General features: G+C 33.2%; 23 protein-coding genes across 31 annotated transcripts; 5 read left to right on the top strand and 18 right to left on the bottom strand.

The window, feature by feature from the left end:
• Positions 1–10,951: 10,951 nt before the first annotated feature.
• Positions 10,952–13,882, bottom strand: LOC130636748 (adhesion G protein-coupled receptor E5-like). Its single transcript, XM_057446584.1, has 4 exons — positions 13,151–13,882; positions 12,688–12,935; positions 12,376–12,442; positions 10,952–12,077 (listed from the first exon to the last, which is right to left on the bottom strand). The coding sequence occupies exons 1-4, from the start codon at positions 13,261–13,263 to the stop codon at positions 11,618–11,620; spliced, it is 888 nt and encodes a 295-aa protein (XP_057302567.1). The 5' UTR covers positions 13,264–13,882; the 3' UTR covers positions 10,952–11,617.
• A 1-nt stretch (position 13,883) lies between these two features.
• On the bottom strand, positions 13,884–18,402 carry LOC130636755 (uncharacterized). The gene is made up of 4 exons (XM_057446596.1): positions 18,086–18,402; positions 17,814–17,845; positions 16,973–17,149; positions 13,884–14,468 (listed from the first exon to the last, which is right to left on the bottom strand). The coding sequence occupies exons 3-4, from the start codon at positions 17,108–17,110 to the stop codon at positions 13,884–13,886; spliced, it is 723 nt and encodes a 240-aa protein (XP_057302579.1). The 5' UTR covers positions 17,111–17,149; positions 17,814–17,845; positions 18,086–18,402.
• A 1,589-nt stretch (positions 18,403–19,991) lies between these two features.
• On the bottom strand, positions 19,992–24,785 carry LOC130648380 (von Willebrand factor D and EGF domain-containing protein-like). Its single transcript, XM_057454459.1, has 8 exons — positions 24,777–24,785; positions 24,622–24,711; positions 24,217–24,534; positions 23,224–23,361; positions 22,328–22,513; positions 21,588–21,820; positions 21,079–21,275; positions 19,992–20,616 (listed from the first exon to the last, which is right to left on the bottom strand). The coding sequence occupies exons 1-8, from the start codon at positions 24,783–24,785 to the stop codon at positions 20,294–20,296; spliced, it is 1,494 nt and encodes a 497-aa protein (XP_057310442.1). The 3' UTR covers positions 19,992–20,293.
• Positions 22,181–29,512, bottom strand: LOC130648290 (uncharacterized). The gene is made up of 5 exons (XM_057454359.1): positions 29,342–29,512; positions 26,410–26,709; positions 25,960–26,058; positions 25,697–25,841; positions 22,181–25,421 (listed from the first exon to the last, which is right to left on the bottom strand). Exons 1-5 carry the CDS (start codon positions 29,510–29,512, stop codon positions 25,183–25,185), a joined length of 954 nt encoding a protein of 317 aa, XP_057310342.1. The 3' UTR covers positions 22,181–25,182.
• A 3,772-nt stretch (positions 29,513–33,284) lies between these two features.
• Positions 33,285–38,001, bottom strand: LOC130636740 (zinc metalloproteinase nas-6-like). The gene is made up of 8 exons (XM_057446574.1): positions 37,897–38,001; positions 37,093–37,236; positions 36,875–36,998; positions 35,882–35,985; positions 35,221–35,292; positions 34,379–34,600; positions 34,237–34,275; positions 33,285–33,442 (listed from the first exon to the last, which is right to left on the bottom strand). The coding sequence occupies exons 1-8, from the start codon at positions 37,958–37,960 to the stop codon at positions 33,318–33,320; spliced, it is 894 nt and encodes a 297-aa protein (XP_057302557.1). The 5' UTR covers positions 37,961–38,001; the 3' UTR covers positions 33,285–33,317.
• Positions 38,002–42,042: 4,041 nt separating this feature from the next.
• LOC130636697 (uncharacterized) lies at positions 42,043–45,308 on the bottom strand. The gene is made up of 3 exons (XM_057446516.1): positions 44,544–45,308; positions 44,209–44,352; positions 42,043–42,720 (listed from the first exon to the last, which is right to left on the bottom strand). Exons 1-3 carry the CDS (start codon positions 45,235–45,237, stop codon positions 42,467–42,469), a joined length of 1,092 nt encoding a protein of 363 aa, XP_057302499.1. The 5' UTR covers positions 45,238–45,308; the 3' UTR covers positions 42,043–42,466.
• A 13,541-nt stretch (positions 45,309–58,849) lies between these two features.
• LOC130636730 (5-hydroxytryptamine receptor 1B-like) lies at positions 58,850–65,255 on the top strand. Its single transcript, XM_057446563.1, has 3 exons — positions 58,850–59,012; positions 60,107–63,234; positions 63,909–65,255. The coding sequence occupies exons 1-2, from the start codon at positions 59,004–59,006 to the stop codon at positions 61,100–61,102; spliced, it is 1,005 nt and encodes a 334-aa protein (XP_057302546.1). The 5' UTR covers positions 58,850–59,003; the 3' UTR covers positions 61,103–63,234; positions 63,909–65,255.
• LOC130636705 (trace amine-associated receptor 8a-like) lies at positions 63,908–75,401 on the bottom strand. 4 transcript variants are annotated; one of them, XM_057446550.1, is made up of 2 exons: positions 75,326–75,401; positions 63,908–69,079 (listed from the first exon to the last, which is right to left on the bottom strand). In XM_057446550.1, exon 2 carries the CDS (start codon positions 69,052–69,054, stop codon positions 68,005–68,007), a length of 1,050 nt encoding a protein of 349 aa, XP_057302533.1. In that variant the 5' UTR covers positions 69,055–69,079; positions 75,326–75,401; the 3' UTR covers positions 63,908–68,004. The 4 variants fall into 4 exon arrangements, with proteins under 4 accessions (XP_057302533.1, XP_057302509.1, XP_057302525.1 ...); XM_057446526.1 differs by lacking the exon at positions 75,326–75,401 and adding an exon at positions 73,608–73,745; XM_057446542.1 differs by lacking the exon at positions 75,326–75,401 and adding an exon at positions 73,287–73,584.
• LOC130648201 (5-hydroxytryptamine receptor 1B-like) lies at positions 63,928–65,106 on the top strand. The gene has a single exon (XM_057454272.1). It carries the CDS (start codon positions 63,928–63,930, stop codon positions 65,104–65,106), a length of 1,179 nt encoding a protein of 392 aa, XP_057310255.1.
• A 1,182-nt stretch (positions 75,402–76,583) lies between the features above and the next one.
• LOC130636686 (uncharacterized) lies at positions 76,584–78,187 on the bottom strand. 2 transcript variants are annotated; one of them, XM_057446494.1, is made up of 3 exons: positions 77,999–78,187; positions 77,570–77,635; positions 76,584–77,386 (listed from the first exon to the last, which is right to left on the bottom strand). In XM_057446494.1, exons 1-3 carry the CDS (start codon positions 78,000–78,002, stop codon positions 76,836–76,838), a joined length of 621 nt encoding a protein of 206 aa, XP_057302477.1. In that variant the 5' UTR covers positions 78,003–78,187; the 3' UTR covers positions 76,584–76,835. The 2 variants fall into 2 exon arrangements, with proteins under 2 accessions (XP_057302477.1, XP_057302485.1); XM_057446502.1 differs by lacking the exon at positions 77,570–77,635.
• A 1,807-nt stretch (positions 78,188–79,994) lies between these two features.
• LOC130625597 (potassium channel subfamily K member 2-like) lies at positions 79,995–81,317 on the top strand. The gene is made up of 2 exons (XM_057441040.1): positions 79,995–80,450; positions 80,529–81,317. Exons 1-2 carry the CDS (start codon positions 80,087–80,089, stop codon positions 81,053–81,055), a joined length of 891 nt encoding a protein of 296 aa, XP_057297023.1. The 5' UTR covers positions 79,995–80,086; the 3' UTR covers positions 81,056–81,317.
• Positions 81,318–87,327: 6,010 nt separating this feature from the next.
• Positions 87,328–92,185, top strand: LOC130648117 (E3 ubiquitin-protein ligase TRIM56-like). Its single transcript, XM_057454174.1, has 5 exons — positions 87,328–87,593; positions 87,889–88,796; positions 88,873–88,927; positions 89,894–89,946; positions 92,019–92,185. Exons 1-5 carry the CDS (start codon positions 87,328–87,330, stop codon positions 92,183–92,185), a joined length of 1,449 nt encoding a protein of 482 aa, XP_057310157.1.
• Positions 92,186–99,422: 7,237 nt separating this feature from the next.
• On the top strand, positions 99,423–102,310 carry LOC130624139 (E3 ubiquitin-protein ligase RNF186-like). Of its 2 annotated transcripts, XR_008981697.1 has the most exons (3): positions 99,423–99,959; positions 101,385–101,788; positions 101,996–102,310. XR_008981697.1 is itself a non-coding variant. In XM_057439971.1 (2 exons), the coding sequence occupies exons 1-2, from the start codon at positions 99,712–99,714 to the stop codon at positions 101,467–101,469; spliced, it is 333 nt and encodes a 110-aa protein (XP_057295954.1). In that variant the 5' UTR covers positions 99,423–99,711; the 3' UTR covers positions 101,470–102,310. The 2 variants fall into 2 exon arrangements, 1 of the variants encoding a protein (XP_057295954.1); XM_057439971.1 differs by having other exon boundaries at positions 101,385–102,310.
• Positions 102,311–107,357: 5,047 nt separating this feature from the next.
• Positions 107,358–128,909, bottom strand: LOC130636678 (DENN domain-containing protein 4C-like). The gene is made up of 36 exons (XM_057446481.1): positions 128,767–128,909; positions 125,875–126,202; positions 125,495–125,684; positions 125,289–125,415; positions 124,789–124,958; positions 124,035–124,124; positions 123,777–123,925; positions 123,472–123,538; positions 123,195–123,250; positions 122,760–122,904; positions 122,474–122,567; positions 121,744–121,825; positions 121,471–121,522; positions 121,339–121,396; positions 120,706–120,776; positions 120,566–120,633; positions 119,720–119,793; positions 119,364–119,509; positions 118,736–118,782; positions 118,496–118,558; positions 117,893–118,037; positions 117,450–117,490; positions 116,769–116,868; positions 116,490–116,534; positions 115,908–116,036; positions 114,964–115,264; positions 114,360–114,831; positions 114,000–114,051; positions 113,078–113,477; positions 112,310–112,461; positions 111,908–111,985; positions 110,426–110,522; positions 109,971–110,016; positions 109,178–109,288; positions 108,708–108,772; positions 107,358–108,554 (listed from the first exon to the last, which is right to left on the bottom strand). Exons 2-36 carry the CDS (start codon positions 126,150–126,152, stop codon positions 108,394–108,396), a joined length of 4,422 nt encoding a protein of 1,473 aa, XP_057302464.1. The 5' UTR covers positions 126,153–126,202; positions 128,767–128,909; the 3' UTR covers positions 107,358–108,393.
• A 5,902-nt stretch (positions 128,910–134,811) lies between these two features.
• On the bottom strand, positions 134,812–160,418 carry LOC130636669 (N6-adenosine-methyltransferase catalytic subunit-like). The gene is made up of 22 exons (XM_057446469.1): positions 159,968–160,418; positions 159,619–159,776; positions 159,053–159,126; positions 158,796–158,847; positions 157,977–158,001; positions 157,870–157,906; positions 157,209–157,281; positions 157,037–157,072; positions 156,111–156,164; positions 155,578–155,697; positions 140,306–140,342; positions 139,840–139,895; positions 139,638–139,715; positions 138,855–138,902; positions 138,400–138,492; positions 138,176–138,270; positions 137,843–137,881; positions 137,055–137,163; positions 136,731–136,802; positions 136,332–136,407; positions 135,857–135,893; positions 134,812–135,651 (listed from the first exon to the last, which is right to left on the bottom strand). The coding sequence occupies exons 1-22, from the start codon at positions 160,110–160,112 to the stop codon at positions 135,483–135,485; spliced, it is 1,683 nt and encodes a 560-aa protein (XP_057302452.1). The 5' UTR covers positions 160,113–160,418; the 3' UTR covers positions 134,812–135,482.
• A 200-nt stretch (positions 160,419–160,618) lies between these two features.
• Positions 160,619–177,771, bottom strand: LOC130636652 (serine protease inhibitor dipetalogastin-like). 2 transcript variants are annotated; one of them, XM_057446449.1, is made up of 15 exons: positions 177,692–177,771; positions 173,782–173,931; positions 169,942–170,097; positions 169,420–169,566; positions 168,674–168,811; positions 168,204–168,350; positions 167,270–167,416; positions 166,786–166,932; positions 166,496–166,642; positions 166,225–166,410; positions 164,866–165,012; positions 164,312–164,455; positions 163,882–164,043; positions 163,050–163,193; positions 160,619–161,463 (listed from the first exon to the last, which is right to left on the bottom strand). In XM_057446449.1, exons 1-15 carry the CDS (start codon positions 177,750–177,752, stop codon positions 161,447–161,449), a joined length of 2,040 nt encoding a protein of 679 aa, XP_057302432.1. In that variant the 5' UTR covers positions 177,753–177,771; the 3' UTR covers positions 160,619–161,446. The 2 variants fall into 2 exon arrangements, with proteins under 2 accessions (XP_057302432.1, XP_057302440.1); XM_057446457.1 differs by lacking the exon at positions 177,692–177,771 and adding an exon at positions 177,327–177,395 and having other exon boundaries at positions 160,621–161,463.
• A 1,075-nt stretch (positions 177,772–178,846) lies between these two features.
• On the bottom strand, positions 178,847–212,816 carry LOC130636645 (coiled-coil domain-containing protein 124-like). Its single transcript, XM_057446439.1, has 6 exons — positions 212,807–212,816; positions 182,247–182,277; positions 180,812–180,978; positions 179,873–179,981; positions 179,420–179,593; positions 178,847–179,169 (listed from the first exon to the last, which is right to left on the bottom strand). The coding sequence occupies exons 3-6, from the start codon at positions 180,974–180,976 to the stop codon at positions 178,928–178,930; spliced, it is 690 nt and encodes a 229-aa protein (XP_057302422.1). The 5' UTR covers positions 180,977–180,978; positions 182,247–182,277; positions 212,807–212,816; the 3' UTR covers positions 178,847–178,927.
• Positions 183,475–190,338, bottom strand: LOC130636637 (endophilin-A3-like). Its single transcript, XM_057446427.1, has 11 exons — positions 189,959–190,338; positions 188,689–188,757; positions 188,311–188,383; positions 187,927–188,070; positions 187,275–187,336; positions 186,957–187,028; positions 186,755–186,821; positions 186,504–186,595; positions 185,998–186,101; positions 184,947–185,176; positions 183,475–184,335 (listed from the first exon to the last, which is right to left on the bottom strand). The coding sequence occupies exons 1-11, from the start codon at positions 190,001–190,003 to the stop codon at positions 184,193–184,195; spliced, it is 1,101 nt and encodes a 366-aa protein (XP_057302410.1). The 5' UTR covers positions 190,004–190,338; the 3' UTR covers positions 183,475–184,192.
• LOC130636629 (casein kinase I-like) lies at positions 196,753–212,340 on the bottom strand. Its single transcript, XM_057446416.1, has 10 exons — positions 211,751–212,340; positions 208,615–208,655; positions 207,919–207,988; positions 207,236–207,384; positions 206,263–206,497; positions 203,289–203,459; positions 202,982–203,130; positions 202,319–202,366; positions 199,315–199,430; positions 196,753–198,335 (listed from the first exon to the last, which is right to left on the bottom strand). The coding sequence occupies exons 1-10, from the start codon at positions 211,950–211,952 to the stop codon at positions 198,284–198,286; spliced, it is 1,233 nt and encodes a 410-aa protein (XP_057302399.1). The 5' UTR covers positions 211,953–212,340; the 3' UTR covers positions 196,753–198,283.
• A 5,179-nt stretch (positions 212,817–217,995) lies between the features above and the next one.
• Positions 217,996–247,301, bottom strand: LOC130636619 (putative insulin-like peptide receptor). Its single transcript, XM_057446405.1, has 19 exons — positions 247,135–247,301; positions 238,349–238,776; positions 236,920–237,088; positions 235,933–236,114; positions 234,830–234,971; positions 234,295–234,438; positions 232,869–233,019; positions 231,809–232,020; positions 228,873–229,056; positions 228,429–228,661; positions 227,182–227,403; positions 226,722–227,053; positions 225,994–226,217; positions 225,166–225,435; positions 224,151–224,221; positions 222,370–222,701; positions 221,547–221,703; positions 220,242–220,374; positions 217,996–219,755 (listed from the first exon to the last, which is right to left on the bottom strand). The coding sequence occupies exons 1-19, from the start codon at positions 247,208–247,210 to the stop codon at positions 219,068–219,070; spliced, it is 4,350 nt and encodes a 1,449-aa protein (XP_057302388.1). The 5' UTR covers positions 247,211–247,301; the 3' UTR covers positions 217,996–219,067.
• Positions 247,302–253,767: 6,466 nt separating this feature from the next.
• On the bottom strand, positions 253,768–262,420 carry LOC130636581 (transmembrane prolyl 4-hydroxylase-like). Its single transcript, XM_057446346.1, has 11 exons — positions 261,839–262,420; positions 260,669–260,959; positions 260,281–260,342; positions 259,876–259,910; positions 259,482–259,647; positions 259,317–259,374; positions 258,817–258,953; positions 256,541–256,649; positions 255,921–256,131; positions 254,999–255,073; positions 253,768–254,613 (listed from the first exon to the last, which is right to left on the bottom strand). Exons 1-11 carry the CDS (start codon positions 262,061–262,063, stop codon positions 254,576–254,578), a joined length of 1,407 nt encoding a protein of 468 aa, XP_057302329.1. The 5' UTR covers positions 262,064–262,420; the 3' UTR covers positions 253,768–254,575.
• Positions 262,421–262,838: 418 nt separating this feature from the next.
• On the bottom strand, positions 262,839–265,212 carry LOC130636589 (kelch domain-containing protein 10-like). 2 transcript variants are annotated; one of them, XM_057446359.1, is made up of 2 exons: positions 263,841–265,206; positions 262,839–263,284 (listed from the first exon to the last, which is right to left on the bottom strand). In XM_057446359.1, exons 1-2 carry the CDS (start codon positions 264,816–264,818, stop codon positions 263,015–263,017), a joined length of 1,248 nt encoding a protein of 415 aa, XP_057302342.1. In that variant the 5' UTR covers positions 264,819–265,206; the 3' UTR covers positions 262,839–263,014. The 2 variants fall into 2 exon arrangements, with proteins under 2 accessions (XP_057302342.1, XP_057302350.1); XM_057446367.1 differs by having other exon boundaries at positions 263,098–263,284; positions 263,806–265,212.
• A 5,034-nt stretch (positions 265,213–270,246) lies between these two features.
• LOC130636551 (uncharacterized) lies at positions 270,247–276,627 on the bottom strand. 2 transcript variants are annotated; one of them, XM_057446315.1, is made up of 3 exons: positions 275,798–276,627; positions 272,815–273,259; positions 270,247–272,577 (listed from the first exon to the last, which is right to left on the bottom strand). In XM_057446315.1, exons 2-3 carry the CDS (start codon positions 273,172–273,174, stop codon positions 270,781–270,783), a joined length of 2,157 nt encoding a protein of 718 aa, XP_057302298.1. In that variant the 5' UTR covers positions 273,175–273,259; positions 275,798–276,627; the 3' UTR covers positions 270,247–270,780. The 2 variants fall into 2 exon arrangements, with proteins under 2 accessions (XP_057302298.1, XP_057302289.1); XM_057446306.1 differs by lacking the exon at positions 275,798–276,627 and having other exon boundaries at positions 272,815–274,553.
• Positions 276,628–288,358: the final 11,731 nt, after the last annotated feature.

Below are 288,358 nucleotides of genomic sequence, written 5' to 3'. Positions count from 1 at the left end.
GAAGCTTTTTAACAGAAAAGTAACAAATAACACACTCCATTTCTAACTTTTCTTAAATTTTTAGTTGTTGTAATAATACCTGTAAAAGCAGCAAGTTTAACTCTGTCTTCAATCTTTAATTCTCGAATCTCGAATTCGATTAATTGGATAGTGTATCACCGCCTTTATACCAGCCACACTATAAATTCTTTGAGTTAGTAAAAATTATCAGGATTATTTACATGCTAATTGTTAGATTTAGGAAGGCATATTTTCACATTCAATAGTTTAATATAAATAGGGCTAAACCTACGCCATTTTTGCTGACCAATCTGGTCGGCAAATTAAAAGAATGTAGATTGCCTTTACTGAAAAAAATAACAACAATGTCATGGCGTAGTAAAAAGAGTTGCTCCTATGCTTGTGTACTTTACCGCTGACAGATTAAAAACTTTTCTAATACTCGACAAAGTACTGCCGTTTGAAAGATTCAGATTAATAAAGAGAACTACAAAGAAGGTATTTTAAATTCACTTAGAAATTATACTAGAGCAATTCTTTCGCACGATTTAAAGAAAGAAAAAAACAGTACTGGAACATTTACTAACTGAAAAAACCAACAAAAGTTTTTGATGTTGTGTGAAGAGTCTCCTTAAGACACAAGAGAGGAGTTGAACGTCCTCCACCATACCTTAGTTTAAAGGGGCGATTGTGGAAGTCCCATGAAATGCCACATAGTGATGGTGTCACTTTAAAAAACACCCAGTCTGGTCTGTGAACGGTTGGCGCTAGGAAGGGCATCCAGCTGTAAAACAATGCCAAAACTTTTTATTAATGGCCGTAAGAATAGTTGATCAGACCAACTGCGTAAACGGAGCTGGAACTCTAAGGGTGAAGGTGTCGCGCACGGTAGGACAGATGTCAGGTGTGAGCATCGTCAGACGTTACCCAGCTATCACATCACAAGGTAGATAACACTAGGTTGAGGATGGCTAGTGTAAATGTTGGTACTCTGAGAGGTAGAGCAGGTGAAGTAGTTGAAATGTTAAAACGTAGATCTGTTGATATGTGTTGTGTTCAGGAAGTCAGGTGGAGAGGAGCTTCAGTGAGATTTGTGGAAGGTAGGAGGACAAGGTATAAGCTTTTTTGGATTGGTAATAGTGATGGATATGGAGGAGTTGGCATATTCGTTGCAGAGAAGTGGGTAGAAAAAGTAATAGATGTTATGCGTGTTAATAGTCGTATTATAGTGATAAAGTTTTTGATAGGTAATAAGATTGTCACTTTTCTGTCAGTTTATGCTCCACAGTGTGGACTCAGTGAGAAAGAAAAAGATAAGTTTTATGATGAGTTAATAGCAGTCACATCAAAGTTTGGAGACACTGAACTTGTCATGGTGGGCGGCGACTTTAATGGTCATGTTGGGAAGTCATCTGAAGGTTATAGAGGTGTGCATGGAGGCTATGGATTTGGGAGCAGAAATAAGGAAGTGGAGAGATTGCTTGAGTTTGGAATGGCAACGGACATAGTGGTTTGCAACACATCATTCAGTAAGAGTAGGCTGATAACATATGAGTCAGGTGGTTGTAAGACACAGATAGATTACTTCCTGGTTAGAAAGTCAGACAAGAAAGTGGTGAAGGACGTGAAAGTTATATCGGGGGAAGAATGTGTTTCCCAGTATAGGTTGCTGATTTGTGATATTATCTTGAAGAGTGTTAAAGAAGCCAAGGGAAAGTACAGGCCCCGTCGAAAAGTCTGGAAGCTGAAGGAAGGGATTGTAGCAGTTAGCCTACAATAGTCAATGTGATGGTGACAATGTTGAAAGTACTTGGACTACTTTGAAGAATTGTCTTCTAGAAGCTTCTGATGATACCTTTGGGTGGACGAAAGGACCAGTTAGACATAGACAGACCTGGTGGTGGAATAATGAGGTTGACCAGTGTATAAAGGAAAAGAGGAAACCTTGGAAAGAGTGGAAGTCAGGCGGTAGTAAAAATATTTACTTAGAAGCTAAGCGTCGCGCTCGTACAGCAGTATATAAGGCAAAATCAGAAGCAGGGAGAAACAAATTCGCAGATGTGTTAAGAAGGGAAGACCAGCGCAATGAGGTATTCAAGATAGCAAAGCAAATGAAGAAGACTAATCAAGATATTGTAGGTGAGAAGTGTATACGTAATGATGAAGGTGTTTTGGCTACCAAAGAGGAGGAGAAAAGGGTAGCTTGGAAGAATCATTATCAGAGGTTGCTTAACACTGAGTTTGATTGGGACGAGGATAATTTGTCTGATGATGATGTTGTAAAAGGGCCAGCTATGCAGATCAAGACAGAATGGGTAGTGGAGGCTATTAGGAAATTGAAGATTGGCAAGGCTGCAGGAGTATCAGGTATTGTTGCAGAGATGGTAAAAGCATCTGGATATATTGTAGTTGAGCTTATTACAAGTCATGCTAATCAGATTATAAAGGATGGAGCTATTCCGAATGAGTGGCAGTCAAGTGTAATAGTGAATTGTTTCAAGGGCAAGGGTGATGCATTAAAAAGAGGTAACTATAGAGGTTTGAAGTAAGTTGATCAAGTAATGAAAGATATTGAAAGAGTGATTGATAAGTTACTTAGAGAAAGAATTGATATAGGTAAGATGCAATTTGATTTTGTTCCAGGGTGTGGCACTACAGATGCAATATTTTTACTCAAACAGCTTCAAGAAAAGTATTTAGGAAAGAGAAAGAATCTCTATTTTGCCTTTGTAGATTTAGAGAAAGCTTTTGATAGAGTGCCACGTAAAGTTATTTGGTGGGCTATGAGAAAATTAGGTGTGGATGAGTGGCTAGTTACAATGGTACAGTCTATGTACAGCAATGCTAGAAGTCGTGTCACGATTAACGATCCACTTAGTGATGAATTTAGTGTAAATGTTGGTGTACATCAGGGTTCTGCACTTAGTCCTTTGTTGTTTGTTCTAGTCTTAGAAGCGCTGTCAATGAAGTTCAGAACAGGTTGTCCTTGTGTGCAGATGATTTGGTTCTCACAGCAGAGTCAATGGAAGAATTAGTTGAAAAGTTTGAGAAGTGGAAGAAAGGACTAGAAGAGAAAGGGCTAAGGGTGAACACATCAAAGTCTAAAGTCATGATTAGTAGCATTGCAGCCAAGTGTGACCTTGTAGTTGGAAAGTAGCCTGGTGGAGTTTGCAGGAAAGGGGTTGGTAGTAACTTAATTTTTTGTCAGACTTGCAAGCATTGGGTACATAAGAAGTGTAGTAGTATTAGTGGAAGGTTAAGAGCTGGCATACAGTTTGTATGCAAGCGTTGCAAAGGTGAGATTATAGAGAATGAAGTATTTCCAGCTTTAATGATGTACAACAGTGGCTCGTTAGAGATAGTTGAGAACTTCTGTTACTTAGGTGATATGTTGGGCAGTGAAGGGGGTGTTGGAAGAAGTGTTACTTGCAGGATAGGTCCTGCTTGGAAGAAGTTCAGAGAGTTACTTCCTTTGTTGACTAGCAGAGTCCTGTCAATTGAGGTAAAAGGTAGGTTGTATGAGGCCTGTGTAAGAAGTGTTATGTTGTACGGTAGTGAGACATGGGCAGTGAAGCAGGAAGATCTTGACCGCTTAGAAAGGAATAATATGAGAATGGTTAGGTGGATGTGTAACGCCAGTCTGAGAGACAGAAATAGTTCAGATGAGCTAAGAAGCAGGCTAAGTCTCCGTAGAATTAAAGATGTTATCCAGATAAGAAGATTGAACTGGCTGGGGCACTTAGAAAGAATGGAGGAGGATAATTGGGTAAGAAAGTGTAGAGACTTGATAGTTCCTAGGGCAAAGCCCGGAGGAAGACCGAGAAAGACTTGGCAGGAGGTTATAAGGACAGACTTGATACAGAGGAAGTTGAGTTTAGATATAACACAGTCTAGATCAGATTGGAAGAGGGTCATTAATATACCCCGTCCAACCCATCCTAGCATGGAAAACGGACGTTAAGCCGAGAATGATGATGATGATGATGTTTCAATTTTCCCAACTCACTCAAGTTATGCAAATTGACTGATTGGTAATTATTAGGATAGTTATTTTGTACACAGGGGTTTTAAATATAACAAGCATTGAATTGACCTTTGTTAAAGGGCTATTTAAATAAGATTGGTTCGTGAGTATAGGATGCGAAAGGGTATATGTACGTAGCCCTCTAAATGCATTCAGATTAATTCCGTTATTTGATTTTTTAGCTAAGAGTAAAAAACATTTACATACCTTATTGAGAAAAAGGATTCTTTAGAAAAGGTTTCAATGTAATTTTTAGATTCCGCTATTATTCTCCTTATGCTAAAATTCCCGCAAACCTTGGTTACGTAAAATTGAATCCGTCGAATTTTAGAGTTAAATAAAAGGCAAAATATAATGGACAAGTCATTTATTATCTTAGAAATATAGGCCGTGTTGGTTAAATTAAAATAAGTTAAAATAAATTGAAATATTCATCTTTCAATTTTCAATATTTTTTAAGCGTTATTAGGAACGTAGCTACGATGTGATGAAATTGGTTTACAAAGTTAGTTTAATTCCTAAATATTGAAGTTGGAAATAGTCATATTTATTAGGAGAAAATTAATTCTTAAGAACGCAACAAATTGGTGATTTTTTGTAGCAATGATGCTCTTGGTAATACATGTATTTACAAAATATGTCACACAGAAACATTTCTCTATAAATTTCTCCTATAAATCTCTGTAAGAAAAGGGATGCAATAATTTGTTTAGATCGTGAAGTGGTTAGATTAAGATGTATTAATTTCTTATTCACTCTGTTCAAACGAGAATAAGAGCCTTATTGTCTGCGTAATCTCTTCAAGACTTAGGACACTATTCGAGAAATAAAATTTAGTGGGTGGAGTCATCTTGGTATTCTGTGTTATCAGGTGCATGCGTATCCTACCCGATTGCTACGAAAATAAGTTACAATATATGATATTTATTTTATAATTACTTTTGTGTTTTGGTGCTAGTGAAAAGATAAAATTGGAAATTGTGACATCCAAAAAAATGTTCCCGTTTGAACAAAAATGTTATGTACAGACAAGTATGAACAAACTAATTACTTCTATCGTGTTAGTTTCTGTTATTGGGTGTAGCGAATGGTAATGTAATGGTAATGATTGCTGCAGCAACTCACCACAAATCAATTAATCAGAATTACGATAATTGGACACATTATAACTGTTTTTGAGCGCGATTGCTGAAATCTTTTCTTTTTTGTATTTTGCCTTTTAATTTTATTCCATATGGTACGATGACGAATAGCTGAAATTCCAAAAACCTGTAAGAGTGCAAGGTCTTTATATTTTATTTAATCGTTGCTGTGCTGCTTGTTGAAAAGACGATAAATCCAATTAAAAACTGTTTCATTTAAAAAATTGTTCCGTTTTGAATTAAAAGGGCTATATATAGATAATATGAACAAATTAAATTTTACTATTTTAAATTCTGCTATTGGCCGTAGCTTAAGAACGATGTGATTGGACGTTGCCTAATAATGATGTGATTGGACATGATTAGTATGATTGCCACAGAGGTTCACCACAAATCAATTAATAAGAATTACCGCAACTACTTTTCCTTCTCTGAAAAGCAGTTCCTAAAATGAATCTTTATGGTTGGTTTCTGTTTAACGTAAGTAAATCAAGAAGCTTAAACGTTAGGAACATAATGGTCTTAATTTGGATTGGTTAAAATTTCAAATTTAAATTTTTGTGATAATCTATACTTATACAAAGAACGCTGCTACTACTTCTAGTTCAGATTTTTTTTTTTTTTTTTGAAAAATTACCAACTCAGAGTTCAAATGGCATGAAAAGTTTCGTATACGTCGTTTACCATTAGTGAAGTAGTCTATGGCAGTATCAATGATAAAGAAGCAAAAGGTGTTTTATAAAAATACAGATAAAAAAATAATTTGTTGCAAAAAAGTTATTTGTATGAGGTAGGCATAGGAAGGCAAAGCTACATGAAAATCCAGCACGACGAATAAAAACATAAATTCGCTTTCAATCGCGCTTTTTTACAGAATTCTAACATCCCGGTGTCCCATAAATTGTCAATACAATAAGGGAATTTGACCTGTTACCAGCTTCATTGCGAAGTTAAATATACCTGGAACTAAATACGTTTAACCCTTTGAGATTTACTAAAGTTATAGAATATCTTAATCCAAAAACATTACAGGTGACAATTAACTAGACGACGTTATTGTAATCGGGTACAATGGTGCATAAATTGAAGGTGATCATTTTTGGTCATGTTTAGTAATATATTATAATTTTCTTATTTCTACTTATGTCAGAGCCCTTTTTCTCAAACATATTTGTGATATTAGTAAAAGTTTTTTTATGCTATATAAGTAGACTAAACAAACTTTTTAAAATTTTAAATCGGACTTGTATTGTTTTTGTATTGTATTCACTTATTAATAATAGTGTGAACACACTCAACGCGGTGCGAAGCCACAAATAACTGTGTGACCTGCCGTTAAACGTCCTGTAGAGCGCCTAATAAGAGCTGCAAACTGTGTCACACATTTAGGTGAGTGCTTTAGTACAGGTATCAAATATGTTGTATATCGAGTAAAGCGCACACAACATTATGGTGTTTCAGGTGTGTATATTATTTAGAAGATAACTTTACTTCAACTTTAGCGAAAATAAAAGCAAAGTTTACAAAACCTTGTTACCTCGTCATAATAAAAACATTCAGGCAATTTTAATTTATTTTGCGGAATAAGATTCCGTTAAAGCTTAAAAATTTAGGCTCAGCCCTTAGTGCAGGCAAACAATACTGCATATTCGTATAAGATTTAGGATGCTCCCTCAAAATCTACGTTCGTAGCCAAAATCTGAAAAGTGTCGATTTAATAATATATATATACTAGTCGTTAGCCCGTGGAAAAACCACGGGTTCGCCCGCCCTTTTTATACTGCATTGCGTGCGTCTCGCTACCTGCACAGCTAAGCTACCATTTTGCGTGACAGACGGACGGACGGACGGACAGGAGGATTATAATATAGATATGTAAAAATATACAGAAAACAAGTATTAAAAAACAAAAAGTCAAACAGCGACCTACAAATCTAGCACTGAACACACCACTATTTGCAACATCAAAATGGCCTTTGTGACTCTACTTTACACGTTCTTTCCTCATCATGTCATGGCCGCAAAAATCTGGAATTGTCTGTTTGTCGGGCGTTGTGATTGCTACACACGGGCAAGCAGAACAAAGTTGGCAAAAATATATTGCATTGGGTATTTTATGCATATATAAAATTGTGGATAGACCATAGAGATATAATCAAAGAGAAAGAAACGCAACGGCTCTTTATGCTAGACGCACCTCTAGAACAGGTGGTACAATCATGAAAATTCAAAGTTCCGAAAGCTTGATTGTTTCCTCTGAACCAATAGTGTCAAAGAAATTGTTTCGATTGTTATTTCGCCCAATCAAGGTTAAAATCTTACTAATTAACTACACGTGTTAGCATAATTTTGACTCGTTAAAACAACTTATGCAGTTGCTCGGAAAGTTATACAAAAGAAAATTCAACATGCCTAGTGTATATCGATAAGTAACTTAACAGTTAATCAACATTTTCATCTGTTGTGACCTGTGGATTTTTTTAAAAATCAGTAGCTTGAATTGCATACACATACATGCTTGTGTTAAAAACATGGTCATTCGACATTTCCATACAACGTTGCTGGTAATGCTGATCTGGTTTACTAACGCTGTATTGCTTATCAAGGATTTCTACCTCTATACGGAGTTCGTAAAACGTGTGTTTGAAATGAAAAGTGTGTGAAAATTTTGGTCATTATTTCTCAGTGCATATTTCCATTTTCTGATATGAAAGCAATTGAGTTCCGAGCTTACATTACTTGAATGTGGTTTAAACACGGGCAAGTCAGAACTGACAGTTCCAAAGAAATCCTTCATTGGCAAGCAATTGTGATATAAATTCTATATGCCTAGCCTCGTGGAGCTATAGTGAGCTATAGCTATACCCTCTATGACATGTTTAGAGCAGCTCCTGAAACTGAATAGAAATAACATAGTAGATTGCTAAAACTGTTGTGTTACATTTTTAAGTAAGATAACAAGTCACAACTTGCTTTTTTACAAAAGCTTTTAAGTTTTTAAAGTCATGAGTTTTCCAAGACCGCCATTTTTATTTACAAACGTGGAAAAATACTCCGAGTATATTTAAAAGGACACTATATGAACACCGAAAATTCACAGTTTTGGCCTTAAACTTTGCCTAGCCATCGTCCTTAACTAAAAGATTATTACTAAAGTGAAAAATAAAGCCTTACCTTCGTCCATCTATGACGGATTTATATTCTGTTCTGTACTTCTTGAAAAAAACTATACATGCGACAACAACAAATATGGCTGCTTGACCTTCCAGCTTCTTCTCCAACTGATTCTCCCGAAAAAACAAACGCGAGGGCAAATCCCTGAGAGCTTTTTAACAAGTTAACATTGGAGGAATTCAGTGGAAAACCTGATTATTTTCTTAATCTTTTACGATTCTATACTGAAAGAATCGGTAATTAGTCGTCTTGCGAGAAACGCACAAAAAGAGCTGGAGCCTAGTGGCGCACCTTTATCGCATTTTTTGTCTTAACAATAGGAATTTGAATAGAGAGTCATAATTTCTTTACAAGACACTAACATTCATCGAAAGTTTTCTTCTTTTATATCTAGTCTTTTATGGCTTATAAGTTAAATGAATTTATTAAAAATAACTCTGTAAACCTTTTTTTCAAATAACCTAGCGGATACATCATGATCAAACTTTAACTCTGAAGGTAATAAATTGGGATAGTGGGCGGATTATTAAGGATCGTAAACACAAGAAATTAAGAAAAATATTTTCTATTTAAGTTACACGACTTCTGAACTTCTTAATGTTCACAGCGGAGGACTTATTATTATTATAATGGTTTGGGTGTTTGGCTTTATCCAAAATCTTAAAGGTTGGTAATTTTTGCCATTTCTATAGTATTCCAGAACTTTTCTGGTTGTGAAGAGAACTTTTCCGTAGTACGGAAATTGCGGAAAGCTATTTTTGACGTTGGCTAATGGGCCTACCTCCTCTTTACCGGAAGAGCCCTGTCCAAGTGAAGTTGTTTCCCCATTTCGCGAAAAAGCTATAAACAGAAAAATCCCAAATATTATGCCCAGGATTGGTCATTGCTTGGAGGTTGTATTACCGTCCTGTCGTTATGCTTGGACCATTGTATATTCAATACAACTCACAATGGACTGCTATTTTCAGTTAAAGGTTTGATACCACAAGAGAATCAATTTTCGTTGACTTTTTTTTCTTTTAATTTAGAAAAAATTGCTTTCTCCGAAACTAAATGAGAAAATTGATATTTCCGGAATTCAGGTTTTAAAAAAAAGATTTACACTAATCTTTTTTTTTCTAATATGTATTACTATTCAATAAGGCCCGTGGAAAAATCCACTGAGGCAGGATAAAATTATTGATAAGGTCAGCAACCCATCCACTAAAAAAATTTTAGAATCTTGTTTTTACGTTGCCTCTATTGTGTGGAGTTTAAAGCGCTTATAAAGAAAATGTATATGATCATGTGCTTTTGATAAGCGGTTAATGAGATAAGGGTTTAAAATTTTTGCTGAAGTCAGCAATGGCCCCGTCAAAACAGAAATTTTTTTTTTAGAAATTTGTATACCTGTTCCCTTTATCGTATAGATCTTGGAACGGTGATCAGGAAAATGTATAGGTAATGTACTTTTAACAAACGGTTGAATAAATATTAGTATTTAAAGGTTTTTTGGTGACGTCATCAACCCGTCCATTCCTAAACGGATTTGGGGACCCAGCTTTGTGAAACTTACCCAAATTTGTCCTAGGTGGTCCCTAATTATCCACGTGGTGAAAAGCCATTGACGTCACCACCTCGTTTCCAAGTTATTTGGCCTCAAAGTTTTAGATGCACGGTAATGGCTTCATTAATTTAATATAGGATACTAGTCGATAAAGCCCGTGGAAAAATCCACTGAGGCAGGATAAAATTGAAAAATAAGCATCATATGAATTTTGATGACGTCAGTAACTCATTTGCAAAAAAAATTAGAACCTTGTTTTTACGTTGCCTTTATTGTGTAGACCTTAAAACGCTGATCAAGAAAATGTATGTAATCACGTGCTTTTGATGAATGGTTAATGAGATTTACGGGTTTAAAAATTTTGCTGACATCAGCAAAGTCCCTAATAAAAGTACAGAAAATTATTTTTTCGAAATTTGTGTACCCGTTGCCTTCATGTTATAGCTCTTGAAACGCTGATCAAGAAAATGTATAGGATCATGTACTTTTGACCAACGAATACGGAAATATTGTGGTTTAAAGGCTTTTTGATGACATCATAAACCCGTTCATTCCGAAACGGATTTGGGGAACCAGGTTTGAAAAATTACCCAAATTGGTCCCATGTGGTCCCTAGTTACCCAATCGGTGAAATAACATTGACGTCACCAACTCGTTTCCAAGTTATTTGGCCTCAAAATTTTAGGTGCACTGTAATGGCTGCATTAATTTAATATAGGATATTGACGTTAAAGTAGTGTTATTTTCGTCGCACCCTAACGTCAAAAAGTTTAACATATTAGACATATTAGACACAGTCTCTGCATTATTATAAGAGATTGACGTTAAAGTATTGTTATTGACAAAATTTAACATTTAAGACATAACTTTTTCGGCTTAATCAAAGGAAAATGAACACATCTACTTCGCCTGTTACAGACACACAGACACACACAATCTCTGTATTATTATAGAGAGGAAAGTTTCAAATTCAGCAGCTTTTTCTTTTGTGTTTTTCAGAGAATTAAAAGTTTTAGAAGGTGGGTTTACAAAGTGCGACGGAGTTACAAAGTCATAACTACAGCATTCAGGATTTTTTAACTATGTTTTACTGCATCATAACGGTCTTACTGTGTTAAGTAATATCGTAGGGCGTTAATTCTTTAACTTTACTAGTTAAACTAAAATACTTATATCAGAAACTGTGCAACAGGAGCGTTCACTGGAACAGTTTCATATTGGAATAAATTCTTTACAAAATCGTCTAAAACTTAAAATTGTTCATATTTGACGAAACAGGATTATTCACGAGTAGCTTTTCTTTGACATCATAAGGAATATGTTCGTCGAATGATGTATTAGCATTTAAAATACGACTTTGTGGCATATAAACTTTTGTTGCTATAAAAATGTGTAAATTCGTCAATGATGATTATTATTTATGGTATCACTGTCCAGATTTTTCATAAGATACTCTCTGATAAAGCAAAATGTTGTAACCTGTATATGTTATTGCTGAAAGCTTATTTCTCCTACATTGTGTGCGTTATGCATAATATTGGATGAAAGATATATCAGATACTAATCAAATCCTCCACGTTTATTGGACAAATATAAAGATCTATTATTTCTATAACAACAAAAGTTTATATGGAACAAAATCGTGTTTTTAAACACTGCATAAGGAAACACTTTACAACAGCCCAACAGACTTTTTATCATTCGTTTGCTTTCTCAAGACCAAAATAAAATTTAGTTTGTATCAACGTTTTCGTTCCGTGATAACAAGCGAATGCCTACACGTTGTTCTTTTTCGTCTTTTGACACGTTTCGAACTGTCTTCCTAATCTCTAAGTTGTTCTTGTAACGTCCACAAATCTTGTTAGCTATAAAACACACAGCCATGAAAACAAACGAAATCATGCAGATTGCCAAAAAAATCACTTCCATCACTGTAGAAACGTATTCAATTAAACATATTGCTGTTACAAAGACCACACTGATAACCATCAACAGTAGCAACGCCTTTATTAAATCACTTGAATTGCCTTGAAATTTCTTTTGCTGCCCTTGTTGGTCTTCGTGATTTGCGTTAGAAACACCATTTGGCATGTGATAATAATCCAAAATCAACATGTACAAATTTACAATGAATAAAATTACAACAGGGACCAAAACACCAACATAGAATGCCGTTTCATAGGGTACGCAACTGTGAAAAAATATAACATAAATGTATTTAACGTTAATTATAAATATCTCACTTTTTATTATATAAAGCGAACTGATTGCGCATATATTTTAGCATAGAAAGGCCTAGATTAGACGCATCATTTTCGAATAGCATTTAGTTCAACCTGGCCGCGTCTGAATAACAACGCCGATATTTTGCTAATCTTAATTTAATTGAGTTTCGCGCGGCCAAAGGTAGCTGAAGGAGGAACCAGGATGCATTAAATTTTGAAACGAAGGAACTTCTACATATGAAATAACAAAACAAATGTGCTTACAACTGGTTCCCTCCGTACGAATTTGTGATTGTTGTTGCAGTAACCAAAACTACAAAGATTGGAACTCCTGAAAAAAATCAGATCATATTATTTATAAAAAATAATATAAAATTTGTAAATGCAGAATGATTGTTACAAAAAAATAATAATAAAGCTTTTGGAGAAAACTTTCCATTCTGTTTATGAAATAGAAATTGTGAAATTAATAGAATATTAGAGGTGTTCATTCTTTTAAAGGTCTTTGACAGAAAAAACTTTTTGTTTCTTCATTGGGAAGAATATTCGACTTTCTTAAAATGTAACACAACTGACCTAAAGCAAATGTGACTGCCTTTGCCAATACTTTTATATCGTTTTCATTTTCTGGAGATTTGTGCATTAAATAAGTAAACACCAAATTCCAACAATATGTCGAAATCAAGAAGAACTGCAGAATTGCTGCAACGATTCGACACTCCTTTTCTGAATCAGTTTTTGCCACACCAAAGGCAAAGGTTATAACCAAGCAAAGCCACGAAGATAAAACGCACAGAAACGGCAAAAACAACTTTGTGGATTTTCTGAAACGCAATAAACAAATTATTTGATTATTGAAAGAATTTCACGACAGAAATGATAAGCAATTCTAAAAGATTCATATCTTCTTAACAAGATGAAATTGTTTTATATAAGTTGCCTTCTAATCCCATTTGTTTAACAGAAAATAAAAGATAAATCGTCAATCGAAAAAAAAAACACCATCTACTTAATATATTGTAACGCAAAATAAGCTTACCGAAATATAGAAGAAACTACAATTGTCACAACTAAAGCCAGAATTAGTATACCAGTTCCAAACCATGTTATTGCACTGAGTTTTGTAATGTTTTTGTCCGTTGGATTTACCATGCGTTGGCTAATTAATGTAACTGCGGAATATTCTTTGCACGTGCAATGTGCAAAATCAGAACTCGTTTTTCCTGAAATTGTTTGACATCCTTCCGATGACCAGAAGTTTTGTTTACTCCTTTTAGCGTGTGAACTGTCTTTTCCTGAGTATTAAAAGGTGTCTTGTTATGTAATTGTTACACAAAATGCATCTATAATGTAGCTATTGATTCTATCTCTAACTTGCCTGTCTGTGAGCCACAATGGGTATTTAATCACTTACCATCGAAGAAATTATTAAGCCAAACTATTTCCTTCAACATTAGGGAGGTGTGTTTTATTTCATTCAGAAAAGTGTTTTTTTTTATGTCTGCTAAACAATTAATTTAGTTAAATCAACAAAAATATTCCAATGAACAGGCACACGCCGCTTAATAAAGAAATAAAAATCATTTAAACTTTAACTTACATTTTTTTTCACAAAAATTCGGAGTGGGTAGTTGTTCCTGTTAGGCCAAGAATTTAACTTCATTTTTAATGGCTTTGCTATTTATAATCTGGGGTTATACACTTTGAAATAGAGATTCACATCATTAAATGTTGACTTAGATATCGCGACGTACTCTGTAAAAAAACACTCATTAAACACCAAAATTAACCAAATTACCTGTTTTTCTGATTAAACCCTGTTTCCAGTTTGCACATTTCACTTCGTCATTACTTCCAAAGCCGCCTTTGGGTCTTAACTGTACCGTAATGACTTGATTCTTAGCTTTTTTCTCATATGGGAAATTTACCGATAAGACCACGCTTTCAACAGCCACAGTTTCCAGTGACGGTGTAACAAAAAGTGAAGGTTCTGAGAAAGCAGTAACGTAAAACCATTGCTCTGACGAGAAAGACGACAATGAAACAACAGCTGCTACACGAGAGCTGTTCAAGATCTCCTGATGAGAGTTTAATACAATAATTTCCATTTGTTTCAACTCATTATCTGTACATGTAATTGTAACATTTTCATGTGTAGCTTTAGATAGAACGAATGCAAAGTGCTTTTTACTCACGAACAACTCTGTCTTATTTGCTTTTTGAGAAAGGAGTAATGCTATGCGATTAAAGCCTTTCCATATAATAGTGGCAGATCTTTTACTCCGCTCTGCTTCTTTAAATAACAACTTGTTTATATTTAATAGTTTTTCCAGTATGTCAACAATTTCAAGAAATATCTAAACAGGAAATGAAACTCTAATAGACCTATTTCAATATCCATTTTCGTTCCGCAGAATATACATACCAAAATACTGATTAACTTAAAAACAAGATTAGTTATGAGCAAATTTTTAGTTTGCTGCAAAGTTAGTGCAGATATGGTTTGTTTACCTGCAATATTTGCCAAATTAATTTGTTATACAGATTGTTATTAACATTTGGTGATTATATGAAAGAATAGCATGTATCAATGGGCCGTTCTAATGATCTTCTTTATTATTCTTGGTGTTATATGAGCTAGGTATTAACTAGCTTTGAATATGATATGGTACAGATAGTTTGCTGGCTGCTGACTTGCTCCAAACAAACGTGAAATTTCAAGCTGTTCACCAAAATTTTTGATGTTGCTGGTATATATCCTGTGTCCCCGGTTACTGAGTGTACCTCATTTTTTAAACAACATCTGTGAAAATAACATTAGCCAGGCTTTCTGACTGTGGTTTTATTATAGTAGTTGAGTTGACTTTGTTGGTGCCTTACCTCGTTTATTTTTTTCCAAGTTTTAATTTTGGATGTTTTTATAATTCACATTTTACACACTTTTATTTCAGAATTAGGATTCTTATTTAACTTGGTGGGAAAAGTTAGACTTTAAACTTTGTTTGGAATGTTCTTGCTTATTTGTGTCACACCTTAAGCCTCTATTGTAAATTATATTTGATAAAAAAAAGATTCAAAAATTCAAAAGTAAGGTTGACAAAAAGGATGAGATCCTAATTCTTAAATTTTGTATTCAAAGTTACTATCTTGGTATTTTGTTCAGGCAAATAAAGTTGTCCAGTGATTTTGCTCGGTAAAAAGAAATTTTTCCTTGAGAAGATCACTTCACAAAACAATTTAAAAGGTACTGTCTAGAAAGAAAGATTTCTGTAAAATTTACTCCACAAAATATTTGTCATGTTGAACTATGACTTTAATAAGTGAAAGCAATGCGACTTTTTTTGTGAAGTCAAAAACAAAATTTTTGGTTTTATTTTTTCACAAATCGACATTTTAGGAAAATTTCATTGAGATTATTTCCTGTAAATGAACACTTTATACAATTCTACAAGATTAATTTTTAAGATTTTATGAAATCTTAAAAATTAATCTTGTAGCAAGAAAAAACAATATATACATAAGGACCTGATTTTTAAGAACATTGAGACCGAGATTTTGACAAAAATTAAGCAAGTTTGCAGCTGAAATCCAGACATTCCTATAAGAAAAAGTAACTTATTTTACTTCCCTTTCTTTTTTGGATAAAAACCAAAAAAAACTAGGTGCCATTTAAAAAAAGACTTTACTTTCTCTATATGTAAACATTTATGGTAAGCTCTGAGCTCTATCAATTCGCATTACTTACAAACTGTAAGTATTAAAGTTAACCATCACAATGCCTAATACAAATGTGAGATTATTGACAGTCAATAAGAGAGAGAGAGAGAGTAGTGACAGAGGAAGTGTGACAGTTATATATATAATCACAACAGCCAATAGTTTCAAAATAAGAATTTTAAATGCCATTTTACACAACAAATGTTGAAAAATGATTTGTTGATTACTCATGCAACTAAGTTATAGCAGCAATCCTGTAAAAATACTTGTGAAAATGCTATAAGAAAATCTAGCTTTTTCTTGATCTCTTTACTGCGCCATCCCCTTTCCCCCAAGTTCAATGTCACTTTTCTTTAGTACTCTAAAGTTTTTGGAGTACTTATGTTAGCATCAGTCAACATGTTCAATATTGATTTTGGGGGATGGAGAGCTCAAAATTAAATTCACAATATGTTTTTCCAGAGTTGTAGCTTAGCTGCTGGCTACTTTAGCTACAAGCAAGCTAATTTTAATTTTTTAAAATGATCAGAGTAATATGAAGTACATTTTGAGCGTTAGTAAATTGTATATTGAGTTTTCAATTCACTTTGAAACAGTAAATTCAAAATGTATTTATATCTAATTCGAGAAACGTGGCTAGGTTTTAGAGGTTTAGCGAGTTAGCTAACATATACCGAAAGATACGCCCTTAAAATCTGCAATATTTTAACTTATCTGTCACACTACTACTACCAAAACCCTCTTTATAACTGTGTTAACTACGATTATTTGAAACTGCCAGAAAAAAGGTATAAAAGTCAACATTTTGTTGATACATTCTTTAAACTTGCATGTAAACACCCAGCATCCCGAAATTTGCTCATAACTAATCTCGTCTTCATGTTATTCTGCATTTTCACATACATATTTCGCGGATATGGAAATAGGTCTATTGAATTGTAATACTACGCTGGTCTATTATCATCAAATGACGTTTTTAATCATGGATGGAGAAACTTCTACATGGCTTAGAGAAAGCACCACAATTCTGACTTAAAAAAGTAGACAAGCTAAGCATTTCTGCCAAAGATATAATTGGTAAACATAGATCGCTTAACAATGTGAAAAGGCTGATTTAGATAGCGGATAAATAAGAATAAGTTACCTCTTTAAGGTTGGACCAACCAGCATAGTTTGTAATTTTTGAAATAATATCGGCAATCAAAACGATCTGTATATGACTGGTTACAAGAGTCTCGTTAAGAAATGTGTTTAATTTTTTAGTGGCCTTGATAGCTGTCATGCAATTTGGATGTGCATTACTGTCTGTGCAAAGAAGTGACTAAACAAATAAGATACAATATGAGTAAATTTTACTATATTGTCAAACACGAATTGTTACAAAATTGGATAGGTTTTTTTTATTTTGCGAAGGTTTTTATTTTTCATAAGATCACCAAAGTCTTAACAGCAATTTAAATCTTGGACTCCGAAGTACGTCAATTGGCTTTATAGTAAGGTCGATATATCACATATTGCCTGTTAAACATAACTGATGACCACTTAACTGGATATATTAGGATGGAAACGCATACGAAACAAAAATTAAATTTTCAATGTAAAGAAAGTGACAGGTTCGCAAACCTTAAGGTAGGTTGAAAAATTGTTGGCCAAAATTAAAAATTTCAGGTTCTCCAAAAAGACTTTGCCAACAAGTTGAGGTAGTTTATGCATAATTACGCAGATTTATTACTAACAGGTCAATATTGTTTTCTACTTTGAAGATTGTTGTCTTTAATGAAAATGAGTATAGCGCATTGACACTATTTCTCTGATTAAACTCGCCACAGATTAATAAAATAATAGAATGTCGCATTCTGAATGAAAAAATGTCTCACCTCGACTAGGGAGAAATGTCTTGGAATTTTAATACAGTAGCATTTTACTTAAGCCTTAACATGTTAGTTATTTCATATGTGTAAATAACAAAGTATTGCATTACGTACTTGATTAAGCAGTAGCAATGACTCTTCAAATTCTAAAAGGATGAAATCCATTTGATGTTACAGGAACAAAAATAATACTGCCTATGATATGCATAGGGAGAATTGGTGTGTACAAATATAGGATCCACTATGCAATAAGATAGGCATTATTTTAGCTTGCCATCATGATCTCAAAAGCCTGTTCATAAGCATTCACTGGTTCAGATAAAGTCAGCATCGCTTACATAATAGTGCACGAATTTGAGGATTAAAGCCAATATAAATTACCCTACCTTGCAACTTTGAAGTAAATGTGGAGTTGCTTTTTTGAGGGTCACAATATTCTGTTTCATTCAAAGGATTTTTTTCACCAGCTTGGTAACAACGAGTGTTTATCAGACAAGTGTTGTTCTAAACGAGTAGTGGTACATTAATCACAAATTATATTATAGACTTCAAGACAAACGAGGATGTAAGGTTAGTATAATAAAGTAGTAAACTTTAATAAAATGCAGATTGCACAACATTAGTTGCTGCTATGTTTGGTACAGTGCCTTTCCCATCAAGCTTTGTTCTTAAAGTAATAATCGAATCCATTATTTTCTGAATATGAATTTTTGTGGACCAATTTTATTGTTGTGTTTGGAAAAATCTATCTATATGCTCCTATTACATTATGACTTAACATTTTTCTAGTGTAAACATTCATAAAATTTTATGTTCAATTCGTACCTTTATTGCACATGTGTGTTGACGACATGTCATACACTTCGAATGATAAATAAAAATACGACTAGCATTTGCACTAAATTTCTTTCCATCATTTGAAACTTTGATGTGATATGTCACTGCTGGAACTGGTGACGGAAGTTCACACGAGACCTCAGCGTAACTCACAAACACTGCTTTTAAAATAGAAACCATTGGAAATTCTTCATTTTCTGCATAATTTGAAATCTAAATATATTACAAAGACCAAATCTGAAAAGTAATTTTAACACATACACACAATCAAGGATCGATAAACATAAATACAATTAGTCTATTTGTTTAAATAGTTGGTAAAACAACATTACCTTTAAAACAAAGTCATAACATATGGCGGTTTTTACCTACGTAATTAGGTGTAAAGATTCCTTAAAGGCTCTTTTGTAAACTTTGATAAAAACTTGGGAAAACATCATTATGTCCAATACAAAAATGAAAAAACTATTTCATTATGAAAGATCATAGAAGTGTTAATAATTTTTGAAATTACCTTGCAAGTCAAATTTTCTGAATTAACAAAATCCTCTCCATTAACTAACAAGGATGTGCATCCATGTGAAATGTCACAATATTGCTGTTTTGAAGAAAGTATTGGAATTGAGCCTGCAAAAATTACAAAATTTTTACGTTATTAAATCGTACCCATGAAAGCGTGAAAGATGAAGACTCCATGTATATTTTGTCCCTGATTAAAAAATGCCACAGAACACTTTCGCATGTATTATCTTGGAATTAGATATGTTGGATGTCCTGTTTATTGCACATTACCTTCATAATTCGCGAGGGTTAAAAGTAGTATCGTTGCCGGGGATAACTGTTTTGCAGCCCTTTCAAAATAAGATAACAATTCTTTTAGTTGCTGAGAAAATGTTTAGAGAACAATTGTAAACTCAGTTAACCTGCAATTAGCAAAACATAGGCAATATGTTCAGGAAAAAATCCATTAGACTTAAGAACGAAAGTAAAGATATTAAAAAAACCTAATCTGATCTGACCTACCTGATCTGATGGAACAATCGGTGGAAATAAAACCATCAAAACAGATGCAAGTTCCATTTTTACAAACGCCATTATCATTGCAATCGTTCACGCAAATTATATTCCGAATTTCCATTGGTGGTACCAGTGTTCCATTGTCATTTTTATTCCAATATTTCGAGCTGTCTTTTAAAATTTGCTCTTCACAAGAGCTTTTCATGACATTTATAACTGAACGAATATAATCGTAGGAATCAGAAATCTAGGAAATAGATATTTGAAAATAACCATAATTCTTGCATATATATTAATTTTAATTCCGTTTTATCTTAATAAATCATTCATGTAAACTGAAGACCTTATGATACAGAATCTTAGTTTAATGATTGCGTTGTCAACTATAACATTGCTTTTCGTGTAATTACAACTACGCTGCACTGTACCATATCAGTGATTACAGTAGAACCGCCTTCTCTCAACAGTTGCTGTACGAGACCAAATAGTCCTTAATGCTTCTGAGGAAAACAAACAATGGGTTTAACCCATCTACAGTGAGCCATGGGGAAACACGTTGTTTGCCAAAAACAGTAAATCTTATTTGTTTAAATTCTCTATATGCGCTTTTGAATTCTATATTATGTATCTCTGAGCTGCATTTTTTATGCGTAGATGGAATGGCTAAGTTTTTGTACCTGCCTGTTTTTTTAGCATTTTATAATTTCCCATGTGATGCTTTACAAATGGCAAATATTAGGCTATATAGAAATGACAAATAAGTAGTTTAAATGTCTTCTAACCTGCACGTCTGATATACATTCGTTTTTAAAAGCATTTAAATCAAAATCTTTCTTCAATAATTTTGAACACGTGCTGCCAGTCGTTGAATTTAGAATACCACTCATACATTTCTGCTCAACATCCTTTTCTATTTTTCCAGTCGGTGTAGGCCATTTTGGAGCAATAAAAACAGAATCCGGAGGATCGTAATCATATAATGATTCATCATCTTCGTCAGGTACAATGATTACGTTATTATTTGGTGTAGTTCGACGCTTTCTTGTTTGACATTTTAAAAAAGCTAGAAATGTAAAAAGAAAAATAGAATTAATACTAATTATCACTCAGTTTTCTACGGTAATCAACCCAATTTATTTATATATTTCTAGATCCAATTTAAATTACCGGTAATCAGCATTCAGTGTACTCGCATGGCTACACGCATTTATTTGAACCGAAAATCATTACATCGATAAATGCTACCTTTTTATAAATGATCAGCGAAGCATTTTTTGAGTGAGATGTTAATTTATGTGTGCCAATATAACTATGCGTGAAAAAATTCATTCATTTCAATACACACATGCCAACGCCTACTTTCTAAGAAAATGGAATTGCTGATAACCTGTTAAAGCAAGTAATTTTCAAACGCGTTCTACAACCTGTTCTCGTACCTGTATAACTCTTTATATTTATGTAAATGTAAGTTACACATACATAAAGATAAAGAGTTGTGACAGGAAATCAGGGTAATTATTCTTACCGGCGGAAATAAACGTTTGATAGTCGTCTTGTGTAAATGATGGCGGAACTACGACATTTTCATAGGTGCAACTTTCGGATATGTCGCTTCCTCTTTTTTCACAATTACATAATGTATCTTCACTTGTCCTTGGAGGTGCCCTACGGCATCTTCTGTTGGCAGGTCTCAAGAAGAATAAACTTGTTTTGTTTCGTAATCTAAAATGAAATAGATTTAATAAAATAAAACTTTATTCATCTTTAACAATATTATCTTCAGCATTTACTATCCCTATTCATACGGGAAAATTTAGATGCCTTATGTTATAGCCTTTTGAAATTTTTTGGCTACTGTTATGAGCTACAGCTCTGGACGTGATATATGTAAAAATGGCTGTGTTTAATTTTTTTTCGAAATGACAAAACAACATTACTTTTTTAGTACTCCCCCCCCCCCCCCCTTTCGCTGGGGTTCACTAATTTATATTCGGGTTTGTAGTTCTAAGCAGGAAGCTTTCTTCAGTTACTTACTTCCAGCTATTCACAAACTTAGATTCAGCAGGCCAAGTTTTTTCATTTGAAATTTTGGTGCCATCCCTTGAAATCATGTCATTGTTACTATCTCCATCGTAGGTACCACACAAACCGACGGTTGTTCGATAATATTGCGGTGGAAGATGAACAGCTATATTAGCAAATGGATACTTTCTTCCAGGTCTTTTTTCAACGTCAAAATTAATCCGTACCCCAGATGCAAATTTAAGCTACAAAATAACATATTCCAAACGCGTTAAGAACTGATGTCCCCTTTTTCCTTTTTGTTGATACCAAGTTATAGAACTTTTATTGACGACTAGTTTTATTACCAAACTGAAAACATTGTATTATAAAAAGTTACGAAGTTGTAATGAAATAACATTGCGACGCAAAAGCAACATTTTTAAGTTTGAATATCAGGCTTCGCACTTTCTTAGCAAGTTCGACGCTAACATCAAAACTTTGACTTTAGCAGGGCTTAAAAAATATGACAGTTGCTAATAAGAACGCGTAAAGCTCCAAATATCAGATATGTTGAATTTTGTATTTCTTATGTATCAGTCTTCTTCTTCTTTTTTATTTATTTATTTTATTTTAAATATTGATATTCTTAACTTTGATTGATCTTTTCTGTCGAATAAAATACTTGCATATGTTAAAAAATATCATTGTGAACTATAATCTTGAAAATTCCATAGCAAACAAAAATGTGAAAATAATATTTCTGAACTTACAAAATATCTATTAGTTCCTCTCACTATATTTGGTCTCGTGCCTGGACTTAAATGTCCACTTTTAAAGATGGTTCTTGGTGACGTTCTATTACACATGTTGAATCCTAAGATGTCATCATTTTCTTGCGCTATTACAGCGCATGCGCAAGTTACTTCGTTGACACATTTAAACAAGCGTATTTGAACCTGCAAGAAATAAAATCCAATAAATCTACTACAGATACAGAGTAATGGTTGATAACGGGTCTGCAAACAAAAACCTGACCAAATGTAGAAAAGTTAGCCATTATGATATAGTGCGAATTTGTGTGTCGTAGTTTATATAAATGTGAAATAACTCAGAGCATTAATTTAACAAATATAATTTTGTGATGCTAAGTTACTTCAAAAAAATATACCACTAATACTTTTTTGCAAATTTGAGATCCACACTAAAACCAAGTGTTAGATTTTCGTGCAAGTCTCAGACATCGCGTTACCCAGATTTTTGATTATGTGTCTCCATATCGTGTCGAAAAGAGGGCATGTATCGTCAAGCGTGAATCAAGATAAAAAGAATGTTTTATCTGTATACGGAAGTATACCGATAAAGCACGTACATATGGTATTTTTATAAGTTATAAAATAGCTCTCCAAATAAATTATAAGTTTAGCAAAATTCATATCAGAAATAACAGCTTTAAGTTTTTTGAAATAAACACACATTTTGGTGTCTCCAAGCTTGACAGTGTAATTCCTCTGTTTTTTTTCCGAAATCTAATTACGTTATAATATCATTGTCATCTCTTCTTAAAATTGAAATGATAAAGCTAAATTTGATCTTCTTAACTGCTGTACCACAAAAGCATATTTTGATAGGATCTGTAGCTACCTTATATCACAGCAAACTAACTTACCTTAAAGTTGTTCTTCGTACTTTGGACAAGAACAAAGTCTCCATCATTGAAGAAGGCATACCATATACGATCAAATGTTGTAACATAAGGATCACCAGTTACAGTGCAGTAACCAGGAGAAACGTTCTTAGTTTCAACCTAAATGAAGTATTTTCTTTTAATATTACTTCAAATTTCATGCTGAGAGTGTGATCATTAAAACATTAAAAGTAAGATTGACTTCTTTTGTCTGAAATCAGTAACCCCCAACTGTTGTGGTTGTCATAAAAACATTTTCATTCCACAACAATTTCCCCTCTAAATCACATTATAATGTAAGTATGGCAAAAAAGAAGTTAAATAAAGCTGTTCTCCTTCAAAATATGCACTGGAATATACCCGCTGCCATTTGCAGCTACCATCCTTGGCTAATGGAGGGAAAGTTAGAGCCAGTTGTAAAATCCACGGGTTCGTTCGTTAGTATAATGTACTTAGTATTTATTATTTATTAATTAAAAATATTTACTTATCATGTTGTTTTGGAACTTTTTAAAAACCTTTTTGATTCTTCAGATATTTGGTTTTAAAGATTCCCATCTGACCTAATAACACTATTATTGATTGTGTAAAAAGTTAGTCCGCATAAAGTTATTTTTTAGGTATCCTGAAAACTTACACAAATTTAAGCTTTTTGAGACCAGCAAATTTTGGAAGGTAAATAATGATCTGATCTTCACTTACAGGTAGAGTTGTAATGTTACCATTTTTTCACAACCATAACATAACATCACAGGTTCCCGTACTTCAAATATTTATATCTTAAGTATCTTAAGGAGTTAAAAATATATTGAAAAAAGATTCCGAAAGACTAATTAAACTACCTTTCTCTGTAACATCAAAAAATTAATTTAAGGTCCCTCAAATGTTTGGCAATTTGTAACCACGTATTTTAAGTGCCATCTTAACACAATAAAATTAAAACAAATGCAAAATACAGCAAGTAAAACAAATTACTTGAATAGGTTTACTTTGATAGCAATTCCAATCATAGGTATTCATCACTTTCTGTAATACTGGCGAAACTATAACACTTTTATTTATACCGTTTACAAAATCATCCTTAGTTCTCAGTGTCAAATATTGCGTATTAGTCTGATTTGATCTAAACTTTAACACACATCGGCTTAAAAATATATCACGGTGCGATTGACTAAATCCTATTTCAACATAACAAGCACGAGTCCGATCTGCACAAATGATTGGTGCTGTGACTTGAACTGTAACGTTGACTGGTCTGCCACCTTCCGTAATTGATAGTTTATTGGGGGTAATCTACGAACGAAATGGTGAAAGTAAAGGTATATTTGGATAATATGAAGTGCAAGACATTGTCCCCTACCTTTTTTCTGATTTTCTTACCTTTATACCAGCTATATACGCATCACTTTCGATAAAACGACTTCTAATGGATGAAGTGTTTTTAAACCATGTTTGAACTTTACAGTTAATCTAAAATAACCAAAATAAATACAAAACAAAATGTCAAAATTGCGACTATTATTGTTTGTCCCAACAGTTAACATTTTTCTTGTACATATTTTAATTTTTACTTATTCTGTACATCTCATTAATTCGAACAATTTGACTATTCCTATCGAAACTCTAGCCTTGTGGTGAAGGTTTTGTTTGCAAAGCAGCAGTTGCGGGTCAAACCCCGGCCGTGTCATGCCAGAGACTATAAAAATTGGGAATCAATCCTTCTGCATAGCGTTTAGCGTGGGTATAGGGTTGACATCACAGATGGTTCTCTGGTTTAGCGATTTCTGTGCTTGCAATGGGACATAGTGAGGCTGTCCTGAATAATCGCTATATATAACAAATAAAAAAATAAATAAATAAAATGTATAAATATCAAATTCAAACCTCAAAGGACTATAACTTACACAAATCAAACGTTTCTCTTAAAAGAAAATGTTTTACTTAAGAAAGAGAATCCTTATCATTTACCTGACTCCCTAAACAAATTTCTGTTAAGTTTGAAATCTTTTCAGAATCTTTCAGTGTTTCATTTTTTAGCACATGTGATGTTGAATTATACCAAACAACGTGCACAACGCTATTGTTGCCACGGGTAACGTGTGTTAAACATTGAAGACGCAATCTATAAGCCACAGCAGTGGCGTAAATAACAGGTGCCTTTGTAACGGTAGGATATAATCCTAAAATAGTAACAGCATTTCATTTAGTTCATGGAGATCAGGAAAAATTAATAATTTGACATAGTTAGAAAAGAGAGACGTGAAAAAACTCTGGGCACGAGTGTGAATGGAAATTGCTTTTATGTCAGATTAGGTTGTTTCTATTCCCAGGGTGCCACAGCTAGAATCCATTTTGAAACGCCGCATTCAGTAAATGGTGGTATAAGGTCTTTACTGGTATTGTATAGATTTTAGCATAAGTTTGAATTTCTATTTAAATCTAATATAAACTTAACCTGTTTTTTCTCCAACGTAATAGATCCATCTCCCTGGTTTTCTTGCATTTGTGTTGGTCAACATTTGAATATAGTTGGAATAACCACCACGGAATTTATGATTATATATATTAAATTTGTTTGTTGGACCTTCCTGCCAACCAATCTAATACAGATAGTACAAACATAGATTGCAGATAGATTGCAGACTATTTCAGCTTATGCTTTACACTAAGTTTCACAACATGAAATTAATATCAAACATGCAAATAAATCATTCATACCGATGCGTCTGAATCGATTTTGTCGAGTTGGTTATAATGAAAGAAAACATACGTTGATGTATAATCACAAGCGAGAGCCATTTGAAATGTAAATCGTTTCTAAATATACAAAACGAAACTTAAATTTGAATAAAAGTTGTTGTATCTTATAGTTTTTTAGGTGCCTCTTTCGTTTTATCTAATTAGAAATTTACAATATCTGTTAAAAGTTCTTATTACGTCACAAAGTAACTTGTTTGTGCAGCTTAGATGGGTTACTTTTTATCCTAAATCCTAGAGTAAAAAGTTTTTCTGCTAATTTTACGCTTTTATTCAGTGAGCAAAAAATGATTTACTAGGACCTCGGAACTGATTACAAAGTTTCATCGTTCCTGACTTTCTCTTGTTGTTTGAACCTAAAAAAAAATCTCAATGATGCAGGAGAAAGTAAAGAAACTAGTCTAGAAATACCTGCGGCTCATTATATTTAGATGCCTTAAACCACGTGACAACCAACACAAAATTGGGAACGAAAGTTACATCAAGACCGTTTTTTAAATCTTCAGTGGCTTTTTCGATTACCCTCCCAGCTGTATGAATTTGATAGCTAAATCTTGAACCATTGTATTGAAATGAAAGATCATTCCACAATGCTGCTATGATTGGTGGTTGGTACGGCTGACCGTTAGATCGAATCCTTACTGGAAACTGACGTGAAAGGAAACTAACGTATCTCACATTTCCAAAAACGATGTAGCCTTTGATTGATAACTAAAATGGAATTGAATTAAATAGGTAATGCAATTTTTTTTCGCTTGAACCAGCACTATTGTTTTGTATTTTAAGGTTTAGAACATAAATTCAGGCCTTTGCATAAGCTCAGATGGAAAAAGAGTTATTAAATTCACTTTTTAGAACTAAAAACGTCTTAGGTACTTAGCTACATAACTGCATCTTTTCATTAAGATTAGGTTGTCTCCACTTAACATTTTATACGTGAAATGATAAGGTACCGAAGGAGGAATAATGAAATTTAACCAAGGTTTACTCTATTCTAAAACTTCATGTGAATCATGACTTAAAGACTTGCTGTGACAAAGTAAGTTCCAAATATTTTTTTACTATGGCTTATAGCTTTTATTCCATATTTAAACTGCTGCCATGAAGCACAAATAAAGAACAAATTGTGGAACCAGTAAAGAAACATGTACATTTCCTTTGCATTTTTCCAAAGTGAGAACGTAGCAGTTACTCCATACCTTCCCCTCTAAAGTTTTCAAATATGGTTGATATTATAACACAACACATGATCATTGACTTGTAATAAATCAACTTTAACGCGTTATTCTTACATGAATATACCAGCAACCTGTATGGAAATTAGCTGGCTGGTATGGTTTTGTCAGACAAATCTTTGACCTCTCTTGTCAATTCTGACAGAAATTTTACGTCTTTGGCAGTCCACGTATCGTATTTTACCGAAGACCACTTTACCCGTAATGGATAACTAAAGGTAAGAGATAAAAGAAAAATTTTTAGAATTGGTGTTTTAACCTCATTCAGTCCGGGGTTTTTTAAACATATATTGACCGGGGGGAGAGGAGGGCTGATTCCGTTTCGTCCTCATTGTTCTATGGCTGTTAGTGTAGGTGACAAATATTTATTTTATGCATACAAAAATTTCCATGCCACATCATCTTTTGATTTTACGTTAATGACAGTGGACACACCACCTGGTAATAATAGAAAATATAACTTAATATGTAAACAAACATGAATCTCATGTTTTACTGTTGAAGTACCCAGAATTAGTGTCAATAAATTTGTTTGAACGCTTATTAACATGGCTAGTGACCTAACTACATTGTCCAAAAAAACGATAGAGAGAGCGCCAGAAATACCCTATCTGGCATACTTTCGTTAATAACTCTGGAACTATAAATTTTCCTGTATTACCCTAGTAGCTGACTTTTCATCAAAAATTTACAGCAGGTGGTCTGCCACACCTATTTTGAAAGGCACTGCTCCAATTATTTGTAGCTTTTTGGTATATGGATATTATAATTGTTAACATTTAGGTTTATATGTCTGAAGTTGTTCCAAAAACATGCGCCCTTCGATTTTACCGCCCTTTTAGAAAACGCCTACTTACGCCCTTTATTTTAAACTTTGATACCTGCATTGCTTGTCAAAAAATTTTATATGCTTTTTTCATTTGATTGTAAGCATTTCTCAATAAAAAATGTATATATGTCAAATGACAATAATATTTGTTACGTTGGAGCCGCAAAGAGTCTTAAACTAAGCCAAAAAATATTGGATTATAAATAAAGTATTGATTTATAAAGTATGGAATTATATTATTATAAGAACACTAAACCGAACATTTTATTTTCTATTTTTATCTAATTTAATACAATAATAACCAATTAACCCGGACGGTGCCCCACAATATCGTCCAAGGTCTAACTGCCGACCCAGCTTGCGAAGTCAGTGCAATGACTGATTATTATATTAATGTTGGCTAAATAACGCTCAATGATACCAGCGTATTTTTCAGGGCAGTATTTTGTCACATCAAAAAGGCAAAAATTGCAAAAGTACTTAGGTTAACATTATCTACAGTTTATAGCTAGTTATGCTAGTTATGTCCACCAAAATTTAATCTTATTTAGCATAACATAATTGTATCTATTAACAACACAAGCAACAAGTACGGGATTTTCTTTTTGTTTGTTTTTACGGCAGCTGCGACACACTTAACTTGGATCAAAATCTGTAACTGAAGTGAGGATTGCTTATTTGCATATCCAATCCTCATTTGTGAATGTAGATCGTTAGGAATTAGTTTATTCATGTCCCTTCCCCTGCTCATTTTTTTTCTTTTAATTGCTGACTCTCCAGCTTATTGAAATCTATGCTTACTCTTTACCTAGGGGTACAATAAAATCTCAATTTAATGCCAGTTATTTAAGAAGTATAAACCTTTGACCGTACGTTAAAGACAGCATAATAAGTCAGGCGTTAAAAAGATATGGTTAACTCTGGGTGAATAACTTCCAAATATGCTTTGTAATAAACGACTTATTTTGTAATTACATTTTGTAATAAAAACTGCTTGTTTTAAATAAAATTCGTTGTTACTGATTGTCCTGAGGAGAATAAATGTTCTAGTGATTCTTGTGTTGGAAACAATGGTCTGGCTCAATGTCCTGGTAAGATTAATAGTTCTGGTGATTCTAAATGGTAAATTTGTTCGTTCTGATAAATGTCCATCTAAAATAATATAACATGCCGCTTTTAATAAAAAAACGCGTCAGGTATGTTAGCTGTTTTTATCACAAAACGAGGCAGATATTACAAAATGAGCCGCTTTTACTTCAAAAGGCAGGACAACACAAACCTGTACAGCTTTGTTGTTTCTCCGGTTAAAAAAGGGGATATGATCGACTTTGATGTTATCATAATTGTCATCATATAAATTCTTTGTCAACTGTATTCCATTCTGGGCATCAATAACTGTCGTATCATTTGCACCACTACCAAACGGAAAAAAATCATTTAACTCCAACATATTTGTTGTATGGAAAATGCTAAAAATGATTAATAATGCTTTACACATATTGAATTAAAGCTTAGAGCAGTCTATGCCTTTTAGTTAGTTTCACTCTTTTCACTACATATTTTGCAGCTCTTTCTCAATTCCTGCACGCACTGTTTTGAAAGCGTGGTAAAGCTTTTATTCAAATTATAGTTTCTGTTCAAATGTTTTAAAGCTATAAAAAAGCAATTAAATGGTCATTTGCAGCAGTAATTGGAGATATGTTAAATTTAATTAGAATTATGTTTCATAAGATCGGACACAATATTTTTTGTTTGTAACTATTTAACCTATTTTCAGTAGGGGAAGCAGTTTTTTGGCTGTGACGTTTTATTTGACTTTACTTAAAATTCAATTTGAAAAGTTATGTAAGTAAATATTTTTTATAATGGTTCATTTATGGTATTTTTATTTAAATATATGGCAAGTGGTAATTTTTATCAATTTTGAAGTTCTACTAAGTGTATACGTGTAATTTATGGTTGGATAGCAAATCATTTATGATATCAAATTAAACATGGCGTTTACTTTACTTAAGAATTGATTCCATGAACAAAATATCAAGATCTAATTGATCACATAAAAAGTAAGTTCAATTTTTCTTCCTCAGTGTTCATGATGTCAGCAAAGAAATAATCACGTCATAATGTTTACTTGCGGTCGAATTATGCACAATTAAAATAACTGCGGATATTTCATTGTCAAAGCAATTCTAGATCATATGTTTGATGGAGCACAATCTACTGGCTGCAGTTTTAAATTTCTATAATACGTACCAGGAATGAATAAATTTTATCAATATATTTAGTATTTGAACTGACGAACGAAACCTAAAAAAGCCAAATTAAACCAAAACGAAACCAAAAAATTGATGGAGATCTATTTAAAGACTGTAACGGTTTTATAATTACGAAGAATTGATTAATAGTGTAATTAAAGTCCTAAATTTAACTTTTTTTAATTGACACTAAGTTCCAAATTATATGAGGCGAGTTGGTGATGGCCCGGTTGGTAGCTCAAACCGTTTGAAATAAATGCATATTGGATGGGAAAAACCAACCAGGGACAAGACCTAAACTGATGTGGGGTTGAAAAAAATGCGCGTAAGTCTTTAAAAATGGCGGATGCAAGATGTAACAAACAAGCAAAATTAAATTAAAATTATTATTTAGGAATTTAAAAGCTGCTTCACAGGTTCTAAAGTCTAATCAAACTTCTTGTCTGCTGCTTCTCTGTCCATCACTGTTTTTGTTTTGCTTTGGATAGCAATGCGCATGATCTTCTTTATCAACGTGGTGCCTGGGTCAACAAAGTCATTATATGAACCAATTCGAACCCACCTAACCAACCTGTCTGGAGTTAAAAAACGAACCAGCCCGTTAGGTTGCAATGGCCGAGTACAGAATGAAACTTTCAGGGCACAGACTGGTAAAACAGCCATGTTGTTGTATTACTATCACAAAATACGCACTTGAGCTATCAATTTAAACGCCAGAAGTATCACACCATTTTATAAACCGACACACCAACTTCATTGTCACAATCACCTGAAAACTAGAATTCATTGGTACATTCACTAGGGGCATTGCTTCTAATAAAAGAATTAACGAAACAGCTGATTTAATGGCGGTTTTACTTTTTTCTCTCTCTTAAAACTCTTTAGCTGTATTAAAGGAGGTAAAATTGTATAATAACGGAACTATCATTTTTAAACGTTTTGACGCATGCAAATATGTAAATATACCATACTTTTTTGTACACAATTGTAACCGTTCTCCTTAGCTCTATGTCAAATTTAAATAATTCTAAAACAATATTATTATTATTATTACTAGTTAAATTTATGAAATGTTTCTTATCACAAAATAATCTGTTGTCAATTTCATTTAAAGACACAAACAATCAATTTTTAAACAAAATGGACAACAACAATAACAACGTTGATGGCCTGTGTTTTTACCCGCGCAATAATTTATAACAAAGCACCCTTCACGGTAAATTTAATTTAGCATGCATTAAATTCTCAACTAATGAAATCACTTTATTTTATCACATTCTAGCGAATTAAAATCGTAAACAAAACGTTTATAAAATACAGAACATAATTATAACGGATGTATTATAGACGCTTTTAAAAAACATTGTAAAAAATAAAATCCAATTTACCTGTTACAGACAGACATACACACTGTTCAAATTATTATATAAGATTTTTACAGTTTTTCTACAATGCTAGGTATGAGTCAGCCCTTTTAGAGCGCGTCTGTTTAATTTTGACATGCTTTTATACGACATAAAATATTAAACTTTATGAAAGGAAATTCGTATTTTACTATGTTTTGGTCAATTTTTCCTCTATTTCATGTGTATTATTTTTATTATTCAGAATGTTTATACAAGATAGCCACTTCAGTTTGGGAAACACTTTTATCAATGTGCGTCCTGTGTTCGGAATGTATGTAAGCATACACCGACAATACTTACCCAATTTCCCTCACATGGCATGGATTGACCCGTAGCTGCGGTAAAGGTACTTGCTAAACATGCCCGCGCTGCTGACCGAACCACAGCCCTTGTGATTACGAAGCGAGCTCCATAACCACAAGGCCACGCACCACAAAGTAAAGTATTAAAAATGTGTAAAGTAATAAAAACAAAACAGTTTCTAGTGATTAGTATTGCAACTCCAACATGCTTCTATCAGGTAAACGATACTTCAGTTTCTTAAAGGTTTATGAGTTTTGATAATTAAAAATTGTCTTTCTATGCAGATAAGAACACTAGTCTAGGAGAAATTAGTTTTTAGGACTTGACCTCTCATTATGTGACAAACAGCAGAACAGTTAGCTAAGCAAAAAAAATCCAGCTCTCTTATAACATCGATTCCAAACTATTTTGTTAATAACTGCTTGTATATACAGTAAAGCCTCTTTACAACAGTCACTCCTCTAAAGCAGAAACTTTTCTTGGGAAAGGATAAAATGATAATTAAAGCCTCTGGTGTAGCAGACAATTTATGGTGTACATTTTTTTAAGGTCCCGATGGTTTTCCAAATAGACGCTTATTAGTACCGCGCCACATTTACTATTGTTGTCATACCTAATGTTGGTATCACAGGAATGGTCATTGGTTTCTCATCTAAAAGCAAATTATGTAAAGTTCTATATTTACACCTTTATAGTCGGACACGAATAAATGAAAAAAGTGAAGTTAAAAAAAATCAGCAAGAAAAGCAACATACCAGCGCATTTGTAGAGTTTGTTTATTTGATAAATATCTTGTTTACTTAAACCATTCTTTTTTCCCAACAATTTTTGGTTTTTCGGATCAACCGTCAAGATAATTAAAGCCTCTGGTGTAGCAGACAATTTATGGTGTACATTTTTTAAGGTCCCGATGGTTTTCCAAATAGACACTTATTAGTACCGCGCCACATTTACTATTTTTGACAATTATAGGGGAAAGAAGATAGACGCAATAATTCCAACATGACAGTTGCAAATCCTGGATGGATTTGCAACTGTCAGTATTTTTTAGAGAATTTTGATGACCATTAATATCAAGTTTTGATATATCCTTCTGTTTTTTCTTTTTTTAAGTTGCAAAATAACATTTATTTATATGCTACAGACAAGTATTTATTTGTCCATGCAAGAAAGATGCTTTTGTTAGGATGTTCAAATATAGCCACATTTAATGTAAGAACAGATATACAGTCACCTAGAAAGAACTTTGAGACGGATAACAATAAAATATAATTGATGTCTTTCAAGAAATTCAACAAAAATTACATTGTTTACGACACGATTTTTTAACCCATCTTGTTAAAGAATCACTTTTTGTTGACTTGCAATAGGAGTCGTATCTATCGCAGTGTGCGTAGGTGTCACTGCATGAAGGATCTAAAAATAAATTTTATGATGTATACAGCTTGCATTAATTTTCGGCGTAAAATGTTTCGGCGGAAAAACTTTCGGACACATTCTTTATTTCAGCAGAAAAATGTTTGGGAAAGATTTATAAAGTGTGAAAATGTATGGGTAGTCTTTTGAACAAATTTTAACCAAATTTCAAAAGTAATAATTACGGAAATTGACGCGAAAAGAAGGCTAGAAGCATTTATAGTAGACATATATTCAATGAAGATCAAAGAAAGGGTCATCAGGATCAGGATCAAATGTGAAAATAACAAAAATAATAAGCAATAAACTGCAGTTTTTATTGATTTTCTGATTATCCTTTATATAATTTCTATGCACTGGTCCTGTTTTAAAAAAATAGGAAAACTAAAATTTTCATACAAAAAAACTTTCGGCAGACACAAATTTCGAACAGACAAAATTTTCGAACAAGAAAAAATCCGAAAGTTTTTCAGTTATATTGTTATAACAAGAATAACAACAATAACAACAAAAACAACAATAACAACAATAACAACAATAACAATAACAAAAATAACAACAATAACAACAATAACAACAATAACAACAACAACAACAACAACAACAACAATAACAACAATAACAACAATAACAACAATAAAAACAATAACAACAATAACAACAATAACAACAATAACAACAATAACAACAATAACAACAATAACAACAACAACAACAATAACAACAATAACAGCAATAACAACAATAACAACAATAACAACAATAACAACAATAACAAATCAAACAAGTCATACCTAATGTTGGTATCACAGGAATGGTCATTGGTTTCTCATCTAAAAGCAAATTATGTAAAGTTCTATATTTACACTTTTAAAGTCGGACACGAATAAATGAAAAATATGAAGTTAAAAAAAATCAGCAAAAAAAGCAATATACCAGCGCATTTGTAGAGTTTGTTGATTTGATAAATATCTTGTTTACTTAAACCATTCTTTTTTCCCAACAATTTTTGGTTTTTCGGATCAACCGTCAAGATTGTCTTAGTGCCATGTTTTGCAAAAGTTGTATCGTTGTAATGCATCACGGATGAAAAGTCATATGGACTGCCTAGGCTGTCTATTCTATCATTTCCATATTTATTAAAGTTATCTTTCGCATCTAAATATTAAATTATTTAATGTATCTTGTTCAATTCATGGCAAATAGAACTAACAATGTACTTATACATAAATGATACGTCTAACGATGCCTCTCATAAGTAAACCCTTTCCATGTAGATAAGTTTTTCTAAATGCTTCCCCTTTATTTTTGAATTTGCGTGAATGCAGACACTGGACAATTGGGAAACCACGTCATAAATAAGGACATTTGACAATTCTTGAGAAAATGCAGAGAAGTAAACATTTGATTTTTTGAATATGTTCTGTCTACAGATAACTAATCCAACAAGTTTATATTGCAATCAATATGGAAAAATTCAAAATTATGTTTTGTAATTATTTGGTAGGTACTTATCTCATAGGGAAAGGCAAATCTTTACACTTTGATCGAATTATTTTTTTTAACATAAACGTGGCAAATAAATTTTAACAAAGTGAACAGGCGTTTATTCAGAAAAATATAAATACCTGTAGGCATGGACGTTAACTATTTTAAAAGTGAAAGCCTACCATTATATAATGAAAGTACTAATGCTAACATTTTTGGAATTACAACATTTACTTTATTAAAAAGACATGCGAATATTAGTATGCTATGGTCAAGCCAGTATTACTTACAATCCAACACGTTTTCCATTAATATTTTCACGTATTTATCTCTGTCGGGTCGACTTTGTTCGTGGTGGAAACCTATCAATAGTTATCAATAAATCACAGTATAAAAATTTCCTTACATGCAACCAGTCATTTTCCTGCTTTATCATGAAGTCAATTCCTAAAAATTTTTGACATATTCCGTTCCTCAATTTATGTTAAAAATCAGCAAAGGCGTTTTATAATGTAACTAACATTTTGTAATAACGGGAAAAATTAATATAAAGTTTTTACTGTTGTAAAGAAGTTGAATATTCTACCAAGAAATTCAAACAATATTTCCTTAATGAGATAGACCATTAAAATAAAATCGAAAATTAACAGTTGATTGACGAGAAAAGATTTTCGATATTTTATTTTTGATAAACAGTCTTCACAGAGCCAAGACGAATTTGAAATTGCTGCTGGTGCAGTTGTTATTTCAGCAACTACAAATTCAAGAAAACGTCGGAAACTTCGTGTGTGCACGAAAAAATGACTGCATGATACATAATACACGATCCAATCAATGCAAATTCGATAAATAGAGTCGTATGTATCCCGCTTTAAGTAGGTAGCTACTGCTAGAAAATGAATCTCACTTTCCATGTAGTATACGACGTGCTGTAATATGTTAGCGACCTACCAAGCGAATGCATTATTTCATGTATTGCAATGTTTTTGGTCCAACATGCCTTTCCTAAAGAAATTGTGTTTTTGCCTCCCCAGTAGCCAACTCTTGAAGAACATCTAAATGATGCAATAAATAAATAACAAATCGAACTCTAAGTAAAAAAATTTAGCTAAACAGATATCTAGAAAGCCGTTCGCACGATAAGAACATTGCTAATGATAGAGTAGGCCATATTTGAGGAACTCGTAAGAGCACAAAATACTATTGGAGATACTGCAGCGGTAAGAAAGGGAACTTTAAAAGCGATTTTTTGTCAAGTTTGTGTTACCATATTAATATCCCATTTATAAATAATTTACAATGCGTGCTTGCAAACTAAGAAAATTCGATACAGCTTTTTCAGATGAGATGAAAATTAGTGTATAAAATAGTAGCTAATGCGCTATAGTCACACAATAAAAACCAGGATTGTACTGCTCAATATCGCCCGAGGTTTAAGTGCCAGCCAAGCTTGTGGAAATAAAAATACTTTTTTAGATAAAAAAAGTGAACAAAAAGTTAGTTTAGTTAACACTCAAGGTGAGAATTCGAAACGGTCGGTTTAACAACAGAAGCATTCTAATAGATTTGGAGTTTCATGCCCATGGAATTTCGAATTATGCATAGTATTTCTCTGCTTAATTTGAGCGTCCATGTAGACAAACATTTTCATGATCAGAAGTTAGCTATTCTAAAACAGGAAAATGTTTGAAGTTGCATGTGCATCTTAAAGTGTAATTACAGCAAATATTGAGGTTTTGTTTTTGTCTAGCTAGCCAAGAATGACATAGGCTTTGATAATTTATAGGTAGACAAAACAGTTTATGTTGTGCAATATCGACTCGTCGTCAGGAGGGCTAAACCAATCAGAATACATAAAAAATCGTATAGTCCCCTTGTATAATAGAGAAAGTTACAACAAATTCCTATAAAATGCTTTTCTGGAAGAATTAAAAATTTACTCACCCTCCACCTTCGTAAAATTGGAGGTAAGCACGCTCGTTAGTTCTTGGAATAAATCGCAAACATGTGTGTTTATGATAGTCTCTAAAAGCATCTTCGATTACTTTTCTTGCTTTAGGAATGGTTTCTGCAAATTAGTGTAAATCATAATATTCATATACTGCAATAAGTTGACTTCAAATTAACTTTAAAGAACGTCACAATGCAAATATGAGACTTACTCAATCCAAACAAATCGTAAGCAATCAGTTTCGGCCATGGACGTCGAGTTGCAGCTAATGGCAAATCTCTATTAAATTCACCATTTTTTATGGCTGTCAATTGATCAGGAGTTAGGATCATATCGCCTTCAAATAGATTCGGATCTAAAATATCCAATTAATTTTGTATATAATAAAACGGTTTTAGACTAATCAAAAATGCTTCTTGAGTAGAAGAGTGGAGCTAAAAACGTTCTAAAAATTTCATTTACTAACTGTACTTACTACTCTGTCTATTAACTCTATTTAGGCCAGGCTTTTTGAGTATAGAATATTTTGGATTGTGGAATTCCCCACAATTTCAAGGTTTACTGTCTTTAACGAATTTGCTTTAACTTTTTATGATTTTTCTGAGAAAACGTGTTTTTATTGCTGACCTTAAAGAGCTCATGAAATTAGTTTATGTACAACTTAGTTTTCTAAATTGTTCTCTCGTAACTACGACATTTTTGGATGAGGCAATGCAGACAGTAATAATTGCAATGAGTTTCAAAACTTTGCAATGAAAAGTTGCAAAATAAACTCAATAATAAATGTCGCTAAATTTATTTTTATTGGGAGCATAATTACAAAGGTAAGATAATGGTGGAATCTACTTTCCGGTGGATGAACATGACTTGTTTTTCTTAAACTTCAGTATTTATGACATTACTACCAAGATACTTCAATAATCAACATTATCATAACAATTCAAATGTCACGTTTCGGCTTTGCTTGGCTATAAATAACCTTAGCTTTATAGTTAGATTTATTACAGCTACTTACCTTCCATTGGAGGAAAACTGGTCACTGTAGCAAACGACATGATAAAAAGAAACAAGAACCACATCTTTGCAGATATTCGCTCGAATAATAAATACTGAACGTTACTTTCTCGAAGAGTTGAAATTTATATGTCAGCTTTGTTCAGCTGAGAATGCATTAAATTAATTAAATAAAAATTAATGTCATTTTTTTAAGTATATTCTGAATTTTTTGAAATTTCAAGTAATGTTTGTTTCACCTGTACGATTAAAGCCTTTTTCTTAAACGACATTAAAATTAGCATTGAATTTTTTTTAATCTCTTTTCTTTCACTGCTTCATATTTACTTTTCGTCGTTGTCTGCATGTCTCTTTAACATTTAGCATAAGACAAAGGGAAATATACCATGGAGTTAAATAATATGCGTGCAAATTGTCAATTTTACTTTTACGATCAATACCATTATATTATCCAACTTATCGATACTAAATATAACAAGTCTAATGAGCATAAAAAAGAAATATAGACACGATAACGATTTTTAGATTTAAAAATAAATAAACGAGAAATAAAGGTCAAAAATGAATACACGGGAGAATAGTAACAATGACAATGTCTAACTGCCCGCTAAGCGGGCTATTGAATGTTGATGCTACGATAGCAGCAATGTTCACTTGACAGCCCTTTGAAATTGTATTAAGTTGTATTGGACTTTAAAATTCCGTTTTTCTCAATGCAAAATATATTCTCACTAACACAGTTGACTGTGGATACATTTATGGAACATCCACTTTTATTCAAAAGTAATACGCAAAATGACGCGTGGAATGTGTATACAAAAAAATTAAAAATGAGAAATAATGCTAGCTTTGTTCTTCTCCATACCAATTTATCAACTTGGGCAGAAGAAAAATAGAAAAGACCTGTTTTATGACAACATAATTCACCCGTCGATGGGCACACAATTTTTTAGAATTTTTTACCGCGTTGACTACAGTGTAGTGCTTAAATGTTGGGTTTTAATTTTGTTATTTACGTAATCAACCCTTTATTTCCGAAATGGATAGAATCACTCAGCTTTGCAAAATTGGCCCAAAATCGTTCTCAGGTGGTCTCATATTTCAATAATCATATATAATAACTACAATAATTTTAGTTAGATCAAAGACGCTGCAATTTTGTTACGCAATAAATTCGAAGAGCTACATTTAGTATACGCAAAAGACCCTCCGTATGGATCAGTTGGGACAAAGAGATCAGAAGCAGAACGTTGTCGCTACAATTTACTCGATTGTTTCTTGTATTAGTTCATTTGTGTTAAAGCCTAGCTAAGTAGGGAGACATCATAGTAAGTCATTTTCTCATTATGTGTTGCAGAGTCTGTCAGGTTGATGTATTTTTTGTATATTCTTTAGATTATCGTATGAACGTATGATACTTTAAAGTTGTTGTTAACATTATCCTCGGCTTAAAACACAGAACAGATTTACATAAAGTAGTCAAAGTATTGTAAACTAACTTGGGCTAATGTGCCTGAAGGACAACAACATAAAGGACCGTGAAAAGAAATACAGGTACAACAGGGAGAAGGTATATTAAGAAAACATTTTTCTATTCTGTGAAAAATCGAGGTTTTACGGCATAAAACACTTGACCGTAAAGGAACTTAAGCAGCGTCTTTTCTAACGTCAGATGGACGTTTCGCATACACTTGTCGATATGTGGCTCATCTCGAACAGAAATATCAATTTATTGTTTTGGTTAAGCCGAATGGTTACCTAAACGTGAATCGTTTTAGAGTGAATTAATCTACAAATTTATCTGCAAATGTTTGACGGTGCTTTATACAGTCAAAAATTTAATTCATACTACGAAAGATATCGGTGCATTTTTTTGCTGTAGCACTGGGGTCTAAGGATATGTTTCCGCATAGAAGGGAGTTTTTCGCATCCGGCTTAGCCATGATTTCGTTCGTTGGTTCGTTCGTTCGTACGTTCCTAATTAAAAAGACACAAGGTAGTAATCAGAATTTGTTGTTGTTTTGCATACGAAAAAATTACTTGGCACAAAATGAAAAACACGAGTTTGCGTGTCAACTGTGCTGCTACACTGCATCAATTTTTTTTCCACAAGTAAGTTCATTTTGAACACTTCTATTGACAAGAACAAGAGCAACTTATTGTATCGATTCACATAAATTTAAAAATTACAATAATTAGCACCATTTTTCTAAGCATTTTCGCTGTACATTGTTAGATACTGTATCAAGTCGACTACAAATTTTAATGTATACACCAAAGATTAAGAATAGAGTAAAGCTTACTCGAAAATTAAAACTTATTACAGAATTCAAGTACGTAAAGTATAATTCTCTTTAATAATGACTGTCGTCTGTCTGTTTGTAACCGTGTTGACCGCACACGAAATACCAGCCCCCTATCGCAGGGACGAACAACCCGTCGAAGCCCCGCTAGTGCAGGGACGAGTTCTCGCTAAATATAAGGAGAAATCAGCAGCGGATTATTAACAATCCAGCAGCTTTATAAAAAGTTATTGTTCATCAACTTTCCTTGAGGGACCACAAACTTATTGTGTGTGTGAGAAAAATTAATAACTTCAAATACGAATCAAAGACATTACTACGCAGAGATTACAAAGATTATGAGCCTGAGAAATTTAAGGAATGTGTTAGAAACATAATTGGGATAGATTATATGAATTTAATGCCGTTACACAATCGCTCATACACACTTGTGATGTAAGCGCACCTTTCAAAATAAAAACAGTGAGAGGAAACCCCGTTGCAGTAAAACTAAAAGTGAAGAAGACTGGGAGGAATATCGACATGCACGCGATAAATGTAATGGGAAAGTGAGGGAATAAAAACAGAAGTATAATCTAAACCTTATTCACGAAAACAAGTCTAACCCAAGAACATTTTCGGATGCTGCTAAAGCGGTATTTCCTTCTAAGTCAAAACTGTCTATGGGATCTTCGACTAAATCTAATAATAAAACTCTAGCAAACCAATTTTCGAAATACTTCAGTAACGTTGTTAGCGAGCTAAATTCTAAAGTTATTTCGTTCTCGAATTACGTATGGAGATATTACAAAAGAAAAGCTATACAAACGACTCAAATTTTCTCTTTCACAAATGTGTCTAAGACCTTTGTTGAAAAACAGTTAAAATCGTTCAAAAAGGAAAAAAGGTACTGGATCAGATAAGTTACCATCCGGAATGATAAAAAGACTGTAGCAAGGAGATATTAAATCCGTTCACGTATATAATACACTTATCTTTAAGAAGTGGTACAGTACCATCTGAATGGAAAGAGTGCAAGGATTATTTCGATTTTTAAATCTGGAGATGTCAAGAAACCTGAAAATTATAGGCCTATCTCGATCCTACCAAAATTTTCAAAGATCTTAGAAAGTGCTATACATACACAGCGATCGTCTTATCTTGAAGGTAACAATGTATTAAACAGTTGGCAGTTCAAATATAGGAACAATAGATCAACAGAATTAGCGTTAAACTTACTTCGTGATAACATCAGAACAAATATAGACAAAGGAGAAATGGTGGCTGCCGTGTTTATATATCTTACTAAAGCTTTTGACACGGTTGGGCATGGGTTTCTGCTCAACAAATTACATGAATATTGTATCGGTTGCGTGGAGCACGAATGGATTAAGAGCTATCTATTTTCTCGTCAACAATTGGTACTCCTGGAAAGACATTCCTCAATAATTCAACCACTATCGTCAGGTATATCACAGGGTTCCATTCTGGGACCACTATTATTTGTTCTGTTTTTTATTGACTTTCCTGAGTGTCTCTAATACTGCAGAACAGTTGTGTATGCCGATGATACTGTAATATATGTTGCTAACAAAGTGAAGGAACAACTTGAGCAATTTCTGGGTGAAGATCTAGTGAGGATTGCACGTTATTTTAATTGTAAAAAGCTTATCGTTAACGTTAAGAAAGGAAAAACAGAGGCGATAATGTTTAGTTTTGGAAAGCGTTTAGCAGATACTGCGGAACAACTAGATGTCTTTTATCGTGGACAATTAATTAACAACGTTGCAGAGTATAAGTATCTTCGCAGTATCGTTGACTAGCTGCTCAATTGTAACAGTAATTTCGATCAAACAAACAAGAAAGCAACGATTATGAGTATATTTAACTACAGGTGCTGCATACAGCATAATCACAATAATCTAACCAATTTTATCGTAGCATTTTTAAACTTCATTACACAGTTACACGGTATGTTTATATTTCTATGGAATGACAACGTAATAAAACGGCAGTTGTGAAATAGTAACCTTGTTAGAAACTATATTTTGTTGCACGTTTTTGTTCAATTAATAGTTGAATTTAAACAGCGTTGATGAAGCTTTTGTGAGACCTTTTAATATATTTTTTTTTTAATAAAAATTGCGATTCGTTAAAGATGTATTTAACGTAAAATCATCATAAACATTTGTGCTTTATATTTTACAATTACAACAAAACATTTTATATAGCCTAAATGTCTTGCATTAAGAACTTGAATTTAAAAAAATTATTATGAATGAAACCGTTTCATTGTTTTTTATGTTCTGGCACGTATAAGAGCAAATCGACAACGCTCACAATTGCACCAATAGCCAGCAGAACAACTCCAACAATCCCGAGGTAGAAAGAATAATCTATCGAATAAGAGAATTTTGCATCCTCGAATGGATTACCATGGAATACGGATTTTTTCATTGCATCTTCATACATTGTACCGCTCAATGTTTTAACTGTTGAGAGAGTTCGAGGTAATAAAGACAATCCAATAACAGCAAAAATAACTAAAAGAAAAAATGTATTTTCTTTAACATATAAACTTTTTAATATATCATTTATTAAAGGTAACATAAGATTATATAAAGGACTAAGCAAAAAAAAATAAAAAATGATTTAGCCGCTTTTTCCAGGGAATGTTCACAAAATTCGTATGCTATAATATTCGTGCACTATACGTGTTACCACAACAACAACGACTTCAAATTTTCTAGGAATTCCCCCTGGTTAAAAAGTCCGTTAATGCTAGTTGTATTTACGAGAAAAATAATAGTTAATTGCCTATAAAACCTGTTATTTACTTGTAAGTGAATTATATTTATATGCTGCATGATTTTGGTGTAAAAAGGTAACATCCTAAAGTAATATAAACACATATACCCATGTGAGTATATCTGGCTACCTAACTAACAAGATAATTCAGGTATTAATTTAATTCTTACTGTTCATTTATCGCAGGTATACCCCATGTTATGCTACATCATAATGAGTACATTAATACATCGAGGTAGAAATAAAGAAGGAGAATGAACTATTTTGTTTTTATTCAAATCATCCGTAATGCGATTAGTTGCAAACCTTCATTCATGTTGTCTTTTTAAATTCTAACCCGTGTCAGTTACAGCAAATTTCATTGTTCGAGAAATAATTGATATGCTTATAAGCATTGGACAATATTTTATTTTAAAATGGCTGATTTGCCTATTATGTTTTTTAGTATGTTTTCCTGCTGTCACACACAGCAGGAAAACATACTAGAAATAGGTCTCAGAAATTTTTAATAACTTTTGGTTCTATTTAGGAACTTTAAACATTAAATAGTTAGCTCTTTTTTTGCATTTTTTACTCAATCATACTCACAGTTTCATCATGCTACATTTTGTAAATCTTTGAGCATATTTTGCTTTATATAGAAGGTTAAAAAACTGGTTAAAAAATCTGATTTTATAAATTACGCAGATAATTAAAAATTGTTATGACAAATCACTCTCCCCCTGAGAGGGAAAACAATGCGACAGTTCTAGAATAGTCGTGCTTTGGTTAGATTTTTTTTTACATATAAACAAGAAATACGGAATTTTTTTTGTACAAAAGCCGTGAAATGACATCGAGCATGGAAATCCAAGGTCGAACCAATAGCAATTTGATCAGAGTTCTGATCCAGATTTAGAAGGGGTCAATTTCCTTCTTTAATTCTACCTTCATGATTATTCATACGCTTAATCTCTTTTTTTGTGTGTAGCTAATTGCCAATGTATTGATTTATCTCCTTCGTTGTTGTTGTTTTTTACATTAGGTACCACTTTTAAATTTTAAAATCTAATCTTTAAATCTAATCTTCCCTGCTTCTGACATAAGAACGCTGCGACCCTTATCTTTATATATAATCCCATATTAGTTTTACTTATAGATTTTTGGGCATTCTAAAACAAAAAAGCATGCATCGCATTTTAATGTAGTATAGATCCTAGATTGTGCTATGCATGAAACCATACCTGCCAATAAACAGACGATGACGATGTTGAAAAGCAGTATCTTCGTCCATTTTGTTTCAATGCATACTTTGAAGAACCACAGAAATGCTGCAAAAGCAGTAAAGACGGCAGCTGAAGTCAAACAGCCATACATTCCTCCAAGATCTAAAAGAAATAACGTATATTTGTAGCAATTTTGTTAAAGGAGTAACATTTCTTTTTTATTATTTTACATTCATTTTACATGGCTTGATCAGGTCTCTAACTGCCGTTACGGTATTATAGCGTGTTAAAATTAAATAAAAGAAAGAACTTTAGTTTTTCCAAATCATGTATAAAGAAATACATAAGCTTACCTTTCTTTAGATCCTTGAAATCTGAATATTGCGACATTGTCGTGGTCATATCATCATAATCATCGTAAGAAAAATCAAATGCATATTCCGGTTGCACATTTAATTCAAACTCCAATAGAAGAGATTTTAAACCAAAGTATGAATTTGTTTTCATGGTAATACCAGAATAATTAAATACGCTGTAGTTACCCATGAAGGATTGATTGGTAACTTTCTCAAGAATGGCTGTTGTGTACGTTGTAGTTGGAGCTTCAGTGCTTGTGCTTGAGCTAGTCATGGATTCAGAGGTTGTAGTTTCAGCATTGGCAGCTTCGGTGGTGGTAGCTTCAGTGCTTGTAATCTCGGTGGTGGTAGCTTCGATTGTTGTAGTTTCAGTAGTGGCAGCTTCAGTGGTGGTAGCTTCAGTGCTTGTAGCCTTGGTAGTGGTAGCTTCAGTGGCTGTAGCCTCGGCGGTGGTAGCGTCTACCGTTTTTATTTCGGGCGTTATAGTTCCGGGCGTTGTAATTGTCATAGTTGTAGTTAGATTTGCTTCCATCAAAATTCTCTTTTCTATATATGCATCAACAAATTTCTCCATGTCTATTTGAGTATCGCCTATTATCCAATATCTTGTAGAAACAGCAACAATAAAAAAAACTGCAGATATACCCAATACAGTTGCCCCAAGGAAAGAAATCAAGTTGAATTTAGCCATTTTGTTTTTTAACAAATTAATGTTGTATTATTCACCTTCATGCACTTATGTAAATTTTTTTGTGATCACTGTAAATGTGCTTCATTTATAATTAATTTCTTAATGAAGCAGAAAACATAGAATCAGGGGGTTGTCAGCATCATTTAAATTTTATATCGTCTGTGTTAGGGAGTTAAAAAAAATACATAGTTATTTTAAAGATATATTTTTTAAATTGTTGGTTAGCCAAACAACGAAACAAATTCGTACTTTAACTAATATGAAAGTATACAAATAAATTAAAATACAGTTCCGGTAAAAAGCTTTACCCCCGTCAATCTGAAAGCCAAAAGTTTCCCCAGCATTTGTTATTATGGGCTTACACTTCCTATTCTTTCGTTTACGCATTCGAGATCACGTTATAATAGATCACGTTATAGTAATTTGGAGGGATTTTACAAACAATGCAATAAAAATACTTCGTGCTGTTTGCTTAAAACTGCTTTGTCTTGTTGTTTCTCGTGCGATGCCTGTAATAGTTATAAAGATTCATTTTAAAAAGTTTTAATTTTTGTATATCTCTAATCTAGACATTTTTTTGACAATTGAGAAGTAGATTTTTAAGTTTCATCACAATCAAAAAGGCTTATAACCTTTATTATGGAACCTTTATTATGGATCATTACAGCAATGCACGGATGCAGAGAATCATGTTCCCAAAAGGTGAACGTGGGAAGCATTTGCAATACCTGGATTCCTATTATTTCATGATATAGTTTTTAATTGATTTTCTAAGCAATGTTGCACGTTTTTACAAGCAAACTTCCTGAATATAATGTCGCATATAAACATGAAGTCAATTTTGCTTTAGTAGTAGGTTTTTAGGGAGGATTTAGGTCAATTAAAGAAACGACATATTCACAGTCGGATATTCCCCTCTAAGCTGAACAATATACTTGTATTGTATGAGTAAGGGATCAACAATTTATTTAAATTAACCAATTAATAAGGGAATGTTTAAAAATAATTACAAAAAGATAGTCGAATTATAATTGTAATTACATGCAATTTCATCCTTGTCAACATTAATGCATAACAAATTACGTTACTAAAACTACTTCTATTAAATGTCAACTGTATCTATCGATAAAAAGTAAATTAAGATCAACTAGGACTTGATTTTTGTGCTAAAAAAAACAACAACACAACAGAAGATTAGTTTATTCACCCAAAATCTTAAAAGTCAAAACGTTTTCTTGTAAAAAGGGGCTTTATTAAAGAAATGATTGCGCTTGATAAAAAAGATTAAAGTTTTATTTGCCGTAACGTAGTGACCTTCATAATACAAAAAATTAAAATTCCTACTAAGTAGCCAAGGATGGCAAAAAAAAAAATTAACTAATTAACTAAATTGGAATGAACCATGGAGGTATAAAAGAACAGGAGATGATGCAACTCACGAATAGTTTTTTTTAAAGTCCGTTCAAATTTCCATCGAAAGCAGTGTCCTTTGAAACTATGCGAGATTGAAAGTTGCTTGGACATGCACAGATTTGGGGCATACTTGCGTTTGTTTACGTTTTTTAAAAGCTATTCAAATACTATTCCCTGAGGGCTGGGGTCTAACTGGCTTCTGAATTTTATTAGCCAATCATCTTTAGAGGATATATGTGAACATTAAAAGCACGAAAAAACTTCTGTATTCTTTAGAGAAAGGGGACTACATCAAAAATATTTGTTGCAAAAAAATGCTTAAAACATAAGAAATACGTGCGTCGTTGTAACTCCGTTATAACCATGGCACAGTTAATGTTCAAGAAAACGTCTCTGATAATTTCAAGTCAACCCATTGATGTTTGCACAAGTTATAGGCTTTTTATTTCTGACATAATTTTAAGCAAGATTTTTGTAAAAAACGCGGAATGTTTTAATTTCCACAATTATTCTTTTGTTTCATTTCTATGCTAAAGTTTTGTTTATTTGAGATCTCTTATCTTAAGAAAAAAGCATGTTTTTTAGAAAGTATCTAAAATTAACGTGTATTAGTTAGCCTAGAATAATTAGATTATAAGTGTAAAGAAGTGAAGGCAGAAATGTTTTTATAGAACGATGTACTTAAGATCCTGTAGAAGATGTCTCGAAACAAGCACCTCAGCTTGCAATGAATATTCAAAATATGTATCTTTGTTATCATTTTGAGATCGTGTAATTAAATATCTAAAAGTCAAACTTAATTTTTTTTTGTTTGGTTAACTCTTTTGTAAATATCGTGGTTTTGGATCGAAGTTTTTAGGATCAATGTCTTTATTATATCTACATTTAACACGAAAATCTAGAATAACAAAACAAGAATATAACTTAAGGTAAGAAATGAATGAAAAAGAAACGATTTTGGAATTAATGTTTGCGAAATGTTGCGAAAAACTTAAAGTTCGCATTCACATTTTTTTATTTCGAATTATACCTTTCTCTTTTTTTAATCATTTGAATTGAATAAAATTTACGCAAAACAATTCCTATTTGAGCTTACTAAATGAAAATTTTGTTTTCTTAATTTTGCACAATTTTCAAGGTCTTATTCACAAAGTTTAATTGCACATGCCTCTCTCCAACAAATGATTTATTACTTAACGTACTACAAACCAAGAATGCTTTTGTTTTATATCTGTCTTTGATATTTGGCGATCATTTTTTCAATACATGCACTACACAATTTACTACCTAAAGTTTCTGTAGGATATTGATTGTTGTCTTTATCAGTTTGTAGCACGTGCTCTCTGACGTTCCAACAGGATGTTAAGATAATAGTAATAATCAAAAAGCAATGCATGTTTCCGATTGTTTTGTCTGCAACTAAATGTAAAAAGACTTCAAATATATTTATTTTGTAGGTAGAAGCAAAAAGTAGTATGTTCCATAGTGTAAAAGTACTTTATCTAACAAGTACTAATTGACATTACCAGCAACAAAAGCACCTTGTGCAGACAAATTATGGTATAGAGAATTTTTTCCTTAAAGGTTTGCTGAAATTGCCAATTATGTCTCAAGGGGCTATCACATAAAAGAATAAGCCCGGCAAAAGCTGGCTCGGGCTGTCGAGACCTCACTTTAATTAACCAACTTGCACAAAACACAACTTGGTATCACATAAGAAAGGCAGATAAGAGCATGATTTTTAGATCTCTAATTGGTAAATAATATAAACAGTTGATGAATGTGTGTCCCCTTCTTTCCGCTGAAATGATTACAAATGAAAAAAAGGAACATGTTACATTGCCAACTGAGATGTCGAATCTCACAGAAAAAATTCCTTTAAAAGTGAGTATATTTCATTCATTCAATTCTACAAATATGTATTTTCAATTTAACAATGGTTAGTCAAAAGTGTTAACATTACACGTTATGGCATATAAAAATTCGATTCATTTTAGTCTGTAAACGTTTTCAGTTATGTCATAAGGATTAGACAGTGAGTTTGCTAAACAGGTTTTAAAAAGGAGATGAACATGAATCATGACAAACACGAAACAAAGCTGCAGGACGTTTTAAGGTATTTTATTTTAACTTTATATTGATAAGACTTAAGGAGGGTATGAAAAAAAATATATTGCAATTTCCCTGACGTTCAACTGTCTGTTAATCAGCTGCATAAGGAGTTATTAAAATGCTAATTAAAATGCTAATAATCGCAACAACATTCCGTAAGATAAAAAAGGAAAGTGCCTTAATAATATAATTAAGAAAAATTGAGATTCATTATTGATTCTTAAAAATTCTACATATTGAATTAAACACTTCTAATATATATATGTTACGAGGATGACAGAAAAAAACGAAAAACCAAAAGCAGTCGTAAAGTGCCCTTTAAACGCTTTCAATGTGTTAAAACTCAACTGCAAGCAACAAATGCTGTAGAAATTATAAAATCAAATTTATTTAGACATACCAAGAAAATGGAGAAAATTGTCACAGTGGAACAGTGAGAAAATGAAACCGGCCTTTTTTCTCTATAATATTAACGTACATTTTTCACATATTTTAAAACTGTTCGCTAAAGAAAGTTGCATCAATAAGCAACTTTATAAACATTTGGTCATTCGATGAGTGACAGTTGTTTAAAACTATGTACTTCATATCGACTATTCCAAGACAGACAAGTTATTGGGACGAGGACTTTAAAAGGAGAAAGTTAGTTATATACAGAAGATGTGTTACTCCCTTCTTCATCGCCTGATATTTTCTTTTATTTAAAAACAAAAGGATCGGTAATTAGTTGATTGTTATTGTTTGTTAAACAGTAATCACGGAATTACTAACGCCTATTTTAAGTTTTTTACCTATTATATTGGAAATTTGAAATTAATAGTGAAACACAGGTAACTAAAGTCAAGGAAGATATCTAAGACTATCTAACCCTAACATTCTTCATTTTCTCCTCTCTATCTATAGTATACACCGTTTACATTATGGATAGAAGTTTCCACGCTGCAATACTAAACTCTTCATATGATTGCACTGCAGTAACGTCCAATTTTTCTAAGTATAATGCCGCATCATTTGGAAGCTGCCACGTTTGATAACATCATAGGTTGGAATTCCTGATTGCGAGATAATTTGATTCTGTTCTATTTCAACAGGCTATAGAACCATCATTGCAAGACTCTTTCTAGAGCAAAGCAGACAGAACATTTCATTATAAAGTAACATTTTGAGGCCAATAGGGATAATTGCAGTATGTCTTTTAGTAATGTTGTCTTTAGGCTGTTGGCGCTTAGCTGTAAAAGGAAGATTTAAATTTGGTATCTTTATGCGATAGTATTTTTGTCTATATATACCGCGAATTTACTTCTCTACCTAGATGAACCATTTCTATCAGAAATCGCTCTGTTATTTTCTGCTACAAGTAGTTATGTTAGACATACGCAGGTAATTTTTAAAGTCAGTTTTTTTGGCACTCAGTGTCGAACGCAAATTTAAGAGCGTTCTTGTAAAATTTTTTGAATTGTCAAGTTTTTGTCCTGGAACTTAAGACTATTCGTCTGAAATGAAACTATATATACTCTGATGAGTAGGATATGAGAAAACCAGTATAAGAATATACTTACCTTTTGCATTTTTTACCTTTGCAGTTAAGTCTATTTTTAAACCATATGAGAGATACTGATTTAATTTTCTTTACATTATTTTATCGTATATCCTTCTTTCACGTTTATCTTGCAGATGAAACTTTTTCAAACGTTTAATGTCTGTTTCTATTTCATGCGCTTCGTCCTCACTATTTTGTCATCGAAAGAGAACGGGTCTAGGACTTCGATAGACGCATCTGGTAAAAGCTATATAACTGAGCGTATTAATGCGATGCGCTATAAACTATCGTTCTCCTAAACAGGACAAAGTTTCATTGGGTTCTATTGAGACCAAAATCATAGGAATTATCCAATGATTTTTGTCTCAATAACATTCTTGGACAGGGACATACTGGTAAAGACTTTTACATACACATGCACGAATACCTAAAAGACAGATTTTTTAAATTGCTCAAAGTGAAAGCTTGGTGTAATGCTTCGTATAGATTTCATTACAGGCGTGTTTTGGAAGGTTCCGCTTATGCCGACCGAGTTAAAATCGTAAAATATATAAAGTTGTATCGGACACTTCCTCTCTGGTTTCAGCGTGCTGGACGCCTGAAACAGAAGGTCGTTTCCGAGATACCTGTTAAATGTCAGCTCCATGTTTTGCGGACAGTTGAACGCAATCACTTCACAAAATACCTCGAAAGCTTCAGCCAATTTGACTTTTTTGAGCATCTTTTTGATGAATCTCTCAAAAGCTTGTAAGCTCATTAGCTTAACAAGCAGCAGAAGATTATTAAAAATTGGGAAAGATTTTTTGAATTAAATACCTAGAATTTTTTCCAGAACTGTTGGCCTCTCGAAAAGGTTCCTAGGAGGTACAGGATTACGCAATGGAGGTAGTGATTCATCTTCCCCTCAAACCGTATTCTGAAAGACCTCACCTTGTCTTTAAAACTAGGTAATCTGTGCTTGTATTGATTCAGATTTCTTATGGTACGTGTTTTTTGCTTCCATCATCTCCGCTGAAGTGTGCCTTTTGCCGCGGATAGTGCTTTTACGCCGCTAAGGAATGGTCTTCTTCTTCTATGAAAAGTATATTTTGATGTTTAAATCCAGAGGCCACCTTCTCCAATTCTGTGACAGATCGAAAGAACGAATCATGGCTATGTACCGCGGGCGATTTAATTGAATAATGACAGTGGGCTCTAACCACCGTTTGCTTCTTTAAAAAAATATTGCTTTCACCGCTGAACTTCTCTGATAATAAACCATGATAAAGGTAAAAGCCCACTTCACAATGCTTAAATTGGTTTTGTCCTGAAATCCATATAAAGATTGTGATGGCGTCTCATAAACTGTCTGCCACCCACAAGATAATCTATCATTACTGGTTATTTTTATCTTTTAAACGTATTATATTTTTAAGATACACAGATTCTATTTGGATTGCTAGGCAAGGTATCATGAAATAAAGACAAACTGATTTTAAAAAGCACTTAATAGCGTCCGTCCGTCCGTCCGTCCGTCTGTCACGCAAAATGGTAGCTTAGCTGTGACGGGCGAACACGTGGATTTTTCCACGCGCTAACGACTAGTAGATGAAAACTAGCAGTGTAATATCAGCGTAGAATAAATAAAAAGCTATAAGATTAATTAAATATAGCAATTTTGTTGAAAATAATTTCGTATAAGTATATACGATTATGTATTTATTACATTATTTTCAACGATTTTTATTTCCTTCAAAGCAGCCACAAAGAAGATAGCTACTGCTTCAATATAAGAAGTACTAGTCGATAAAGCCCGTGGAAAAATCCACTTAGGCAAAAGGCCATTAAAAAATAAGTTTCTTTAGATGTTTTGCTGACGTAAGCAATGCATATACAAAAAGATGTTCTTAAAATCTTACACAAAATGTCAAATGTCAAATCTTACACAAAATAAAAAAAGAACAGCGTGCAAGGTGCAAAATCTAGTTGATAAAAAGTTACAACATCGACATTCACAACATCGACACTCACGACACCAATACTCACAAAACCGACAGTAAGAACACCAACAGTCACAACATGGATAATAACAATGTCAGAAATAATGCATCTCAAACATGTACATCTTATAAGTGATTATGTTGAAAACCCTCGGTATTTTATTCTGAAATGTCAAAAAGTTGGCCTGCAAGAGTTAGCACAAATCAACAAAAATAAGTTCTTTACACATTTTAAATATTGTCTTTCCCTTAAAAGCTTATACAAAAATATGAAAAAGCCATAGCTTAGAAAACAATAAATGTAAATATACAAAAATCAGTCATTTCAGTTGCATACCATTCTCTCCCACAAAAATTTACACAAAAATGTAAAAATCAACCAGTTAAGAACACAAAAAATTTTCGTTTTTAGTATGATGATCCGTACTGCCCTTTACCAACAATTCTGAACTTAAATGTCAAAAAATCAATAAGCAAAGAATAAACTTGAATTGAAAAAGATCATTATCTTGAAAACATTGTATACGGCTCGTAAACAAAAGTTCACACAAAATCTAAAACAGATTGATTTTTGAGAAACACATCTAAATCAACAAAAATAATTTCATTCAGCATGTCGTATATTGCCATTACCCATCAATCTTCCACAAAGAGATTATGAAACACATCAAAATGAAAAATCAGTCATTTCAGTGCATACAGTCATCGCCCATTAGATTACAAAATCGGAAACAAAACAATAGTAAATAACTTAACACACACACTTTAAATTCTATAAAATTCGTTCCACTTGTCATATTGCATGTGGTCCCCCTTGTAAAGTGCACAGGTAATGTGAAAAAAATTATAGATGAATTCCAGCCTGACATCATTTGTTTACTTTTTAGCGGTAATCTCCTTGGCTCTGGCTTTTGCGTGGCAGGAAAAAAGATGCTAGGATTTGGTGAAGAAAGGTCTTTTACTGTGAATTTCTTCTAACGGGGACATTAACTATTATCAAGTGTAGGTTGATGCCTTCTGATTTATTTTAATTCATTAAATGTCATAAGAATGCCTTCGTTTGAAGAAATGAACTGATAATTACTTTGCTTCACCTAACACCCCAATCTTTTTTCCTGTCATACAAATGCCAAAGCCGAAAGAGCTTATCACTGAAAATGTAAACAACAGAATTGATCTATACTCTATGGGCATAAAAATACATCCTACTATTCTGCAAAAGTTCAAGTCTTTGAAAGATTTTGTAGGTAGCTAGCTAGCTTGTTACATCATAATTCGTGCTCATAAAAGAAGAGAAATTTGGAAACTATAGTAGTTAGCTATAGATAATTAAAAAAGAGGAATAACAACAGAAGTCATGGCTTAGAGCTAGCCATGAGATGGGGAGCTGGACTTGAATGCTAACATTAACTAGCTAACAGTAGCTAAGACACCCAGTTCAATATGCTTAAACTGGGAACACTTAGCTAAAACTAAAGCTAGCTATTGATGCTTAGTAAAACACATATAAAGAGAAGCAATAGTAATGTAAAATTAATAACAATACAGTTCAACAAACCAAAGATTTCCATACTGAAAGAGAACTACTTTGTTCATCACTAACATACTGCCTGGCAGTGAGCGGGATTCGATCCGCGGTCCCCATAACAGGGAGCCGCAGACGAACCCACTACACTACTTGCGGCAATATGTTAGTAAGGAATTTTATTAGTTTATCTGGATGGTGTGTATACATGGGTGAATATTTATCATAGCACATCCGTATTTCATTCTCAACAGAGAATGCTTCACCCCGATCAGACGTCTGATCTTGACGGGCGAGTATAATGCGTGTAAGTCATACTGAAAGAAAACTACTTTGTTCATCACTAACATACTGCCTGGCAGTGAGCGGGATTCGATCCGCGGTCCCCATAACTGGGAGCCGCAGACGAACCCACTACACTACGTGCGGCAATATGTTAGTGATAAACTCAGATAGTTTATCCGGATGGTGTGTATACATAGGTGAATATTTATCATAGCACATCCGTATTTCATTCTCAACAGAGAATTTTCCGTTTTTTAGTCAACCAACAGCTTTATGTAGCATTTTAAATTTTAGGACAATACATTAGTTACGCGCCAGGGCACAAGAATTAATACAAAAAAACGTAAACAAATATAGCTACATACGCGGTAAAACATAAAAATGTGGCTTTTCCTGGAAAATGCGACTCCAGAGACATAAAAACCAAACTTCTAAAAATATCCAAGTTCTTACTATTTGTGATTTCAAATCCACTTCAAACTCTAGCTTTTGTTTTCTACTTCTCACTTCACTTTTTACCTTCTTCACTGGGACTTTTTTCTTTTTTAATATGTTTTTTGAACCACTTATTATACTTTTTTCGAGATCGTTCTTTTGTGGGTTTATTTGGTAGCGAGAGGACACCATTTTTCGAAAGTTAGCCGTTAAATTTATTTCAGCAAATCAAATTAAGTCGTTTTCATCATGTGATGTAACCAAAGTAAACCCGACTTCAAAGAGAATTACGGCAACATCAAAGGAAAATGACGGTATCAGCTTTGCCTGTCACAGAGACACGGAACTGGCGTATTATTATATAGATGGACATTGCCATAAACTCGGCGCCTGCTACTACAACTCTTATGTAACAAATTCAAAAAGCAATTCAATAGGAAATGTAGAATATAATCTCTATTTATTTATAATTAGAACTGTCTACGAAATTACTGCACTGTTCATCATTATACAATGTTGTATTGTTGAAGCTTTTTTGAAAGCTGGAATGAAATAGAAAAAATATGTTGTTTATTGTTCTGAGTGTTTCTGATTTTTTTTGGGCTGCTATCTGTACCAATTTACGGTTTTCTAAAGATGACAGATGTTAAAAAAAATCATTTTCAAGCCATTACTATGTTTTTTGGTTCTTTTCCATATATTTTTTCATGGTTAATGACGATTTTATTATCAATGGAACGATGTATTGTTGTGACAAATCCTGATAAACATTTGATACGGGGACGGTATGTGTTCAATCATTTAATCGCCTTTGCATGTGCTGGTGATATTACTTTCGCATTGCATAATGCTATGACTGTATACAACAGCCCAACATGAGATTTTACTTACCTTATAAAAAATAAAATAATTCGAAAAGATATTAAGGTGTTAGACAAGTCCAGTTTTATTGCAGCTTTTATGCAAATTCACAACAGGTGCAATTTCGCAACTATACTTAATGCAGTATGTCCGGAAAAGGTACAACTCAATGAGAGAGAATCGGCAATCCAGAAATAATTACATCAGTGATCGTGTATCGAGAACAATAGCGATTATGTTTCTTTGTTTAATCGTTTATTATCTTTCACATGTTATTTACTCTATCTTGCATAGTTCAACACAAATTTTAACAGCAGGACTATTTATGTTACATCAGACCAAAATTTCCACTCTTCTTGCTTATTCAAACAGTATCTTCAATGCTATTATCTTTGTACTTCGAAGAAGTACAAAGATAACATAAACTGGCGCAATGAAGACAAATAAACCGCCATAATTTATGAAGTTACATGTAAAAAAAATCTGCTATTTAAAAATAAGCTTGTAATAATGTTTGTACGTGTTTTTTTATAATAGATTAATTAACCTACCTTAAAGAAATGAATTAGGCTTTTCTCAATGTGCCTAATTTCAACTGTCAACATTCGTGAAAGTATGTTTTTACAATATTTTTTGAATTTCGTCATTTGCGAAATTTCATATAAATTATTAACAGAAATAATTTTTTTGTTGACATTGTGCTAGCTGCAGCAATTAGTCGGTAACTACACATCAGGTCGAGAAATAGACCTTAATATATATGCCTTCAAACTTTTGTCGTAAATGTCGTAGAAATTTGCCAGAATATAACATAAAACATTCGTAAAATTAAATTATCGCGAAAATTGTTTCCATCAAGTTAGCATCTATAAACTGTATGAATATGAGTGCAGTATAACGTAAAACAAAATAGTGAGCAGCAAATATATTTATGGCTATTGATAAAGTTGCTATTCAAGATCATCAGTGATGACAATGTTAAAAAAATCAGGCCACACTTAGCAACTCCGTCACTATGAGAACTCCGTAAAAAGGGATTAAAAAAATTTATGAAACAAAAAATTTCCTAAAAAAATTGAGTTTTCGGTGAAAACATAAATGGACCTAAAAATATGAAAATCAAGCGTTCAGCAGCGCATTAAAAACACATGTTTATAACTATATATCATGTAAATATGACACCTGCTCTTTACCCTGATAAAAACATACTTTCTTAGCGACGCAGTGATGCTTGCATATTATAAAAGTTAGTGTAGAATATTTCAGTATCTACAATCAGTAATAAAATATAATGGCAGACAAATAAATAGCACCAATTTCTCCAACTCCCCCCCCCCCCCAAAAAAAATCGATGTGTGATCACACGGCGAAAAGACGCAGCGACCTGCGCGGTAACACTGATGGTGGGGGAGGAGTGGGAGCAATTTCACATTGCAAGAACAGTGCACTGCCGTAGTTAATGGTGCTGATTGTTGTTTTATTTGATTACATCCTTGGGAAAGTAACTTTTAAACTTATAGGGGCCAAATGCATAAAAAAGACTGCAAAGAGGATTAAAAATATAAACAAAAGCGTTTGCATTATTTTGGAGAAATCTGTTTCACTTTTGAGATTAAATTCACGCCAAGGGCAGTCACATCTTGAAAAATATATTTCGTTTTTTTTTTAGATATTTTTGCATCCTTTTTGTCGGACATTTTTGCAACAACTGAAACTAGAAACAAAATAAATTGTAATCAAACTCTCAAAAAAAATGTTCCATTCAGCGAACAGCGCACGATATTATGATCCCAATTTAAATCAGAGTGCTATTGCATGTGTAATCTCAATCTTAATCCGGCAAAACGGGCCGCCTCAGTTTGCAGAGATATGACCTTAATTAAAAAACTCTTACAGAACACAACTTCCTATCACATGAGGAACGGGATACCTGATTAACGAGGACGGCAAAGCAAGCTAACAAAATTCCATGTAAAAGCTTTAGCCCGGCAAACAAGCTAACTTTTTTACTATTGTGCATGATAACGGTAAATTGGAGAAATCACATGTTTTCTGTACATTATAACCAAAGTAACATAAGAAACTCTCATAACTGACCTTCTATTTACTTTCTACTATCCGAATCTCTGTAATCCGAAAAACTTTATAATCCGAACTAATTTTCTGGTCCCTTCGGCTAAACTCTCTCTATAAGCCGAATTAAGTGTAAATACACCATTAACACTTTCGAATGTTTTTGTTTTTCGTAATTTGAATCTCTGTCGAATTCGAATGTTTTCGTTTCTTAAGACAAGAGAGAAATCAAATTCTGATTTCTATCTCTTATTAGAATTTTCACCCTTAAAACCTGGAAATTCGAATCAGAAAGACTTTCTGCTACTCGAATCTCTGTGTAATTCAAATAAAAAGTTATCCCCCTTGGGATTCGAATAAGAGAGAAGGCAACTGTACATCAATTTTATGATGAAAATAATAATTTTATACATTAAGAAGAAGAATTATTGTACAAAACTCATCACACACTTTTCATGTACCTTTTATTCCGTCCGGGCTGACAAAACTTCATGTGATAGTGAGCTCATCCTAGCACGGCTGATGTGAGAATCCTTTAAAAATTTATGACAGAGCTGTTAAATCGTATAAGCAGTTCTAGTGAGAAGTCTGTCTATATTTTATTGGAAGAAATCCCCATGTAGCAACACTCGAAGGTGTCCGCTCCAAAAAAATTTCACTGTACACGTTATACAAATGCATATTATCCGTGGAGTTTTGCGTTTGTATATTACTGAATGATCATAAATATAATAAATCATGGATGAATAAATTACGCAGAGATAAAAATGTCGAAATAATGTTAATTATGACGAATGCAAATATTAAGAATTACAGGGATGAAAAAGACAATCCAAATGAGAGATAAATGTGAAGTGAAAATAACCCAAAATTCATAGAAAGAGTATAAACCATGCAGACAAAAAATACTTCTTTGCGCTTTTATAATTTTTACGTATAGTTAACAAGGAGTTAGGTTTGCCGGTTTAGCAATAATAAAATACACTTTAAAAATCCAGAGATTGTAAAACTTTTAACAAATTTTACTGTCGGGATTTTCAATCCAGCAACTAAAATAAGAGTAAAAATTATAAGCAACTGTGAATTACTGGGCTAAATCTTAGTTGTTTTTCTCCCTCTGAACTTCATTTCTTTCGACGTATTGTTTCTGCTTTTTTTAATAAAAAAACTGTGCTCTTAATATCCTTTTGAATTTACATCTGTAATAGTCCAAAAATTTTGTTCTCATTTCAACCACCTATTTTAACCAATCAATATTAAACTATTTTAACTCCCAACTTTGTGTTGCCCCGTAACTTTATAAATTGAAATGTAATGTATGAGATGTAAACGTGCTTATTTCAGCCTAGTGTAATTCAGCTCTCATTTCCTAATTAGTGTTCTTAACAAAGCAATTCTGAACAAAACTCTTGGGAAAAATGGATAAAGAATCTAATTTAAACCTAATTTAAGCATTATCATAAAGAACTTTCAGCTATATCTTTCTGTAACATATCGCTTAATTTCACCGATTTTCACGCAAAAGTCTGAAGTAGTTCAGTTCATGCGAAAGGTAGGTCATTAAACACACACTATTTTATCATAAGAAGTCGTAATTTGTGACAAAAAAAAGAAAAATATATATTTGTAGTTGCGAATAAATTTAGTTTACTTAAATATTTTTCTGCTTTTGAACTTTTGTGTGAATTTTTTGTTTTAATCTTGTTTACATTTCGTCACACTATTTATTTCTCACATAGATGAAATAGTGGTAACGTTGTGTTGAGATGTAAGAGAATATTAAAAAGAATTTAATCAGAAAAAAGATATATACTAACAGAGATTGTCATGATTTTGAATGACTTATAAAAATAAATAAATTTTTAAAGTAATAAATGTTTAAAGACGGCTTTTAAAACAACTGTACTAAAACTTCATTTATTTAAGGAGTTTTCCATGCCTTTTAAAAATTTTGTTAAAAAATGGATATATTGCCAAAATCAAACTCTTCTACTTGTAATCCTGTGCATTATCTTTTGAAGTATTGCAATGATGATGGATAGAGTGGGACTTGAACCCACGAACTCTTTTTTGCCGGGCGATTGCTCTACCGACTGTGCTATCGATCCGATGCTATCTCTCTAGCACATGTAGTAGACGAGGCGAGGATACTACCTCCTTAAGACATACCACGACGGCGAGGCGTATGTCCTCCTTGCGACCTTTCTACTAACAAATGCCAACGAGATATCCCCGAATGATGCACAATCGGAGCACCCAACCAATCAAATTTGCCGCACTTGTTAAGCTCTTCAGCACCCAGGAGCAATCACCCGGCAAGCGAGAGGTCGGGGGTTTAAGTCCTACACGATCCATCATCATGTAGCACTTTTGAAGATAATGTGCAGGATTACATATACAAATATACCTCACATATGCACCGTTGTTCCTATAAAACTGTATTATGTTTACAGTAGAAAAGCAGTTTTATAGAACTCGCATGATATAATTCTAATTTTATTTGGCTGATTAATTTTAATTGCGCTTTAAATACTTCGTAATGTTTGTTATAGTGAAATGAATCAATTAGGACCATTTCTTTTACTAAAACACATTCAATATTTCTTTACATTCTAATATTTTTTTCATTCTCCTAACTTAATTTAGACATTAGCCAAACTACATGGTGTTTCGCTCCAGTCGGTTTCCTCTGGTAGTAGAATGTCACCAAGAACCGGACTTCCTGAATTTAGTCAATTGGCTCCTACTACTGGTCATTTAATGCATCCACCTCCTAATGATAAAGAAGTAATGAATAGATCGATTGATTTAACGTTTGGTTTAATCGTTGTGATACTAAATATCGCTGAAATTATTCTAATCAGCAGAATTAAACGAAAAAAGAAAATATACGAAATATGTATTCTGAGTCTCTCCGTTACAGATTTGCTTTTCGGAATTTCAAACAGCGTTGTCAGTGCAATATATCTTTCAAAAAATGCTCAAAATGAAAGCATATTAGAGATAACATACACAACATATTTTTATTTCGTCTTAAACTCAATACTCCACTTGATTTGGATAACTTTTGATCGCTTGTGGTTGGTTCTAAAACCCTTGCAGCATAGAGCCTACGTTTCAAGAAAAAGAATTTGTATCGTGTTAGCTGCTACATGGATCACTTCAACTGTTATAGCTGCTTCTCTTTATGCATCAGATAAGGTATCAGACGCGTTCATCAAGTCCTATGTCACAACATCTTATGTTAACACAGCAGTTACCAACATAACAAATGATTTCAAAACATCTTCAACAGTAGCCCCAACAATGTTCACCTTACCGGAAATGAGTACAAAACTTTGGCGCACAAAACCTAAGTTAGAAGCAATCAGGAATGTTCGTAGAGAAAAGACATATCAGGATACAATGCAGCTTGTGTTGTCTGTATTTATTATTATAGCCGATGTAGTATTAATTTCCACTTATGGGATGATCATATATCTACTTAACAACTCACTACGAACAGAGAGTATCAATCATATGTGTATCCATTGTAGCTATATTCGTCATCTTCACTTTACCATACGCGCTAGTCCGGCTTATTACAAAACACGTACCATTATGGGGAAATTTAATGTTGATTTCAAACAGTGGTTTAAATAGTATTATATACTTCTTTCGTGGAAAATGTGAGAAATATCAAGAAAAACGAGCCCTAAAAAACGCACAGATAATTTTTACAGTGTCAACTACAACTTTTTCAACTCATTGTTGATAAAAATTACAAACTGGAAAGAACCAAAAAAAGCATTCTTCGTCCTTTTAATATAGTATTTTTAGAAACTAGACTGTTTATTAACTCAAAAAATTTATAATGTATTAAAAAAAATATACGTCTGATCTATTACAATAAATAATTGCATGTAATATAGGCTTTAGAATAACACACTTTAGAATAAAACGATATATTTCTGGTCAAGTAATATGAATATAAATGTGTGTAAATTTTTTAACTCGTTTGGATTATTTTATAGAGTGCAAATTTTTCCTTAACATGCGCTTACAAGGATTGTATTTTCAAATTATATAGCGTTAGAGGAGATCTTTTTTCATAACAAGAAACTTTTTTGCATCTATGTACATTTATAGTTGTTTTATTTTACTTAAAGGATGCACGTAATGACTGCTAGTCTTCGCTTTAATGGATTGGTTAGAAATCAGGCCTGTGGAGTGAAAAGTTTATCAGTACTGAGGGAAAAAACAATTTCACATTTAAACATCATACTTAACATTTAAAGTGAATAAAAATATCAAAATAGTCTTTGGTATCCATAATTTAATCTATGTAGGCTAATCTATGCTTTCAAACCAATGCAATGAATTTTCTTTCCTTTTTAACAGAACTTAAAATAGAGAAGATAAAAAGCTTTTTTATTAAGAAGTAATTTGTTTGGTATTTGTTTTATAGCTTTGTTATCGTATTGAAAATAGCTTGAAATTCTCAATATTAATACATATTTTTCTTTTAACTCATATTTACATGACTTAGAGAATAATTTTTATCTCCTAATTTTCCATCCGTAGTTTATAGAAGCCACGATTTTTGCTTAGACAAACTACAGGTGCCGCTGGATAAGTGAAACTTTCCTTGGACCGAAGAAAATGGTTTCACTAGCTTCGAAGTTTCCTTTAAACAAACATTAATTTTGTCAAAAACGTCGTTCTGTGAAAAAAATATAGAATTCATAAAAATACGGTTGTCTAAGCTTCGAGAAAGGGTAATTTAAGACATAAGTTCAATTTACGAGAATTACTTTTATGTAGCCACTGAGTTGTAATGTATCACCACGCTCATGATTCGAATGTAAAAAAGCACAATCAAGCGCTGGAAGTCCGGAATTTGTTTTGAGAATGGAGGAAAATTTCCTGTTATTTTTAATTTAAATTTATTCTACTGTTGTTTATCTAAAAACAATAATAACATAAACAACTCAGGAGCATTTGAATTCAAAAAAAATGAGCAACGTCGTGTACTGGGTTAAATCGACCTAATGTTCTTTTTCATTTCAAACGAAAATTATTTTGTTTATTTAATCTCTTCGCCATTTAGTATTTAAAATTTAATTATAGACAGAAAAAAAACCTTGAAGATTCCTATATTACATCACGGAGCCGACTTTAAACAATTAAAAAAGAAACTAAAAAAAACTTCTATTTCACAAGGGCATCACGTAAATTATCCTTTAATAATTATTACACTTGTTACTTTTATTTCATGTATTATGCGGTTTCTAATGCATCAACTTTGTATATAAAATAGAGTAAACTTTTAATTTTTAACTTTGTATAGTACTGATGATGACGTAAGCCGAAAAACATTTACTTTTGAAAATACATATTGATTTTTTTGTTTTGTTTTTATCTTTTAGGATTTATATCTGCAATAATCTAACATTTTTATCCTTTTTCTCAGGTAGCCATTTTAACCAACCAAAGTTAAAATATTTTACTCCCAACTTTGCGTTTCCCCCTTAACTGTATAAATTCATGCAAACGTGCCCTTTTATTACTTTTTTCAGGCTAGTGTGATCCAGCTTTAATTTCCTAATTAGTGTTTTTAACAAAACAATGTTAAAAATACCTATTGTGAAAAATGGATAAGGAGTTTAATTAAAACTTAATTACAACATTATAGGAAAGAACTTTGAGCTTGATCTTCCTTTAACACACCGTTTTATTTCTTGCAACATTTCTCACAAAAGTCTGAACAAGTTCAGTTTTAGTTTATGCAAACGGTAGGTAATTTAGCGCAAATTATATTGTCATAAAAAGTCATAATTTGAAGACAGATATAGATTTTGTAGTTGCAAATAAAGTTTGTTTACTTAAATATTCTTCCGCTTTTAAACTTGTGTTGTAATTTTTGTTTTAATATTGTTTACATTTCGTCACACTATTTATTTCTCACATAGATAAAATAGTGGTAACGTTGTGTTGAGATGTAAGAGAATATTAAAAGATGACATAAGAATATTAAAAAGAGTTTAGAAAGAAAATATATATACAAAGGAAAATGAATGAATACCATGATCTACTTTGAATAACGTTTGCAGACGACGTTGAGGACGACTGTACTAAAAAAAATTTTTTATTCATACATTTTTTTACAGCTAAAAGCAGTTGAATTTTAAAAAACAAAAATTTTGTTAAAAAACAGATAAAACGTCGAAATCAAACTTTATTATGTTTTTAGTAGAAAAGCAGTTTTATAGAATTTGCATGATATAGTTAGTGTGTTTTTAGTTCATTAAGTTTAAATGGGCGATGAAGACTTTGTAATGTATGCTACGCGAATCGCTAAATGTTCGTTGTGGTGAGATAAATACGAACCATAATTATTTTTTAGTAAAACAGATTAAATGTTTTTTTAAGCTTTTTTATTTTTCTTGACTCGCCTATTTTAATTTAGACATTAAACAAAGTACATAATGTTTCGTCCTAGTCTCTTTCCACCTGGTAGCATGCAACCAAGAACTGGACTTCCTGGATTTAGTCGATTGCCTCCTACTGGTCATATAAGGCCTCCACCTCCATCCCAGGGCCCTAACGATGAACAAATGATGAAAAGATCGATTGATCTAACGTTTGGTTTAATCGTTGTGATACTAAACATCGCTGAAATTATTCTAATCAGCAGAATTAAACGAAAAAAGAAAATATACGAAATATGTATTCTGAGTCTCTCCGTTACAGATTTGCTTTTCGGAATTTCAAACAGCGTTGTCAGTGCGATATATCTTTCGAAAAATGGTCAAAATGAAAGCATATTAGAAATAACATACACAACATATTTTTATTTCGTTTTAAACTCAATACTACATTTGATTTGGATAACTTTTGATCGCTTGTGGTTGGTTCTAAAACCCCTGCAGCATAGAGCCTACGTTTCAAGAAAAAGAATTTGTATCGTGTTAGCTGCTACATGGATCACTTCAACTGTTATAGCTGCTTCTCTTTATGCATCGGATAAAGTATCAGACGCGTTCATCAAGTCCCATGTCACAACATCTTATGTTAACGCAACAGTTACTAACATAACAAATGATTTCAAAGTATCTTCAACAGTAACCCCAACAATGTTCACCTTACCGGAAATGAGTACAAAACCTTGGCGCACAAAACCTAAGTTAAAAGCAATCAGGAAGATTCGTAGAGAAGAGACATATCAGGATACAATGCAGCTTGTGTTGTCTGTATTTATTATTATAGCCGATGTAGTATTAATTTCTGCTTATGGGATGATTATATATCTACTTAACAGAGAAAAGAAAGTCACAACAGCATCACCAACTCACTACGAAAACAGAGTATCAATCATATGTGTATTCATTGTGGCTACGTTCGTTATCTTCACTTTACCATACGCACTGGTCCGACTTATTACAGGAAACGTTCCATTATGGGGGAATTTAATATTGGTTTCAAACAGTGGTTTAAATAGTATTATATACTTCTTTCGTGGAAAATGTGAGAGATATCAAGAAAAACAAGCCCTAAAAAACGCACAGGTAAATTCTACAGCTTCAACAACACCCCTTTCAACGCCAGGGCTGTTGATAAAAAATACAGACGGGAAAGAAACAAGAAAACTTTCTTCCTCCTTTTAATAGATTATTTTTAGGAACTGGACTACGAACTCTGACTACGAAAAATAGGAAATGTATTTTTATATATATATATAAGTTATATACCTGTGAACCATGGCAAATGTGTGCATGTAATATAGCTTTTAAAGATAACACACTTTCCAATAAAACGATATACTTTGACTCCAGCCATAAAAATATATATGTGTGTAAATGTTTTAACTTTTTGGGCAACTTGTTTTTAAACCAATAGTACAGTTACAAGTATTATTTTAGAGAGTGCAAATTATTCCTTATTCCGCATTTCCAAGGAGTGTATTTTCACATTATATGGCGCTAAAACAGATCTTTTTGGTAACAAAGAAAAACAATTTGCACGTGTTTACATGCAAATTCTGAACTTAAAAGGGGTCACATAATGACGACTAGTTTTTCCATTTAACGGCTCGCATAAAAGTCAGTGGTTTCACTAGTTACGAAGTTTCTTTCAAACAAACATCAAATTCGTCAAAAACGCCGTTCTGTGAAAAAAATATAGAAGTCAGGAAAATACAAGTGCCTAAGCTTACAGAAAGGTAATTTAAGACATCGCAAGTCCAATTTTATGAGTTACTTTAACTTCAAGGGGTCCCCACTTAGCTGTAATGTGTCCTCGCCCACGTGATTCGAATGTAAAAAATAACACATTCGAGCATTGGAATTCCGAAATTTGTTTCGAAAATTGAACAAAAGTTCCAGTTACAAGTGTGTAATTTGGCTCATCAGAAAATTGGTTCCAATTATCAAATGTTCCACTTATCCGATGAAATTGAGAGAGTTTTCTAAGGCTAATCTAAGGGACCTGGGAAAGATCCACTTATCCGAGGTTCCGCTCGATATGCGGAACCCCGGGATGTGCATATCGATCGGCAACTGTACTTATAAAAAACTTTCGCAATAATTGTTAAATTGTTACTACTATTATTTTTCATTTATACAAAGTTAACATATTAAAATGTGTTGGTTATTATTATAATATAGTTATTTTTTATTTTTTATTTTTTTATTTTATTTTATGGTAATTGAGGAAAGCATAATAAACATCAGCAAGATATATTGACAATAAATATTGTTACGTGCTTTCTCAATATTGACACATATCTTTTCGGGATCTTGTTTTACTAATGGTTAGTAACCTTAAAGCAACAACGCAAAAATGCTTTGTATGTTTTTATAACATAAAAATAGTAAATTATTTTAAACAAAACAAAAGAAGATATGTTGGCAAATAACATCATAAAAACACGTGTTATGTCAACGTCATAAAACAAAACATGTCAGCATGACATGTAAACAAATTCTATCAAAAAAGACGTCAACAAATTTGTCTATAATCCGTCAATAAAAAACTTCAATATAGTATGTCGAGGAGATCTAATTTGTCAACTGCGCATTTCATTTCGTCAGAGTTTTCCCATGGAAATGAGGGTTATTAAGATACTAGTCGGTGGCCCGTCAAAAAATACACAGGTTCGCCCGTCCTTTTTATACCGCATTGCGTGCGTCTCGCTACTTGAGATACCATTTTGCATGACAGACAGAGAACACGGCTATTTGCATGACAGACAGAGACAATTATTATTTTTATGTTTGTATGTTTCATAAAAAACGAGGAAAGAGTGCATATTGCAAATCCCAATAAACGTCTATGATAGTGCGAACACATAGACAAAAACTTAAGAAATTTAATGAGAAGCTTTCACTTGATTCTTGTATAGGCGTAAAATCCTTTAAAAAAAAGCTTTCTCGCAACTTCGGTTTAAGTAAAAACATAGAAAACAGCCCATTTTTACCAAGTCCAGCTAAAATAATTACTCAGTCTTTTATATTGTGGAATAAGTTTTCCAAAAATTTCTCAAAATGTCAGCGTAAATAAAAAAACCTCCTGCAGGCTGTGGTTTTAAAATTAACTGCAGTTACAAAATAAACACAAGTATCACCAGGTTAATGGAGACTGTTCTCTTACTGAATTAATAAATTTTAGACTTTCTAAAGCTTATATAACAGTAAAAGGTGCAGCTACCAACCTACATTTAGCATAAGGTGGATTTGAAAATTTTGATTCAGCATTTGTGTAAATACTTTGTTAGAATTCTAAAATAATTGTGCTGTGTTCAATCCTTCGTGAAAACATGACTTTCTTGCTTGTTTACATTATAAGCTGCCATTTTCCTTAACGACGGGCTATACAGGCACATATCGGCCCATAATCGAGAACGCTGAGCCAATTAAAATGCCCGAAAATTGTATTTCCCGCTTGCGGTGAATGATGTCTGCAGGATTCACATTTCTCTATTTAATTATGATGGGGAGTAGATATACATCGCGCTATAGACGTCTATGAATATAGTTATTTGGTTTGAAAACAGACCTGTGTTAAGAATAAAACCAACGATATGTTCTTTACAACAAAGTACATATTGGAGCTAAGAACCATGAGATAAATATAATACACTTTAATGGGATACAATTTAAAGGGATAATTATCTTAAAATATTAGAAAAAAGAATGAGGGTTAAAAAGAAAAAAGTTGTGTTATCTTAGGTGGATGGCCTTAATACGTACACGCAAATTTCTTCCACATTAAATTGATAACAAAATAAGGCATATGATGCGATTTAGTGGTTTATTGAATTAGCGAGACGAAATATTATTTGAGAAATCGGTAAAGAAATTTTAGTAAGCGTTTTTTAAGGACATACGATACAATGTTTGTTATATTGTAAACATAAACTTGCTGTACTTGTAATACTCTGATCTAATCACATCAACATTGTCTCAACAAACTTTGCGTAAGAAAGTATCTAAGCTGTTGCAAAATACGTGAACTTCTCGTGAAGTATAGTCCTAAGCAATTTTATGTTCCACTTCTACCTGATGCTAATTACCTTTCGGATTTTTCGCGTGTGTCATAGGTGTTCCTAAGGGTGTTGTCGATCCGGTGCCGTTCATTTGTACTTGCGTTCTGTCTCGCTTTTCCAAATAGTTTTCGCATTTTCCACGAAAAAAATATATGATACTGTTCAATCCACTATTTGAAACCAAGATTAGATTTGCCCATAATGGAGTGTGACCTACTGTGAGTCTTGCCACTGCGTATGGCAAGGTAAAGATCACAAATGTTGCTGCAATTAACGCACAGATTAAAGAAACTTTGTTTTCTATATTCCCTTCTTGATTTGTAGCAATTTTCTTCTTTCGTTTAAGTACAAATATAATGAAAGAATACGCTGAAATTAAGAATACATCAGCGATAATTATAAAAACTGACAATACCAATTGCATTATTGAAGAATATTGTTGTTCAATCTGTATTCTTTTGATTGCTTGAACTGAGTAAGATGATTTGGTTCCTGCTACACCAGAAACAGTCGTATTTACATACGATGTCATCTCAACTGACTTCGTGAATGTTTCGGTGAGTTCGTCTGACACAAACAAGGCAATAGCGATTACTGTTGAAGTTATCCACGTGATAGCGAGCAGTTTACACATCCTTCTTCTGGTCACGTGAATGCGATGTTTTAATGGTTTATAAACTAACCAAACTCGATCTAATGTAATCAAGGATAGGTGTAAGATTGAATTTAAAACGAAATAAAAATATGTTGTGTAGGTAATCTCCAGTACTTCATCATTTTGAGCATTTTGTGACAAGTAAACAGCACTAACCACACTGTTTGAAAGTCCAAATAAAAAATCAGTGATGGATAAACTTAAAATGCATATCTCGTAAATTTTCTTTTGCCGCTTGAGTTTACTAATTAGAATGATTTCAATCAGGTTTAGTATAACAACAATTAATCCAAAACTCAAATCAATTGACTTCTTCAGTATTTGCTCATCTGTTTGACCAGTTGGTAAGGTGTTCTGACGTGCAGTTGGTGACGGCGAACTTGGGGATATGGGCAGTCTTGTAAATGTTAACATGGCGACCTAACGTTTTCTGTTCAACCTAAAGATATACATGGAAAAGGACTTTTTTGTGTTGGATTTTTTATGTGCGGCATTGATTCACGTTAATAAGGTAGCTAGAAAAAATCTCCCTTAGAAGTCAATTTTCTAAGCAATTTAATATGACACGTCCAATTTTAACAGCTATTTGCGCAAACCATTTCAACACTTATTAAAAAACCAGAAAAGAAGGCTTTGACTATTATTCTCCTGTTCTCTGCCTTCCTGTCGTCGTATGAAGTTAAAAATTCGTGAACGTAGCATATAAATACGACTACGACAATACTTTTATGTACCTCTAAATTTTCAACTAAATTTAAAAACATGAATTTTTAATGCAAGGTAATAAAAGATTGACTTTTATACACACGCGATGGAAATTGCAAAAAGAAAGGCTTTTTGAAGTATAGCTAGTAATTAAATTAGACAATACATAAACCCACGCGCAATATGACTCATACACTTTCATATTCTTCCGCTTTTCTAACAATATGCGATTAGTCATAACCTAACATTCTTATCCTTTCCACTAGCTTGCAAAACAAGACACATTAGCACTGTTCCTTTCTATCTTTTCTTTGCATCTTAGATAATAATGCTGCAAATTCATTAGAAATATTTCACAGCTTTTAATACTGGTTATTAGCTAATATTATGTTTCCAAATATAATGTATGTATAGACAGTTAAAAGTGGATAAATACAACAACCCTTTTTGTTGTTTATTAAACTAAATAACGTGTCTTATATGCACGATATCAGACGCCATAATTTGTGTGTTGTTTTAAGTAATATAGCAATGCCAATATAACATTCTTTAAAAATAGAGCAAAATTGAATGTGGGTGTAAACTTTAGAGAAAACTTCTTATGCTATTCTGACCACAGTTTCTTATAAGCACGTAAAGATATACTTACTGTATCCTTATTTTGAAAACTTGTTTTTGAATTTCCGCGCCTGAAAAGGCGTAGGAAATTCTTTAAAACCGTCGTTTTTTTCTTTCGGAGCATTTTTGAGAAAAAATCGACCCTGGGATTTCACGTTCTTCTGAGAGGAGGATAGTATTGGTACCGACTAACTAACTAACCCTGTCCTAAATGGTCAAATGCAACGTCACAGATTTAAACTTCGTACCCAAGCTCCCAAGTACTGGGAAGTCATCCAAATGACGTTTCAGGCCGAAATTGGTATTTGTTTTCGACAAAATTTGGCACAGTTAACAAAAAAAGTATGCTGAACATAATGGTGACATTATAATTTTGATTTTTGTCACCTAAATGTCATTTTAGGCCAAAATTGGTCCAAAAATTAAAACTACTTTATTTTCAACAAAATTTGGCACAGTTAACAAATGAAGTATGCTGAACATAATGGTGACATCAAAATTTTGATTTTTGTCACCTAAATGCCATGTTAGGTCAAAATTGGTCCAAAAATTAAAACCACTTCAATTTCGGCCAAATTTGGCACAGTTAACAAATAAAGTATGCTGAAAATGATGATGATACAAAAATTTGATTTTTTTGTCAACTAAATGCCGTTTATGACCATAAACGTTTCAATCACAAGACTTTCAACCATTAGGCTGTATTTTTTGTTAGCAATTTCTTAGCAATTTCTTTTAAAATGTGAGTTTATTATGACACGTTTCGTTTTGTTTGCGTTTGTTGTATGATATGTCCCTTGTGTGTTTTATCTTCAGAGCTTCATGCACCAAACCTCTCCGAATGTTTGGCACGTAGCAGGTTGTCATTAAATATTTTGGTAGCGAGCGGAAATTCTTAGAGCCCCCAGGGCTTCTTGTTTAATTCTCAAAGAGAACTATTTTAAAAATGTTAATAAATTCACTCATGTCTTTTATTTTAAGAATACCCTTCTATGAACTGAAAAAAATGTTTCCTGTTTTTGTAAAACAAAGTTTCTCGCGTATGACCTTCAAATATTGCAGAACTTGAACCTCACCATTATGCTTAGAACTTTTTTAGTAAATCTAAGCCTGAATATGCTTATAAATTTTATGTTTACAAAGAAAACCTGTAGATAGTCTCTATAATAATATCCGTATTTTGTCTGTTCAAAAGGGTTACCGATATTCCTTTGATTTTTTGTAATTCAAGGGGTTGTTTAATTGTAAATTTTATTAATTAATTTATTTCCTTACATAATTTAATTAATTTAATTGATAACCTCTAATTCAAATAATAAATTAAGTGATTAAAATGAATTTATTTTTTTAATGCGCCATTTTTAATAATAATTTACCCCCGTGACCTTAATCGCCATTCCGCTCGGAAGCCACAGAAAACAAACAGGATGGTTTTACTGACAGTTTAACTGACTTTGTCTTAACCGCTCGCACGTTCATACCAATCAAAACGCTTGATTCTTTGAAAAACCAATCCAAGACTTTCGAGGCCTAGACATGCCAACAAAGAAACATGATCGCCATTTTAGTATTTAAAAAGTAATGGTGGCCAGTGTTGTTTCTAAGTCTGTTTCACCTTTTTGTCTTCTATAAGCTTTTTATATTTGTAATATTTGTTCTTTTTATGTTCTAAAATGTGAAGATAAATATATTGTCACGTTTTTAGCTACGCACCAGTTTTAGGATTTTTGGCTAGGAACGAATATTTTGAAGGCTAGCTAGCTAATATCCTTACTTTTTACTAATTTTGTTGGGTATAAGAGGTTTTTCTCCTACCCAACATTTATTTTTATGTCAAGGATGTAGCCATTTAGCTAGCTCATTTATTTACATCAAAAGTGAGAGTATAAAAATTCAGTTTGGCTATCAATATGGCAATATTCTCAGCAATAAATCTTATGCTAAATGCATTTTTGCCAGGTAGCTACATCTTCAATTAATTTCCTTAAAACTTTTTTTGCAAAAAAATGGCTGAGAAATTGGACAGGCTGTTTACGTTGTTGTCATTTAAAATAATAAATAAAGTTTTTTTGGAGAAGGGTACTGTTTAAATCTGTTTAACTGTACTAAGCGGTTAGCTCAGTGTTAACAATAGACTGTTTTTTGGAAAAGGCTGTTACGCCTATGCGGGTCAGTCCACTGTAACAATTAATTTTTTAACTTTTTTCAGGAATCACGCCTGTATGAATTTTCAACAATGTTTACCTGGGCTAACGCTTAGCCCTGTGCTAGGGTGGAATGGATGGGTTGATGACGTCTTTGAAATCCTTTTAACCTCAATATCTCTTTATCCATTCTTCAACAACATATGGTGTTTGTTTCTGTTTGAGAGACAACAAGTATACAAATTTCTAAAATCACATTTTTGTACTTAGCTCTGCGGGGGATATAAAAATTTGTCCCTCCAAAGCGCTTCGCTAGCGCCCAGTCCCGCGCGGTATGAAACTCCTTAATTAAAATTCATATAACGGACCTCTTCCATTTTTTTTCTGTATAAGAGGATTTTTCCACGGGATTATCGACTAGTTCTTATTATTACAACTATGTTCTAGCAAAAAAATTTTGAGTTCAAGTTCTGCTTATATTATTCGGTATTATACTCTCCATTTATTTTCATTTAGACATCAGAACTGAAGCACTCCAAACAAGATAAAATGCAAAGTGTTCTATAATATTCACCATTTCTTTAAATGATAATAATTTATGTTAAGTGTTATATAATATCCATTTTAAATAGATGTTTTAATGAGAACAATTTTTTACCTTGAAAGATAAAAATACAGATAATAACTAAAAATATTTAATGGACGCTAAACTTAAAGTGACGCTTAGATTTTTACTCATTGCTTCCCTCACCCCTCCCAACATTTCAAAATCTTGATCGTGGAATTTAACTTGTCGTGCAATAAGATGTGTGAATATGAACGTCGTTTAACGACAGTATAAACAACAATAAACTGTCACAAGGCATTGTTTACACTCCTCAAAATATTGTTCAACCTCATGAAACATTAACACAAGTTTTTACTAATGTTACAGCTAAAAACAAAATGGTAGATATAAAAGATAAGTGAACAGTTAAAAACTGAAAAAGAAGTACATGTTCTTACAGATATTAGAATTTCGTCACCATCCATAAGTTTTCAATCTGAAATGTTTTTATTTCTTCTTAAAATAGAAAATACATCGTCTGATTTACAAATTTAGATATAAAGTTTAGGAGTGAGCGACATTAAAGTAATTTTTTACAGCATATAAGTTCTTCATAGAAAATTGAGACTCACATTATTTTGTTTTTGTATTCTCTATGAAGGAATTTATCAACAAATACGTCTCTTTAATGATAGTCGTATTCCGTCTGTGTTTTTGTGCGCGGGAAAAAGTCATGTCATAGAAAGAAGAAATGAGATATATAAAGGACAGGCGAAGCTTTAGAGATATCTAGTCCTTAACATGTTCATAGTCTTAATAAAAATTCCAACCTGAACATTGATGTAAAGAAAACCTTACAACGATGTATTACTTTCCTTGCTAGTTAAGATTTTGATTTTAAATTAACTTTTAATTTATTTTTGTACATTGTTGCTTTTAGTAACAATTCTTACCTTAAATCTTTTACGCGTTGAATCCATTTTTTAAAGAATGTTAATGATGTTTTAAACAGATCAAAACAATTATAGAAAACAACACCACTTCACGCAGAGGTTTAGAAGATTGCCTAACGGATATTTTATAAAAACGTAATTAGCATCGACCATGGAGAGCACTTTAACAAATTTAATCAAGTCACTAACATGCAAGAACATACAAGTTTTAACGCTTGCTTATTGTAAAACTGAGCATCAATAGTTAAATACAAACCAAATGTTTGCTTTCCAAGTATTCTATTCCAAACATCTGCAGAAATGCATCACGGTAGTCCGGATCTACCAATTTTAAACTATTTCTGATGAACGAGATAATCGTATAAGGCATGATGTACGTTGTTTCTAGGGATTTGGAAATAATAAAAATCAAACGAACCATTTAGTATGGAGGCGGGTTCTGGTTTAATTTTTTCCTGGTTATGCTGTATAAACAAATTGGGTTATTTAAAATGTTAATAGTTGATTTCAAACCAGTAATACATGTTTCAAAGTATTTCTTTCTGGCAATCGATACTTCATAATCAGCCTGCGTGATTAAAGCACGCCGCCGTGTCACAGATGTTGTAAATTGTTTTCCTATAATACAATATTAACCGATTACCCCGGCTGTGCCGCAAAATATCGCCCGGGTCTAATTGCCGACCGAGCTTGCAAGGTCGGTGCAATGACTGAGGCCAATATTTTCGGTATAACCCGGCGGGTAATCTGTTATTATTGTACCATTGCAAAAAATTACAATATCAAGAGGGTTGTCAATTAATCCATTCTCAAAACAAACATAATTCCTCATTTGCATTATTTGGATGCTTTTTTTAAGCCAGTTAATCTAAATAAGATTGTTCATAGGTTTTTACAAGCTTTGCGTTAGTTTCCTTCGTGTTAATTTAGTGATCTTTGTTTTTTGTTTCTGGTTGGGTTTTTTTTAGAATAAGGCTTTATTTAAGCAAAAGTCATTTTTTGTCGGTACTTGTCAGTTCTATGTTTAAGTTTTCGCTAAGGTCGCTAAGTTCGCCAAAAACGAAAAATGACTTTTCTTAGAATAAAGATTAATTTTGTGTTTTCGAATTAAAAATTTAAAAGAATCTATTTTTTATGTCTCTGAAAAACCTGAAATAAAAAAATGCTAGGAACCTGAATAAAAGACTTAACATTGCACTGCTTACTGTGCTTCTTTGTCCAACCTTTACTATAACTAATTGTTCGCCCGTGGAAAATCCACGGGTTCGCCCGTCCTTTTTATACCGCATTGCGTGCGTCTCGCTACCTGCGAAGCTAAGCTACCATTTTGCGTGACAGACAGACATTTATTATACAGACAACTTTATTATATAGTTTGTTTTTTGGTGCTTTTTTTGTTTCGTTTTTAATTTTGTTATAAGTTTTTTCGTTCCTGGCATGTAACATGTATGGAGATTTGAACAGAAGTAGTTCTAGGAAGCTTGTGTTTTTGAGACAGGTAGAAAACTAAAAATAATCAAAAACTTCACGTCTTGCCCTGAAGTTCAAAGTAGAAAAAGAAAAAAGAAAATTTCAATTATGAGGCATACGAGTCGAGGCAAGAATCCACATAGTTTTCTTTTCATAGCTTTTAAAGGCTAACTATAAAGTAACTGAGCGTTTATTTATATGGTGTTGGTTAATTAAGAGAATGTAAAAAAATATAATTGCCACCGTACCTTTTCTAACGCAAACGCAACCAACGTAAATTTGTCATTTGCTTGACAATAACATTTTGCTGTTTTTACTTAAGTTATCTTTCTATGTCTGTCTCTTTGATTCGCGACTTTCTGTAAAATTTTACTCAATATTTTTCTGTCAGTAATATTTATATAATAAGTATGTGCATGTTTGTCCAATCGCCTAATTTCATTTTTAATTCTTTTTAATGTAAATTACAAGCCACATCTACAACATAGTAATCCGCTAATGTCTATTTTGTTGATGTCAATTTTTAGCTAGAATGTTGACGCAAGAGAAAATAAAGCATCTATTTTATAGAGTGTGTGTTTGTTTGAGATTTCTGCTTTAAACAGGCTACACTGTCAGAATTTTTTTTGAAAAAATTTGTCTGGAAAAAATCAAATTCTCCGTCTTTTAAGATTTTCTATTGCAGGGGATACTTGCTTGCCAAAAAAACCTTTTTCCTGCTAGCGTTTGCTATAAAGTGGTTACAATTCATTGCGTTTTTAACTTTCAATTATTTATACCCTTAACATTTTTTTTCCTTTTTTCAAATTAATATCTAAAATGGACCATATTAGTTACAAAAAATTATCTGCAAAAAAATATGTGGAATGTTCCTTACAAGGAACGCGCATTTAAACTGGTGACTGTTTTCATTGTTTGCAACGTAGGAACTTAGATTATTTAGTTAGACCATAGAAAATACCAGCATGTCCTTGTTTTTTTGCTTTTTGGACTTTCGAAACCAAGGGTATCGATTGTTACATAACATAAATTTTGCAGATTCTGCGGGAAATAACACAGTTTGTGTAGCAACACTTGACACGCTTGTTGGTGTCTTAAATCAATTGAAAATTACTAAATCTAGTCCTAGAATAGAAATATATAATATAAATATATGACTTGAGACCTAATAAAAAAAACGCTTCTTGGAATTTATAACCCTTAACTGTAGTCAAAAGTGAATATAGTTAGGAAGAAAATACAACTTATAGATTAAATTTGCAAACCATGAGCAATAAACACACTTTCTTTCTTTCAATAATTGCAAAACGTACCTACTTCCCCACCTTCCTCTACAATTGAAAACAAAATTAATGGAACACCTTCCAAAATTCTCTTTTCTCCAGCGTAAGTTTAAGTCACGATATAGGGATATTGGCGTGTTTCAAGTAATTTGCTATACATGAAACCGACATTGGCAAGAGAAAATGGGGGTAAACGGTCAAGTATCAGCAATTTTGACATATATCAATAGTTTTCTGGGCGTTTCATTTTAGCTGTAACAGAGATGCTACCATATATACAATTACGGATACACAAATTAGTGAAGTAAAACTTAAGTTTAAGAGGACGGACTTATGCGAAAATGTAAAGTACTATTTTATAGCAAGTTACCAATACATTTAAATTTTCTTCGCTTTGACTGCATGGACTCGAGGTGTTCGAAGTAAGTGTCTTTAAAAGGAGTGAATAAGTAATGTGCAAGACCAATTTCTTAATTTAGTCATCATCACCACCACCTATATCGAATGAACCAACACTAAAATCACAAGAGCCTGTCTCACAATCACCGCACGAACCGGTGTCACAATTAGCATTGCCACATTCACAACCCGGATTCCATGTACAAAGGTCGCACTCCAGATCTTCACAGTCTGCTGAAAAACATGCCTTCTTTCTTGATTTCTTCGAAAATACTAATGCACAACTTACGATACCGACAAATACCCAAAAAAGGATCATTATAAAATAAACAAATTGAAAAAATCCGTTATTACATCTGCTGATTGGTTCATTTTTTGTTTCCTTCCAATCGTTATAGTTGCTAAATATCCAATGAGATGCAATGCAATGCCATACGAATGTAGTTAGAAGCAATAAGAACAAAAAGCCGATCAACAGGAAACGTATGATTTTGTTCTTTATTTTTAATTTCTTCAGGACTGATAGAATTATAGCCACTGTGTATACACCTAACGTTAATGCTCCACTAATGATTACACATTTTGGCACCCATGGTTCCAATGCGCATTGGTTGTAATACTTGTGGCCTGTAAAAAATTATGGTTATAGTTACAACACACGATGTCAGATTTAAAGTTGTTTTATTGGCACACAAAAATTTAAAATTTATGGTCTAGGAATATGTAGCTAGAGTGTTTACTAGCTAGAGTCTCTAGCTAGTAAGTACTCTAGCCACATTCAGTAGAGTAGTGTAGCTAGAGTATACTTACCTAATATTATTAATGCAATTGGGATTGCAGGGGTCAGTACGATACCAGCCCATAACGTCAATTTCCCTATGAACCACAATAGTAGAAAGTAACTTTTTTTATCTTAATATTGTGGTCATTCATCAAAATTTTGGAAATCAGCGTAGAAACATTCTTTTTAGAAAGACACTTTATAGAGTAAAAGTTTTGCACTTTTTGAACCCACCTGTTTATGAAGGCAGATAATATTGAATCGCAGAAAATATTGACTAAGATATAATCGGAAATTACTGGCGAATATTAACCGGGCTAATATATAAGCTTTAAGTAAAATATTTAGACTGAAGCTAACATTAAACCATTTCAAACATGTATCAATTAAAAAATATATATATTTATATATTTTTTTATTAAAATTAGTGCTTATTTAAAAAAATAAAAAATACACACCCATTTTGTTACTTAAACGATTTAATTTTTATCAAGTCTTGTTAATATTTATTACTACTACACGTTTGAACTTTGACATTTTCTTGTAAGTTGTTATGTATTGATGTTCTCTTGCGATTTTTGATGTATTGACGTTTTTTTGTAACTTGTTATGTATTCTTAATGTGGAGTTGTTTTTTTATAACACGTTAAGTATTACTTTGGAAATAAAAAAACTGTTTTGTATAAACACTACACAAAACGTGAATGATTTACAAAGAGAATACATTAACTGAGATTTGTGGTTTCTAAAGGACAATTAAACGATTAAATAATAAACTACTCCATGACAAAGACATACAAGACATGGTTTCCATCAGATTGAGATTTTAGAGTTTCTTAGCAGAATTAGGAACCATCTTTACTATATTATCACGATGGGAAAAATTATATAAAGTTCTAAAACATGCCAAACACGAAGCGACTTTAAATTTCGCGAGTCGTAACGTAATGCGGGGTCCAGGGGGTCTAGGATTTAATATTGATACCTAAATGTAATCAAAAAGGTGCCAAGATAAGCGATGAATCTATCAAAGTAGCCTTCTCTTTTAAGCAATTTTTGTATGTTTGCAACTAAGAACAGAGGGTCCAAAGTCCAACTTGCCCCGCTGCAATAGAAAATAAAGATAGTATCTGGTATCGTGTGTTCTTGCTTGTTACAATTGGGCAGCCCATTATCAACGTTCCTCGATAAGTTTTGGATGGATATGTTGCCTAACACAACACTGTTTTTCAATAAAACTTCAAATTGTAAATAAGAGTCCCACCCACAAGTCTGTCTCCTCAAGAAAAAAATAAAACCCTAAACTTTTCCCGTTTAACGAATTCATAGTTCACGTAGTGGCATTCGACTTGTAATCATAAGGTTTCAGGTTCGTTTCCCCACACAAGCACACTTTAATTGCAGTGTTGTCAGCCCATATGGTGCCATCTATTAGGTGCTAACCGGCTTGTGTAGCAAGCAAGCAAGTCAGAGCAATTCTATACATTTCTCTTGCGGTAATGTAACATAGTTACAGTCGGAGGGGAGGAAGAGCCAACAGTTAGGATGGAACCCCCAAGGATGTTAAAACTTACCGTTACTTAATTACTTCCTTTCTAGTTTGTGCAGCTTTTTTTTGGAGAAACAAATTAAAACAACTACAGTGTTACAGTCCGTTGTAAGAAAAAATACGACACTATCTTCAAATGTTCAATCTTTTTGTTCATGGTGGTAAAACTAGGATTTATTTCCACCTCTATGGTTTGCCAGTTTTATGTTGAATAGTACACACAGTATTTAAACCTGTGTTTCGTTAGTTTATACATTCTTTCCATGTGCATCTATTTTATACTTTATCTATACCATATATATCCATACTATATTGTCTCTAGATTCAGGAATATAGTAACTATAATGGGGGAAAGTGAAAAGAAAACACTAATCAGTTTTTTTAAATAGCAGTAACGACAGTAAGACTTTAGGGTCCATTGTGATAACTAAATTATTCTCAGAAAGTTTATCTGCTCGTTGAGAAGACCCCTGAAGAATATTGGTCACAATTTGTCACCTAAGTTTTAAAGACTGTTTCCTAAAGTAAAATTACCAGGTAACTTTGAAGGGTAGCAAACATTTGATTTTAAGTTCTACATAAAAGTTTAATATATAAAGTAGATGAATCTAAACTGTCAATTTAAAGTCAGTGATGGCATCTTCCCATTCGATTTTCAATGTAAGTCCTATTTTTTATGTAAATATGCCAGAAAAAATAGTCCATCGTTGGCTAGTTAAAAATCAGAACTCTTTAGGCTTTCAAGATCTGTTTATTTCAAAAGAAATGTTAATTTAATTTATCTTGAATAATAGTATCATAAATATATTATTTGTTTCAATAGAGTTATTGTTATTATCAATTATTATTTTAATTAAAAATTGAAATTAATTGTTCTTCTTATGAGAGAATGTGTATTTCGACTTTCTCATTTCTCTTCTTCTTTTAAATTTAACATTGAGAAATTTCTTCAAAGTTACACAAAAAATAACGAACGAATCGTCGCAAAGGAAAAGATATGTCTCTCTCCAGTTGCAAGCAAGAATTAAATGAGCTATCCAAAGTAGCACGAAGAAATCTACTTCGCTTTCTTTTATTCCTTGTTTTTGTAAATACCTACGTTACGCTTGGTGCATTTTTATTTTTTTATATCGAAGAGTGTTACGATGTGATTCCGGTTTCTTTAACTGAAGCTGAAATTAATCTGAAAGCAATTTGTTTTAACATCACCAACAAACATGCAAATTTAAACAGCTCATTACTGTCTTATGAAAGTGAATTTTGCCAGAGTATATATCACCTGGAAAATCCTACTTGTAAGATGGACCTTTTTGCATTTAGCAGGTGGGCAATGTATACTTCCTCCGTTGCTAGCACCATAGGTAAGTAGTTGTTTTGTTGTTGTTGAAGATGGTGGTTGTTTTTGTATTCTTTTGTGACTTTTTTTCTTCTTATTGTAGGTTATGGAAATGTTGTCACCAGGTCGGATACCGGCAAAATAGTTACTATGATTTACGCCATACCTGGGATTGCATTAACTGCTGGGACATATCTCCCAGCAGCCCGTGGATTGATTGCTATGACAAAATACTTTTTAATTGTATTTGAAATCAGCTTTCTAAAAAGAAAAAATATCAAGCTGTTTCCCATAAAAGTCTTTGTTATCCAAACATGTCTTGCCATCTTACTAATGTTGTGGTGTAGTTTACTAAGCACTTTAAAACAATTAGAGGGATTCTCGTTACTAAACTCGATCTATTTTTCATTTATATCTCTTACAACCATTGGTTTTGGCGACTATTATTATAAGTATGAAAGGTATATTAAACAGCCGTGGTTGTTTTTCCCTGCAATGCTTTCATTCTTCTCCGGCATGGGTATGTTTGCTTCAGTAGTCTCAAGTCTTGGTGATGTGTTGTCAAGTTATTCCACTAATGAAAAGAAGAAAAGAAAGTACACTGTCACTAATGAACATGCAACGAATTAGATGAAGATGAATCAGTTTTATTTTTATGTGATCCTTAAGTGCAAACTTGTATTATGGTAAAATATTATAATTCGGATCGATTTATGTATATATTCACAACAGTGTCTGGCGTAGAGTGTGTCTAGATATAACATTGACTCCAAAGAGTAACACAATTTTTATTTAGTCAAAACAATCATATATTTTTTCTGTATAACTGCAGGTGTTAAGCATGTTTACAAACATCACTATTTAAACCAGGCGTAGAACAATAATATCTCGTGCCCATAGTACTTTTCTTAACGGTTTAAAAGCCGAGAAAGGACGTGTTAATTTTTATTAAGTTACGAGGCAGGATGTCGATGCTTTTTTGACGTCAGTGCATTTAATAAGAATAATAAATCTATTGCATTGAAGTTATAACGTTAAGGCTAAAACATTTTATTTTTCAACGCGCAGGCACCTAGGGAGCACCTGTGACCAAATTAGGTAAGTTTCCAAAACCTGAGTTACCCAATCTGTTTCGGAATGAGCGGGTTGCTTAGATCATCAAAAACCATTTAAATAGCAATATCTCTTCAATCGTTCAGCAAAAGTATATATGATTCTATGTATTTCCTTGATTGATATTCAAGTTCTATGCAATAACCGTAACTGTGAAACATTTTTTTACAAAAAAAACCTTTGGTAGTTCGACCTTAAATCTCCATGGCTCCTTAACCGTTTGTCAAGAGCACTCAATCCTATTTATTATTTCATTAATAATTTAAAGCTCTACAGAATAAAGTCAATGAGTGAATGGATTTCTAAAAAAAAAATACTTTTCGGTAACAACGGGTCATTGCTGACTTCAGCGAAATTCAAACAACGGATATTTTCTATCTTTCTTCTGCCTAGGTGGATTTTTTAACAGGTCTTATTGACTAGTCCTTTATGTTAATAGGAAATATCTTTATTTTCCCCCTGATTTACCCGAAAAAGTTATATCTTATTCATTAATTTTCCTGACGTGACGGCACGGCATCGATACACTAACTGAACGTCGATATATTTACTAACTGAGTCAAGTCATTACATTTTAATTATAACTATGAGGTCAAATAACTTGGAAAAGATGTGATGACGTGAGTTATTCTCATCGTGCAGGTAACCAGAGACTACCTGAGATAAAATGGGCCAATTTCCCAAAAGCCATCTGTTTCTTCACAAACAGAATGATGTCATCGAAAATTCCTCTAAAACCGGTCATCGAAAGAACATGGTCTTATATATTTTCTTAAATAGCGTTTTAAGCTCTTTGCAACGAAAGTAACTGTAAAAAAAATCTAAGGAGAATTCAGTACATTTGAGGGTCTTTGCTGACATCATCCAAACTTATTGAAATCATCAAAATTTAAACAGCGTTCATTCTCGTTTTTTCATTTGCCTAAGTGGATTTTCCAACGGGCTTATTGACTATTCTTGTATAACAATACGATGCGTCTGTGTCACTTATGGTAGATGTGTTCATTGTTCTTTGAAGTCGCTAGAAATGCATGTCTTATATGCTAATCGGCAAATAACATTAATTTAACGTCAACTTTTAAGACAAATTACTTGGAAACGGTTGAAAATAGTTTTAACTCCCGCGTGAGTAAATAGAGACCATCTAGGATCAATCTAGGACCGTTTCAGAAAAGAGGATTGATAATGTCTTTACAAGATCTTTAAAACCCAATATCTCTGAAACCGTTGGTCAAAAAGGTATTATGTTATACATTTTCATGACTAATATTTTAAGCTCTACACAATAAGGGCAACGAGTAAGTAAATTTTCAAACAATTATTTTTGCACATCAGTGAGTTTTTGCTGACCTCAGCAAAAACCTTAAACCTTAATATTTCCTTAACCGTTCATAGAAAGCACATAATTCCAAACATTATTTTATCATAAGTTTAAGTGTTATCCAATGAAAGTAATTGCTAATTAAACCCTAAAAACATTTTTATAACCAATTTTTTGTTGTTGTCTAAGCTCTACACTAAGACGGAACATATTTGTGCACTGACAGGCTATTGTTGACGTCATGAAAATTCAAATGACGGATTTTTTCCCATTGTTTCTCTGCTTAAGTGGATTTTTCGAAAACTTATATACTGGTCTATACAATGATACGAAAACTTGTTTCTGTCTGTAACTTTTGCAAAGTGGATTTTATTGTCCACAATTTTTCGTAATTCCCCCTTATTATTGATAACACGAGAGTATTCGTTAGCTCGAGGCATAATCCACGCGTTCGTCTATCGTGCATATTCCGTCGGATATTTGCTGATTCGTGTATCTTTAGCAAAAAGTATTATTATAGATAATATTATCGGCACTGTTCAATGTACTCTTGGTTTGTTTCAAAATTAAAGTTATTGAAACTTGCAGCTCAAAGTGGCCACTCATTTTAAGAAAGTAATTCCGAACAGTTCCGGAAGTTTATAGACTACTAGCCTTGTGGCAGAATATTAGCTTTCAACGCGGAAAATAACGTGTAGGCTATCCAGGATAAATAATTTTAAATAAATCTATTAATGTATTTGCCAAAAAGAAACTTTACTGAGAATAACGAATATAAATAGTTTCTATAACCTGAAAACCCTGGACAGAAGAGATTGGGGAAAGGACCGGGAATTTCCAAGGACAAACAAATAAGAACTCCGTTTCCATCTTAGTAACAGGCACTCCGAACTTTTCAGTCATCTTAGTTTCTTTAGTTAAATCAAAAATCATAAAAAGGTATCAATTTTTGCTGACGTTACCATTTCCAATTCCATCATATTTTCGTGTGTTAAGGTGGATTGTTCTACGATACGGAAATTGTGGAAAGTACAGCTATCGCATTTTCGAAGTAGGCTACTCGGTCTCACCCCTGTCAAAGTAGAAATTGCGAAACACTAGCCAAGTGATGCTGTTTAGCTATTTCGAGAAATAGGTAAAAATCCGAAAATTTCTCTTATGTTAATTCTGGGGCTGTAGAACTAAAAGTACTGAGCTAAACAAAAACCATATTTCGAATAATTATCCTTCATTTTCTTTGCAACTAGAATTTTCAAAATTTTCAGTAGCATATTCCATTTCAAGGAGTTTACAGTCGAGTAGTGGCCACCTGTAATTACAATATAACAATACGTTGTCCTTCCAGATAATCTAAATCTCAAGGTTAAAGAAACGGGTGTTTCCTGCAATTCTCGTCTTTAGGACTCGAATTTTCCCCATTTTTTTTTTTTTTTTAATCTCAAGAACGGCGAAAAAAACGACTAAAAAGAACATTTCAGTCAAACGAATACGAATTATATTTCACAGAGGTAGCAGCAGTAATGCAGCAAAGAATAAACACCTGTAGTATTGTGGTCAACTAAACCATCCACATAAATTATATAAAGTAGGGTTGAAATTACTATCTTTTATCTATGAGCCTTCGTAATGCTGAAGTAAAGCCTAAGCTGGTCTATCCATAACATCAGAAATCGATTGTCATGCTCCTCTTCTTTGTGTATACAAAACTTCCGGCGCCTGACAAATATGAGTTTTTACTCGGAAAACAGTGTGCATATATTATTTCTCAGTCATAATTATCATAAATTACAAGCGTCAATGTGATTAGCGTGTGCCAGATCTTTATTTTAATAACAAGGATTGCTTTGATGAGATACGATGTGTGTGTTGTGTCAGCGTCGTAAATAAAAGCGGATGAAAAGATATGTTAAAGAAAGCTTAAGTATATAGAAACACCTTCGGCGAAATAAAGTTTTAGTAAGTTCTTGTTTTTATAACTATGTTTTTGTCGACTTTATTTTATGTGATTTTATGCTTTAGCAGGGAACTTTTGATAAAAGATTATTGTCCTGTTTTAGATAGGTTTTAGGTTTTGTAACTTGACTTTTTTGCAGTCTGGTTGTATTCAAATTGAAACGACTTCTTTCGGATGTGAGTACATTTAAAAAAAAAAAAAAAAAAAAAACATTTGCAAAATTCAAAATCTCTTTAATAATAGCCGTATTTTGTCTGTCTCTGCGCGGACCCCCCGCTGAGTTAGAAAATGATGTTACGGAAACACGAATATCAAATGCGATATATTTTTATCCGCTTTGTTGCGACGGGTAAATTTAAAGGACGGGCGAACCCGTGGATTTTTCCACGGGCAACGACTAGTCTATATTATAATCCCCGTATACGTCTGACCGTCCGTCTGTCTGTCACGCAAAATGGTAACTTAACTGCGCAGGTAGCGAGACGCACGCAATGCGGTATAAAAAAGACGGGCGAACCCGTGGATTTTTCCACGGGCTAACGACTAGTAAGTTAAAATTTTATACGCCTAAATTTTCCATAGTGAATATTGTGTGTATAATCACAGCTTTTAGCACAAATTTCTTTCAAAATAATTACAGCACTCTTGACATTTTGTCAAAACATCTTGAGGCATAATTACTTGCTGAAAAATACTTTTATGTCTTTTATGTGATTATCATTAGCACAAAATCTCTCAAGGATAGCCTAAGAAGAGATATGTCATGAAAATATGTCATATTTCACTAGTGAAATATGACCGCATAAACTTTTTAGCTGTCTCAAGCAAAAAACCGTTTAAAATGCTACACCATGTTTACATAAGAAAACTATATTTCGAAGAAATTTTAGAATTGTTTAATTCTTTTTTATTTAAAATATGATAAAAAATGTTCTGGTCTTCTGAAAAGAAACAAAACAAGTAATTATGTATTTCATGGGCACAAGGTTATGATGTAATGTTCTTAATTTGCACTTATATTTTGGAATGTGAAAAACCTTAAATATAGTTTGTTTTTCCATATGTTTATGTTTGTTGACTTGATGTAATATAGCTAGTAGGAATGAACACACAGCCAGGAAAACACAAGTATATAGTTGCGAAATAAAGCATCTCAAAAACATTTTACAATAATGTGAAACAATATCACATCGAAAAATTACACAAAGAAACGAAAAGTGGATTCAAATAGTTCGTTTAATTATTAGTATAATTATTCTCGTTGTCTCGTTGTTAAAAGAAGATATATTTATACAGAAAAATAATTAAGAATGTAATAGCCTTAAACTGATGCCTAAATACTAATTTGCACTTGGTTCTTTCTAACTGTAGAGAAATCTAAGACTTAACCCTAGTAGAAGTTGCCCACCTTACAGTTAATAAATATGCTGACCTTAAAGTAAACCTCAATTTCAATTGGGATGTACACATTTACGTCAGCTCATTACCTCAACACAAAGTTTTCCAGCTTAACAACTAACTCAAATAGTTTTTGGATAATCAAACATGAAATGAAAATGAAAGTTGCATTTTTGTAAAACTGTTTTTCTTATATTACCAGAGGGTTTAACCTAATACCTAAGCCACATGCAGCTGTAAAAACTTAATTTATTGCATAAAAATGACAAAACTAATGATTTTAGAATCAAGTTGTCGATATCAAGCTGCAAACTGGTACCAACAACGTGTTAAATGGCGCGAAACTATACGTAATACTCGCTATGACAACGCTAAGCTGTACTGAAGCAGCAATGGAGTGTGGTACAAGCTAAAGGCACACCATGACAACAAAAAATTCTATTGATTGGGAAGATCTTATTCAAAATCTAAAATTTTTGAATAAGATCTGTTGGTTTCAAATAAATGTCAGAATGCCCATATACATTTCTAAAAATTAACAACAATGATTTAAGGTTACTTTTAATTACATCGATTATGAAATACTTTTTAAGAGAATTTTATACTAAAGAAGATATGGTTGACTATGTGTTGACTAACGTTTCATTAAATTCCATTGATTATGACATAATCATAAGAAGAATTTTTAAATATTTCAAATAAGATTTTAATGACTGCGTTGGAAATTTAGATCTTATGTAAATGATAAAAGTTATAACGCTGGGATGATATTTAAGGTAAAAATCGATTTATAGAACAAGCTTCAAACTATATTTTGTAATTCGATTAATCCAGTCAGTATAGTCTTTACAGGCGTAAGCGGGGGATAAATAACTTCTAGCATCTACTGCAATCCTATTTGGGAGTTATTGTTTTAAAAAGTAGTAGCGATGGTGGGTGTAGAATAGAAACATCACATTTGCCGTAACATTGTGGTATTATATTAAAAATAGCATTTTATGACCTGCATACTACAAATCTAATTTGAGTGTCATTTAAACTCACGTTTTTACTATTTTTAACTACACCAATGTATCCTATATCTCTTTAGGCATATTGAAAAACACATCAATCACAATGGCTTTGTCTGGAGCAACTGCGGCCCAACTTTCTTCGTTATTGGAATGTAAGATCTGCTTAGAAACGTATCATAATCCAAAGCAGCTATACTGTGGGCATACGTATTGTCAAAATTGTTTAGATGACCTAGCCATATTTAACGAAGACGGAAGTGCTGAAATACACTGTCCATTAAGATGTCCCATGAAAACTAAACTAGATCCACACGAAACAACATCATCGCTAATGACAAGATATGTATTGAATGACATTCTGAATGAACTGTAAGTACGTTTTTCTACATTCTAATAAACAAAATTAAGTTTAAAACATAAGAAGACAACACTCATATGTATGTCTTCTAACAGTGTATACAACACTTAAACTGGCTATCATATTTTTTATTTCATTTATGTGAGCTCTCAAAGAGATTATTTAGCTCTTTGAAGATAGGAGAATGATAAATACTGAAAATTAATAGTTTTACTTACCATACATTTCCGAAAAGAAGAGTAACTTTAGAAAAGACTTCAAATATAACAAATTGTAGAATTAAAACGGATAGTTTTGATTTTGCAGGTCAAATGTTGAAAAAGTTAATTCGCAATGTCAGCAAAGCAAAGAATGCAAGCGAATTGTCGGCCACTCTTGTACAACGTGCGGTGCAAAGATTTGTAACAAATGTCAAATAATTCATTCTTGCACCAACAAATCGTTTACCAATGTTACTTTTAATGAAAAATTGAAAGAAATGCAACCATTGTGTGAGGAACATAACTTCCTTGGAAGATTTGTTTGTATTGACTGTGACAATAAGTTTACATGCGTATACTGTATACACAGAAGCCATAAGAATCACGAAAGAAAATCAGTTGCTGAATTTGGCGAAGAAGCAAGGAATTTAATTCAGTCCTTCCTAGCATCGTTTGATGAAACAAAAGTGGTAATGGAGAACTTGACAAAACAATATTATGGATCTTTAAATAATCTCAATAGTAGCAGAGAAGCATTTGTTCGTGAATTGAAAGTCAGAAAGTTGAAAAGAATAGAAGATTATCTGAAAATACTAAACACGGAAGAGGAAAATCTGCTGCTAAGATTTGATCAAAAGATGGAAGAATTTAAATATGAAATAATTTTAAGTGGACACTGCACTAGAATACCGGAATTTTTAAAAGACATAAAAGAACTTAACTTAAAATATCACTTTGAATTAGTTGCCAAGAAGTTGGAAATTGAAAGAAAACTTCGCAGTCTATCTTCTTTACCAAGAGTTATCCCAAGTTATAATATGCATTTTGCATCCTTAAATGAACAAGATTGTTTGAAAAACCCATTGGGTGAACTAAAAATCTCTGTCAGTGATGTAAACTTTGTAAATCCTTACAAATGTTCTGTTTACAAAAGTACAATGGATAAAATTGAAAAACTACCTAACCATGCACAATTAGAAAGTAATTTGAAAAATTTACTTGGGGAAATGAAAGGTATTTTTATGTTGATTTATTTTATTTCCTTAAAATTCTACTTAAGCCACGTAAACATCTTAAATGTGTTTTATAGGTTACAAAGAATCAATTGGAAAAGTAAATTTTGGTTGTTTGAAAAAGCCAACAAGGTTAGCTCATCTAATGTAAATTCTTGCTAAAACGTATTTTTCTCTTCTTTATATTTGCAAATTATGAAAAGTCCAATTTCAGAATGTGAAAATTTTTTTCCTCTGAAGAAATCGCTTGAAAGTACAGAGGAAAGCTATCACAACTGATTTGAAGTGTTTACAAAAGTAAAAAAATGTTTAATGTATTTATCCCTTCATGCAGCATGGCTTAATATAACTTACATTCGTAGATCTATTTTGGATTCTTATTGTATTGACTTCAACTTATTATAAAAGATGTTTGTTTGTTTCATTACTTTTGAAAATTCATTGAATAAATTTTTTTGCATGTCAAAATATATTTTCCGCCAAATCAAGTAATTTACTAAACGTGCGCAGCACGGTTTAGCTGTAGCGCTATGCCTGTCGGGTTGATTGCAATTCAATTTCACAAAGCTGATTAGAAAGAATAGTAAGCATCTACACATCATTTTACCTTAAAACGCTAGTAATAGAATTTGGACTAAAATACAAGAAAGGAGACAGTAAAAGCAAGTCCAAATTAAAGCGGGTGAAAATGTTTATCTCGCTATTTATGTGGAAGGCTGTAGTGGAAATATGTAAGGGGTGAAAATGTTTATCTCGCTATTTATGTGGAAGGCTGTAGTGGAAATATGTAAGGGACGGGATGGAAAAAAGCTCTTCGCTAACAATCAAACAAGGCAGTGAATTTCTCAAGAACTAAACAAACAAAGTAGCATTAGTCTCACGCCTGTAGGCACAACATTTATGAAAATGTTTTTTCACTACTAATTCTCCTACTATCTACAATCGTTACCCTTCCTTTTCTGTCACAAATTCTAGTAATGAAATGTGTTTTAAAACATACTGCGCTAAAACAAGGTGGCTTAAACTCAATTTGCAAAGCTCAATTTGCATGATTATTAAAGTCGTAAAAGAAGTTATCTGTATGGATTTTTGTTTTAGAGATGTAAAGTCGAAAAGAGAATCGCTGAATACAAAGTCTTACACATTTGAGGGTAAGCTTTTTGATTTGTTTAACCTTTCGAGCTGGTTTCAATATGTGCCACCTACGAAACGGCCAATTTCTTATGAGAGTTGAGTAGCTCAGAGTTCTTCTACTGCTAGAAGAACTCTTAAGAAGCCAGAATGCAAGGTTGTCGGCACATAATTTAATTTTTCAGCCAACCCAAAAAAATAGGTTAAAGCACTGGACACACTTAAACCTCTTAACTGTTTGCCTCAAATTAAAGCGTTATTTGGGGACAGTATTCATTTCTGCTCTTCGCCACGTAGTTATGCTTTGTGTCGCTTCATAATAGTCTTTGTAGCTTGGTTTTCATTGTCGTGGTATAATACACTAAAGATAGCACACCACAACGAAAACTACGACACATGGTTTTCGTTGTGGTTTTGTATTATTCTTTACGGCGTAGCTTTTGTTGCATCGTAGGATTCGTGGCGTTATTCTTTATTATGTAATTTCACGTTTCGTCGAGTCGTATAACTCTTTGTATTATGTTCGTTGCATTGTACTTCCCTTCATGTTCTTTTGCATGGAATAACTTACTTTGTGAGCTAATTTCAAGAAATCGCCACAAGAGCCCTACAAGTGTGAGTTGGAGCCAAAAGTTTTGTCCAGTCTAGCGAAATTGGGTGGGATTAAAGCACAAGGTCTAAGTGAGATATTGAACCTAAATTAATGATAAATATATAGCTGGACTTGCGTGTCCAACATATGCATTATAAGTTATTACAATATCCCTGAGATAGTTAGCTACACGGTCTTTTATAAAAGAAACATAAATATTGCGTTCAGGCTCAGTGTGTCTTAATTTCTCTTAATTTGAGCCTGAAGTGTTTCTTAAATGTTTCTAAAAATATTGTTTAGATTAACCCTATTCACCCCATGTTGAGCAAATGTGCACAACATTTTTTTGGAAAGGCAATATATCTTAAATACTTGTCGGATTGTTCCTTGATTGATGATTGAAATAACAGTACATAAAAGTACAAAACAAAAATGTATTGGTTTCTGGGCGGTTCCAATAAGGGTGTTGTCGTTGTTGGGCAGGAAAAATCTAGTGCACCTTCAGGGGTTGTGACTATTTTGCGAAACACTTGACCATTCGCTTATTCCTCCATTTTAAGGACTTGGAAAAGAGAAAAATGTTATTTTCTCCAAATTATGGATATTTTTTGAAAAAATGATGTGGTTAGCCAAAATACGTACATTCACCTTCAGAAGAATTTTTTGTCTGAATAGGAGAAGATAATCAGATTGCAAAGCCGTTGTACCTAACTGTAAACTGTATTTAGAAGAAATTTTTAGCATGGGTAAATAGGATCAACTCATCTTGGAAGCTTAACTCATTTCTCGTGCAACTTTTCGACTTGAGAAAGCATTATTATGGCAGCATCTTTTATTTGTTTGCAGATGTTTAGATTGCTTTTAAGCTATTATTTTGACAAAAATGTTCCTTGTGTGTTTGATGTTTTTTAAACTATGTTTCTTAACAATTCAGCCTGACAATATTTCTTAAATATTTCCTTAACTTTGCAAAATTTTAGCCTGACCTTCTTATATAAAAAAATACCACAAACAATATATAATCAAAATGCCCGCTTCTACTTCCCTCTGGTGTCTTGTTATGCTCTGCTCAATACAATGAACAGAAACCAGAAAGCTAGCTAGTCAGTTAATATTTAACTCACACAAATGTCTGTAGAACGTATAACATTAAAAGTGAAATCACACGACAACAATAATACGTTACGATGAAAACTGTGCGTACGACAAAGAGCATCACGACGATTAGAATCACGACACGTCGAGCACCAAGCATGAATTTTGTCCCTCAAATAACTCCATACTAAATTACAAAAGCCGATAGTTTGTGTGATTTTTGTGATTAAATTTAATAGTTTATCTTTTATTATTTATTTTGCCACTACTTAAATTACCTTAAACAATACAATAAACTTATGGGTGCTACTTATGACGTTTTAAGAATAAAAAGAAGTGTCACTAACTTTGTAGTTTTTGTTTTTAATACATTGATCTTGATGGATTAATTATTACTTAATCTAGAACTTGAAAAAATGATAAAAGATGAAGATATTGGAACATTAAGTTCAATTCTTATCAACAATCCAAATATCGTTACAATAAGAAATCGTTATAAAAGTACACTGTTGATAGGAGCAGCATACCACAACACAACCATCAATAGTGAAAGTTTTGATAGATGCTGGTAGTGATGTGTATGCTACGGAAAGCAATACATGGAATGCATATCACATCAGTGCTAGTTGTGGTCATCATAATGTTTTAAAAGTTCTAATTAATCATGACGTCACAAATATTAACTACAGCGACTTTGACGAAAACACGCCATTATATGAAGCAATCTAGTAATGGTCATATGGAATGTGTTAAGTTGCTGTTATCGATACCAGGTATTAATGTAAACATACGAAACGATTGCGGTTGCACGCCATTACATGAGGCATCTAGTAACAGTCACATTGAATGTGTTAAATTGCTGTTATCGATACCAGGTATTGATATTAACATGCGAAACTTTGACGGTTACACTCCATTACATTATGCATCTAAAAATGGTCATGTTGAATGTGTTAAATTTCTGTTATCGACACCAGGCATTGATGTGAACATACGAAACAGACGTAATGAAACAGCTTATGATCTTGCTAAAAACCTACCTGAACCTACTAAACGTTTATTTAAGTAACATAAAAAATTGAAAGTTTGGTCAATTATTCCAAAGAACTGTTTCTACCGTGCAATAAAAAACTGCTTCGGAATCACCTAAATTTTTATCATTTTGGTTACTTTTAACGCTAAATTATATTTTCATAACGTTTTGTCGAATTTTCACATAAATTCTACATATCGCGAGGTTAGAACTTTTATTTTTCTTATTTTTATCACAAGTTTAAACATGTTAATGATCAAGTTTAATTTTATTGAGACATAATGGGTAATAGTCCAACCTCGCCCGCAGTTCCATATGCTTCTAAACAGTGCTGCGCTTTTTGATAATTCCTTTCGAAATTATCATCCGTTTTATAGCTGTAATGACGTAATTATATTAATATCCTGTTTAAAAATAATACAAAATAAGAGCCATATCCAATTCAGATGGGAAGTTGAGCATCAAATTTGTAGGACGTTGTTGTTTATGCGATGTCTTTTATCAATGCGTGCATTTTGCATTATCCTTCGCATTTACGTTACTACTTAATAATATACATAATACGATTGTAATTGCGTATTTCTTTGAACCAATATACAACCGAATTTTTCCATTGGCCGACTTTAGTGGATTCCAAACTTTTCATGTTGCTTTTATCTAAAACATATTTGCTAATTTTTCCAAGGTCAGTTTTTGATGAGTTGATTAGACGGCATGAATTTTTGTTTGGAAAATTTTCTTTGTGGTCCTTTATTGCTATATGTATGCTTCAGATTCTTGTATGGTTTCGATTCTGTCATGGATTGACAATCTTTTTTTAATAACTTTACTTTCGTTATTGATACGGTTGGCCTTCTTATTATCAGCTTTTTGTACTCCTTTGTGAAGTTTTCAACAAGCAATCTTTTGTAGTTGTTGCTGTCCATTATGTAGATGTTGCAAGATTTATCTGCAGGGCATATATCTTGTCGCTTGTCCTTATGTTTTTCACGTCGTCAGAGAGTTTTTTAAAGAACTCATTGCGGGCATTTCTAAATTGGATGTTTTTGACCATTTTCATCATGTGGTTTTCAAACTCAGCTAATTGTTCCAAAGCGGGTGGACATTTTCTCGTTGGGAGACCATAGTTGTTGACAGGGTTTCCATTAAGTTTTCCCAGGTATGCAAGCGTTTTCTATCGCATAAGTTTAATAAAGATTTCGACCTTTGATGTTAATTGTATCTTGTATTCATTCTTGGTTGGTAACGGGATGTTTTTTTTGAGTATTCTAGTGTAAGTTTTTTAATTTGAGTTGCGGTTCTAAACAGTGCTCGACAGCAATTGGAGCAATATATGTCTAGTATGTGAAAGTGAATCGCGCATCTAGAGTGCTCGACAGGGAGAGCTATATATTATGTGTGTTGGATTCAATAAAATACACTCAAAAAACATTATTTACGAAGCCAATTTACGGACAATAACGAGGCAACAAAATATATAGGACTTTGTGATACAACGTTTAAAAAGAAATACGCCAGCCATAAGCAATCGTTTAACACTAAAAATACCAAAATAGTACATCTCTTTCTACAGAGTTTTGGAACAAGAAAAAAGAAGGAAAGAATCCCCGTGTAATTGGCGAATCATTAAGAAAGTACAGGAGTATAAACCGGAAAGAAAAACATGTCCGTTGTGATTAGACGAAAAGTTTGAAATTGCAACATACACAGGGCCGAACTTATTGACTAAACGGGGCGAAATCGTGGCCCATTGCCGTCACAAGATAAAGTTTTTGGTTTCGTCTTTTGACAGTAAAGATTGACGTGATAAGAAGACATGACAATTAACAATGCACTCTGAGGATTGTTGCCCTTGCAGCAGCATGAAACTTTAAGTACAAACAAATATTCTGTTAGGGATAACGGTGAAACAGCGTTGCATATGACATCTACTGGTGGTCATGTCAAATGTGTTAAGTCACTGTAATCAGCATCATATAACACGGCATATGATATCACTCGGAATGGAATTATCAACAATTTACTTGAAGAACATCAACGAAAATAAAATATTTGTAAACTTTTGTCTGAGTTAATTAATAACTCAGGCATACAAAAAAACTCTTTTTACTCTTTTTTGAGGATTCATTAAAGTGAATCCTACTAATTAAGTAATATTTCAGAAATAAACACTTTCATATTGATTTTTCAGGCTTAGGTGATGCATAAGATTTCAAAAAGCTGTAGAAAAAAAAACTTTGAAAAATCAATAATGGCGGTCTCGCAGTGGCGTCAAAATAGTCTGAAAATCGGTAGGAACTTCAATCATATCCTAATCTGTGATCTTATACTATTTTTACTGTCTATGTATAACAGTATCCTATGTTTTTCAAAATCGCAAAGCGGCAAAATAACTTTCTTATAATTTCTTTCTGAATTTCCTCAAAAAAATAATACTGTAGCTGAAATGACTTACAAAATAGTATTAGATAAGGATAAGCCGAAACCGTTAAAAAAAACAATAAATTTTATACTAAACAAAATGAAAATAGCAAGAGCTGTCTTAACATGTTCAAAAACCACCAGCTTCATATAAAGTTCCTTCCGTTTCAATAATTTTGTCGTTTCCTCCCAACATTGATGTTGAGCAATTTCATGGTGTCTAAAGCCGCTTTTTGTCCATAATTGAAATGGCTGATGGCATCACACACCCCAAAACATAGTGTGCTTAGGTCTGTGCTGTTCCAAATTGTGCTCTTAAACGACTGATTGAAGTACTGCTTTTTTCCATGCAGGCACTTCTTCAACATCTCTTCTTTACAGAAGTCCATGTAAATTGGGAGAACTGCTTTTCGAACTTCAATTAATAATTCACTCTTTGACTTATAGATATTAGCATTGTTGATCTTGTCCCGTTGATACTGACACCAAGAGTCGTAGGAATTTGGACACAAATCATGGTAATTAGAAACGTGAAACATGGACGCCAAGCACGATTTTCTCATTTCAACAAGTTCACCAACATTTTGACGCAAAATAATTCTGCAATGCATCAATCTTGGCATCTGTTAATCTACCCCTACCTCCAAGACCTTTGGCATTATGTTTGAGTTTCTTTATTGGTTTTTTATCACCATAGATATGTTGAACAGCTGGGAAGGCTTTACTATCCCCATCTCCATATAATTTTGTGTAGTACAAGCCATGGTTTTCATCAGATCTTCCAAAGATTTTCAACGCTCCGGCAGTTTCCATTGCGGGTGACGATTCTGTGTAGTTTAAATCACAGTTGTGTGTTAACTTCAACAACTCATGGCTCTTCGGGTCTGTTTTGGCAATGTTTGCCATTCTGGTACAGCCCTTACAGATTTTTGAGAGAATGGCTGTATCAAACACCTTTCCTGAATCAATTGAGATTGCAGTGATGACACCAAGTGTCGAAGAAAATACTTTGCGCTGCCATGTGCCGTCCATTGATACACTGACGTCAGCTGATTTTTTACCCTTGCGCAAAGATGTTGCTGCATCAGACATGCATTTTTCAGCAATGCTTTTTGAAATACTTTTGATTCTGTTGCCCATTTTGTCATAGTCTGCCTTTGTCATTGGTGGGGGCATGTTCAAAAAACCACACAATTTTGTCAACAATGAAAATCCAATACCGATGTTACGGAAACCATACACAACTCTAGCACTCACTTCCATAGTAAGCATGCCTCTACGTTTACTATCCTTGTTGATAGTTAAAGCAGGAGAGGTGTTAAATTCATGGTCAAATGTGCATCTATCACAATGAATTTTCAGACAAGACGAGAGTCCCTTCTTTTTCTCAGCAACCTCAGTCAACTGCATCGAACCGACATTAAAAAAGCTTGGACAAGCAAGTAGCGACACTATGGTCATTTCCAGCATTCTGAATCCTGTGATTGATTGGTGTTCTTTCTGATCTATATCAATATCTACCACTTTATCAGATGAAGCAGATTTTGGAGCTGAGACAGTCCCCAATTCAATGTCAACAACTGGTTCAATATTCGACTCCGAAAAATTTCTACAACCTCGACAACAGTATCTTATGCAGCTTTTTTCACTTTATTTGTATTTCTCTTCTTTCTACCATACACTTTCTTACTCCTCTGCTTTATACAACGTCCTGCATCACCCTGTCTTCTTCTTCTTTATCTTTCTTCTCCATTGCAATACAGCTAAACTTTCACCTTCCATCAGACACTAAACTAACCAAACTACTGATGTGAGGCTCTTACTTACAAATTATGACAAAAAAAATAAGTTTACAAGCCGTGTAGAAAGTACGGACCAACAATATTGGGGCTATGGAATAGCCGAAAGACCTTACGGCGAAAGATGATTCGCAGGTGTGGACGAACTTTTCGATTTTTTTGCTTAAAATTTATGATTTTTATCCATACAGGGTGTCACATAAAGAAGAATATATGACAACAGATGTGTTTAAGAAAAACAAATTTTAGATTTGCATACTACGATGAATTTTGAGTCCGATAAAGTTATCATTTTCTATATCTGAGAAATTTCATCTCTTTTGATTTTTTTTCAAAAAACAGCAATTTGATTTGTAGGATTCCAGCTTAAACAGAAAGATCTTTACTTTCTGTTAATTTCTTGATTTTTTTCACCTGAAAAAGGTGCAATCTTGGCTATAAAAAAGACAACCAAGTCTTGTAAATTGAATATTTTCCTTGATAGGAAACATTATTTATCTATGTTACATCAGGAGTTAAACTAAAACTGAAGTAAAATCTGACATTTATCTAGTCTTCGATTTCCTGTTCTCGAAAAAGAAGTTCAAGTAAACCGAAGAAATTACCTTCAACAGGGATAAAAATGGATCGAGTTAACGAATGTTCGAGTTATCCGAGGTTAACCGGAGTTTTTAAGTTAGTTTGCGAGAAAGTACAAACAAAAGTTTAAGGGACCCAACAAAATGATTCCAGGTAATGAAAATTCGGGTTATCTAGTGTTCAAATTACCGGAAGAAAACTGTATTCTCACTATAGCTAGTTTTACTATGCGCAGACGGAGTATATTCAAAGACTGGACTTTTGTTGGAATTCATTCTAGTTCACAAATTGTTGAAATATTATGCAGTAATAGGTTAAAAAATGTCAGAATGCAAGAAAATGCACTGTTTGAACACAAGTATACTTAACGTATTGTAAAAAACTACGTCAATTGATTGACAAAAAGAACTGCAATTATTTCACTTTTGTTTTGTATGTTACAATTCATCTTTATTAACTTCTGTCATACTTATCAGTTGTGCTTTATTGCTTTATTACTTTATTATTATTTCACCACAATGGGAGCAAGGAAACATATTAGAAATTAAAAATGATCTTCTCCTAACTATTACTAAATTCTCAATTTACCATACTTCAAATACCAAACCGTTTTTTAACTGAGTGAGTTTGTGGTCAAAACCTTATTTTCTTATCCTCATAGTTGTCATAGGAAAATTGTTGTGCATGCATTTCTTTTTGAAAACAATAGTAAAGAACACAAGAAGTCGTTAAAAAGTAAAAAATCTTGGCAACGTCTCGAGAGGCCTGAATCGAGAGTTTTGATATAGCATATAACTCTTTATCATTGCTAAAACTTTTCACCTGTACTTTTAGACTGTCACGTATAACAGTTTCGCCATTGAACTACAGGCAGAATATAGAAAAGACAGAATGCGTTGGACTAGGGTATAAATATGGTGCAATTAATTAATTAATAATATTAATAATAATACCAATAGTAACAAAACAACAAAGATCACAAGAAACCTCCTACGATGGAGAACCTGAGGCAATTAAGCACTTTACCAACAAACAATTTTCATTTCACAAATTGCATTGACGTTAGTGTTGTGTTTATGGTAATGCTAGCAAACAGATAAATAAATGGCATTTCGTTCATTGCAACATATCTGTATATACAAAAGTAAAATATGAAAGGAAAAAGCAACTAATGACTGTTATAAAAATATATGCCTTCGCTTTTCTCTTTCTAGCAAAAAGTAAGTAAAAAAGTAGAAGAGTAAGTAGAAATCTTGTTCATTTTCTTTAATTCCAGACTTTTAGGGCAAGTTTGAACCGCAATTTGTTTACTATATATTTGACTAGATTATCCTTCCTTCTAATACCACTGATGTTCAAGTATCCAGTTGTGATAAAATGAATTAAAAATATATTAATTTTGTGTTTCGACATAACTCAGAGATGAATAATGACTCAAATATGTACAAACTAGTCTGTCTATCTGTTTTCGCGCAAAAAGGTAGCAGAGTAATAAAACGTATTTAAACTTGCGAGTTGGTTAATAAAAAACAAAATTTTGTTTTAATCAAGAAACACAGCATTTCAAGATATTTAAAATACGCTTTAAGTTCTATTCGATTGATAACATGTTTCCGGAAAATGAAATGTAGTTATCTTGACTTAATATTTAGCTAGGTATATATTCGTAAATATAGATAGAAGGCTATAGCTTTTAGTGTCCTCGTTTTCTTTTCTCCCCGTAATATTTTAACTAACATCGCACACGACTTATTCTGATAATACATAGATTATACAGATTCTGAGTGCGCAGTAAATATAATGGAAGGCCTAAAAGATTCGAATTGGAATTTGTATCGACATTTTCCAAAGTGAAAAAAAATTCAACCGAAGTGAAATCTTTTGGACCACTTAAATCAACATCGAAATTTAGGATATGAAATTTTAGGTAGCTAGTTTATTAATTTTACTTGCTGTTGTAATTACAACCTGAAACAGCCTCTATGTTAAGTTCTGAAATATCAATAAAGTGACTTGGGATTTTAGGAAAGCATACGCATCAGTGTCATGAAGATTGTGAAATTAACTGCTTTTTATCATTGAGATTGTTGAACGTAGAGAAAATTGGTTATAAAAATTAGTATTGTCTTCATTCTCATTTCTTGTATTTCAAATATTGAAGATGTACGTGTATTTTATTGAGGTGAACAATACCAATACTGCTGGCGGACATAGATTTATATTTATAAGGACAAACTTGATTTTTTAGAAAAATTAGCAATATTCAATGTCTTTATCAACAGTTGACCTTGCTGCAATATTGGAATGCAAGATATGCTTAGAAACATATAACAATCCAAAACACTTACATTGTGGACATACGTATTGCCAAGATTGTTTAGATAGCATTTTGGTGTTCAAAGAAGACGGAAGTGCTGAGCTGCCCTGTCCATTAAGATGTCCTAAAATGACAAAATTGAGTAAAGACGAGACGTTAATGACTGTATACTCATTTGTTGATATTTTGAATAAGCTGTAAGTTAAGTTCTTCTCCACGTCATTATTCAAACACCCCTTTGCTGTTTATTTAACATTTTGTTCGCGCATTTTAGAATTCTTTAAAAAAATATTATGCTGTTTAATATTTAATGGACCGTACAATTCCGGCTGCTGTTGCATTCTTTGTATCACATAAAGTTAAAACGAATCTTATTATTGTGTTGAAGCTGGCGATATTCTAACACAAAGCGTAGATAGTTCCTCTTTCTTTCCTATTTTTGTTCCGTAAATTGTTCCTCAAAACTTTGCAAGGTAATTTAACCTCCGAAAAATCTGTTTCGCTAAATTGTAAGCTGCAGTTTTGCGAGAAAAAAGCGACATATAGTGGGTTGGCAGGTAGGCGTTATTTAGCTACATTTCTTTATTTTTAAATGACTTTTTATTCTAACTAATTTAAATCTTGTGGAGACTGTGAAAAGTATCTCTATATATTGCGCATCATAGGAAAGATATTTTTCTTGTTTCCAAAAATATATTAAGATTTAATCTAATACTAGATCTAAGACTACCAACCCTTTAGATAGTTATTTCTACAAAATGCTCCGTAAAAATCTAGCCAATCAAGACAACTATATTTCTGCAGTTTTCAGTTGAGCTAAGTCGCATACAGTTTTAGTCACGTCATATATAAATGAGTTTTGCTACAACCTTCCACACAACTACGTGAGACAAGTAGGTTTTCAGCGCAAAAATTTCCCTTACTACCGAAATCCCCCTTTTCTCCCCTTCTTTCCCCTTCTTTCAATGTTGCATACACAGGAGGAGTTGAGCAGAGACTGACCCAGATCCCCTTTCTCCAAAAACGGGGTCCCAACCCTCAAATAGGGGAAAGTGGCTGTTTGTCTAAAATTTTGAACAGAGGTCTCCTAAAGCACACACTAAAGACAAAAATAGTCCAGAAGCACTCAGAAATCGTCCAAACAGACAACATTCTCTGTGTCTGAATTGAAAATTTTGTGATATGATAACATGGCACCAAAACAAACATTTTGGTTGGAAATTCAAAATACAGGAATACTAGCCATGGAGGCATGTAAACAAGGTAGATTAGGTTTCAACGGTAAGATTTTGCGTCAAATAAAGTCGCAGTTGGGTTTTTCTTGTCAAACAAGGACAGTCAGGCTACTCAACCTGCTGGTCGTGTTGCTACGTAGCAAAGTAGCTACGTAAATAACTATATCAAGGTAGCCAGCAAAATACACTGAGTTGAAAAGATACTATATACTATATCTTTCAAATTAAATAAAAGGCACAGGTGGAGGTGCATTATATATGCAACATATATATTACGTTGCATATATAATACACCTTGCAACACACATTCAAAAAATTTCTGCGGCTATTAATACAGATATACATATAATACATACGATAATATACATACGCGTTATCTCATTTTAGTTTCAGAAAAGTAAAGACAACAACAACAAACATGAGTGCTGACAAAACAAGTGGTTTTCAATTACAACAAAAATGTAATCGTTGAACCGACGACGTCGAAAACGAGATGAAGGCTGCGCTGGAACGTCTTTCCAAGCTTGTATTTATGGAGCAGTTTTAAAGTGACATGCTTATACTATGTTGTGTTTCCAAAACACTCAATACGACACGTAACGACACGTAACATCGCACGTATCATGACATTTACTGTAAAAATCAAGTGATTCAGTACACGTTACACACGTAACATCAAGTATTTTAAGAAAATATAAGAATATACTTTTTCTTAAAATATGTGATGTTACGTGTGTTATGTGTACCGAAATCCTTTGAATTTCACTGTAAATGTCATATTATACTTCCTAGTAAGTGAGATAATACTATTCTGTACGAATATCCCATAAAGAAGCTTGTTCTTGCTAGCTACAATTGTCCATAAAATATGTTAACTCTGAAGATTTTAGTCCAAACACAAGGACCAAAAAGTTTAAATCAGAAAAATCAAAATAGCTGGCTACATATTCTACAGATAGTATTTCCAGTCCCCACTTATGACAAATGTTTATATGCAGGTTGATGTTATCATGTGTAATCAGTTACGCTGCTCAGCGACAAAGGCCACTTGTCAACATTGAATGATACCGAAATGGAGTGAAAAGGCATGCGCTTCCGGCCGATTGTAGTTATATCGTATGCACGTCTGAAAGGACCTACAGTAGTACATATTGCCATGTTTTGAACATTCGTTTTGTGTGTCCAATCAGGACAACTTTCAGAAAAACGAAAAAATTTTGAGCAAAATGGCATTTTTACTATACCAGGAAATAATACACCGATGTATTAAAAATTACCCCGATAATAAAAAAACTTTGGTTTTTTGAACTTGACTTGATATGTTGTTTTGTTGAAAATTGTTAGCTTTTATTCATACATCAGTTCTTAAAGCAAAATGTATCACTGTCCCGTGATATATTGCTCCGGAACAGACTGCAGTACTGCTACAACAGAATCCCCGTCGCATATTTCGACAGATTAAACCTTTGTTGCATATTTCAGTACTATCATTCGAATGAATATCAATTTTAACAAAGAAAACAATAAAACCAATTCGCACGATTAAAATGATCGGGTGAGATGGAGACAAACATTTTAGGAAAATCTTTTACACATTCTAAATATTAACAAATGGGAAAGTGTATTACGCAACCATGACACATTATCTGACTTACTTGAAATTTTACTAGGCTGTATGATAACTCATACAAAACGTACCGTTATAAACAAAAATTACTTCTCTTAAACTGCTGATCAGTTGTACCTTATATCAATTTCTCTTCTCTGTGTCAACATTGCACAATTTTTTAATTTGCTTAGGTCAAGTGGTTACCTAGATATTGAAAGCGGTTTGATTTATGCACTGAATATAAGACCCTTAATTGTCCAGACATAAATAGGATAAACAAGCATCATTTCACAGAATAAGCTTGCGCATTATTTAAAAGTAAAAAGTAAAAACTGGTTGTGAATATCACTTCACAGTCAAACAATTTTGTGGCTGAAAAGCCTTTAGAATTACTTTACAAACTATATGCCTTTGACACTTAGTCTATCAATACCTAGTCATAGCTGACTGGTAGGCAATAACACAGCATTATAATATGCCATACCTGAATAGAACATAAAACTGCCTCTAGTAGGTTAGATTCTTGTGTAAATATGGGCTAGGATAAATAGGTAGCAAGGCGGTGCAATACTTTAATAAACTTTATATGTAGCTCAAAAGCATTAAAAACTGCTTAAAAATTAATGATTCTTATAGGAATTACAAAAAAAGAGAAAACTGAAATAGCTGATGCTAAACGGCTATGCTATACACCGTTAGGTCGAAATCTAAAGGATATTTGTATCGATTATTGAAATATGTTGTGAAACTCTTACTAATTTACGTTTTAAATGTAAATCACACCGCAATATCTGTTCTGCTATACCATTGTTTAAACATCTCAAGCTTCAACTATGTCTGCGTAAAATTAACTTTTTTCGATATTCATAAAAAAGGCGTCCACCTAACTTTTTTCTTTGTTTAGTTTTCTATCCCACTAGAGACATTGCAAGGATTCGCAACTCATTTATTTACTGCACGCGTTTTTTTTTGTTTTTTTTTTGATAAAAATATGCTTTAAAGTTATTTTAGGATTTGACTGAACTGGAAATATCTTGGAATAATACCTACAGCGGTTAAATTGGAATTTTTGTTCCAAAAGTTTGTTTTTAAACACATTTACTTGGAGTATTTTTTAATAACATCACAAGCGCTGTGGTTATCTCCAGGGTATACGGTTGTTCCTCTCTCCTCAAAATATTGCCAAATTATTTCTCTGAAATAATCATTAAAGAAGGACCATTATTGTCGACAAATTCTCCGTTGCCTAACGCTACTAAGTTTTTATTGGACTCTTATAATTTGCAACAAAATATTCCAAAATATTCCAACTGGTAGTCTTCTGGTAGAGTGTTCGCTTCCAATGCGGGAGGTCTTGGGTTGAAAACCCGACCCAGTCATGCCAGAGACTATAAAAGCATGAATCTGTCCTTTCTGCTTCGCACTGAGCATGAGATATAATAATAATAATAATAATAATAATAATAATAATAATAATAATAATAATAATAATAATAATAATAATAATAATAATAACAATAACAATAATAATAACAATAACAATAACAATAATAATAATAATAATAATAATAATATTAATAATAATAATAATAATAATAATAATAATAATAATAATAATAATAATAATAATAATAATAATAACAATAATAATAACAATAATAATAATAATAATAATAATAATAATAATAATAATAATAATAATAATAATAATAATAATAATAATAATAATAATAATAATAATAATAATAATAATAATAATAATAATAATAATAATAATAATAATAATAATAATAATAATAATAATAATAATAATAATAATAATAATAACAATAACAATAACAATAACAATAATAATAATAATAATAATAATAATAATAATAATAATAATAATAATAATTTCCTTATTATTAAACCTAAATAATAATAACCTATTACAACAAGGTAAACGTTCTTTTTTTCCTTTTCCCAGAATTTATTTTAACAATTACCTAGAATTAACATTTATAAATCTCAATTTATTCCTCAGATATGGATATGAAAATTCTCCTGACTAGTTTATATTCATTTATATTCTTAAGTTTATTGCTTTTAACTAGATCCAGTTAATTAACCTATAGCTACTTAACGAGCTAGTGTGTATTTTATGCAGGCATGGTCAGGTATCAGCAAGCCCAGCATCTTTTGTCCTGTCATGCAGATATGTTTAACTTTTCAACCTGGAACCCTGCGATCTAGGTATTTTTTCTTTCGCCATGATTGGCTACTGCGCCTAATGTATCCCGTGTTTTGGAAACTGGTGTAAACCAATCTCCGCTGTCATAAACGTGTTCTTATTTTTGCATTCGAAATATACGGCCCGCATTGGTTATGAATGAATGAATCCACCGTATAACTCACAAATCGACATATTTTAAGTGATTAATATTTTGATTGTTAATGACTTGTCAACCAAAATGGATACAACTTCCAGACAATCTAATTGTAGAAAAAACACTTGATTTGGTACGTTTACATCTACTTAGATAATTTTAGGTTATTCAAACCAAGTAAAAAACTATCTGCGTTTAGAAAATACATAAGCCAACAGGAATTTTTCTGGGGATTTGACTTCAGGTGACTAGGAATTTGATGCCTGGAACATTCCTGGTCTGTAGATTGAGCCTAACAGGTCATGCAGAGAGCCATTGACTCATCTCTGAACGAAGATGTCACTGCATTTTGAAAGACGTTTTTAAGACATCTGTTTACAGATAAACTAGACCGCATTCAAAAATGCATCATTTTAACATATAACTCAAGTTCTAACTTTTTAAGAATGCTAGTCGTTGGTCCGTGCAAAAATCCACGGGTTCGTCCGTTCTTATATACCGCTTTGCGTGTGACAGACGCATTTGGATACTACAATATAGATGTTAAATGTATAATTTTTTCTTATTCAAAACTAGCGTTTTCAAATGGATATATTTCCTGCCTTTAGCGTTGTTAACTTCTGGGTTTTTTAATAGCACAACTTAGAGGCCAGAGCAATCATTTTGTAAAATGAGCATTCTGATTTATTTTTTATTTGTAGACCTTAGTTTTGTGTCTATAGAATACACAAAGGAGAACTGCTATGTCATTTTGTATTGAAAAAAGATTCTCTTCACTTTTGGAAAACCGCATCTTCTTTCTTTTCTTCATTTTTCCTAAATGCAGCATTGCGTGAATGACGTGGGAGACTGGTGCCAACAACGTGTTAACTGGCGCAGAACTGTCCCTAATATTCGTTATGAAAACAATCAACAACATGAGCTGCAATGGAGAGCACTTCAAAACCTCAGCGATAAAGAGCTACTTTCATGGTACCTGAAATAAACGCACACTTACACATTTGCTAAAAGTAAATTAACTTTAGAATTGTCTTGAAGTAAAACAAATTGTATAATTAAATTTGGTTGTTTTGTTCTCCTAGCGAAAATGTTGAAAAGGGTAGGAAGGCATGCCACTTTGAATTAGTTATTAGAAATTGGAAAAGAAAAGAAAACTTCGCACTCTATTTTCATTTCCAAGAGTTATTTTAAGCTATAATAATATTACAGAGCTAAAAAATAAAATTTCAAATAGTTATTCTTACTTTCATTTGCAACGATCCAGCTTTTTTAGTAGCACATTTTATTTCAAGGCATTCACAGGTGTAGCTGTAAAGTATTGTTTATTGCAACGCGTTGTTGTGGTGTACTGCAAAAATTTATGAAAGCAACGGAGAGAAACATCGCTAATAAGTTACAACCCTACTTCACATCTGCTGCAGTATAAATAATTTCATTTTATTTGTTGTACGAAAAAAAAATGTGCTATTGAGTTACAAACTTACTTTTGCCGCTGTACGAATGAAAAATATTGCCACCGATTTACAAACTTACATTCCCTGCTGTATGAATAATGAGTTACAAACTACTTTTCCTGCAGGACGAATAAAAAATATCGCTATCAAATTACAAATTTACTTTTTCTGCTGCATGCATAAAAAACATTGCTACCGAGAAACGAACTTACTTTCGCTGCCGTACGAAGGTAAAATATCGGTACCGAGTTAACTTACTTTAAGCGCTGTACGAAAGACAAATATCGCTATCAAGAAGTTAACAGGAGTAGTCGTCATCCTGTAATTACAATACGATACGTATTGTAATTACAGGGTGACGACTACTCCTATCAAGATAATCTAAATGCCAAGGTTACCTAAATGGGCGTGTCATGCAATTCTCGACTTTTTCCAAAATTTGTAAGCGCACCAAAAATGTTATACTGCTCCTATATGCTAAAAGGTGAAGAAACTTTAGAATTGACTTAAAGAAAAACAAATTAAACTGGCAGTTTTGTTTTCGTATGTCAAATGTTGAGAGAGGTAAGGTAAGACATTCCACTTTGAATTAGTCAATGAGATGTTAGAAATTGAAAGAAAACGTCGCAGTCCATTTTTTTCTTACGAGCTATCCAAGTAATATCATGGACCTAAACAAAGCTAGATTTGGAATAGTTATTTTCTTCTTCTTTTTGCAACTATCCAGCTAGTTCAGTAGCATTTCCATTTCAAGGAGTTTACAAGAGTAGTGATCACCCTAAAATTACAATATGTATTGTTCAAGATAATCGGAATGTCAAGGTTAACCTATTTAGGCGTTCTGTGCAATAATCTCGCTGCAGGACTCTTTGTCCCCCATTTTTGTTAATCTCAAGCACGACGAGAAAGAAAGAATAACAAAAGAACATTTTAGTCAAAAGAATACTACATATATTCCATAGAGTGACGTTTGATAATATTGCAAAATATTTTTTCACGGCGCAGTTATATTTCCGTGCACAAACGGAATGATAAATATTCTTAAAGAGTACCATACATAAGATGAAAGAAATGAAATCTAACATATCGCCTTTTTCTTGCGTCGAAATTGCAATGACGATAATGTCGCAGTTGCATTGACGACAATGTCGGCGAATACAATAGAACTTAAAAAATAGAAATCTATTCGTCAAAGATTGATCGTAAACAAATAGCAAGTGTTTTATGTCAGAAATGGCGTCGAATTTTAGTTGATGTCAAAACGTAGATAGGCGTTAATGAATTCTTTTTTTGCATCTGTTGTGATAGAGAAAAATATTTTGACAAATTACAATACACATTTTTATAAGAGAATTAAGCATGTGATTGAGCATAGAGTTTCTTAAAATTTCAGCCTTAAATTTTTCTTAACTTTCTTTTTTGGCCTTAAAAAACCCTTTCTTTACATTATCGTAAAATAAGTCACTTGCTATGCTTGCAACAATATATATTTAAATATCCATGTCAATAAACACCTTTTTTATTCCGTCTCACCTCTGTTGTATCAGTTTCTTATAACTTAGCCTTTCTGAGCCTAAGGTTTCTTATAATACAACGTGCATACGATAAAAAAAACAGTATGAGAATAGAAAGAGAGGTGTATGGAGAGCATCATAGACACTCAGTTCAAATTCCTATAAACTTTTAAAAAATGGTCCTAGGATCTTTTTATTGCGTGACCCTGGATAACTAATACTTTTGATTTAAACGAGAAATCTACAGCTTTTTGTAATCATAATCCAAATTAAAATTTAAACTTTCTGAATAGTTAAAAAAAGTATAAAAATAATCCGTAACTTTATTTAAATAAAAAAGAAATATGATATAACACTCCAAATGTACAGCTTACGAATAGACATTGTTTTTCCATAAGGTCAGACAACTTCGACTTTTGTACACACGGGGCTTGCCATAACTGCTAATATTTAATATAGTTGTGCCTTTCTCGGTTGCAACGTCGGTGCTGCGAACGCTTGGCGACAAAATACTGCTTTTATTGTCGGTGATTTGTCGTCGGGATACAAACGCTCGGAATACTCACGCGCAACTTCCTTGTAAGCTTTTTTATATTCACGATCAAAAGCATCTAACAAAAAACGGGGAAAATTAACAGACTTACTTTGACTTTTTCGAAGGAAATATAATTCTGTCTGGCACAAAAACTGACGGGTTCGTCTACATGTCTTCTATGTCTGCTATCTATTTCAAAAAGTTTGATCAAAAGTAAAGGACGACTTACCAACATCGATATTTTCGGCACCACAAGACAAAAGTGATAAAAATAACAGTTCTCTGTATAAACTCCTAAAACGACAAAATAAATCCGATTGCTGAAAAGGAAAGAAACTTCACAAAAACACCACTCCTTCATGTCTGGAACAAACAGGGATTGTGTAGGGTAAAAAAGCCCCTGTTGTGTTGGTTTTATCAAACTTGGTTTGCATTCTCCTTTGCAACATTTGGTAAAAAACGCCTTTCAGCGCCCTTTAGCATTTTTAACACCCTATTCTTATGATATTACAGACAATTTGGACTGACTTATGTCCTCAAGCGTTTAAAATAAAAGGGCTAAGGAATGGCTTTTTAACAGTAGTTAGCCTTAAGTGGCCGTATAAAGGAGGCAATAACAAGAAACACAAAAACATAGTTTTAGATTCTTCTGAAGGATATTTGAGAAAACCATTTGAAAGGATTATAAACTTATCGTACCAATGAACTTCAGTGTTTTGATTCTGTTGTCGAGACCTTTCATCCAATAACATCTTCATCGGGTTTACTACGTCATTTTTTTGCACATGCGCAGAAATTGCAGTTAGCAAGCTACAAGGAAAGAAACAAATTAAACCTATAAAATACAAAGTTAAGATAAAAGTATGAAAGATTATAAATGCCTAATTAAATTCTAACGATCTTGACCTTTAAAAAAAATTCATTTTAAAGAACTAAAATTTATCTTTTTACCAAACCTTATTTCAACCAAGCCTATCGGTTATTGCCGACCCAAAATTAGTGTAAACCAATATAATACCAGTTCGAAATGACTTTACAGTCCATCCTGTCTATAAAGGACAGCAACCATACAAAAAAGGTGTGCTATAGACGCTTGCCACAGTACGTTCAAAAAAGGTTGTGAAGTACATAAAAAAATTCTATTAATTATCAAAAGTCTGATACAAACAAATGGTGTCTTAGTTTTCATAACTTTGGCACTGTGTTCTATCGACTTTTAAACCGGCGTCCAATATATGTCGAATTCTATAGAGAGTTTGACCGTAATTTGAAAGGGAATTAAAAACATTACCTGTTATAGTCATACGTTTATTGCATAGCATGCTCTCTATAGTCGTGTGTTAGCTATATACCTTGTACACTATAGACAGGCTATAGTGTACAAGCACTATCTTAGAAGTAACAATATCCCTTAGAAAGTAAAAGTTAATCCAACAAAAAAAAGAAACTGATAAGCTCAGTGCAAATACCACACGCTGTATCAAAACATTACCTTCTGGATGTCCAGCCTCTCTCTGCAACCAAATATTGTTTTTCATCTAAAATTATAAAAAAAGATTAAAAACTAGTGCCCTTACTTAATTTTAATGGCTTAGATAAATTTCAAAGTTGATGATGAGAAAGAATATAATAAAAAAAGGTCAGAGAGCTTTTCCGCATCTCTATTAAGGTATCAGGTAATCAAGAAAAAAATAATATTTTTTTGCAATTTATCCATAAATTGAAATAGTGCAAATTTGATGGTTGTAGGATATTGCCTAGTAGTTACCAGGGTGCGATCCCATGTTCCAATACCGCCGAAACTGCCAACCGCAAAAGACCACCCTTCACGTGCTGCAATCACGGCACACTTCTAGTTTGCTTTAAATCGAATACAATAATACATTTCTAGTTCTTCATAACTGCAAACACACTACTTCACAACTAACCTGATACATTTTGACTAACCTGGTACATTCCATAACATATACAATGGAACAAAATGCTCCGTTTGACGATTCACATCCCAAGATGTAGATACAACGACTTCTCTATTATTGCCATCCTGAATATAAAACAAAATATTTACTATTGCTGTGTTCTATGTATTTAAAATGTACAAGTAACAATTCTCCATCTCTTTTTGAAAATGTATTAACGATTAAACAAGACTCTCTTCTTCAATACTTCACGTGCTTCTTACCACAAACATCTCAAAAACAAATGGGCAGGAGTGCAAACAAAACACTGTGCACATTTCATAAAAAACTTTCAAAAATCAACCATCAGAAGTTGGTACCCCTGACTAATTCAAGAAAAGTAATGTGTTGTAATGTATTGCAAAAAGTTATAAAATATCGCTACCGAGTTACAAAATAACTTGCGATGTTGTACGACAGAAAAATATCGCTACCGAGTTATAAATTTACTTTCCCTGTTGTACGAATGAAAAATATCGCTACCGAGTTACAAAATAACTTGCGATGTTGTACGACAGAAAAATATCGCTACCGAGTTACAAATTTACTTTCTCTGTTGTACGACAGAAAAGTATCGCTACCGAGTTATAAATTTACTTTTCCTGTTGTACGAATAAAAAAGATAGCCATTGAGTTACAAACTTACTTTCACTGTTGTACGAATTAAAAATATTGCTATCGAGTTACAAAATTACTATCCCTGTTGTACGACAGAAAAGTATCGCTACCGAGTTATAAATTTACTTTTCCTGTTATACGAATAAAAAAGATAGCCATTGAGTTACAAACTTACTTTCACTGTTGTACGAATGAAAAATATTGCTGTCGAGTTACAAAATTACTTTCCCTGTTACACGACAGAAAAATATCGCTACCGAGTTACAAACTGACTTTTTCTGTTATACGAATGAAAAATATCGCTACCGAGTTACAAATTTACTTTCCCTGTTACACGACTAAAAAATATCGCTACCGAGTTACAAACTGACTTTTCCTGTTATACGAATGAAAAATATCGCTACCGAGTTACAAACTGACTTTTTTTTGTTATACGAATAAAAAATATCGCTACCGAGTTACAAATTTACTTTCCCTGTTACACGACTAAAAAATATCGCTACCGAGTTACAAACTGACTTTTCCTGTTATACGAATGAAAAATATCGCTACCGAGTTACAAACTGAGTTTTCCTGTTATACAAATGAAAAATATCGCTACCGAGTTATAAATTTACTTTCCCTGTTGTACGAATGAAAAATATCGCTACCGAGTTACAAATTTACTTTCCCTGTTGTACAACAGAATAATATCGCTACCGAGTTACAAAATTACTTTCCCTACTGTACGAATGAAAAAAAATCGCTACCGAGCTATATTACTATGCTCTCGCTGCAGTACGAATGACTTACAAGAACTTACTTTACTCTTGGTGCAGTACAATAAAATATATTGCTGAAGTTACAAACTTACTTCGTTTTCGCTGCTGTACGAATGAAGAAGAAACGAAGGTAGATGACTGTGAAGACCAAGGCGATGAAAATACCACACCTAAAATAACGCCGTGTAAAATTGTGTGTGTAGAAAGGGTGTTGAGGGTTGAAGACAGAGCTACTTAGCAAATGGTTAGCATAAAGGGTGTGAGATATTTACCGAAAATGTGTATAAATTCAACGTAAGGGATTTGCATCAACTTTCAAAGTTGAAGTTAGAGAAAGAAAAAAATGGAGATTATGTTGGAATTGTGCAACATGCGTCAAGTATAAACGTCAAATGTCGAGAATAACATAAGACAATCTGGATTTAGACTTCGTCTTCTAACTGATGACATACCGTCACAAAACAGCGAAACAACAATAGTAACAATAAACCTACTAAATTCCAATACAGTATGGGTTTCTCATTGACAATGTCTGTTGTTTGAAGTTTCGAGTCTCCATTATTTTCTAACATGTTTTCCAATTCTTTTCTTAGTACTAGAGGACTTAAATAGGGTACTGAAGTGACCATTTTTTCTTCAGGAGTACCTATGGAAATAAAAAGGTAAAAAATACTTACAACAAAGAAACCTATTTAAATTTTATGTAATAGTTCAATAAAAACTTTCAGAATAACAAAAAAACTATTACAATGGATACTCCATTAATTAACTTGGTACAATTCTCAGGAAAAAGCGTTCTATAAAGGAGCGCTGAACCTAATGGGGTGCTAATTAAGACAAAAGCCCACTTCAATATGTTTAGCCCATCGGCTCAAAGTGCACGCATCAAATTGCGCGATATTGCGTAATAATAGACGCATGACAGAGCAAGGGTTAAATACATCATGCTTTATGATCGAAGAGAGCTCTTACAGTCCTGTAAATTATGTACAAAAACAAGATATCCAGAAAAAAGTATGAACATAATTTTGACAAAGTCAACCTTGTAGTTACTATTCAAAAGTTGTAAGAAAATAAAGAGTTTTTAAAGTTACGTATTTTTATCCACCATACTAAAATTAAATTACCATCTGTACTGAACCAATAATACTTATCCCATAACCAGCAAGCAAACCTTCTTTACGGAAGCGGTTTTAATCTATAGCTGTCAAGAGGGCGTTAAATCAAGCATCTACCAATTATAATAATAATAAGATATTTACCTAAAAACATGTTGAAATTACTACTTGTACTGCTCGATTTCCTGTGTTTAAAAAAAGCTTGGCGTCGACCACCAGATCCTAACACGGGACTAGATGACGCACTGGTTGGTGCACTACTACTGATGATCATATCACGACTCAACTTTTTAGTAGGTTTGATCGATACTGCTTTGGAAGGAGCGGGTGCAGAAGAGAAGAACTGTTCCAACTGGTGTGTACTGCTCTCACTAGCGTTGCTACCGCTTGTAGTACTGCTTATGGAAGCTGTGTCGTTGTTGACATTTATGTTGCGAGTAAGAAGTGGATTACTAGATGATTTTGTGTCGTTGACATTTGAAGAAGATACGTCCGAACTTAAGCTACCAGAACTGCACTTTTTAGATGCGAGTCCTCTGTAGTCCTGAAAAAAGTAGGTTTAACATACTTAAAGCTCTGTCAGACCTGTCGGAATTATTCTTTTAAGAAAAACGATTTGCCAAGCATTCTTTTGTCCTGTAAAGCATTTGTTTTATCCGTAGATCAAGGTAAAAAATCTAAATGATTAAAATGTGGAACTTAATGTTGCGATTGGAAGCTGTCACAAAAAATACAGAACTAGCGTTTGCGCTGGGAATGCTTCTTCTAAAATATTTTGGATACTTTATGATAACAAAAGAGCGTATATTGAAAAAACGGTATCAAGATCTCATGTAGAATAAATTACACTTTAAAACAGCGTCTTACTTATTGTCTGCAAGAATTCTAATATTTTTTCGCCTTAAAAACATTTGCGAAATTTTTACAATGGATTGACCAAATTTAATTTTGCAATTTACTGTAAAATTGCAATTTGCGAATAGCAAACAGTTCTTCTATTAAGGTAAACAACATAAAGTTTACGAATATAATAAAACTGACATTGATTACAAATGAAATAAGTTACCTTTACTTTAATTTGTAGATTGGGAACTCGTTTGGCTTGACAGAACGGACATCTAAGGATAATTATATGTTAGTTAAAATCAACTATGCGCCTTATAATTTTAAAACGTGACAGTTAGATATGTACATTGGAAATGGCATTCACATTAAGTTTTTTAAACTAACAACCCTTTACGCTGTGGATAAGCAAGCACAGGTGTCTTCAAAATGTAGATTGATCAACCTACCGACGGATCGAAATGGTGGGCGTTTGTCATTATTTTCTGAGTTTGACAAGGAAAATGTAAGCAATAATGCCACAAAAGAAAAACATGGAGTTATGAACAGGCTGTAAATAGAAGGAAGAAGGTACTTAACTTACAAAATGTTCAAGTTCGAATCATCAGCACTCCATGCTCCCATGACTTCTTCATCATATATAACTTTGTCGCACGTCGTGCAGATTTGACAACTACATATAACAGCTTCAAGAGCTATGTCGGACTTTGTACTAACACCTTTAACAGAAGGTGGACCTATTTCGTCGTATAAATCTGACGCTGAACCTTGATGTGAGGAACTACCCAGATCTTGCCATGAGCCATCGTGGCAGACGATAATATGACTGTTATTGTTGCCGGCGTTATTGCTTAAATTAGAACCAATTGATGTCTCACTAAGACGACGTGTTGTACGGGTGATTGACGCTGGAGCGTTGGTGAATTCGTTATCACTTTCTGATGTTTGACTAGACATGCTAAAATTACGTCGGTGACTTTTGACTGCCGACAGATCTTGATTGCTGTGTGAATTGATTGATAGATCTGATAATGCTGTCCCAAGATCTATTAATCCTAAGACACAAAACGGAACAGGTTAAATACAAAACAAGCTAGGAAATAGTTGTCAGAAAATTATTTAAACAACTTAACAAAAATACTTCAGCTATCACCAAGGGCTTAATTACACTTCCTTTAATCTATTACCTCCAGCAACAGGTTGTTGACGACTTAAGTCCTCCGTTGACAGTAGTCCTGAACTATAGCCTCCATCCGATCCCGTGCCAACACTAGATGTTTCCAATGGTATCAGCAAATTTGCATCTTTCCTTAAGTTCTCGTCTGAGTCAGATAAGTTAATCAAGAGATTTTTTCCACTGTTGTTTCTTTTCAGCATAATAGTTTTTTGAAAAGCATGCATCGCCATAAGAGCAATACGAAGTCTGTTCCACAGTTGCTTAGGAGATCTTCGGATTTTCTCAGGTAGCCATTTTCCATCAAGCACTGCCTGAAAATGAAATCAAAGTAGTGTTCCTATATTTTTAAGACGTTGTGACAAAACCAGCGAGTTGTTTCCACAGTGCAATCTCTAATTCAATAAACATAGACACGATTTTAAATAACATACAGAAACATTCTAAAATTAGGCCAATTCTGCTTACACTAACCTCACCAAGGGCGATATTATCCACGAAGTGAGAAAATAAAAGATTCTAACTAACTGGAAAAACATACGGTGCAGCAAAAAACTCTGATGGTCAATAATCTTAGAAATTATTTTGCTCACTATTTTGCTCGGAATACACAGCCTAGTAGAAACAGGCTTGTCAGAAGGATAGCAAAAAGTTATCATAGGACGGAATTTCAATCTAAGTACAGTTATACAGAGGTGACGAAAGTAAAAATGGGATGATTTTCCTAGATTAAAAAAATGGCAAACAGGGACGAAGTTCCTATTGGAGCTAAAAGGAATAATAAAATGCACTTTAGTGACTACTCTTCCCCTATGACACTAGTCCTATGTGACAATAATCCTATGATAGTAGCCCCATGTAACACTTACCCTGATAGTCACCCCCTGTTACACTTACCCTATCATAGAAGCCCCATGCCACATTCACCTTATCATAGAAGCTCTACGTGACACTTACCCTATGATAGAAGCCCCATGTGACAGCATTTGGTTGTATGCCGACTCTTTTCATTTCAAACAACACTTTCACTGCTAACGCTGGATGGTCGAACTGTCCAGAGAGCTGCATCAGAACACGATAACAAACCTGAGAAAAAAATTAATAACAACTAAGAAACAAACTAAACAATTTATACTTAGACAAGGTGATATAAAAATTTTGTTTACGTTAAGCATTCAATATCAGTCTCGGTATTTCGACGCATTTTGCTTTAAAATGTGAGCGTAAAGAGCTTAAACATCGCCAAATTTCGTAATAACATTGTCAATATTTTTTTCACTAAAGGTCGACCATTATGGTAAAACAGCAGTATTTCTTCACAGACACAGGTTTTTTAGGACGTTTTGGGTTTTGTATGATAAGCACCCCATTTTGACCTATCTTTGATCTATCTTTTCCTAAGCATTTGAACTATCTTTATTAACAAACTTAGAGTGTTTACACAGTCACTTAAGACAGGCAGATAAATGAGAAAGCATGACAAATGTCAAAAGGTTAAAAAATGTGAAAAATCTAACTGCATATCCGATAAGAACTTACTTCGTCTGGTAATTTTGCCTTAGTCTCACTGATCTTCTGCAGGACCTGAATGTAATAAAGGTTACATTAAAAAATCACAACAGAAATGCACGTATTTTTGTAGAAAAAACTAAACAAAGAGTGTAGTGGCAAATTTTATTATTAATCGTTAAATTCTGGGAGTGAAAATCCCTAAAACAAAAACGATCAATTGAAAATAGAAACAATTCTCTAAAGTATTTGAACATTGTGCCTTATCTAATTCAAAATTTGTAGTCTAAAACATTTAAAATTTTATACCTCAAAGGCTTTCCACAAAATATTTTCTTTATTGTAATGAAACTTTACATAAGCTGGTAGATGGATGAACCATATAGTATAGCAATGACCCAACAAACATCTATGAGAGACACGCCGTAATTTACAACTGCTAGTAATTACTAACTAGCTAGTAGGGCTAAGATACTTTTACACAGGGTGTTAACTATAAATTCATATTTAAGACTGTTAGTCTCCAACCAGGAAGTTCTCTAAGAGTCTTCTAAGGAAAGAACTGTTTCAGATGCCTGAAACAGTTCTTCCGAAACAAATTTCTTGCAACATCGATCGAATATCAATCAAATCATTAAATGCCAACCATTTCATTGTTTCATGCTTTGATAAATAAAAACTGAAAACACGTATGCAATAAAAAAGTTTTTGACTGACTTTGTCAGGTAGGTTTTGAAAAACGAGAACATCAAGGGAAAATAAGTCATTAAAAAAATAGATGGTTGGGAAATTCAACTAGTTCCAATTCAATTGGGAATTATCCATCTATTGGGCAAAATAAAAGCTGGCGAACGCCCCGTCAATAAAGGTAAAATATTTTCAAGCAAGAATTTGATATATCAATTAAGTTATTAAATATGTCAATTCGGAGGAATACCTGAAAACCTAAGGTATAACGTATTATTAGAAAGAAATAAACATAAAACTTACCTTGCCCATAGAGTTGGACTGTTGGCTTGTTTTTTCGCACTCTAAAATGAAAAAATAAAAATAATTACACCAGCTTTTAATTACACAAGTTACCTTTAACTTGAAATTAATTAAAAAAAAAATAGTAAATTGTATAATAGAGATAATTTTAAAGCAAGGCTACTTTGTAAATAGACAAAGCCCAGTTTAAAGTAACTTTGATCATGGCTAGAAACAAAAAATCATGATTTCTAAAAGCTAGCTATCTAGTTGGTGAGGTTTTTTAACACCAGTAAATTTTTTTCTAAAAGAAACAGGTTTTTAAAAATAACCAACCAACTTGTATACCAGTTGTCTTATTATGTGGGAAATTTTATTTAAGCAGAATTCCAATATTCTTGGATTTTTACAAGTTTATTTTCATCAAAACTAACATTTTTATCTTAAGAAAGAATGTAACTAACAATTGATCCCTGTTGTCTTTCATGTATAGTTCTTCCAACCATAGGTGATCGAGGTGGAGTCGTTGTATTTGTTGATTTCAAATTGAGTAGAGTCGGGTTCACAGCAGCAAACAAATCCTCGCGTAACTTCGGGAAACCGTTATATCTAAGTAATAAATAAATAGATAAATGGCAGAACGAACGAACGAACGAACGAACGAACGAACGAACGAACGAACGAACGAACGAACGAACGAACGAACGAACGAACGAACGAACGAACGAACGAACGAACGAACGAACGAACGAACGAACGAACGAACGAACGAACGAACGAACGAACGAACGAACGAACGAACGAACGAACGAACGAACGAACGAACGAATGAACGAACGAGTAAAAACATTTAAATAATAAACTCCAAAGTTATTTGACATGTGTTGTAGTGATCCTTTACTTAATAAATGAAACAGAATAATGAAAAAAACATGATGAAAAAGCAAACAAACAAGGAGACAATTATGTTACAGAAAAATAGCATGCATAACAATACAATGGCAACATGGCAAAATGATGGTTAAGGTTTCTTTTTGTTTACAACATCTTTACAACAAAATACCTACTTGTACATTTCACCAGGTGGTAAGCCTAATAGGTCTGGTGCTGTCACAACGACTGTTGTAAAACTAAAAAAAAACAATTGATAATTCAGAATAATGGTGGACATACTTTAAAGGTGTTATTACCCTGTTATTTTGGTGGGAAATAGACCTATTTTTACTGCAACTAAACCGGGAGCATGTTTCCCTACAGTGTTAAACACTCCTACACTTATGAGACTGAAAAACTGTGGAATTTCTTACCTTCCACTCCCTGCATTTGAATGTAGTAATCTTCCATTAGTCTCACACTAGAAATAAAGTAAAAGATTGTATATCTAGTTACTCCAATTTAGTGTGGGTAGTTTATGTTTTCAATCTGACCTAATAATAAGCCAAACTGGCGACACTAAAGACACGCTAATAACAAGAAACAGTATAAAATATCCAGATTGATAGTGCTTGTCTTATTTCTCATGTTAACAGAACTATTTTTCCAAGGTGGGAATTTTCACAAATTCTTTTTTCTTTTCGTTATTCAAGAACAAATTTTTGCAAATCTGGTGTTTACTCTCAAGAAAATCCGACCTACCTATCCCCTGAAGTCCTTAGAAGTTTATTTTTACCTTGAATGTAACTATTTTAGAATTTTTTTCGCAAACAACTGAATTGGATATTGGATTAGAAAAATTGTGGAATTTCTCGAATTCGTTAAATATCCTGTTCGCAATTTTTTTAATATACCTTAGGAGAAATTACAAAACCTGCACTGTATACTGGAGTATCAGAAATACCGGAGCATGTCAAGACATTTTTGTAGCAAAAAATGGTCTTATTACTATTGTTTTAAAATAACCAGAAAATAATAACAAAAAAAATTAAGAAATATTACTTTTTCAATACATTCATCAAAAAATGCCAATACTGCGTCATTGCTGGATGATAACGAACGAGTTTCGATAAAGTGGCTAAAAAGTTGAGTTCTGGTGAGCAGCTGAAAGAATCTCTCGGTTCCTCTTGGACGACTCCTAACAAAACCTAATCAAAAAACAACAACTTAATTGCCATATTATCAGGTTCTACAACAAAACATAATGATGAATATATTACGAGCTTCATGGTAAAAAACAAATAAAATAACAAGTTTTTCCTTGAAATGTGTGAAGTTTGATTTCCCACCTATCTATTACTCCATATGCATTTATTTTTAAAAATTGCAATATGTTAAACAAGACAAAAAAAGATTACCCTGTAAGTCAAATAAAGTTGTAAGATCGCGAGATCCAATATCTGGCCGTGATGTGATAGGTAGCAGAAATTGTCTAAAACATCAAAAACATAAAGGAATATTTTTCAAGGTAGAGGATATATCAGCATCTGATAATGTTGAATAAAATCTTGACACACAACAATTAACAGACATTGGCATCGTGAACAAAAATAAAATGAAAACATGCCAGACATCACCGTTTATAAAACAATCTAATTTTCAGTACCAGTGACCAGTAATAAAAATCATAGGTTTCTATTGTTTCCTAAACACTGCATAGCCTGCATAGATTTTTCATTTTCTTTTAAATGTTAGCAACAACGTACTGACCATGCAGATTTTAAACGTGTATGTGTAAAAAGATTTTCTATTTTTTTGTAAATGCGTTAATGCACGCTCATATGACAAAAAAATGAAACAGGAATGACTGATATACCACCCACCTTCAGTATCATTATTTACTTTACAACCGTTTCCCAAAATGCCTTAAAGTACAAAAAATTTATTTATCTTTTACATTTCGATTTTTAACACAACCACAGTCTTGCAGACATGAATGTTCCATTTTCTTCAATTATTAATAAACACACTATTTTCACTAAAAGATTGTTGATAGTGCTTAAAAAGTTTTAAAAAACAGTAAACACTTCAATGTATCAAATAAGCTACTTCAACAAGTTGAATGTTGTACACGCAGAATTAAACATTAAATCCCTTTATCCTTTTTTTATTTTAAATCGAACTTGCTAACAAAAATTGCAAAACAGGCAAAAAAATTATGTTGAATTAAGGAAACTCAAACAATGATAAAAAACTGAACCTACTTGTAACCCTTCAGAATTTGAGCATGGAACCGCAGGAATGCTTCTCTGATATTAACTTCTATGTAGTTCTGAATAAAAAAGTTTCAATTAAAACAAAGCTTGCATCCGATGTTACTAATAATGGGGATACCACAACTAACTTTTTTCTTAGCTGAGGATAGATCATCCAATGGTGCCATTTCCACAGCTGTGTTACTGTCTTCATTTGCAACTGAGAAAAATGAGATTTTAACAAGTTAAGCAATTCTGAATTCAGCAAGTGTTAGTTTCATATATTTCATATTCAATTGTTATTAATACATACACTACAGTGCAACAGTAAAATGGACCAGTATCATTTAAGTTGAATGCTTTTTTCACTTATTTACACTTTGGGTTTCCACTTAGACGAAATTGATCAAATCAATCAACAAAAAGTAAGAAGCAATCCTGCTTTCACATCAATTGATATCAAATGATTTGAGATCATTTTTTATGTAAGTGGAAACTCACCTTTAATCAACAAAACCAACAAAATCATACATTAAAAGAAACAAACAAAAAAAACAAAATGTTAAAAGATTTTTTTCTAGCTGGACATTACACTTTGTTAAGCTTAGAAAATAATTTGCAGCAGAAAACGACTATACAGCTAAAGTATAATAACAAATACAATTTACAAACTTTTACGGAATTTTAAATTGCCTTTTTACTAATTTCAGTTTCAATTGTTAGCATGTAATTAATTTCCAATGGAAATGCAAGAAATTTACACAACTTTAACTATGAGTTACCTTGATAAAGTTGTAGAAACAGCTCATCAAGTCGATCTTTGATAATTTTTCCAGGTTTCTAAATAGAAGTTTCATTTCCAACTTAACTATGTACTTTCATGGATGAGCATAAAAAACAATAATGAAATTTACCTTTGGCAAGGACTTCCATGTAGCTGACTTTGATTCTTTCGGATCAACAGCCCTGTAATAAAAATCTGTTCACAGTGTGGGCAAATTACAAATTTATGACAGTAGAAATTGCAACAAAAAACAGATTGATTGCTGTATACAGTCTTAAAAAAATAACCCTGTTTTGTTTGTGGTTGACCGTTTTTCTGTGTTAGTTACTTTAAACCCTGTCTTCCTACTTTAGCAACAAACATAAAGCAAACAGTCCATAATACATGACTAAGAAAGTCTTACTGAGTTATCATATTAGTATCAAGATCAACACAAGTAACATCTTTCGGTGGACTTGATTGATCAAAATAACGAGAATCAATACCTAGTGAAAATGTAAACAATTAATTTTTTAGATATTAGTAAAGGCTTCCCATGATATTTACTGGGAATACAACCCTACAACTATCACAAAAATATATTTTAGTTATCAGTTTTTCATTTTAGAAGCTACTCCCTAAGTTAGGGCTGTTCATATTATGACATATATAAATGAATTAGCCACCCATGTTGCAAATAGACAAGTAATATAAAGTATTTTTTAATGAGTCATTTTTTAGTAAGGAAAATATGGCTAAATCAAAAATCATTCATTTTTTATTCCTCTAAAAAGAAATTGTGATGTTATGCAAACATCTGCTTGGGACCAGTCTGCTATAAAGCCCCATATATGTCATTTTTGGTACCAGGAAAGTAATTAACATGCCAGCCCAGAAAGTTGTAGTTACTTTTATTACAGATACTACAGTGTCCTCTTTCTATGTAGTAAATTTTCTTCTCATACATTTTTCATTTAACATTTGGAATTCACTAGCCATTGTATTTAGGAGAACAAAAACTTTGTCTAAGAAGAAATTTGTGTTGATTTAGCATAATTTGTAAAATAAACAATTAATTTTAATCACATGACATTTTCTCATCCAGGTACAGGTTTTCTTTCATGTGACATAGAACAAAAGTTTAGAAAACATACCATATATAAATGGAAAAGGAGCAAACAGTACGTCTGCCAGTTTCAGTGGACATAATGGAATATATGGACACTTCCATTGAAATGGGAAAATCAACTAAAAACAAAGCATTAAATTATTAAGAACAAGATCAATCAGGAAAATACATAATATTATTCATTCTTTTATCAATGTTTTTCCATTCTTATGTGATGCAGTTTTATATTGAACACATCTTTCACAATATGCTTCTCTCCACATTATATGTTTTAAGTTTGTGAATAAATAGTAATTGTCTATTGCTCATACCGATATTAAGGCTTCACCCACACTTGTCAGCAAGGCAGGTCTCAAAGAATGCACTAGAATCTTCTGCTCTGTTAGAATGCAGTACAACAATACCAACGTGTTGTCAGTTCCAAGACATCGTAACAATGCAGTAAAAGATGCCCCACTAAATTCAAAGTAAAAAATATTAAAAATCTTCACTTTCTCTCTTTTGATTGCAATTTGTAATTTGTAATTTACAATTCTTTCTTTTTTTTAACAGGACACATTGCAGAGAAAAAATATCTGACACCTCTTTTGGAAAAACAAACATATATATTTTAGCTTGGTATTTCCTGGAGAAACTCTTAGCCAGTATGCCCCTCGAAATTTGCAAAGCACTTATTAAAAAATCAGTTTTATAAAACTATGGCTACAAAAAAACATGTTGCAAACAAGATCTGACTTCGTTCTTACCTGACTGGTAATGGTCCTCGGGATGGTTCTTGTAATTCAAACCCTTCATGAGTGATCTATAAAAATTATTGTATGTAGTGTGAATACAATTTTGGTGAATATAAATATTTATTTTCAGAACTTCTGCCATTGTATATAAAAAATGCATAAAAAATAATAAAATAAGATGTCGATTTTAACATATACCTGCAGTAATTATTTATGAAAGCTATTTTTAAATTAAAAAATAAGGCTTTTGACATGCTTTCAGAAAAATGTCAAATTCTATCCAGCGTACCTGTACATATACTATTGGTTTCTGAGGTGTTGGGAAGGGAACATTACGCATAAAGTGGGAGATATATCTAAAAAACAACATTAAAAAGATAAATAATTTCTATACAAAAAAAATGAACTTAGTTTGTTATAAAGTGATATGCACAAACTGATTCTTCATTTAAGGCAATGTTTTCTTAAAAATAGAAGCAGTGTTGAAAATAAATATGTAAATGCTGATATTTACTGTTGTTAATTCCTTCTACATAATTTTGACCTTTCCTTTGCATTATACACCCGCTTTTAAACAAATACATTGGAAAATACCTTTCAATTGGAATACTTTGTTTTCCAGACACTGTTAGTCTGTACAATGACATCAAGAAGCGTCGAAAAGCATCAAAAAAAGGATAACGTGATAACAAACAAATGCTTTTATTAGTTTGTGCAACTAATTTCTTTTCGCCTCTGTGATTCTAAATAAAACAGAGTGGTGGAAATTTCTAAATGTACCACTTTTCATAAAATTAGCCTGTAAACGATCTATAGAAATTACAAAAGCAACTATAAAACAGATCGTTTTACCTTTTTCTGTTGTTGAATTAGTTTGTACACATCATCAGTAAACTTCTCCTTCTGCAGCTCTTCAAAAAATGTGACACCAGCACCATAAATCTGATAAAACAATGTGTGCATAAAAACAAGCAATTTGTATATGTCATAATTGAAGCACTGTGTTTACTAAAATCAACTTTGCACTTATAAACTATAGCTGTAGGAGCAAGCAAAGCAAAATTGCAGACATAGGAAAATATTGATTTGAGCATGTAGTAAATTTTCCTTTGCCTGGTTAAAAGTGATTAGCCAATATAAATATTTGCTGACCAATTGACCAAAATTTTTTTTAGTATTAGCAAACAAAAATAATTACCTAAGGTCAACCTGAGTGTCTACACTGCACTTACTTTTAATTCTAACTCTATTTAGTTTTAAATTGTTCATTTAAAATCTCAAAAGTTTTCCATTTTAATAACACCTGCATAAAATAGCTGTATTTTGTTTGTTACAGATTGATTTCTTTAATTTGAACAAGGATTCTTTACAAGCTAGCCACTAGTCTCTATAATAATAGCTGTCGTCTGTCTGTTTGTGCATCTGTTTGTCTTTTTGTTACGAATACACGAAGTGCAATATATAAAGGACGGGTGACCCTGTGGATTTTTCCACGGGTTAATGACTAGTAAATCAGTAATATCATTAACTATGCTACCCTCGAAAAAACACAACCTAATTTTTTTTCACCATGTCTTTGTAAAAAAACTTAACCAAAAACACCAACCTTTTCCCCTTTCGCATCTGTTAATGCAAATGTTGAAAAAATAGGCAATGGTGGCTGAGATTTTTCAGGCCAACACTCTACGACAGCACCAAGAGGCATGCAGAACAAAGCAACTTCATCAGGAAGTGGAAAAGCATCACAATCAACAGACGGATATCTGCTGATCATTTCTAAATAAACACGCATCATGTACTTAAACAACAATGTTAGTACAAATTATGATTAAATATAAATGATCAGAGACAAGTGGTTGGTTAAAAGTTACAGGCTATTACTTGTATATTTATTATATATTATTTATACATTATATACATTTTTTGATCAGGGTTTAAGATGTATATATATATATATATATATACAATTATTGGTTTTTAGGGACAGCACATGGCATGCCATTCAAAGTTTATTTCTTTGAATATTTGCCTTTCTAATCAAATAAATTAAAGAATTATTGTAGTTATGAAGATTAGCCACAATAACGAAAAATGTCTGAATATTACCTGCAGGATAAGACAGAGAGTTTGTCCGTGCTAAAGATTTGCGGTAACAAAGATATACTTCAGACCCAACTAATCCTTGGTTTAAGTTTTTCTCAATCAAACAGAAAGCATGTGGTGGTTTTTCACCCTAAATTACAAAAGCACTGCTATCAGACAAATTTGAACACATAGTGAGATTGAAAGGCTCTAAATAAAACAAAACTTACCTTGTTTGCAATAATGACACATATTTCAATGACAGCTAACGATGAATGAGCAAACTGTGGAGACGCTCTTCGATACGTTATAAAAATTCTCATGTTGCTGCCATTATTAACATTAGCTACTTGTTTAGTTGGAGTCTTGTGGACAATATCACATCCATGCATAAGACGTTGCTTACCCTCATACAAAACTCTACAGTAGAAAATGGTAATGCATTAATGAATTAAAAAAATGGAGCTGCTCTTACCAAAAAACTGATAGTTATAAAAAGCTGCAAACCATCTATATTCTCTTTATATATTTGAGTGTGAATGACAGAACCAAAATAACATAAGTTAGTCATGACACAGGGTCCCATAATAAGAATAATAAATATAATTACCCAATGTCAGTAAGGGGTGGTTTATCTCTTCCCCGTCTGTAGCAGATAAAGCATGGTGGTGTACGGATGGAACCATGATTCAAATCAGCAGTCAAACCATTTGGTGTATTTTCAATGCAAGTATACCCAGGTGGTGGTTCTTCACCAAGACTTTTAAAAATAACGGCAAGGTCGGTGATTGGTTCCAAGGTCTCTGCATCACATTCTGGTTTCTTTAAATCATTTAAACCAGCGGAGACAAAATAATTTGCCACCTGGGGAGAAGAGTCATCAACCATTTTGTTTAATTATTTATCTCCTTGACACAACCATGGTGTAGAGAGCATTCCTGGAAAGTAAAAAAAACTTCTTTATTAAAAAATAAAATTTATTTAAACAAATGCTAAAACAAAGATGTTTTAATACACTCTTAAAACAAACAAAATACTATATATACAGATGATAGCATGACATAAACGTTTACATAATTTCCCAAAAACAATACACAAAGAAAATAGAAACAACAAAGAATGTTGTGTGAAAATTGGTAAAACTTATTCTTCAATAAAGAAGATTTAAAATTGTTTCTACAGTTGCTACAATGCAACCAACAATGCACAGTTTGTTTATGTATTGCTTGCTTCTAAATGCTATTGCCATCAGAACAATTCCAAATCTGTCTAAGCCAGTGACTATAGGAAAAAAGAAAAAAAATGGCCATTTTGTAAAGAACCTTTGCATAATGGCAACAATTCAAATTTTTCTACAAAAAAATGAAAAAGAATTCAGCATGTTTGTGTTACGCTTTTCCTGGTGAGATAAACTTTTTATCTTTCATGGCCTCAACTCCTACTTGAAGTTTCTCTCCTTAAGTTTAAATGAATATGCTAATGTGTACATTTTTTAGTCATAATAGAAGCAGTGTATTAAAATGCTGATCAAGTAAATCTACTGATACCCTGTAAATCTTTGTCTGTCTCAACAGACCATTTTTCGAATTCACTACCATTAAAAAATTGATTGTTATCATCAAAAACTGTGGTAATAAGTTTTCCTTGATTCAAAATGTTTAAAAAACGGTAACAAACTATGGAAGCGAAGTGAAATAGTGACTAATGCAAAGGCTTCGAATTATAATTTTGTGATCAACCCATGCAAGTCAGTGCTTTACACATTTGGCAATATTTTGCAGTATTCAGTTATTATTGTATTATATATATACTATAGACGATAAAGCCTGTCGAAAAATCCACTGAGGCAGGTTAAAAATGAAAAAGAAGCGTCATTTGAATTTTGATGACTTCAGCAACCCATTCACAAAAAAATAAGAACCTTTTTTCACGTTGCCTCTACTGTGTACAGCTTAAACTGCTTATCAAGAAAATATATATGATCATGTGCTTTTGATGAGCAGTTAATGAGATATAGGGGTTCAAAAATTTTGCTGATGTCAGCAATGGCCTGTCAAAAACGTAAAAAAATTTTTTAGAAATTTTTATATCTGTTTCCTTTATCGTAGACCTTCAAACGCTGATCAAGAAAATGTATAGGATTATGTACTTTTGACAAACGGTTGCAGAGATATTAGGGTTTAAAGGTTTTTTATTGACGTCATCAACATTCCGAAACAGGTTTGGGGACCCAGGTTTGGGAAAATTACCCAAGTTATTTAGCATCAAAGTTTTAGATGCACTGTAATGGCTTCATTAGATTAAAGGGATCCCGAGGCACTTTTACAAGTTGGACTTACATACCTGAAAGATTTTCATAAAAAATTCCCAATGACATATTCACTTTTTGTTAAAAGTTCATGTAAACCTGACCTGACAGGCTTAAAATACAATGTTGATATAAAAGAGTATAAAACATCTCAAGGTAAACCGTAAATTTCTTGAAATAGCCTCTTCATTTTAGCACTTTTATGTAGGTTTCACTATCGAGAACAAAAGTTCCAAGTCTAACTTGCTCCACTTGCAGGAAATTAAATATGTCTGAGCTAATTTGGAAATGGTGTTTCTTTCCAAAGGGTGACAAAACTAATTGTTTTTCAAAACTAACCCTAACCCTAGCGGCCCTTGCTTGGGTGGTCTGAAGCATAGCTAGTTCCAAAACCTTGTATATATTATGCATGTAGTTTAGATTTAGAACATATGTATATCAGTGAAAAGATGCTAGTAGCCACAGTATTAAAGTTTTTACCATAATTAGACTTTCTACACATAAAGACTGCATTTTTATTCCTGATAATTTTTCTGATTTTTTTTGCCAATGCATAAGCATCCAGGAAAAACGGAAACATTTAAACTCATCTCTAGAGGAATTCCATTGTTTACATTTTCAGTGGTAAGCTCTTTCGGCTTTGGCATTTGCGTGGCAGGTAAAAAGATGGGGCGCTAGGTGAAGCAAGTTAATTATCTTTTTTTCTCACACAAAGGCATTCTTAGGACTTTTAATGAATTCAAATAAATCAGAAGGCATCAACCTAGCTACACTCAATAATAGTTTATAACCTCAACGATGTTCCTGTTAGAAAAAATCCACAGTAAAAGACCTCCTTTTATCAAATCCTGGCATCTTTTTTCCAGCCACGCAAATGCCAGAGCCAAGAGAAGCTTACCGCTGAAAAGTAAACAAATAATGTCATGCTGGAATCGATAATATCAAAACATGAAGTTATGTGACATCAAACCAGAAAGTCATGCATTATCAAACATAGCATGCTTGTGTGAGTTAACCTTTTTTCTAAAAAACTAAACCATCATTCGTACTATATATTATATTTTCTCTCTGTCAGACTAAGGCAAAAAGATAGCTAGCTACACAGTAGCGCCTAGCTAGCTTATAGTTATATTAAAGCTATTTTGTAGCTGAAAGATTAACCACACATAATCAAACAAAAAACTATATACATACATATTACAAGCATTTAAAAAGGTTTTCGTGACAAACAAAATTCTGGGGTCAACATTAAACAGGAATGAAAACATTTTTGTTTCCAAAGTCTTGAAAAGTACTGTTTTTACTGCCGTACAAAATCGATCAAATTTCGTGATACCGTTAACATGAGTTAACCGTAAGGTGCAAACCTTGTGTAAGGTTATTTTTTTCTAGGGGAATCCCTGAACCCCCGACCCCAGCGTTTTTCGCTCCAACACACTCTCGGTTTCAGTGTCTTTCTCACTTATATCAAAAAGGCAAAAAAATTACCCGAGAACGAGGGTGTCTCCAACAAGCAGGCAGACCAGGAAAATTTTTTCCTCCAGTCGGCCCTCTACTGGATAAATAAGCAATCAGCTCTCAATTATAGCGCAAAGATGTACGATGGCCCCTATGGCATATATGGCTCACTATTCCTTCTTTCGACACATTTCTTTCGGGGTGAAACACTTCCCTTTGAATGAACTCGAAAAGTCCATAAACACAATTCTGGTCTTTTGTTTAAGGTGAATTATTTTAACTTTAAATAAAAATATGTCGTATAAACATTCTCTTCAGTATTTTGACATTCTTCTGTGCATTTTCCCGAATAATTTTTTTTTGTTGCATCTAAAATTCCAATACCTGGTCTGCAATATTGCATCCATAGTCTCTTTTTGCATATTGAATGGTGAGACGTCGGACCTAACAATAAGCGCGGCGTTGATGAGAGACAGTCCTAGTTGACTAATCAATTCAATTCTATCGACATACCGTATTTAGTCCCACGGCAGGATTAGCTTTCATCCTTAGAGAAAAGGTGGGTTTAAAAGAGAAAAACAACATTGATACAAGGGCCTGTAGTGTTTTTTTGATCAATACAACGCTACAGGCCCTGGGATCGAAGTGGAAGAGAAGAAGTAATAATGGAGAAAAGGGATTATTTTTTCAAACGAAAAACAATCAGCACGAATCGCAGATTATGCACGGTCGTTCAAAACCGCGATTTTAAGGAAATAAAGTGTGCGCATGCGCCAAAATTTTTTTTAAAAAAAGCGCCTACGGCATAAGATTATGACGTCATCGATATTGACCTCACTCTCTATTATCTTGTTTTAGTTGCCCAATAAAAGAAAATTTAACATTTTTTCCTTTTAAAACTAAAGAAGGATGACCATAGACTACTATTTCGCCTTTGGTTGCCACCCGGGGCAGCCTAAACAGACGGCAAGGTCCAACAAAAGCCCGGATGGCTAGTTCACAATTTACCAGTCCAGGAGCACTCTTGTACAACATTCTGACGCAAGGTTTTGCCTAAAAATTACTTTTCCTGTTTGCATGTATCCCTTATCGAGCGTTCTATCGTATTAGGTAGTAGCTGCCACTTTTTTTACTACTAAAATTTTGAGCTTTTCTACACCATACATTTCACTTTCGTTTTCACAAAAAAAAAATGGTTGACAACTATTAGAAATGTAAAATAGACGCTAACAAACAAAGAACAAACGATATTATACTTCTAAAATTAAATTTTAAAAGGAAAAAAATAATTCATCTGATCTGTAACCTTAGCTAGCTCTAAGGTTGGTCTTGATTAGTTTTCTAGAAGCCTGCTAAAACTAAACGTAAATGTGAGAAAGCTAGCTTCACTCAGACTCAGTGGACCCCAATGGAAATAATCCACTAACAATAGGTTTTTGTGATTTTCTGGGCTAGAAACACTTTAAATATTTATCATTATTGTTGTTGTTGTTAGACTAGCAACTGATTGCAAATGAAAAAAAATTGTACAGTTATATATGTGTTAAACGAAAGCTAACAATTTACACATTTTTAGACATTTCAGCCTAGACCATTCCTTAATCGTGAGATTTTTCACCACGAAAGTCAATCTGAATTATATAAAAATAGTTTACAAATTAGGCTATTACAAGTATTTTTTATTTTAATTCATAATCTGTATTTAACGAATACATTCTTATTTCAAACACATCCAACAAAAAGTGGTAATCGAGCAAATCGTCAAGCTCCTCTGTTTCATCATTGTTCCATCTTTTTTTTTAACCGCCTCTGTCAACAAATCTTCACATGCAAATCACGTTTGAATGACGCTTGAAATTGTGAATTGTTGGGTCAAAATTACTTCAATGAAATCGTGCCAACATGTTTTGTATCATAGAACAATTTGGCACTGGTGCCCTAAAATGTGAACAAACAGAAAGTACAATATAAGCTACCAGAATCACCCAAAACCACGAAGACGCGTGCGTGTGCAATGTGTGGCAATCGTTTTTAATCTTTTATAATTCAATAATTTAACGGACTAGCCGTCAACGTTCAATGGACCCCGGGTACAAACCTCGTACAGCCGACTTCCCGAAAAACGAAAAGTTTCTTTTTCAAATCCCCATTATAAAATGTATTTTTTTGTACGAAAAAGTTTCATAATTCCCAACTTCTTACTAAATGTCCTCCTTTTCGATTTCTTAATGTTGGCTTGGAAGGTCTTATACCTAACAGGAGTCTTTCCCTTTAAAGTCTATGGAATACACGTTTAATACGGAGCCAATTATTAACGCACTATTTACACCAGCGTTTTTTCCTAGTTGTTTATATTTTTTTCAAATGACTGATTGGTTCGTGTTAATTCGGTCTGTTCCTAGGTCATTCTGACAGATTCCAGCTGGTTCTGGGTGATTGTGGATAGCTCCAGTGTTTACCACAACCGCAGGCTAGGTTATTTTTGGTTTGGAAAACAATGATTGAGCAAACGACAGGGCACTACAAAAAGCTCTTATCTTTTAAAAAAACCTGAGGCTCTCATAAAAAAGCATGTAAAATGATAGCAAAGTGTGCATAAAAATGTACAGACATGTGAGTTAATGTTTAACATATTCCTGTGAAATCCCTGACTTTTTTCTGATGAAACTATTTTTTTTGGCGAGATAAACATAAATTTTTCATGATTTATCAGACACCACAAACTCCGCATAAGCCTCAATTATATAAGTCAAAAACTTTTTCCAGGGTACGAACAGATATGCTGTCCAAATAAATGCACAGGAGCATCTCTGGTTTAGTGTTACTTGTTGTTTTGTTAATTATATACATATTATAGAAAAATATTATCGATTTCTTTTTGTATGAGGTTTTTCATTAACAAACAAACCTTCGCTGCGAAAAATTATTTTTAGCAGAACTATTAATAAACCCCTAACTAACCCCTAACCCCTTTTGGGGAACTGTGAAACAGTCAGGGTAAACACCTAATTAGACGACATGACCTAATTAGGCGAGTCATTTAGTTAGGCGACACGATGTAGTTTAGTTGGTAGAGCAGTTTTTTAAGATGTTAAAAAATAAGAACGACAAAATCTACGACATATCCAAATATATCTTTCAGCAAGCTTTCGCCAACGCCCAGGTTGGCATGTTCACACTGTTTCTAAATTTTATTTTACAAGTTAGAGATAAAATACTAAACAAGATATGATGTAGTTTAATTACGCTGCCCGTAGTCTAACTAGGCGAACGAAAACTTTCTGTTGTAAATACGTCGAAATCATTGCGTTTCGCACTACAATTTTTATGTGAATCAAATATGTCCACTTTGCAGACAATTTTGACCAATTATCGTCTTATTTGCATCGCACATTGGCAACTTATGGCCCAAACCTTGTGTGGCAATATTTGTTGTTTTAAATAATGGATTTCAGCCATCGACGCCACAGGAAAAAGAATATGGCGGACGGAAACGTGGTATTGTTTGACTAAGATTTTAACGATGTTAAAACAGGATGTGAATAAAAAAGAAACGTTACAAAACAAATTGTTACCACATCCATCTTAAAAAAAATAATTTTTTTTTTGCGTTTTTTGTGAAAGAATATCTTCATTAAATTATTGCAGATTTTACTATCGTCACCTAAATAGGTGACATGTAATATTTAATTTTAACATAATTCTTACTTGCGCGAGCATATCGAGGCACGAGTGACAATTTTGGAATCATGGTTGCGTAGACTATTCATTCTGAACAAAGTGTTTTTGCGATTTTTTCTTAGGAATGTGTGAGAAGCCATTAAATATTGTAATGTCTTAACTAGGTTACAACATTTTTCACATCTAACACTGGTTTATTGCTTATATTTATCTTATTGAGTGCACAATTCTCATTTAAAATAATGATATTTACCGATTTATGAAGTCTTGTGAAAGGTCATTTCCAAGGACCAGTTTCTTTCAGAAAAAAAGTGGCAGCCACAAACCACTGGTTTTATTTGATAAAATAGGCTATCAGCTTTCAGGAAAAACATGTCTTAAAGCATGACTTTGCGTTGGAAGGCAAATATCTTCATTTTCCACCAACATATAAAATTTTATGATCAAAACATTGCTATTCTTTCTGTCTCCTCCCAACAAAAGTGAAAGTGATCGGGTAGTGGAATCCAGAGTTTTTGTATAGTCCAAGGCCTGCTCTACTAAAATAAAATCTTTTTAAGAGATGATCTCTACCGCAGAGGCTCGAAAAACGTTTGTTTTTAAGGGAAATTTAAAGCACGTGCGATGGTGGCCATTATGAATCGCTTGCGGCAGAAAATTTGATAACAAATAATGGCGCATGCGCACACTTTTTTTCCTGCCGTAAATGACCGTGTATGATGCGTAAAAACACAAATAAATTAAAAGCATTCGATATTGTTGTAAAATTCTAATTACAGAGGCTATATAGGACAAAAGTAGATTCAGTACTTAATAGAAATTACAACAATCCTGTATGCGCGATTATCGGAGAGGCGGGATTATTTTTTCAATCTATTACACCAAAAAGGAGGGTTTAGAGATGCGGGAAATAGACTGCCAGACCGCTCAAAATCAGGGAAAGGAGCGCCAAGTAAAACGCAATGCTACAAGATTTCTGAACTAAGGATGAAATGCACGTCCCGTTTAAACGGAAGGTTTAAGACTGACGGATGAGTCATAAGTCAAAAAAAAATCTATATTATAATGCCCGTTATACGTCTGTCTGTCTGTCACGCAAAATGGTAGCTTAGCTGCGACGGGCGAACCCGTGAATTTTCCACAGGCTAACAACTAGTGAAACTTTTTGACCTGACAAATTTAATCATCTGTCAGTTCAAAAAGATTAACGTTAACAAGTTTAAATTATGTGAATCTGGTATAAACAGAGCCGAAATTACTACTTGTGGTAACGAGGTTCAAAATGTGCGGTCATAGGCTAACCTTTTTTCGTACTGATTATAGCTAAAGTCGACCTCGTTCCCAGGGCATTTTGCCTTGTTGGTAAAGTTGATAGCCGCAATAACGGCTCAGGGGGCACAAGACCCTGAGGACGAGGTTGGCTAAAAGTGTATTGCCCAGCGATTAAATAAAGATACGAAACAATGCTTCTTCAGCTCACTGACCTATACATTACCTGAACTAACACTAAATAATGAAGAGTTACTAATAATCAACCCTACCTAACATCCGTACTGGTTAATATTTCTCAAAACAATAGAAAAACAACATTGTACGAAAAAACATGTCAGAATGATTTTAAAAGGAATGAAGATTTTTTGGTTCAAATTTCAGGTCAGGTTAGAGTGTGAGAACACTGCTGCACGTGACCTAATTGACACGATTAATGGTATATCATATTTTTACTTTATTATATTTCGTAAATGAAAATGCATTCAATATATAAAACCTACTAGGCTTCTTGCCTTTTTAGGATGATTTTACGGTAGACTGAAAATTGTAGTATACGCTACACATTAAAATTGACACTAAATAACAAGGATCCTCTCCGTGCTAGGTCTTCAAATTAGGCGGCCACCAGTTTTGTTCGGGTAGGTCAGATTACATCTAGTGTAAAACGATGAAACTTTTTCAGACTGCTGAACGAAGCGTTAGAACATGCCAACTGTGAGAAAATTCAGTTTGATCAACCGCACTAGTTGAGAAAATTCATTTTGCTCAACTGCGTTGGTCTTTTCACTTGTAAAATTTCAAATCTACGGAACAGAGGTTTAGGTGAAGCTCCCTCGCTTTTTTATATAAACACATTTTAGTTTTAAAGATTTTTCTCAACAATAAAAATATCTTGGCCATGCGTGTGAGCCAGGTTAACTGGGTCAGGCTGCCTCTATATAAACACCTCTGCTGAGGAGTGCACGAACAGTTGTTTTTTGCAGGGCATTGATTGTAACAGATAACAGTGTAAAAAATGATATTCGCTAACGTAAGGCGTACACTTTTAATTTCTAAGTCACCGCCATTTTTATGAGACATGATACGCTTAGTTTTACAAAGTAAAAATACTAACTGTAGTTTCAGAGCTCTTTAAAATTGATATCAAGACGGCGGTTTTTAAAAGAAATTAAAAAACTATAAAAATTAAAAGATGTATTATTAAACTTTCTTTTATACAGCTACACGGAGGAAAGTTCTGCATTACTACGGGCTATGGCTTCTGGTTTTGTGCGATGGGCAGTTTAAATAAAGAGCAAACTAACATTGAATGGGGATTGGATGAATAGGGCGTTGAATAGTGATTGAATAAATATAAAAGGGCTAGAATTAGATGTTCGAGCATTTCAAGGATGGTGTCATTGAGGAAATCCTAATTATATATAAAATGTATATAATAAAAAGAGCGTATGTATCTATCCACAAAAGTTCATGTCATATGACAAGTGACTGGTTAGCGTTTAAATCGTCCCTTCGCCGCCTTGTTGAGGGGTGACATCAATTACCGTAGGAATAGGTTTGTTTTGAGGTTTGCCCATTTCTATTCCATTGGGGTATCTTTCTTTAAAACGTTTGACCACGTCTGGTTCTATTAAATTCACCCCAGACAGCTGGTTGCCAAGCGTTACCCTGAAATAAAAAACATGGTAAGTTTAAGCATTGTTTTTCGCAACCTCATCCAAGGTTTTTTATAACTTTATAAAATCAATACCCATGATAAAAAGATGCAAAAAAGGTCCTGAACGTTTTGTCATATCGGGGTTAACATTTCCTTGACACACATATTGCACAGTTGCTTTATGTAATTTGTGCACGAATTGAGACGTAAACTCACCAGTTTGGTTGTACGTTATGCATTCTGCCGAACAACTCTAAACAAGTTAGACACTCATATTAGTATATTTAACAATTACACAAAAAAACAAGTTTCGATGCAGCAGTTCTTAAGTTTATTAGAGCAAGGAAAAATTTGATTGTCATACATACACGCCAGCAAATTCACTTTTTGACTTCTACTTTATTCCCAGTGCGCAAAGATGCGAAAAATAAAGGTAACGGATTTTAAATGGTTCTTTTTCTAATAAAAAGTCACATCCACTAAAACATTACGCGTGTAGTCATTTCATTAGTCGATAAAGGCACAATAGAAAATACCAGTGCAAAATTAAATATAACAATTCTACAGATTCCAGAATTGCACTTGTTATGGAACGCTTCCCAAAACGCTTGTTTTAGAACATTTTTCAACCCAAGCTTAAGATAGAACATTCGTCAACCACACCTGTTAACATAGTTTAAAAACAACCTACCAACTTTTCGTTGTCCTGGAGCCAATCTTTCTATTAAACCATAAACTTCATCCGGCTTATGACTAGTATCTCGTACCTATAACAAACGAATATTTCACAAATATTACTGCTACCTGAGCTGAGCATAATATGAAAATCAGAAAATCAGGGACTTCATTCGTGTTGACACACACTTTTTAGTTGTGTGTAGTTATCCAATTTTGCCAAGTACTGAAAGGAGTATCTTCAAAATCATCACCTCATCGGCGTCGTAATTTCCTGGACCAACGCTGCGGTATTATTTATTTATTTATTTAAAAGGATTGATGAATGTACAATTTGAAAGATGTTATTGTTTACATAAGGCATAAAACCAACAGAAGAATACGTGAACACCAGACACAAAAAAGTCAGTCATACCTCCGATACTAAAACATCACAATCTAAGCCTTTGTTGAATAAGGAGGGATCAGGATTACCTTTCACACCAATCTAGATAAACATAGGAATTCACTTTTTATATGTACAATAACTTTAACATTAACCTTACAAAAACAAAATACAACAACAACACCGTCAATGTCAATGTCCACGACAGCAACAACAACATCAACAAACAAACAAACATAAAAAAGATGACAATAACAACAAAACAGACAGACAAACAGACAAACTAAAAAACAAACAAATAAACAAACAAACATCAATAAAAACGACAATGACAACAGCAACAACAAAACGTACAATACAGTGTTCTTTGCCATGATTAATCCAATGACCAGTTCTTCCTGTTCGAATCAATCGTTGTAACTGGTTAGTCTTCACCCAAATCAATTCATCACATCGTTTGTACCTAAAAAACGCACACTTTCTTTCAGAAGCATCAAAACACAACGCATTTGTATTGATTCTAATTATTGCTCATGCTTTTTTCAGCATTTTTAAAAAAATTACAACAACAACACCAATATTCTTAAATTTCGTAAATATTGAATTTTGCGAACAAGGAAGCACTCTATACGCAAATATATATTCATCACATAGCTTCTAAGGTGCTATCCATAGATTGATAGCTCTGAAAAATGTTGCGCCGTGCTAAAACAAATTTTTCTCCACGCATATAAATAAAAATATAAAATAAAAAATTTATTTTTGCGAGTTTGGATACTATTCATTAAATCAACTTCTGAAAAATTCCACTTTTATGAATGTTAAGCAAAAAATATGTTCAGCAAATGTTTTCAAACAAACGATTGAATCGCAAAAACATTTGAAATTCTTGAATACGATCAGTAACTTTCTTGTAGCATAATTACGTTATTTAAAAAAAGCACTTCCCTTGCCATTATTTTCCTTATATTCCGCAAAAAAGACTTTCCAAACGCAAATATTAATATCGCATTTTTTTCGTGAGAGCTTGAAAATAAGTTCCTAATTTGCATTAAAAAACGTTTTACCTTAAGGGAATTAATTTCTCACAACAATGTATTCCCTAAGGTATAGTGCTGTTACAAAATTATACCAAAACTTACCCCCATATTTGCAAACATTCTCGACCAAGTTCAATAGCTCTAAAAAGGGTTATTCTTATAGGTATATATATATTTATATTTGAGTATACCTTTACAGTAACAGAATATTTGCACCACCGTTAACAAATGCAGAAATTAACATACAGTTAGCCAAAGCTACTCCTGGAACTGACAAAACAAAAACAAAAAAAACGTGCACATTATGATGTGGAGAATAATTTAATTAGGTAAAGATGGAATAGATCTATTAGGTGTAAACAAGTATCTGCTACCTGTCACCATGTGGTATGTATATACAAGTTTAACAGAAGTGTATTTGTATGGTAACAATACCTTCCAGTGACCCACAAGAAGATATAACCATGATCTTGAAGTTTACTAATAGGCAACCCTTTCATCTCGTGATCAGACATGGTACCATAAGGAAGCTAGAAGACAAAAAAAAACATTCAAAATTTCGAATGTTTAACAACATCGTTTTCGTACTTTCTGTACTTTAACTAAATTTACGTTGACCGAAAGATAAACTATTTCAGCGAAGGAAAAACCATCCTTACCTCCATGTGTATATCCCAGGGTGGGTCCGCCATGACAACACTAAATTTGCCGAGAACTTCGAAATCCAAGTAACGCACATCACATTTAAGCCACTACGAAGGAGTGCAATAAATTAATAAATCTAAAAGTGTTATCTAATAAAATAACTTACTCAAAATTATTTTCAATGAAAAAGTGAATTTTGCATTTTTATAAAAAAAACACAGAAATAAATAAAAACAAATAAAAACAAGCAGTAATTTTTACAAGATAAGAGTGTTTATTAAGGTACATATTCATTTCCGGGGGCATTGTTATAAATTTTTTTATGTTATATAAATTTAAAATTGAATCTAGTTTAATATTTACGTTTTTAAACAATGACACACCTCATATCGTTAACTGACGTTAGTTTTTTTTCCAGGACAGTTTTATTGCCTAAACGTTATAACCAAGACAGAAACAACAAACACACCTGTGGAGGAGTCATAATAATCTTTTTTGAACTGATCAAGTCTGTATTCTAGAGAAAACAAGCAGATGTACACTTTCTTTAAGAAACAGTACCTCCACTTAAAACAAGACAAAACGCTGACTAAAACCTCGAAAAAAATTCAGTTTTGCAATTTAACTGATTGAGAGGATAAAAACTTTAAAAAATGTAACGCATCATAAAATAAATACACTACAACTTTCTAAACGTTATGACATCAGTGTAGAAATAATTATAGTTGGTTTCAGAGAATTTGAAAAACAGTTTAGTGGATCCGAACAGTTATGTATTTAGAGCAAAACACAGTTCAGTGGATCCAAATAGTTATGTATTTAGAACAAAACACAGATCAGTGGATCCAAATAGTTATGTATTTAGAACAAAAAACAGTGCAGTGAACTCGAATAGTTATGCACTTAGACCAAAAAGCAGTTCAGTGGACTCGAATAGTTATGCACTTAGACCAAAAAGTACTTCAGTAGATACGAATAGTGACGCACTTAGACCCAAAAACAGTTTAGTGGATACGAAAAGTTATGCACTTAGACCTAAAAGCAATTTAGTGGATACGAATAGTTATGTGCTTAGAACAAAAACCAGTTCAGTGGATACGAGTAGTTATGCACTTAGAACAAAAAACAGTTTAGTGGATATGAATAGTTATGCGTTTATAACAAAACACAGTTCAGTGAACTCGAATAGCTATGTATTTAGAACAAAACAGGATATGAGCTATGGATTCTAATAATACAGATAAAAACATACTTTATTTGATTTCGTGTTTTCTGTTTTATTTTCATTTCTGTTTTCCAAACCACGAGTGTCTACCTCATAATGAACATACTAAATAAAAATAAATAAAAATAAAACACAGTTTCAAGTGAAAAGGGGGTAAAAAAGCTATGCGCAACTAATTTGAATATACAGAATAAAAATTACAAAAAGCAGAGAGAAGGAAACAATAAACCTTGCATGTGTCCATATGAAAACACGTGTTAAGAAATGAACAATCTCCAAGGTGTTCTAAATAAAAAACATTTTTAACTTTGTTAAAATGTTCCAGTTTGGTGAATGTAGTGACGTAGTGTTTAGGGTTAAAACTTTAATATTTTTTTATGACTAAAGTCTAGGTAAAATAGCTGAATTACACTTAGAATTATGATCTATATGCAAAACTGCACAGACATTCTGAAAACCACAGTAGAGCGATGGTTTAGAATCTGGAGTACATGTAGAATATGCAGACTCCTTTTTTGTGGACAAAGGAGCTAGCATTAATGCAAAAAGCTTTTTACGGTACATGTGCCACTGCAAATAGAAAGTCAAAGGAGCTAATAAAACTATTTAAAACTAACTGTTCGTTAAACATACTCGATCGATTACTGTATGAAGAAATAGGTTTCTAGTGGAATTAACAACATTATTTTACTAACCGTCAGTATGAGCTTGAATAATTTTGCGAAAATGAAGCTAAAACGCAAAATGAACATCATTAATTTTATTGAGTAACGAAAAATATAACCAGTCTTTTAGAGGCATTCATACAACTAGTAAATTATATACATTAAACTACATATGCATTATATCAACCTCGTCCCCAGGGCATCTTGTATCTTTTCTGACCCCGGGACGGCGATACGAACATGGCCCTGGAGGAGGCCTCGTCACGTGACCCTCCAATACACAGTATTTCTGTGTGTAATATTTAATGAGATTTGTCTCAATGTACCAAAGTTTTAATATAACCTTGCAGAGCTAAGCGAGATCGGCCTTTTACGTCACAGATGCGTGCGGCGAGTTTGTTTTGATTCCTCTCATCGCAACACACAAACTTCTCGCATATTGCCCTTGATTGTTTTGTGTAAATGTATAAATATACAATAATGTTATTTAGGCTGCTGTTTACTTGAAGAAATTCAAGCAATTTAGTTATGTGTATTTCACTGAATTGGTTGACTAGCAAGCACTGGGTTGCAAAACTTGTAGCTAGGGGAAACTTGGAAATTAGTAAATGATTTGCCCATCTGAACATAGCACTTCGTTGGTTCTCTAAGGTGCAGATATGGCTACATAATTTTCAAATGTTCGTATCATTCTAGGTGCCCGACTGAAAGTAGCTAGGCAGAAATTTAACCTCATATTAACATTTACATTTTTTATTCATTTTGGCTGAACTTTAGAATTCTCATTTACCGTGAGTTCATATCTGTGTCTGCATTACTGCTTTTATATGATGACAAAGATTTTGCTGTATTTAAACAATACTTAGCTGAAACTGAATTCAACTATGGTGGACTCACTGCTTGCAGTTATATTGGGTGAAAAAGGCTTCAGAAGAGTATTTACTTTAGAAGTATTTTTTTCTTTTACATTTGTGGCCTTAACATTTCCAAAAAGCCACCCATTACTGATAAATTCTGCTTTTTCTTTTCTTAATGACATGTTTTAAAACGCCTTGCAGCTTTTTTATTTTTTACTCAGCAAGCTCACATTTATTTTGTATATACACTTAATTTGCATCTAATTTATACAAAAACAAGGTTTTTTTCTGTTTAAAACATAAATAATTCAAAAATTTTATCAAAAGCATTATGCTGGTTTGAAAATCGAGAACGACAAGTCTGCGTGTGATCTGTTTTCTCGATTTAATGTATCACTGCCTTAATAGTTTAGAAAGAATTGATATACGACTTTACGAACAGCAAAGTATTGCTACCTTGAGAAAAAAATGTTTCGGGAATAATTTTTTGAGGAAATTATTTTGGGGATTTTGGACCAAAATTAGTTTCATAAATTCGCACTTTTTAGAGCTCATCAAAATTCTGCTGCTGTTCAAAAATCGATTTTTATTGATATATACATCTATTTATTGTTATCATTCTGCTTGGAAAATATTTAAAATGCCAAACTAGCTAACCGTGAAGATTAATTCAGTATTCTCATAAGAGCATCCTATCACAAAAAGATGTCAGCAAAGAGACATTCCTTGCAACTAAATTTTTTGTTTACTAGCATAATTTTAGGTTGAATCTTATCTGACATTTCTGAGGTTAGAATAGCTTTTAAAATTTTCTGAATCTGTATCTTGGTCAAAATTGATATGCTGTCAAAACGGCTTATCGGCGTCTTTGAAAAGGGCTAAATTCTGAAACTCAGAATGTATGATGATAATAGAACTATTTTTTGGCTCAATTTCATCAAACCAATCTAAAACCATATCATACCAAATCTCAAGTCAATATTTTAATTTTTACTGAAGTTATGGGACGCTTATGGGACTTTTAGATCTCCCTTTGCATAGACTTAAATCTCTAATAAAGCATACATTGTTGTCTAATTATGTTTAATTTATATATACCTAAAATTACTATTGTTCACAATCACTTTCACACCACTTTTTTCTTGGGATTTGCAATTGCAATATTTTTCACATTTTTTTCGCTTGTCTGTCTTGTTTTGTAGTGTTGTCTGTGTAAGTTGTGTGTTTTGTATTGTCCACGGTGGCTGTCATACTTCGAGCTCTGCTAACTTTGGCAGTTTCCGGGGTTTACTAGGGCAAAAAAATTTTTAATTAATAATGTATATTTATCTCCTAGTAAACTGAAATATATGTTTATTTCATTCATTCATTCATTTATAAACTATATACTCGGTTTAGACTTTTTTTGTGATTTTTTATGTTCACTTCTTTGTAATTTGTATTAAAACTCTTGAGATAATATATCACAGTGGTGAGCTGTTAAATATCTACCACCATCTTCAATACATCCTGGATTTAACCATATGCCTAATTGAGCGCTCAATAAAATTTGATTGAGTTCGATTTTCTGAAATTTCTTCATAGCGTGTTAAAAAAGGCCTAGCAAGAATCAGTTTAAGAAAATCTTCCTACCTTTTTCTCTTCCTCAAAATGGCTTTTTAAATTTTTCATGCCTGGTGTAATTTTATATTTTATCAGATAGGTTTAAAGGTACTCCTTAACAAGTTTCAAGTCAATAACTTTATTTTTTTACTGAAGCTTTTGCAATTTGAATTTTCTTGAATTAGGCCGGATAAATGTGCATTCAATGATAAAATGGCTCCGACGGTTAACCTATTGGCTTTTTATATCTTTTATAGTAACCAAAGCATATAAGGTAATAAAACATGCCCACTAATAACAACCTGATATAATTTAAAACGCAATGTATATATATTTTGTAAAAAAAAACATTTTCGATACTTTGTGCAAAATTATTTTGTCTATAAAGGACATGGGCGGCAATTTTATGCAACGTCAGTCTTTGCAAAAAGCTGCAAATCAAACCTGGCCACTTGGAAACAAATTGAGTTTCTTTCTTTTGTTCTTACCTTGATAGTGTGTTAGGTATAGTGTGCTAGCTAACAACTTTTCTAGCTTTATTAAACATTCCCAGCTATTGAAATATTGTCATGTAAGCAGTATTACTTTATGATGTCTTATTTTATACTCTCATTGCTTAGTAATGCTTTTTATTAAATTTTTCACTTTAAAAAAAACTTGATACTGCTGATACACCTCCGCCATTTTAAAACGAACAGCTTCCTCCTGTTGGTCACAGACTCGCCGCCTCGCCAAAATGTTTTGTATGACGCAATAATTATTTGACACATCCGCGCCAATCAGGTTTCATATCGGACCAGCCTCCTCCAGGGCCATGTTCGTATCGCCGTCCCGGGGTCAGAAAAGATACAAGATGCCCTGGGGACGAGGTTGGCATTATATCTCTTACATAGGAAATTTTTTTTACATCTCGTATAATAATACGGAGAGTGTGTCCGTCTGTCTGTGACAGGCAAAGTTGATGTGGTCATTTTCCCTTGATGTTGCCGAAATTTCCTTTGAAGTCACCGAAAAAATTATGTCCATTTTGCTGGCGGGTTTACTTTGTTTACATCACGTGATCAAAATGGAGCAACTTGATTTGCTGAAATAAATTTAACGGCTTTCTTTACAAAAATGGTGTCCCTTGACACCGAAAAAAAACAACAACAGAAGAACGGTCCCTCTGTCTTGAAAAAAGTAATTCAGAAAAAGAAGAGTCCAAGAAGTGAAGTAAGAAGTGGTAGTTAGAGCTAGAAGTAAAGTAGTAAAGTTAGAATTAGAAAATAAAAGTTGGAGTTTGAAGTGGATTTAAAATCAATAATAGTAAGAACTTTGATGTATTCACTGGAACAAGCAGACTCGCATTTTCCAAGAAAAGCCTCAAATTCTTGAAGTTTTATATTTTACCGCTTTTTTTAAAAAAAACCTAGCCACCATATTTGTTTATGTTTTTGTTGCATAATTAATGTATCCCCTGGCGCGTAACTAATGTGTTTGTCCTAAAATTCAAAATGCTGCATAAAGCTGTTAGCTAACTAACAAACGGAAAACTTTGGTTTGTTGAACTTACTGCTTATTGTAATGTTATTATTTTTACATTACTATTGTTTCTCTTTATGTGTGTTTTACTAAGCATAAATAGCTAGCTTTAGTTATAGCTAAGTGTTCCCAGTTTAGATATATTTAACTGGGGGTCTTAGCTACTGTTAGCTAGCTAATTTAGCCTCTCCAAGTCCTGCTCTCTTATCCCATGGCTAGCTCTAACCTATGAATTATGTTGTTATTCCTTTTTTTTAATATGTATAGCTAGCTAACTTAGTTTACCTATCTTAAACTTCTCTTCTTTTATGAGCAAAATCTTTCAAAGACTTAAACTTTGGACAGGATAGTAGGATGTATTTTTCTAAGAGTATAATTATTTTCACATTTCCTGTAAACTTTACAAGGGGGCCCAAGCAATTTTTTTCAGAATTTAAAGCATGTGTGTTAAGTTATTTCTTATTGTTTTGTTTCTGACATCCTGTTAAACTTTTGTCAACCTACATGTAAAATTCCAGGTTATTTTTACAGGGGGTTGTAGACATTTGATTGGCAATTTTACGTGGGGTTATGACTTTATTTTAATTTATGAGAGGATGGTATGGTTGTTTGTGTTTTTGTTTATGTTGCAAACTGCTGCTTTTTAAAATTTTGTGTAAACTTTTGTGGGAAAAAGACCACATGCAATATACTGAAAGAACAAATTCACGTTTTTGTTAACGTTTTTGTTAAGAATTTTAAAATTGTAATAATAACTGTGTTTGGTGATAATGAAAACTTTTTTGTTTTTAATATTATATGAAATGCCTGATTTTTCTATGATTTGATGTGTTTCATAACCTTTTTGTGGAAGATTTATGGGCAATGGCAATATAGGACATGCAAAAAATAGACTGATTTTTGTTGATTTGGATGTGCTCCTTAAAAACAAATCTATTTTACATTTTGTATAAACTTTTGTGAGGACAGACCGTATATACACTCTGTTTTCCAAAAACAATATCTTTGTTGATTCAAATTTACTCCTTATTCATTTTTGACATTCACGTTTAAAATATTTGGTAAAGGTCACTACAGATCATCGTACTCAGGAAAAAATTTTTGTATTCTTAACCTGTTCATTTTTACAATTTGTGTATATTTTTTGGGAACAGGATAGTATGTAATCGAAGAAATGATTTTCCAGATACAAATTTTATGTTTTTTGACACTTTGATTGAATTATTAAAGGTTTTTCACAAAGTAGAGGTGTGTTATTTCTGACTTTATTATTTGTTGGTGTTGTACATGATTCTATACATTATTTTGATTATTATTTCAAGCTCTATACATAATGATCTTTGTTGATTCAAGTTTATTCTTTGCTCATTGATTTTTTGACATTTAGGTTTAAAATTGCTGGTAAAGGGCAGTATGTTTTAACTTTTTTGAGGGAGTACAACACCGAAAAAACTTGTGTTTTTTTCTATATTTTGTATAAATTCTTACCGGGCAGGACAACATACCGAAATGACTGATCCCTCTCTATTTATAAATTTGATGCATTCCAAATCGCAGTTTTTTGAAATTTTGAGTAATATTTAATGAGTACAAGATACAAATACTGATTTTTGTTGAATCAGAAGTATTTCCTAGAACCATTCTTTTTTTACACTTTTGTGGAGAAAAAGTGTATGCAATATCATCAGAATAACTGATTTTGTTGCAAACTGTTTTTCTTTTTCACATTTTGGATTGAAATATTGTTATAAAGGGCATATATCAATAGACATATATATACCAAAATAATTAAATTCTGCAAACTTTGATTTTGTCGTTCACCTCTCATCTTTTATATTTTGATTAAACTTTTGAGGAAAATCATAGGAATTATTTAGAATATATATGTATTTTGTGTTGGAAATTTAGTGCAAAAATTGACGTAAAATGAACTGTTAAATTGATTGTTGTTGTTTTAACATGAATTATGACTCAAACTTTGTTTTTGCATTTCTAATTTGACTAATTAGCCTAAAAATTTGCCAATTGGTTTTACACTCTGTTCTTTTTTATATATATTTTATGTGAACATAGAAGTACACAAGTAAAGTTAGAAGCCACAAGAAGTTAATTCGAAAGTGAAGAGTGGAGCTAGAAGTAGTAAAGAAAAGTTAGAAGTAGAAAATGAAAGCTTGGGTTTAAAGTAGATTTGGATTCACAAATAGTAAGAACTTTTTAGATATTTTTAAACGTTATGTTTTTATGTCGCTAGAGTTTAGTGTCAGGCAGACTCGCATTTGCCAGGAAAAAGTCACTTAAGAGCTTCAAATTCTTTATATTTTACCGCGTTTTTTTTCTCACAATTTTTGCATAATTAATGTTATCAAACAAATGTGCTAGCGAAACTTTTGGTTTGTTGAACTTACTGCAAATGTCATAATTTTTATATTGCTATTGTTTCTCTTTATATGTGTTTTACTAAGCATAAATAGCTAGCTGGCGTCTTCCCAGTTTAACTATATTTAACTGGGTATCTGTCTTATCTAATGTTACCTTCAAGCTCCATATCTAAACCTAGCTAGCTAACTGATGATTAATGTTGTTATTCCTCTTTTAGCTATTTATATCCACCTTAGTAGTCAAACTTAGGGATCTTATTTGAGCTCGAATTATGATGTAACAAGCCACAAAATCTTTTAAAGACTTATTGAACTTTTAGGGTAGTGTGAGGAAAAATTTTACTTTAAGAGGAATGATTTTGTAAAACTAAAGTGTGTGCGTTAATTGGAGTAAGTTTTATTGTTTTGTTGTTGACATCCTGTTAAACTTCTGTAAGCTCGCATGTAAATTACAAGGTTATATATTTTTACAAGGGTAGTGGTTGATATTTTTACAAAGTTTGTTGACATTTTTTGGGAAATTTACCTGGGTTTTTTACATTTGTGGTTAAAATTTCTCAGCAGAGAATAGTATGGTTGCCGATTATATTGTTTGTGTTGCAAACTGCTGTTTTTTAAATGTTGTGTAAACGTGAATTTAGACGATAATAATACGCTAGGTGTGTCTGTCTGTGTGTCTGTGACAGGCAAAGTGGATGTCTTCATTTTCCTTTGATGTTTCCGAAAAATGCGTGTCTAATATGTTAAATTTTCTGACGTTACGACGCGACGAAAATAACACTACTTTTACGTCAATATCCTATATTAAATTAATGAAGCCATTACAGTGCACCTAAAACTTTGAGGCCAAATAACTTGGAAACGAGGTGGTGACGTCAATGATTTTTCACCGCGTGGGTAACTAGGGACCAACTAGGACCAATTTGGGTAATTTTCCCAGACCTGGGTCCCCGAATCCGTTTCGGAATGGACGGGTTGATGACGTCATCGAAAAACCTTCAAATCCTAATATCTCTGCAACCGTTTGTCAAAAATACGCGATCCTATACATTTTCTTGATAAGCGTTTCAAGACCTATACAATGAAGGCGGCAGGTATACAAATTTCTAAAAAAAAAATTTGGGGGGTTTGACTGGCCATTGCTGACATCAGCAAAATGTTAAAACCCTTATGTCTCATTAACTGCTTATCAAAAAGATATGATCATATACATTTTCTTGGTCAGCGTTTTAACATCTGCATAGTACAGGCAACGAATAAACTAAATTTCGCCAAATATTTTTGTAATTGCACTCCTGACGTCGGCAAAAAATCTAAAACAACCTACTTTTCCATTGTCCTTCTGCCTAAGTGGATTTTTCCACGGGCCTTATCGACTAGTCTCTTATAATAATACGCTAAGTGTGTCTGTCTGTCACTTTTGCAAACACAATATTTTTTACCACCCGAATGCGCGAGTTTTTCGAGTTTTTTTGTTTTGACGTCAAAGGAAAGTATATTAAGATTAGTGAAGCCATTGCATTGCACTTTTAAATTTAAGGCTAAATAACTTGGAAACGGGTGGAAATAACTGACGTCATCTCCTGCGTAGGTAACTAGGGACCACTTTTGACCAATTTGGGTAAGTTTCCCAAACCTGGGTCCCTGAATCCGTTTCGGGAATGGACGGGTTGATGACGTCATCAAAAAACCTTCAAACCCTAATATCTCTGCAACCGTTTGTCAAAAATACACGATCCTATACATTTTCTTGATCAGCGTTTCAAGATCTATACGATAAAGGCAACAGGCATACACATTTCTGAAAAAAAAGTTTTGTGTTCTGACATGTCTCTGCTGACGTCATCAAAATTTAAATGACGGTTATTTTTCTCTGTTATCCTGCCTAAGTGGATTTTTCCACGGGCCTTATCTGTAACAGGCAAAGTTGATATCGTCATTTTCCTTTGATGTTGCCGAAAAAAATCTTTGATGTTGCCGAAAAAAATATGTCTTCTTTGTCGTGAAAAGCCGCGAGTTTTGTGTGGTTTGTTAAATGAAGTTCTAGCACAAAGTAACGGAAATACACCTATTTAACATTACGCGCGCCATTATTATTCCGCGCTAGGGAAGGGAACTGGGTTCTAAGAAGGGGTGCCTGATAAAATCTTCCTTGTGTTCTTCTTAGTTAAACTTGATGAAAACGAAGTATAAACAACACGCTTACATTTATCTATCTGCACAAAATCTTTTATTTCAAGAATTATTTATCATGCCAAGTGTAAACTGTGCTGTTATTGGCTGTTTTAATAGCACTAAGAAGCTGCGAAAATGGAAGAAGGAACGATGTGAAATTCACGAAGTTAACCATGAAGAATGTTCATGTCAGCGACCGTTTAGTTTGTATTGCTTTCCAAGCGTCCTTAGAAATAACGAACAGAGACAGCGTTGGATAAAAGCTATGAGAAGAATTAACCCAGATAAAAGTGATTGGGTACCAAAACAAAGTGACAGGGTATGCTCTGTTCATTTTGTTGATGGAACACCTTCCCAAAAGTATCCAGACCCAACACTAGAATTGGGGTACGACACTCCTGTTACTAAAAAACCTAGGAGGGAACTATTTCGACATTCTCTGGAAAAGTCATCTCTTGATTCAGAAGATGTTCCCAGCAATGAAGCCCAAGAAGAGGAACCTTGTTGCTCAAATATTTCTGACGCATCAGGATTTTTTTCACCGACAATACCAGACCACTCTTACACTATTTCTTCACCGCCTACATGTGAATCATGCAAAGACAAGAGCGAAATGATCAAATCTTTGGTCAGTAAAGTGAACTCCTTAACTGTACAAGTAAAGAAGTATAGAGGCAAAGCCTTTGAAATTGTTAAAAATACAACAATGACTTGGAGAATCATTAAAAGTGATTCCAAAATGAATTATTACACTGGTCTATCTTCTATCATGTTATTTAACACTCTGTTATTGTTATTAAAGCCTTACTTACAGCAAGTGAATTATTGGAGGGGGTCAAAACGAGCATGTTTAAGTACTAAAATAAAGCGTCAAACTAAACATGTGAAAAAGTTAACACAGCGTGATGAGTTTTTGTTAGTTTTGATGAAACTTCGTTTGGGCTTACTGACAGAGGACCTTGCAGATCGTTTTGGAATATCACCATCAACATGTTCCACAGTATTTGTAACTTGGATTAGAATTATAAGTAGAGTTTTGGGTGATGCACTTATTGTCTGGCTGCCAAGAGAAGCCATTCGTGATAACTTGCCTAAAACATTTGCCAAAGCAGGTTATTCCAAATGTCGGGTTATAATTGATTGTGCTGAGGTGTTCATTGACAGACCAAAATCCTTAACAAATCAAGCATCTACTTGGTCAGACTATAAACATCACAATACTTTAAAATTTCTTGTTGGTATAAGCCCTTCTGGATATATAACTTTTTTATCTGATTGTTATGGTGGGCGCGCGTCTGATAAATTTATTACAAATGACTCTGGATTTTACGATTTGTTAGAAAGGGATGATGAAGTTATGGCAGATCGTGGATTTCAAATCAGAGAAGAATTAATGTTACGTTTTTGCAAATTAGTTGTTCCACCAGGTGCACGTGTAAAAAGTCAGATGACAAGTGCTGAATGTAAAAAAACTAAAGATGTAGCAAATTTAAGGATTCATGTTGAGCGAGCAATTAACAGAATTAAGTTTTACCGCATACTCAAGGGAGTGTTGCCTGTTACAATGTTACAACATGCAGATCATATAGTTAAATGCTGTGCTGCATTATGTAACCTAAAGCTTGTATTAATTAAAAAGAAACCAGAAAAAACTACTTGAACACTTTTGTAAATTTTCTTTTTTCACATTTTTTGCTTGTTTTGTGAATATTTTTACCAAAAAAAGTTGTCTGAGTTATTCTGTTTTTTTAATTATTGTTATCTACTCGTATCTCCCTTTGTTTACATGCGCACTCATTCTAATATTTCGGGCTCGCCTACCTACTTGAAATAGTTAAAGTTAATGGCCGTGTCGGAAAATCGAGGCCACACAAAAATTTATCAGAATACCTCATGGAACGTTTAAAGAAATATAAAAAAATACTGTATGTACTTAATGCCTAAATGAGAGGTAGCCTATGCCAAATACTTTTCTTAAGGGAATATTTTGATTAGAAGACACATGGTCATTTTAACGCAGAAACATCAGGCTACAGATGGCATTTAAAAAAATTGGTTGAAATGTATTTGTAAAGCACGTTCAAATCAAAGAAAGATAAATATGCTCTTCAAACTTTTATTTCTAAACAGACAAATATATACAAAAATAATTTTTGATAGCTTATGCATAAAATAAATCATCCTGAAAATATGGATTTTAAATAAAATGTGTCGTAATATTCTATAAAAGTTTTTCTCATAGAATTCCACACTTCAGGCTCAAAGTTTATAATGTCGTGCACCATCCCATGAGGTGTCCAAACTACAAAATGACATTGGGAAAAGCCAGTTACTCCCATTTGCATAACACATTGTGTGTAATATTTGTGGTTTTTGTTCAATACTGTTTTTTCTTCCATGTGCGTCAAGTAGGGTAGTTTTACGTTTAAATCCTTCGGCGTCGTGTAATTAATCGAAAAAGGACATTTTACTTCTAAACATGCTGGCAGACAACAATCACATGTTATTATTCTGTCTGGACTTGCACCAATGTAAGGTGTGTTTTTATCTAAATACAAGCCACACTCTAAAACCTTCACATTTTTATGCCCTTGTAAGAAGTTGTCTTTAAATGCATTAACAGCATTTATTTCCATTGTTGGACCATATTTTAGTGCTGGTATATTAGGGCTAATAAATGACATGCCTGAAACTTTCTGGTTTAATGCCCAGATATAAACGGATCCTCCACCTCCTGATTTAACTTTTTTCATTTTTGTTAAAACTTCATGGCCTTTTGAGGCAGAGATTACATGCTTTCTAAAATTATACCAACCAGTATTCTCACTTTGTCCTTGGGTTAATTTTTCAATATGAATAACTTTCTCGGGTGTTACATATGCCACTAGATTGCATTCAAATTCAGTTTTTGTTTTTGACATTGCAAGTATGTCACTTATACTGTATATGTCTGATGGTTGAGTTACATCAGAAATACTTAAACACTCTCTAACAAAGTCAATTTCTGGTTTTGGTACAGCAGTAAATAAAATACTTTCAGGAATAATTTCTTTTAATTCGTCTGCTATTTCGTTAAGAGAAAGTAATTTCTCGCCACAATGTTGAAGAGGATCAAAGTTCTTTTTAGGTGTCGATACTAAAGGGCGCTTTCTCTTTCCTCTGTCTGAAAAGTTATCTCTGCTAAAATTCAAGTCTTTAATTTTAGTTGGAGCTACTTGCTTTCTGTTAGGAAGCCACTCGTTAGCGGTGCTTGTACAAGCTGTATTTGTAAGTCCAATTCTGACAGCAGCTTCAATGCGATATAAAGCAGCCGCAACATGATTACATGTCTGGCTCATTCCAGCCATGCATGTACAATGGCACGACATTATCTTACCACTTTTTTCCAGAATTAACCATAGTTTATGGAAAGGATCGTTAATCGCTTGCGACTTTCTGCATGTACCTTTAAAAATGCAAAAATTACTTCCCGATAAATCATGATAGGCGAGAGGTTGAAGCCATCCAGATTTATAATAGCTATATGCCTTTGAGTTTTTGTAGTCATTTAAATCTGAACTACCTAGTTCTGATGGATAAAACATAAGGTAGCTAAAAATGTCAGGATACAACACCATGGGCCAAAACTTTATTCCTTCTTGCTCATCCATCCAACCGTGAGGTATTTTAAAAGGATCTGGAAGTGTTCTATCGTTTATTTTCAGCTTCTTCTGATACTCCTCTTTTAAATTACTCTCTACTTCTTGAGCAGTTTTCACAGGCTGGACGAAGTTCTCAGCTGCTGAAAACACTCGAGCAATTAGTTCTTCCTTTCTTCCACTTATCCTTAAATTTCTAACTCTCAAGTAGTTCTTCAACTCTTCGACAGACATTTTTGATATTAAATCGTAATCCATGTTTGTTTTAAATGTTTTAAAAAGTTGGTAAATAATTTGATAGCTATAGCGCGATGTTTATACTTCGTTTTCTCAAGTGTACTGAATCTTAGCGGCACCCCCAAATGGTACCGAGACTCCCGGCCGGGATTACGTAATCGCATAATGTTAAATAGGTGTATTGTGTTTGCAAAAAAGATGGCTGTCCTTTTTAAGCATTTGTCTTCTCTTGCCTTCAAAATAAATCTTTACAAAAGCATTTAAAAAGGGGCATGGTATATAAATGAAGTATAGAAAGGTTTCTGTAAGGTTTGTTTATGTTTTTTAAAGTTTTGATGATATTATTGATGCGAGACATGTTTGTTAGCTAGCATCAACCACACCAACAACAACTAGCTAGGTAGCTAGGAATTTATAAATATGTAGCCATGTTCTTTATACCTAGCTAAGTCTCCAGTTTATATTTAAGTGACCAGCTATTAGCTGCTGTAGCTACCTTATGTTAGCTTCAGTTTTATGTTGCTTTTTACATGTAAGCTAATCTTAGTGGTCTTTGCTAAGAATGTGACTGTAACTTATTTTAATTGACATTTTAAGCTTAAATTAACAAGCCACAACAACTTTTAAAAAAGTATTACATAATATTTAAGAAGAGTTTAAGGACTGTTTTTAAGCAAATAATGTATTCTTCACAATTTGTGTATGCAAATAATGTATTTTTCACATTTTGTGTAACTAAACTTATATACATCGGTTACATGCAATATGACGAAACGATTTTTATTTAACATGTAGTAATTCTGGTACCTTAAGTGTAGTGATTTTTGTTGTTCTAGATGTTCTGACTAAAATGTTTTTGTTTATGGCATTTTGTCTCAATTAAGAAAAGTTTAAACTTTTTTGAGGGAGTACAACACCGAAAAAACTTGCGTTTTTTTATATTTTGTATAAATTCTTACCGGGCAGGACTCTGTACAACATACCGAAATGACTGATCCCTCTCTATTTATAAATTTGATGCGTTCCAAATCACAGTTTTTTGAAATTTTGGGTAATATTTAATGAGTACAAGATGCAAATACTGATTTTTGTTGAATCAGAAGTATTTCCTACAACCATTCTTTTTTCACACTTTTGTGGAGAAAAAGTGTATGCAATATCATCAGAATAACTGATTTTGTTGCAAACTGTTTTTCTTTTTCACATTTGGGATTGAAATATTGTTATAAAGGGCATATATCAATAGACATATATATACCAAAATAATTAAATTCTGCAAACTTTGATTTTGTCGTTCACCTCTCATCTTTTATATTTTGATTAAACTTTTGAGGAAAACCATAGGAATTATTTAGAATTTGTATTTTGTGTTGCAAATTTAGTGCAAAAATTTAACTGTTGTGAGGGAGGACCATATGCAATTATATATACTAAAAATAATAATTTGATATTCTACAAGTTGTATTTTTGTATGCACTTAAATGACTGCTTTTTCTGAGTTGAATTTGATGGGTTTCATATCAATTTTGTGGAAGATTTTATGGCTGAAGACAATATAGAACATGCCAATTGAACTGATTTTTGTTCATATTTTGATTTGCTCCTCATAAACCTTTGTGTTCTACATTTATTGTAAACTTTTGTGAGGAAGGACCATATATATATACAATGTTTTCAACATAATGATTTTTGTTGATTTGAAATTTACTCCTTGCTTATTGCTTTTTCGACATTTCAGGTTAAAATGTTTGGTAAAGTCAGTACGGATCATTAGACAAAAAATTGTTTTGTTAACCGGTTAATTTTTACATTTTGTGCATATTTTTGCGGGAGAGGATGGTATGCAACCGAATAAATGATTTTTCAAAGTTTAACTTTTTGTTTTTAGGTGTTTTGTGTTTGTTTAAGTTTGGCTTTTTGATATTGTTCAGGTTGTATTGTTGTATAAGCATTTAGGGAAAAGACAATGTTTAAAATGGGTAAAGAACTTATTTCATAGATCTGTGCTTACTGTTGCAAGCCTTTCTTTTCGACACTTCAGATTAAAATATTGAAGGTTTTCAACATAATCACATAATAAGATGTATACATATTTGAGATATGTGTTATTTCTGACATTATTATTATTGTTGTCGTAACTGTCTGGGTTGTGACTGTCAATGTTGTAACTTTCTACTAACTAGATTTTACACCTTGCACGCCGTTGTTTTTCATATTTTGTCTGAAGTTTTGTTGGGAGGATTTCATGCGATTTGACATTTGATATTTTGTGTTAGATTTTAAGAACTTTTTTGTTAAATTATGACTTATATACTTTCTTTTTATGCATTTTCAGATTATTTTTTTTAGTAAAAGGCATATTCAATATACTGAAATATTTGCTGATGTCATCAAAATTCAAATGACAGAACTTTTCAATTGTTTTTCTGCCTAAGTGGATTTTTCCACGGGCCTAATCGACTAGTAACTAATATTGTTAACCTGCTCAACATGGTACTGATTTTTTTTTTCAAATTCAACTTCAAATCATTAAATAAAATTTAAAAAGAAACTTCTTGCTCTGAACATAAAGATACCAGATTAAATTCACTGTAACTATTAAAATAAAAATTAAATTATTTCCCAGAATTCTTACAAAAACATTTATTAAGGAACTATCCAAAAAAAATTTACAATTTCAGAACATTTCAATAAGTTCCAGTCACCAGACCTAGCACAGAAATGAGGCTTTTTGATGCATGTAGCACAAAAAGACACTCCCTCAAACACCTAGCACAGAAACGAGACTTCTTTACATACCTAGCACAGAAATAAGGCTTCCATACACACCTAGCACAGAAATGAGGCTTTTTTATGTATCTAACACAGAAACAAAGCTTCGTTATGAATCCTACCTTTTTACATTTTCCTTTATTTGTGTTACTTCGGTGACATTCTTCCCTGGTACCGAATGGACAAAATTCACGAACCATAGCACCTCCCTCCGATTTAAACTTTTCTACTAGCGACTGTTCCTAAATAGTTTAGCAAAAACAACTTGAAACGCCAGTATAAAAAATTCCTGAACCTTCTGTAATATCAGAGAGAGCGAAAAAACTGGAAAAATTTTTTCACTATTTAAAATGATGACTATTCCCAACTTTTCCATGGCGTAAGGCAATTCCCTCAAACATCTTCCATTACTTTTGGTCGATTTCATCAACCTAATTTTATAATCAAGTTTGAATACTTTACGACTATCCTAGACTTTACAGAAACGCTCCTGACTGAAACAGGTTTTTCCTGAATTTACTATAAAACATATATTTTTTAGGTTTGCAAAACCCCTTGACCAGCTGATACGTGCACACATATTCTTTTGTAAAATAATAGGGAAAAATAACTTACAAATGGCAAATGATAATAAATACTTAGTGATATCAAATACCTTTGCTGTTGGTTGATTCAGCAGGTTTAAAATTTCACTACCAAGCTTCTTATTCTAAAACAAAATGCACCCTGATAACAATTTTTTTCTTTGTTATTTTTCTGGAAAAAAATGTCACTAGCTTATTTGACTTATTGATAGAAGGTTGAGCCATGTAAAAACACACCAACGATGATGATACATACATAATAAGACTCCACAAAGACCGTATTAATTAAACGTTTTTGGGGACCCTTTACATAGAACCAAAATGAGACTTAGCCATAATTATATTTTAATGTGCTCTCTAGCCAAAGGTGGATTTCCTCCAAGAATGCAACAAAATGGATCCGGCAAGATCGGGGAATGAATGTTGACATTATTTCAACTTTTCTTGTAGAACGAAAAACATTAAAAACAAAACGAATCGGGCAAAATAGCCGAACAAAGTACTTGCTCTATTCCAAGAATGTACAAGTCCATTTTCAGGGCATGGTGACCACAAAAAATTCAAATTCAGGACATTTCGGAACAAATTCTTTCAAGACTATAGAGATTCAAGGATGTTTCTTAGACAGGATGATACTGCTAAATTTTCAGAAAATTGCAGGACTTGAGAAAAAAAACTTGGTTTTTAGTTACTTTTCAGACATTTAAAAGGTTTGAAAGTCGATTTTTCTTGTTAAATTTTCATCTATAATTTTTATAGTTTAGCTCAACTTGACTACCCTCCATGACAATTACATGACATCTTAAAACTTTTGTCAAAATTCCATGGATTTTCACGACTTTGCAGGACAAATTAATATTCCAGAAATTTCAAGGACCATGGTCACCATACAGGAACAAAAGATGTAAAAAAAAGATGCCCAAATATTTCCTTAAACTGTCATTGTTGGCAAAATAATTACAACTATAAACACAAATGAGAATTAAATAAAAGTAACCTCTGTTTCTTTTGATGTAGGCATTGATAGCAGCGCCTACAATGAACAAAACAAGTAGCAAGCCATTAAAATTATGACGAAAGAGCTTAAAATAACAAATAAATTAGGTCCACTAAAGATCAAAATAGAACACAAACATTAATATGAATATATCAATATTAAAGGGGCATACAGCCAGCTCATCTGTGTCTTCTGTGACTGGATCAACTTTTTTATCTTTTGATTTGTCTGCACTTAAAAGATTGCTAAAGAAAAAAAAGATTCACAAAGTTCTTATCACTTAAATCATGATCTAAGTGTTTCTCTTGTCGCTGATATACATATTGGCGCTAGAAGATTTGAAGTTCTTGTTTAGGAAAAAAATATGGCAGCTTGTTTACCAGAAATCATTCCTCATCTTATGGTAATAATTAAGCAGAAAATTTATATAATTAAGCAGAAAGAATCAGTTTTGATTGTGATAGCTGGTTGTAAGAGTTGACACAAAAATTTTAAAAAAAATTAGCATGACTTTTTAATGTTAACACAAACATTCTAATACTTTCCCAGGCTAGAAATTGAATGGTAATTCTTGCAATTACAGCAGTATTCAAGACAAGGAAGAAAGAGAAAAAAAACAATCCACAATTTTTTTACAATTTCTGAAATTTTCGACTTGTGGCCACCCTGTAATGATTTGGTTCATATTTAAATACAAAACCACAGCACTAGAACTAAACAGTTCTCACAAGTTTGCGCTCCAAAATAATATCATGACAAGAAAATCAATTTTTAATTCAAAAAAATATTACATTAACTTCTCTACCCAACAAACTTACAAAATATTCACTTACCTTGTTTCTCCCGACTTTGTAGAGGTTGAGGTTTTTACTAAATACAAAATGGATTATATAGCATTGATATAAATAATTTCTAAGTCTCAAGATAAACAACGAATTACCTTTGTTTTCATGCACAGCTTTCAGCTAGTAGGTAAGAAAGTAATAAATGAAAATACAATTGCATTTCTTAATGTCGTACATGCACATATCCACATAAGAAAAGTTCTAGTGTAATGCATTATTGAACAAACTACAAAATCGACCGAATTCTAGCACTGCTAGAATTGCTTATTTCTCTTTTATTTTACACCCAAGTTTGGCTTACACTTGCCAAATTTTTTTAGTAAAACCTTGGAAAAAAGTATTGGATTTTTAGAGGCAAATTTTATCTAAGATGCAACAGAATCTTTCTTATACATTTCAATTTCAGTGAAAAGTGGTATTGAATTAATGGAATGAAAAACCTTTGCAGTAAAAAACAAAACAAAAAACAAGATTTATTGAAACAGTTTAGGTCAGATATTAACACACTGAAAAACATTGACCATTTTTTTGAAAACTCATATAATAGAGAAAAATCATAAAATAATAAAAATCTATTTAAAAAAAATCGTTAAACACACAGCCAGTGTTTTTACTTTAAGGGAGTAAAAAAATCACAGAAATGGTACAATGGTACTGCTTGTAAAGGTTTCAGGTTTCAGGTTTAAGACCTTAAAGCCCATTTAAAGCCATCAACTGACGGCGAATGGGCATTCAAGTATTTTAGAAGAATCCTATAATGCTCTATCTCTTCCCACAATGTAACATTGTTACAGTCGGAGGGTAAAATGAGTATCCTAAGTGAAAAGCTTTGCATGAAGTACTTACTTACCCCACTAAGAAAGAACCATTCAGAACCAATAAGTCATTTTGTTAAGACAGATAAGAAAATTTACCTTTGAAAATTCGCAATCCATAACAGTCACTAAATTGTCACTTCGTTTCAAACTAAGTAAGAAAATTACAAACGTACAAAATTTAGAAAAAAGAGGGAATTGAGAACAGATTTTAGCAAGACCTCTGCCCGGTATTTTTTAGGATAACAAAACAGAAACAACTGCTATATTTTCAGCTAAAGAGTTTTTAATTGCTGTTGCAATGGTGCCACACTATCAAGTATAGATCCAAACGTAAGATCTGTGGTCTAACACACCTTAAAAGGTTTTGAGCTTCCAGTTTATCCAATACAGCAATGATAGTAGTACTCTCAGCAGATTTATTTTCATGCTAAACAACAACAAAAACTACAATATTCAAAGCAGAACGCATGTAATATATTTGAATATCAACAGCCACAGTCATCTTTTTAAATTGCTTAAACATCTCCTTAAGTAATTACATTAATTTCATAAAATATTTGAGTTTTATACAAAATGAAGAACAGAAATTTCAAAACAAATATTTTTATGAAAGTGACCTCCTTGACATAAAACTTAACTTTCCGTTAATCTGCCTGAAGTTGATTTTTCTGTTTAGATATAGTATACAAAGGAGGTATGTGTCCAAAAAAATACAGCTATTTGTAGCTAACCTGATGCTGTGTCAAGAAAGTCAATACGATAGTTGAGCTATGAAATCATTGCTGATAACTCTAAACCTTTCCAAGCAAAAAAAGGAAATTGGTCAAATTCCTTTAGTAACACTGTCCCACTGCCCCAGAAAAATTGTTAGGACTTGATATCTGATACGTTGGTCGCTAAAACAGAGTTGAATAATTACCTCTTGTATATGTGCTATCAAATCTTCCACGGAAATTGGTAGTCTTAGATGTTTATCACTCAATATGAATGGTAGTAACTTCTCAACCTCATCTTGAGCAATACTTTTCTTCTGAATTAATTCTGTCTTTACTTCTACAACTTTCTTCTTTTCTTCAACTAGACAACAATTTGAAAAACACTGAAGTGCTGTGCGACATATTACAACCTTATTGTTAGCAACATGGTGCTATGCAAGTCAGAGTTATATTGATTAATTTTATATCAAGTAAAGTGCCCTAAGCTTGTGAGATATGATTGATAACAACATATTGTTTTACACTACCAGCACAGCTAGTTAAAAAACATACCATTGTCTGTCGATTTAACTTCTGGCGCTGATGATGGATCAAGTAAACCCTGTCGTTCTTTTCTACGCTTTGCTAGTCGTTCTTTTAAGTTAATGTGCTTCCTTTTATGGTCTTGTAATTTCGCCCAAGTATCAGATTCTGACATTTTTAAAACAGCAAAGACAACGCTTAAACAATTCTTTATGGACTTTTAAAAATCTAAAGATGCAAGTGAGATTAATACAAAGCTTAAAAACGTTTCAGAGAAAGAAGTTGAAAGTTGTTGTAAAGTGGAGATGCAAAATTCTTTATAATGAAAGTTTTTAGTTGAATGTTATGCACCAATAATGCAGATGTTTTTCTTTTAGCGCAAGACTTTCCAAAATGCAATTAAATCCATAAATACTAAAATTTGAATTAGCAATTGGTTCCAATTTTTCTTCGAATTTTGTTTGATGGTAAACAAGCTTTCTTTTCACATTTAATTTAAAGCAACATCCTTTTACACCTATGTTAACAGGTAAATGGCAATTAAATTCAGAATCCTGCAACACAAAAGAAAGAGCTGCTCAAGTAATCAACTTTATGCTAGAATATATTTAGTTTAGAATATATTTGGTTAGGGTTTAAGTACATTCTTTAATTTACAATTCATAAGCATTAGACTTGACTCAATTACAAGACTTAATCATACTTTAAAGTTGCAGATTGTGATCAACAAAGATTCTTTTGTGCTTTATCGACATAATCATACAGCTTAGAAAAAAACACTTGTATGGCATTACAGTATTACTGTATAAAAATATACAAAAATACTAATAAAACATATCACAATTACAATTATATGGATTAATAAAAACAAAGATATATAGATAATTAAGGCAAAAAAATAATTTGTATTATGACATATGTGCTATATAGTTTCAAGATATTTATCTAATCAGGAATGGCAGTCAAATAAACAGGTTTAATCAGATACAAAACCTTAATCAAAAACAACAAAAAACTCTATTTATTATGATCAAATAAAGTTTAATTAAATCAGAATTAAACTCCCGACTGAGCCTTGATTAACACAGTCAACAAAATATATAACTGTTAAAAATAAAACTTCAAAACAAGTACTAACTTAAAGCAGGGAAATGCACACTTTTGTTATAGAAGATACCAGAACTTAAGTATGGTTTTCCATATAAAAAATTAATACAGTACAAAAATTGCCTCATTATTAAAGTAATTTTAAATTTCTAGCAAACTTGCCCTATACAACATAAGAGGAAGCTTACAGTGTCTCCACATTTATAGCTACATTTATTGCCACTCTAGCCGGTACCTATTTCAAAGATTTACATAATATTACCTAAATTCAAAGCTTGTATTAACCCCTTCATAGTAAAACACCATTATAGTATAAACTGTATCATATAGTATATATTTATATGTTAAAATACTTAAGTTTAAATAACACCAACGCTCATTCTGATCATTCTGTCTAATGCATTAATTCTGCTGACCACCTAAAAAACAAAGAACATCTACAAATTTTTATTCTTCAACTAACGGTAAATAAAATAACCTGAGTCACTAATTAGATATTTTAGCAAACAACATTTTCCACTCTACTAACTTACTCTCTCAGCTTTTGTTATCTTTACGATGAATAATTAAGAAAACCAAACAGAATACTTTAACAACCGTGGAAAAAATTGTGTCGTTCAGATGGAATAGGTCATACAGTCAAGTAGTTTGTGTCACAAACCCTTTTCAAACAAATTATTATAGAATCACATCTGTGGCAATATTACCTATACTGCAAAGAACATCACAATGTAAAACTAAAAGCTTGAGTGAGTACTTTTTCACCAACTAAATCTTTTTTATTCATTCGTGAAATAAACGCTCGAGGCTGTTTCATGGCACCTGTCATAAAACCTACACTAAACGACTCTGTAGTATGAGATGCATAAAAATCCAAATAGACATTGTTTGGTTTCTTAATATAATTGTCACATTCGTTGTTAACATAGGTATTGTTACAACCACCATTGTCTTCTTTGGAAACATTAATTTTATTGGTTTTACTATCACAATTTTCATCTTGATTCTCATCTTCATCGTCACTAGTAATTGTCTCAGTTGCTTCAGTGGATCCTTTTAAAAGAAGGACACCACATAATTTAGGATGCATCACTTCTTTCAAATAAGGTGAACGAAGATATAAATCTTCTATTACGTTATTTAGATCAAAGATTTCCTCAGAAACAGATTTGTAGCAACTCTCAGAAACCTCTTTAGCTAAATTTGTTCTTATTAAATATTCCCCACAGCCCGATGTACAACAGCAAACAGATACATTATCACTGTATTTATATGACCAACATCCAGAGCCAAAGTGCGCTGCATGACCAATTCTCCCTGATTGTTTCATTACGATTCCTCCACTTGATATACCTGACACCATATTTAAATCAATGTCAACGCAGATCACACCAATTGTATCCTGAACGTGACTTTCATCATGTTCCTCCAGTTTCCGTTTTTTATTTTCATGCTCATCCTCGTTGCTTAAAATGCGTTTGTATTTCTCAAAATCAGTTAGAGCTTTTTTACTTATCATTGTCTTTTCTTCAACCACATTTAGATTATAGTACAATGCCTTTTCTTTAGCACCTTCACCTGCTAAAAGAATCGGTGCAATAAGACCGTTGTTTTGTCTTTCAAATTGATTATCAATTAAAATTTTCCCTGCTAGTTTAATAGGGTTTTTGACATTTCTCACACACCCTACACCAGCAAATTGACCGTTTGAAGATGACATAATACCAGCATCACACTCCACCGTTCCATTAACTGTTAAGTTTGAACCATATCCAGCATTAGTAAGTTCACTATCTTCTAACAGACTGCACACCTTTTCAACAACAGATACAGAATCATGTCCCTCAGTAAGAAGCTTCATCCCGAACTTGCATGCAGTTTTACATAGCTGTTTATACTGACTTTCTTTTCTAGTGCAATGATATCCAGCACCAAGATGGAGAGCAATAAATGTATTAGTTGTGCACATCTAAGCAAATCAAAGAAACGGTTACATAAGACTTACCGCAAAACCCGTTGTGAGCAGCCTGTATTTTACCCCACGATTTGCAGCTGACAGCATTGAGAAAACAATAGTTTCGGTAAGTAACGTAATCAGTTCCACATACAGCAGAATGAAAATTGGGGCATTTAAAATTACAGTTTGGCTCTAAAGTAAAGAAGTGACCTGATAAAATTTCCAGAAGTATAAGCACTTTCAGTAAGCATAAGACATATGAAGGATAAAAAAGCAAAAAACATTAATTTTTTACTAAGCATATTAACATTCTTGTTAATAAAAGTTCAGAGATTCTTTCACAAGAAAATAAAAGAAAGCTTACCGCAACATTTAACGTTTAGGAATTTATAAAATGTCAATTTACATTGAAATATTGTTTTAATTTTATGGTAAAAAATTTTATAGAATAAAGTCTTCTTTTTTTTGAGAATTTTTATTCCTTAAAATTGATACTTTTTTTAGATAAAAAGGGAAAAAAAGAAACAAAATCATTTATGTTTTATAGTAAACTAAAGCTGAAACATATTCCATATAAACGTTACTAATTCCCATGTCTTATTTCTATCCAAAGTCTAAACAACGTGATTTAGTCTTTGAGATAAAATACACAACCATTCTTGTAACTTTTAAAATACACAATAAAATGTGCGTGAGTAATTAGTTAGATATACATACAGCGAAAAAAAATTAAAAGATTTCTTAGTGGTGCTCCTATAATATTAAAAAACACAGTTTCTAAACAAAAAGTTTTAATTCCTTTTTTAAACCATCAAAATGCTTTCTTTAAAAACCACTGTTTAAAAAATAAAAAACAACAAAGAAAAAAAGCTTGACTAACTGCATGTTCTTTCACAAAGTTGTCTTGTCGCAAAGCTGTTTGGACTTCCATCGCATCCATAATATTGCTCACAGCGGTGCAGCTTGTAATTGTATGTGTAGAATGTTTTGCCACATCTTCTTGTAACATGTACCTGCTTGGTACATTGTTCCACTTTGCTCACTGAAGAAATATACATATTGAACACAAACCTTATTGAATCTTTCTAGGATAAATGTTATCGGTAAAAAGTTATACTGTTTTTACTTTCTTTTCAGGTTTAAGAAACTCATGTCAGAATTGGATGGAAGCAGACATAAAACTGAGCCAAAATATTGCAGACCTATATGTTGCAGATTTTGTTTAAAAGGGGATCTCATAATAACAACTTATTATTTCTATATACACAAGGTATTGTATCACATGTTGTTTTAAATAAATATATACATACAACATTTCCCATTGTATGCTTTCACAATCCTTCCTCCACTCTCGCAAGTTTTAATTGAAAGAAAGCAATCATTGGAGTATGTCAAACCATCTGTCCCGCATACATAATCATTATTTAAAATGCAGGAACGACTACAACGGGAGCCTAAAAAAAACGCAAATAAAGAAAGCCAAAACAGGAGTAAACAAACTCTAGCGCTGCAAATAAGTAAGTAAACGTGAAAAAAAATGTCAGGAAACATTTTGCAAATAACACTGCCACAAATTTGCGAATGGATACAAAAGTTAAAAAAAAGAATGGGGTGAAAAATAGATGTTTTCTAGTGAAAATATCATGTCAAGAAGTTTACGGTGTATCTTTAAGTTTAGGTAATTTTCATTCTTTCTATTTATGGCAAGGCATCCATAGCTAAGTAATAAATAAATCATCTTACAAAATTAAAAACTAAAAAAACTGCTTTTTCTAAAAATAGAGCAGGAAATGGATGCATGGTTAAACCCTAAATACATGCTAATATTAAAGGCAAAATATTGATAATTTATTTTGAAATATACCTTGACAAATGCCATCAGATACTTTAGTAATTTTGTCCCACGCCCAGCATGAAGATCTTCGAAGAACACAATAATTCTTGTACGTTTTCCCGTCACTACCACAGACTGGCTTGTACTCATCTGTGCAACTGATGCTGCAGGTTCGACCTAAAATAAATGCCTTAATTACTCTCTGTAAAATTCAAATCATATAAACATTAGAAATAACAGCAACATAGCAATTCTGGCATATGATCTTTTTACAATGGAGAAAGCAGATTTAATTTTAAATAGTAATTCTGTTAGGATCAATACGCTAAGATACAAATGCTTAAACGGCATTATATTTAAGCGATGCTTACACAATGACAAAAAACAAAACAAAGTTGTAATGATATTTATTTATTTATTGCAATAGAACCTTATACTGTAGGCAAAAAACTTAATGTACACCATCAACATACTTTTCACTTTCATTACAGGAGAACAGAAAGATGTTGTAAAAATAAAACTGACTTTTGACTAGTCTTAACGACAAAGATTTTAAAGGTCACGGTTGCTTTTAGTTCTGACTTACACTAGATTTGCCCCTGGCTGAAAAGCCCTATGGCGAAAAGCAAATCAAAACTTCTTTTAATACATGCTTATGATTTTGTTATGTTCTCCAAATAGATCTTTTTTTAAAAAACAAGAAAATAATTTTTTTAAATGCAGAACTGTCTGCCTTCAGGACCATATTTTTATAATTAAAGCTCATCAAAAAGTTTTTTTGTAAAGGTAATAAACAATTATCGTGAAGTTTACAAAAAAAATCAAAACAATTTGATTGTGAACACAGATAAGTAGTTATCTAGGCAACTTTCTGGAATTTTGCAAAATAGAGAGGTTAAATATTTGCCAGTAAAAAGAGTGGGATTGACCAAAGTAGGGGGTTGTTGTAAAAAGGGTTGGGTTGTTCTATATTCCAGAGTAAATTATTGCTTTTTAGATTACCTACTTCAATAAAGACAGATCATTTAATTTAGTCTTGAAAAAGCAATTGCTCATTTTTTGTATTGTTTTTGTTTGAAGCCAGTTTCTATTTAAGATAATAAGAAGAATGGGGTTTCTAATAATAGGGTTTTTTTTAAAAAAAATGGGGGTTCTTACCCCTCTGCCATCTATGCGGCAACTATGTTTTTAAGGAGAAAAAAAGCACTGCATACATAAATAACATTGAATACATGGTAGAAGACAATAACTGAACCAACACACTCCTTTATAGATGGACAAGTGTAAAAACGTTGAATTTAGAAACTGACATAATGCAATTTGTACCATAATATTTATTTCCATTAATACTGTAGTATGAAAGGATTACTAAACAGGTTGTTGACTTACCACATTTCCCTTCACAGTTTTGTTGAGAGTTAAAGTTATTTGCATTTCCTCCACATCCGCTGTATGTAAATGATTCGCAGCGCCCAGTAAATGAGTTGTAATAATATCTTCTTACTTTACGATTTCGGGTACAACTCTTTGATGACAATGGTAAAGTGCAAATACCTCTTAGTTTTGAGATAGAAACTAGATAAAAACAAATTAAAGTCAGATTACAACTTTTAGTATTTTAAAAATGTGATTTTTAAAGTATAAATCATAATTTTCATACGGCATTCTCCATCGTAAGCTTTTCTTATAAATATTTCTTCTTTACCACAATTTGCGTTTTGTAAAAGGCATTCGTTTTGATATGTGTTACCATCAGTACCACAGACAGGTTTACGTATTCTTCCACAGTTCTTTCTACAGCTTGTCTCTACATTAAAACAAGTGAAACATTAGTTATTGAATATATTTCTTTTAACAACTTAAAACTAGAAACAAAGAAATGAAAATTATATTATGACTTGAACACGCAAACACATAATTGTTTACAAGTATAAATCATATTAAACGTACTGCATTCTCCATCATAAGCTTTTCTTATAAATCTTTCTTCTTTACCACAATTTGCATTCTGTAAAAGGCATTCGTTTTGATATGTGTTACCATCAGTACCACAAACAGGTTTACGTATTCTTTCACAGTTCCTTCTACAGCTTTTCTCTACATAAAAACAAGTGAAACATTGGTTATTGATATATATATCTTTGAACAACATAAAACTAGAAATAAAATATTTTGTTTTTTATTCTATATTGTAATTATTTTTAATTGTTGCTATAGTAACATTTTAATGCTATTTTATTGTAATAAGAGCTTATAAAACAGACTTGTTCATATTTTAAATTAACTGAAGATGTCTTGACGTTCAAGATGACACATCTTACAAACTAAAAAAGTTTGTCTTTTTCCAAAATATAAACAAAATAATGAAAATTATATTATGACTTGAGCACGCAAACACATAATCGTTTACAAATATAAATCATATTAAACATACTGCATTCTCCATCATAAGCTTTTCTTATAAATCTCACTTCTTTACCACAATTTGCGTTTTGTAAAAGGCATTCGTTTTGGTATGTGTTACCATCAGTACCACACACAGGTTTACGTATTCTTCCACAGTTCTTTCTACAACTTGTGTCTACATAAAAAAAGTAAAAAATTGGTTAATGCATATAGTTTTGCCTCTCTGTAATTTCACTGAATTTCTTGCACAGGATTCCAAGACTTTCCCAGGCAATCTAGGCTGAAAATTTTTCACCTGCTACCTTCTCCAATACCAGGTAGAAAGGTAACAAAGTAACACTGATGCTATCAAACAAGTTTACACTAAAGATTTTAGAAACTATTGCACAATATCATTAAAATAATTTTTTAGTATAAAGTTTACAGGAAATACCTTCCGTAATTTTTTTTTTCAATTATAGCATTCTTACATATCATAAAAACAACAACAATTTTTTTAAAACAAAATTTGTTGATCAGCGATCAATTTTATAGGATGTGCTCTCGACAAATGATTAAAAGATTTTTGATAATGTCATTAATCTGTTGATTGGGAAATGGGTAGATTGGTTCAGCTTCAGGAAATTGGCCCAATTTCGGTGTCATTTGGCCCCTAGTTAGAGATGCAGGAGTTAGTGTCAGTTATTTTCACTTGTGTCCAAGTTATTAGGCTTCACTACACGTCCTACAATAGCTTCACTACTATTAATAATATTATAGACAATAGTCTTTGGAATGACAATATGTTTAAACAACTAATTAATAAAGATTTTTTTGGAAAACAAAAACTTAGGAAACATCCCCTTTGGAATGTGAAATTTGGTTCAGTATTTTCAGTCACATACAAATTAGCATTTTAATATAACAGATGGACAATGTGTATTTGCAGACATTATTTTCTCTTAAACAGTAAGATCATTTACCACAGCTTTTGTCGTATGACTTTATAATTTTTTGCGTATTGTCTCGTCTACAATTCTCTTTATCCAAATGGCATTCACTTGTGTATGTTTTGCCATCCGATCCGCAAATAGGTTGTCTTATATTGGGACAGGTACGATCACAGACTTCTAAAAAGATAAAATCAACTTGTAGAATTTGTAAAATTAGAAATTTTTTTTTCTGGTAACTATAAAAGATTTAAAAAAAATTATCATCCAGAAGAATGAAGAGTGGTGATAACTGTGGAAATATAGATACACTTACTAGAAAAAAATTAATTGTGCTTAACAGTATTGAGGGTCTAGTTTTCACTCATACTTTAATCTCTTCCATGACAGATGACTTTAAATTACCACAAAAAGAGCCTCAAGAAGTGCTGCAATCTTGTACATGAAACAAAGCAAAAAATTTCCACTACTACTTTTAACTTGAAAAAACTTTCAGTTCTTACCACAAGATGCGTAATATTTTAAAGTAATCTTTGAATCTCTACAAGTAATCATTGACAAAACACATTTGTTTGTGTATGTTCGACCATCACTACCACATACTGGTTGATATGTCTGTCTGCAATTCTTCTTACAGCTTTCTGTAAAACATATGTAAAATCAATGTTGAGAATAATGCATATGTCTTGTTATATTTATTATTCTTATATACATATTTTCTAAAAGCCTGGTAGATCTATAAGTTGAATGACATAATTCTCATGAAAGTTACACCATTTAAATCAGCCCCCTGTGAGCATAGCAAAGATGCCTCCATTTATTTGTAGATATGCTTTTAAATTTATACTCCATTGTAAATCATTTTAAATTTTATATTGTGTTACTTATTAACATTAAAATGGATTGTGTCTTGGTTGCAAAGGCCCAACTGTTGAAAATATTTTTTGCAATGTTTCAATGAAATATTTTTCTGCATTTTCTTGACTTAATAATAACAACGATAATTACTAAAAGTCTTGAAATAATCACTGCTTGCCTGCCGTACATAACAACATTTTTTTTAAAAAAACACATGGTGATTGTTACAAAGAAAATAGCATTTAAATAAAAGGTTCCTGTATTTTAAAATATTCCTGGCCACATTTCACTACTCCATTTTCTCCACCCATTTTTACCATTTTCACCATGATTATCATTCCTTTAGTTCCAACAATCTTTACAGAGATATAAAAACGAACATTGTACTTACTACACTGGCCATAGTGGGAAACTCTTAAATGTCGATTGCGAAGACATTTTTCTTCTTCAAAAGCACATTGACTTGCATATGTCTTCCCATCTGAGCCACAAATTAGTGACCTCTTGGTTGAACAGCGCTTTCCACATGTTTTTCCAGCTATAACAAACAATATACAAAGTTTAAGTTTTTATAAAAAGTTAAAGTAATTTAAAATAAAAATAAAAACAAACACTTGTCAAAATATATTTGTTAAAACTAATCCCAATTACAGTTCGACACAGCAAATTTCACAAAATTAAGACGTAGACAAAAGTGGTTGGAACTGTGGTGACAAAATTTGGTAATGATCAAGTCGTTATTTTAGTTAAGTAATGTGCAATAGTATTTTTTCCAAACAAAATCAGCAACAAAATTTTGTGTCACCACTTATTGACAGACTTATTGACAGACTACTTTTCAGTTGGAACATGAAAATTAGTTAATTTTCTATTATTTACAAAATCATTATAAGTTCAACTTTAGTTTGCTTACCCATGGTGCATTTTCCTGAATACTGTTTTTTTACATATGCTCGCTTGATGCAATTGAAGTATTTTAACATACACAGATTTGCATAAGTTTTCCCATCTGTACCACAAAGAGGTTCATATGTAATTGGGCAATATCTTCTACAATGAAGACCAATTCCTGGAAATAAAGTATATTTTCACAGTTAGATTTTATATTTTCATTTTTGCTTAAAACTTGGTGATGATAAAAATATCATGTAAGATGGCTATAAAGAAGCAATAAAGGCTTTAATATATATTACATAGTTCTCGAGTTCTCAAGTTATTATTAGCTCTGTACCTAGAGCATTGAGCACTCTGGTGCTATGTAGTACGATTGCTCGTGGCCTAGTAATGGGTTTCGATACCATCAACTACGAATCAAAGGATTCGTGGTTCAAATCCAATACAAGATCAGTTGATGATACTAAGAAACAAGCTTGTCCCAAGAGTGTTCTTGCCTTGGCTAACACTTCCCAACAGGAACTTCTGTACCTAGGTGATGTTGGGTAGTGAAGTGTTAATTGCAGGATAGGTTCTGCTTGGAAAAAAATTAGAGAGTTATTTCTCTTGTTGAGTAGCAGAGTCTTGTCGATTGAGTGTATGTTGCATGGTAATGAGACATTGGCACTGAATTAAGGAAGAACTTGACAGTTTAGAAAAAGAATGATATGAGAACAGTTTGCTAGATGTGTAGCATCATATAGCATTAGAAATGTTATGCAGATAGGAAGATTAAGTTTTTTGGTACATTAGAAATTGATAGAAGAGGATAATTAGGTAAGAAAGTGTAGAGAATTGTTGTTCTTAGGAAAAATATTCAGAGGTAGATTAAGACCACTTTTACACACAGGTGAGATGAAATCTCATTGGGGATGAAACTTGTCCCAGGATGAAACGAAAGGTTTTTTCTCGTGAGCCTCATCCCAGAATAAAATCAGCATATTTTCATCCAAAGGATAAGTGATCCCATCAATACGGGAAGAAACATTGATTTTGCTAACTTTGCGTATCATAATTTAAAGTAATTTTTTTATGAGATTACATCCCTGTCTTTAAGACAGGAATGAACTCATCCTGGGATGAGATTCTACATGGAAACAGACATGGGAAATGCATGTTAAGTCGATGATGATGATGATGATGATGATGATGATGATGATGATGATGATGATGATGATGATGATGATGATGATGATGATGATGATGATGATGATGATGATGATGATGATGATGATGATGATGATGATGATGATGATGATGATGATGATGATGATGATGATGATGATGATGATGATGATGATGATGATGATGATGATGATGATGATGATGATGATGATGATGATGATGATGATGATGATGATGATGATGATGATGATGATGATGATGATGATGATGATGATGATGATGATGATGATGATGATGATGATGATGATGATGATGATGATGATGATGATGATGATGATGATGATGATGATGATGATGATGATGATGATGATGATGATGATGATGATGATGATGATGATGATGATGATGATGATGATGATGATGATGATGATGATGATGATGATGATGATGATGATGATGATGATGATGATGATGATGATGATGATGATGATGATGATGATGATGATGATGATGATGATGATGATGATGATGATGATGATGATGATGATGATGATGATGATGATGATGATGATGATGATGATGATGATGATGATGATGATGATGATGATGATGATGATGATGATGATGATGATGATGATGATGATGATGATGATGATGATGATGATGATGATGATGATGATGATGATGATGATGATGATGATGATGATGATGATGATGATGATGATGATGATGATGATGATGATGATGATGATGATGATGATGATGATGATGATGATGATGATGATGATGATGATGATGATGATGATGATGATGATGATGATGATGATGATGATGATGATGATGATGATGATGATGATGATGATGATGATGATGATGATGATGATGATGATGATGATGATGATGATGATGATGATGATGATGATGATGATGATGATGATGATGATGATGATGATGATGATGATGATGATGATGATGATGATGATGATGATGATGATGATGATGATGATGATGATGATGATGATGATGATGATGATGATGATGATGATGATGATGATGATGATGATGATGATGATGATGATGATGATGATGATGATGATGATGATGATGATGATGATGATGATGATGATGATGATGATGATGATGATGATGATGATGATGATGATGATGATGATGATGATGATGATGATGATGATGATGATGATGATGATGATGATGATGATGATGATGATGATGATGATGATGATGATGATGATGATGATGATGATGATGATGATGATGATGATGATGATGATGATGATGATGATGATGATGATGATGATGATGATGATGATGATGATGATGATGATGATGATGATGATGATGATGATGATGATGATGATGATGATGATGATGATGATGATGATGATGATGATGATGATGATGATGATGATGATGATGATGATGATGATGATGATGATGATGATGATGATGATGATGATGATGATGATGATGATGATGATGATGATGATGATGATGATGATGATGATGATGATGATGATGATGATGATGATGATGATGATGATGATGATGATGATGATGATGATGATGATGATGATGATGATGATGATGATGATGATGATGATGATGATGATGATGATGATGATGATGATGATGATGATGATGATGATGATGATGATGATGATGATGATGATGATGATGATGATGATGATGATGATGATGATGATGATGATGATGATGATGATGATGATGATGATGATGATGATGATGATGATGATGATGATGATGATGATGATGATGATGATGATGATGATGATGATGATGATGATGATGATGATGATGATGATGATGATGATGATGATGATGATGATGATGATGATGATGATGATGATGATGATGATGATGATGATGATGATGATGATGATGATGATGATGATGATGATGATGATGATGATGATGATGATGATGATGATGATGATGATGATGATGATGATGATGATGATGATGATGATGATGATGATGATGATGATGATGATGATGATGATGATGATGATGATGATGATGATGATGATGATGATGATGATGATGATGATGATGATGATGATGATGATGATGATGATGATGATGATGATGATGATGATGATGATGATGATGATGATGATGATGATGATGATGATGATGATGATGATGATGATGATGATGATGATGATGATGATGATGATGATGATGATGATGATGATGATGATGATGATGATGATGATGATGATGATGATGATGATGATGATGATGATGATGATGATGATGATGATGATGATGATGATGATGATGATGATGATGATGATGATGATGATGATGATGATGATGATGATGATGATGATGATGATGATGATGAAAATAAGTATAAGGTATAAGGCATATATAATGCATTTCATTACACATGGAGACATTCTATTACACATGGAGACACTTTTAATTTAAAATGTAGCCTTTATTACATTGACACTCTGCAATTGCCAACTTGAATGCTGGTATCTCAAAAAAAATAACTTGACAATTTGTTGCTGACATATAAAATCTCAATTAGAAATGCATGTTAGTGGAATGTTGTTTTAAAATTTATCATTTTTTAAAAGATAATTTAGATAACATATGTAAAGTGACAAAAAAAACATTTAACAGTAAAGTTAGTAATACTTACCACATGGTCCATTGTATGCCAAATGCAAATTTCCCCCCAATTGGCATCTGGCTTTGACCAGATTACAACTATTCAAATAAGTTTTCCCATTGCTACCACACACTTCTTGAGGTGTAAAAGGACAGATTAGGTTCGGATTACATTGCTCAACTAAATGAAAAAAATATAACGTAATAAAATATATTATAAATATAGCTACAGTACAGTCTAAATGTAATCTACCACAGATGTGAAACTCGCATGAATAGTACTCAGAACAATAACATTGCGATAGCTTTTGTTTTTTAAGAAAATAATTGCCTCGCTGATAAACAATGATAATGATAATTTGCTGATAAAAATGCATTTAATTAACGCGAATTAAGAATATGTGATATCACACGAAGCAAAAATTATGGCAACAGCTGAGTCCACAGTCCTCTATTATAAGGCGGTTTGGAAATTAAAATAAAACTTTTTGTTGTTTGGAAAAGCAATGTTAAAAAAAGAAATATTAAAAAAAAAGAAAAAGTGCTTTCAGTGAATTTTTCACTTGGATTAGAGTATAAAGCTGATATAAAATTTATCAATCTTAAAAAAGATTGCTGAAAAGGTTCTCCTTTCAGCAATCTAACTGTTGAGCTATGGTCTGAAGAGAAGGAAATAGTAGAAATTTTGTAAAAAAAGATTGTATCTTAATGTTTTTTAGGCTTTTATATTTAAAAAGTCGCCAAATTAACAATAATTTAATTAACGAGTCATGAAATTATTAGTCCTAAAATTAACACTGCATTTAATTAACGGTCATTAAATTAACGCAAATTTTGAAATACCGCGTTAATTTCATGAATCGTTAATTTCATGGAATAAGGTATGCTAAGCTTCCTAACATTTTTAGGATTAATTATCACAGAAAAAAATAAAGTGTCCAGCCACTGCTGGTCTCATTCAAAAAATTGAATTGACTCAGTGGTACTTTATAAGTATAAAATCGAAGGTAAATACATCTGTGACTACTGGGATGCACTCAATACAACTTATGCTTACTATAACAACGCTATGAGCAATTTGGAAAATCTTCAAAGGCATGGTTCCAAACCTTAGTTCCAACAAAATATAAGTATATATCTATTAACCCACGTCTTGGTAGGAAATGTTTATTACCATCTCACAACCACATTTTACCAAACAACTCTTAAAAGGTGAGATCAATACTACATGGGATGAACACTAATCATAGGGCTCTCTGCAAATAGAAGGGTGGATTCAAACTCACTCTTACATAGGGTTGGATGTGCTAAAAGATAAGGTGTCTGCTGCCTTTTCTCCTTTATAGAGTGGCATGTATGGTAATTAAAGACGGCCATTTTAGATGGTCATCTTGAAGCATCACTCCAAAAGATATCAAAAGTAAGCATATATGTCTTTATAAAATTATATTTAATAAAGAAATGACAAATCCTGCCAAACCTAAGGTATGAGGTCTGTTAGTGTATGATTTGATGCAGTATATGTAATAAACAAAATGTGCCAAGATTGAAAAACTCATTGTATTTATTTTCCCTCCAAAAATGAAAAATGAGATAAATTACACCAAAAAATATCTAAAAAAAACCTTGACATGCTTCACACTACACCAGCCACCAACACTCCTGTTGCACCTTATTAGTTCCAGGGTGACGAGTCATGATTTTATTATTTCAGCTCAGCAGGAGAACAGGATTTATTGTAATTTAAAGTTTTTAAATTTTACAAGAGCTTTGCCGTAATGTAACATTGATTTGCATAAAAAATCAAATGTTTGGCTACTAACAGACGCAGTTGTACTTAGTGTATGAATTCTAAAATTTGCATGTTTCCATAAATTCTGATGCTTAATACACCTTTACGATAATTCAATTGTTTTCCTACACGCCTCTCCATCATATTACATATCGGAAAAAGGGAGGTAAAAAACGTGTTTTTATGAGAGATGTGGCACCATAGATTAGTGGTTATAGCTCTCGTACTCTGTGCGGGAGACCGGGGTTCGATTCCTCTTGACGGCGATTCAACATGGGCGAGTGAATGTTACCATAGCCCCGGGTTAACCCAAGCCATGTGAGGGAAATTAGGAAGATGGCACACTGTGTGGGCCGTTGGATGTTGCCGGGAGTTGTCTAGTAGAGCGCGGGCTCTAATTGGGTCTGCGTAGCTCAAAATGAGCATTAAATACTCTAGGACTCTCCATCTACGCCATGGCCCCTCCTGGAAATAATAGACAGGGTATATCCCTCGATATTTGTGAGGCTAGCCATGTAAAATATGCACATCTATCTATCTATCTATCTACAGATTGTTAGAGGCGAAATCGTGTTTTCTCCAGTTTTATACCTCCTTTTGTATTAATTTCTTTTAAATTTTCAGGAAATGTTAAATTATGTGTACTTTTCATTAAAAACAAAACGCGGCGAGAAAAGTTATTACGAAAGAACTTAATAAGTGTGATGTTTACTGTTTACCTCCATCGATTGCAGAATTAGCTGCGATGGAGTGTTAGTATATCTGAATTATCGTAAGGGTGTTTTTGTTCTGCCCGTATTGCCAAAAAGGCCTGTTTACAACCGGGACAGCCGGTTTATGTACGCATGGTCCGATTATGTTTTTTTGCACTGGTTACGTCGTGGTGACCGGATTATGAACGCTGATATAATGGCTGGCCAGGCAGACTGTGATTGGCATTTTCATCGAACTTTTGTTAATTAAACATTCTTTGGAAAATAGAACACCCCAAAAACTAGACATGGCGAAAGAAAAAAGTATCGATGTAATTCTTAGTATAAACTACTCTTGTAGTAAATACATTACAAATACATACAACATACTTCAATATACTTCGAAGTAACTAAATTTCATGGAACCTAAATTATTTCTTTTTGCGGGAATTAAGTTTGGTGAAAAGTTATTAAACTTGTGAATCCCAAAATTTAGTATTTGCCACAAAATTTTGTTTCATTTGAGAACAACAACAACATTGCTACCAGGGCTATTTGCTTGTCAGAAGTGATGACAAATGATATAAAAGTGATTGGCCCGATTATATTTGTTCTATAAGTCTCGAATAATATTTGACTGTCATACGCCGGCCTTCCCCGATTAATTGCGTTCTATAATAAGTGAGAAATAATATAAAAATGTTATACCTAAGCCGGACGGCCCCGATTACGTTCGTTCTATAAGTGTCAAATAATATTTGACTGTCATACATAAGTCGGCCTGCCCCGATTATGTTCATTCTATAATAAGTGAGAAATAATATTAGACTGTCGTATATAAACTGGCCTGTCCTGATTATGTTGCCCTGATTATGTATATTCTGACCTGTTCTTAATTGGGGCAAGCTGCTGTACTTAATCAGGTTAATTATCCGGGCAGAACATTTTCACATATGTTAATCACTTTTGTTAAAAATGATTAGAAAATTTCAAGCATGTTACAATCCAGATCCGAGAAGTTGACGTAAAAGTATTCTGCACTCATATCGCCACCCTAGCCAGTTTAGTGAACTTTGTATAAAATGTGCAAACCTGAAAGTACTCTTCAAAACCACCAGAAACATTCTATTCCTAACCACTTGCCGCCACTTTCGTTCTTAGAGGAGTGTAAAAACGGAATCCGACGGGTTAGAGCAGCCCGTTTTTTTCGGACCCATAATTTTTCGGGGACTGTAGAGTTCCGGGGAGTTGGCATGACGATAAGGGTCGAGCCAAAACACAGTTACCCCAAATCATGTAAAAGTGCACTCCCTTGATCGAGCAAGGAGTAAAACATTGGTAAACGTCGTACATGCGGACTACAGCCTATCGACGTTAAAACTTTATTTCTAATTCTTATCAAAACTCTCAATGGTCAATGTTTCCAGAGGATTAAAAAAGTAAAAAAATATACTAACTCCGCTTTCCATTCAACACCACACAAAAAACGACAAGGATTGCAACAATCAATTTTAACATGATGTCCTACCAAATATCAGTGTTTTTTAAAAAGTTTCTCTTCTAGAAATATATTTTTCTTATTTTGTGGTTTATTAAGACTTTTAATCGTCCGCAATGTTTATCATTACATACTCAAAAACAGTTCAGTTTATTTGTGTTAAACAGAAGGAAAAATACTGTACCATTGTTTCATCCTTAGTTTATGTTAAAAACACTCATTTTTGAAATGAGAGACTTGGAACAAAATAGTTTTTTTCGAGTACTATTTACTGTATTTCCGTAGTTACCATGACTTCAGTATATCCTGCTAATATGACACATTAATTGATAAATGTATTTCCTCTAATTCTATCGACACGAACTTTAACATTACCCTGTCTGATAAACACCCAAGACTAATAGAAGTGTCTTTTGAGTATGGATCGTAATACATTTTTTCGTTTTTCTTCTTTTATTTGATGTACGTTATAATAAAGTGTATAACCAAACTTTTTCGATAAATTCACAATCGATAAAAAACTGTGCGAAAGATTTTTGTTTCATGTAATTGGAAAGTTTTTTGCCGTTTTTTTAAGACCGAGACTACAACCAAAGTCAAAACTGATTAGGATATTGTATTTCTTTGAAACAGTCCCTGCACCCACACTCGACGCTGCTGAAGCAGCCACTTACCTTAAAAACTAACTTCATTCCCAAGGGAACATTTTTGTTATTATTATTATTATTCCAAATATGTATACAGGATATAGCAACTTCAGTGTTGGAGACACTGTTATCAATGTGGGTCCTGTATTCGGGATGTATACATTAAGCATACACCGTCATTATCTACCCAATTTCCCTCGCATAGCATGGGTTGACACGTAGCTGTAGTAAAGACACTTGCTAAACATGCCCGCGCTGTGGACCGAACCACGGAGCTTGCGATTACGAAGCGAACTGCATAACCACAAGGCCACGTGCCACGTGCCCAGCCTTCTAAAATTCCAATAGTTTTGAGCAAAACTACAGTTAACGTGTCTACCCAGACGCTGAAAGAACCAGATATAATATAGTCACTCCTCTTCCTACATGTGATAAAAACACTCTAATAAAAATAACCCTAACAAAACTTAAAATTTCTTTTTCTAAATGATTCTAAATCTTTGATTGGTTCAAATATAATATAAATACAATTCTATTGGTTCGTCTCATCACCTATTATTCATTGGATTGTCGGGTGACTTTTGCCATTCTTTTCGCAAAAGTTGTTTTAATTGTGAAAGTCTAAGGTTAGGATTCTCTGCTTTTAGTCGAGGTAATTCACGTTCTTCAAAATCACTATATGCTGCTTTCATTCGTTTTTCTGGATGTCGGTCAACTGGCACAGCAGAGTCACCGCCACTGATGCTTAACACGGAAATTGCATCGTTCACACTTCTCGCTTCAACTGCACCTAAAAGTTGCAAATAAGTTTGTTTAGGTTTGTGTATAAACACTCAAGTAATGACGCTTTAGATAACTACACGTAGTGTAAATAATATTTGCTAATATAAACCATGTTCATAAATTTATTTATTTTAAAAAGAAAATGTAAAAAAAATTATATCCACAATTATTATTATTCTTTTATTAGATTGATATTTTACCTTACAAAGTCAAGTAGTACACCATATCTCAAAGGATACTTAAAGCAAAACTAATACCTTCTTCAGCCAACAGCTCCGCCATTTTCCGATTCGGGTTTTCTTCTTCGACAACCGGGTTTTCTGTTATTTTCTTTTTCTCTTTCTCTCTCAACATGGCTGCGTGTTCACGGCGCTTTCGTTCTTTTTCTTTAATTTTTTCAATATCAGACAGCGTCACTTTGGTTACAACTTCTGTATATTTATAAAGAAAAATTAAAAAATCAATCATATGAAATTCTAGCACGCAAAGTTACGTGTATAGTAACAGTTGAAATTTACAAACAAGACCGGCTGATCCTCTTATAAAATGCAGACATATAGAACCAGTAGCCGCCAAGTAATCAAAATAAGGATAAAATAAAGCACGTATATGTTAAGCCTCAAAGTTGGAATTATAAAAACTTGAGTGTATTTTTCAGTAGCTTATTTCAGTCAATACATAATCTCGCTGTCGAGATGAAATTAACGTACTTCCTTTGCTTGGTGCAGATGAGTGTAAACCTTTCTCTTCTTCTTCCAGTAATTTTTTTGCGTCTAGCTTTTTAGCAAGTAATTCTTCCTTCTTCTGTTGTTCTCTATCCTATAACCAAACACGTAGTGTGAAGGGTTCGAGTGACTTAAACAAAGCACGGCGATGCCAAAGTGACGTATACATTTTTGTTAAGAAAAAAATATTTATATGGTAAATGTACTATTACTCCGTCGCAAAACCATATCGCTATATCTCTGCCCGTTAAGGTTGAATTTCTAGTTCTATACAAACTAACAGTTATTTTTTTCTGCTCTTTTCTGCAAATTCAATCTGGGATTTTTAATATAAAAATATTACATTAATTTTGTACACAAAGACAGTTTTTTTCCCTGCTCTACAAACATGGCCGAAAATGTAAACATAAAATTATCGGCAGCCGGTGGCATACCAAATTGCTGCTTTTGCACATGTTATGTGAACAGCGTTTGAAATATGCTAGCTGCACTTTCAAGAATGCATTATAACGGAACACTCCACGTTGTCGCCCAGAAACCGCAGAAAATTGAGAAAATTTGATCCGGCCAAATAACCAAAAATCTATGTTTTAAGCACGCTCTCAACATTGACAAATTCAGGATGGGATTACATAATTTCATACACGTAAAACAGTTGAATAAAAAGAGAAAATAAAAGCAAAACTTACGTAACTTCACCTAAAATGCAATTAACAACGCATCGCAAAAAGTTGTCGACGTGATTAGGGAATTTTGGTCAACACATTGGCATTCGCCTCGGCAGTGAATTAGAAAGGCTGACTCATCATTTATATTAGTAACCATACTTGCTGCTTGCTGGAAGATGGCGTAAAAGCTTAACCGCTGTGTGTTTTTTCCCTGTATTATATCAATAAATCAAAAAATCAATACGCCACGTCTAACCTTTTTCTCCTTCTTCCGTTGTTCCATTTTATTTTCATCGAGCCAATAAGCATCGTCTTTCGCTTTCTGTTTTGCAGCTTGTTCTTCTACTTTCTGTTGGTTTTTTCTTTCACGTGCTTCAGCCGCTTTTGTGTTGACCCCCCACGAAGAATTTTTCTTAGGCATGTCTATAATAATAATAACAAACAAAAATAGTTCAATCTCGCTTTTAAAATAAACAACGTGGCCTTTAATTTTATATCCTTTAGATAATTTCTTAACTTGTAAGACATAAAAATAATACCAAAAAATACTACTCATCTACTAAAATATTTATTATTAAACTTGGGAGTTTTTAATTAATTTTTTATTCAAACGTAATTTCTAAATTAAAATGTACATACTACCATTCATGCATTCTGATTGGTTGTTAATGTTTTTGTTTTGTTTTATTTTCAGTTTTTACACAAACACTGTTAGAAATATTTATTTTTTTTTGAAAATTTTTTAACGAAAAAAGAATTTAAAGAACAGACTTTCGTGAGAATTATATTTTGCGCCTTTTTCAATTTTTGCTATATTTTCGAAATGCTTTAAATTTTAGAATTGCTACTTGAGAACTTTAATTCTAACGAATCAGTTTTAAAATTCGCAAAATTAATTTTAAAATTCGCGAAATTAAATTCTCGCAAAATTGAACTTTTACCGGTTCATTTACAGAAGCTGGATTCTTAATTTTACCTTTTAAGCAACTTATTTCACTATTTGCAATATTTTAAAAATGAGCAAAGTTAATTTGTTGCTTAATCTAAAAAAATCGCATATTTTTCATTTGCGATATCACAAAAATAAATCCTCGCAAAATTTTAATGCCTACAGGTATGTAGAGCAAAACAACCAATCAAATTGCAAAACCGTTTTTTTTTTATCTATTTCAGGATTTCAGGGTATTAACAGAATTATCTTCTTAAAAACAATCAATCGAGCTAACAGCATCATATCTTCTAATTTAGCTTTCTGATCATCCCACAGCCCCACAGCACATAAAATAAACTCTTTATAGGGACCCAACAAAAGTTGATACAATTACTACTACTAGTAGAGGTTTTTTGATTTATTTATTTCTTATTTTCGTGAGAAGTAATTTGCGCGAAGAAATTTCACCAGAATATCGCGAAAATAGCCAATTTTTCCAATAATTTTCGCGGAACTAATTTGAGCGAAATTGAAAAAAAAACTCATAAAATTTGTGATGATTATTCGTTAAAAATAACCTGCACATTCAAATGTTGAGATAATTAGGTTATTTCAACATTTCTCAGATATACTCATATCTGAGAAATGTTGAAATAACCTTTTATAATTTTTCGTAATACAATAATTTATCTCATTTTAAATTATAATCAGAAATCAGAAGAAACATAAAATATATCTAAAATTTGTGATATTATCTTACCTTTATTATTTTTAAATTTTATATTTCATCTAAAAAAAATGAAGTATCGTTAAGAGCAATCTTTAAAATTACTATCATTATTAAACACAGTTCTAAAAAGTTAAAACTTATTTCATAGCTAAGTGTTACAAACAAGTTGATGAAGGTAGCACACGCTAGTCTTATTTACTTCTTATTAATTGTGAAGGCTTGTACTAGAGACTTTAAAGCAGAAAGTGTTAGATAAACCTTAATTTCATTATTAAGTATACTTCACAACTGAAGAAGTTCACTTTTGTGGATTTTATAATAGGGTAGTCCAAAAATATTGTCAAAATTACAGGATTCCATGCTAATTTACATCAACGTTTTTTGTTTCGAATAACTATTTTTGTTTGCTACTATATACGTATTAATTAAAGCAGACACCCATTAGTTAAATATCATAACCAAATAAATTTGTTGTAGTTTTAAAAGGAACCCAAGGTGTAAAATATGTTGGACTTATATTATAGAGCTTAAAAAGTTTGTTAACAAGTATTTGTAAATTTTTAATAGGCTCTTTTCGTTCTCAAGATATTCACTTTTAAAGAATTTCAGATTTAATTATGCTGCATAAATTATGATGTCTTTTAAGTAGTAGCAAATTTTGACATTTTTTGTCATCAGCATTTCTAGACCTATTAAGGGATGTGCATTTAAACTTTATCAATGAATAGATATTATAAAAGTAAATTGATTAACATACTTTTTTTTGCCAAAATGACACCCATTTGCTCGTCCGGTCTCGTCTTGTAATTTTGTTTCAGTGACCCAATAACTCAGGACCTGCAACTTGATTTGCAATAAAATTGTCTGGAAAGCTTGTATGGGCCCTATATTTTTACACACAAAATTTGATTGCAAACCGACATACAGATCCGAAGTTATGGGTCGTCAGAAACTGTATTATCTGACAAGTGACCCGAGCCAAAACTTAATTTCTTATTCCTCTTATTATTAATTAGAATACTTATACAGCACTGTCACTTCAGTGCTCAAACATTTTATCAATATGGTCCAAATTGACCCTTAGCTGTAATAAAAACACTTGCTAAGCATGCAATTACAAGGCGAAACCCATATCCAGCAGGTTACCAGCTCTTATGAGTTTGACTTGGTACAACTTATAGAACAGAACAAAGTTTTCCAGATGCTGACTTTCCTAACATAGCAGACACTCAGTCACAAAATAAACAAATTAAACAAATTAGAATATTGCACGTTGATTACAACAAAAAACATTACATAGATAAACATTTAGATCACACTGTGTGCTATGATTAAATGCATAATTATAAATGCACCCACCAAAATATACAGATATATATATATATGTAAGATAATCACAACAAATATTGAATTGTGTGAAAGAAACTAACATTATAAAAGAAATAGTTACTAAAAATTATTGGGCATATCTTTTTCCTAAAAACAAAAAGTGCAAGCTATACATTTTTTCTCCTTATTTCAGTGATAAAAACAAGAGGCTAAATATTAATTTTACATACGTGTAAACAACAAACATTCTCATTTTTGATTGGTATTTATGTTTGATTGTTCCAAGCATTGCCATTGAAAAATTTAACTGGAGAAGAAATAATACTAAAGATTTTGTGAAATCTAGACATTACTCACACCAAAAAAAAAAGGTTAAATTGATAATATCGTCGTTAAGAAAAATCATAACAATAGTCATGTATAAAAAAAAATAAAAATAAAAATTAGCTTCCAGGTAAAACACAACAATAAAATTTCTATAAGGTTAGTACTACACTTTGACGGCTTAGCACGCCAAATCGACACCACACATGTAAAAGGTGAAAGAAATCTTAAATTGTACAACCTAATAAATTACAAACTAAGGATCAATATATATATATCATCACAAAATAATAATTTTGGGTGAGTAAAGAAGAAGCCTCGTTCTACAAGGGGACTAAAATTTCGACATAATTTTCTGGAAAATAGCCGGTTTTACCATTACAAACACCCTCCAACCAATTCTCGTCTAATCGACTTGTCAATTCAATAATGTCGCCTTCCTTGAATTCTAATTCACCTTCGTTTTCTAAAAATATAGAATAACAATATATGTATTGGATAACTTTAATAAAATTACACATTCATAAGACAGGGTTCTAGTCCCTAACAGTTTCTTTTATATTCACCACAATCTTACCAGAAAAGTATTTAAAAAAAATTACTTCTGGGAAACTAACAGGGATTTTTAATACTAGCATTATTTTAGAATCAGAACAAAAAGACAAACGGTTAAACAACAACCTAAACTGATCAAAAAATTTTAAAATAAATTTTAGTACTTCTATTTCCTTAACTTTCTAAGACTGTAATTCTCAAATCCTCAACTAAAAATTTTAGTTTGTGTTACAAAAATACATGAATGTATGATTCATTTAATTTTTAAAATCCCTGTTGTTGTTGTTGTTGTTGGTCTGTTGTTGGATAAACAAAAACAAATGTTATTTATCTGTATTAAGCTGGTTCACCATGAAATTATTTAAACTAAATGATCAGCTGCCCAAAACTGAATAAGAATTTGCCAAAGAACTCTTAAGCATTAACATACTATAAACACTCACAAGGTACCCTGAAAATATTAGTTCGTGATATTAACAACGTTATTCCATGTATTACCGAGACAACATTCGAATTATTTACCTGGTTCAAAATCATACAACCCACGAGCACTAGGTGTACGTGGGGCTGCTGGTGCAGGCATTACAGGAGCTGAAATAGTTGGAGCATTCGGCCTATGCGCTGGCGCAGGAGATGTCTTCATTTCAGCTTGGTGAAGCTCGTAAGAGTCTAAACTGTCATTGTCTGCACTAAATTTTGGTCGCGAAATAAAGGTTCTGTCATCACGAGGTCTGCTTGCTGCTTCGGAGAGTCTACAAAAAATGAAACGCTTTTCACACCGATCTCTGAGAAAATAAATTATGATAGTAAAAATAAGATAATCATAAACCTTGGCCGTTAGATATGCATATATTTTTTACAGTTAAATAATAAATATGGTACACAAATATAAGAAACTATTATTATACAAGACTATAACACCTGTGGGTACATCCACTTAGCCAGTCAAACATTTGGACAGATAATTGATTTAAAACATTTTTAGGACGTGTCGATGAGCTGTTAACTGTTTTCTATTGTGTAGCACTTTAAACAGTGCTTAACATAAGACAAGTTTGACCATAATGATACCATCAACCTGTTGCTTCTGAAACCTGTAGGTTGTCTAAGCTCTGGTAAATTTGACTATTTTTAGTCTCGGCTGGCCCCTAGTTAGCTAGGCAGAAGAAGACAACAATTTCTCGGACCAGTTTTGATGCTCTTTGGCTTCAAATTAATAAGTGCAAAACATGTCTTGACTAATTTTACTAACGCCGTTAACATAAAATAGTAGATATTGTTCTGTGTGACCAAGTTTTGAAGAACTAAATGATAATGGTGTATGATGTCCTATTCTTAAACAAAAAATAAAAAGAAGAAAACTTAATTCGATAAGTTTTATTTTTATGAAACTAAACCACAAAACGAGCATTTTAAAGATTTAAAATAATTTATTTAATGTTTCACTTATTGGTTATGTTCCAATGAAAATTTGTAGAACTAGCTGTTTTTAATGTTACTGAAAATAAAGAAATTGAATTATGTCACTGAAGTTAGAAACAATATATTCAATTACCGGAACACAACGACTTACTTTTCAGAAAGAACCGTCACAACAGTATCCATAATCTCTGAACATTGACGATGGTAATCACGAATAGCTTCAGCAAAAACATGCAACTGTCCAATATGCTCAGTCTTTAGCATGAAAAAATAGTGAATATATTTTCCTTATTTTAACACTAGAACATGTTCTCGACAAACAAAACACAGAAAGGAAACAAAGGAAAAATGCCAGCTAATTTTATATTAGTAAACTTTAGGCTTCACAGAAGCTGAGAATGTAAATTTAATTTCAAACCTTATTTAGAGGAAACTTATATTGTCTTTTTATAAATGATCTACTTTTAGAAAATTATCTTCAATATTCCTTTGATCAGGTCCCAATAAAAACTAATATTAACCATCTTTTTTTTTTTTTTTTTTGGTGTGAGAAAATAGGAAGTAGAAAGGGTGTAATAAAAAGCTGATTTGGAAGTAAAGGTCTTAAGTGGAGATGTTGCTTAATCAAAAAACTATGACATCATCAAAAAGTCTTACATCACTGTCAATAAAATTCATCATGCTGTTATAGCAAAGATCTTTTGATTCTTCAAATTTTTCTTCTGCCATTTGGAGCTCATCTGCAGAAACTAAAAAATATTTACAAATAGTTAAAAAAAATTCCATGTTTTGCCAATTAAATAACTTCTAAAACTTCTGAAAATATACAGGATTATCATTTTATCATCACTAATTTTACATTGTCATGTGCGGACACAAATTTAATATGATATCAAAATAACTCAAACCTTTTGCGCCTTTTCCTTTCTTGTAATCAAAATCAAGACGTCTGCTCTCTAACTTTTTCCGGTGATGCTACAAAGAAATTAAATATAGTAAAATAAATAAAAAATTAAAGTGATTTTAACATTGATAAAATGCAAACCGCAAATTTAACAATTTCTAGATTTTATTTGGGAAATAGTTACAAAACAATATTAAATAACTCACGCTAATTTCTTTTAAATCTTTTTGTTGCAATTGAAACAATGGATCCAAAAAGTTTTGTTTTACATTACTTTCCTGGAAAAAAAATGTTTTTCTATCATTCACCCATCATACATTACCACAATGTTTAACACATTTTCAGGTGATTAAAATAAAGGGAGGGGGAGGGAGTAACCCTTCATCTTGCTGTAGTCTGGCAACCCTGTAATGTGATCACTATAGTGCAGTCACTACTCATAGTGTGCACCCGCTGTCGTGAAAATATTTCTGAATTCTTGTGGGTGTTTTCGTTATAGAGGATTGATTATTGGCATCACATACCATTGATTCCTTAATTTCAGCCATTTCATGAAATTTCTCACCCAGCTCTGTCAACGAGTTTGCTAAAACACACAAACAGTTTGAAGCTAAACGTTAACTAGTTGTGTTATAATACAGGCGTGATGAGCTGTGCTACTTTATTTTATGTACAACAATTTAAAAAAAGCTACTTTAACATCCACTGCTTCTAGTAGTGTTCAACTGATGAGTGTGAGTTTTATTAAATGCCTGGTGGCCACAAAAGTTTTGAAATAAATTTCATGTTTTCCATAATTTTTTTATAAAAAAAATAAAAATATAATAAAAAATAATTGTAATAATTACAAAAGTCCAGAAAACAGACAACAACAACGACTAAAATAACAAAATAAAATAACACTGTCAATGGCAAAGGCTGTCATTAAAACATAAAATGAGCCTTAACTTTTCTAAGTTTTTTCTAATAAATGTATTATCTTTAGTTTTTACTTGACCAAATTAAATTCCATGATTTTTTATGACTGATCTAAATTTCCAATTTTGACAACCCTTGTAGAATGGTCTGAAAGTGGCAGCTATGCTTTTACAACAGACATGACAGCAAATACTTGATGATTTCAGGCATCTACAAAAACACCGATGCTATGTATTGCAGTATAGGCTTTACACATACCATAAGGAGAATCATCATTTAATTCATTTCCACCTCTCGTAAAAACATCAGCCAACATTTGTTCTGGCTGTGGATATTTTACAGACTTGGCTTGACCTCTTGCTTTCTGCATTGATGCCTGGAATGCTAGTTTGGTTCTTGCAGCTAAGGTTATAACACAAAAGAACTACTTAAAAAAAAGAAATGCAACAAATTAAGGATTTTTAAAGTTGCGAAACTTAGAAAATACCCTTTTTTGACTGTTTCAATGTTTATACTTCAAACCTTAAGAGTTAGAATTTTCTCAAAGAAAATGTTCAGTTTTTTTTCAGTAAAGATGAAAATAAAGGATTTAAAGAAAACTACGAAACAGATACAACTCTGAAGTCTCGTAATCAAACTTACTGGGATTTGGTTGCAAATATTCAATTGACTTTCTATGCATTTCAGTAATACATTTTTCTGTTGCATCTATTTTCTAGAATAAATAATATAAATAAATGAAAAACATATTTAACTTATCCAACTAGAAAGGTGATACAAAAAATTGCAAAGTGTAAAAAAATTATATATAAAATAAAATGTGAAACTGTGATTAACTAACTCATATTATCAAATTTAAAGTAGTGATATTTTACAAATTGTATGCTCTAAAAACAAATATGGGGCAGAATTTCTTAGAAAAATATAGAGCTCCATAATATTTCATTCTCCAAAGTCTTGTTTTGTTCATGTGATCTAGATGTTTTTTATTTCAATAACAACAAGGAAATGTAATTTTACCCGTTCCAGGCCAACAAAATCTTCTTCAAGTTGAGATCCTTTGTTCCCTCCAACCTTCTCACTCAAATACTAAATTAAAAGAACAGATCTCCATGCAATATTATTAAAACACAGTTGTTGTTTTCTAGTTTCACTTGAATCGATGATTATAAAAACTAGTTCTTAAGGTGGTGGAGGTGATAAATGATGTTAAACTTTGTTCTAGAGTTCAAAAAGTTGTTTTTTTGATTTTACATTTAAACTTTGACATTTAATTGTTCTGCATAAATTATGATGTCATGCTGCTCCGCCTAAAAAATTGTGAATATTATCTTCATCTATTACACTTTTTTTAAAAAGAAATATAGGGCAGCTCCAGTATGTAGGTTTTATATGTTCAGAAATGTTTTCCAAATTTTTTTTATTTCCTAGTATTTTGCCAATTCTTAACCCAAAAACAATTAAACTACCAACGCAAGCTGGATAATTATGTGAAGCAAATCAATCAGCGGATGCCTTGCTGTCAAATACAATACCTCACTCAGGACTAGTTTATAATGCCAGGCATAATTAGTGAAAGATTTTTCAAAAAAAATATTTCTAGACAATTTTTCAAGCTCTTTCATACAAAATTAACTTTTTTTTTGCGGAAGGTATAAAAATAAAATACTAAAGTAAAAATACTTTTGTTCAAAATGTTGAAATTAGGAATGTCAATTATACATAATTAGGGGGGCGGGGGTGAATAAAAGCGAGAGTCACTAGAATGTTATTTTTTGCCTGACTAAGTGAACAAAAAAATCTGCCCACTTACTGACCGACGTACTGTAGACTGACCGACTAACTGACCCTGCAACAAAACTAGGACTTGGTATAATAATTAATTCAAAATTGTCTTATCTGTTTTGTGTGACCACTCATACTTTTATTTGCTTCTTTGTTTGCATTACTTTGTTGTTGTTGTTGTTTATGAAAATAAAAAATGAACGGTATATACCTGATACTGTTGAAGCTACATAAAACACAAAACAGATTATCTACTTTCCTCAGCCTTAATAACAACAAAACAATTTTTTCCAGAACTTTAGAAGGCCTGTTAAACAAGTTGAGTTTTATAACATAAGTTCAAGATCATTTGTCACATTAGTTTCCCTTTAACATTGATTAAACACAAATGATTTGATTTTTCAGTTTAAATACACAGTAAGCACATCCTTGTAAACATTCAGTACACTTTTTAATAACAATCTATCACTTGTGGTGTGGATAATGATGTATATACTAAACCTACCTGACTAGTTTTATTCAACTGTTTCTTGAAGCCGTAAAATGACATAGTGTTAGTTAACTACTCTAGAAAGCAACATCATTATTAAAGTGTCTGTTATACATAAATAAATCACTTATGGATTTAATGTTTATTACCACTCAACAACCACTAATAATCTATCTTATAAAACAGGAACCATATTACTTTCAAGTGGTCAAACAGATGCAAAATCTTTTTTTTTCAAATACCTTTATTAGGGAACTATTAACCTTTGATATTATTATTTTTTATGTTGGAAGTGTGAACATTTAAGGAATATTTGAAACTAAAACTAGATAAAAAAATATAAATTATCAAAATGTTTTCGTCTAAGTCGATTGTATCTATTAAATCAAAATTTTAAATTTCCTTTATTAACACATATATACATGTTAAGTCGTTTCCTTATGTGTAAATTTTTTAAAACAAAGAACAACACAAGGTGCATTGCTATTCATAAATAATTTTTTCTAATAACACTTTACACCAAAAAACATGCATCCAGAAACATTTAATGTGGAATATGGTGCTCCCAGCAAATTTGTAATCAACAGGCAATGATCAAAATCATCCCTGGCTATCTATTAGTTGGGGAGATAACTAGAGAATTAATACACCCTATTATCCATGCTACTGGATTAGCGTTTTAACCTTAAAAATAAAGGCTGGTTTACTAGAGAGGTTGGAATGCGAGAGGCAGGATTATTTAAGCATGGACTATCGGGTTAGTATTATTTTTTAAAAAAAAGTTTTTAAGTCACAGAATTCAAGGCGTTAAAAAATACAAATAAATTATATATAGGACAGACCAAGCAAACAATGAAAATTGCAACCTTGTTACATGTGTTTAATTGAAATTCTAATAGTGTATATTTCATTCCAAATTGTTGTAAAATGCTATTTATATATATACTTACACTGCTATGTGTGGAGGAAATATTTGAGTACTAGATACGGTATATACTACAGTTGATAGAAATTAAATCAAAGCTGCATGCAGGATTATTTTATCAACCCATACCAAAAAGGTGGGTTTTTACCAGAGGTGGGAATAGTAGAGATACGGGAATAATAGAGTATATAAATATGGCATATATATACATATATTACAGTAACAAGAATTTCTATAATTAAGGGGGTAATTTCTATGCTCAGTTTGTCACAAAAAACAACAAATGGCCATTTCTTTGTGATGGTAACCTAGTTCCCAGGAGCTAGGAAGAGCATCACCATAAGACAGCAAGCCATTACATGGAGATTTTAAGTAGCTACTTATTTTAGTTTGGTTTTGGAGGAGGTTCGTTTGGAGGTAAGGCGGTTATACAAACTGAAGTTTTTGGGGCCCAACATAAATTTCCTTAAAAATTGTATATCTTTCATATCAGATAAAAAACTTCCATCATATACTTTGGACAATTAAGAGCTGTTGACAAATGATTTTTATCTTTTTCGTTGGCATATGGCCGATTAACATTTGACCCTCCCTTTCCAACTGTCAGTTTAAGTGAAAATCTAGGAACAGTGAAAAAAACATCTTTCAGCTCTGTACTTATTGTATATAGAGTACACTTATCCTGCATAAATATAGCTGATAAAGGTTATATATTTCTGACAATTATAATGACATATTTGTTTTCCACCTATTTGAATTGTAGTGAAACTGGAAACAAGTTTATGTAATACAGGGTGTTCAACCCAAAGTTGACCTTGGTTTTCCTGACTATCCTGACCGATCATGTTTCATGGACTACACAAACGAAAATTAAATATTACATTGTGGCTTCCACAATAGATAACTTATATTGTAAAACAACAAAGACCATTAGTTTATCAATTAAATCAAAAACCGACGGCAAAAAAAAATAACACATTTTAATTTGTTATCATAAAGCTAGCTACATAATAGATTTTAATCGTTCGTGAATCAAAATGCGATATAAAAAAACATTTCTATCGCCGCTTTTCGTCTATAAACTTTTAAAATGCGATCTTAAAAAACATTTCTATCACGGCTTTTCGTTTATAAACTTTTAAAATGCGATCTAAAAGAGCATTTCTATCACCCATTTTGTTTTTAAAATTTTAAAATGCAATCTAAGAAAACATTTCTATCGCCGCTTTTCTATTTTAAACTTTTAAAATGCAATCTTAAAAAACATTTCTATCGCCGCTTTTCTTTGCAAAATCAAGGGCCCCAAAACAACTGATTTTTGTTTTATTGATATAGGTTTAAAGGCATATTATCTATGCAATATTCATGCGAAAATAACACGGTTGGTTGGTTTGGTATAGCTTTTCTATCATATATATGTGACCATCTGGAAATATTTGTTATTAGAATGTGAAAAAAACTCTGAAAATATATTTTTTTATGTTACAGTATTAGGTTTTATTGGCAGCCCATATATTGACCCCCTCCCCATTCTCCCAGTGGGCGTGATACTTTTAAACCAATTACGCATTCGTATAAGGGTAGCCATTATGATTTGAGGGAAAACATGTCATTCACTTAGTCACCTCTTCATAAATAAGGGATGAATTTTTCACAAAATCCTTGTTTTCTAACTTCAAACCTGTTATATTGTGTACTTTAGGAGAGTTTTTTCTAATATAGCTTTAGTTAAATTTAGATATTTGAAGTTCTTGTTTATTCAAAGCTTCTTCTGTGAGAGTTCAACAGTGAAGCATCTGTGTTTCCCTCAAATGAAAGTTGTACCAGGTGAAATTCCGACCAGGAGAATAATCCGCACCAGTCAGGGAAATCCTCTTAATTAAGCTGTACAGCTTGATTTAGATGTCAGCTTAATTAGGATGTATGATACAGTCTAATTAGGCGTTTTACAGCTTAGTTAAGGTGTACAAAACTTTGTCTAAAACACACATTTAACTGAATTTTAGCATCTATCCAACTGAATAAATCCAATTTATGTGCATATAAACATCTCCAATACACTAGTTTTTTCGTAGCAACACGGAGATCCGCTAAATTTGAAGTTTAAAAAATATCTGCTTAAATAGGATGTATCACGCAACGTGACATCCTGCAGTACAGCTTAAATAGACTATCGCTAACAATGAACTATTGTTTATAGTCCATATCTTTTGAACCCTGAATGCTGGAAATACTGTTTTTCTTTTATAATATAGTGGTCAAACTGACGCTGAAAGAGCTGCAGTGGTGATTCTGCTAAAATTTACATTTTTCGAGAAATTGGGGAAAAACTTTTTGTATCTCTTAATTTAGATGTATGTCACCTAATTAAGCTGTATGATACGATATAAGCTGTATGATATTTAGGAGATCTCCAAATTAAGCTATAGCTACAGCTTAATTAAAAGGATTTCCCCAACTGCGCACCATGCCTAGCACAGCTAGCCAAAGCTAGCTAGCTAGCTAGCTAGCCATAAAAAAGACAAAATCCCCCTTTTTTAGATAACACTGTAACTACAACTGCAAAAAAAGTAATGTGCTTCTTCTTTTTATGGCTAGCTTAGTTATGTTAAACCACTTCAATTATAAACCAGACCAGGCAACAAACATCAACGCAACTACACAGTCACAGTCTGTTTCTGTATTTTGCTGTTTTGTTAGCTCTCTGTTTAGCATTAGTTATGTATATGCATTTCACGTTCACCAATATACAAAAATCCCTAAAATATAAAAACAGTTTAACGTAGTTAACAATACCAAAAACACTAGGCACAGCCGTCTCTTTCTGGCGCTGGCTGTGCGAGATGTTAATCATGCGCCTTGTTATCATACGGCACTGCCAAACCTACCATTTTAAATGCGCAAGGCTGAGGGAGGCTGACGGGCGACGACGATCCGAGAGCCTTTTCCTTCTTACGACACAAAACGTTTTTGAACTAAGAAACTGAACAAACACACGTTTTATGGGATATGTCCAGAAACATTGAACATAAAAAGTTGCCTATGCAATTTTTTTGTTGTTTTTGAAATGTTTAACGAAAGAAAGATTATTCTAATTTATATTTTTTATTTATTGTCTTCCTTACTGAGATTTTGTCCATTTTCTTCTTTTAGACAACAGGAAAACAAATACAGCAAGAAAAAAAGAATAAAACGGCACGGTTGACGTTTACCCACTCCTTGCCGCGAGCAATAATTAAAAGTTCAATACGATTTGTTATGCGTGCTCCTGACAACAATAAAGTTATTTATACCATCGTAATCTCCGTTTGTCACATTTAATTAATGCATTGGTCAGCATGTGTCTGCTGCATATTTATCAAATTTGTCATCTATGCGTCATATTCTGCTAATTACTACCTTTACTATTGTTCACTTGTGTATCAAACACTTTTGAACTTAACGATTTTGAAACACTGGGTTGTTTTTATTTATCGGCGTTCCACCTGTCAATTCCTACTTTTTACTCTACAACTTTCCCGTAAAGGAGAGTAGACCACTTCAGCTAAGACAACCTGGAAACTAGATTTACAGAGGATATGTCACAATAGAAAATGTTTTTAGCTGATGTCGGGGAAAGAAGAAAAGTTTTAATGTTAAAAGGACGCATTATCGAATCTTTTTGTTTTCATCAGAACTGGAGAGAATTCTGATAGAAGGCAAGCACATTTTTAAAACTTTACTTACGTAGTCGATAAATTTGTTTTTCCAATTTTAATAAAAAACGACATCAATATCTCACAATGTGCTATCATATAGTATATCCAAGCAACGTTGTCCCCAGGGTCATGTGGCCGCTTATTTGTTAATTACGGAGTGGCACTTTATCAACAAGGAAAAATGCCCTGGGAACGAGGTTAGGCTCAGGGACCTTGGAGACAAGGTTGTATGGATTATTACCAGGGTTAAACTTTTAAATAAGTTTTAAAAAAATTTAACAAGTTTCCAATTTTACTGGCTGCGACATCACAACCTCATTGCCAACCCGTGTCGAGGTTGACGTCATCAACTATAACTCTTCGTCGTTTGGGATGTGATGTTTGTTTGTAAGTTTGGTAAAATAAAATTATGGACAAAATTAATAAAACAAAGGCAGTTTTGTTGTCAATATCAAACACAGAAAAGTAAAATAGTCACCATTTTGCAGCCGGTAGGCACGTAAACCACGTAAAGAGTGTATAAAATTCGCTAGTATCATTCTATGTCGAACCCGCAGTATCGGCTACACGAAGGTAGCCAAGTACGAGAACAATGGTTGTGCTGACGTTTGCAACTATTCCGAACTCCGCTGTAAATATTGAGAGGTTCAGAATACGCGATTCTAATATAGAAACAACCAATGTGACCACTTGTGGCGCATCCGAATTTGAAATTATCCCTCCGTTTCATTATACTTTGTCCGTAATTGTAGCAGGCGCATTCACGTTTATGTTAAAAGTAAATTTGATTGTTGCTACTTGATTCTAGTGCTCTATCAAACCTTGTTATATATTCAATGGAATAACAGAAGAAGATGGCGAAATACTTTGAAAAGGGGATAACAAACTGTTTTTGTGTAACTGTTTTTTCAAAAGTCTCGTAAACAATTCTGTCAACTTTAAAATTAATGTTACGCAAAGCTTGCAAAAAAATTAAACTATCCTTGCCAATTTTCCCCTCAATTGCAAAAGCTTTTTGGTGAAATGAACTTTTGTGTTCAACCTGCGACTTCTTCCTCAGGGTCTTGTGGCCCCTAGGCCCTAGCCCTACTGGTCTTTGCCATGTCATGTTTGTGTACTTCCATCTGTAAGCCAAACCAGATGCATTCGTTCTCCCACTGAAATTCTTATTCCATCTTATATTTGCGTACTTCGTCTTTTCGAAGTTTTGTCTTTTCTCCCCATGACGCTAAGTTCGAATATCCCGCCTTAACTTTGGTGCGGGTCCCATAAAAAATACGGGTTAGCCACGGGCGTTTTACAGGCACGTTCAGTTGCTTCACAAGCAAGTTCAACAAACTGATTTTTCGGCCCTAAGTCAATAATTCGTTCAAAAAATCTCCCCGCAAAATTTGCCAAGTCCGAGAGTATTGGTCATGTTACAGGCCACCAAAGCAGCGCAAAATCACAACACAGTTTTGTGTCATCGCACACCTACTTAGCGCACCTACTTAAAAGTGTGATACTCAACCTCGTTCCCAGGGCAATTTTTCGCTTTTTTGATATCCTACTCGCCGTCCGAGGTTGTGTGATACTCTCTGATTTGTCAGACGTCATCAATCCTGTTCTTATCACAATGTTGTTCCTGACACCATGACAAAAACTTACGAAAATGTTTTGAACTTGATTGCAATGTTGCCCATACTAATGAAGGGAAAATTGTCACCTGATTTTTCGGTTTACTCTAAGTGTCTTACGATTTTTTGACTCGTTTCCTACTACGGTTGATAAAAAAATAAAATACATGTCAAAAAACATTAATTTAGCTGCAAACGAAATTAGAAAGTTTGAACTGAGATCATTATTATTTTTAGCAGTTTTAATAACGTCATCTCGAAAATGCTTACGCTAGTAAAATATTTTTTGGCCTACTTGATTTCATAGTTTGTGCAGTCTTCCGGAAGTAACAGTAGAGATGAGATACAATGAGGCTTCCTCCCTCCGCTCCCTTTTCTCAAAGAAAACTGTGCCGTTAAAATCCCAGGCGTTAAAAGGTTAAAGGACTTTATGTCGTCGTCTACCGTTGAGAAAAAAGTCGTGCTACGGACACACGAAATATTTATGCACGAGATAGTTAATGTGCCTATGGGAATTTCAGTTGATTTTTCCATGGGCTAACAAAACGAAAGCAAAACTGACAACAACGATTTTAAATTGACAAATTAAAACTGTTTCTTCACAGAAATCAAAACTAAAATGCAGTTATGACAGACTCCCAAAATTTATCTATACATATACACAGTACCAGTGGCATAAAAAGCGGGCGTAAACACAGTACTAGTAGCACAAAAGCGGGCGTAAACGCTCCAGAGGTTATTGGTGATGTACGAAACGTCTATCAAATACGACTTATTTAATAAAAATACTTAGGTAAACGCCATGCTCGCTGTTAACAAAGGGCGCACATTAACTGTTTCGCATTCACAAAGGCTGTCAAGGTTCTGAGAATGTCACATGAAGTTAAATACTTGAACAGGTCTTTCCGTCTCGAAAATATATAACTTAAAAAGACAAAAAAAAAACAATGTATAATGAAAATTTGCATTCAATCATACCCTACTATTTCTTTAGACGCCGGACTGAAGTGAGCACCTGACATGTCGTATTAGTTACGGGACATGAGAATAGTAAGACCCGATACCGCCAGGTGATACCCGGTATCCCAGGTGATACCCGGATGCGATACTTTATCAAAAATCGAAAATTCTATCACTTTGGTCCGACGTTTAAAGTGTAAACGAGGCATCATCCAACAATAAACAGCCATATTAAATATATTCGTAACTATATATAATATAATCCACCACAAGTTTTAATAATCTGACGGTAACCGAAGGACCTGTTTGAATAGAGAAATCCATGTATATAAATTAAACACTTAAACATTGGCAATATCTTCCCGGTTTGTTTAATATTCTTGATAAAAACAAACGAAGTGTTTATGGTCCCGGAAATATACTCTCGACATACTTAGAAATTATTCTGATGCACCAAAAACAACTGGTGTGACGTTGTAGAAGTTTCCGAAAAGTTCTGCCGAATGGTAACTCCTAAATATATAAAAAATGGACCTCAACTTTTTAAAAGTTTAAACATCTGAGCATGAACGTCAGAGGTAAATTTGTTTGTGACGCAACGAGACAGTGATGGTTTGTTGTGTGAAAAACAAAAGTTAGATTAGAAGAGTAAGTCTTCGCACGAAGAAACAAAACCCGATGGCCTAAAAGTGCTTGTAGCGTCAACTAAAAATATATTAACTCCTGAGGTGTACGTGTGAAAACCAGAATAAAAAAGTCAAATCGCTTTACTGATTGGTGAAAACTTGCTAAATCCCTTTTCCTATTGGACGAAGCCTGATACAACGCTTTTCTGATTGGTAGAAACTTGATAAATCGCTTTTGTTGTTGGACGAAGCCTGCCTAATCTGTTATCTGATTGGACAACGCCTGATAAATCGCTTTTCCCATTGGACGAAGCCAAACAAATCGCCAACCCATCTACATTGTCTATCGGCGTATCAAAACAGAACGATTTTCTGTAACGATCTATTCACATCCGAAGTCTCTACTGTACAGATCATGTACTGACAATTGTGACTCGATAACCCAAGCAAAAACAATCTTGCTTGATTTGTTCTTATTTAAAAAATTACGTAGATAAAAGCAGTTGAAATTTTTGTCACTTTTTATGCCTGGCATTTGACTTTCTGCGCTTGAAGAAACAACAGCATCTAAATTAAATAACAAAACAAATAAACAAACAAATAAATAAATATTAGGACAAATAAACAAATAAACAGATACATAAAATGGAAGTAAAATTGAGCAAATGTCAACTTATAGGATAAACATTTCACGGTACAGACGGTGACAATACAAGCATGCGCAATAGATATTTCGTCCACCTAGAACGGATTGTTAGTTTTCTGCGAATTATGCATTTGATTATTCACTTCAAAGCTATAATCTAAAGTTGTTTAAAGCGCTTTTTACCGTCTACACAGTAACTGAAAAACCTAAACAAGAATTTTTAAAAATAGGCAGTAATGAATATGTTGTGTCACAAGTGATGACAAGGAACTTTGTTTGCACAGACTTATTAAAATTGCGAACCACATAATAAAAAAGCATTGAAAACAAGTTCAATAGGGCTTTAGAAAAGATGAAGAGATGGTTAAATTCTTGAGCACTGATTCTCCACATAATGGAGTATGATAAAAAAACAATTTTAGAATCTGCATCATGCAAGATCGTTTATGATAAAATAGCTTGGAAAGTCTAATTTTTGCAAACTCTTTTTTTTCGCTTTCTTTTTATCTAAGCTTACATATAATTTTGACTGACAAAAAAACGTAATGAATTGTATGTTTGTGCATCATACAACATACAAGACAAGAAAAACATAAAAGCAGAAACTAACAGAGTTTTTGACAGTGCGTTTATCACTGATGACGAACAAAATGCAATTACTGTAAAAACTCTAATAAACGCCCTGGACGTTTATTTAATGTTTAAGACTTCTATGGGGCGTTTATTAAATAAAGACTGAGCCACTGCTAAAAAACTAATAAATTCGAATACCCGTATTTTACATCTACATTTTCATCATAAATTAAAAAACTCCTTTTTGTCTACAGAATAAAACATTTGATAGAGACAGGTATTACTAATGTATTTGGAGCAGATGTCGTAGTGATACAAATGACTTACTTCGTTTCGCTAACAACATCTACTTCCGGTTTACTCGCGTTTATAGTAGTTTGATCTTTGACCGCCACCACAGATCCTGACATTCCTCGTTCACCACCAGGCGTTAAATCAGTTTTCTAAATAAAAATAAATAGAATACCTTTTTACCAATTAGTGTTCAACTGACAGGCTATGTACACAGCAAACAAGAAGAGAATCAAACTTCTTATGAAGCCTGGAATTTAGTCTTCATTTAAAACATTCATATGCACAAGAAAACATATGAAGTTATTATTTTTATTCTTGTACCCTAGCTATGACAAGATTATTTTTTAGCAACTTTTGCAGCTTTTAAGGAATTTGCTGCCTTTCCAAGTACTGACAATTCTGTCCATATCTACTTTTTAGTCCCCTGTATAGATATCCCTCTTTAAAAACGTAAGAAACCTTACAAGAGCCTTCTTTTAAACCTGTATTTCTAATAACTTTCTCTAAAGTCAACTATTAGAAAAAGTCTGTTTAAAGATAATTAACTCCTATATATACGGAGGTGTGGCACCCGAGGGCCAAAATATGCTGATATCAGCAGCAAATATTTGAAAATCATAAGGCAGAACCACATTTTTTTCAAAATTACCCAGAGTTCTTTGACGTTGTCCGTCATTTTGGCTAGCGCTGAAACTTGTGACTGAGACGGGGTTGGAAGCTCAGGGATCGTGGCTTGAAACTAAAGACATGCATGTCTGATGATGAGGGATGGTCACATCTGGATAATATTTATTTTGTGATTTTAAGATACTAGCAAGTACCATGCCAGCACTCCAGGGCACATTTGTTATTAAATAATTAAGTGATAAAGTACAAGAGCTAAATATATTACTTTAATGTAGCTAGCTGCACAAAAGATTTTTCAAGGCATTCTGTCATTTTAAATAAAAATAGCTAGGTAGTTATTTGGACCTCCCATAGCAGTGAACATTTAAGACTTGAGTATATAGCTAGTTAGGAAGGCAAGACATTGCATGTTGGTAAACATGTTTCCACGACAAACTGAAACCTATATTTCATAAATAAATTATGTAGATTTTCAGTTTACTTTTATCAAATAACAAAATTTGGGAAAGTATAGCCAGAAGTAATATTCGCTTGAAATGGGAAGACCTAAAGTCTTCAGGTTAAGACTTAGTAAAGCGTAAACTTAGTGTAATGTGTTACAAATGCAGTGGAGCGCTTATAGCATTAAGAATATCTTTTTCATAAACCAACATTCACAGGACTTATGATAAAGATGAGCCTATTGTTACTTCTGCAAAGGAAATACAGTTGTTCAGCATTTTTCATTTTGCATAAAAAGTTCCTGTGGATATTCAAAAATTAATTGTGAGTGGCACCAGACTGGGCAATTAGTGCAAAGTAAACGTGTTGCAGATCCAGGTGGACATTTAGCACTGTGCTTTACAAGCACATTCCCACTTTCTCTGAGCTGGATAAGGTATTTGGTCCTAAACCTGGGACACATTTTATCTGTTTGAATTATTTTTAATCCTGAGAATCACTTGGAATGTTTTCTGTACACATGGCTTGCCAAAATTGATATATTGTCAAAAAAAGTTTATCGGGGTCTCCAAGAATGGCCAAAATTAAGAACTCAGAAACTATGATAGTAGTAAAAAAAAATTTTGGGTTCATTTCATCAAACTGGTCTAAAAACATGTAATACTAAGTTTCAAGTCATTATTTCAAATTTTACTGAAGTAATAGGACTTTTACTTAGTATAGTTTTAGCATAGTTTTTCATACCGCTAACACCAAAATGACTGCAGGGACTAATCGGTTTGAAATTATTTATAATATTTTAATAACAAACTTTTTCTCTTGATGTGTTTTTATTTTCCAGCAAAAGTTCTTGCATTGCTTATGTATTAACATTAGGATAAGAATGAAAAAGTTACTGTGAGACATGGGTTTTAAACCTTAAAAATTTCCAGCGAGAAATTTGAAAACTAATGAATGACAAAATCGCAAAAGTTTATCTTCAAATTTTTAATTTTTGTTAATGTAAAAGTAATCCACATGAAAAAAGTTTCTGATGCTTTTTATGAAGAAATCTTCCATATTAGCCATATGGGGTAACTTGATGAACAATGCATTTTCCTGCAGGTGTTCTCAAATATGTGTAGTATAATCTTAAAAAATGTGTTGTAAGTTTTGACTTTTAACCCAGCTAAAAAGCTCAGCCTTGTCCTTTCATGCTTAGTCTAGCTAGCTATAGCGAAAAAGTTTAATATTCAAACTTGACCTATTTTACTGAGTATTAAGTAATAAATGCTAGTTTAATCCTAAATGTAACTATAGTAGCTAAGCTACCTGTAAGAACAACATCAAACAACATCGAGATTGTTCTCTTTTGTAAACAAACCCATTGGTATTTTTTGTAATAAGTACCAAATTCTATGTGTTCATTTCTTGCGCTTATGAGTGTAACCAAAGTGCACTGTACGTAAGTCCTAAAAATTTTAGTCATTGGCTCACTCTTTACGAATGACACCACGTAACAAAGGAAAACCATGCTTTACTATTTCCCGTAACCTATACCGAGATTTGGTTGTGATATATATCAGAATTAATTGTCTTTAAGAGAAAAATTAGGAATATTCTAAGGAACTGAATCCTTTTGTCGAAAAATTGGGTAAGTAAGTTTTTCTTACATAGAAACATGTTGTGATTGGTGGAAAATATATTAAAAAACAAAAGACTTAAATCTACCACTACTTCGCTGCAAATAGATTTCTTTAGAATAGAAAAAAAAATAAGGTTTTCAAATACACTAGTTCCTATTTTTTTCTACTTATTGGCAATTTAAAATTTATATTTTAATACGGCTGTCACGCAGCATTGCAAGTAGCGAGACGCACGTAATGCGGTATAAGAAGGACTAGTCGATGGCCCGGTAAAAAGCCACGGGTTCGAACGGGCCATCGACTAGTCTGATATAACGTTGGTTAACAATATTGATTGTACTTACTGCAGGAATTTTTAGATTGGTGCTGGGAGTCTTTTCAACTGGCGTCGGCTAAAAATAATAATTTTTATCGAATAAGCCATTTATATCAATTATTTCCAAGTAAAATAATCATACATTGTTTTTAACAGTATAAAGGTTGCGGCGCATTTTTCTAGCCAACTTGTAATGTAAACCAATACCAACAGAAAAGTTAACTTATACGAAGTTTCTGAGAAAACAAGAACTTTAACATAGCTTTTACAAAGCAAAAAAGTTTCAATAAAGTCCTTTTGAAACTTAAATTTTTAAAAATATTCATGGGTTCATGTTCAATTGTAGGGCGAATTTGAGAAGATTCGACGACTTATCATTTTCAGGTTTTTTGAGAAGACGAGCGTATTTTCATAAAAAAAAAAAAAAAAAAAAATGAGAAAAATAAGAAAAATGAGATTATTATATTTTTTTTTTCAAAAACAATGAGGTAATTAAAAAAAAAAAAAAATTGAGCCCATAAGTGAAAAACAAATTATATAGTTCTTGTAAAACTAAAATTTATGAGATTTAAGTTGGTAAAACATCCACCTTTGAAGAAAAACTGCTTAAAACAGAGGAGTTTTCAGGAGACTTAATAAGGAATTTTTGAAGGCGTGGCATCCCTAGGTAAAATGATTAGAGACTACATACAATTGTCTTGTGGGTCCAATCGAACTCTCCATTGTCATGGTAACCTTTTTTATCATAGAGGTTTCGAAAAAGTCCATACAGGTAGTCATAATCAGGTGTTTCAAAAAAATCCAATCTTCTAACGTATCTCAAGTATGTAGCCCATTCTTCTAAAAAGTGATAAAACATTTTGACTTCATTAATTCAAATATAAAGATGCCGACACCACAGGAACCAAACACACTAAGTATTTTGAATCTCTTTAGACTAGAAGTAAACAAGTGCAAATGAGTGACAAAGTTTTGAATTTTTTTTGATTTCAACTCACCTGGGAAGCTTTCGCATAACACTTCGATAGGCGTTGATCGTTTTGTGTCGCCTATTTTTTGGTATCTTTCCTTTAACGTATCAGCCTTTAGTCCTTGCCATGGTAAACTACCTCTCAAGAAGTACATAAACATGTGTCCTAAGGCTTCTAAATCATCTCGACGACTTTGTTCTGGAAAGATAATAAAAAATCAATTACAGTAAATTAAACTATGTTAAAGTTAGAGGAATCTTTCTTAGTAGATTGCATCGCTTTGATTACTTTATTAACATTGTCCTAGCCCCTAAGATGACAATGTTTTACATACTTTCAGTAAACACAACAATGGAAAAGCAGGTTAACCTAATTATTGATAGTTTTCCCAAAGATTTTGGTCTGGATTATAAATCTCAATTTTTTTTCAAAAGTTATATAGATATACAAAAGTTACATATATAAAGGTACTTTGTGCAAGATAGGAACGTCTTGACTAATCAATTCACTATAATAGTGAATTGATTAGTACAAAACCTTTTCTGTTGCACAATGCATTGATTTCTTAATTATAACCCTTAGGCAGCATTTACACGATTTAACTAGTTAAAGTAACAAGTTGCTTCAACTTAAAATTGAAACATTTATGTGTAAACAGCTCTGCAGCGTTGTAAAATTCATTGAAAAATAAACCTAGGATTACTAATATACTAAATCCATTTTAGCAATTTCAAAAAATTACATTAAATATGACTTGATGTTATAACACAACAATTTCAAAACTTTTATCTACATTTTACTTTTCGCTACAGTCACAGCTAAAAGTGTTATCTTAACACACATTTGCCAGTAAAGTTTTTTAAAGTTTAAAAACAGTTCTAATTCCATACATCAAATAGGCTAACCAAGGACAATAAGGGTTCCTTGTTAAAACTTGTTAAAAAGTTTCCCATTGCACAATTTTTTTAACTGGTTAAAAGCAGGTATCAACTTGAGAAATTTGCTTTCAACTTCGTGTTCACACGTCTCAATTGGTTGACACAATACAAAGTTGCTCTAACTAGTCGAAAAATTTAAACAATACTTTAGAATATGTACCCGTTTTGGAAAATTAGCTTTTTAAAATGAATTGCAATTGGTGGCCGAGAAAAAGATGGCTCTCCAGCCGCGGGCTGTTTTTTCCAGATTTTTAATTGATGACATTGTAGATGATCTAGATGACCCATAGTGTAAGGGTTAGGAAATGAAAAACAGACATGCAGACCTTAATTCAGCAAATATTTGAGAGGCCTGGGATGAGCAAACAAGTGTAATTTTGCCTGAATTTTAATTAATATTTTTTATTCCTTAAAATATCATAATTTATCGAGCAGAAGTAAATTTAATAATAATTAAATAAAAAATCTTCAGAATAAAAAAAAGACATTTTAAGCTCTAGTCCAACAACATTTATCACCTCAAAAACTCTTTCACAAATATTTTTCACATTAAGATGATTAGTGAGTTTTAAAGCATGAACAATTACCTGAAATTACATGCACAAATAACAACCCACTAAAATTTAAGTTTAAGGTTAGCATAACAGAAAAAAATTTTTAAGAAAAATCTTTGCAAATGCAGACTTAGATTTAAACAAACAAATATCCCTGTTATATTTTACTGTTGATAAAGATATTATTGCATAAATAAGTTTTTCATTAATAATAAAATACCCTTCTCCGATAACAGATTCTAGATTTTCAGGGTGTGAAAACATGAAAATTTGATTTCAATCTTGGCTTATCTTTTATACCGAAATAGTAGCAGATTTTATTTAAAGAATCAATGGAACAGTTACGTATCAAAAAAAAGTTACCACAGCTTTGTAAAAGATTCCATAATATTTCAAAAAAAAAATTGAAGACAATTTTAAAAAAGGCTTTACGTAAATTTGTAAAAGCAAAAAAGTGGTGATCAGAGCAAAACTACAAAAAATACTTATAGAAAATTAATATTTATTATGATCAATGCAAGCACCAAAAAGTTATGGCAATTTTTTTTAATATTTTATATCATCTTAATTTTTAAAAAATTCTCAGTTTCATTCTTCCTTTTAAAAAATAATTTCACCGAAATTTCTATCCTTTCTTATTTATTATTTAGTAATTTATAATTTTTACTAACACCTTTAGTGTTATTTGTGATTTTTATAATTCTTAATGGAATATCTTCACTCTTCTAAATTAAACTATGTATTTTTTTATATTAACACTTCTACCCATCATATTTCATTGAATTTTATAAAAGAATTTTTACTTTAAAGATGAGCAATATCAACCACAAAACCATTTAAAATATTTGTTTAACTGTTATTATACAAAGGTTTGTAACGAAGTAATAAAATATTAATAAATTAGTGAATAGTCCATGTCATTAGTGAAAAATCCACTTATTTAGGAATGGAATAGTTACAGGAAAATATTTTGATGACATCATTAACAACCTGTCCAACTATAGAACAGAAATTTGTGAATCTGCTGCATTAAGCTTGAAATGTTGATCAAAATAATGTATGGAATAACACGCTTTAGAGGAACTGTTACAACGATATTAGGTTTTAAAGGATTTTTAAGGTTATCAGTTGGCTAATACACAAAAAATGTTTTTCAGAAATTTCTTAATTTTTTCATTTTACTTTGTGAAGCTTGCATAGTAGGGTTTAAAGGTTCTAAAACAGGTTGGTTGGTCTAGCTTTGGGGAAATTGCCCAATTAAGTCCCATGTGGGGGTGAAACTACTGATCCTACTAACCATTTCTAAGTTATTTGGCCTCAAAGTTGTGAGCACAATGCAGTGGATTTATTTACTTTCAAGTTACTATTTTTATGTATTGACATCACAATACATGTCTAGTTTGCTAAATATCTACTTTCTCTTTTACAGACAACATACAGTAAATTCTCTTCTGAATACTGCATCTTCCATACCACACAACAAATGTAATTCTTTGTGTTTCAACCTACCTTTTCCCAAATGCGTGTTTATGCTCATGTATCTTGCAGTTCCAGTCAAACTTTTGTGTTCACGGTAAGGTATATGTTTTTTAGTTTCGGGGTCTATATATTCCTTTGCTAAACCAAAGTCTATTATAAAAATTAACTTTTCAGTGCCATTTTGTCGACGTCCGATTAAAAAATTTTCTGGTTTAATATCTCTATATATCATATGCTTTGAATGTACGTATTCCAAGCGACGGATCTAGACACAAACAAGAAGGTATAAATCTTTGTTTAAGGTAACAACACCTTAGTCAAACACATTAAAACATTAGGTTGATGTACAAAAGCTTCAAAGTAAGTAAGGAAAAAATCAATTTTCAACATAAAAACTTTTCAATTAAACTGAAAAAACTGTGTTTAAAAAAATGCCCATGTTTTGTTCAGCTAATCAGGATACAAAATCCTGTTTCTTATCCTGACGGAAAGTTTTATTATAATAACAAGAAATCTAATCAAAGGTGACCTTAATTACAACCACTTTCTTCAGAGTTAAAAAAACATTAACAAAACCTCAAATTGAGCTATATGTTGTATCAGGAAAGAATAATAAAAATACAATATCAAACTACGAGAGCCGTCAAGTCAGTTTTATATAAAAGTTGGCAACCTCTGTTTTGTTTTTCTGTTACATTGCTACCAAGAGATAAACCAATTGACATTACCCTATTTAAGTTGCTGTAATTTGTGGATTATGTTACTCTAGTAAACTTTAGTGGATGACTCATTTTAGTTGCAACAAAGCCTTAGTGTTTTACCACTGTTTATCTTTACTCAGAGGAAAAGAAAGTACACAGGAAATCACTTCATTTAAAAATGTATTAAACCTATTGTAGAATAACCAAAGTTATTAACATTAAAAGTGTTTAAAAAAATTGTTTGAAAAAGAATATCACTTTTTATTGAAAAAAATATAAGCTAAAATACCAAAAAATATTACCAGTTGCATGGCGATCATCAAGACCGTCTTCATGGAAAATTGTCTATCGCATAAGTCAAATAAATCCTCCAGACTAGGTCCCAACAATTCCATGACCATAGCATTGTATTTCCCACAAGGACCAAAGTAGAAGACCTGTGGTACTCCATCTAAACATATTGTTCTTTATCATTTAAAAAAATCTCACATACATGTGCTTGTGACCACACTAAACCGAGTCTAGTTCAGCTTAAAAAGCACAGGTGAATGTAACCTATATCCAGTCAGTGTTAGTATAAAAATAGATAATGACACAGAAGATAACGATCAAAAGGTTACCAGGAAGTATAAGTTCAAGGAAGTAAATTTCTTTACAAAATGGAAATTTTTTTAAGCAACAGTTAATTTTATAATTATTAAACAACTACATATTATTTCTAAGTGTATAATTTGAACAGCATATCAATTAGAATTGATACTGGTATATTATTATGGGAGTCTAAACTTAAATCTCAAAAAATAAATATGACTTGAATTTTACAATGTGCACTGCTCTTGAAAATAAAAGACTAAGCTTTCTAACAACATTTATTTTGCAAATTTAAGGTAAATATTGGACTGATAGGGTGATTTGTAGTAATAAAGCCTGGTATTACCCCCTCCCCCACCCCCACCCACCAAAACAAACACTGGTAAATACAAACCTGACTGTCCTAGTGCTTTGTAAAATCTGTATTCTAGATGCAACTGTGGTGCTCTTGATTTCAATGGTTCCTAAATGATATTGGATTAATATAAACATATGCGGTATAAGAAGAAATAAACAAAACTGTACTTCTTTATATAATTAATAATTGTATTCTGTCTGCACACAAGAAAAAAGTAATGCCACAGAAACACAAAATGTAACATATGATAGACTGGTGAAACTGTGGATTTACCCACAGGCTACTGATTAGGTTTGCAATACAACATATAAATAACACAACATGACTTTCCCAGCAGCACTTTTCACACCAATATTTATAAAAAATCATAATGCATTATTTAGCCTGACAGAAAACATGACTTTATCAAAAATAAATTTGGGCTCATGTCATTTGTCATGTTTTGTTAATTAAGGTACTTCTACACAAGGTTGTTCCCATTACGACTCATGAAAATGCAAGGTTAAGCAGTGTTAGGGTGTTACAGGTCAATTGATGCAATTCACAAATTAGCAATTTGAATTTTAATATTTATGACAATACACGTTATTCCTTGTCAATGTTTTTGCCAATAACAAAATGTCTGGTCTACCATCTGCCAGAGCAATTTGACCCAAATCTCCAAAGACATAAAAAAAAAACATTTCTTCCAAAAAAAAATAGTTTAAATTGGCATAAAACAAACAAGCTTACCAGTTTTATTGCAACGTGTTCATTTGTGTATAAATTTTTACCTAAGAAAGTATAATAAAAAAAATAATAATGAAAACTACACAACATTGTTTAGCGTATTTACTTAGTTATTGCGTGATAATGAGTGCAATAATTTTTTTTGAGTATTCAAATTTTGGAAAAAAAATATTGTGCAAGCCTTTAGGTTAGTAAAATATTTGTAGCAGTTAAAAACAAAAACAAATATCCACATAATGCAAGGGAAACGCAGATATCATTATCGCAAAGGATAACCTTTGGTGAACAATTTAGAGGATAAAAACATTTCATTTTTAAAAAACCAAATACCTAGTCAGTTAAAAACTAATATTAGAGGAATGTTTGTAATTTCTGTAAGTTGACATATTTAATCAATGTAGGTTTCTTGATGGCTAATGTACTCAAAGGAAATAAAAAGAGGAAATTCGGAGAGTAAAATATGTAAAATGTAGTAAATACTACTATGATGTAAGTATTAAGCCACAAAAAGAAAAAAACAATGTTGTTGAAGGGTTTATATTTGATCAATTTTTTATGTATGTGCATTCATACAGCAGTTTTTTATGCACATATGTGCATTCAACAACAAAAGCTTTTACAGGACTATTTAACATCATCAATTTATTGCCCCTGCTTCTGTTATCACGCATAATCATTTGGTAAGCCACACCCCTAAATTATGTCAGCATACCCCCTCCCCCTAAAATACTTATCCAGGAAATACAATGTAATATGATTACCTTGAGCAGTTACTTAATAAAAAATAGTTTTACACAATAAAAATTTGGATTTTCGAACAAAAGAGAAGAAAAAATAATAAGGCTGTGTTATTCTCAACAAAAATTTGGATATTCTAACTCTTTCCATGATAAAAAGAACAGTAAATTAGCAACAAAAAATCCAAACACAACTCCATAAAACACAAACATGACAAGAATTTTTTTTAATTGTCTGACCCCTCCCCCTCCTTTATAATTCCAGCATTGAGCGTTTTCAACAACTCTTCCTCTTCTTTCCTTGATGACGTAGTGAAAACAGTCCCTAAGGTAAATGACATGGAGTGTTCCATATAAAAAATAATAATTTACTTTATTATGTTGAAGTTATTGTTAAGTGTATAATTCTGTTGTTTACAACTTTTTTCATTACACTTTGAGCTACTTAATTTATCTATTTTTTATTTTTATCAAAGAAACAAACAGTACTTTTCTGGCTTTAGTAAAAAATTATCTTCTTCATGAAATTATAAAAAAATTCAATTTGTTATACCAGAGAAGTATTTGTACTACAAATATTGAGAATTGCATTCTAAATTAAAAATATGATGTACACTGAGGTGTACATCATATTTCTATTCAACCATGTTTGTAATATTTTTCATTTTCATTTTTTAAAAAAACTGAATTGTTAGAACTTTTGTACTTCTTAACAAAATTCATATTGTATCAAAACCATTTCGATTATGTATTATAAAAACATGATATTTTGTTAATTTTAATGCAACAGTAAAGTTAGATGTGGATTCAAACAGGTGAACATAGGCAACATGGTGCCAGACTAGACTAAAAACAATAATGGGCATATAAAATGCACTCTACACACTCCTAATGCAACTAGGTATAAGAATAAACCATGAAAATATTATTTAACATTTTTAGTCATACAAAAAATGGTTACATTTGGCTTGATCAGGAATATTTTTATTACTATAAAAGCTGGAACTGTGTTGGGAAACACTGTGGGACTATGAACAATTGACACATTCATCAGCTTTTAAAAGTCAAATTTGTTTGAATTGTTGTAATATTTTATTTGCCTGTCTGCTTTGTTAACACATCCATATTGGCGTTTGCAATTGGTGCTGTAGATTATTTGTTATAACTCTAACACTTGGAGGTGATTTAATATGGGCAAGTGAATGTTACAACATCCCTGAGTTAACCCCAGCCATGTAAGGGAAATGGCACACTCTGTAGGCCCATGGATGTTTCAGAGAGTTGTCTGGTGGAGCGCATACCATAGCTTAAAATGATTATTAAATACTCAAGTCTCCCCATCTAAGCCAAGCACAGTTATTTATCTATTTATCTTATTGCTGAGTGCCAACATGAATTAGAAAGGCTGGTCATCAACTATTAACTTGTTACTCTGAACAAACAAAATATCGTTATTTGCTTTATGTCATTTTTCTCAATCATCACATTCTTTAAAACTTTGGAAGACATGCAACATCATAAGTTAAGAAGTTGGAAGGGGAAAGTAAACATTAATTAATGATGTGGCAAGCAGACAGAATTTTCAAATATCACATTTTGCCATGTCCCACTCTGTAGCATGTAGTGTACAATCAATAAAAACGTATCTTTCATTTCAGGGATACACTACTCAAACAAGGGTGCTGACCCGCAAAAAGTTGGATATTTAACAACCAGTTTTGTTGACTTGTTTAAATTTGTGGTTTCCTTCCAATAACACCCACATTTTTACAAAGTATATAGTCCCTAAATTATAAAACAGCACTTTCAATTCTGTTTACCTGACCCAAGAAAAGACAACTCTTAAGTTAATGAAGTTGTTTCTTCTAATTATATTTACGCCACCCTCAAAAATATGATTAGTTCGCTTAGTTAGATTTTTACCAGATTGAACGAGAGACTCACTTTTTAATAGAAATGATGCTAACTAAACATGTCGTGAGGGTGGCTTCATTGAGCATATTGTATCGAAGATAGTCTCTAGGAATTTGATATCAACAAACATATAAGAACGTTTTTTGTGGTGCTTGTCTTTACATTTTCAGCATTGGTGTTGCATTAAAAATGTATTCTTTTAGGCAAGTTGGCACCCTTTTTACTTAGAGATCTCTTATTTTTATGTCTCAGGCTCAACGATTTTTAGTAATATCTGAATATGGATGAGTTTATCTTAGGGCCCCATTAACCTTTAAAGTTACTCCTAAATTGAGTTTGAAATGATTATTTTGGGAGGAAAGGGGGAGGGGAGGTTAAGAGTGACTTTTTTAAACCATTATATACATTAATCATACAAAATTGTAGTTTGGACTAACCAGTTGGTTTCATTACTTCAAAATAAAAATTGATTTTAAAATTACACTTACCCAATCTTAACTCTCCAAAGTTACCACAGCCGATTTTACGCCCCACTCTAAAATTAGGTCCAACCATTAAAACACCACCAGAGCTAGATCCACTGGAGCTTCTTCCATGGTGTGGACCACGAGAAGACGAGCCAGGTTTTCGGGATGGTGGCATACTTGTTCTGTGATGATCTCTGTCCCTATCTCTATCACTTTTCTGCATGTTATGTTTTAGTGTTTATAGGTGAACCTATAGTTTTATTTTTAAAACAAAAACTCTAATAGTCCTATTCGTCATCTGTAGCTATATCAGGACAGTAAAAATTAAATCCGGTTTTGTGATCAATAATGACAACGAGTTGTATTGTTAGCTAAGCAAGTCTGTTCGTTTCACAAATAAACTCTGTTGCTAAAATAGATCAGCTCAAAAAACGCAATAATAACATAACACAAGTCTTTTGGATTTTGTGGGAGTCAGGCGACAGCCATTCTAATAATAATACATGCTAAATAACAGTTTCGTGTTTGTTGTTTTTTTTTCAACCTTTTTCGGCCCAACCAGAATATGTGTTTATTGAGTTGAGCAAGGCAAGAAATTAAACATGGAAGACGTCTGATCCAAGAAACAGTAATACGCATGCGTTAAAACAGATCGAACCGATCGTTATGCAATGTATCCACCTATAGATAGGATAAATTTGTTGGTCGGTCAGCGGTAATGTCATAGCAACTTTTAGAAAACCCGTCTTTTGATTTTAAATTCGACACCTCCCCCTTCTGCTGACGACAATTAATCAAAGCTCCATTTTTCAAAGATCTTTTGCCCCAAAATTTTACTTAAGCTATATTATTGGTATTTGGATCAGTGACGACGTTTTTTTTACATAAAATTATTACATGAGGTCCAACCTCGTCCCCAGGGCACTTGTATCTTTTCTACTAACATTAAACGGCGATACCTCGCCGTCCCGGTTAGGAAAAGAGACAACAGGGGCTGGAAACGAAGTTGCACGAGGTCGTTTATCGTAGATCACTGTCTGTAGATCATCATGAAAAGATGTTGAAACAAAGGTATGCTAAACTCAGGTTATTTTTTGACGTTAATGACATTATAAACTAATCAAAATGAAGTTAAAATAATTCTTTTAAAACTGCTTAATAATAAATTTGTAAAAAAAAAAAAGAAACATATGTGGCTAACGCGAATACCATGACGCTGAACAATCTCGTTTCCCGATGTCTGTCAGAAAAGTAATAAGGTGCCCTGGGGGACGAGGTTGAACGCCGAAGAAAATTTGTGCGAGTGTGCGTGAATTGGCTAGCACACAGATATTCAACAAAAAAATAAAAACTTTTTACATTCCTATACAATAAAATATAATAAAAAGCCATATAACATATGGGAAAATTTCTTAAAAACACGGCGGAACATCTTTTCTAGTACCAAAATGGCATAATAATTTCTGGAATTGCCAGTGTCAGTTCCAAAAAACATAAGTTTACAACTGGAAACGTTTTATTCTTTGTTCTTACTACATGGACTGGTATACATTCAATTTCCTGCTGAAATTACTTTGGTTGGGTGATTATCGCAGGGCTGGATCATCATAAAGAGATCGATGGACATCATACACTCACTAGTCTTCCTCTAAATATAATTACTGAGGATACTAAAATTGGTTTTACAAAATGTGCGAAGTAACTTCATCGTGCACTTGCTAATATTTTATAATATTTATTTACCTGATGTAAGATTTTCGTTGTTCATTGTGCTATTGTCTAATAGATAGATAGGTGTGCATACTTTACATTGCCAGCCTCACAAATAAAAGGGATATACCCGTTCTATTATTTCCAGGAGGGGCCATGGCTTCAGTGAGGAGTCCTAGAGTATTTAATGCTCATTTCGGCTACGCAGACCTCAATTAGGTTCCGTGCTGAGCCAGACAACTTCATGCAACATCCAAAGGCCCACACAATGTACCATATACATGCATTTCTGCTTTCCCGGCTATTAATACCAATGACTAGCTAAGACAAATGTTTTGTTTGGCATGACGGGCACATTGTTCCTTTTTCCAACCATGTTGTCAACTAAACCCTTTTGCCTGTTGATAACAGAAAAAAACGGAGAAACGTTAAATCCTTTCTGGTCAATGCACGTACATGTTTGTTTCCATATTTTGTGATTCCCGCTGTAGCGAAAAAAATCCCACGATGTTTTTTTTGTTAGCGTGTCGTGGGTACTTTGACCAAATTATTGATTTAGTGCACATGCGCTAACAAAGATGCTACTTTTGAACCAGTAGTTAAATTGAAACAAATGCTTTGTTTCGAGATTCGTTAGACAAGTTATGTGAAGTCTACTTATGGATTGGTTGTTTGAACGAAAAACGCGTTCAGGAGACATAACACCACATGTAGCTATATGAAGTTCCTTCGTGGTTCTGAAAATGATTGGTCGTATAGCAAGGTAATTCAGTGCAATATTTGTAACCTGAATTAACAGAGCTCAGGCCGTATGCAAGTCCCTGGTTCTTTCACAACAATCGTGTTTACGACAAACACTTTCAGTTCGCAAAGTAATGTGGAAGTATGTCAAATATCTATATACTATTCTTGACATCTGGGTTAGAACATGACGGAAAAACTCGTTCAATTTTACAAATAAATTCTTGAACTAAAATGTACAAATTTCACACGAAACCTCCTTCTTCTCTCTTTACTGTTCGAAAACCCCTCGAAGAGAAAGATATATTTGTGGATTGCTAAGTACAATTAAGAGAAAGTTTCATATAGAAAAAAATTTTTATCCGGGCATCTCTAGCAAGTCTAGAAATTAATTAAACCGCAGCTAAAGCGTCTATTAAAAACTACATACGTATCTAACCACGACCTATATCTTTATGCGAATATATTTCAGAAAGATTACGAGATGTGTACTCAGAGGATAAAAACCGGATCTAGATAAGTTCTACACGCTGATTCTGACGTGACAAGCTGAAATAAACTAACCGATATAGAACTATTATAGAAAAATAAAGCTTGTCAAGGGATTTCTAGAGGTTACTGGACTAGATTTATTTCTATTTTCCTAGCCTGAATAAAAAACATAAGTTAGTTGCAATGATATATATAAGAAACGAGAAGTCACATTATCATCAGTACCAACCCATAAACTGCAAAAATTATCTACTTTGCTCAGATAAATGTTAAGCAGTATTAACGCCTAAATTGATTTTCAAAACTACTCTCCATTCCATAAAAAACAAGAGTTGTCCATCGCAGATATGTCCGTCCATATTTCCTTGTCATTCCTCAGTAAAAAATGGCAATTTGGCTACTACTTTGAATAAAATACGCATATTATTATCGATATTGCTGCTCAATTTCTACGATTTTGCCAGCCTGTTTAATGTTTCCTCTGTAAAACAATTTAAAGTATTTACAATAGACCATTTCGGAGATTATGCGCCAATTATGAATTTGCGGAACTCGGTGGTGCAAGTTGAACTTTGGAATTCACGTTTTATTCCGTCTTTTGCCTTACGCGACAAAACAGTTTTGCTTTTTGTTATCTGTTTTTATGTTTGTTATCCTAATTTTATGATATATATTTTGAAAAGTACTTTTATTAGTCACGTATTTGTACTTTTAATTTCTTTTTGTACAATAAAGGCAACTTAATATATCCTAAAAACTTTAAACTAGCTACCTAGCTAGAGGTCTCCCAAAAATGCTTTTAGGACACTATACTGTAGCTAGCTATAAGGTAATTAATGCTTGGTTAAAGGTAATTTCGTTTTATATTTAGATATTTAAAATTGTGTAGCTGCTTTGTGCATTATAAAGATATTGGCATTGGATTTTAAACTTGGATTACATTTACTTTAGAGAGAAATTTTTAATTTTGGAAATACCTTACTGAAACTTAAGCTCGCAAAATAATCTGGCTTCTTATTTATAATGGGTGTTAAAAATTTCAATACACTGCTTATAGAGATATCATATATATACGTATGTCTTCATCGGTTTCTTTATCAGGACATGCAATTATAGCAGTAATTTATTACTAAAGTGTAAATATTTATGATAAATAAATAAATAAATAACTCTGTGAAGCTTGTTTGAATTATTGGCATAATAAGTTCCATTGAAGAAAAAGCTCTGGCGATTAACTCAACTATTACTCAGTCCACAAGAAGCCAGGCAGCTGCCTCACATAAGTTCTAAAAAATCCTCATACGTTGTAAAAGGCATAATTCGATCGTAAAAATATGTTTAAAGTTGATTAAATATCCACTTCAGCGTTACTTTTAAAATGTATTAAATAGGAGTCAAAAATAATAACAAAACACACTCAGTATCCCTACGTCCTACACGTGTATTTAATTGCTATTTATAATTCATTAATAGATCAAAGCAAAACGCTTAAATAAAAGTTGTCTGGGTTACCGTAAATCTCCAAATAAACGCCCGGGGTGTTTATTTAATTTTTTTTTTTGAGGGGGGCGTTTATTAGAGGGAGGCGTATTTAAAAGAGGGAGGCGTTTATTTATTTTCAGTTATATTTCTTTTACACAACAGTTAAAAAATCATCTTCTTCTTCATCTTCATCTAGAAGATTACCAGGATCATTTGCATCCTCAATGTCAGAATCGGTAGGTTGGTGGGTTAATTTCATTAGTATCGCCAGGACTTGCAATAAATGAATCTTTCAATTCGTTATCTTCTCCATATGTCTCGTCAAACATAGACTTTGCTTTAAACATGATGAGTTTACGAGAAACACGAAGCATATTACCAAGCCGTTCTAGTATCCATTTTAGAATATCATCCTCCAGTTGTTGGTCAGTTAACTTTCTACCACCACCCTCGAGCCTCTGATGCTTGTTTTTCATAACTACAATGTTTTCCTTGTTTAGACGCCATTCTCGTACTCTTTTTATCTCAATCTTGAAATTCAATGTTTGTTGGACGAGCAGCTACATCAACGAAAGGACACTTACAAAACCTTGGAACTTATTCACCAAAAAAGTCTTTATACCGGAAGTTTCCTGTAATTTCTTAAAAAAAAATTCTCATCATTAATTGGTTTCTCTTCCTTCTCTTGTATCATCTATAAGCTATTACATAGTAGGGGGGGGGGGGGTTGACCCGTTTGCAAGTAGGGATTTATTAAGTGGTTTATTAAGGGTGCTTATATTAAACGCCCCTCTCGAGGGGGGCGTTTAATAAAGGGGGCGTTTATAAAATATTTCGGATTTTAAGGGGGTATTTATTAGAGGAAGGTGTTTAAAAGATGGGAGGCGTTTATTTTGAGATTTACGGTATCCCCTGTTATTTAGATAAAAACATTACGAAGACCTAAACACGCTAAGAGTGTATACAAAACTCGTTTCTGTTTGTGTGTGTTTAAGAGAGTTTTCTACTACGGCATATAGGGTTCAAAGTTCAACTTGCACCACCGGCTTTGAAAATCCATAATGGCGCATAATCTCCTAAATGGTCTATATGGAAGCTAGAATAGAGCCTGTTTTGTGTATATATTTACACTGCGCTTCTGAGACAGGTAATTAATTGGCATGGTAAACGACAGACTGCAGTCTGTTTATTTTATGGGTGTTATATGGGTGTTGTTAGCATTTACAAAAAGGGCTTCCCATTAAATTTGTAACCTGTATCCTGGTGGCCAATGTGGTTTATTGCCCGCAATTATTTAACAATAACTTTGCAACTTTTATAAGGAGGGAAGATTAAGCATATAAAATATTCCGTCTGGCACTTGCCGCTATACCAGAGCGCTGTAAGATTTTCACAGGATGTGTAAAATAACATCTGTGCTAAGCACGCCACATGATTCAACTAGACTGAGTCGTCAACCTGAACTGCAATACTAACTTTTTGTTGCTTCAATGAACTTTTTATCTATCATGCTTTGAAGTGTTTCCTTGATGCTGCATACTTCATTGATATTGTCATGTCACGTACTTTTACTACACAACAAGTTCATTATATTTCAGTCTTGCATTTGTGGAAAGTAAAAAACGATTTTTAGTAATTATTTTTGCATCACCTGTTGCAATTGTTATGCAAAAAGACACGCAGATTGATAAACAAAAAACCCAGCTTCGTTATAACATTGGTTCCGCAGCTTAATAGCTCTACAACTGTCTTGTTCGTCGTACGAACTCTCGTCATGCCCTGAAGTAGAACTCCGCATATTACGAGTATCAAAATACATTTAAAAAAAAACACAGAAAAGCTGAACATGTTACTACATTGTTATCAAAAGTATTATTACGATAAATACAATTATATATGTAAAAATATACTGACAAATATTAGGAAAATTCAGTAGAAAAATAAATAACAAGAACACGTGTCTTTCACACGAAGACGTTCACACGCGTTTATTGTTTAAAAACCGCGTGTAAATGACCATTATTATAAAAAAAAAATCGCGGGTTTGGGCGGAAACATACGTATTCATCAAACCAAATGAAGTAAAATAAAAAAATGTTGAAAAAAATAATTCCTTAGTAAAATAAAGCATAACATATTCACACTCGGTTGAGCAAATTACGAAGGTGCATTCTGCAAATATATGTGGTGCATCCCAATTAAATAACAAAACTGAATATAGTTGAATATAATTCCCTTTGATTATTTGGATGTTTAAAAAAAATGGTATAAAAGCTTATTGATATTTTTACGTCTCAGACGACAATGTTGGTGAAGGCTACCACATTCAAAATCTAACCTCACACCCTTTTAACATTTCAGTTACAAAACTTCAATTCCGGTAAAAACAGGTTGTTATAATAACTAAACTAAACAAAAAAATTTTTAGTCTTAGAAATATAAATTCAATTCAATATTTACGCATACAAATTCATATAGAAGGGGCGGGGGTTGTAAGGGGGATTTCTCTAGTTCAGAACTGGTCTTGATGAAACGCGTAGAAGGTATTTCACTAGTTCTGGAAAAAGTCTTAGTGAAATACGTAACTGAATATAGGGTTGGACTTTAAATATAATATACAAACAAATTATTACCGCATGTTTAGCTCAAACTCAACAGCACGCGGTTTACAAGGTTAACGGAACTACAACTATAAGCAAACGCATTAAAGATACCATCTTTTCAACTTAGAAAGAACCTTTTGACTTTACACATACATACAGAAGTAAACCTGCACTGTTTGATCATCTAGCTAAACATTTAAATAATTAAAAGTGCTTACCAAGTACACCAAATACATACATCCTGCGGGTTAAAAATTACTATGCGATATCCGTAGAAATAGCAGCGACAAACTCAGTTCGCTTTCCCTTATTACACGGCCACTGGCTTAGCAAAGAAGATTTTGTTTAGCTTTAACGGCGGTTTTTTATCGTCAATCAGTCTACTATGCTCGAAATCTTTAATGGGTGTGTCGCCATACCTCATGTTGTCTCCTATCGTGCCATAGTTATCATACAAGCTTTTGCAATTCCGTTTTCCCGATTTCGGAGTAGAACCGGAACCATCGGAATCTATTTTCTGTTCAGCATCAAAATCCGATCTTCTGTTCGTTTCCGACATCTGATCAGGATCGCGTTTACCACTATCAATGAACGTTCCAGAATCGACAGATGAAGACGATATAGACGCAGTGTGCATGAAATCGAGCGGATCCCGTTTGGTACTTCTAGACGGCGTTTGTAACAAATCCAGCAGGTTACCCTCTTGGCAGAGCGTATCCTCCAGCGCTTTTCTTTTCATCTCATGATAGAATGAGCATGCCATGTAGTCCTCAGACACCGCATCTTCCAGTAAACGGATGATTTCAAGAAACGATGGACGATTCTTCGGGTCGCGTTGCCAACACAATTCCATAAACTCTCGCATCTGCTTGTCACAATCTGGAGGGTAGTCTAACAGACCATCATTTAAAACAAAGTGCAACACCTCTTCGTTTGATTTTCCTTGGTATGGTTGAGCACCCAGAGTAACTATCTCCCACAACACTACACCGAATGACCTAAATACAACAATGTCTATAGAATACGCAAAAGCACACCTCGTGTGGGGTGTAACAGGTTTTTCTTAAAATGTGTGCAAGAAATAATATCCTAAATACTTAATTGTATAGCATGATTTGTTTAACTATCTCTTACTTGAAAACGGGGCTTGACAGGACAAGTTAAACAATAACGTAAGCAGGGTAAGAATAGTTCCGTGGCCTCTTTAAGAATCAGGTATGTTCAGGTAAATATTGCCCTGAGTCATTGCACCGACCTCGCAAGCTCAGTCGGCACTTAGACTTTTGCGGTACAGCTCGCGGTAATCGGTTATTATTGTATTAGTATGAAGCGACAAAAAAATCGTAATCTAAGGTCATCTATACTACATATAAAGCATTATAGAAAATAAAACATAAAAAAATCCGAGCTCACACATACCAAACTACCACACATTAACAGTATAAAATGAGATAGGAAAACTCGTAATCCAAGGTCATACATACCACACATCAGAAGCAGTTGTAAACAAGCCATCTCGTAAACTTTCTGGCGCCATCCAGCGAACAGGTAGCAAACCCTTCCCTCCCTTGCGATAATAATCCGACTCGTAGATGTCACGTGCCATACCGAAATCACCTAAGAAATGAATGAATAAAACTAGAAATTTTTTATAATTCAGACGTCCTTACATTTACAATTTTACAATGTCAGTAGTAGTGATTTAAAACTTTGTAACAATAGCGGATCGGTCGGTCCTGACAATCCTGAGAATTTGTGTCTAAACCTCCGGACATTTCCCTCGTTTTTAAAGCGAACTTTTAATTACAAGTATATCAATACTAGTATATCGATACAAGTATATCGATACAGGTATATCGACACAAGTATATCGATACAAGTATATCGATACAAGTATATCGACACAAGTATATCGATACAAGTATATCGATACAAGCATATCGATACAAGTAGTAGTAGTGATTTAAAACTTTGTAACAATAGCGGATCGGTCGGTCCTGACAATCCGGACATTTTCCTCGTTTTTAAAGCGAACTTTTAATTACAAGTATATCGATACTAGTATATCGATACAAGTATATCGATACAAATATATCGACACAAGTATATCGACACAAGTATATTGATACAAGTATATCGATACAAGTATATCGATACAAGTATATCGATACAAGCATATCGATACAGGTATATCGATACAAGCATATCGATACAAGCATATCGATACAAGTATATCGATACAGGAATATCGATACAAGAATATTGATACAAGTATATCGATACTAGTATATCGATACAAGTACATCGATACAATTATATCGATACAAGTATATCGATACAAGTATATCGACACAAGTATATCGACACAAGTATATCGATACAAGTATATCGATACAAGTATATCGATACAAGTATATCGATACAAGCATATCGATACAAGTATATCGATACAAGTATATCGATACAAGTATATCGATACAAGTATATCGATACAAGTATATCGATACAAGTATACCGATGCAAGTATATCGATATTTGTGAAAAAAAACTGTAAAAAAACTATTTAAGAATAGTTGTCAAACTTAATCGAATATATTTAAAAAATAAAAAATAGCTTGCTGATATTTTGCTGACTTTGACAATAATTTCGGAATTTCCTACAATTCCTGAGAGAGTGGGTGAATATAATAATACAATTCGACTAAATATCATCACGATTTAGTCCAAAACCTTGGATGAAACACTTACAAAGTCTGTATGTTCAAAAGGTTATTGAAATAGATACCTACCGATTTTGACAGTGAAATCAATCGCAACCATGCAATTTCTCGCTGCTAAGTCGCGATGAACAAATTTCCGAGCAGCTAAATATGCCATTCCATCAGCAATTTCTGCTGTCATTTGTAACATCTCTTCATGTTTTGGTGGAAAAAGGCTACCTTTCTCCTGAAACAGAAAACAATATGTCAAAATCATAACGAAATATGAGAACAAGTTCAACATGTTACGTTTTACGTTCTAATGTAAAGATGAATCTTGAGTAATATCACAAAGTTGAAGATTTTATTTCACGCGCACACCCGGTACACAAAGAATGGGTGGGCGAGATATATTTCACGCAGTTTAAGTCGCGCGAAAAACAATATAAACGCGACTATAAGAGACATTATTTCTGCAACCTGTTTTCTAACTCAACTATATTTAACCCTATTCTGTATCTGTTTTGGAAAATTTGGAATTTTTAACAGTGCAATATTTAGTCTTTTCCGTTTTTGTTTTCAGACACTTCGTGACTTTTTAATGATTTTATCTCATACTAAACAATGACATCTCTTTTTCAAACCTCTGGCTTTTGTGAGCCTTGTAAAACCTTGTCAAAGTGCGCGCGAAATCAAAATCAACGCGCAAAATTAACATGTGCGAATGATATTATGGTAATTTATGCTAAGTTGTAGGTAACCATAACAACAAATAACCATAGCAGCGAGTAACCATAGCTGTGAAGTTTTAGTGAAAAATATTTTGAGGAAACCATAAGAAAAAGGATGGCTGATTCGTTGTCTTCGTAGAGAAAAACTATATAAAAAAAAAAAAAAAAAAAAAAATTCTTACCTCCGGTCTTCTACTTCTCAAGAACGTCTTCAGGTCACCTCTTTCCATCAATTCCATCACAACAAACGTTGGTTGTCCCTGTGAGACCACACCTATAAGTCTTACGACGTGATTACAATTAAATGCTTTCATAATAGACGCTTCCTGCAAGAACTCGATACGATCACGAAGAGACGCGTTCTCATTCACTGTTTTGACAGCTACACGTAGTTCTGTGACCCCATCGATGTCATGCGCTATGCCTCCATATACCATTCCAAATGAACCTTGGCCTAACTCGCGAAGAAGCTCAATTTTTTCACGATCCAATTCCCATTCGTCAGCAATGTAAACTAAGAATATAAAAAATCGACTGAATGAGTACACTTCCTTTCAAACAACTGTACGAATTTTGCAGCTTTTCATTAAAAATTGTTTCCCGACATATTTTCCAAACTTGATCATATTCATATTATAAATATGCTCTTATAAACACATCGTATGTTTATTTCATTTTTGAGATTTTTAGGGAAGGGGGACGGTTACTCGAAACAGGCGTTAGAGAATGGGTATTTTTTAGAAAAACTTAGAAATTCGAATATATTTTTTTTATTAATATGTCGTAAATAAATTTTTAAAATTGTCAACAATACATCAGTAAAGTGGGTCAAGCGAATTGAATTCAGTGCTTTCCTCCTCGAGAGCCTTTGAAAAGCAATGGTGGCCTAAAAATGCTACCCCTGAAATGAATCAAACAACGTATTGCCACAAAACTTGTCCAAAATTTTTGTAAACATATTGGAGGACAATTGAGATAATAAATTATCTACTTCTTGACTAAAAAAGGGGGCGTTTATCAGAGACGAGGTGTTTATTAATTTTAACAAGAAGCCCTGGGGGCTCTAAGAATTTCCGCTCGCTATTAAAATATTTGATGACAACCTGGTAATTCGTTGTGCTATCGTGTCAAACATTCGAAGAAGTTTGGTGTATGAAGCTCTGAAGATAAAGCACACAAATGACTTTATATCTTACAACAAACGCAAACAAAACGAAACGTGTCATAATAAAGTCACATTTTACGAGAAATTGCTAACAAAAAATACAGCATACCATTGATGGTTAAAACGTTTATAGTCTTAAACGGCATTTAGTTGACAAAAAAACCAAAATTTGATGTCACCATCATGTTCAGCATACTTTTTTTGTGGTCTGTGCCAAAATTTGTCGAAAATAAAGTAGTTTTAATTTTTGGACCAATTTTGGCATAAAATGACATTTAGGTGGCAAAAAATCAAAATTATAATGTCAACATTATGTTCAGCATACTTTTTTTGTTAACTGTACCAAATTTTGTCGAAAACAAATACCAATTTTGGCCTGAAACGTCATTTAGATGACTTCCAAGTACTTAGGGAGTTTGGGTACGAAGTTTAAATCTGTGACGTTCCCAATTGACCATTTGGGACAGTTAGCAGATGGATACCAATACTATCGTCCTCTCAGAGGAACGTGAAATCCCAGGGTCGATTTTTTCTCAAAAAATGCTCCAAAAGAAAAAAACGACGGTTTTAAAGAATTTCCAACACCTTCAGGCGCGGAAATTCAATTATTTTTAGGCAGTGCTCTTGGTTTCCTTTTTATTGATATTTGGGTGTTTAATACGCTTTCATTAGAGCATATGATAGGCTTTACATTTATAAAACATTTTTAGGCCAAAATTATCCTGACTAGTTGTTATCGGTACAGGCTTTTAGGTCTTGATATTTGCTTTATCATAACAAACGAGTTAGTACCGTTACCTTCATTGGAGTTCATGTATTCTGGATTAACACTAGCATAAAGTACCCCTGGTGCTCCCTTGACGATATTTCTAAAACAATAACAAAATAGTTTTTCAATGTACTACATGTTTGTTTTTATAAGCATTGCGCTTATACGCATATCTAGGATCAGATAAGGGGAAATTTTAAGCATATGATAAGCATTATGCCGAGCCTTCAAAAATGCCTTACAATGATCTTTTCTGGTATGTTTTTGACTACAAAAAGAAACAGGAATACAGAACTGTACTTTATAAGCTTGACCTTGTTTACTCATTAAAATATTGCATCAAACATGCTTAATTTCATTCAGCTACCATCTTTGGCTCAGAGACAAACATGTAGTTTGCAAAAAGAGAAGGAGTTACGCAAATCTTTCGGCGCGAAAATTTAACTAAAAAAATATTATATTATTTTAACTGCTATTTACTTCGAATATAAAGTAAGAAATATAATAGTAAATGCATAATAAAATATTTTTGGGCATGTTTCTGGGATGAAATTTAGGTGCAATATACCATACTAGTCGGTAACCGTCCTTTATTAAACGCATTTCGTGTTTCTCGCTACCGCGGTTACCATTTTGCATGACAGACAAACAGACGTATACGGGTATTATAATATAGATGTTTGTGATTGTGTATACACATTCATAAGCCATGATGCTGACACAAAATATAAAATGTGTCCACTTAACTCCTTTTCAAGGTTTATAAAGACACAACGTTATTTTTTAAACAATACTTTGATAAATTTTGAAAATTCGTGACAACCCCTTACTTATCTGACACAAGCAATAGGACATTCACACGCCAACACACATTTAAGGTGTGCTTTTGATGGGACAATCCAAGTTTTGTAGAAGGTTGGTCACTGCAATACGCATAAAGGCACACTTAAAACACTCGGTGAGTGATTTTAGCTGCACGTGCTATAATCCTAACAGTGGACAACCTGATATGAAGATAGAAAGAGTCATAGCATTTCTACTAACCTTTTAAAGAGCGCATAATAACTGATAAAAGCCAGCAGGAAGAGAATCAGAAGTACTGCACCAAGACTGACACCAAGCACAAGTGACATGTTCTTGCTGTCTTCTTTACTAACAACACTAAAAGTCACGGGCTTACTCCATGAACCATTTCCAGCAGGACTGATTGCTCGAACTTTAACAACGTAATTACCCGTCGGTGCTGTTCGAGTAAGAAATGACGGAGAGCTTCCTTGGACACAATATTGGATATCGTCTTTGTTATTACCGTAGCTGTTAAATAATAACGTAATCCGTTAGTCATTGCTCTGCACATCAACTTTGAAAGCAAAGACCCCGTCTAAAACTTACAGTTGCAAAATTTTTGTTATTGTCAGGTGTGATGCATTTTGAAACTTAAAGCAACGTTACACTTATGTATTGCAACGAGAATAAAATGTTTAAAGGATTAAACATTAAGTTTAAATTACTTTTTTTTACACTCTCATACCTTTAAAAACTTTCCCACACTTGCATACGTTCACACCCTTCCATACGTTCACACCCTTGCATGCGTTCACACCCTTGCAAACTTACAAACCCTTGCATACGTTCACACCCTTGCAAACTTTCAAACCCTTCCATACGTTCATACCCTTGCATACGTTTACACCCTTGCAAACTTCCAGACCCTTGCATACGTTCACACCCTTGCCAACTTTTAAACCCTTGCATACGTTTACACCTATCCATATGTTTACACCCTTGCAAACCTCCAAACCCTTTCATACGTTCACACCCTTTCATACGTTCACACCCTTGCATCCCTTTTAATGCTAACTGGCGTCTTACCTAATCAAGATATCATACTTTAAAACTATAGCATTTGGTTGTTTTGGTGGAGTCCACGTGATATTGTACGTGTCTTCTTGCACAGTAACATTAATTGGACTTGCGAGATTGTCAGCAGTTTTGTGGATATCTGTACGTGCTTGTGCGTACCCACATTGAGCTGTGATAACAGAACCTGGTTTGGCACAGCCACCTTTTTCACTTGTTTCCGTGCAAGCACAAATCTGACAAAAAAATCAAAGTAGCTTTGAAGTAGTATATAAGTAGTACGAAGATATTTAAATATAATATGAGTAGAATTCTGCTTTTAAAATACCAAAAAAGCTCACTTAAACATTCTCTTTTTTTTTCAATGTTGCCAAAATATTGTTGAGGATAAGCTTATGTTCCAATTTTACCTCAAGTTATCAGCAAATCACGTTTTGGAACTAACATTTACCGAATGAAGCTGATTAGTATTTATTTGTTTGTTTGTTTTATTTTTATTTCTAAAACTTGCTTGTGGTCTTTTGTCACACAGCCAAAGCAAAAATTTAACATTATTTTGTTCATGCAAAAAGCTTTGATATTTAGGTTCTAAGTTTTATGGGAAGAATCTATAGTCTAAACACACAAAGTAGTAAAGTTACCCAGTGTGCTGGTTCTAAAAACATTTACAAAGAATTTATAAAACATTTGAGAGAGGAAGAACTGCAAGCACACAACATACAACAAAAAATATTTCCTACCCTAAAAATATAGTCTTGAAAGTATTCCAGACCTTCCACGAGAAAAGAAAAAGTTGTCCCACTAACATTGGCATTAGGCTGTCGAAAAACAATAGGTTTTTCAGTTGCTATAGACACAGTACTTGTGACGTGAGTCTTATTTGGTAGCAACAACTGTGTTGGTGTTATAACCTTTTCGTCTGTGTCAGCCTCTCGCTGTTTCGTGAAGATGATCATGTTTATGCGTTCTTGAAACTCTTTCATAAACGTGGCTGCTTCTCGATCAGCTTGCACTGCTTTTGATTTTTCTTTTTCTGCGTCACAAATGCAGGTAAAATTGGCCTTGCATGAAGCTAAAAAAAACATTGAATAATACTGCATAATTAGATACTGGTAATCTTTTAACTAACGAACTAGTCGAAATTACTACACAACTTTCTCAATATCACGTTAAATGTCAAACAAAAAACACTGCACGTACAATCTCCAATGTTTAGGTTTTGTTTAGTCTGCACACCGCCTTTCACGTCTCTTTTACACCAATCCAACGATTTCTGATCTTGCCAAAAGGAATAGCTTGCTCTTTGCCAGTATAATTCATACCGCATAATGTTACCATTCGGTTCATCTGGTGCTCTCCATTGAAGAAAAATAGAAGAATCGGATTGATAGGATGCTTCAACACCAAGAGGAGGAGAAGGAACTAAAATGGTAAATAAGAAATTTAAACAGCTCTGGTTTCCGTGGCGAAAGGTATCTTGATATCAACCTATTTTATAAAATTGTTACAATAAAAAAACAAATTTACATCTGAATGGTCACACGTGAATATCAAACATGAGAATAAACAATAACACAATGAAGTTTCTAGAAAAACCTTAATATGGTTAACTTGGGGTAGTTAAGGCCTGTTGCCACCATTTAGATTTTCTTTAAAAACCCAAAATCATTACTTTCTAGCATTTCTTGATAAGTACCTTATAGTGCAAAAAATATTTAATAACCAGATCCCGAGGAAAGCTGTGACCAACCCTAACTCATAGGTCCCTTTTCTTATTGCGTGTGACCAAAAAAACTATTTTTAGCTAATTTAAGACGTTCTAGGTCCGTTTCCTAACAACCAGATTTTTTCGCATACGAGACCAAATGAAATTTGTAGATAGTAATCTGTATTAACACATTAGATCATTTATAGAAAAAAGTGGAGATAATTTTTAGATAAAAACTCAGGAAACACTATTTTCGGGCCAAATGTGTTTTGGCCAAAAAGGATTATTTTCCCCTAAAATGGACGAAATCCAAAAATGTCACTTTCTAGCATTTATTGATAAATAATTTGTGAGAAAAAAAATAATAATAAGCCGATCAAAAGAAAAGCTGTGACACACAGACATACGGACAGACAGACGGACCCTACTTAAAAGGTCACTTGACTATGGTGTATAACCAATATGTAGTCTACGTAAATTAGCAGGAATGAGGCATTTTGTGGCATTGGATCTTAAAAACTTGGGCCAAACACATACTTTTAGACAACCGTGGACATAAATTAGTGGAGAGCAGGGTGGATTTTCATCAGCACAAGTAATTAAATTACTTCCAGGAGAACTGTAGTTACAAATAGGTGACTGTACATCTTAAAGAGCAAAATTAAGATTCCATATATTTTAACTGGTTTCCATTAAACTTCTTCCTGATTACTCTTCTACTAAGCAAAGAATAACTTACTTGCTTGGGTTGTTCGAAGATACTTGATCTTACTGGTTCTCCCTTCTCCCTTGGACACAACTTCTTTGATGTAAAACGCATATGTTGCATAAGCATTGAGAGAAGTGATAATTGTACTCATCTTAATAACAGAAGTAAAATCAAAGGCAGGTTTCTGCTCATCAACTGTTTTCCATTGAAGATTCTGATCAAAATCATCAACAAATTCTTGATCGGTCGCTGCTCCTTTATCACTAAAAAAAAAATTAAATTTATAAGTGAATTCTTACACCATGACATGATGTTACTATGTGAAATGTCTACGTGAAAAACAAGGTGATTACTTATAGTGTTACTTTGATACACAAGCACCAAGGCTTGTTGTCAATGCAATTGACTGACCATTAAGATAACCGTCATTTAAACTTGCACAATTAAAAAAAAAACTGAAAAAGAGCTACTTACAGTTTCAGATAATATATTGTATAAAACAATATGTAATGTGATGATGTGTCTCGATGAAAATTCCACTTTGCTTTTACACATTTTTCAGTAGCACATGAAAGAGGTACATCTAAATGTCCCGAAAATAAGTCATCTATACTTGCTGTAACTTCTTCCACTGCCATTTCTAACCTCTTTACATCGCCTAGAAAATAAACATTCGTCCTTGATATCTTTGTATCTTTTGCTTTGTTAGCTCAAGTTACATAAGCAGAGTGAACTTTTGGTTTCTAAATTTACCTGTTTCTGGAATTGTTTAACATGCATAGTTTACTGCTACTTGTATATTTATATTGTTTTTCAAATAATTTTAAAATATTTAAATAAATCGGCAATTTAAATTAATCTCCTAGAATTAAATAACTCAATAAACTGGAGCTAAAACATTATTACAAAATCATATACAAATAAAAAAAAATTAACATTGGAACTGTAACTTTCTGTATCCCTACACTAGACTAGTATTGTTCGGCTCACTACTTTCATAGAAAAAACAGGCCACTCTATTGACCAGAATTACATTGATTACACAGTTAAAACCCTCTTGGCATATTAGCACCCATTCAATATGACATCTTTTGAGCCCTGACTGGGTGAGAAAAGAAGCGATAAGAAAGGTTAATTTTTGCTATGAAATTAACAAGGTCAAGAATAACTATTTTACCAATAACCTATCAGTTAGTTGCTAACTAATTTTAAGGCACATTAGTCTAGCTATACCTCGTTAGCCAGGTTACTGAACTGGCAACCGTAATAGAGTTAAACTCCGATCCCTGATCTAAAAACGAATACAGTCAACAAATAATACTCAAGAATGAGAAGTCTCCACACATTTTTGTTAAGTATTCATATAATCTTTTTTTTAGCTAGCTAACTTACCACTGGTCTTCACATTTTTCTGACGGCTTATCACTGCTAAGGGTCTATCCCCTCCCACCTTCTTAATGGACCCTCCAAAAACGAATTGAAGCAAACTTACATATTTTTTGCATAGTCTTGGAGAAGCTGTTTGTGCTCAGACTTTTGGAAAAATTATGATAAAAAGGAAATTTGAATATTTGAAACTTTTGACAGAAAATCAAACCTGTATTTTATACATTTCTGTAAGTGTATCACTCCTTACAGCTATTTTTTGAGGCTTTGCCAGCACAATATACGGACTCTATTTTCTGATGATTAATAATTTTTTTTCCTAATTCCGCGTAACGACATACAAATTTTTTTTCCAAAGGCATCTGAATTCAGATGTATAAATTCTTATCTGAATCCCTATCTGAATTCGTGAATTCACATGATCAAATCTTTTTTTATCAGTATTGTCTCCATACTCTGAACAGTCTAGCATACCAATGAAAACAGCAATTACATATTTCAGTATAGCTAGATGACTTACCAATGTTTACAAAAAAAAATGTGTGCTCACATTCTAAGCAGAACCATAAAAGGAAAATTGGCTGAATAGATTTCATGCACAGACAAATTTCGAAGCAATAATTTGAATGGATTTCTTTAATCTGTGGTCTGTTATTAAAACCAGAACGCATGCACATGTCTATTGTTTCCAACGTAAAAACAAGTTTCACAAAAGTTATCTATTAAAAAACTTTTTCTTTTCCGGAATTCGTTGCTCTCGTTGGAAAGTATGTGATTGATGATTGATGATGCCCTCTACTGAAGAGCTATACCCATCACAATATGATATCTTATCCTAGTCTTTTTCCCAGATCTCTTCAAAACGGTTAATCTTGAGAAGACCTGGGGACGACAGTGATTTTATCTCTCGAACTTTTAGAACCTAGTTTCCAGACACTGCATTTTAGACTGCCCTTATTCAAAAGGAATTTTGGAACTATAAAAAGGCAAAAAAGTCCTGGGACGGGGCTACTATTTTTTTCAAAGGCTGCATTACTATCACTCCCTTAGGTCTTGTTTACATTTTACGTATAGAAATATTAGCAAGATCATATCGCTTCGCTTTCAAACAACATGTATGAAGCACCTCAGAACGTTTTGATGTATTTTATTTGCACGACGTACACATTTCTATAATTGTCTACGATTTTCTTTGGCTATATCGTACAGTGAAAAAATGTGTTCAAAGACCTGACATTGCTTTTCTTTGTTACACTTATTTTTACATGTTATTTTGATGATAATTGCAATGTTTTTTTCATTCTTACATAAATAAAGCAGGTATTCAAAAACTTATTTATTTGGGTATTTAACATTTAGTATGTTTAGAGGGTAGAAAGCTTCTTTGTTTCTGTGTACTTTTTCAGCATACTCATAGAAGTAATTGTTTGTACTAATCTTTAAAGCTATGAAAAAAATATTTTTACTGGTCTTTTCTTCTGTTTACTGCTATGTCTATTTTCATTCCATACCATTTATTTCCACAAAATCTGGTTACAAACACGATCAAACTGAATGTGATCACCAAATTAAACTTGGAATAAATTTATTATAAAAATTTAAAAAATGGATTACTTTAGAATGTGATACATTTTTAGACCTCCTACAACCTCTTTTGATAGTTTTCCAACAAAAATATATATAGGCTTCGCACGAAACGTTTAGATATTTTTATTTAACTGGTAAACAGTAACATGACCTTCTAACTTCAAAAGCTTTTATCAACTCAAAGAAAGGGAACAAAATATTTTTTAAAGACCGTCAAATAAAGAAATACTTTTTTTATTAGATTTGACTGTTGCAGCAAGCATTTCGACTCTATACTTTTTAAAAAATTTATGCGTACTATATTATTCAGGGAAACAAAAAGGTTATTATTGTCTAAAGAGTCCATTAATTTTGAAAGAAAGGAAATTTATTAAATCAAAAGGGAAATTATTCAGAATAATTCAGAATAATAATTCATAAAAATCAGAAAAACTCACAGTTAACACGGTTGCCATTGCTATGTTCAGAGACATCTGCGGTAACTTTTTTTTTATCTTCATACAGCATTTGATCAGTTATTTTGAATATTTCACGAGGGCATAATCTTGGATTGACCTGTGCAAAGATTTTTCCACGTGTACAAGTAATTGGTTTTGATGCATTCCACAGTTCCTTTAGATTGACGTTGTCATAAATTGATACAGCATATCTAGAAGATAAAAAAAGACGAATACTTTAAAACGTGCTAAAAAATTTAAACAAGCTAACTATAAACTTCATGCAAGTAACTTCCATGAAAATTTTTTAAATAAATTTTTGTTTACAGACTAGAAAAAACAACAACGTTTTCTGCATATAAAATGGGTATTTATAAAACATTTACATTATTAAGTAAAATAAAGAGAAAGATTTGATTTGAAGGAACTATCATAAAAAATTATTTAAAATATCATTTGTAATTACTTTGCTTTTCAACATTATTTACTCAAACTTTTTCACCAGACAGACCTTCTCTTTTTTGTTTTACTTAATTTAACATATATGGCGTATATGAAGTTAAGAAGTTGTTATTAAAAGTTGTGAGTAATTGCACACATTTAATGTAATAATTGCCTGTTTATAAACATCGAATTTTTTTAAAAGTTTCGCTAATTATCCGAAATTATGACATCAAGCTTTAAAACATGTAATTGTTGTTACCAAGAATAATTGTGGTAATGTTAACTTTATCTATGCCTTGGAAAAACTCTTAAATAAACCTCAATCAGAGCTAATTAATGATGTCATGCATAATTAGTGGAAATTCAACTTAATCTTAAGAACCAATCAAGATTTCCAAGATTCCTTGACATCTTTCTAAATTTTTCTTATGAAATTAACTTTTTTTTCTTGCAAGAGGTAAGCTTTAAGCGTGATAATCAAATGAAAATATAATTGAGAAATATTAACCAAAACAACCAAGAGTATACTGATGTTTCACAATCCATATGTACCTGCATCTGCAATTATTCTGAAAAAAAATATCAAATGGTATTCTAATAAATCTGAAAAAATTACCTATTGTGGATCAATGCATCTTTAGGTGGATCAATAAGGTTTAAGTTGCTTAAAAAGTCCAGGCTTCGCAAACTTGGTGATTGGCGTATCATAATATGTCCCCTAATAATCCTCAACGATTTTAAACCTTTGGCAAAATCATCAATGTTACCTATAACACAAAAATAAATAAACAGAGATTAGAGTTATCTATTGCTTTTCGTAGCTGCCTGGTTCAGTTTTACAGCCAGATATTTTAAAATCATGTTTACCAAGGTCTACTTCGCTCATGCAACTTTCAAGTCACTATAAGCTTTATTATAACAAGGACCAATTTCTATTCAATCAATAGTTAATAATTACTTAAAATAAAACTAGGTCTATTACATATTCGTATGTACCTTTTGATTTTCTTCAATTCAGGACCTATTCTTGTTTGATTTAAAAAGATTTTATTCTGTCAGAAATGTGGCGGATTGTGACAATTTCTGTTACCATCCCTTAATATCTAGTTTCCCTATTATATTTTTTAGTTTTCAAGTAATAACACTTTCGTTTGTAAGTTAGGTTCCACATGGTTCAAAATTTAGTTGTTTGTTGTGATTCTTTTTGTGTGAAAAAAAGTAGATATTCAAGTGGAAAGAAAAATACTGAGATTAGCATTATATTGTTACAGAACTGTTCAGAACAGAAAAATAAGATTTATGAGAACAAGGTGACAAAATTTCTAACAATATACATAATCAACAGGTTCTGATATCATCCTAAATGATTCATTTAATTTATTCATATTCAGGTCAGGCTTTTTGTTGGCGCTGCTCAAAAGGCACCCCTGTAAGTAACGAAGAAGACATCGTATTGCAACTTGGCATGATTGTTAGCACACTGGAGGTAAATTGGCTGACGCCATTCAGCCCAAGATGATGGCATTTTATCTTAAAAAATAGTGAAACACAGGAATAAAAAAATTGTTTTTAATGTTTATATGTATAAAATTACTTGATAGAAGCAACAAAGAGTATAGTATGACTTTGGAATTGTTGATAAGGATAATTCAAGAAAAATAATTTTTTGGTCCAATTTTTTTTAAGAGCACATGTAGTTAACAGTTGAGTCATCAAGACAACGGACGTGGTGTCTTGCCAAAACTTTTTTGACTATCCTGAATCTACCTACAAATTAAGTCACCAAATATTAGTCCCTTAAAGTGTATGCTTAAGACGTTATAACATAATATTCAAATGGAGGGCTAAAAAAGCGCCCTCGGTTGTTTCTCAGCCAGAATAGGGACCTGCACTACCAACTATTAACAGCCGATACTAAAAAAAATGTGTAAAGGTGTCTAGTTTCTTTGTTAAAAATCCGTAAACAAGTAAAAGTGTTATAGTGAAGTAGTATTTTAAATGATACAAAAACAGAGACATAACTTTCGCAACAAAAACATTACCAGTTCCTTCTTGTAACTCAAACCTCAAACTTCCAATGATCTCAGTACAACCACTTAATCCTTTCAGTTTAATATCTGCTGGAACTCGAATCAATGCACCTTTGTAGCGTTCTCTGTCTACCATTTCACCTTTTAATTTACATACTAAATTAAAAAAAATGTTTATGCAGACAGATCTTTAAAATTTAAAAGCTGTGAACATTACTGAACACAATATCGTGAATATCACAAATTTCTACATTAAGACTAACAACTGTCTGCCTATCTTTGTACGATCCAGTAGTCTGGTTATAAACACATAAAAGAGCAAATACAATGTAAAAAGGGCCAGTGAACCTGTAGATTTATCTATGACCTACTAATTAGCACCATAACTACTGTTGTATATTTCTGCCATTTTTAAGTTATAAAACCAGCCTCTGCAGGCACTGACAAAGGTTAAACTTGACAAAGATCTGCTAAAACATTTGAGGCAATCTGAATTAAACTGTCGGCAATATAAAAATACAGCATGATTAAAATGAAAATTTAATACCTCGAGGACATTGTGATGGGTCAGAACACTTTATGCATTTGTTGTTTGCTTTCTCTAGGTAACCAGCCGGGCACTCCTTCACACATTCACCATTTAACAAAAAATAGTTTGGACAAGATTTTACGCAAAACAAATTCTTTACCTAAAGAATAGAAAATATTGTGATAACCAGTAAATAATGCTATGTATCTTATTTGTAGCAATGTCCTTTTCTACTTTAGCCACCTGAAAAGCTCTACTACTTATGACATTATTGCGAATACTCACCGAAAATATATGTTGAAAATACAGTATAAATACGTCACATAAAATGGCATATTATTAAAGCATGAAGCATCTTATAAAAAACTTCCCATGGCATACCAAAAAAAATTCTACACTGTAATCTAATTTTTCTACACCATAGTTTAATTTTTCTTTGTCGGAAATAAATTACACGGTATGTAAAAAAGCGTTCTAAGTTTGGTTGCAATCTGCCATTCACATTAGGAAGGTGCGCCATGACTCATTAGTGCACCTATTTTAACTTGCACCAGCGCATGGGCTAAATATCGAACTTTTTTATATTTAAACAGGAATTAGTGCAAACACACTATAAAAAATCAAGAATATTATAAACGATAGACATACGATGGGAAATATTTAGAATATTTCCCATCGTTTTATTCTCTTAAGAATTGATCAAAAATCTTTCTTACAAAGTTTTTAGACTGCCATAATTTGTTATTAAACTTGCAAAAAACCTTTTTCACAGAGTTAACGTTTACTATATTTTACTAAGAAATGACAAACAAAGTTATAAAACCATCATAAATAACCTACATAAAATATTTTCAATGCTGCTGGCAAAAATATTAAGCACTACAGGATAGCACTTAAATACTAAGACATGTTGATTATATCAGAGGGGTAATTGAACATTATTATCTGAGTACAGGAGTATCCCAAAGCCCAAACCACTAACTTAACTATTTTTTCTAGGCTAAATGCTCTCTTGCAATAAAAGTATAGATATAGCAAGAATTCTAACAATAAAGTGACTATGCAAAATTAATATCTGGTTAAGGTCAATTTTTCGAAAAAAAAAACATATAAATACATACCAAAACATAAGTCTTTGGACACTTTGAAACACATTCTCCTGTTGCCTCAACTCGGTAATGTTTGCAGGCATTACAAGAAAAAGTTGAATCAGCAGAGGTACAACCTCCCAAACATTCTTTGTGGCAGCATTTGTTTGTATGACCTCTTACGCAACCATGTAATGCACACTGATTATCGCAAACTAAAAAGTCAAAATTAGTGAACCACACATACATCGTTTTTATATAAGCACAACACTCGTAAGCATATTTAGGGGAATTTGTTTAAGCACATACTAAAGCATATTGCTCGCCTTGGTAAATCCTTCGGATATGTGTTTTTTCTTATAGCTATTTTAATTAGACTGTTTTAAGGCTTCACGTGCATATAAAAAACATATATTGTAAAGGATTGATTAAACACCCAGGGTCTTTAATAAAAACATTAAATTTTACCTGAGCGCCTTATATGAGCAGGGGTAATTATTTGCAAAGGGCATTTACTTTAATAGGTAATTGTTTGGGATTGTTAATGTTTTTTCTTTAAAAAATTTTGCTTAATCTATGTCCATGTTGTGACACTACACCGCCAGTGTTTATTTGAGCGTGATTGAGGTTTTATCCTGCGCATTATATATGGCAGCATTGAATTTGTAGTTCCTGTTTTTTAAAACATTTCTGTGAATTTTTTAGATAATGTGTATCTTGATTTTGTAAAAAGAAGTCAGTTTTTGAATTGTTTCAAGTGGCTCCAGGACCACAGTAAATCAAAATGTTATAAATTCTGATTAAAACATGATGTAAGCATATAACTCTTTTTTATTAATAGCACATGCTATGTCTATTATACCCAATTATGAAAATAGGAAAAGACAAGATGATTAAAATAAAAAACATTTTGTTTTCATTGTAATAGTAACAAGCAAAAGAATATAAGTAATGGAAATATGAATAAAACACACTGAAAATGGTTCGAAAACAAATTGGAGTAGATTGGGCCAAACTTACATTCCTGACATTGATGGTCATGTGCATTCCCAGGGCCCCAACAATACTGAGCAATTGGATCATCACTATGTCCAGCAGCAGCATGACAAGAATCACTGTAACAACCGCTGCCACAATTTAAATTGTTCGACTCGATAACTATGCCAAATTTCTCAGATTGATCTCTATCCTGAAAATATTAACAAGTAAGACAGGATAGGTTATTTTACTAAAAAAATGCACTTCTTTTTTCTCGTATGATTTGAAATATTTTTTAGAAAATGGATTGCGTCATCTGGATGTGTTAGGTTGTCTCACCTAGATGTGTTGAACCAAATACTAACCTTTTTATCCTACGGTTTCAAATGTTTTAGGAAAAGATGCACACCATAAACTGAATGTTAAAAGTAAGTGGTGAAATAAAAATTAAAAGAGAAAATGTTTAAATTAAAATAAAATCCCCAATATCTCTGCAATTGTTTGTCAAAAGTAATGATCCTATACATTTTCTTAATCAGGGTTTCAAGATCTATGCGATAAAGGCAACGGGTTTATGAATTTCGAAAGAAAAATTTTTGATAGTTTTATTAGGTACTTTGCTGACGTCTGATAGTTGTTGATAGTTTTATTAGGTACTTTGCTGACGTCTGCAAAATTATGAAACCTTTCTATCTTCTTCTTAACCGTTGTCATCAGTGTTTCAATCTCTGCACATTACAGGAAACAAATAAACTGAATTTCGTTTTGTATATCCACTGCTGACGTCAGCAAAAATCTAAAACAACCTATTTTCCCATTGTCCTTCTGCCTAAGTGGATTTCTCCACAAGCCTTATCGACTAGTTACTACTAATGAGAGTAGTCAAGTAAACCTAATAACATTACTAGGCATATTTTAAGGAAAAAAACAGACATATACACAAATGCAACAAGGTCTGTGAAATCCCACTTTTAAGAAGGTAAAAATGGGCATTACAAATTAACATTATTTTGTTAATCCTGTTGGCTTGGGTAAAGATATATGGAAAAATATACATATAATACACTACTTAATACCCTGTGAATAAATCCACAGATTCACCTGTCCTTTTTATATCGCATTTTGTGTTTCCATAAGACAACTTTTTTCTCGCGCATAAAAAGACTATATGCATCTCTACATTATTATAGAGATGCTCATCCTATGATAGTTTTTTTTCATTACTTATAATAGCTATCATTTTCTTACATACATGCAGATGAAAATAATGTACGACATCGTATTTATTTAACAAAGAGTTATTAAGGAGATTTGAGTTCAAAATTGTTCTGATTGCATCAAATAAACTTTCAAAAGACTTATTTTGATCTGAGGTGGGATAAAAATATCTGTTTTTACATATTCAATATCAAGTTACTTAGTCCTGGAAATATACAATATCATCGGGTAAAAAAATTTCAAGGCTAATTACCTTAACAATTGATTTCCATTGTACACTTTTAGCATAGCACAATTTAATATTTCTATCAATTCGAACACCACCATGTAGTATAGTTGTTAATCTGGGAAAATACATCCATTTCAGGCCATTGAAATAGACCACAAGTGCATAGTTTCCAATTAGATTGACACCTCGAATTACAGACAGATTGGGCAGTAAATCAAAAGTTCGTTGCTCGTAAAATGTAATGGCAAAAAATCCAGTAATCTCTCGCAGCAGTGGAAAATACGCCTTTACTTGATTATACTTTGGATGAGTTGTTCGCATAGTGCTTCTTATTATTAAATTTCCGTCAAAGGTGGTACAATTGCGCAGACGTTTACACCAAACAACACTGTCCCTAAAGCAATAACCACTTGGAGATATCCAAAGAGTCACTTCCTTAGGACCATGGCACCCTAAAGTAAAAAAGAAAATGTTTAGAAATATTTCTGATATGCAACAATGTTTTAAGTCAGATTGCAAAAATTTGACCACCGTAACAAAACAAACCTCCTTGCAGCTGTGCAATTTTTACCACAGTAAATGATTGCAGATGTGAAGGTAAGTGTTTCGAAAATATCTTAGTCATTACATTGGCACATGCCGGGTTCTGTCACAAATTACAAAGGCTGTAAGCACCCTTAACCCTGTTAGTTCTGGAGGGGTGGGGGATCAACACTCTTAAAATTTTGTACATAACTTTTTATGGGCCAATAGGTACACCTGGATACATTTGTTACCTTTTATTTGCCCATTGAAATAAGACTTTTTGAAATAAAAAAGATACACAAACGTGAGACATGTTGCAGAAGGTTGCAGCAGTGTGGTCAAGCATGATGAAAAATAAATAGGTAAAAGCTATTCTGGGATTACCATTTTAACAAAAAGTGAATATGTTATTCGCAATTTACTATGAAAATCTTATAGAAAGTCTTACTTGTAAAAGTACAGCGTGATCCCTTCAAGTTAATGATCATACCGTTTTTTCCGGTATATAATCCGCACATCGTATAACCCGCAGCTGAGCTTTTTTAGGGAGTTTTAAACTAGATGCTATCAGATAGCCCACACCTTTGTAAAACCCGCATAAAATTTCAATCAATGTGTTTTACTTACCCCCACCTTTGCATAACCTGCATCGTGTTAAGAAAAAAATTCAGCGTATTCTTACTTACCCTAATCATTTTCTGTTTTTTTTTTCATGCTGGAGACAAGTGGGGGACATTTAAACTCGTGAACCTCAAACACGAGAACCAAGTGTCTGAACTAGGGACTCTCTCAGTTTTAACTTCCTTGTCTCCGATTGCCGAAATAATAATGAATTAAAATTATTTTGACAAGTCGATCTTCTGCTTATGCCAACAGTACTGAATCAGACAATGCTGTTTTCTTTTTATTTGTAGACATTAGCTTCAGCCATTAATAACTCTGCTTCCTGCGGTTAAACAAACAAACAAATAAAAAAACCACGCTATTAGGTTATAAACCTAAAGTAAAATCTTTGTCTTTTATGTATATTCAAGTTTTTTTGGCATAAAAATAAACAGCATAATAATTATCATGGATTGTCTGTAACAGCAATGTACAGAACGTTCTTTTCTAATGTTTATAGAATTTTGTTATCTAGTTATATCTCAGCAATCACAGTGTGCATGATAAAATAAGCGGTGGCAATGAGGAGGAGATAGTTGCGTGTATCTTATTAATTGTATTTTATATTTATTTTTGATATTTTCAGTTGTACGAAGAAATTACATCTTCAGAATTGTGTTTCAGAGAGAGCTCGAAATATAAGCACTGGCAAGCAATAAAAAGTAAAAGCAATTTCACTGTGTAAAAAAATGAAATCACATAGTTCATCATCATTATCATTCTTGGCCTAATGTCTGTTTCCCATGCTAGCATGGGTTGGACGGGGTATATTAATGACCCTCTTCCAATCTGATCTAGACTATGTTAGATCTAAACTCAACTTCCTCTGTATCAAGTCTGTCCTTATAACCTCCTGCCAAGTCTTTCTCAGTCTGCTTCTGTGCTTTGCCCCAGGAACTATCAAGTGTCTACACTTTCTTACCCAATTATCCCCCTCCATTCTTTCAAAGTGCCCCAGCCAATTCAATCTTTTCATCTGGATAACATCTCTAATTCTACGGATACTTAGCCTGCTTCTTAGCTCATCTGAACTCTTTCTGTCTCTTAGACTGGCGTTACACATCCACCTAACCATTCTCATATCATTCCTTCCTAAACGGTCAAGATCTTCCTGCTTCACTGCCCATGTCTCACTACCATTCAACATAACACTTCTTACACAGGCCTCATACAACCTACCTTTTAACTCAATTGACAAGACTATGCTAGTCAACAAAGGAAGTAACTCTCTGAACTTTTTTCAAGCAGAACCTATCCTGCAACGAGCCACTGTTGTACATCATTGAAGCTGGAAATACTTCATTCTCCTTAATCTCACCTTTGCAACGCTTGCATACAAACTAAATGTCAGCTCTTAACCTTCCACCAATAATACTGCACTTCTTATGTACCCAATGCTTGCAAAAAATTGAGTTACTACCAACCCCTTTCCTGCAAACTCCACAAGGCCACTTTCCAACTACAAGGTCACACTTGGCTGCAATGCTACTAATCATGACTTTAAACTTTGCTGTGTTCACCCTTAGCCCTTTCTCTTCTAGTCCTTTCTTTCACTTCTCAAACTTTTCAACTAATTCTTCCATCAACTATGCTATGAGAACCAAATCAGCTGCATACAATAATTCCCATGGACAACCTGTTCTGAACTCCATCGACAGCACTTCTAAGGCTAGAACAAACAACAAAGGACTAAGTACAGAACCTTGATGTACACCAACATTTACACTAAATTCATCACTAAGTGAATCGTTAATCCTGACACGACTTCTAGCATTGCCGTACATAGACTGTACCATCGTAACTAGCCACTCATCCACACCTAATTTTCTCATAGCCCACCAAATAACTTTACGTGGCACTCTATCAAAAGCTTTCTCTAAATCTACAAAGGCAAAATAGAGATTCTTTCTCTTTCCTAAATACTTTTCCTGACGCTGTCTGAGCAAAAATATTGCATCTGTAGTGCCACGCCCTGGAACAAAACCAAATTTCATCTTATCTATATCAATTCTTTCTCTAAGTAACTTATCAATCACTCTTTCAATAACTTTCATTACTTGATCAACCAACTTCAAACCTCTATAGTTACCCCTTTCTAATGCATCACCCTTGCCCTTGAAACAATTCACTATTACACTCGACTGCCACTCACTCGGAATAGCACCATCCTTTATAATCTGGTCAGCAAGACTTGTAATAAGCTCAACTCCAATATATCCAGATGCTTTTACCATCTCTGCAACAATACCTGATAGTCCTGCAGCCTTGCCAATCTTCAATTTCCTAATAGCCTCCACTACCCATTCTGTCTTGATCTGCATAACTGGCCCTTCTACAACATCATCATCAGACAAATTATCCTCGTCCCAATCAAACTCAGTGTTAAGCAACCTCTGATAATGATTCTTCCAAGCTACCCTTTTCTCCTCCTCTGTGCTAGCCAAAACACCTTCATCATTACGTATACACTTCTCACCTACAACATCTTGATTAGTCTTCTTCATTTGCTTTGCTATCTTGAATACCTCATTGCACTGGTCTTCCCTTCTTAACACATCTGCAAATCTGTTTCTCTCTGCTTCTGATTTTGCCTTATACACTGCTGTACGAGCGCGACGCTTAGCTTCTAAGTAAATATTTTTGCTACCACCTGACTTCCACTCTTTCCAAAGTTTCCTCTTTTCCTTTATACACTGGTCAACCTCATTATTCCACCACCAGGTCTGTCTATGTCTAGGTGGTCCTTTCGTCCACCCACAGGTATCATCAGAAGCTTCTAGAAGACAATTCTTCAAAGTAGTCCAAGTACTTTCAACAACAAGATGCATAAACTGTCTAAATAAACTATCTCACATATCAATGTCAATCACACATCACTGCAAAAATATATTTTTAATTTTATAATGGGGTCATCTCACAAAACCTAAAAATTGATTTATATACAGCTGTTCCTGGCGTGAGGGATATGAACCATGGCTATGATACTTACTTATGAAACCTTTGAAAAATTTAAACAACCCTCTGAGATGAGCATGAATGATTACCTTATAGAGTTTGAACGATTATATCACAAAATTCAAGTTCACCGTATGGAACTTCCTGATGGAGTTTTGGCATACCAAGTTTTACAAAGCGCTAATCTTACACAAGAGCAGCAACAGTTGGCTAGAGCAACTATAAATGAATTACGCTATGATCCAATGGTATTACAGTTAAAGAAAATATTTGGTGATACTGTGGCCTCATCTGTGTCAAATGATGCTGTAAAGATAGATCCTGTTTTACAGGCAAGTGCAGATTCTACGGAGCAGAATTACTTCACTAAAAGAGGTGGATATCAGCGCTCAAGGTTTAAAAGAGGAAGGGCTGCATCACCAAATCAAAGATATGGATGTAGGAAAACGAGATCCAGTAACAGAGTAATGAATCCGCCTGATGAATTTGGAAATATTTCAAAGTGCAATATTTGTCAGTCCATTTATCACTGGGCTATGAATTGTCCCACTCATATGAGAATCAGGAGTCTGAAGATGTGAAAAAGGAAGAGAGTCGTTCAAAAGTTACATTTTTTTCTAAAATTAAAGAAAGTGAAATGCAATCCCTTGTTGGTAAACTTTTTCATGTGAAGTTTTAGACTGTGGTTGTACCAAAACAGTCTGTGGTAAGAATTGGTACCAATGTTTCATTGATAATATTGATAGTGATAAACTGCTAGAAGAGTATCCAGGTGGAACAAGATTTAAATTTGGAGATAGCGAAGCAGTTTGTTCCATAAAACGAGTAATCTTACCTGTAATCATTAGTTCAAAAGAGGTTAATCTAAAAACAGAAGTTGTACCCAATGAAATACCTTTGCTTTTGAGTCAAACATCTATGAGAAAAGCAGATCAGTTTTAGATTTTAGCAAGGACAATGTTAAAATGTTCGGAGAATACCATCCTTTAAAATTTACCACCACAGGTCACTGTTGCATACCTTTAAACAACAACAGAATAGAATTAGATGAAAAGAATTATGACCATTTGCTTCCTCAAGTTGCCTTTGTATGCGCAAGTGAAAAATCCAAAAAGAACAAGATCGTCAAACTTCGTCGTCAGTTCTGTCATCCAAGTGCTGAGAAATTAAAATCTCTTATTAAAGCATCAAATTCCTTTTTAGAGGACCAGAGCGAAATTATGAAATTAATTGATAATGTCTCACACTCTTGTAAAGTATGCCTTAAGTATAGAAAACCAAGACCACGTCCTATTGTTGGCTTACCAATGTCATCGGAATTCAATCAGTGTGTGGCTTTAGATTTAGTGCAACTTTCACAATTATTGTGGTTTATTCATATCACAGATACTTTCACACGATTTTCATCTTCAAAGTCAACAAGACAAAAGATAAAGATGTGATAACAGACATTATCTTTGAAATTTGTTTAACAAGATTTAGTCAACCAAGAAAGTTTCTGGCTGACAATGGAGGAAAATTTATCAATGCAGTGTATGAAGAAATGTGTGAGCAATTTAACATAGGGTTTTCCACAACAGCAGCCGAAAGTCCTTGGTCGAATGGGCTATCAGAGCGACACAATGGTATCATTAACGAAATGCTGAGTAAGATTATAGAGGATACGAAATGTACACCTAATCGAGCACTTTTCTCGGCTATTAGTGCCAAAACTTTTTTATCAAACAACAATGGATTCTCACCAAACCAGCTTGTTTTTGGTAAAAACTATGACTATCCCTGCATCCTCACTGATCAGTTACCAGCCATTAATGATACAGTTTCAAGTAAGACTGTGGCCCATAACCTTGCTGTGATGCATGCATAGCAGCAGAATCTTCTGAAAGAACACGTAGAGCATTGCGGCATAATGTCCAGTGTTACAATGATGTGCATAACTAGAGATAGTCTTTTATAAAAGAAAAGAGAGCGAAAAATGGCATGGACCAGGCACTGTAATTGGACAAGAAAATAAACAAGTACTTGTCACGCATGGTGCAAGTTATGTGAGAGTCCACATTTGTCGGTTGCAAAAGGTAAATCAAGTAGTACATTCACAGAAACCATCACAAGACTCTGAAAAGAGCCCAGAAGTAACAACTATGCAGTTGGATAACTGTGTTTCACCGGAAGACGAAATTTTTGATATAGTTGATCTTGAAAGTAATACTATGGAAGTACCAGTAACAGAAGCATCAGTAACTGAGGATGCAGCCATTGATAATTCACAAACCAATGGGACACCAATAGAGGAATGATCTAATAAAACATCAAAAAGTAAAACCACAGTCAATGAAAAAAAGGCAATACATCTATATTTCAAGGAATACCAAAGTTAAAAACCAGAATCATCTATAAGCTAACTCCAGACAGTGAGTGGATTAAAGGATTAGTTCACAGCAGAGCAGGTAAAGTGAGTAGAAAAGGAAAAAAAGGCAGGCCATATGGCAACTGTTTAAATGTGCAAAATGAAGACACAGGTGAAATATTGGTTAGATTTCAAAAGATGTGTGAGTGAATGGCAACTGGTCGTTGAAGCCAATGACACTGAAGAAGTATTATTAGCGATAAAAGCAACTATTGAAGACGAGGTCTTGAATGCGAAATTTAAAGAATTAACCAACTGGCAAGACAACAATGTTTTCTCCACTGTTAAGGACAGAAGTCAATCTACAATATCTACAAGATGGGTAATCACAACAAAAAATATAGAGGGCAACAAAATTGTCAAAGCTCGTTTGGTCATACGAGGTTTTGAAGAACAGGAGGTTCAAAATCTGACTAAAGACTCCCCAACGTTTTCAAAAGAAAGTCTGCGAATTGTACTCACAATGTCAGCAACTAACGAATGGGAATGCCACACCTTAGATGTCAAAACAGCATTTCTTCAAGGTAACCTGATTGATAGAAAAGTAATTATAAAACTCCCAAAGGAAGCAAACGTAATAGGGGTTCCTTGGAAATTGAAAAAAGTAGTATATGGCCTTGCTGATGCTTCAAGAGCTTGGTATTTACGAGTAAAGGAACAGTTAATTGGTTTGGGAATGAAAATGTCTTTATTTGATGAGGCTTTATTTCATTGGTTCAAGTACGCTGACACCTCATTTGAAAATCTACATGACGGAAGCTCTCTAAGTGGGATTTTTGTTTTTCTTAAAGGTTAAGAGAGTTGTGCGTAGCACACTTGCAAGAGAAACCTTAGCACTTGTTAATGGTATTGATGCATGTATCTGGGTGAAAAATGTAATAATGGAAATTTTGAAGACAGATCTAGAAGGTATCTTGTGCTACACAGATAACAAATCTTTGTATGAAGCTGCATATTCAACAAAAGCTTTAGAAGATAAGCGATCAAGAGTTGACATGGCTTCTCTCAGACAGAGCATCAATCAAAAGGAAGTTATATTGAAGTGGACTCCTACCAAACATCAGTTAGCAGATGTGTTAACAAAGCAAGGAGCAAATAGCACACTTCCACTGAATGTGCTACAAAATGGTCATGATGAGTATTAGCGACCAATCAAATGTTGTGTTTTCAAAATGTTTTTTTATAAAGTTTTTTTTTATTTTTATTTTTCAGAATTCATTGCTGAAACACCGGTACATTGAAATAGTCGTTTATTCGCTTTTTGTATTATGAAGTTATGCCTTGCTTTATTTCTCTATTTCCCTTTCAGATCTTTACTTTCAAGCTATTGCAATCTTTTTCAATTTACTGTTAATTGAAGTAATGGCAAAGAAAAGTAATAGAATGGTAAACATCACAAAAGCAATTAAATATATATATACTATTTTTTTTAAAATATATATAAACAAGATACATAAACTGTCTAAATAAACCATCTCGCATATCAATGTCAATCACACATCACTGCAAAAATATATTTTTAATCTTATAATGGGGTCATCTCACAAAACCTAAAAATTGATTTATATACAGCTGTTCCTGGCGTGAGGGAAATGAACCATGATACTTACTGACTTATTATATTTATTTATTAGATACTTACATGTGAAATTTTTTATGTCCCATACCTCTGAGAGCCTTATCTTAAAAGTACAGCTTAGAAATTTTTATGAAATTCTTTTAATGGGGAAATTCATTAGGATTATTCTTAGAACTTGAAAGTTACAACACAAATTTATTTCATTGAGAGAAATCTTTCGCAAAAAGAAATTTAAAAAACTTTTGGATTTCGCATCAATAAATAACAACGAAGCAGTTTTACAAATGATTAATAAAAGCCGTCAAATTAAATATTTGTACTCAAGGCCTAATAGCTTATTTAGCTAAAACGTCATAATATGAACCTAGAGGTCATGGGTTCGAATCCACCCGAAGGCGATTTTTCTAAAAAAAATTACGTCAAAAAAAACGCGTTGATGACTTGCAATTGACCAGTTAGAACATAGTCAAAAAAACGCGTTGATGACTTGCAATTGACCAGTTAGAACATAGTTAGTTACTTAGATAGGAGTTGGAAACCAATACTATCTTCGCAGGCGAGATAATAAAAAATTTGCAGACAATAGTGCGATAAAATATGCAATACAATAGATTTTAGATGAAATATCCAAGACTACAAAATTAAATATTTAAAGTCAAAAAACTAAATAAAAGAACCTACCTATATAAAATTGTTTTTCGGCACATGTTACTGGCAGATATACAATACAAACAATGATAACCCATGCCTTCAGCATTTCGTTTGCAGATGCTTCTCATACATACCCACTCAATGTTAGTGCATGTTACTATTTTCTAATAATAGCCTAAAGACAAAATCTGATACATTGAAATTTAGGTTGTTTAATAAGGACTACAATTTTATTATAGTCAGCATAGAAAATCTATTTTCATTGAAATACTTAAATATATAGGCAAATAAATTCTGAAATATTTAAAAAACACAAAAAAACATTACTAAAAATGACTGAATAACATAAATGCACCATTAGATAAATAGACAGACGAATGTGCATATTTTACATTGCTAGCCTCACAAATATTGGAGATATATATACCCATCTATAATTTCCAGGAGGGGCAATGGCTTGGATGGAGAGCCTCATTTTAAGCTATGCAGACCCAATTAGAGTCTGTGCTCTACCAAACAACTCTATGCAACATTTACCGGCCACAGTGTGATATCTTCCCAATTTTCCTCTTATGGCTTGGGTTACCTGGGACTGTGGTAGGACTGACCCCTTTTTGACCATCACCTCAAATTAGAATAGTATATATATAACTTAGGAGATTTCCTATAGTCAAAATAGATGAGCATCTTCTTTTTAGATTCATTGTCTTCTTTCACCATAATATATAATAACAACGACATGTTGCTCACAAGTTATCTTTTTTAAAGCAATTTCCAGGTATTTGGCTTTAAAGGACTTGAAATTATATGTCATAGGAATAGTTAAAGGCTATAGGGGATAGACTATTGTGCTATACGCGAGCTGTGTTAAAAATATCATTTTGAAAGTTCCAGATGTAACCATGGCTGTAAAAAAAAAAGCTTCTGATAGCACAAATAATAATAAAAGAATATAGTTGGTCAAAAAGTAAATTTGATTCTCTGATCCAGATTATTATCATTAAATTTTAAAATAAGAAAAACACACAACTTTCTAGGAAAATAAGTGGCATATTTGGATTTATCAGCAAAAATTTCATAAGATTTTTAAAACAGGGTTTGTAAATCAAAGGTTTTTTTTAGCGTAATATTTAACTGCATTAGTTTTATGTGATCATTTCTTTAAAAACAGTGTTTGGCTGCTAATAAGGACAGTTGTATTTAGTGTATAAACTTTGCTTGTTTCAATGATGCTGAATTGAAATATGTTGATAATTTTTGTTGAAAATGATCATAAAATATAAAGTATCATCTGACAATAGCTTTTAGCTTAAAAAAATGCTTTCAGCATTCAAAAGAAATGCGATGGACAGCAGAATCCATGTCCATAGCCTAATTAGAAGAGATAAATTGTGACCCACTGACAGCAGCAATAGCAACCTTAACTCTAGTTTTTTTCCTCAATGTAGCTAGTTAGCTCTGCTACAGCTTGCTACGAAAATCTAAAAACTGTTAGTTGTTCTAGCTATCTGAGCAAGTAACAAATATAATTGTCAGCTTATAACAAATAGAGCTAGCAAATATAGCTGTCGCTACGAGTAAACAGTCAACAACGGAAATACAAATAAATAGCAGTGAATGTAAAGTTTGTAGTAAAAACTCGTTTTGATGCTATATGGCTAGGTTATCCTGCATTATGTGATATATCTTTCTAAAATAGGGACACAGATACAAATGACAATATGAGAAACATTATTTTACAAAAACACTAAAAAATATTTGCCATTTTTTACCCTAGTCTTTTTTCATCTTTTGACTTTCTAATCACGGAATGTTGACGAAAGCGACGGATCAAAATGATATCACGTGGTTTTGTGTATTAGCGCGGAAATTCTAATGCCTCTAAAGCAGGAGGCAACACACGGGGGAGGGACTGATTTCGTGCGCGTGAAAATGTTTCATTTCATCCACGCGCCTGAAAATGTTCACGTGTAGCAACCACTAAAACTATCAAAAAAATTACAAAAGAAACCAAAAAAAATCAGAATCAGCTAACAATTTTGTCGACCGAGAAGATGAATCTGGAAATCTGATAGAGAAGGCTCCTGGCGGAAAAAAGTTGGATGTCGTTAAATACATCTCTCTGACAAGTAATAGAGCAAACAATATGCTATCACTATACGACAAGAGTTCACAGAATATATTATAATTAAAGGCAAACGCTCAACTTTTTTTCAGCCTCTTTTATAAAGAAATCAAGAATCACATGCTAAATGCAACATTTTTAAACCGTTAAGTGGGATTTTCACGAAGCGAATTGAACGGCGAATTCGACGGCGAATTGTTTCTGAGCATGCGCAGTTTTGTTTATTTTGATTTTGCATCGAAATATTCGCTTCGCTGAAAAGTAGAAGCAGTTCCTACTTTTTGGCGGCTAAATGTTTCGCTGCTAGTTTTTGACCAATCAGAACGTGGTTAACTAATGTAAACAATGACTTTGACGCCTAATTTATTTTGTCGTGAAAATTAAAAAGCAAATTCGCCATCGAATTCGCCGTCGAATTCGCCGTTCAATTTGCTTCGTGAAAATCCCCCTTTATATGGGTGAACATTACAACATTAAGAGAATGACGACACGATATTTAAAAAAGTTGCTGCCAGCTTAAAATTATCCCTGCAACAACAATCGTCACTACAATAATATAGAATGAATCTATTTTGTCCCCGTGTTTACGGGGGCCTCACAGGACATTTACATGAGCTGAACGAAAGTCCTCCTTGGGTTGCCTTAGCTAAAGATTTAAACTTTTAACATTTCATATTTTTTAACTGAACTACAGTGCACGGTACATTCAAAAAAACTTCTTTGTTGTGCTAGAAAGCTTGGGCGAGGGGGGCTAATTTTAATAACAAAAATCCTGACATAGCCTTATCCTATGCAGTTAACCTATTTATCAGGGCCTTTTACTCAGGGTGGAAGAGGGTTCTGTCGTGAAATTCAAATAGGATTGGGAGGTTTAACTGTTACTTAAAAGTTTTAAAGAACATGAAATTCAGGAAGGTCACGCATATGCTTCTCATCCCCTTCTCAAACTCAAAACACCTAGAACAAGTGCAACCAAACTAAGCCAGGGATACCTCACAAAAGCCTCAGAAGAAAATTCCATCCAGTTTCACACGACAAAAAGATGTGAGTTGCAAAATAAACAGCCCCATTTCTTCCTCAGCAGCAACAACGCAACAAAACCTATAAATAAGCAGTTTTTGCTTAATTTATAGAACGAAATGCAAGATACGCACGTCGCTAATATACAGCACATCTTAGGCATTAAAAGAGTCAAGGATTGGGTGTTTTTGTCTTTAGTAAATAAGTAAGTAAGTAACGGAAAATTATAACGTTCTTGGGGATTCCATCCTAACGGTTGGTTCTTCATCCCCTCCGACTGTAACTATGTTACATTACCGCCAGGAATACGAATAGCATTGCTCTAACTTACTTGCCTGCCACAAAAACCGGTTAGCGGTCAGTAGACCGGCACCAAATGGGCTGATGATGATTCTCATGAGGAGCATTTTATTTTGCAAATTCTTCGTCCACCCTCCTTGCATTTTTGGATCCTATTCGTTGAAAAAAATTTTGTCTTCTTCTACATTATTTTAATCATTGCGTTTGATAGGATTTTTGCGAGGAGAACACGATATATAGACCACAATATATCCTCCTGTTACCTAAAAATGCTTCAAACTCATTTAAAGAGGACGCATTTATTAAGGATACTGAAAAGTGATTCCATACCTGTGCTGCTCTCTGACGTGGAAAATTATATATTATACATGATGTAAATAATTGGTAGTTTTAAAGTAGTTTCATTTGATGTGGTGACATCTTTTTATCTTGAAATTAAATTCTAGTTTTTTGCATGTAATTTGATTTATACATCAGTAAAAAGATGATACTAGCCTAGCAGACTTATTAACCATCACTTAACCAGTCAGGGAGGCCTGATTATTAGTCTGTACAGATTAGTTACAAAATAATTATACAGAACAAACAGCAAAATTAGTCTTTATTGTACAGTTTCTGGTAAAAAAACATTGTATGAGAAAGTATATTCCTTAGATTTTCAAAGTTTACCAAATGTTTTGACTGTTGACATTACTCCGTTATCTAATTTAATTTCTGATGCTCTATCGTTCTGAGGAATCTTGTTCGATAGCCATTTCCTTGCATACTTCGCGGCCATTTCCCATAGTTTTGATAACTGCAGGTAAAGATTACAGGCCATATCATCGTTGAAAACAGATTTCATATGGGTAGTATCTGCAACCATCGGAAATTATACTTTCTGGTACTCTGCATGCGCATGACATACATATTGAGATTGAAAAGGTGAAGCTTTCACCCCAAAGACCAGTCGCTTGAATTCAAAGATTCCCGGCCTTTTTGTCTGAACTAATCCACGTCACAAAATGCAAAAGTATGGTCTGCCTGCAGGTTGAACACCAATACGATAACCACAGCAATGAAGCAGATCAATGCAACTGGATACCTGCGAAATCTCATCAAGAAGTTGAACAAGTCACGTTGCAACTTTGGACCTTGATAGGCGTTGTCAGTAAGCGACAGACCTTTAAACTTTGCTTAAGCATCAACAACAATTCTTGTCTTCATTCTAGCTTGTGTTAACTTTGCAACATAGGGAACAACCAACAATTACTTCTTAATTTATTAGGTGGAGAAGTCTTCGTTAAGAGCTCTTTTTGGATATATTGATCGATGATATCACCGTAACTCCTTCCAAAACTCACGTCCTTTAGAAATCTTTTTTTTTGTGTGTTTAGTAGTCGATGCCATAAAACATATCCGTAACCCAACTTCGTACAGATTCTACACTATCTGTTTCTCCATTTTCAAATATCGATATACCTTAACACTGATTTCCTGATTTTCTTCTGCAGTTTCAAGTACGTTTTATTACCCAGCCCTGCAGTGGTCTTAGCTTCTTTTAAAGTGATAACAACAACGTCCAAGAAATCAGCAATTCGTCCTTTGAATTAGTCTAAAATTCAATTAGTCTAAAACTGCCCAATATTTTCAAGCACAATTTTGTACAGCTATATCTATACTGTTGTCATGTCTTTCTTTTGCAGTTTCATGCTGAGTGTCGTAACTCTCAGCATTGTTTTAGTTGCAGAATATTATGGTGTTGCCATAAAATTTCAATTCTCATAATTATTTTTTTTCCTGTGCAAACTAAAATAGATAGTCGTTTCATTTGTTTCCAGTTAGCATTTTTAATGTCTTTTTTGACAGTATTTTCTATAAGAGTCTTCTCTGCCCGCTGATCTTATGTTGTTCTTCTTTTTCAGCGACGTCGTCAAGATCTCTATTAAAAGATCAATGATACCCAACTCAATATCAATATACGTCATTTACTTCTTTTTGAGCATGCTTTGCATTTTAAAGGCTTTCTTTTTTTCCCCTTTTTTTTGTTCAAATACTTGTATCTGTTTTCTGCTCTAATTGTGATTGCACTCTTTGCTTCCTCTTCATTCTTCTAGCTTTTTCACGAGCCTTTTTTTTTATTTTGCATACAGAGATTTTATCTTCGTTTATAAATGTGATTACAATTCCACAGTTGATAATTCATTTTTTGGTTGTCCAGATAGTTTTGAGCACTCTTTTGTATTGCATTATAATCTTCTTCTGCCTTCTCTATTTCATCTGCAATCTTCTTTCGTTGACATCTTCTATCTACATATTTTTAACACTTACCTTACAAGATAAACTTTCACGGAATTAAATTTTCGCGGATTTTGGCCATTTTCGCAAAAATATGTCTCCGCGAAATGTTTGCAATTCGTCAAACCATGAAAATATGTCTCCGCGAAATGTTTATTTTTTTTCTGTAAAATTCAAATGTTTTAGGGGTTAAGAATTGGGTACGAAGTATAAACAAGTAAAAAATCCGTTTTTCCATCTATTCTTCTTAACTAAAAAAGTATCCAAATACATACAAAATTAATTAACATCACGGATGTCTCTGCTTTTGACCTCGTCTTTTGTGTTCCTTTCTTCTTTTCTTGGGAGAACCGGATCATCCCTATGATGACTGCATGATTTGTGTTCGAATGATAACAACCGACAATAATCTCGTCTTTTGGCTCAGTATACAGTATAACGAAACTGTTACTGCTTTCCACCAGCAGTTTGTTACTGTTTTTTAGCAGCCGTTTTTATTTGTCCTGTATTTTTAAGAAGAGTGAAAAGTTTTTTGTTATTTGAAATTTGCTGCAATCGTGACGATTATTATGAAAGACTGGTATTTTCAAAAACCTGATTTTTTTTTCTTCCTAATATGAACATCCGCGAAAATTTGTCTACGCGAATTTTTGAATTTGAGTGATCCGCGATAATATGTCCACGCAAAAATTTATCTCGTTAAGGTATAACTAAAACATATAGGAACACGGATAAGATCATAGTGAACAAGTGAAAATTTGCAACCGCTTGAGAACATTTATAAGAATATCGGACAAAATGTGCAACAACTTGAAAACATATACAAGAATATTAGACAGGCCAAAATTTCCAATAAGTTGAAATCCTTCTTATCTTCATACATAGTCTTGTACCGGTAATCATTTTTTTCAGATTAGGGGGTGATAACAACATTGCAATACTACAGTCAAGAACATTTTCTTGTAAAATACAAAATACAAAAAAATTCTAGGTTATATCTACATTGTATATCCATATTAATTTCCTGTTTAGGACTAAGGGCTACGCTATTTTTTTCGATTAAATCATACGCGATGCAAAGAAACGCTCACTGCGCGTGATCAGTTTCTCCAAATTCAGTGTTTTTATTACATGGCTGTGTTTTACCGGGCGACATTTAAAAAAATATAAAAATATGTATACATCTAATTATATAAATAATAATTTTAACTAATACAGAAAAATATTTAGCAACACATTACGGGCTTGGTTGAAAAAACGAAAGGTATTCGAGATAAGCCGATATTGCGATTTTCCTTGAACTTATTGCACACAAAGAAAACAGAAACCAATACAAGACTTGCTGGACAAAAAATTGAATTTCATCATTTATCATTTAAAAAAAATCGCTCGGATTAATTTTCGCGAATTGATTGATGATCTTGCGACATTAAAAAACTAAGTCGTTATTGTCTCTAAATAAATAACTATGAATATTAACTAACAAAATTTTTCGTATGATGAAAACTGTTCCGAGGTAAAGCAAATAAAAAAGCTCCAAAAATATATGTTAATATTTATTATTTAAAAAAAAAAATAATAAAAATATCAAAAAATAAAAAAATGGGCCTTTTCACGGCGTGAAATAGAGTTAATCGAAATCTTTTATCTATTCCGAACGAAAAAATAACATAAAATAAGACATTGGACGCTAGTAGTTAGTCATATACTCAGGTTATAGCACTTTCTCAAATTGAACTAAAAACGTATTCATGACACTATGCTTTCGTCAACGTCCTCTTCTAATTCTAAAAATATAAAGCATTAGCATTCATTGTTTAAAATGTTGCTAGACGCAAAAAAAAATATTTCTCATGTAAAGCTTGCACGAAATCTACTATACATAAGGGTATGTTACAAAAATAAAAGACAAAGATGTTTATCATTTATGTAAAATGTGCACGAAATCTACTATACATAAGAGTATGTTACAAAAATAAAAGACAAAGTTGTTTATCCTTTATGTAAAATGTGCACGAAATCCACCATACCTAAGGGTATGTTACAAAAATAAAAGACAAAGATGTTTATCATTTATGTAAAATGTGCACGAAATCTACTATACATCAGGGTATGTTAAAGAAATAAAAGACGAATGTTTATCATTTCTACAAAACAAGCAAACATGTCTACCTCCTTCTTCATCTTCTTTTTCTGTCCGCCATTCATTTATTATCCAGCTCAGAAAGTCATGCTCTCTATGATAACCTGTATATAAGCAAAATTATTATTATTATTATTCCGAATATTTATACAGGATATAGTCACTTCAGTGTTGGAAACACTGTTATCAATGTGGGTCCTGTGTTCGGAATGTATACATTTAGTATACACCGGCAATACCTACCCAATTTCCCTCACATGGCATGGGCTGCGGTAAAGGCACTTGCTAAACATGCCCAAGCTGTGGACCGAAACACGGACCTTGGGATTACAAAACTAACTCCATAACCACAAGGCCACGCGCCACTAATATGCGAGCTTAATTTTCGCGAAGCCTTTTTTTTGAGCAGACTAATTTTTGCGAATAAGGCTTTTTGTGGTATTTTGCGAAGACATTTCTTCTGTTTATACTATTTTTAAGTTTTTTGCGACGCGGGCATGAATATGATTAAGTTATTCTTAATTTCTAAGTAAATCCCAGTCTTTTCTAATATAAAAAGTTAAACCCCAAAATAGGTGGGGAAACAACAAAATAGCAACTTTTGTAAACATAATCTAACTTCTTTACTCTAGAGAAAAGTTTGCCATCTTCGTTCTTTTAACAGTTTAATTCAAATTTCAAAACAACTCTTTAAGCTTTATAATTTAGCGAATATTATCCTAACGCTAATTGTAATTTGCACTGCGCGAAAGTTTCGCTGCTGCACCAAAGTCTCAAAGCTTGCGCAACACGTTTTTCCAATACATTTTTACTATAATTGTATAACTGCCGTACAGCTGTTTTACAACTGTCGTACGGCTGTTATATCACTTCGTACGGCTGTTATATCACTTTCGTACGGCTGTTATATAACTGTCGTACGGCTGTTCAACATTTTTTATGACTGCGTACCTGCATTGATCCAATTATTTGCAATCCACTTGGACCCACTGTGTACAGCACAACCGCCATGTAAACTATTCCTATCAACTGCGCCCATCCATTCGGTATCAGGATCGATAAAATGATTGTACCACAACACTGCTCGACCTTTCTTCGGTTTTACTCGAATACTCGCCTGCGAGCAATGCATCGTTAAATCACACCACTCTTCCTCAGATCCCTATAAATAAATTAGCGAAATATTAAAGATTAACAACTAAATTTGAAAGTACACAAGGTGAGGTAACTAAAAGGTACTACTCGAGAACTAATATTCGCGACAATTGTTCGATTTATTTTCGCATTTTAGCAACTGTAATACTTTGCGAAAAAACCATTTCAATGACATATATTTTTCTCTTTTTATGCCATTTTTCAACGACTTTTTTTCAACATTTTAAATTTAGAGGGACGCAGCTTTCGTTAATAGCAAGCTTTCCAATAATATCCAGGTTAACTAACTTCGCGAAAATCGCCACAATTAATTCCCTAAATGCATATGGTATTTTAGCATACTTTTGCAATCCTCACTCACAAGGAGGCATATCAAAAAAGAATTATTATTTCATTTAGCATTCGAACCATCCTACCCCGTTTTCGTTGGCTAAATTGTTTTTATATGGATCAACTCCAGCAACAGGAAACGCAGTTTCTCCACCATGCTCTGTATCGTCCAAGTAAAACAAAACAGTCATGTATCTAAACAAAAAGTGCTCAGGCCATTTCAGGCTTGTAAAAAGGCAATATAGCACAATACTAATTTTAGAGGACACTTTATATTTTTCTGGTTTTGACCCAAGGAAAAAAACATATTTTTGACCAAATTGACCCAATGGCAAAGGTGATTTTACAAAATAGCAAGATATTACTTAACTTTGTGTTTCTGTCTGGCTTTTCATTTACAATAACTTCTATAATTCACAAAACACAGTTTTATTGTGCTATACTACCTTGTCACTTATTCACTTTCTCTAATTCTTAATTAATGACGCATAAGCTAACTAAGGTTTCTGCTTGTTTGCCTACAACTAATTTTCAAATAATCAAATAACTTAAAGGGAATCCGAGGTATAAAATGATGTTGGTCTAATATATAGAGCTTAAAAAGTTGGTTAACAACATTCAGATTTTAAAAATTGTTTAAAAAACTTCAGATTTAAATATGCTGCATAATTATGATGTCATTTTTAAGCAATAGCAAATTTTGAAATTTTTTGTCATCATAAATATAGGCCCGGTAACGGATGTGCATACAAATTTTATCGGGTATCTGCTATCATTAATACGTATATAGTAGCAAACAAAAATAGTTATTTGAAACAAAAAAAAGTTGATGTAAATTAGCATGGAATCCTATAATTTTGACAATATTTTTGGACTACGCTATTATACAATCCATGAAAATCAAGTTCTTCAGCTTTGAAGTATACTTAATAATGAAATTAAGGTTTATCTAACACTATGTGCTTTAAAGTCTCTAGTACAAACCTTCACAATTAATGAAGTAAATAAGACTAGCGTGTGCTACCTTCATCAACTTGTTTATAATACTTAGCTATGAAAGCTATAGTTTTTTAACTTTTTAGAACTGCGTTTAACAATGATAAAAATTTTAAGGATTGCTCTTAACGACATTAACTTTTCTTTAGATGAAGTTCAAAATTTAAAAATATTAAAGGTAAGATAATATCACAAAATTTAGATATATTTCTTCCGATTTCTGATTATAATTTAAAATGAGATAAACTATTGTATTACGAATAATTGTAAAAGCATCTGAGAAATGTTGAACTTAATTACTTAACAACTTAATTATCTCAAAATTTGACTGTGCAGGACACATCGGCGAATAATCAAAAAAACCTGTACTAGAATTGCTATTGACTCAAAATCTGCTGGATTTTTATTATCAACTTTTTGTTGGGTCCCTATAAAGAGTTTATTTTATAAGGGCTGTGGAATGATCAGAAAGATAAGTTAAAAGATATGATGCTGTTAGCCCGGTTGATTATTTTTAATAGGTAACGTCCAGCTTAATTCCCTGAAATAGATAAATAGAAACAATAACGGTACTGCAGTTTGATTGGTTGTTTTGCTCTGCATAACATTATAGGACCTATACAAGACTACATAAAAATTTATGGAACTCCTGAAAGCTTCTTCTTTTCTTCTTATTGCATTTTTATAATCGAGTATGTCTGCTGACTCAGTGAATTATAAAATTAAACAAAACTGCATCTATGTGCCTGGAGGCCAATATTTTTAGGAAATAAAAAAGGAAATTCGTATTGATAATACAACGACTGAAAAATCCATCTGTTTGAACGGTTAAAAAGGGTTACTACCACCTTAAATTTAAATACCTTGAGAACGAAAAAAGTATTCCAAAACACTTGTTAATAAGCTCTATAATAGTCCAGCATCATTATATACCTTGGGGTCCCTTTAAGCATTCTTATGTTCCTTCGTATCTTTAGCAGTTACTGCTGTATAAGAAAAATAGAAAGCAAATGAACACACAAGAGGAAAAAAAACAATGACTAGCGCGCGATCTCATAGCAAGTCATGTCATATCGAGCCATGCTTAAGCAAGTCATGCCAGAGCGAGTCATGTCAAAGCAAGCCATGTCAGAGAGAGTCATGTCATATCAAGCCATGTCAAAGAGAGGCATGTCATAAAAAGCTATGTCATAGAAAGCCATGTCATAGCCAGCTATGTCGGGGTAAGCCATGTCAAAGTGAGTCCTGTCAGAGCAAGCCATGTCAGAGCAAAGGAAGGCAGTAACAAAGTAAAAGATGACAAAACAGTTAATGACAAGCAATGCAAAAATACAAAAAACATAAACAACTATATATAAAAAAATACCTGCAAGAAGAACAATCCTGATCCTCTTTACTTGATGCATTGTGTACATGACAACACGGACGAAAATTGTCCTCATAATATCTTGGATCACTATCCAAGTGACAATCATAATGACCACCTGGTTTATATCTGACCACCTACGAATAAAAATATAACAACTTAGCTAATCTCAAATGTTATCTACACACATGTTATCTATCTTAGACAAAAGTATTGAGACGCATTTTTTTGTCATTTTTCCTTATATCATCCCTATTTCTCTGCATTTTCCGTCAGGAGCATCTCTTGTTAAAAATAAGATGATTTAACGCTAAAAATTATTTTAAAAAATCCATTTCACTTTTCAGTCCACCCAGATATAAGTCAACAATATTTAAGATATAAACTCTGAGCTCGTATTTTGGATTTTATGGTATTCTATTTTAAATACTATTCGCTTACCTCAGCATGCCAGTGTTTCTTAAATTTATCCTAAAATTTAGGCAATCAGTACAACACACCTGTAATTGTTCACTGTTTCTTATCATCTCCAGAGGTAGCCTAGTAACTTGATGAAGCCTGTAGCAAATATACAAGAAAAGCATTTACTGCCAGAGCAACACGCGACAATGGAAAACAAAAACAACAACAACAACAGCAAAACAAAAAAATAAATTTGAGCTAACCTATCTTGCAAAGACAACAGCACAGAATCATTTGAGTCTGTTTGAGATAACCACACTTGTTCACTGAATCTAGCTTGAGAGGCTGGATTAAAAGCTCGTGACTCATTCAACATTTTTACTAACAATGTTAAGTTTTTGATATTCCACTCCCATTTCTCAATTATACCTGCAAGTAATTAACCAGTCAACAGAATGCGGTTTCTAGCAGTAATTACATGGTTTAGAGTGAATCTTTCGAGTCAGTAGAATAAAATATCAAATATAAATAAATATCAAATATAAATAAAAAAAATTAGGAGTAATAAACTGATAAAGATTTAGCATTAAAATGTGGAGAAGGGTTGCTGAAGTTCAAAAGGTGACAGGCACAAGAAACATGAATGGTCATACTCACCATCAAGATTAAAATCCATGTAAGTATCTTTTGCTCTGAAACAAATCAATGGAAGTACAACACAAAATAAACATCCCCGAACGTATTACATATTAAAATATATTACAATTTTGTAGATTCAAAATTTAGAATTAACTATTTTTATATTGTAATTTTATTATTTTTAGGCAGTTCCCCTAACTTTCACAAAAATCTGAATTTTCATAGGAAATGAAGTCCTTTGACCAAATCCAGGTAAGGGCGATACTCCCTATTCCCCTTTATCATAGACCAAGGGTAGTGGTGGTTAGGATAGGGAAGGGCTGTGATGGTTGCTAATAGTTAATACATTTGTACCCCTTAAAACACAACATAAGACTAGCCGTAAAATTAGTATAATTTATACAACATTAAAAAAATACTTACATATTTTTAGCTATCATGGATCCCATTCTGTTGTCAAATATAGTGCGAAAACCTCGAAGAAGCTAAAATGGTACATGGTATTAACTCTTTTAAATGAATCTTGTTGTACAGTTCTCCCTCCTAATTCATCTTACTACACAAAATCACTTTATGTAAACATTATCATCTTTTTAAAGAAACAGCAATGATCACATGATACAGCAAAGGGTAAGCAATGATACTAAAATAACCACCAAAATTACGGTATGTTTCATATGCACGTTATGACCTGTTTTGATGCACAACTTTCATAATAATACAGAAAAAGGAATGCAGGTCCTCCCTTAACATACATACAATTATTACAGTAATGTGCGAATCACACAAAATTGAAATTGTTGACCATTACCTCAGTTATATTAATTACTTTATCCTCATCAAGATCAAAGTCTTCAAACTCTATCGCTCCTATATCATCATACAAGCCAGGGGATATACCTTGCCGTTCCAGGCCATCTCCAGCAGTTTCACTTTTTTCCATTCCATGTTTTAGAGCTAGAGTTTTGATATGTTCGCACTCATCATCAAATAAAAAATCGTCAATTTGAAAGATCAAGGGTCGTCGTTTCGACATCGTTGTAAGAGTCACCAAGTCTTTTCTGTTGTTTGTCAGTGGAATTGCTCTGTTTTCAAAGACAGTCTAAATAAAAGTAAACAGACCTTCTTTAAAACGCTACAGAAATCAAGAAAACCAACATTCAAGGAGTTTTAATAGGTGAAATAATGCGATGGAAGATGATGTACACTGTCTACTTGAAAGCGGCTTCCATGTCTTGTATTTACTTGCTGGAGATTGTTGCTTTCATAAACAACACACATTAACTAGTATAGCATTCTCACAACTTAACCAAAATAGGGATTTGAATTTCATACATGCAGCGTTCTAATTAGGGGTAGGGTTCACCATTCACAATTCATAGAGAGTTAAATAATGAAGTTAATAAACTATCAGTATAAACAGTGAGCCTAACCTAATATAATTTAACAAAATATATTTTTTGATAGTGTTTTTCGTTTTGTGATGCTACATTTGTTAGTCTACTTTGTATTTTACTTCTTCTCTCTTTGCTGGTTTTTTAGTATTTTTCAATATGTCACAACATTGTCCAATTATTAATTAAGGGATTTCCTTAAAATTATAATATGTAGTTATAATAAATCAAAAGAAAAACAAGGGTGTAAATCAAACTTTTGCAGAAATTAATTTTTGCAAAATTGACAAACACCTCATAAAATTTAAAAAAAAATCATTTTTGTGAAAATTATTCCCTCAAGGTATAAATGCATTAAAAGAATAGGCTTTCGTTTTAGTATTTAAGGAGTTTGAAGTCAGCATTTAGGAGAAAACAGAAAATACATTATAAAACCATTCCAAATTTTAGGAAAAATTTGACACAAACAAATTGCTGCTAAAACAGCAAGCCCTTCCTTCATTTTTTTCAAAACACACTAATAAAGAATAGACTTTTGAAAAACCACTCGATTCCTTTTAGGGTAATCTAACTTCAGACAATTTCACCTGTTCTGGTTGTAAACGTATTAACTTTGCATCTTTGTGTTGTTGCCATAACTTTCTGAAATGATCAGCAAATGTGTCGTTATTGCTCGCAAGAAAAGAATACTGTTTTGCAAAGTTGTTTTGTAATTCTTGTCTAACAAAATCGCTGAATATGATTCTTTTGTAGTCGCTCTTTCTGGAATCAACACATGTTAACAACAAATATATCCCAACAATAAGCTTCATGTCCTCACATTACCCTAAATATACATAAAATAAAAAATAAACATGCAATATTTCACCCGCTGAACATGCTTAAAGCTTTATGTGGAACTAAAACGTGATGTGAACTAAAGACAACAAACAATAAAAAATTGTTCCACCTGTTTCCACCTGTCCTTAAAGTTATGTTTATGGTTTAAAAAAAAATCAGCCAATGCAATATTACATTTTTTAAAACCATTGAATATTAGTGGAGTGTTTATGGACAGACATTAAATCCTAAACAACTGTAGAAAAGGAAATATTTAAAATTTATTTTCTTATTTTTGCGACAGGGAAGACTCGAAGAAATTCGACTAGTTATGTGCATTTTAAGTTAAAGTTAAAATTTATTTTTAAAAACCATCTTCAAATTTATTTCAATAAACTTTTTTTTATTGAATTTTTACTTCTTGTACCAAATATGACCTACTATAAATTGGGTGTTTCATAAAGTTCTTGATAAAATTCTTTCAAATTTTGGAATGGTGTATATTTAAATAGGGTGCAATAGACACTTTATAAAATTGCTTATATATATACCAATCACATTATTCTAAAATAAATTATTCTAAAATACAGCAGATTCTTTTTTTCTTCAATTCTGCTATCAAGTGATAAGAAAAAACTACCTAGACCTAAGTGCTGATTCTAGTTGGTACTGATATATATTAGAATAAGTTTTCCAGGAGGTTTATTCAAACAGTGCCTTTATTTATTTTAGCACTGAGCATTAATAAAACCAATCAATAACAGTAGATTTCTTTGGTATAGGTGTTTTTACATTCTCTTTGAGTAATTGAGTAACAATACCCCCCCAAAATGTTATAATTACAAGAAACTGTGTTGTTAGGTTAAACAAAATATCCTTAAAAACATATAAATATATATATGTAATCTGCGTCGCTTCTTGTTTTCTCTCTTTTTATTTATACTTTATCCAGCAGGAGGAATGGAGTCATCGATCCGCAAAAGAAAAGTTTTGGGCACACCCAATTCCATCAATACTTTCGTATTCAGAGCTCTGTTTTGTTGTAACAATTTAACAACAGCCATCCAAGATTGCTCCAGTAGCGAAGGTGGTTCAAGCCATAGCACGTGAAGATCAGATACGCGTTGCTGCTTTGAATCAACTCCTCCAAAAACATAGAGGCACCCAGCACTAGTTACTGCTGCAGCATGAAAACGAACTGCATATGGAAAACACTGAAATATAAAAAGAACACAATAATTTGAGAAAACAAAAATACATATTAAAGCAGATAAGCAGAATTGTGGCTTTTTTTTCATTTTTTTTTTTATCAAGTTTATTTTAGAGGCTCTGTATGGCACCATCCTGCTCTGGGGACAACTATGAGATGCAAATATTGTAGGTAGTTAGCACTTGCATTACTAAGGGGAATTAACCTATTACTTTTTCTTGCCCTTAACACTTGTGACAATTCCAGGAAATTTGATAACAGACTATAGCAATAATTTTCAATTATCAATAACTTATAGCACCTTATAACAAAACAATGTTTTACTTTTCTATTCTTTCTTTTTTGAAAATTTATATTAAAATTCAATTTAAAGGTAAAGTTATTTTTACCATTAGCCAGTACCAAAGAGCTCTAAAGGGCACCGAAGATTAAAATACATGAACTTGTATCTCTTAGGCAGAACTTGTAATTTATAAAGAATATTGGGTGTTTAATTTACAAGAAAAGATTTGGTACATTTATTACTTTTTCAAAGGAAAAACACCAAGCCCAATATATACCCTGAAATCTTTTTTCCACTTCATAGTGTCTAAATTCAATAACCATACATCCAAAAAGTTGTTGTCGTATACACTTCCACCAATCATATAAATATTGTGTTTATACAATGTACAAGAGTGATGTCTGCGTGGTTGCGGAAGCTTGTTATCGCCAGAATACACATCAGAAGAACAACAATGTTTTTCCCATAGCATTCTACTGATGTCCAATGAGTGAATTTTCTCAAAACCAAAAGTTTCTTCTAATACACAACCACCAAGAATAAAATAATCATTTTTGTATAAAATTCCCTCGTGTCGATAACGACTTTTTGGTTGAGCTAAAGAATGTTGCTCACAGAATTTGTAAGATTTCCACCTTTGTTTGTATAAATGATAAGTATGTAACTCCTGTACAAATGCTGTTCCGGTTGTACCTGCATATATAACAAGCTTTGAGTCTTGTGTTATGATCATGCTTTGCCCGTATTTGGCCGTAGGTGATTCATGCAAGGTGGTGCTACATCCACACTCTTTGCATTTTGTGCGTGTCTCATGAATTTTATCCACCAATTCAATCCATTTGTAGTACTTTAAAGAATACATAAGTAGTTTGCTGCTATTAGTCACACCAAAAGGGTATCCAGATCCACCATATATAATTATATTGTTCCTCCATAACAGCATTGAATTAGATGTGCACTCTATTGGAGCAGATCTATTGTTATCAGGTAGTTTAACCCAACGTTTGGTTGTCATGTTGTATCTCCACAATTCATTGTACAATATGTTACTTTTAGCTGCATCATATCCTCCAAATACATATAAGAAATTATCAGTGGCACACATGCGATGACCACTACGAGGCTCTGGCGATTCTAGCATTGTTAAGCATGGTTCTATCTTTTGAAAAGTTCCAAACATTACAATTAAACTCATAAAACACCTTTCTTCAATATAATTATAGCCTATGACAACAATCACACAATTTATTGACATTAAAACAGGCTGTTGTCAATAATAATAATAACAATAATAATAAATATTTAAAGTGGCTAGGCCAGAAAATCACAAAAACCTTTAGTTAGTAGATTGTTTCCACTGGGGGCCAGTAGAACAAAAACAAAACAAAAAATGATAAACCTTAGACTGCCCACACATAATCAAACATAGTAACATATTTTTTAATCTGTGAAATTAAAAAGAAAAAGAATTAAAAACAAAAATTAAAAAGTGATCTCCATTCGAATTTGCCAAATACATTAGAGATGGAAGTCTTAAACGAAAGCAGACTTCCATTACAGGTCACTTGGTCTGGAAGATTATTCCACACTTCTTGTCTCTTTCTTTGATGGCTATTATTAATTCATCAGTGACCCATACCTCAACACGGCCAGAAAATCTATGTGTTTTAAAAGGGGCATGTTTGTCAGGCACTGTTTTAACATTTTTATTCAGTTTCTCCTCATATGCTTCATCACATGCTTCAGAAGACAAAAAAATGCTGCATGGAATACACACTGACAACTTTACATCTATATATCAACCTTTTACTTGTTAGGGTAGCCATATGGTGTTCCCATGGTTTGTGAGGTGTGATAGATAGATGTGCATATTTTACATGCCTAGCCTCACAAATACTGAGGGATATACCCTGTCTATTATTTCCTGGAGGGGTCATCGCTTAGATGGAGAGTCCTAGAGTATTTAATGCTAATTTTGAGCTAGGCAGACCCCAATTAGAGCCCACGCTCTACTAGATAACTCCCGGCAACATCCAGCGGCCCACACAGTGTGCCATCTTCCCAATTTACCTCACATGTCTTGGGTGTGACCTTAGTCTAAATTAAGGGAGTTTTCTTAAAAGGATTTAAGGGTAAACTCGGACGGGCCTGAAGAATTCTTACGATTTATTCGAATAGGAGTTCGAATTAAATGAGTTCAACTGTAGTTCTTTAATAAAACTACATGCAAGTCAATGAGATGGAGAGTTAAAACTAATTAAGAATAAAAAAGTTATCAAACAAAGGGTGTACTATTCACACTCCATCTTTTATTGTTCTCACTAGTTGTACACAAAAGATAAGCAATCACATGGAGAGCTTAAAACTGAAACGCGAATGAACGAAAAAAAACACAAAAAGCCAGTTGGGTCCACGGGTTCGCCCGTCCTTTTTATACCGCATTGCGTGAGTCTTGCTACCTACCTGCGCAGCTAAGCTACCATTTTGCGTGACAGACACATGAGTGTACCCGTGAAAACATCATGAAAAAGCGCGTGTGTTGGTAGAATCTTGATTTTCTGTTCTTGACGTATTCGCTTAAAATGCACGCATGATCATAGAACATATCTAATGGGGCCTCTTCTAGATGTATATAAAAAGAAGCAAGTGCATCTTTTCGGCCTTCAATACTAGGTATGACGTGAAATCCACAGCAGTGGCCATGTATTGGGTAGAACCAAAAGAACACACACTTCATGTCTTGCTTGCTCACTTGTAGAAATGACTTTTGACAAACTTCAATAGGGACGTCGTCGTATTTGCTTGAGTTGCTGGAGTCGGCAGAAAATATCCTAACTGAATCCTAACTGAAACTGAATCCGAATTTGTTTGCCATAATTTGAAGAATAAAAAACAAAGGCCAAACTCAGCTGGATTGTAAGAACCTTCAAATAACTGCTCTGGTTGTATTTTAAAGGAATGAATTGTTTTCACAAAATATGCAGGGTACAAAGGTAAATTAATCACATCGTTGCGTGGAAGACAATTTAGAGAGTGTTCTGAAGACTTAATAATTACATCTGCAACCTTTTGATAGAATTGTTGCTGGTAACAAAATTCCAGTACAGACGAGCGAGTCCCCCTACCTACTTGACATGCAAATCCCAAATCTATAATAATGTTTACTGCACGGAATGGTATAAGAGTATCAACACAAGAATCGTTGGACAACTGTTTAAAAACGGACGTTATTGCTTTTTTTTTCATTTATGTTGGTATTATCAGATATCAAGCGGCAGTAAAGACCGACGGACATCGATGACTAATGTGTGTGTGATTGCTCCTAATGGAAACACAATGCATCGTCACCTATTCGATTTTTTTTCTGAGATCTATTTTTAGTACGTACACAAAGCTACGAAGAGGACGGACGTTTTTGATGTTATAAAGCAACTGCCAAGCCTTCTAAAACGAGAAGAAATAACTTCGTCTGCTTGCAGGATTTCTATTGGTTCTACAAATGCATTCTTGAACCCCATTCCATTCTTTCTACCGTCATATGAAAGCACGTTAGGTTTCCCATCACATTCTACGCATGTTTTCCGGAAATCAATATCCATGTGAGACGCTCAACCCAACTACTATGCTATGAATAATGGAACTGACATGTATTTTTCATTTAGAACACGGCGACAATATCGAGCTTCCATTATTTTTATAACACCGCCAAAAGTAATTTTTTCGTTATTCACGGCCTCTGTAAACTCCCAACCTATTTCATAACCAGCGCAAATTTTAGAGGATCAACAATACAAACAGCATATTTAACTTAACATGTAAAAATATATAAAAAACAAAAAGCTTTCAGAAAACAAAGACAGACTTATCAACGTCAACGTTACGCAACTTTCAAAATGGCCGTAATAAAACTGCTCTCTGCTTTACACATCTCTTTGTCGTGGCTGCAAAATCTCGGATTGGTTTTTCAAAAAAATCAGGCGTTGCAATTGAATGCTACACGCGGGAGAATCAAACAAAGTCGGTAAATATATATCGCATTTGGTATTTTGTGCAGATATAAGAATTTCGTGATTAATTAACAGGACGCGCTTTTCGCGGACAAATAGGCAAAATTTCGCTATTATTAAAAAGACTAACGATATTATACGCCTATTGGTTTTTCGGTCAGTTGCTCATAAAGTTGATCTTGTTAACTCACCATATGATTTTTTAACAATAGCCAATAATAATTACATTATGTAGAACTATTTTCAGCTTTTGTTCTCTGATCCTAACTTCAATGGAATATCAAATCTATGGAGACTCTTAAAATGAGATAAATTTTATACTTATGCCTTTTTGGAACATCCTTGTTCCATGTAAATATAAGAAATTGCAAAATTTTACATCTTGCTCGAAAATATTGTCATTTTTCTTTTCACACAAGTTTTGACTTTTAATTTGGAATTCTTCCATATCTGTTAAAATAGTATTTTTTCTTTTTCTTAATGATACGTTTTATTACTGACATGCCTTCTACAGAATTTCAGCCTAAGAGCCTTTGCCGATAAAAAGTTATGACCTGTGAAATTTTTACTACAAACAATGGAATAATTTCATCGTAAACGGCTCTAATCTTTAATGTGATATAACTTCTCTACGGCAGCAGCTTCTTCAGTCGGACAAAAATCATTGGAATATTTAAATTTTTATGCATCTAAGAGATTTATTTGGTTTAAGAACTAATCAAGCTATACTATTGAAATACTGCCCCGAAAAAAAGAGATAGAATTTACACTTTTGCATGGTCTGAAATAAAAACACACGTAATGTCTTTGGATTGATTGGCCTGCTTTAGGGCTTTTGATGCGTCATTTTCAGGGAGGACACTTGTTTCTACTGCTGTACGGATAAGTACATAACAGTAAAGCCTGGTAAATTTACAGTATAATGCCTTGCCTCAGATTGGCATTCTTTAGGACTTGTGATAGGTAATTTCGCGGGGGGTATTAGTCCAAAATATCTTTTCTATTGGTTATCGATGGGCATAGAACACTACCGCCTGTTCAATATATTGTACAAAAACGTCTCTTTGTTTAGCCTGCAATAGGGCTGTTAATATTTCTTTTTGCAAAAGGCTATTTGAGCGAAATATCGTTTCTGTTTGTGTATGGATGTGTATCCAGCCTCAAACTTTGTCTACTTTATAAAAACAGCTTTCCGTAAATGGCAGTTATGCGAAATATTGTGGCATATTACGTTGGTTATGGCCGATTGACAGAAAAAATATGTAGTTTTTATGAAGCGACAGAGATTATTATGAAGGTATTATGCAGTATTATGCGATATTACGTTGGTATGGCCATCAACAGAAAAATTATGTATCCTTTATGCATTATGAAGGTATTATGCAGTATTATGCGATATTACGTTGGTTATGGATTATTGACAGAAAGAATATGTATTTGTTATGTAGCGACAGAGAGTATTATGAAGGTATTATGCAGTATTATGCGATATTACGTTGGTATGGCCATCAACAGAAAAATTATGTATCTTTTATGGATTATGAAGGTGTTATGCAGTTTATGCAGTATTATGCGATATTACGTTGGTTATGGATTATTAACAGAAAAAATATGTATTTGTTACGCAGCGACAGAGAGTATTATGAAGGTATTATGCAGTATTATGCTATATTACGTTGGTATGGCCATCAACAGAAAAGTTATGTACTTTTTATGAATTATGAAGGCATTATGCAGTATTATGCAGTATTATGCAGTATTATGCGATATAACGTTGGTTATGGATTATTAACAGAGAAATATGTATTTGTTATGCAGCGACAGAGAGTATTATGAAGGTATTATGCAGTATTATGCTATATTACGTTGGTATGGCCATCGACAGAAAATTTAAGTACTTTTTATGAATTATGAAGGTATTATGCAGTATTATTCAGTATTATGCGATATTACGTTGGTTATGGATTATTGACAGAAAAAATATGTATTTTTTATGGAACGATAGAGAGTATTATGAAGGCATTATGCAGTATTATGCGATATTACGTTGGTATGGCCATCGACAGAAAATTTATGTGTTTTTTATGAATCATGAAAGTATTATGCAGTATTATGCAGTATTATGCGATATTACGTTGGTTATGGATTATTGACAGAAAAAATATGTATTTTTTATGGAACAATAGAGAGTATTATGAAGGTATTAAGCAGTATTATGCGATATTACGTTGGTATGGCCATCGACAGAAAATTTATGTATTTTTTATGAATTATGAAGGTATTATGCAGTATTATGCACTATTATGCAGTATTATGCGATATTACGTTGGTTATGGCCATCGACAGAAAAAATATGTATTTGTTATGTAGCGACAGAGAGTAGTATGAAGGTATTATGCAGTATTATTATCTATTCCTCTGGTGGATGAATAGATTATTCTAGGGTACGCGCATGTTTTTTGTTATAAAAATAAAAATATTTATTTATAGCAACATTGATATATGGCACAAATGTTTGATGAAGGTAGATGAATGAAGCATATAATTGTTTTCATTTTCCTACCCAATTTTTGTGGCTTGGTGTTAAAGGTCACTATCGCTTCTTTGAAGAATTTTGAAGAAGAATCTGCTTTTTGTAACCAGTAATACTTTATTGGTAAAAAAATGTACGGCATGTTAAAAAACACTTTACTGAGTTTATTTTCTACTGTTTATAAAAACATAAAATTATAACAAATTCACCTTTTATGTAATAATTTTAAATAACAAAAACTAAAAATATCCAACGTTTGTATTCCGATTTTTAAGACATTTTGGTTTTCATTTAATGTCTTATTAGGTGCTAGCTGCACATTTTTATTAAGCAATCCAGTTGCTAAGGGACTAGCCCTTAAATTACATCAAAAGTAAAGCAAATTGCTTAGGGACTCTCATGCATCACATCTATCCCATGACACTTCTTGTTCTTACAGCTAACCTAGTAACCTCAGTGGAACGGAGAGTCTTTCAAGAAGTAAGCAACAATGCAATGTACTAAGCGCATCATAAAAGTCTCACAACACACAATGACAATGTAATGTTGGTTGCAACGTTATTTAAGATCCTCCAGTCTTTCAGAATTTGAACCACCATAAGGACCCTCAGTGCAAGTCATATTTATGTTCGTTGTGTCTTTTGGAATGCAGTCACCTATGGATCCTGGGTACGAGGTTACTTATAATCATCATGTCTTTCTAGAATACGAACCACTTCTAAGGTACCTTGGGTACGAGGTTCTTTATATTTATCATATCTCTCAGGATACGGATCATAAAGCCTTATGTTCATCTTATATTCATCTTTTCTTCCAGAATATGAAACACGTGAAAGTCCTTCAGTACGAGGTTGTTTATGTTTGTGTTTTCTATTATAATACGAAGCACCAAGGGGACCTTGAGTACTAGGTTGCCTATGCTCATCTGTTTCTCCAGAATTTGAACCACCCCAAGGTCCTTCAGTACGAAGTTCTTTATGTGCGTCTTGTCTGTTAGAATACGAAGCACCGAAGGGACCTTGAGTACTAGGTTGCCTATGTTCATCTAGTCTTCCAGAATATGAACCACTTGAAGGTTCACCAGTACGATGTTGTTTATGTTTGTGTTGTCTCTTAGAATACGAAGCACCAAAAGGACCTTGGGTACTAGGTTCCTTTTGGTTATGTTTTCTTCTAGAATATGAACCACCTAAAGGTTCAACAGTACGAGTTTTTTTATGTTTGTATTGTCTGTTAGAATACGAAGCACTGAAGGGACCTTGAGTACTAGGTTGCTTATACTCATCTTGTCTTCCAGAATATGAACCACCTAAAGGTTCGCCAGTACGAAGTTGTTTATATTTGTATTGTCTGTTAGAATACGAAGCACTGAAGGGACCTTGAGTACTAGGTTGCTTATACTCATCTTGTCTTCCAGAATATGAACCACCTAAAGGTTCGCCAGTACGAAGTTGCTTATGTTTGTATTGTCTGTTAGAATACGAAGCACCAAAGGAACCTTGAGTGCTAGGTTGCTTATACTCATCTTGTCTTCCAGAATATGAACCACCTAAAGGTTCGCCAGTACGACGTTGTTTATGTTTGTATTGTCTGTTAGAATACGAAGCACTGAAGGGACCTTGAGTACTAGGTTGCTTATCTTTGTGGTGTATTTCAAGATGTGAAACGTTCGAGGCAGATTGAGTATAAGATTGTTTGTGTTCGTCTTGTCTTCCAGAATATGTACCATTACGTACAACAAAATGTTTTGATGTATCCCAAGTAGGATTTGAGCGGCACATCTTAGGCTCGAATCGCCAAATAAGATTAAACATTTGCCAATTAAATGGGTTAGTTATAATAATACTTTGCGTGTTTATTTTCAAATTATTCTGAGTTTTTTGTGAGCCACTATTATTCCAAAGAATTTCCATTTCTTGTGGATAAGCACCATGAACACCAATAAATCTAGCGCAAATATTCCTACTATACTTAATGTTTGGTAAATCACGCACCGGAGGATGATGATGTAATCTGGAATCATGCCTAAATAAATACGTCATGTTTATATGGTTCGACCATGCAGCTATCATCTGATCTGCAAAAGGATGACACAACATTTTGTTAGGGTCTTGTGATAAAAATAATTCTATAACATCCCTTGAAAGTAAAATCATGCTTTCTTCTGGGCGTGTTATACCAGGATTATCATGTATCCATCCCCAGTGAAAATATTTCTCCATTGGGACTGGGATTTCGTGAAGAAACTTTTCCATACAGAAGAAGTAATCGTCATCCATTCTTAGAAAATAATCGAAGTTATAATTTGTTACTGCGTACACCATATGATATAGAAATCGTTTACCAAACTCTACACCACCAGATAAGTTTTGAAAATGCATGTCATGGTATGTGTCGGATTCATTTTTCATGATGTCATAAAATTCTTGACCTTTTGAGCGTTCATCTGTTATAAATATACATTCTGGTACCACCTAAGACAAAAATAATGCATTATTGACTATGAGTATTACTGAGTCAAGGGTATATAGACTAATTTTTTAAGTGCAGAAAACATTTGCGAATTTCGCGATTTTTGGCCAAAATTGCGAAAGTTTATGTCGCAAGATATTTAAAGAACATCGATGCGCGTAAGTGATTTTCTGGGAAGGTTTCTGCACTTAAGTAACTAAAAATCAACAAAAGTTGAAGTATTTGTTGACAAAATACACCTTTCCTGTAGGTTTGCATTGCTGCCACCATGTTTTACGTATAGTGGCTCTTCTGTCGTATCTTCTTGGCCCGGTTGATACAATAAGTAATAATGTTACATCTTTCTTCTTTCCTTTCGGTTTGATATTTAAGCTAGCCAAATAATAATTATTTTGTATAAAAGAAATTTCTTTTACAATTTCATCACCCATTAAGAATAATAATACCGGTGTCTTCATTGAATTAATATGCTGTTTCCATTTGGATAAATACTGTCCGTAATACAACAACAATACCACTTGAATTGAAATGATGAAAAACCCAACTTTCTTGCGTCCGAATGATGCTTTTAACCATCGAAATCTGATGTTATGAGTCATTCTTAATTTGCCAAAAATAGCCCAATAAAAATTTCGATCCTCCTGATTGTAGATGTTCCCAGTTTCATCAAAAGTGTAGTGAAATCTACGAAAAATGATCAACTGTAACATTGGCTAAATGAATTAGTTACAGACAGCTTAGAAAAACACAAAAATATAGACTATATGGGCCTCAAGATCTTCCTGTCATGTAAGTGTTGTAGACTAGCTTTGTGCCACACCTTAAATGGCCAATCGTAGGCTACGAGCCTCATATTAACCTTTGATCTTGTGACAAAATAAATGGAAAAACTCCTTGAGACTTTAATTTTTGGTATTGACTCCTTTCAGATGCACAAATTTAACCCTATTCTTGTTAAACATTTTAGGTTCGACATTGCTACGTCCTATTGTCTTCACAATATAACTAAGGCACCAAGCAATGACAAAAAGAGAGTTTTTGTTCATCTACTCTCAGGCCTCCAGTAATAGTAGGGGTCACAATCTGAAAATGTCCTGGGTGGTAAAAACCAAAATATTAATAGTGCGGGGATTAAAAATGTCTTGATTTGAAAACTTTCCAAAGATTGAAAGTGAAGTGGGGGTTAGGGAAGAGAATGCAAGAAAATGGCTTTAAAAAAGACGACAAAACAAAAAAAAAAAAAACACACAGAAAAACAACAGCGAAAAAAATATTCTTTCGCGAAATAAAAATTCTTCTCATCATTTCCATCATAAATCTTAATGCTCGCAAACAACAATTTATTTCATTTCGTCTGATTTCGTTTACGTATTAATGAAGTATACTGGTTTTATGGTTAGCTCCTCAGTATGTAGAATGCAGAACATTATTCTTATTGTTCTCATCATATTTTTATAAATATCTATTGATTAACCTAGTTAAACATATATTGGTTATTTATTGATAAAGTATTGTGTTTTCATTCTTTGAATACATGAATTATGCTGGGTGGCGGAAGTCAAAAACTCCTGTTTTCTGTCTCTTCTTGAAGAGGAAGATTTATCTTGTATCAATGTCATAAAATGAATAAATTTTTTTTCAGTTGTTTCTAAAACGTGTTGAAATCTTTTATCTAAAACAATATAGATTACACCAGGGTGTTAAAAAATGCTCCGCAGACACGCGACCAATTACGCTACTAAAACAGACAATTTTCGTATTTAGGCTTCTATCTCAGAAAAACATGTGGCACAGTGTCTAGCTGACATAAAAATTCCCCCACACCGCTCAAGCTCCCAAATATATTTCCTAAAAGATGAGTGTAAATGAAAAAAATCCTTTTCTTTAATTATCTCAACTTCCTTGCAAGAATTTGCGTAAATGGGGTAACCATAGTAAAAATTTAAACATTTATTCGTTGTTTAACTGCAAGTGTGAACAAAATATAAATTATCAATAATTGAATTTTTTTCAATGGTAGTAGCAGACAAATATAAAATATTTAATGAAAGCAAAAAAAAAATAAAAAAAAATTGAAACTTACCAATAAACAAAAGAATAAGAATTATTTTATAAAACTGCGGCTTACCAAAACGTTGATATATCAAAGAGGCAAACTCCTTGATATAATGATATTGATATATCAGTTATTTCATTAGTCCAGCATTTGTTTGTTTTATTAAAGTAGTTCTTAGAATGAACCTTTTATTTATCATATTCTTTTAGCTTATTACTTTTAGACGACACGCATTTTGTTAAAACACTCTTTCCGTACAGAATCCAGTTTTATACGAAGTTCTATGGAATAACAACCACGATTTACCTACCGTTTGATTTTCTATTCCACGCGTTGATGAAATGACAAAACGATTTAACAAAATTAGTAAAAGCTTTCCTAAATTGGTCAATGAGGTTATTTTTCTCACCCCGGAGCTTCATTGTCTCACAATCTCAAGAATTATAACAAATTCCTTGCCGCTCCATTAATTTAGTGCCGCTACACTGGACTAGTGCCGCTCACTGCTTACTAGCGTTACAAAAAACGTTAACATTAATCTATTTAAATGTTCTGCCAGTAAATTCGCAGGTGAACTCTGCAAAATGAGGCAGCATTTCATTCTCTGCAAATCAACAAAAGTCCTGGTTTTGATCACATCAGCATTAATGTCAAAAAGGGCTGTGTAAAGGAACTAAAGTCACCATATATTTAAATCATATTTAACTACAGGCATTGGTCCAAAAAAATTGAAAATAGCTAGGGTTGTCTTAGCCTTTAAAACAGGAGATGTTTATAGGGGATCTCATTACAAACCAATTCTAAGAACATATTAATTTAGTTGAAAACAAGGTTTCTAAAAGCCTAGGAATCTGATATAAAATATAAAGCCTTTATACTTTATACTTTACACTGTGCAATGTCCGAAGGGAGGGAGGGGATGAAATGTTATGGTACAATCCGTGGTAATATGTATTTTCTCGTAGGTCAATAAAAATAGCTCGACAGCAGTATTATTACTTCTGACTACAAGGTCAAGTCATAACAATATTTTAAACGATTTCTTTCACCTTATTTGGTATGAGCTTTTTAGGCATTTTAGCAAAAGTGATTTATATGACTTTAAATTTGGTACAATTATAGCTAGTAGCTATAAGATGAAGGAATAAATAAGCATAATTATTTACCTGTTGATGTCAGCATTTTTTCTTGTAACTTCATTAGTAGTGTTTAAACCATTACCTTCATCTAAATCGCGTTTGAGAATGTGTGATTTTTTGTTAGTGATATGATTGGTGTTATAACTTATTGTTTGGTTTTTGCGCGTAAGTAGAGTACTAAGAAATCCCTGAAAAATTCCGGTTTATTCCGAATTAGAATTTTAAAAACAGGGAAAACAGATAAACAAGGTGGTAATTCTCAAGAACAATAGGGTTAAAATAAAATATATCTAGTTACTAGAGGCATAATGTATATCGCAGCAGGATGCATTTTACCCAACAGCTGGAAATTTATACACTTATATAAATAAAGCTAACTAGCCAGAAATGAAGCCATGTTTAAAAAAATATAAGCGAGTTTAATCAACTAATTTCGAAATAGAAAATGGTGAATAAATAAACATATACTCGCCGAATGACACCTTAACGCAAATGATATATAAAGTTATTCGTTAAAAACATAAACTTTACTCAACTAGTTGTATTAATAACAATTTAAACACCTGTTTCAAGAAATATCATTATAACATAAGAAAAACAATAAAAAAATGTATAATAAATTATTAAAATATATAAATAAAATATAAAGCAATGCAAATAAAAAAACAAAGAGCACTAGAAGGTTCATCAGATTGTCGAAAGTACCTGAAACGTCAAAATCGCCTTATAAATTGAGGAATAATTTTAGTCTTTACTTCAAGTACAATAGTTGGTGTCACAGCAAGATCAAAATACCGTCATCGTCTATTATCTATAAATTGTGACCATTCAACTTTAAAACCACGTAAATTTCCAATCCGGTAGTGCTCAGGTTCACCAACCTTGAGTTAGGTGTGCAGAAATCAAGTCGAAAGATTACCTTCGAAAATTGGTACACAGTCTGTATTAAACTGCTTTAAAAAATGTCAATATTTTGTATCTTTCTCAATTCCAGGTTGTCGTCAGATCTTCCTAAATTTTGAAGATTTTCTCGCTGAATTCCAATCTGACTTTTAATAACTAAACTTATTGTTACTAAGCAACGTGCAACGCTTATAGTAACCATTAAAATATAACGTATTTTGTGCGTGTGTTTAAAAGGGTTATCGATATTCCTTTGGTCCTTTCGCGATTTCCAGAGACAAGGGGGGATTGTTCAGAAGACAACTTTATAATTGATTAACATGAACTTGGAAAATTATTTATTTCCTTAATTAAGTCAATTACTTTTATTCATTAAACTAACTAAGAAAAATAAATTTAGTGATTAAAATTAATGCAATTATTTTAATATGCCATTTTTGATAATAATTACCCCGTGATCTCAATCGCCTATTCCGCTCAGGAGCCACAGAAAACAAATAGGATAGTTTTACTGGCAATTTTATTGGTTTTGTTTTGACCGCTCGCACGTACTTTAACAATCAAAACGCTTCATTCTTTGAAAAACCGATACAAGATTTTCGCGACCTGGACATGCCAACCAGGGAACATGACGACGAAGGGCATTTTGGTTTTGAAAGTAGTCGTGGTCAGTGCTAGGTTTATAGGTCTGTTTGAACTTTTTGTGTTCTAAAATCTTTCTATTTTTGGAATATTTGTTTTATGCATGTTTTTACAAGTTAAGATAAATATATTGTCACGTTTTTTAGCCATGTAAAAATCTTTGGCCAGGAAGATTATTTTTGAGCATTCTACTGCTAGCTGGCTAGCTAGCTTTAGTTATTATTAACAGCTTTTTATCCTAGCCAATATTATTTATTTTTATGTGGAAGTTGTGTTTAACTGGCTGACTCCTTAGCTACCTCCTGGAGAAAAAACGGTGAAAGTAGCGAAATGCAGTTTGGCTGCAACAAAATTCTTTCTTATGCTAAACGCAGTTAGACAGCTACCAATTTTAATAGTGTTATGAAAACTTATGCTGCAAAATAAAATTGCTGAGTATTTCTTTTAACTAAACAGAGAGATAGGAAAATCCCAATGTTAGGACAGATCCACTTAGCAGTTTCCCATCCCACGTTAAATTACGGATCATCCCCGTTAAATCAACGATAGAAGAGTCCATAAAATCCATGTGCACTTTACCACTTTACGTTAAATAAGCGGGCATGCTCTATAATATCCGTCCAAAACCCCCCGCCCCGGCCGTGTCCCCCTGGCCCCATCCCCGTCCCCTGGGCCCCTACCCACCCTCATCTGTCGTCTCCTATAATTTATAGTGTTATGTGTTATGTGTTATGTGTGTCTATCTTTACCAGAAACAAGTAAAGATGATTGCAACATTGCAAGGTTTAGCGCCACATAATGTCATAACTGAAGAATTGATTTTGATGATTATTTTGAGATTGTTTGAGACCATTTGATCTGACAAAGGCATCACCCTTGAAACTATAATCCTTTAATTCATCACAAAGTCTTGCGGGCAACCATGTCTTATATTTATTTCCCATTCTATCTTGAACCTCCGCATACATAGATTTTTCAGAAAGAGCACCGGGTCTTGATATTTCCATCTCTTTCACATATTTAACAAGGTAAATATCGTTTTTAGGCAGCTCTCTCCACTTTATGATTGGAGTAACTTGTTCTATGTTTTGTTCAAATTCTTCAACTGTTGGAAAAGCCATTGTGATTATATTCACGATTACATTTCTTTATACCACTTTATAGATTCTATCGGAAAGCAGTTTTTGTTATCTACCATCTGTCAATCAAACGTTTATAACAATAGGATTTTACATATTTTACATACCAGAAAGTTGTTTACATAAGAAAAAAGTTAAAACGAAAGTAGCCGTTGCTAAGGATATTTGGTATGTAAGGAATGCATTGTTTCTCTATTGTTATTATGGTTTGATTGACATTTAATTGACGTCAATCTTTATCTAAACAAATACCATATGAAATAACCCGTTGTCATAACAATCACAAGAGCGATCTTCTCATCTTCGTGTGTAGGAGGAGTATCTTTGTGGTAAGGTGCAGTAATGTGTTTATCTGTAGTATCCACGTGGTGTACGGTGATGTGTTTATCAGGATAATCGGGTGTTACAGGCTTCTTTTTAGTTATCTTATGCGATTCGGTAACATTGACCTTTCGATTGATACCAATGGTAAGATCTTCACCCGATATCAAAATCTTGTTGTTGTAACCTACCACCCCTGTCTTAATTCTGAGATTCATGTCACTAGGTAACATATAAATACCTTGTCCAACCGAATAATCAACCTTACTTGAAGCGTAGTTTAACGTATCCTGATAACGTTTAATGTCCTCCTGAATATCAACCCTACGGTTAACAATGTCTTCAAGGTTATTCATAAAAACTCTTTGGGCGGTCAGAGCACTTGAATCATTACCAAGGATGGAGGAGCGTGCCGAGGCCTGAGAACTAAGAACAAGATAGGCATAGGCCCTAACACTGCTTGAGATCTTCACAAGGCCCGTTTTTGTAAATCCATCGGATTTTTCCACAATCCACCGCGTCATGGAGTCGTTAGTGAAATAACTCAACCCGGGAGTTGGATAGTCTTTACGTCTTTTTTGATATGAACTGAAAAAGTACTGACCTCTGTATTTCATGGGGTTGGAATCAACATCATACTCGCCACAGATTTTTAGAAATTCCTCATTTGAATAGGGATTATCATATTGGTTAAAACTATTCTCAAAGGGCAGAGGTGTTTGCAGGCGCTTAATGATTCGTCTAATGTGATAATACACATGAAAACGATATATTGACCTGACCATAGATCTACCATACTTCAGGTGTTCGGAACTTACACCACAGGCACTTGAAGCGCACCAAGTTGCAAAATTTAGCTGGGTTTGCCATAGTCTAAAAGGTTGCTCATTCCAAATTCTCATACGTTGCGCGTTCTGACTAAGTTCATAATTGGTAAAAATATTAGGAAAGGAAGCGGGGAAAGAGCCACTTTCAGACACAATAATGGCCTGTTTGTACAGATCCCTAGCGCCCAATATTTGAAGATCCCGCCCTCCATTTGGCTTATATGCCGAATTCGGATTATATCTGAAAATATCATCCATTCTTTGATTTAAATATATTCACAATCTCTAATATAATAATGTATATCACAATAAAGGACGTAAATAGCGAGAAGAAAATCTATTTGTATCAACCGATAGACAACTCACATGGTACAAAGGAGGTTGCGATCGTGGAGACGTTTTCGGATAATGTCACATATGTAGCTACAGCTCCAATAGATATACCCTTGGCTGACGGAGTTACCACGGTTAGGTTACAACAGGGTCAGCACTACACAGGGAGGGAGTTGAATTCAATCGTGAGAGGTGATGTAAAATCAACACAACTAGCTAGAAACTCTAAGTTGAGTAAAATATTCAATATGGAGGGTGTAACGGAACTACATTTTAATCTTAATGAATTGGATAACTCGTTAAATCTTAAAGATGGTGAATATAGCAACAACCTGATGACATATCATATATCCGAGTATGGTGGTGATTTTACATATATTGAACCGAAAAATCCGCAATATAAGAAACTAAAGAAAGGTTTACTTCAATCACTTACCATGAGAGTCACAGGTCAGGATGGTAAGGTGCTATGGGGTGGTATGAAGACAGCAGTTACCCTACACATAAGAGATACGGCGGACAGATGATACAATAGCATTAACCGAATTAAAGTAAAATAAAATAAAAGTAATATGGAATAGCATGGAATACGGGAAAAAGTTAAACCCAGAGCGTTCGCTTAGAACCGCACATGGTGTAAAAGGAACGCATCAAAAAGTAATTGTCACTCACAACCCAAGTGAGATTGATCAGAACCAGTTACTCCTGATTAGGTTCCCTAATTTAGGTAACGATGATGTCATTGTTCCGGGTACTTCGAAAATAAGTTTCGACATTGAACTCGAGTCAAAAGTCGACACGAAGAGAATATTGGTCTCTAACATAGGGAGGGCAATTGTTAAAAAGTTGGCCATCAAGTTCGAGGGTACCGAGATTCTGAGCATTGATGACTTTGATCTTTTCGGGTGCTACAGAGATTTATGGTTAACCAAGTCTGAAAAAAGAAATGCAATAAGACAAGGTATCATCTTTGATGAAGGGTGCACGGAAAATTGCATGAAACTGAGAGTTGGAGCCGCGGATAAAGATACATCGGAGGTAGCGGACAAAGCAATCTATGATGCATACAAAAACAAGTTCACCATACCACTAGATTTTGAAATGTTGGATAGCACGATTCCTTATTATCAGGCCGGATTAGGTAATAGGCTGTGTTATGAGATAACATTCAACAATTATGACAGGGTAGTATTATCAACACCTACCAAACCTTCGAGTTCCGCCACGGCACCGGCGCCGGATGCTAAATACAAAATCTCCAACATATCTCTCGAATATGAGATTGTGACACAACCCACACTCGCCAGATTCATTTCAAATGAATACCAAAACATGGCCGTACTTTACGACAGATTTCTGAGACATAGACAAATTAGGGTGGATAAGTCGGACACAACGTGGAATTGGTCATTCAATACACCGTGCAAGTCTCTGAAGGGTATATTAGTTCTGTTTGAGGAAGAGAAAGCTTACAAACGAGATACAGGTAGGTTCTACAATCCTAAGATCAAAAAGGTATCCGCCATAGTTGAGGGTAAGCCTAACCAACTTTTCGCTCAGGGGATGCAGCCGTTTGAGCATTATGGTGAAATATGCAAGTATTTCGCAGAGGGCAAGCAAAAGGACAGCAACGCCGGTGAAATACAGAAACATCTGCAACTACATGATGTGAAGGTCGCGGACTACCTAACCACGAAATATGCTCTATGGCTGGATTTCAGAACCATAGATGAAAACTCACTGCACGGGACCGGTCGACGGATTGAAAATGCGAGCGAGGGGATCACACTGCAAGTTGAAAAGACGGCCGAAACCGCGGGATCCTTAAACGCCTACATATATCTAATCATGGATGCTCAATTAAATATTCAAAACGGTGAAATTATGGATGTACTATATTAAGATGGACTACATGAAAGATCCTCACACGGCATTATTCGTCGGTCCCACGGGCTGCGTAAAATCCAGACGCGTTGTAACATTACTAGAGAGTGAATACTTTGATCACTTCGATTTCATTGTGATTATATGTCCAACATTAAGATGGAACAAGACATATATGAGTCGAAAATGGTTTTGGAACGACAGATATGTGATTCTAATTGAGCCCATGGGTATGTTGTACGAATGGATTCAAAAGATGACGGATTTCTGTGCCGGATACAAAACATTATTCTTGATCGATGACATCATCGCGGATGAGAAACTGGACAAAAAGAGGCAACCGCTTCTGGAGCTGGCCATCAGCGGTCGGCATCGAAACCACACCATGTGGCTACTCACACAATCATACACCGCGATACCGAAGAACTTACGAAGGCAGGCAAAAATGTTATATGTGTGGTATCCGAAGGACAGACATGATCTCGCAACCATCCACGAAGAGAATGATGTCATTGAATCGTCGGAGATCCAGAAGGTTAAGGAAAGGCTGAAAGATGGCAAATATACACATTTAGTCATGAGGATGGAACATCCAAGAACTCACGTGATTTGCTAGATTGGACGTTTTTTGTTACAAAAGTCTTGTAACAAATCTATAGGAAAACTACAGCATAGTACTGTAGTAGTACTGTAGTAGTACTGTAGTACCATGATAGAATATATAAATTTCATATTACTGGTGACAGCCGTGGCGCTATTGCTGGTATTGGTTAGTTTTTGCCTTTTTTGTATTAAAAAATACCTATCGCTATTGAAAATGGCTGAAAACGCAATTGGCAACATAATTTTTATCGATGAACAGGATGCCCGGGATGATGGGAAGAGACAAAAATTGCTCGAGTGTGTGCTGACCGGAAATAGTAAGTTATATCTTGGTAAGATGTATACGGAGGCGGAGATCCAGAAGCTCAAGAATGATGAGGTGGATAAACTGTTCACCATATACGAGGCTAAACTATCCGGTCAAATGGTAAAGTCTTTGGGACAGTCAATAATCCACATGTACTCCATGGGCGCCTGTACAGCTCTCGGTATAAAAAATCAAAAAGCTCTGAGTGATGACCTGGAGAATGATCCATTCCTAAACTCGGCACTCCAAAGGTTCACATGTGATCTATATTATAAGTTCGGATCACTACTATCACCAATCAGTGTAGGTTTAATAACAGGTAGGCATTATATCGCAGGAAAAAATTTAAACAATATCGATACGGATACTAAAGATGTCGGATACTCCAGTTCAGGTGACAACGAAGAACCCTAAAAAGGTTGAGGCGGGTAAGAGACTGGCCGAATACAACCGTAAAAAGAGGGAGGATTATAAAAGATTGCTCATGGCACAGACGGAGGTACAGTCGGCACCTCAGACACACTCAGCACCCCAGACACAGTTGGAGGATCCTAAGGATATTGTCATCGAGGATTCCGTGACAGATGGCCCCAAACACGGCGGAGTGAACTACACAATAATGGGTGGTGGTGGGGTGATAGTACTTGTCTTAATTGGTGCTTATTTCGTCTATAAAAATAAGGACAAAAATATTAAGGTGAAGGGTACCCCACCAAGTAACTCAGGTAATAAAAAATCTATGAGAATAAGTAAGCTTGAAATGGAATAAAGGGATAATATCGCGATACTATAATCTTGAAGTAAATATAAGACATGGATAAGAAAAGTATAGTCAACGATATTTATAAAGCATCGGTCGTATGCGTTTTCGCTGTAGGCTATTCAATGCTCGGGAAAAAGGTATTAAAAATGACACCACCCTCAATTCAGAAGTTTGACCTGGAAGATACCGGAAAGCTTGTAGCCATAGTCGCCGCAAGTGAAATGACAAGAGAATATCTAGTTAAGCAAAAAATTATACCTGAAACTATAAATATATAATGTTGCGAATACTGGAATGGTTGGTCTGGGTTTTATGCCAGCGCAAGAAAGTTGAGAGGATTTTACCCAAGGTGGAATACATCGATACCGAGGTCATAGACGACTCTGATGTCATAGACTCCGAGGCTATCGTATTAAAATAACGCCACTATATTATACCGGATTATATAAACATGGCTTCAATTGCAATGATGTTGGGAGGTGCCTTCGCGAACGCTTTGGCCTTCACCGGATCAAGCTACCTCTTTTCAAGTTTATCAAAGGATAGGATAGATAAGGAACGGAAGCGGCATGATCTGGCCATAGAACAGCTGCAAAAGGCTCAGGTTATATGGCAACGTAAAAGACAGGAGAGGGTTGACTTTATCAATAAGCAGCTCAGACTTGAGAAGAAGGCCGATGGTAAATTCACGGAGCTGGATGACGCAATGCGGGAATATAAAAAAGTATTCGGAGGGTCACCTCTCACAGATATTCCGCGCAAGCCCGTATTGAGCGACTTTTATACACCCAGCAACGGCCAACATGAACGGGAATTGGCATTTATCGCGCTAAGCATGATTGGTGTCGGAGGCGCCGTGTGGTATTTCGAAAAATAGTACCATGCCGCGGGTATTATGTTACATGTGTCATGTAACATATATTCAGTATGGCTAACGCTTTGTAACCATGTAGGTGTATATCAGACCTCCGATTCCAACTATCAAAGCCCACAGGTTTTGACTCAACCAACCGACGGCTTCCTTTGCTCTATTTAGGATCCACGATACGATGGATCCAATTATACCCGGTAGTGATGCGGCTGCGGCACCGGCTAATCTACCCAGGAGAGATCCCAGCGCGTTCAGCTTGTTCTTTATCCATTCCCTCGCACCACCTTCGGTTTTTTCATGATTTTTTGTATTACCGGTGGATGACCCCCCTGGTGTCAAAGTTTCAACTAGAAGGCCGATAACCATACCAAATGCCGTTAGTACACTGACGATGGTGATACCCTGCTCACGGAATAGCGTTCGTATCTTTTCACCCAATGTAGTTTCTTTGTTAAGTACTTTGGTAATCGTCTCCCTGATGCTTTCTATTTGACTGTTAAGTTTACCTTTTAGAATATCGATAATCTCTTGCCGGCCTTTCAACTCATTTTGCAAACCTTTCAACCTTTCTTTCGCTTCATTTTGTTGTTCCTCGGTCATATTTGGCGTGTTTTCCATCTCTTCCAACTTGTTTTTTTCTCTGTCAATATGCTGTTCGAGCTGAACCTTTTTTGCAACTTCATCCTGAAGACTTCCTCTTATGTTTCTCAATGATCTATCCAATCCTAGCAATTCACGCATAGGATATTCAAATAGATCACCGGTCTGGGTTGCTTCATGGTCTACAGATTGTTGTTTGACCAATGAAATTAAATCTTCCGCACTGTTCACAACATCTCCAGACATGGTTTCTAATTCTATATCGGTCGCATTCTCTATTTTATCCGGTGACGGTAGTCTCTCTTCTATTTTGTTTAGCCTGGCGGCCTGTCGGGGGGTAATACTACCTTTCGGTATATCGAACCCCAAACCGCGCAGCCTTTTCTTGCCCAGTATATCCGCAATGGTGCCGACGGTCCTTAGAGATCCGCCATTTGTCAGAGGTCTGTTATCATCCTTGTAGTATAATTCGCCATCGCGAGTCTCAAACAGATCGGTATGTATCACGCTCGGGTTCTCGTTTGGATATATAGTTAATAGCTTCTCATAGAGCGATTTAACCCGCTCACTAGTAACTCTGGAGCGCAGAGAGGTTCCTCCGCCGAATGATGTCTCCTCATCAGGTGTGTGTATCTGCACACGCGTGCGCTCCCTCGGTACCAGAGGTGTGGAGTCATCGGTAGCCTCGTCGGGTTGACCATGGTCACCAAACGGATCAATATCAATGTCCGCCATTATTTTATTTATTTAGAGGATAGTTTTTTTCCTAATATAATAGAAATGGCAGAGAGTTCTAGTACCAGAGAAGAAACTTTTAAAACGGATATATCCAATTCCCAGCTTGAGGAGCTGGTGAAATTACGAGGCAAGTTCCAAGACAGGACACACGAACACGGAGGATCTCTGATCATATGGTCGATTCTGGAGGGATTATCCGGAACCGCAGCAATTACCGGCTCGATAGCGACCGCGGTGACCATTATTAGAAATTTGGGCGGTACCCATGGAAATTACATGCGGAATTCGGGTATGTGTCTATTGGGCTCGGCTTCCTATGCGGTTACCGCCCAATATGTTAGGACATATCGGGAGAAACTTATCAAATTAAGAGCCGCATATCGCGTTGTACAAAATGCCATCGATGTTTTCGATAAAACGCTACTCTGGCACACTCGGATCTGTAGAGCCGATTTTGAGAATTTGTGTGATACGTATCATAGAACTCTCAAGGATCTGGATAAACTGGATATAGGTTATTTAGAGTAAAGTTTTTTTCTTTGTAGTAACCACACAATGGCAGAGATTTATCCGAAGCTACCCACGGCTCCCGAGTATTCGAGCGAGCAGGACAAGTTTAATACTAATACTGTGAACTCTCAACTTGGGGAGCTTAGAAAATTACGTGATAAGTTCAATACAAAATATGAGAAATATAACAAGACGCTGCACAGACTGGTGCTTTTAAATGCCAGCGCCACGGCCCTAACCGTCGCTTCGGGCATAGGTTCGGTGGTAACCGGTGCCACGCTCATCGGAATCCCCGCTTCCGTGGGATTGGGAGCCGTAGCACTGTCCGGAACCATTTTCACGGGCTCCGTCATGGCCCTGATTAAAAGATATCGGAGCAAACTTGACAAGGTCATGAAATTATATGATGTTGCGACGTCCGCCATCGCCGTGTTTGAAAACTCCGTCTCGCGGGCTCTGAATAATGACGACATTAGTCAAATCGAATTTCAAACCCTGAGCGGTATATACTACGAAGCTCTGAAAAAGATGATGAAAACCGACAGAAAGATGGAGAGCGAAACTCGCAACCAGTTTGAAAAAAGTCTAATGGACGAGGTTCAAAGCCTCAGAAGGACCGTAAATCAAGGTTAGTGATGTGCGCATGTACGCCGCTCGCATATTTCGTGTGGTACGATAAAAATTAATATTAAGGCGGTTTGTGACATTATGCGGCGCGATCGTCCCCCCAAGACTGAGCCATAGCGGCCCTATCTGCCGACCGACCCGCGCGATCCCCGACATCATCTTTACCGGAAACAGGTAAAGATATCGCCCCCTTTTTCACCAACCTTGCACATAATCAGGAGGTAATTCTGTATCTTCAGGTATTAACATCAATTCCTCTTTTACAAAAGCCCGTCCGGGTCCGTCTTGAACATAGTACATTACACGGTTACCAGGTTGCGCTATTACCTCACGCAATCTATATGTGTTTTTCGACCATATTCTATCGGTTGCCCGTCTCCGCCCATCATCATGCTCTTCACCAGGTTGTAGTAGATATCTATACAGGCCATCTTTAGGTAATTCTACTTCAGGTGGATAGCTCTCTTGATTAACAAGAGGCACCTCTTTCATTATAATAGCATCTTTTGGCTTCATATCAATCATCTGCGTCTTTGTATCGTTTAGCCTATCAATCAGTTTATACAGATGCTTAACCCATGTAGATGATACCTTTTCCGAATCATTCAGTTCTTGAGCATCTTGTATTTTGAATAAATTTTCGGCAAGTATCTTGTTCAACGCCTCAACAAAAGCTGTGTGCGTATGCTTATATTTTGTAGTCGCTCTTTTAATTTCAACCTTATGCTTCTCCAACAGCTTTGTCACATCTGCTTTGAATTCTGAACCGTTATCACATTGGAAAGTTTTCGGATAAGTTAATGGTCCTGCCTTGTAGATGTCTTCAATCATAGCGGCAACCTCCTTGGCTTTCTTAGTCCTCAAAGGTCGGGCTACTTTGTATCTGGAAGCAGCATCGATTCCCGACAAAATGTACTTATATTTATTACCATACAGTATGTCACCGGGCATGTACAATAAATCGAATTGATGTAAATCATTAGGGGTGGTAACTTCATAATGTGGTCTTTCAACATGTTTTGGGGCGGGTAAATGTACTTGCCAAAATGCTTGCTTTGATAGCCACTTCTTAATCTCCTTTGGCCCGAAGCCGAATCCTCTTAAGCTCTGAACAACCTTTTGTCCTTTCCATAAATTTTGAGGTTGATAGTAAGTCTCTTGAAGTTTTGACATGTTTTATTTATGCACACCTTTATTTATTTATCTCCTTTTTGTGTTATGATGTGGTACGATAAAAGTGCTTAAAGTTTTTCATATATTATATTAATATGTCAGACATGGATACCACACCGGATTACAAATTGATGAAACTGAGAGAGTTGCGAGAGGTTGCTAAATCCCGCGGAATTAAGTATATCGTGGGTATGAGAAAGGCTAAACTGGTTGAGGTGATTGAGAAGAATGATCTCGACCCATCCTACACCATCGATCTGGATACCAAGAAGGAATGGTATGGATACTGTTCAAGGTGGAGGTCGAAAAACAGGGAGGCATATCTAAAAGCTCAAAAACGTTATAAC

This window comes from Hydractinia symbiolongicarpus, chromosome 1, assembly GCF_029227915.1.
Source record: "Hydractinia symbiolongicarpus strain clone_291-10 chromosome 1, HSymV2.1, whole genome shotgun sequence".
NCBI classification, from domain to species: domain Eukaryota; kingdom Metazoa; phylum Cnidaria; class Hydrozoa; order Anthoathecata; family Hydractiniidae; genus Hydractinia; species Hydractinia symbiolongicarpus.
The sequence above is the reverse complement of the archived record's forward strand: the minus strand, read 5'-3'. Positions and strand labels throughout refer to the sequence as shown.

Coding starts and splice junctions, on each gene's coding strand:
- LOC130636748 (XM_057446584.1), bottom strand. CDS start 13,263: ATGGTAAATCCAACGGACAAAAACATTACAAAACTCAGTGCAATAACA. Junction 12,936..13,150: donor GTAGTTTCTTCTATATTTCG/GTAAGCTTATTT, acceptor ATTGCGTTTCAG/AAAATCCACAAAGTTGTTTT. Junction 12,443..12,687: donor GGCAGTCACATTTGCTTTAG/GTCAGTTGTGTT, acceptor GATTTTTTTCAG/GAGTTCCAATCTTTGTAGTT.
- LOC130636755 (XM_057446596.1), bottom strand. CDS start 17,110: ATGACAGCTATCAAGGCCACTAAAAAATTAAACACATTTCTTAACGAG. Junction 14,469..16,972: donor GTTGGTCCAACCTTAAAGAG/GTAACTTATTCT, acceptor TTTCCTGTTTAG/ATATTTCTTGAAATTGTTGA.
- LOC130648380 (XM_057454459.1), bottom strand. Junction 24,535..24,621: donor CGTATATAGCTGGTATAAAG/GTAAGAAAATCA, acceptor TTTCGTTCGTAG/ATTACCCCCAATAAACTATC. Junction 22,514..23,223: donor GTACGAAGAACAACTTTAAG/GTAAGTTAGTTT, acceptor TATTTCTTGCAG/GTTCAAATACGCTTGTTTAA.
- LOC130648290 (XM_057454359.1), bottom strand. CDS start 29,512: ATGTTGGAGTTAAATGATTTTTTTCCGTTTGGTAGTGGTGCAAATGAT. Junction 26,710..29,341: donor GAAACAACAAAGCTGTACAG/GTTTGTGTTGTC, acceptor ATTCCATTTTAG/TTATCAATCAAAGGCTACAT. Junction 25,842..25,959: donor AAATCGATTCAGACGCATCG/GTATGAATGATT, acceptor TATCTGTATTAG/ATTGGTTGGCAGGAAGGTCC.
- LOC130636740 (XM_057446574.1), bottom strand. CDS start 37,960: ATGTGGTTCTTGTTTCTTTTTATCATGTCGTTTGCTACAGTGACCAGT. Junction 36,999..37,092: donor TTACGATTTGTTTGGATTGA/GTAAGTCTCATA, acceptor ACTAATTTGCAG/AAACCATTCCTAAAGCAAGA. Junction 35,293..35,881: donor TGAAATAATGCATTCGCTTG/GTAGGTCGCTAA, acceptor AACTATTGATAG/GTTTCCACCACGAACAAAGT.
- LOC130636697 (XM_057446516.1), bottom strand. CDS start 45,237: ATGGCTAAATTCAACTTGATTTCTTTCCTTGGGGCAACTGTATTGGGT. Junction 44,353..44,543: donor TTTCAAGGATCTAAAGAAAG/GTAAGCTTATGT, acceptor TATTTCTTTTAG/ATCTTGGAGGAATGTATGGC. Junction 42,721..44,208: donor CATCGTCTGTTTATTGGCAG/GTATGGTTTCAT, acceptor TTTTTCTTTTAG/TTATTTTTGCTGTTATTGGA.
- LOC130648201 (XM_057454272.1), top strand. CDS start 63,928: ATGTTTCGTCCTAGTCTCTTTCCACCTGGTAGCATGCAACCAAGAACT.
- LOC130636705 (XM_057446550.1), bottom strand. CDS start 69,054: ATGTTAACATTTACAAGACTGCCCATATCCCCAAGTTCGCCGTCACCA.
- LOC130636686 (XM_057446494.1), bottom strand. Junction 77,387..77,569: donor AATTGCATTAATAATATTAG/GTAAGTATACTC, acceptor AATTTTTTACAG/GCCACAAGTATTACAACCAA.
- LOC130625597 (XM_057441040.1), top strand. CDS start 80,087: ATGTCTCTCTCCAGTTGCAAGCAAGAATTAAATGAGCTATCCAAAGTA. Junction 80,451..80,528: donor CTCCGTTGCTAGCACCATAG/GTAAGTAGTTGT, acceptor TTCTTATTGTAG/GTTATGGAAATGTTGTCACC.
- LOC130648117 (XM_057454174.1), top strand. CDS start 87,328: ATGGCTTTGTCTGGAGCAACTGCGGCCCAACTTTCTTCGTTATTGGAA. Junction 87,594..87,888: donor AATGACATTCTGAATGAACT/GTAAGTACGTTT, acceptor TTGATTTTGCAG/GTCAAATGTTGAAAAAGTTA. Junction 88,797..88,872: donor TTTACTTGGGGAAATGAAAG/GTATTTTTATGT, acceptor TGTGTTTTATAG/GTTACAAAGAATCAATTGGA.
- LOC130624139 (XM_057439971.1), top strand. CDS start 99,712: ATGTCTTTATCAACAGTTGACCTTGCTGCAATATTGGAATGCAAGATA. Junction 99,960..101,384: donor GTTGATATTTTGAATAAGCT/GTAAGTTAAGTT, acceptor ATCTCATTTTAG/TTTCAGAAAAGTAAAGACAA.
- LOC130636678 (XM_057446481.1), bottom strand. CDS start 126,152: ATGGTTGATGACTCTTCTCCCCAGGTGGCAAATTATTTTGTCTCCGCT. Junction 124,125..124,788: donor CAGATGCGAAAGGGGAAAAG/GTTGGTGTTTTT, acceptor TTGTTTTATCAG/ATTTATGGTGCTGGTGTCAC. Junction 123,539..123,776: donor CAAAGTATTCCAATTGAAAG/GTATTTTCCAAT, acceptor GTTGTTTTTTAG/ATATATCTCCCACTTTATGC.
- LOC130636669 (XM_057446469.1), bottom strand. CDS start 160,112: ATGTCAGAATCTGATACTTGGGCGAAATTACAAGACCATAAAAGGAAG. Junction 158,002..158,795: donor TGGATTGCGAATTTTCAAAG/GTAAATTTTCTT, acceptor CTTACCTACTAG/CTGAAAGCTGTGCATGAAAA. Junction 140,343..155,577: donor ATAAAGGAAAATGTAAAAAG/GTAGGATTCATA, acceptor TTTGCGTTTTAG/CTTCATTTTCGCAAAATTAT.
- LOC130636652 (XM_057446449.1), bottom strand. CDS start 177,752: ATGTTAAAATTGATTGTTGCAATCCTTGTCGTTTTTTGTGTGGTGTTG. Junction 173,932..177,691: donor GGTGTTGAATGGAAAGCGGA/GTTAGTATATTT, acceptor TTTTTCATTTAG/TTGAGCAATGTAATCCGAAC. Junction 164,044..164,311: donor AGCATACAATGGGAAATGTT/GTATGTATATAT, acceptor ATATTTCTTCAG/TGAGCAAAGTGGAACAATGT.
- LOC130636645 (XM_057446439.1), bottom strand. CDS start 180,976: ATGCCTAAGAAAAATTCTTCGTGGGGGGTCAACACAAAAGCGGCTGAA. Junction 179,982..180,811: donor AACGGAAGAAGGAGAAAAAG/GTTAGACGTGGC, acceptor GTTTGGTTATAG/GATAGAGAACAACAGAAGAA. Junction 179,594..179,872: donor ATCTGCACCAAGCAAAGGAA/GTACGTTAATTT, acceptor ATAAATATACAG/AAGTTGTAACCAAAGTGACG.
- LOC130636637 (XM_057446427.1), bottom strand. CDS start 190,003: ATGTCATTTTACGGCTTCAAGAAACAGTTGAATAAAACTAGTCAG. Junction 188,758..189,958: donor AGTTGAATAAAACTAGTCAG/GTAGGTTTAGTA, acceptor CTTTTAATTTAG/TATTTGAGTGAGAAGGTTGG. Junction 188,071..188,310: donor ATATTTGCAACCAAATCCCA/GTAAGTTTGATT, acceptor TTATAACCTTAG/CTGCAAGAACCAAACTAGCA.
- LOC130636629 (XM_057446416.1), bottom strand. CDS start 211,952: ATGCAGAAAAGTGATAGAGATAGGGACAGAGATCATCACAGAACAAGT. Junction 207,385..207,918: donor CAAAGCACTAGGACAGTCAG/GTTTGTATTTAC, acceptor CAATATGTTTAG/ATGGAGTACCACAGGTCTTC. Junction 203,460..206,262: donor AAACACGCATTTGGGAAAAG/GTAGGTTGAAAC, acceptor TTATCTTTCCAG/AACAAAGTCGTCGAGATGAT.
- LOC130636619 (XM_057446405.1), bottom strand. CDS start 247,210: ATGCTGAAGGCATGGGTTATCATTGTTTGTATTGTATATCTGCCAGTA. Junction 236,115..236,919: donor TGACCATCAATGTCAGGAAT/GTAAGTTTGGCC, acceptor TTGACTTTTTAG/TTTGCGATAATCAGTGTGCA. Junction 220,375..221,546: donor TGATTTCACTGTCAAAATCG/GTAGGTATCTAT, acceptor TTCATTTCTTAG/GTGATTTCGGTATGGCACGT.
- LOC130636581 (XM_057446346.1), bottom strand. CDS start 262,063: ATGAAGCTTATTGTTGGGATATATTTGTTGTTAACATGTGTTGATTCC. Junction 259,648..259,875: donor CATGGATTTTAATCTTGATG/GTGAGTATGACC, acceptor AATTACTTGCAG/GTATAATTGAGAAATGGGAG. Junction 258,954..259,316: donor GAAACAGTGAACAATTACAG/GTGTGTTGTACT, acceptor TTTTATTCGTAG/GTGGTCAGATATAAACCAGG.
- LOC130636589 (XM_057446359.1), bottom strand. CDS start 264,818: ATGTCAATAAATTGTGTGATTGTTGTCATAGGCTATAATTATATTGAA. Junction 263,285..263,840: donor AGTGGAAAAAAGATTTCAGG/GTATATATTGGG, acceptor TTTATATTTCAG/TGTTTTCCATATGCAGTTCG.
- LOC130636551 (XM_057446306.1), bottom strand. CDS start 273,285: ATGTTACAGTTGATCATTTTTCGTAGATTTCACTACACTTTTGATGAA. Junction 272,578..272,814: donor AATGCAAACCTACAGGAAAG/GTGTATTTTGTC, acceptor TTTTTGTCTTAG/GTGGTACCAGAATGTATATT.